Below are 244,478 nucleotides of genomic sequence, written 5' to 3'. Positions count from 1 at the left end.
AGTGCCCTTTTGAGTAATGCCTTAAAGGCTGCCATCTTGTATTGCGGAGGATCACCGGAGAATGCGGGTATATATAGAGGTTAGGTAGATGGTTTGTGATAGACTTACAGGCCACCCAATGTAACACTGCCAACCCCAGTGCCATCAGTAACCTCCAAGCCAGGATGAAACGCTTCGCCACCTCGAAACTAGCGAAACTGATGGGGTTCCACAACATCGTTACACCTGCACCGGGATACCCCCAGAATGTTTGCCTTCGCGAAAACTCATAAACCCGGAAAAGAACTCAGACCAGTGGTGGACAAGGCCAGAGCACCCACGTTCCTATTATAAAAAGCCACTCACAAGTTACTTATTCCTCACCTTCAAGGGTATCGGCACACCATTACCAACCCAGCAGATCTTGTCAATATACTCAAATGGTTACCAACACCTCCAAAATTTATAACCGTACTAGACTTTAAATCTTTATATCCTTCTATCAAACTCCCACCGGTATTTTGCGCAATAAGGGATACACTCATGAGCATCACTCAAGACAGCACGTTACAACCTAACATCCTAGAAATGGCACACCTGATCTGCTTTAACTCGTTCTTTAAATTCAACGGCATTACGTACCAACAACAACGGGATGTACCTATGGGAAGCCCAGTCGCGGGGGACCTCTGCGAGCTTGTGGTCAGAAATCTGGAATCATAAGTCATTTCTTCTCAACGCTCACATATCCTCCTTTACCAAAGGTATATTGATGATATCCTTATATTATGGAATGACATCCCAAATATCCGAGCCTTAGTTGACCCCTTCAACGACAACCCATATGGATTAACAGTAGAATTGGACCAAGCCCACCATACCCAAGCACACTTCTTGGACATTTACATCACCATAGAAGGATCTTCCATCAATACGCAAGTCTATCACAAACCATCTACCGAACCTCTATATATACCCGCATTCTCCTGTGATCCTCCGCAATACAAGATGGCAGCCTTTAAGGCATTACTCAAAAGGGCACTCACCCATTCCTCCTCACAAGCTGCCTTCAACTCGGAAATGCGGCACATCAAGAATATAGCTAAACAACACGGATATCACAACATTGCACGCAAAAACAACTTTGAGGCCCTACGGCTTCTTCCCACCCACACCCCTCCTTCCAATGGTTCCCCACCTAAATATATACCGATCACCTACAATCCGGCACTGAAGGCCATATACTACCAAATAGCGAAGAAAAAGGATATCTGCTTAGCTTTCAGGAGATGCCCAACAATTTTTGAGTGGCTTAGGAATGGAAAAGACGCTCCGGATAGAAACAGGCTTCCGGGAATATACTCTATACCCATCGCCGACTACAGAGATAACAGTGAAGCCATCTACATCGGATCCACCAAACGCAACATACAAATAGGGATTAATGAGCACAAAGCGGACATATTACACCATAGACAAAACACCACCCTAACAGTCTATTCATCCGACCCAGAAATAGAGCGTCTTTTCACCCGTGCCGCAATCATTCACTCCACGTTTCGACAAGATCACCTCAAATGGCTTGAAGCTATATACATCTTACTCAACACCCGCAGTAACACACACTGCATCAATTTTAAAAAGGAGGTCAACTTATCATCGGCTTGGGAAGCCTTTCTCAACAGATCCCTGAAGTAGCGCTATACTCACATTGCGCAAGTCTAATATGACAACATTGGCTGCACGCAACAGCGTTCCAGTATAGAGAATCATTATAAAAACATTTTCAATTATGCTTAAAGCACATTATAAAAGAAAATGAAAACTAAATTCTACAGAGATGAATTTTTCATTACTATAACATAATATGTATGTGTATAATAGATATATATTATACACACACACATGTTGTTATAATATGTAACAATTCATTTTAATAACATTTAATTAGACTAATTTACATTATTTTTAACATATTCTTGACTATCATTTATGATAAATTCACTTTCTTAGGTTTTCCAGAAACACTGCTTATTTTCAATAGATGACTTCAGAATATATCACACCCCAGCAAGAAAAGTGACAGAACTCAAAAATGCAGTATTTGAGAAAAACCTACTTAAAGAATACTATAAAACTTATAGTATAAGTTACTTTTAAATTTCAGGTAAGTATTTATGGCGGTAAATTCTATTCTATTCTATAGTATAGTAATTATGGCTCTGTAGCTCTTCTTTCGTGGAATGTGAGGTGTTATCAGTTAAATGTAGGTGAGGTCTTTGAGTTATGTCACTTTTCTTGCTTTTCTAAAAACACTGTTATTTGGCGAGATAGAGATGGGATGCTTGTTGTGAATGTTGGGCCACTTCATACATATTTTTCAATGACATAATCTCAAAACTGCCATTTTTGAGTTGTCATTTTTCTTGCCGGGGTTTATGTAAACATGCCAAAGTTATTGAAAGCATCTTTTTCAAAATATGTATTTAAATCATGACATCTTCATGCATCTTCAGAAAATTAAGTTTAATTAATTTATGTAAAATACAGTGGAACCTCGGTATACGTCTGCTTTAGAATACGTCCTGTTTGGACAAAACAAATTTTGCTCGGTATACGTCTTAATTCAATTATACACGCCATTTATGAACAAGTAGCACTATCGGTGTACTAGACCAGACTAGACGTTCGTGGTCCCACAGTTTATAACTTTGTTAAATTTCTTCTGATTTTAATTTGTAAGTAAAATTTTATTATTTTTATTAATCATGAATTGCAAAAAGGCAAATGAAAAGCAACAGAAAACTAAAAAAATGACTAGAATCACAATGGAACTGAAAAAAAAGAGATTGTTGAGAAATATGATGGTGGCATGGGTGTTCGAGATTTAACTGTTGCATACCATATTCCGAGAACGACGATATCGACAATCGTGAAAAATAAAGACATTATTAAATCTGCTAACGTTGCGAAAGGGGTTTAATCAATTTCTAAACAGATTATTAGTATTAAGGAGAGTTTGATTTTGATTTTGATTTAATGATTTAAATAATATAATACACTATACCAGGGGTGGGCAAGCAAGAGTTTAGTGGGAGCCGAAAATGTACGTTTTGCAAAATGCATGGGAGTTGCAGTTCTGTACTGTCGTGGTGGATAGTATGGTAAGACGCGCGATTTTATTATATAATATAAATATAAATATAATATAAAACAAATATTGAATTTTTTTTAATAAACATATTTTCACAAAATTATAAAAATAATAAAAAACAGAAATTAACACTTTCAGCAAGAGCATCATGTAACTCAAAAAGAGCCGCATTTGCCCATGTCTGCAATATACTGTAATAACTTTAATAAAAAAATAAATTTTATTATACATTTTTAATGTGCTCAAACAGTGTTTCAATTATTTTACAACCCCATTAATATATCAAGAGGGGTTTTTTTTACATGAGAACGGATTAATCATTTTTACATTACTCTTATGGGAAAGGTTGGTTTGATATACGTCCTATTCGGTATAAGTCAAACATCAGGAATGGATTAAGGTCGTTTACCGAGGTTCCACTGTATACAATTATAAAATGGAAGATAAAGATGCATTTTAAACACTTTTTTTTATTAAAAGGCAAAAATGCCACACATTCAACAAAAGAGAAATACAGTCAAACCTTGTTATTGGGCTGCAATTTGAAAAATTGTAGACCTATAAATTTCCAGTTTGTCTTTCCTTAATCTCCAGAATGGAGTTAGATGAAAGGTGAGACCAGATATGGAAATCTTCGGGCAGGAGGCTCGATTAACTAGATACGAACTTCCTATGCAAACAGGAAGTCACGTTATTTCAATTAAAAAATTTTCCTCTGAAAGCAGTTAATAGGTGACGACGATTCTATTGCTAACAGAAAAGTATGATGTACAGGGCAAGACACTACTAATTTGAGGTGGAGAGCAAATATTTTAAGTTAAGTTAAAAATTGCAGCCTGACACGACGTTGTGACGATGTCACAATAAATAATTATTAAATTAGAAGTTTATCCCAAGTAGCTTTTCAATCCTGTGGACAAGGATAGGTATTAAAATGTTAACAAGTTTGGTTAATATGTAATACAAAGCAGTAGCAAGTAATCGTTTATGAGGTGTGCACTTCATTGTCTATGAAACTTTTTTTTATCAATTGTAAACATTTTTATAGTAATTACCAAAGCCTCTTTGACCTCCAATTTAGTTTTTAATCTTAAAATTAGCGTTTTCACTTCCCAGGATGAAGACCCAGGTGTTAGATTTGTGGGAAGCGAGTGTTCGGGTTGTTTCATTTTGTTGAATTAAAGAAAGAGACGATTGACATGTAGACATGAGTGCGAAGGTCGAGAAAGGTTAAACGTTGTATGTAACCCTGTAGTGGTGGTGTGTGTGTTCCTAGAATATCTTTCGGCACGACTAAAAAAAGGAAATTACGATAGGAAAATTAGATTTGTAGAAAAATAAAACGACAGAGCTCTTACCCCCGGAAATTTCGGAAAATATTCACTCATATGATAAATGGCCACTTCGTCCTTTTTGTGGTAAAGACGGGTGAGGAAAAATCTCTCCCCCCCAACGTTCCTACAAAAAGTTAGATGAACTTATCACTTTTTTATTATTACTTAACTTTATCAGACAAGAAGAGTGATCTATCTTCCCGAATAGTGTTAGGAGCGAAGGACCCGACCTAACAACCTAATCAAAAGCTCAATCCTCATAACTGTTTAGGAAGAAAGGTCAGCCGAATGTCGCGTCTGGTGATGAAATGTGTTACGTCCGGGTGGTCACTTTCGGGAGTCAAATCCGTTGTCATCCACCGAGTGTCACGTTCGGAAGAACGTCCGTGATCACATCTGGGTAACAGTCAACACCTGGTGAAAAGTCGAATCTGGTAAGAATGTCACATCCGGTTGCAGAAAGGAAGACTGGGGAAAATCGAAGAGGATCACCGCCTAGACCAACCGCCCGCAGCAACAAAGCACGGACATCACGGGTCCATCGACTTCGGCGGCTCTTCTTCCCAGTTCCGACTTTTGGAAGACGATGACATCCGCGTCGCGGAGGAAGAGGCAGAATTCGCGAAAAAAGGGAGTGACATCGAACTCCAGGTAGATAACTCATAACTCAACTGTCACTCCCTATATCCTCCAGAACAAGGTCTCTGGCCGGGTCGACCCTGACGACCTTGGCCAAATAAAATGGACTCGGAACTTTCCCATCTCCGGGAGAGTCCTACGCCACACGCACTTGGGGAAGGGGAAGGTTGTCACCCACTGCTTCTTGCTCGATGGTCTCTTCCGACACCGAATTAATCGATTGTACAGAGACTCAGTCGATCCCCCGGAACCTCGAACGTCTCTTCGGGCACGGTACAAATCGAAGAGCCTCATACCGCGTCTTCAGAGTCATCGCAGGAACTCCCTTCCTCCGACGCCACTCTCTTCCGTCAGAGCATCCTTCGGATCCACTCGAAGATCTTCATTCTGTAAATAAAATAAAATTTACAATTAGTCGAGTGAAAGCTGAGTGAAAATTATGTCAACCACAAAAAGAAAATGCTCACCTAATTAATCACCACAATTAAATCTAGAAAATTCGAATAGAAATCAAAAACGGCCGAGAGATGTCTTCTGGGACCGATTCTCCGAAGAGTATTAAATAAATGTTTACGTCTAGATCGACTACGGACTGACTTACCTGAAAAATCTTTCGTCTTCTTTCTCAAACAGCCAAAAAAAAACCCCAACGCAGTCGAAGAGCGCTGAAAAACACATCCGACGCCAACAATAGAGAGAAAATGTGAATTATCATGTGTGACGAATTTTTAAGAAACGTTCAAACCGCGCAACAATGAAAAATAAGTTAAAAAATTGTAAATAAAATAAAAAAAATTCATGTAAATTTACGATCTTTTTAATATTTTGTTAGTCATTTCCTTGAGTTTGGAATTCAATAAATAAGTTTTCTTTCGCACTTAATTCTGCACAATGTCCATCTTAGAGAGATTAAAAGACTATTTTCTTCTTAAATTCTATGTTTTATCGCTTCGTCCACTTCCGAAAGTTGCACAAGACTCATTTGAATCAGTTAGGAATATCTTCGCTCAGATTGGGACGAAATAAATCGAAATCTTAAGATTTCGAATGTTTTGCTTTTCGGAAAGATTCCTCCTCCTACGTCGAGTTGCACGTTTCACCCATACAACATCAAACTGGACGAAGTTTATATAAAAAGACAAAAAAGCCTTTATAATCCGGCATTTAATTTCGGATAAATGAACGGATCAAAAATTATACACGATCTCATATATATGTATTCATTTCGGAAAATAAAACATAGAACCTTGATCCTCACTGGATGCCGTTATATTCAACTTCTTTCTTTGGCCATGCTCGTATTTTTTTTTTTTTTATTCATTTCGCCTGTGGAATGTTAAGAGGACATTTTAGCCCTACTCGTGGGTTCAACTAGGCTTACAATGTAGGCAACTGTTGGTGAGGGACAGGGTGTAACACATTGTTTGTTTATATTTTTCGCTCTTTATGTTTTGTGAACATTATTAACAAGACCTTTTTTCCATATTCATCGTGGATTCGGCCAAGCCTACAATGAACACGTGAAGGTCGGCCATATCTGGAACGGACTACCCACGAAAAATTCTTGAGATTTTCGACCGCCTGGATTTGATCCCGGGTCCTTTAGAGTAGTAATGAGTTATTTATTTTTATTTAGCCTGTTATTTTTCAGCTGTTGTTTCGAAAAAGTAATAACCGATTGTTATTTAAGAATAAAAGTGACAGAAACAATACCAGTACGAACAATGTCACATGTGCGTTACTGTGTAACGACTAGAACAGTCAGAACAGCGAGTCGTAGAAAAAAAAAGCAACTACCTGCCAAATTGGGAAAACCGGGTCGGAAACAGAATGAGAAGTCTGTTCTGAATGTCTGGAGGCCCCGTTTTTTACCACCCAGCCGCCTCTATTATAGGCATGGTCGAACCCATGATGGGCATGAATTAAATAGCCAGCCCTCTTAGTACTCACGGGGCAGAAAAATAAATAGAAAAAAACAGTAGACTAGAGAGCGTCCATAAATTACGTGACACTATTTTTTTGATTTTTACTATCCTACTATTTATTCCTCGTAACGCACTGTAATGCAACTCACTAAACCAATATAAATTTACGCAATGCCCTTAAATAAGAGCAACATCCTTCTAGAGTTTTCCGTACGAAGACAACCATAGATTATAGTTCCTTAGTAATACTACACCTTACAAACTACTTTTCTATAATATATCAATACTATAAAAACAAGAATTCTAAATTTTTAAATACTGCTCAAAAGTTTTTAAATATTCAATTATACACAAATAGGTTTAACATTGAAGGTCGAGTTGTAGCACTTTAATTGATCCTATTTTAAAACATGCGTATGTGAATCGTCAATTTTAGTTGGCTAGGTAATTTACATTTCGTAGACAAAGAAAATTCAAGATTTAATACCATTGCTTATGAATAGCAAGATATAATTTAATTAATTTGAACTTCCATAATTACCTGGAAAACGGAAAGTTCTTTACTTTTCTACAAAAAGAATATTTAACCTCAGACATTGTATAGCGTTACGTAGCTCTGTATAAAGAACCCTCCCCCCATTCTGCGTAACGCTCTGTAATTTAAGGAAGCCTCATTATAGTCAGATATTAATCAATTACCGATGATTGCTCGAATTCATCAATTTATCTATCATGATGTCCTCAATATGAGTACATATTGTTCTATCAGAGAATACGTAGCATATATAATTAAAATAAGGGGTATATACAGTGTGATATATGAAGGGATTTTTGCTAGATCACTAAGACAAACACCCAGGAGCAAAGGAAACTCACAGTAGATGTTAAAAAAACAATTTATTTTCGCTGATATAACTATGTACAGGATCGGTAATGAATGCCAACTCAAACGGATACTCCGGCAGTAATCCCAAAACACGGTCGTCTGCTGGATTATTACAAAATATCGCGACGCGTACAAAGAACTCGAGATGACTTATTAGCCAAAATTCTCCTCATAACTAATTATTTAAACACGAAGGAGGAGCGGAAAACAGACAATAAAGGCCGAGAAGTATCAAAAATGGATAAAATTCGCATTTTTCACCGGATGCTCGTTTTCTGTTTGAAAACAAAACTATTTTATATTGGTCATTTGAATCATTCTTGTGTATTGTCAGCAGTAAAGGTGAATAGCAAAGCTTTCTGTTGCGTTCCAAATTGCAATTTCAAAGCCTTGAGGGAGTCAGATATAAGTTTTCGTTTATTCCACATGAAAAAAAAAAGCAGATGATTATTCGGAAATCAGAGTTTGGAAAAGCTCATAAATATAACCGACAGAAAGAGTGGATTCGACTGTTAAGAACTGGCAAAAAAAGTTTCCCGATTGTCCAGCTTTATATGAACAAGTTTTGCTGTCAATTTTAAAGGATTTTTCCTTAAAGTTTAAAATGCCAGTAATTTTCTGTGCGACACAGCCAGATTTAGGCATTTCTAGGCCCTAAGCTGAACTCTGCGTGCGGCCCCTTACCAACTCTTTACAATTTTAGAAGTCAATCATAAAAAGAAAAGAATTAACTTAACATAAACATATTAATTAAATACTACACAAAATAAAACGTAAAGTATACTTTGTTGGTTTGTAAAAGAATTTTTATTACAAAATTTGACTTCAATTTTCTTTTTTGTCCAGAAATTTTTGAGGCCCCTTGGAACTCGAGGCCATTACGTAGCTTCCTTGTAAATGGAACAGATGTCAAAGATGATGTTTTTTTTAACATATAGAGCACAAATATGTATAGAAGGTTCTTGCTCATTTGTTTCGATAATACCACATATAATGACGTCTCCCGCTAGTAATAATTACTCTCCTATAAAATTTCTCGATAAACAGCTACAAGCATATGTCATTATATCGGGCAGTAATATATGATTGATTTTACGTTGACTAGTTACAAGCGACCAGTGGCATGCCGTCATTGGAAGCGGTTGAAGCGCCGCATCCACCTTCCAATGACCTTCCCTTGTATTTTCTAAAATATAAATTTGAACTAATTAAAATTAATATTTTATTATAACTGCATTACCGTATCTTATTAAAAAATTCTATACTATATGTGGAAAAAAACGATAAGATTGCTATTGTATATTCGAGTGTCAGTGGCGGAATGGAAGCGCTTCGGAGACAGCTTTTACAGCTAGAATAACTGAATGGTGTGAAGCAGCCAGAGGGCATTGGCGCATGCACTTTACAGAGCACCAACCTCAGCCGGTTTAGCTGGTGGTAACTACTCACGGAGTTGTTTCACACTATGACCGACTGGGCCGACCGGTCCGACTCGCCCGAGCCTATAATCGGGCCGACTAGTAGTAAAAGAATTCACACTGAGTACGATTATGTCGGTGGCCGACTCGTAAGGACCAATCGGAACGCGTCTTACAGATCAGAACACTAGCCAATCGTGGTAAGTTTTTCAATTTAAACAGAAAACATGGCCGTCTTTATAAGGTTGTCGTGTGTTCGCGGGCTAACGACACCATTTTAGCATTTTTAATGTCGCTTTCTCTTGTAAATGAAATGTATTATGGTGAATTAAAGTAATTCGTTTTGTTAATATCGATGAGTGCCTGCGTATTTCTTAATAAAGTTGTTCTTAAACGAAGCAAATAGACGGAAATAAAAAATCGTTCGTAACTTTTAAACGGTTGATCGTAAGTAATATTTTTTTAATACCAATCGATTCAGCGTATCAAATTACATTTAGATATGTCTACGTCTATTCGTTAATATGAAGTTTAAGACTATTTTTTAGCTGGATACCTTTCGCTTTACTCTAACCAATTATTTTTTTCAATGTCGCCTTTATAATCGGCTCGCCGAATATCATAAAGCCATGGATATTTTCTGACTTCGTTTATTAAAGCTTCCGAGAAAACTTTACCTTCCGCCATTTTCTAACTTCGGATAAATCTAAACTCTGATTGGTTATAGCTTCGAAGCTCTCATTGGCTGTAGCTCGCCGACTGCTCCGACGCGACTACAAATATTTAACTTTTTAAATCTGTCCGACTGGAACGACCAGTCGGTCGACCGACTGCTGTTGCCATGGCAATACGACTAGGAGTCGGACCGGTCGGCCCAGTCGGTCATAGTGTGAAACAGCCCTAACGCTTCCAACGATTCTTTCAACGATTCTCAACGCTATCCCTTAGCCCAGTGTTTTTCAACCTGTGGGTCGCGACCCCTAGGGGGGTCGCAAATCCTTACACGGGGGGTCGCGGGTAAAAGAAAAAGACAAGTGCTTGTAGGTCCTACACTACAATAAAAAAAAACGTTACTATTTGCAGGGCTCTTGCGACTTCTTTGCACAGCACAATTGGTTTTTCGATCGATAGTTAGGTCTCAACAGAAAGAAAACTAAATACGTCGTTTTTAAAATCACTGACATAGTTTTAATATGGCCCTAGGGGGTCACCAGAACTTTTTAACTTGTAAAGGGGTCGCATATTCAAGAAGGTTGAAAAACACTGCCTTAGCCACTGGTAGGAAGCTATCTAAGTGAATTGTTTAAGATTTAAAAAGTAAAAAGTATTCAATGTTATTTTTATGTGCGTTTTTTGCAAAGTTATATTTAATTACAGTATAATTAAAAGAAAATTATAATTATATTGACAGATTTTCAGACATAAAATCTTTAGAATTTTTATCACTTTTAGATGTTAATAATTTTAATATTATGAAAAACAATTTTTCCAAGCGTGTTTTAATTCTTTAAATTAAGTAAATTTTATGGGAAATTTTTTGATTTATCTGAATTACGTTGCGAATCGCAATATTTATATTTGTGTCCGGACTATATTGACAAGTAACTCTTAAACAAAAAACATATTTTAACTTCGAGGAGACAGACTCTATTTCGTCAGGCTGGAGAACGTATAAAAAGTTATAAGTGAAGGTTTTTTCTTCCAATAGTGAGGCTAGTAATATTTATCACGTCTTTCTTAATTATGCACAACTAGCAGAGACCGAGATTTAAAAAGTTCTCTTTATTTCGCCTATTTAAGAATGCATTTCAGATTGGTAATTTCCTCATCCCTATTCGGGCTCACGGCTTCAGTGTCTCCAACATAACGAACAAAAGGTTAGTTCGTCTTAATATACTTGTGTTATACACAATGATGGATATAGTGCACATCTTAATGGCGTAGTTTCTACATATCAGTCTCTTGCACTTACTGGCATGCTTTCTTCGTCTATTTTTGATGGGCAAATGCAACGCTTCTTCCATTTCCCACTCCTTATTACCTCTTAGAAGGATTTTAACTTCAATATTGTGGTTCATAACACGACAAAGGTCAAAATGTGCTTATTCGTTCTAAATATTTTCACAAGATGAAACCAGTTTTCACAAACTATAAGTACGAACAATTATTTATTGTGACATGGTCACAATGCCGGGCTGCAATTTTTAATCGTATTTTCAAATCATTTAATTTAAAATATATGCTCTCCACCTTAAATTAGTAGTGGCTTGCCCCTGTACATCATACTTTTTCTTTAACAATAGATTCGTGCCGGTCATCTATTAACTGCTTTCGGGGAGGGGGAGTTTTGGATTGAAAAACCATTACTTCCGGTTTGCATCGGAAGTTCTTATATAGTTAATTGGGCCTCCCGTTTCTGAGGTTTCCATATCTGGCCTCGGATTTCATCTAACTCCGTTCTCGAGATTAAGACAGATGGACAGAGGACAGCGGGAATTTAGACGTTACAATTTTTTCCAATTGCAGCCCCCTGAGGTCACGGGTCGACGCGAACTAACGGTGTGCAACGCCGATGAAAAAAAATCTAGCTTTGACTCTGACTCTCGTAGACTTGACAAAATTTCTAAATAAATGTAGCATTCCTTTAAAGGCGAAATTGTCGCGTTGTAAGTAATGAAGGCAAAAAAAATCCTAGCGGTCAGAAAATAAAATATCACGGCGTGAGAGATACGAGCGAAAGTTTCAAAGTTGGATCAACACTCGCGGACCGAGTCGAACGGAAGTGTCCAATTGATTAACCCATCAAATTAAGAATTTAGGGGACGGATCCTTTAATAAAAAGCCAAATATTTCAAGGAGAAAGAATGGCGGCTTCTCCCCCGACTCGGCCTGTTTTCCTCCGTGACGGTTTCCCCTTTGTCTCCGACCCGACTTCATTTTAGTTCTGGCGTATTATATAGGTTTTTCGGTATTTTTAATATTAACTTTATCCAGTTTGATGTCGCACTAATACGCGAAATCCGCAACCCCGACGGCGACCGATGAATCTTCCGTAAACGGCGTAAAGCGAAATAATATTTGGCGAAATAAATCGAAATCCTAAGAATTTGATTTATTTCATCCGATGGCCGAAAATGGACGAAAAAGATATTTATTCGGACGAATTTCGTGCGATTTTCGGAGGTGGTCGAGCCTCGAGACGTAGAATTTAAAAAGATCGTCTTTTACTTCTCCACGATGGACATTCTGCACGATGTAAATGCAGAAGATAATTTATTTGTCAAATTGCGAACACAAGAAAATGATTGAAGCAAAATTTTAAAAAAATATATAAATTAATTTGAAAAAAATAAACTGATTTTTTTTAATTTAAATCTTTTTGTAATCGAACATTGTTGACGCGTCTTTTAACGTTTGTTCGAAATTCGTCACACATGACGATTCGCAGTTCGATTGTGTTTCTGCTTGGAGTCGGACGTGTTTTTGTTGAGCTCTTCAATTGTGTTGCTGTTTTTTTTTGCTGTTTGCTAAAGAAGACTTTTGAGAAGAAAGGTTTTTGAGGTAAGTCTTAGTCCATATTGACCCTAGACGTAAGAATTTATTTAATATTACTTGGAGAATTGGTCCCAGAAGACATCTCGGCGCACCGTTCGATGGTCGGATTCGAATCTTTTAGGTTTAAAAAGACAGCTGCCTATGCTCAAGCAAACTTACGCCTTCACGCGATTGAAGCGCGTGAAGGCGTAAGTTTGCTTGAGCGTAGGGAGAGTCATCTGTAAACATTCGAAATTCTTTTAAAGATCTTCGTGCTCATCGTATATTTCATCACTTCGTAACTAAACTATAACACGCATATTTCATATAACCAACGTCCGAAGACGTCAGGTAATCGCTTTTAAAATGGCGTCGGATAAACGAAATATTACGAAATTTAGTAAAAATTGCAATCGGAGAATACTGGACGAACGAGAGGAATGATTTGTTCTAGTTTTGGGGGTGGAGACGTTCGATTATAGAAAATCTTGCTTCTAACCCCTTGTGGAGAATGGAAACCGAAGGCGTAGGGTGGTAGGGAGTCTCTCGATCCCAATCCGTCGTCATTCGGGGAATAGAAACGTAAAAAATGCAGATATTTAGCCTTAAAATTCAAAAAGAATTCATTACGTCAATCGCATTCGAATTCGTTAGGCGCTTTCTAATATCCATAGAAACGGCAACAATTGCCGTTTCTATTGTTGCAACACGATTTTGCGTCACTTTGCACGTTTTTCGCTTGCCGGACGGACGTGTGCGCTCTGTGCTCTTGTTTTCGCTGTGTTTTTTGCCTTTCGTCAGTGTTTTTTGTTACCGGAACGTGGTTTTAAGAAGACTTTTGGACGCCTACATTATACCAAGTAAGATTTTAATTAGAATTTAGCTAGCTGTAAGATTTTATTTTCGTTTCGTTTAGTCCAACTTTCAAAGACGACATCGGCCGGCGTATTTGCGTTTAAATGTGCCGTCGCTTGTGAATTCTTCTTCTTCTTCCTGGTTTATATGGAGACGTTAGCCTTGTATGCTCTTTCTCCGAACAGACGTCGCTTGTGAATCAGGATCCGAAATGACTTTTAAACGAGCCGCCACGTCGGAAAGCGACCGAAGCGCCGGAAACGGATTAAGTATTTGCTCATTGGTTTATTTTCGTAATTAATTCTTTTATATTTTATAAACACGGTCAAAGAATAAGGATTATTTATAGAAATTCAATTAAAAATTATTTAATGCTAACTTTAAATACGAATTCCATCGTAATTTTAACTGAAATATACTCTGGTAACATTGATGGACGGAAGACCGTATTCCGAAGCATGGGATGTTCCTTGGACAGGTCAAAACTTTCGCCCTTTGACCTCCGACTTCTCCATGCAATTTATGTACTACTTACAACGCTTTTCAATGGCTTATTTTGTCAGAATTAAATTGTCTGCAAACACATCTAATACTAATACACTTAACAGTTATCTATACAGGCTGGACACAAAGAATTCTTTTCCTTAGGCTCTTTGTCTCTTTCCACGAGGTGGTCTTTTCCGAGTGCAGTCGATCTGCCTATGCTTTGTGCCAGTTAAACGTTCGTGTCCCGAATGGCGAGTTGGGATGCGGGCGGGTTTCGCTTCTTCGTACGTTTGTCTTGTGTTTTGGTCGACTCGTTGGCAATTTCTTTGCAATTTTAAATGCCGTCGTTGCGTTTATTTGACGTACACGTTAGGTAAATTGCTCTAGAACGAAACACTTGTTACGACTCGGGCTCGAGTGCCTTTTCCTCATGGCTACGTGCGGCGTGTCTTTAATTTACTGTCGTACAAATACAAATTACACGTAAGAGAGTTTCTTCGTTCCGGGTCGGTCTTCTCTACTGCAAATACAGTAGGAACGTTCTAGCAATTTCCGGTAGGATCTAACGCGAGCTATCCGAATTCCGATTCGTCGTGAGTATAATCTTGAACTTTTTCTGCGTTAATCGGTCCCAGAAGACATCTCGTCACGTCGTTCGATGGTCGGATTCGAATTTTTTAGATTTAAAAAGGCAGCTGCGGTGAGCATTCTGCTTATTCTCGGAAGAATTTAGACATTAATTTAAGCTTTTGTTTTAATCGACTAATTGCAATTTTTTTTTTTTTTTCAGAATGAAGATGTTGGAGTGGTTTCGCCGGAGGTTCCGACGGAAGAATGCGGTGGCGCCGGCGCCGGAGGGAGGGGGTTCCTCGGACGGCTCCGATGAGACGTTCGAGGAGCCGGAGGTGGACTTGGTCTCTGCCGAATGTTCGGTGTCGTTGGAGACCGTCGAGCGAGAGGCAGCGGGTGGTGACGACCTTCCCCCAGTGCGTGTGGCGTGGGACTCTCCCGGAGGCGGGAGAGTTCTGAGTCCATTCCACTTGGTCAAGGTCGTCAGGGATCAGCCGGCCACAGGCCTTGTTGTGGAAGACGTAGAGAGTGACAGCAGTTCGTCCGAGCTCGCGACGGACGGGTTAGGGCCACCGCCTGTCCGAACTTGGAACAGGGAAGAATCGGAGGAGAGCGCCACCGAAGTCGAGGAACCGCGGTTTTGTTGTTGCGGGTGGCTGCGGTTCCTTTGGCCTAGGCGGTGATCTTCTTCGGTTTTACCCAACTCGTCTTTTGCACCCGGATGCGACATTCTGACCGGATTCGACACTTTTCACCCGGACATGACACCTTTACTCGGACGTGACCTTCTCTTACCCGGATGTGACCACGGACTTGTCTCCCGAACGTGACACTCGGTCGACGACAACGGATTTGACTCCCGATTGTGACACCCGGACGTGACACGTTTCTTCACCGGACGCGACATTCGGCCGACCTTTCTTCCCAAACAGCTGTTACGAGGATTGAGCTTCCGGTTAGGTTAGGTTAGGCTAAGATAGGCTTGGTCAGGTCCTTCGCTCTCCTCATGACACTGTTCGGGAAGAAAGTCTATCTGATAAAGGTAATAATTTTGATTTTAGATAATAAATGAATCAACTTCTCGTTTTCTCACTGTTTTTGTGTTTTGTAGGAACATTTGGGAGGGAGAAGAATCTCCCTCCTCAACTTTACCAGGAAGAGGACCAATTTGCCATTTATCGTACAAGTGAATATTTGCCGAAATCTCCGATGGTAAGAACTCTTTCATTTCATTTTCAACACATCTTATTCTCGTATCGAAATTTACTGGATTTTCTGTTTTCAGACGTGCCGAAGATGTTCTCCGAACACACAGAACACACACACGACGCACGGACATAACATCACTGTACACGAAGATATACACCGTTTAACCTTTACTCGAATCCTCGCACTCACGCACTTACACGTCAAGCGCCTCGTTTTGCATAATTCCACACAATGAAACAACCCGAACACTCGCTTCCCACAAATCCAACCCCTGGGTCCTCGTCCCGGGAAGTGGAAACGCCAATTTTAAAGATTAAAACACTTTAAATTGGCGGCCGAAGGGGCTCTGGTAATCACAACTTGCATGGATTAAATGGAATTTCACACATTCGCATCAATAATCGTTTTGTGATTAATTTTTCTGTTAAATATCTGTAAATCTATTAGGTAAGAAATTATCTGCGCACAAATCTCGATCGTATTTCAATATTGCTAACTCTTACCTAAGATCATTAATTAAAGAACTTCGTGCTCATCGTATATTTCATCACACGTGCAATATGGCAGCTGGTTTTGTTTATTGAGAACTGTCTTATCCATTTATGGTTTCTTAAGATCCACAGTGTGGGCTGCCGGACTGTATGGAACGGTACTTGACACATCGGGAACAGACCGCCCGCCCCGGGTTCTTCAACAGCCCGAAATCGATCTCAGAGCCGTAGACTGAAGTCTTAACAGCTCAAACATCCGGCCGTCACCTTGATAAACCAGGTGTTGAAAGTATAACAAGTAGCGACACTTCCATATAAACAGTTTCTTATTGTACGCAGGACACTTGCACGTAAATTGTTTTAATTGGTCTGCCATGTACCATATCTCTTACACAATATATTATTTCGGTGAGAAATTGACACCGTTTTGTTCACGACGCGTTTTAGGATCTTAATAGCCAATTATTTTTAAGACGACCAGATTTCAACAAATCTAACCAAACTTGGGCCAAAGGTTATACATATAACACATAGGAAAGATGGATGGGAGGCCGACAAAGCCTCGCTTGGAACGACTCAGGGCCGGTTTTGGTAGGTGTGCAGTGCGTGCATGCACGCTGGCGACCGATAGTGCACTAAAAAATGTAATTTTTCATACTGTAAATATAATAATCAACTGGCTCCTGCCAGTCATTATCTAACTCCTTTCGGGGGGAAAACTTTTTCAATGATGTACAGTTAATCGGGACATGCCGCCCCTAAGCTTTCTATATTTGGTCTTGAGTTTCATGTATCGAACTCCGTTCTCGAGATTAAAAAAGGACAGGCATAAGGACGACAGTGGGAATTTATAGGTCTACAATTTTTTCAAATTGCAGCCCAATTTAAATAAACAAAGAGATGCGTTGTTTATTTAGATAAATTTTTATATACAACACATATTCATATACTAAATAAGAAAAATTTCATTTTAATTTACAGCTTCTCTCATGGCGGCGCAGAAAGGCGCCTATTTTCCACGGAGAGGTTTGATTTGAATAAAATTAAAATTAATATATACCAAATATTTTAATGGATTTTTTTAACCCTTGTCAACTACATGAAACTATCGATAGTACGCTCTCGTGGGTTTTGAATTTACTCGCGATCAGCATTGATAGGGGCGGTCAAATATGTGTAGCACGCAGGCGGCTGACAGTCCAAAACATGTCCTGGTGGCGTCGACAAGTAAAGATCAACATCCGCCTCCCACATACTGTAGTATTTTTCTGTAGTACTGTAGTATTTTTCATACTGTAGAAATTGCTTCAACAACAGCTACCGTGAGAAATTAAATTCATTCCACATTAAATAAATGCTCTAAAAACTGAAAGATGAGAAATAATTTCCTCCGGCTACAAAGTATTAATTAATCATACCATTTATCTTGGTTCCAAGGGTGATCACCTTAAGCAGGTCCTACTGTCATATAAAATTTCAAATTATATGTCTGCAAAGACTTCAACTAAGTATGAGTTTATTAAACGTTAACCGCTCAAACATCCGGCCGTAAAAAAAGTCACTGACTGACTACATATACAGGAATCAGAGTTTCCGATTTTCGGGAATCGATTTTTCCGCCCCCAAACACCTATGGTAATTTTGAATATCTCATGTCGTTCGAAAGAAAATTGTTCTCTTAGGTAATGTGCAAAATTTCAAGATTTTGTATAAAGCGGTTGCTGCAATATAAGCATTCGAAATCTGCAAAAAAGCCGTATTTTCTCATTTTTCTTCATCCGGTACTGCAGATGCTCGTAGAGAGAAACCACTGGGTCCAGAAAGCGCAAATTTTAAACTTAAGCCTTTCTTGTTACCACTGGCCAAACTTCCGGGTCGATAGGTCAAAGTTCACGGGGTTTCCCATGGAGCTATTTCGGTTTTAGGGCTTAATTTTATGCTTATAAGAATAAAATTGCATGGAAACAAATGAATTTTATTCAAAATGTTACTCAAAATTACAAAAGCTGAAATTTATGCCAATTAAAACTTTTTATAACGATTTTACTAAACGGCGTTCAGTAACGTGATGATAATTTAAAATATATTTTGATATACCGTAGATGACGTCACCGTTTCGTTACATTATTGTTTATAACATCAAAGTTGACGGCAATTTCCTCTACAGCGATTTAGTTAAATTGTATGATTATAGGTCTACAGTAACATATAAATGGACTATCTATTAATATATTTATCCCGACCGGTTTGTAGATATCTATCCGTTCCGAATATTCAACCGAGGCAGTTCTATCACACGGTGTGGCAGTCACATACCGCACGGCCGGATGGCCGAGCGGTAAAGGTGGCAGCCTACTGCTCTGGGGGACCCGGGATGGAATCCGAACGGGTCGAATAATCCCCAGGAATTTTTCGGGGGGGTGGTCCGTTCGGATATGTCGGGCCCCGTCCCTCACCACCCGGTCGCCCCATTGTGGGCCTGGCCGAACCCATAATGGGCCTACTAAAAGAAGCCCTCTTAGTGCCCACAGGGCGGAAAAAGTTTAAAAAAAAAGTCACATACCGCAAGGACCTCTGTTCCATCTAAAAGGAGATAGCCTAAGCACAGAATTCTAAGGAGTCGTCACACCTTAGAAATGAAAAAGACTCCATCGAGAGAAAACAGTGCCTCGGTCGAAACAACTCGAAAGGTTAGAAATGCGCAAAGGCTTCGGGAAAAGGACGGTAGTTAATTAATGTCGATCCGAACAAAGACGTACTAAAAGAATTATATGATTTAATATCATTAATATTTACGGTACCATCTACCGGTGGGTCTGCTGAGCGCAGTTTTTCGACCACGAAGCAAATTCATACATTGGCCAGCAACACTCGGTTGGAGGAAAAATTGTCGTAGCTAGCGTTGCTTTCGATAGAAAAAGAGCTTTTAAATACGTTGATGGAATCGACGACCGGCGACTTTTCTGATAAAGTAATTAACGACTTTGCGGAAAGAATCGCCGAATACAGTTATATTATAAAAAGTTAAAAAAAACTAGTTTTTCTATCATTGTTTGTATCGTATCAATTTGTATTATGTATGTATTATTTGTATTTTAGAACTAAAATACATAAATTGTTTTATTTTTGTCATTTCCAGTATTTGTTTAAAACTTTTATGAAAATGTCATGTACCGGACAGGTCTGACCCGTCACGAAAGACGCGAAAAAACGGTTAATTTAGAGAAAAATTTATTAGTTTAAAAAAACATAGGTAAAAGTCGTTTGTAGTCGGACACCCATTGTTTATATCAAACTGCCAGGCAGAAACCATTAATCGCGGAAGGAAGTCGTCCTATGATCGGTGGAAGATCGAATTCATCTTCCACTCTCACTCTCCCACTCTCCAGGTAAGAGTCTCGTTACGTTTAGTAATCAGGGACCAACCACTCGGGAAGCGTGATTGAGGGAGAACAACCAATCAAAATGGATGAAAGAAAGAACGGAGATTGATATAATCTCCGACAATCGAGGAAATCTGGCACTCGGTTAACGTTCCGAATAACCAAAACGCCGTTTGTCAACGCACAAAAAAAAAACAATTTCTCGTCTATTGTGCTAACCTGTAACCCGTGCCACTTCGGACTTAGACCGTGTCCCCGACTCCAACGGACGAAGTCTTCCCGTGCCTTACAGACTTGTCAACGCCACTGTCCCGGGGCCACCTTCGATCGACCATCGAAGAACCACATCGACGCTCAGGACGTCCGAACGGCTGATTCTCCTAAAGCAAACTATTTTGTACATAGTATATGTTTATTTTATGTTAAAATAAACGGTTTTTGTCAGATACTTGTCGTCTTTGTCTCTACAGCCACCACCCATGTACGAACGGACCCTAGACCATTACTGACGCGCAATTAACTGATTGCCCCTGGAAGTGGGCTTCTTACAGAAACACAGTTTCCCTATCATAAAATGTCACGGCACGCCACTGCAAGCGACCCAGATAAAGTGTGAGATCCTGGACTGGGATTCTTTTAACCGTAGATCCAAACAAAAGCGAATCTTGATCTTCTCGATTAATCAAAATTAAGGAAACTAAATTATAAAGGAAGAGGGGAAAAATAAAATTATTTTAATATTAAAACCATGCGGTAAAAAGGACAAAAATTAGTAAATTAATCGCTCGGCCATCCGGCCATCACCAGAAAAAGGGGTGCACTCAGGGCGTAGCTAGGGGGGCGGCCCGCCCCGGGTGTCACCCGTGTAGGGGTGACACCCGGTAGGCCTATACCTAAAAAAAAAAAAAGGTCAACGGTTCGGGTACCATGACAGTTTCTTCGCTATGATGAGACGCCACGAGAGCTCGCACCAGCTGAAAATCTTACTATGATTTATTCTATAAATCTACACTCATACGTCACGACATCGCATACTTAATATAGCGTTCAAGTTGCTCGAGTGCGAAGATATTACAATTCAACAGTGTTTTATAAAATAGTTAAAAAGGGTGACACTACGATATTTGCACTGGGTGTGACCCATGCTAGCTACGCCACTGGGTGTGCACTGGATAGGATCCGAATTTGGATCATTCGTAGCAGTATACTGATCGCATGATTTTTTTTAAAACTCCACTTGTCTCTTCCTCGTCCTTTTTGTCTTGTGGGCACTCAGAGGCCTATTTAGCCATATATGTCTATGGCCAGATGGCCGAAGCAGTTAAAGCGTCAGTCTACCAGTGCCGTAACTAAGACGGTGCCCGGGCACAGAGCGTAGACCCTGGGGGCGCAGAAATGACCTAAGTTTTGGATCATAGTTTTGGGACGTAGTTACAGATGCTCGCACCGGGCGCATAAAAGGTTAGTTACGGCGCTGCAGTCGACTACTCTGAGGAATCCAGGGTGAGTGACTATTTTTTGAGTTTGAAGAAAATTTGATAAGAAGAGTTTTTTTGATAGGAAGAGTTGATAAGAAATTTGAAGAGTTTTGATAAGAAACTTTTTGGGCGATAAGTTCCCGTCCATTCACCCTTGACACTCTTATTATAAGCTTGTCCGAACTCGTAATGGGTATGATTCAAAAGATCCTTCCAGTGCCCACAGGTTGATAAGAATAAAAAGAAAATCATTATATATAATAAATACATTTATTTTCATGAAATTATTAAATTTTAAAATATTATTAAATATTTAAAATGAGGCATTTGGTACATAAGAACAAATTAAGAAAAAAAATTAAATAAATAATATGCCATAATCTCGACCACCTTCAACTAGACGAAGAGGATGCAATAGATCTGGCAACACTTAGTGGTACGTTTTCATAGCGGAAAGATGTTTGACGAAGCGCCAGAGTCGAAAAGCGTGGGTTCGAAGACAAAGACACTTCAAGTCTCAAGAATTCCACCTGACGTTGATGAAGAAGATCTGAAAGTTTTATTTTCGTCTTACGGTAATGTTGTGCGTGTTTATCGTGGATTCTCGAAGGATGTATTAAACTTGCATTACGGTTTTATCGAGTTTTCGACTGTGGAAGAAGCAGAATGTGCTTTAGAGGAACTGAATGGCGAACCACCATACTATTTGTCTGTTGAGTTTGCAAAATATACAAAGACTAAAAAAGAAGGGCAAAATTTTAAAATGAAAGGTGCATCAAGCATACGAGTTACCACTTGTGGTAACAGAAGGGAAGTTGTTTTATATAATCAGTATTCAGAGCAAGATACGTATCAATATAACGAAAATTCATTTCATCGTCCTAAAGATTATCGTTTTATCACTAGAGAGAATTTTTCTAATGATATAATTGCTAACAGAGCCTGTATGAATAATAGTTTGTGTGATATGACTGAGGATAATGGTTTACTTCCAACTCCTCCACCTTACTTTAGATTTGATGAAAGACCATTTGATTGCACTCGTGCACATTGTCATGGTCACGGATTTCATTCTCATTGTTGCCATGGCATGCATTCGTCTAGTGATCTTTATGCAAAGCAAAGACAGTATTGTATGAATCAACATTCTTGTTTTACAAGTAATCAAATGTTAGGAGTTGAAGGCAGAAAAGAGATGCAAAGACTGAAATATCAGAAAGAAACAATTCAGAATAAAAATATTCCATTTTCAGAAAGGAATTCACTGCCAATTCACTCTTCTGGTTTTTATCAGTCTAGGAAACATTCTGAAGATATATTACATAAAACTTCATATGAAGAAAAACTCAAAACAGCGGCTGAAAATTATCAAGTAGGAGCTTTATTACAGAAAGGTAAAGGGAATGAGAATATTTTCTGGATACCGAGGAATTTAAAAAAATATCAATACGAACAAAAGAAAATGCCGCATAATGTAGAAGTTAAACAACAATATATTTCTAGTGAAAATAGGGAAAATGCTGATCAAAAACAATTTAAAGCTCCTTATCAAGAAAATCCATTTCATAAAAACAAAGAAAAGTATAATGAAAGAAACAGTGATATCAATAATAGAAATCAAAATCAAATGGGGAAAGATCATTTTAGAAAGAAACAAGTAAATATAGATAGTGGACATAACAGAAGGAAAGAAAATGAAGCAAGCCAAAAGAAAGCTAATTTCCAAAATCAAGATTTGGATTTTAAAGAAAGAACTTTATCAGAATCTGTTAGATCACTAAATCATAGAGAGAATAACAATCTTAAAATAAATAATGAAGGATTTCAGAGTCTTAATATTAATACTGAAATATCAATAAATTTATGTTATGCTAATAATCCTGATGAACTTTGGATTCATAAATTACCTGAAACTAATCTTGAAGAGTTATCAAAGGAATTACAGATATACTGTGAACAATCTGAAGTTTATTTGCCAGAAGTTGGAGAAATTTGTGGTGGTCTTTATTCTGTAGATAACACTTGGTATCGAGCTAGAATTGAAGGAATTAATGATAAAGGCTTATATAATGCTTATTTTGTTGACTATGGAAATAGTGAAATTTTATCTAAATACCATATTAGACAATTAAAAAATGATTTTTTAAAATTACCTTTTCAAGCAATACCATGCAAATTGATTGATGTTGAACCTGTAGGAAATGGTTGGTCTGATGAAGCAACAACAATGATTTTATCCACAATTTATTCAAAAGCTAAAATTATTAGGAAATTGGAAAATAAATATGAAATAGAGTTAGTTAATTGTAAGGGAGAATTAATGAGTGATTTACTGATAAAACATAATTATGCAAAGCCACATAACAGTGTGATAGTTAACGACTTGAGTGTGAAGTCAGATGAATGTATGATTTTGAATAACAATGAAAATGTATCAAAAATTAATCTGTCAGAAAAAACAAAGCATAATTTTGGCATACCATCTGTTATTGAGAAGCTACCATTGAATTTAAAATTAGAAGCCACAGTTGTATTCAGATCCAGGTATGGTAGTGATTTCTGGATTCACCCAATAGTGAAAGAAGTATATGAAAATTTTAAAAAATTGACAGTTCTCAATGATTATGGAAAATAATTATATTGAAAATTACAGACCAAAAGTTAATGAAGTGGTTGTTGCCCAGTCTCCAGTAGATGAACTTTGGTATCGTGCATTTGTAATAAGCAAGAATAATGATGAATATTTTGTATATTATTTGGATTATGGAAACAAAGAACACGTAAAAAAAGTTGCTCCTATTTTACCAGGCTATGAGAATCTTCCTTCATGTGTTATCCATTGTTTTGCAAAGGATTTATATTCTGAAAAACAATACACAGAAAGTGTTGTTGCAGATGCCTGTCTTTCTGGGAAACTTCTCTCTTTCAGTGAAGATAAAGTTGATATTGAATTTGTGTTTGAGAATGAAAGTATATATGTATCAGGCTATCCTTGGTATTATGATTTGGAAATAGATGATGTGAATATTTTTAATTCTTCCACTATAGATATTAAACAGTCTTTTAATACAATGTCAAAAGATGTGAATAATGAAGGTTCAGAATTTATTATTCCATCTGGAATTGAAGTGTTTAAACCTGGAATTACATTGAAATTGCATGTAATCTATAATGTTACAAATAAAGACTTTTGGGTTCAGGCAATTACTAAAGAAGCAGGTGATGTTTTGACAAAATTAGTACGATTGAATGAACAAACAAATCACTGTGTTGATTGCAGCACTGAATTACAGTTAGATAAAGTTGTTATTGCTCAATCTGCTGAAGATGGATGTTGGTACCGAGCTTATGTTACTGGAAGAAGCTCAAATGGATATTATGTTCGATTTGTAGATTATGGAAATGAAGAAGAAGTGACAAAGATTTTGCCTATTCCATTAGATAATTCCTTATTACCATCTTATGCATTTCATTGTATCGTTACACAGCAATTATCAGAAGAAGAAGAAAGAATCTTTAATGAATATTTTGCAAACAAATTCCTTGATGTTAATGTTATATTCCGTGATGAAGAAAAAATTCACATGGATATTGTTTCAGAAAATTGTTGTATATCACTTTTTGGATATCCATGGTATCATAATTTGAAAGTAAATAAGTCACTTAATGAAACAGCTGATAGCATGATTGTAAATGATGATTTTAATGAAAAGAATGAATACTCAAGGAAAGAAAATCAAGGATTTAATAAAATACCATCAGCAATCGAAACTGTTAAGGTAGGAAGTGAGATACATTTGATTGTGTCAGTTTGCTATGGAGATGTATTTTCAGCATTGATAAGTGAAGTAAGTTTATTTGAAGAGATAGCTAATTTAGAACAATGTCTGAATCCTGAAAATTCTTGTAGTTCACAGTCGGAGTTTAAAATAGGTGATTTAGTAACTGCATTATCACCAACAGATAATTTTTGGTATAGAGCTTGTATTGTGAAGTCCTTTGCTGATTCTTATTTGGTATGCTTTGTTGACTATGGTAAACATGAAATAGTAAAAAATATTGGTTATTTAGAAGAGAAATGTTGTTCACTGCCTTCACCTGCAATTTATTGTAATATGAATGCTGTGTCTGCTGAAGTAAAAAGTCATTTAAAGAAACTAATAATACCTAATGAAGAAATTATAGTTATATTAAAAGAAAAAATAGATGACAATATCTATTTAGAACTGTTTGATTCTAATAGTAATGAAAATATTTGTCAAATCATTGCATTTCCATGGAATTATGGACTAAATGGAAATTTAATCCATTCTCCTGAGTTAATGTTTAGAATTGATGATCATCCCAAAGTAAATGCTGGTAAACAGAAAATAGAAAACTCCACAGAATCGAGTAAAACAAAAGGTAAAATGATAGAATATACAAGAACTGAGAATTATAAGAATAGTGATTGTGAAAATTCAGTCCTTCAAACTGTAACTCCAGTTAAAATATACAATGAACAAACATCAGCAAAAACTACAGTTATTGCTAATAACGTAGAAGTAAAAGAAAATTATATTGCAGAAAAAGTAGCTTCTATTTTGAAAACATTACTTCCAGATAAACTGGTTCATATCAATATTATTGTAACATTTCCAGATAAATTAGATTTTTGGGCAATTATTTTAGATCAGGATATATATACATCACTAATTGAAATGGAGAATTCACTTAAAGTAATACAATCAAATAATAATTATAATCCTAACATTGGAGATATTATTGTGGCTGAATCTGTTGCTGATCAAACATGGTATCGTGCATGTGTTTTAGGTAAAAAAGATGATCAAGTAAAAGTTAGATACATTGATTATGGCAATGAAGAATATGTCACAACTTACAAACCTATACATGACGAACAACTAAGTATAATTTCTCCAGTAGTGTATTGTATGATCCAAGACTCTAAATTTCTTGATAAAGATAAATTAAAGCAACTATTAGTTGTTTCTCAAAGTCTTTTTGCTAAAATCAGTCAAAGAAATTCTGAAGAAGCTTATTTGACTTTATTTACTGAAGAAAGTGAACCAATATGTGACGTTAAAGCATTACCTTGGTATCATAGTCTTACATTTGTAAAACCATGTTCTCCAGCATCTTATGAAAATAGTCTAAAGACTAATACATCATCAGGCCTCATAAATGATTCTTTACAAATTCCAGCAATTAAAATGTATGAAGATATGAAAAAAGTAGTTTTATCTGATTTTCATAATTTTGAAGTTAAAGTAGTTTCAGTAGAAAGTTATGAAAAGTTATTTGTTCAGCCTATTAAATTTGAAGAAGAAATTGCTGAATTAATAAGTGAAATTACACAATATTGTGAAAGATTACCTAATAAACCTTATGATCCAAAAATAAATGAGATGGTATGTGCAAAGTTTAGTGAAGATAATTTATGGTACAGAGGTTGGGTAATAAAATCTTTATCATCATTAAATTATCTTATACAATTTGTAGACTTTGGTAATGAAGAAAGTGTTGAATCCAACTGTTTAATGCCTCTTCCTGACCAATTTGCAAGCAAGCCTATTTATAGTATCCAAGTAACAGTTTATAATCTTCCATCATTATCAGATATTTCAAAACTGTGTGAGCAGTTATGGAAAATGAAGATAGTAAATAGTCAAGACAATATTGTTGAATTATTAAATTTAGACTCAGATAATGAGCAGAAAAATAATGTTAAAACTGAAATGTGTGACAATTCAAGTGAAGTCACAGAAATTTTTCTGTACGACAATTGCGAATTTGCAACTTTGCCACTAGGTACAGTCGAAATTATAATAACTAGCATTATTTCACCAGAAACTATCTTTTGTAATTTTGTAGATGTTAACAATATGTCTGCCTTGAATAAATTAAATGAGGATATAAATTTATATTGTAGCAATAATGCATTTGAGAATTACCATCCTAAATGTGGAGAATTATGTTTAGCAAAATATTCTGTTGACAACCTGTGGTATAGAGCAGTTCTTTTGGAAGTTGTTGATGAAAAATTGCAATTATTATTTGTGGATTATGGAAATATTGAAATTGTTAATTATGAAGACACAAGAAGAATGAAGTTGCAATTCGTGAAGATGCCGGTGCAAGCAATACACTGTAAGTTATCAGGATTAGCGGAACAGACTTGGAGTATTGATGTCATTCAGGAATTGTTGAAAATATTACCTCAACAGTGTCTTATCACTGTACAAGTTCTTGATAAAGTTGTTATAAATAATATGTTTATATATGTGATAGATATTCCTAGTGCAAGGGAGCACTTACTAAAGACTGGTCTTGTCAAGCCACAAGCTGAAGACTAAAGATTTTATTTTTGTTTTTAATATTAATTTTTTGCATTTTAGTTTAAATGAAACATATTTTGTTGAAATTAATAATTTACTAACAATACTTTTAGTTACAGTAATATAAATTAAATATTCTGTTTGTATAAAATATGGCAACATATTTGTTAAAGAATGAAAAATATTTAAAGTAATTATTTGTGATTTTACAACTGGGTAAAACTTCTTACTTTATTTTTAATTGCATGCTCTTTGTACTTTTTTTTTAGTTCATTTTGTATTTAAAATATCAATGTTATTACTTTATTTTATACTTTCTCTAGTAATTATTTGAAATGTTCCTTAAGAATACCTTAATAAATTTGAGGCTGAATTTGCTATTTCAATTTATTTCTCTAATATTAATTATATATCTTAACAGTATATTGACTTGAGAGTTCAAAATATACAAAAAGATATGTATATTTTTACGTAAACAAAATGATATAAATTGCTTACATTGAAAAAAGTACCTGGAAAATGTAAATGTGATCATTTGTTTAGTGCTTAATAACAGCACTTACTGCAAAGAAATGCAGTGTATCAAATAAATATTCAATTTTCTTAAATTTTCACTTGTACTTAATACGAGCATTGAAAACGTTTAACGCTTCTGTGTAAAGTGAAACCCCTATTTGATGTTTTTTAAGCCAGGATATAACCCTAAAATTGTGGCAAACTTACAATAGGGGGAAAAATAATTGCTATTAATGAAATTAATATTAACGCACAGTAATATCTATTAATACTTTAATGAAATTTAACGGTAGCATCATTAAATTTATATACTACATAGGTGTTTTTAACCTTTTTTGTTTCATGGATCCCTTTTCCAGTGAGGAAATTATACTAAAGTCACGGACTTCAAAATAATTTTAATAAATTTTATTAAAATAAAAAAAGGTGTTTCTTAACACAAGTAAGTTGATTTTTACCCTTTAGGCCCACGGACCCCTGTTAATAACCAGTTCATGTAATTTGAATTAAAATACAATAAATATTGTATACTATTATCGTACAATCTATATATATATATAAAAACGAATGTATGTCTGTGTGTGTGTGTTTGTCCTTCATGCATTACCACACCATTTATCCGATTGCCATGAAACTTCGGGAAGTTGTTTAATACACTCCCGCGAAGTTTCTGGCATACGTGAAGACCACCATTTCCCCCCTTCCAAAAATATCTTTATATATGGATTAAGGCTTTTATGTCCAACAGATGGCGCTAACTTCCGACGACCTAAGTTTGCTTTTCTGTGAGAAGGGACTAAAGCAGATCATTTTCTATCTATATAAATAAAATATAACGTTTGTTTGTTCTTACCGATTCCTTTGAAATTTTGACACAACGTTGCATTCGAATACGCACGTGTTTTTATATAATATACATGTCGAAATTCCCCCTACTGGGGGGAGATGGACAGGATTAAGGCTTACCGTGAAGAACTCTGCTTCTATTATACTATTTTACATGCGGTTTTTTGCGTTTTAATAGGTTACGGTCAACAATATACACTAAAAGGGATTTTTCGATATTTCCTTGCGGGGGAGAGGGACAGGATTAAGGCTTACTGCAGTGGCGTAGCGTAGTGGAGGCGGCAGGGGCGGTCCGCCCCGGGCGGCACTTTTAGGGAGCGGCGAAATTTTCCTCCGCCCGGGCGGCTGACACCCACGCTACGCCATTGGCTTACTGTGAAGAACTCGACTTTTATTATACTATGTTAGATGCGTGTTTGATTGCATTTTAATAGGGTACGTCAAGAGAATGTACACTAAGAAGGGATTTTTTGAAATTCCCCCATGGGGAAGTGTTATACATTTATAATAGATACATTTTGAGCCACAACAACGCGTGGCCGGGTCTGCTAGTATTTTATAAATATTGTATGGCGGCCCACTTGTTTTCAATATCGAGTATTCATAAATTCAATAATATGTATACCTTCATCTAATTCAGAGTGAGGATTTCCTAACGTAAACTAAGTGTAGCTAACGGACATTTTAAAATGCCATACCAATTAATTGAAAAAAATGTTTTTATTCGAGACTCACACAATAGAAAGTTATCCGAAATTGAACATAGAACAATGTTCTGGTTCCAGAAAAAAAATTTTTTGAGTCGGTCGAACGTCACGGTTTTTTGACGTCTCAGAAAAACGTTCCAATTCCATGGTGTGATTTTCTTCGCTCGTTCCCCCATGACAATTCAGCCTTCTCGGATCAATCTCCATCGTTTTGCTCCCTTCGCTCAACTTTCCGTGGGATGGGGGCCCAACTCTCCCATTTCATTCTCGCCTTTGCCTCCTCTCGATACAACTCCCTATCCTGTTTACTTCGCTCTTCTCCTTTGTTTCGTTCAATCCCAGCTCACCTCACTCATTGGTTGAAAAATTTCGTGGCAATCCATCGGTTCTCGTTTCTGCCGTTTCTATTTACCTTTCTTTCCTTCACGGTGGAAAAAAGAGTAAGAGTGCGACTATGCAGACGCGAGCGAGCAAGAAGTGGTGACGTTTCACGCTCTCTGTTTCTCGCTCTCGTCTGTGTGGTCGTAATAAACGAGAGCGAAAAACAGAGGGCGTGAAACAACATCACCTCTTCTCGCCACATATTCTCGCTCGCTTGCGTCTGCATAGTCGTACCCTAAGGGCACGTTCACACGAGCGATTTTTAGTCTCTGTCGCTGCTTCAAAAAAAAAAAAAAAAAAAAAAGCTTTGAATTAGAAAGCGTACTTCAATGGAGTCGACCGTGCCAGCGACTGTTTAGTAGCTGCGACAAAAAAGGCGTACGTTCCATCCTAGGCGCTGTCGCTAGGGGACTGTCACGACGAAGAAAACACACGATGTTATACGTGTCTAGACACACGGGCGATTATTTTTTCTCAAATCTCACGTGCACTTCTCGTGTTTTTTTTTTTCTAGATGTGTTTGTATCGTCATAATCACGTGATTTAGGGAAATTTCTTTTGTTTTTATGACAGAGTCGTTTTGCTATAGAGCATTCTTTGTTTTTAACAAGCGATCTCCCAAATCTCGTCAACATCAAGTTGCCGGCCTGAAAGGACTGTCGAACATTAACAAAACTTATCAGGATAACCGTTTTTAAAATTGCGTTTAATTTAGTCAATAATATTTTTAAAAAATAAAAAGTACACATAATGTTGATAAAATAATCCATTTACCAGATTATTGGCTGATAAAATCGAAAGTCAACTTTTTTAAAAACTAGTTGGTTAATTTCTGTTTCTGTTGATACATGTAAAAACAGTAAAGCTAAAATTGCCGCTAAATGCCACACCCCCCTCAAGCTACGATCTTTGAAATATATAAACAATCGCTATAAAATCACTTGTTTTAATCGTTTTTTGATATTCTGATATGCTGATGAAAAGTGTTTCGAATGTATTTAGACGAGTAAATATGTTTGCAAAATTGTTTAGCAATAAATATTCTCGGGAAACTCCACCTTACTATTCGCATTTTTCACCGGATGCTAGCCATCTGGTGCTTAAAAACAAAACTATTCTATCTGGGTCGTTTGATTCATTCTTGCAGTAAAGATGAATAGCAATAGAAAAAGTAAAGCTTTCTGTTGCGTTCCAAATTGCAATTTCAAAGCCTTACGGGAGCCTAATATAAGTTTTCGTCTATTCACACATGAAAAACATGATTCGGAAATCAGTCGGTTATATTTATGAGCTGCTCCGAATTCTGAAAGAGTGGATTAGACTGTTAAGAATTGGCAGTTTTCCGATCGTCCAGCTTTACACGAACAAGTTATGCTGTCAGTTTTAAAACGTATTTTCTTAAAGTTTAAAATGCCAGTAATTTTGTGTGGGACATAGAGTCGGATTTAAAGCATTTCGAAGCCTAAGCTGAACTCTATAAGGCCCCTTACCACCCTTCACAAGTTTAGAGGTCAATCATAAAAAAAGAAACGAATTAATTAAATCAGACTATGTCTCTGATTTAATACGGATATTGGAAGAAAAAGATGTGAGGTTTCACTAGTCTTCTGTTTTATAACTGAATTTAATTAAATTTTTATATACCATTCCATTAAAATCTTTTTAAAAATTGGTTTTATCATTTAAAAAAAATATGTTGTTAATTCTTAGATAAAAACATTAATGAAATACTACACAAAATAAAAAGTAAAGTATATTTTGTTGGTTTGTAAAAAAATGTTTATTACAAAAGTTGACTCCAATTTTTTTTTGTACAAACGTTTGAGGCCCCAAGCAACAACTTACATAGCTTTTTACTTGTAAATCCGGCCCTGATAGGACAATGTCAAAACTGATGTTTTTAACACAAAGGGCACAAATATGTATAGAACGATCTCGCTCATTTGTTTCGATTCCACATAATGACGTGTCCCGCTAGTAATAATTGTTCTTCTATAAAATTTCTCGATAAACAGCTACAAGCAGCATATATCATTACATTTTCTTTTATTATTAACTATTTTCGCCCTGTGGGCACTAAGAGGGTCTCTTTTAACAGGTCCATTATGGGTTCGGCCAGGCCCACAGTGGGTGGTGAGGGATAGGGCCCGACATAACAGAACGAACCATTTCTCGAAAAATCCCCGATTTCTCGACCCGTCTGGATTCGATCCCGGGTCCCCAGAGCGGCAAGCCACCACCTTGACAGCTTGGCCATCCGGCCGTTTATATCATTATATCGGACAGTAATATATGATTAATTTTACATTACTAGTTACAAGCGACCCAGATAAAGTAGCTATTCTGTAAAAGTGCAGCGTCCTTATAGTTTATGAAAACGCCAATACCACAAAATTTACACATTAAATAAAATTTGATCTTTGCTGTTAAGGAATTTTAAAATTAAAACGTTATTCGTAACCTATTTTCATATTATATCTTCACGTTGTTAAAAATTATTTATAGTGACGTTTTAACAGTATCTTATTGTATAATATTTTTATATCTTAAATTTATTATAGTATATAAATTACCATGTTATATTTTTATTCTAAAAATTTTAATGACAATTTTTTAAATTTAAATTTCAAAATAAAAATACCGATAGGGGATGTTAGTGTAGCTCTGAAGTCTCGTAAACCCACGTGAGAAAGAAAGAAAGAAAGTTTTTTTTAGTGTAGCTGAAATTCAAAATGGAGGTATGTTATGTTTTATATTTTAATTTGAATAAAAGAATATTTAAATGAGATTTTTCAGAATGTCATTTATTAAATAAAAAGGAAAAATACAGTAAATTTACGTAGCTTTTAAGTAGCCAAACTAAAATCATTTATAAGTAAATGATAACTAAATAAATTTCGGTAATCCTGCAGTTTACGATGTCAACATTGATCGATATAGTATTTATAAACAAATATATATATTATAATTATATTATTAATATAATTATATAATATAATACAGTCTACATATGTATATTGTATATTATTCTTCACAGTGAAAACCACCTTTGGTTTCATTTTTTTTTTATGTTAGCGATCAATGTTGATCGACGTAAACTGCAGAATTATGAGATTTATACATGATATATCAATTTATATTTAAATAAAATTTTAATTAACTTCTGTTGCAGGAAGTTCAAAGCATTCGGTACATACATTAGTATTTCGTTCATTAAAAAGAACACATGATATGTTCCTGTCTGATCAAGCCAATCCTCCACCAAATGATGAAAAAAGGTATGCTTTAGTTCTCAATTTTTAGTTCTAGCAGTAAATGAAAATGGGTAGATGTTCACCTAGGTAGCCCCAATGACGATATTGTGTTTAACAACTTAGTCCATGCTACTGTGCCAGCTTTCAGTAGCCCACTTGACTTTTTGTGGAGTACTTGATGATATATAGTTGTAGGGGTGTGGGGCCCCCCCCCCCACCTGGGTGCTAAGGTGAGAGTGATAGCGAGCACCGAGCACACATTTACATGCGAAGCGTAGAGGATAGTGGTAGACTGATACATGTTAAAAACTGATGTTTGGAGACGAATATCACACGAAAGGTTGACAATTGTGGGGTGCTGTGACTTATGTAAAAAATACTAAATAAAACATCGATTTTGTTAAAAAAGTAGTGAAAACGACCATTGCTTTGACGATGGAGGTGCCACTATTGGGGCTACCTAGGTGAACATTTACCTGAAAATGTTTATATAAAAGTGTATATGTATGTTTGTTTACTTATTTCTTAAATATTTTGAAAATTGCAATATTTCAAAGATTTTAAAATTAAACTTTCTAAAACATTCACAAATAATGAATTACAAAAAAAAATATTAATGAAAATAAAATGTTATCCTTGTTGAAAATTTATTTTAATAATAATAATTACAGTAGAGAGTCGAAAATCGGAATCAATTGGGGACTGGGGTTGTTCAGATTAGTCATTTGTTCCGATTACCAATTATGTACGAAAAAATATATTAACCTGTCCGATGTTCAAATTTTTCTCCGTTGCGTGTCGCTTTGTGTTGAATTTTTATTCGTTGCGTGTCGCTTCGTGTTGAATTTTCGTCGATTTTAAGCCTAACGAAAATTTTTATAATAATAATCGAGGCTATCGTATTGTTAAAAATTATTTCTGCATTTTGTACAAACAAAATAAATATATTGAAGAATATAAAAACATGAAAATTATACTTTAGAAGTAAATCTAGTATCAAAAACGTTCGATTCAGCACGACACAGTCCGACTGAAAATCATTCCGATTACCGGCGGTTCCAATTACCAGAGTTCCGATTAACGACTCTCTACTGTATAATAATTTAAATTGTAATACTTTCTAAATATTTTTAAATATCTGACGACATTTCGTTGTCAGTCTATAAATTTAAATTAAAACATTGTATGATATTACTAAAAGTAATACTAATTTTGATGCATATAGGTCAGAATATATTGGTATATATAAAAAGTAGGAATAAGTCAACACAAAAGGATTATATGAAATAAAATGAATTTCTGTATCTCTATAAGAAAATTCTAACACTACTATCTTTAATGTAAAATATTACATGTAATAGGACTTAATTTAAAAAATCAATTTTAGTAATATTGTACCTTATTATTTTAATTAATTAATAGAAAGATATTTAATACTTTAATATGAATTGTTTGTTTATAACAGTGAAGCATTTAAGTTAAGTATTAAAGGCAGAGATGAATATGGTCCAGTTATGCATCTTGTTAAAAATAATCCAGGAAGACAAATTGATGATGATATGAGAAAAAGTGATGATGATTCATCTACAAAAAGTGAGTATAATACAAATCTAAATGTAAATTTGAATAAATCCACATTTATTATATTCTTCACTATACTTTTTAGGAATAATTATTTGTCTGTTTAGCATTGCAGATGCTAACCCATGATGCAGAGAATGAATATTAGTTTAATTTTGTTATTAATGAAGTTTTGAAATAATAAAAATGAAAATATTTTAACTCTGAAATACAAAGCTGCATAAAATAACTAGAAATATAACTAGCAAATTACTTGATAATACTATATATAAGATCAAATCAAAACCTTATAATATTGGAATTTAACTAAAAAATAATAGAAATTTTTATTTTTGATTTAAAGAATATAATTATGTGTCATTGATGTATACTTATTAGTAAAAGTTAAAATGAAAGCAAATAATTATTTAAATCATTTAAAAGGTTTAATGAACAGTAGTAAGAATTCCTAATTGAAAAATTAATATTTGGCCATAATAAATTTACAATAACAAACTATTTTTGATGTGTATAAGAGATATTCATGATTTATAGCTTTTCTCATTATACTGGTTTTTGCAGCTTTCTTAGAAATGCCAACTAATAAATGGAAAGCTTCCTAAGCAACATAAATTACATCAATTGTTGAAATCTGCTGACGGAGGAACCAGAATTGTTTTAGGATTTTAAAAATATTGAATTAGTCAAAAAAGACATTTGTCAGTCAATAAAGTGGTTCAAGAAAGATGAAATAAGAATTGCAAATCATTTTATTGGAATGTGTATTCATGGTTCATGGCTTTCATAGAATGTAGCTCATCTAAAAGTGAGAGAAGCTTCCCATTGTCAATATCCCTCCCTGATGTTTTTGAGATCTCTTAGGTTTCATCTTTAGATTTTTTTTTTTTTTACTTTCAAATAAGAATTCTAGTGGATTGAAATTTAATTCAAAATATTAATTTTCAAAACAATTAAAAATATACAATGTTAAGTTTTAACTTGTTTTATTGTTTTAGAGAGTTAAATTATTTAATAAATTGTTTTAATAAAATGTCTTTTTTAAAAATTAGTTTGAATTTATTTCTAGATTCAAATGATCGAAACCAAGAAATGAGAATAAGTTCAGAATTAGACATGCAGCCAATGTATGATAATGAAGCACCACCACCTGGTGTAGATGATTTTTATGTTCCTCCAATTCTTCCCCCAGCTGGAAATACTCCAAATACACAAGTAATATATTGTTTTTATCTAAATCAAAGTCAGGTCTTTAGATTAAGTACAAATTGAATAATTTTTTGATTCATGAAAGTTTCATTTTTATAAATTTCTTAAAAATCTGGAAAAATTTATTTTTATGATTAAATTATTTCAATAAATTTAAATAAAACATTACTTTTAATTATTTAGCTTTAAATAGATATTTAAAAACATATTATAAAAGTTAAACTATACATCTATACATTCAAACTCCAGTTATCCAGAAGGTGATTACCTGGCTTTTTTCATGCCTATAATGAAACTTTCTATTTTCATTTGATCATGATAACTTTTTCTCAAAGAAAGGATGTAGAAAATTGCTTATAATTTGTATACTATTTTATTATTAAATTAATTATAATTTTTATATCTTTGCTCCATAATGAAGCTCATAAAAAAACAGTATTTGCATTAATATTCTGAATTACCTTTGTGCAATCAAGGATTAACACAACCATTTGTCATCCATGAAAACATGAATTCATATAATATGCAAATATGGATTTAATATGTTAATATTGGCAAGATTGGTGTATTGTATAAATCTGCATAAAACAAGACACTAGTGTACTGTACATGGTAGGGTCAAAAATAAATCTAACTTTTATTACATTAATAGTACAAGTCTTTCCAGACCATCTTCAAAGTAAGTTTCTTCTGCAGTTGTACATTTCTGTCAGTATCCATGCCACATATCAAGGCAATTCTAGAAACATTTTGAGGGGAAATCTTTAACAGTTTTTGCTCCAGAAACAACCATTCAGTTTTCATTGGTTGTTTCTGGTTAATGACTATCTGGCCAAGAAGGGCATAATAATACTTCCTAGATCACTTTATTTCTTGATTTTGTCTGTGAAGTTGTTCTATTCATAAAATGAAAGGGAAATTGAAGGACTAAAAGTTTTAATTAGTAGCAGAAGATCAAACTGCAGCAATGAAATCTTACAAAAGATCACAAAAAATAGCTTTCAGGAATGCTTTATCAAGTAGTATGGATTTCTATAACATATTACTTGACAAAGAAGCTGCAGTAGAAGCTTATTTTGAAAGTCATGTGTTGTAAGAGTTTCTCTCTGTATTAAATTAGAAGTTCAATTTGTATGTGTGAAAGAAGATTAAAAAATTTTATAATTGCTGAAAAAGTATTAAAATTTTAAACATAAATATTTACTATAAATTGTAATTGGTTATTTTCCTTCTATTTTAATTTTGAAAAGAGACTAACTGATGAATACAAATAAAAAATGACAACTAAGTTGTAAGTATTCATTGCTAATTTAAAAAATTAAATCTTATTTTATTTTAGGCTATTGTACTGGCAGGACAACAACAACAACAAACTATTATACCTAAGAGAGCTCCTGCACTATTGAAACCTCAATGGCATCCACCATGGAAATTGTATAGGGTAAATTTGTATTTGTAATTAATTGTACATAGTATAACTTTTTTTACAATTATTAAATAATTAATTTTGTACATGATTAACTTTTTAATATTTTAACACATCTGAAATGTAAATTTAATATTAAAATAATTTTTAGGTTATAAGTGGTCATTTAGGATGGGTTCGATGTTTAGCTGTTGAGCCAGGTAATGAATGGTTTGCAACAGGATCCAACGATAGAATGATAAAAGTAAGTTTTGATTTTTTAATATTGAATTGATAAAAAACAATTATATATTTTTATAATAATCAAATAGTTATATCCAGTGCTCTTTTTCTAAAAAAATATTACTGTTGTATATACTACTGTTGTATATACTATATGTTGGATACTATAGGTATATGAGGTGACTAAAAATAAAATTTTTTGTTTTAGAAAAAATGTAACTGACTAAAAAAACAGTGTTTAAGACTATTAATTATTTATTTTCTTCATAAATTTACACATTTGTATTGTAGCATTTACAATAATTTTCAAATTTTTGTATATCGTATATTAGTCATAATGAATTTTTGTATTCATTATGGCTAATAGACTGGTTCTCAATTTGCTTTGTTTATTTTTACTGTGCCAGTCACAGGGTATCTTGTCTGAACATGTAGAAGTTTTCTTACTGAACGACTGCTGGTACTAGGTATGCCGAAGTGGCCAAAGGAAGACCATAAGGTGACTTTTGGATGAATCCTTTCCTTCCCCCTTTTTAGTTAGAACATGTTCTAATATAAAGTGGAAAAGGAAAAATCATTTGATCAAGAACAAATCAAACCTTTGTGTACATCACTACTAATACTGTATTTATCAACACTAGTGTTATGCAAATCAGTTATCTATCATCATGAGTCTGTCAAATTTATAGTACAAATATTTTCTGCATTTTGGTTTAATAAAGTATTAAAATAGGTACCTAATTATTATTTTTTACTTACATATTACATATTTTAGAATTTATTATTAGTTCGTTTAATTGGGCCAAAATGAATTAGTTCTAATGTGTCCCAATTAAGCGGAATTGACTGTATATATGTATTTTATATTTCTTTTTATTATTCTGTCTGTTTGTTCATTAAGCATTTGATAACTAACAAACAAGTTGCTCTATACACCAACACCACCTCATAGATGTGTGAACGAGACACTGGGATTGTTCATTATCAAGTAGCATTGTAAAGGAATTTTGCCTATTTTTCTGAGTTTAGGGATTCTCCATTCTAAGTTTTTAGCAAAACAGATTAAAAATAATCAAGAGAAACAAATTAGAATAAAAAGTTTATCAATTTTACTTGTTATTAATCTCTCAACATTTGGAAGAAAAAACAAGGGAGATGACTGTCGTTTCTCCCTTTTCAACTATTATTGAGTGACAGTTGTTAACCTTATTCACATCACATGGCACATGGACACATACAGTTCATACTAGACAAGAGAGGAGGAGTACTAAAAATAATCAAGCTTATCTCTCATTACATCAACTTCCCCAAGAATAAAATCATGATTGGTCAGAAAAAAGAATAAAACAAAAGGGAATAATAAGGGAGAGGAGAAAACAAAGAGAGGAGATGAAGAGTGAACACAGCATACGAGTTTAAGAGAGTGAACTCTGAGAAAACAGAGCCAACACAACAGTAGAGAGCCACACCAGAGGAGAGGGTCAAATCTAGAGGAAATAGTCAATGAAAAGAGAGAGATATGGAAGGATAAGGAAGAAAAGAAAAAGAAACCAAAGAGAAGACAGAAGGTCTTTGAAGAAAAGACAACTCTTTTCCTGGTATGTTGAGTCACAAAGTTCAAATACCCCTCTGCTAAGTAGCCCCTGGGCTTAATAGAATGCAAATAGGCTAACTTCTGAGGATAGACTAAAGCTATCCAGATACAGACATATTGTTATAGACAGACTTTGTCTTTAATATTAATTTTAAACTTAATTTTAGTGTTATGTTTAGTTTTTGTAATAAATTTTCCTTTGTTTATTCTTGTGTTGGTTTAGCTGATGTTATGTTCATCCTCCTGAGAGGCTTATTCCTGGACTTTTGGAGTGATTCTTATCTCGTGTCTTAAATATCTGTCTTTTCTAAATTGGTCTAAATTGGTCTAAATTGGAGGTTTGTCCGATAATACACCATCTGGTGGCAGGATCTTTAAAACTTTTAGTTCACAATTATAATAGTCTCCAAACCCCCACACAGCCATCTCTTGTTGAATTTAATAATTATAAATTAATTAAATATAAAGATGTGGCCAATATGATTAAATGATTAACTAATTTAGATATAATTAGTCTGAAAGCAAATATGGAGGCCTGAATAGTCAATTAGCAATGCACCTGCATGGTAAGCAGGAGTTGTGGATTCGAGTCTTGCTTTGGACTCATCTTTTCTTCCAGAATATTTTAAGTAAATTCTATAATTAAATTCAACAAGAGACGGTGGCCTAATCACCTACCTCTTGCCAAATTATGTAATAATTATTTAGGCTAAATAGCCCAATAAAGGAATCTGGCTGTTCATTTTGTATTTGAACTAATTATCAGGTTTGTTATATTTATTATATACCAATAATTATTTTTGAAATAAATAATTTTAAAATTTGTTTATATGTTTTTTAAGAATTTTTTTTTGATTGTATAGATAAATTTTATATTGTCTTTGAAAATTGATAATTTTATTGTTTGTTTTTAAGATTTGGGACTTAGCAAGTGGAAAATTGAAGCTTTCTCTCACTGGTCATATCAGTGCTGTGAGAGGATTAGCAATAAGTCCCAGGCAACCATATTTATTTTCTTGTGGTGAAGATAAGCAAGTGAAGTGTTGGGATTTGGAGTATAATAAGGTAATTATAAAATATTCAAATGAGTTAGTAAAATGTAATGTTAAAAATTTCTTTTTTTGGTGTCATATAACTGATAAGTGCTTCAAAATTATTGTTTTTAAATTAAACTGAAAAAAATTAATATGATGAATCTTGATTAAAGATTAACATTTTTCCAGTAATTTATTCCTCAAATAACTTTTAAATAGCTCTTACAGAGATCTTTGTTAGTGTATTGTATTCATTATACAGGGTGTTTTAGAAAAACATCGCAGATTTTAAAGGTAAATAAAGAAGGGCTGATAAATTCTAATCAGATTTTTATTTTGTCATTTACAAGTGCTTGGAGTACAGTTTGTTTTCACTTAGTTTTGAAAATGATATCATCTAACTGATTTCCAATACACATTTGTAGTCAATTTCTGAAGTTTTGCATAACCCAGCATGTCATTTTCTGCATTATTACTTCAATTTCTTTATGAATAGCAGCTTTCAAATCATAAATGCTTTTTAATCTGTGTGTGCAGACCTCAGCTTTTGGATAACCCTAGAGAAAAAGTCTCAAGGGGCAAACATAGAGGCCACCCAATGTCATCACAGAATGAGATCGAGTGCCCTTGAAACAGTTTTCCCAAAACTTTCATCGATCTCACCACATAAGTAGTTACCCCATCCTATTGAAACCACACATCTGTATTTCCAAGTGTGGTGAGTTTTGGTAATTTTACTGCTTAGTTCAGGAAACCAAATATTTTTTTATTAGAGAACATTTTCATTTCTTTTTAAGAACATCTTCAGCTTCAGTTTTCTACTGGTAAAGAACTATACATTCCATTTTGAAAACTGAAGCTAAAGATGTCTTTAAAAAAGAACAAAAATGTTGTTGGATAAAAAAACAATTTGGTTTCCTGAACTAAGAAGTAAAATTTTTGTTATTAATATGGAGCCAAGTTCATTCAGCATTTATTTGGATAAGTTATATATGATTCATTTGGAGATATTTTGATTTTTGAATTTTTAAAAAATAAAAAAGATATTTTTATGATCATAAAAATAAAACTATAAAATATATTTACTGTTGCAAAATAATTTTTTTATGTAATTGTAAAATTTTACAAACAGTTTGTGAAATAAATTCAAGGTTTTCATATTTTTGATTTAGACCACTTTTGTAATCACTGATACATTTACAAATTGTATGAATATACAGTAGAGCATCGTTTATCCGAATCAATTGGGGACTGGGTTGTTCGGATAACCGATTATGTGCGAAAAAATATATTAACCTATCCGATGTTGAAATTTTTCTCCGTTGCGTGTCGCTTTGCATTGAATTTTCGTCGATTTTAAGCCTAACGAAAATTTTTATAATAATAATCGAGGCTATTGTATCGTTAAAAATTATTTCTTTATTTTGTACAAACAAAATAAATATATTGAAAAATATAAAAACAAAAAAATTATACTTTAGAAGTTAATCTAGTATCAAAAACATTCGATTCAGCACGACACAGTCCAATTGGAAAGCTTTCGGTTAACCAGCTTTTGGATAAACGACGCTCTACTGTATTTATTATTATTATTTTTTTTTTTTTGGACATGAATATAATTTATGATATTTTCTGTTTAGACAATGATATTAATTTGTTTCTTTATTTTTTTTAATTTTAAAGAACTTTTACATATTATTACATATCATTAAAAATACATAAAAAATATTAGTATAAGTTATGAAAAAAATTTATATAGTAATCAAATTTAATAAATAAAAATTTTATGAAAATTTCAAACATTATATATTACAGGTAATTAGACATTATCATGGTCATTTGAGTGGAGTCTATGCATTAGCACTTCATCCAACAATTGATATTCTAGTAAGTGGGGGAAGAGATGCTACAGCAAGGGTAAGTTGAAAATTTTATTGAGAGATAATAATAATAATATATAGTAAAACTAACAAATATTAGCTAATCCTTCTAATGCTTCATAAATATTTTATCAGATACTTTTATAATATAGAAAAAAGTCTGTTTTGTTGGTTAATAATAATAGTTGTAAATTTTCTAGATAATCTATCATCATCTGCCATTTTGCAATTATCTGTTATATGATTTTCTAAGATTTCAACTAGTTCTTCAAGATTCAGAAAATTCTTAATGTTCTGAGGTTCTGGTGTTATTTCATTTCATGACAGTTTGTTGTTTGACAATCTAATATAATGAAATTTTTTTATATATCTTCTTCCTAGTTATTGTAATAGAATTTGCTAATAGTAATTAAAAAATAATTATATTGCCTTCTTTCCCTTAATACTATTTATATTTTAGGGAGGATTTCATAATAAATGATGTCATGTTTCTTTGAAACTTTTGTTTTTTTTAATCTGCTTTTGCTGTATATTATTGACTTCCACTGATAACTTCATCTGATATCTTTTCAATTATTTTTATAGTCCAGATCATATTCTTCCTAACTTTATCTCCTTTAATTTTAGAAAGGGGTGTGTTTAGAATAGTATTCTAAATGAGATATTCTAATTTAAAAATGAAGACAATGGCCCAACATAAACATTTTTCTTACTTAGAAGCTTCCCAAATCATATATCATAGATAGATATTATGTGGTGAATTGCAAAATATGGAAGCCATTAATAGAAACATGGATTTTTTTTATTATTCTTTCTGTATTCATGAAGAATTAAAAAATTTTATATTATTTCTGCTAATGTGAAATTGCCCAACATCGATTAGTGATTTTAACAGAACCTTAGTTTCAGTCTTTTACAATTCTTAATTGCTTACTTCAGTGTCTTAATTGCTTGTTAATATATCGGAGGAAACAACAGAATGATAAAACGGAGGAAACAACTTTATTATAAAAATTGAAGTGAATAAAACCGTTAGAATCCTTGACTGGAATTGACCATTCTTTTTTGTATCTGAAATAATTTCTATAATTAGAAAAATATTGCATATATATTCTAAATTTGGAAATGGTCTTTTGTTTGAACATATTCAATGTTTATATTTCTTTAGTTTACATGTTCCGTAGACTGAATATGTAACATGTTCCCATATATATTTATTTTATTTTGCTGCATTTAATGTTATAAAGAATGATACAACAAAAGAGTAATATCTAGATTTGAAAAGTTCAAATTAAAGTAAAATATATATTGTAATTTTAAACTTTTTATTTCTGAAAATACACTTTATTTCTATAATAATTTATTAGATTAGGTTAGAAAACTACTTCAGTTGAAAATAATTGATAATTTTTTACATATTTATCATTTATAACCAAAAAATACATAATTTTATTTCCTCATAGGTTTGGGATATGAGAACAAAAGCCAATATTCATACTTTGTACACTTGCTACAGTATTTGTATGTCCTGATAGTGTCAAGCAGTTGAACCACAGGTAACTAATTTAAATATAATATACAAAATTGTCAGTAAATTCCAAAAAATTTAACTTTCTCATTGCTAAAATAACTAATATTAAATTATAAATTAAGAGTACATTTAAAAGTCTTTATGTAATTATATTTAAACAATGATCAATTAAATTGCAAATCAGATAATCAGACTATCAATTATCTGGACTATTTTTATATGTTGGGATTAAATGTTGAGATTTAATGATTGAATGAATTTGTTATTAGAGCCAGATGAAGTTACCATTTCATAATAACTTTAATACGTATTAAATATTAATAATGTGTAAAGTTAAATCATTGCAGAGAAATTTAGCTTGCAGGGATTGCAAGTTTAAATCTGTTATCATTATGTAATTTTAAATTTGTCAATTTATAATGCAGTAGTCTACATTACTAGATACGTTACTATGATCTGTCCAAGGAAAGATGAACTTTTCAAATTTATTTTCAATGAGTGGTTAGTTAATCTTGTTGACAGTTAAGACACATTATGAAATGTTTGTCGTGCTAATAATAATGCTATAAAGCAAATTTTAACGACTAAAGTAAGTATACACATTTAAAACTAAACTGAAACTCTAACACATAATGGCATTATTTTTTGCAATTTTGCTAAACTTTATATAGTGTTTTCTAAACAATAATTGAATGAACAAAAGCAGAATTTCAGCATCCTATTTCATGGCCTGACCATTACAGTCCATTAGGATTTATCGTATTAATAAGCTCATATTTCATTGAACAAGTTATAGGTCTGTGAAAGTAATGTTACTCTTTAGCTTGCAATTGTAGATTTAAGTATGCATTAAATTAATTTTTGAGAAATGAAAACCAAAATAAATGTTTGTATTTATTATCTTTTGGTCTCAGTCTATTACTAATTCTAAAAAATAATATAGATTTTTGCTAATTGATGTTATTACTATATGTAGAAAAAAAGTTCTTTTCTGTATGTTTTTTGAACATATTGATAAAGTAATTTATATCATATTTATTGTATTTGTGTGTTTAAGTCATCTTTGAATAGATATTTAGATATTTTAGATCAATAAAAAAAAAATGTTAACTATTATTAAAGAATAGAACTGGGATATTTAATTTTTATCATTTCTGTAAGCTTCAAACACAGTTTTGAAGTGAAATGGCTAACTTCTTGTTAAAGTTTTATCAGTTCAAAAAATTTCAACTAAATTCACTGAAAAATTAGTTTTTAAAATAAATGAAATGTAATAAATAAAAAATTTTCTCAAGCATTAACTAACATCCTTATTCCAATTCTTTAAAATTTTAAACAAGTGATGATCTTTATCTTCTTCAAGTGGTGATGATGATCTATATTTTTTTATCATCACATAACTTATGAAGTATATTACACTGTTCTACAAAAACAGTTTTTTGTTTTTCTGGAGTAAAAAGTTGTGTGTGATACATATTGCAATTTTTATGCCAATTTCTCATCTGTGTTTAGATTTTCTTAGTCGGGGATAGTTAGGAAAACTTTAAAATTCCAATTATTCAAACATTTTGGTAATGGATTTTAAGATTTATATTGAGTATACTCATGAAATAACTTAATCAGTCTTACTTTATTCCTAGAATATAATAACAAAAATTCATAAATGAGGTATGTGACATAATATTCACAAAAATTTTATTATATAATATTTATTCTGTGAAAGAATTAATAAAATCTTGCATATAAACAAAATGGTTTTTTTTCTGGTGACTGTCAACATATTTCTTGTTCAATACATAGCTTGCATCATTCCAGAAGTTCCTGGAATACCTTTGTGAAATCCGTTTTTGATCAACCACCAGAAAATCATCTCAATATCTTCTAAATTTTGTGGCTTGACCTATATGTCCTCTTCATGGGAATCTTGAGTTTTGGAAACAATTCTAGCAGAGCTAGGTCTGGTAAATGAAAGATGCAGTATTGTTATCATCTAGTGTTTTCTCAGAAATCAGGTTATAATTATTAAGGTGTGCATTAGCATATCTTCATATGACAATAGCATAATATGCTGCTGTTGTATGAAGAGTCAATAGACCATTCTTCACTTCAGTGCAAAGTGGAGCACATCAGATATTTTTGAGTGGATGATCCATTATCTCCTTGAGAACAGATGATTGAAGTTTGTTCTTTAGACACACAATTTTGTTGGTGTTGGTTATAGAGGGGCATTTACTTCTTTGGTCACTCTTCAATGGTTGGGATAAATGGTCATCCTTTTCAGCTTTGATATTCCATCTCTCACAAAGTGATGAGATGAAAAATTTGCAAAGCATATTTATTATTCAATACAAATGAATCAGAACTGAGGAGGAAAATAACAGTTGCTTACTAAGACATCATAGTAAGTATTTCATGTATTACACAATAGATAACACAATAACAATATTTTTTTTAAATTGTTCAGGGAACTTTCTGGATAAATTGTGCTATATTTTCTTCTATATTTTTAATTATGCAAAAAATTTAGTAAATAATAAATGTATCATTTTTTCTGATATTAAAAATGCAATTATTCATTATTATTTTAAATTTATTCAGGTAATGACAGGCAGTCATGACTGTACCATCAGGTTATGGGATTTAGTTGCTGGAAAATCTAGAGTTACGTTGACACAACATAAAAAAAGTGTCAGAGCACTTTTGATACATCCTAGACTGTAAGTACTTGCAAAGTTAAAATTATTGATTAGCTCAATGAATTTTTATGAACTGTAAAACTGTAAGGAACATACCTCATTAATTCAATGGATTCTGAAATGTTCCTACAACAAAATTTTATAATTATTTATATTCTATATTTTTTATATTAAAAATAATGAAATGTTCTTAGTAAATTAATCACTGAAATAAATATAGATATAAAATACTTTGAATTTAATAGTCATTATGTATTAACATTTATCATTATTAAATCAAACAAGATAAAAAATAAACATTAAGTGTGTATTATGCTGTATACATTTTGTGTCAAAATGTATGAAAAATAAATAATTATGGAGGAATGGCAGGAAATAGATAATTTACTAAATTTCTGTATTTATTAAAAGAGAGAATCTAAAAATTTTCTATCAAAGAATTAAACAACTTAATGATTTTTTTAAACCTTTCATTTAATTAATTTTTATAATTTTATCGCAATTATAGTTTGGTTATCATCTTTCAGTTAAAAATGTTGATTATTTTTGATTATGAATCAGTTTTGAAGGAGATTTAAAAGAAAGTTTTAGTTTTTCAGTTTCTGAAAATTATAATGGCTAGATTTAGAGACTTAATTCTAATTATTTAAACAATTCTCTAACTGCTATATATTACATAGAATGAAGTACAGTAGACCCCCCCCTTTATAGCACGGTAGATACATTCCATGTTGTATGAGTCACTTAAATACATGAGCCAATCACAGCCCGGCACGTGTGCAGTTTAGGGGCTACGGCTGTTTGAAAGGTTTTCTTTCATAAAATTAATTGATTCTAGGCTACTTTGACTCAAAATTTCCAAATCATGTATAATTTTTTGGGAATAATTAATATAAACTATGCTATAAATAAAAAATTGTAGGATTACTTACCGAGTGTGCACCGTTCAACGACGCCATTGCTTAAGCTTGTTTACATCGCGGAGCGGCTCATCGAACGGCTGACGCGTGTTTCCTGATCAGCGAATTTTTCTGCGAAAAATAACTTAACTTTGGAGACATCATTAATAAAAATATAATTTTTATGGCCGTTGAATAATAAATGTTTTTTAGTAGGTCCAGTGCTCATTTAAACTCAACAGTTTGTACAATATCCGCTATTGGTCCAGATTCGACCAATCCTGTCACGACATGAGTCGGTGATGACGTTTTACTGTGTTATACGAGTCTCTTTTAGCATGTTTATACGAACACGATCGCAATTTTTTTGCATTGTTATACGAACCCATGTTATAGGGGGTCTACTGTATATCAAATTTTTGTAAACTTTAATTTGACCTGAATATAATCTAATTTGTGTGTTTACAGTTATATGTTCGCATCTGGAGCACCAGATAATATCAAACAATGGAAATGCCCTGATGGTAAATACATACAGAATCTTCAAGGGCACACAGCTATCGTGAACTGTTTAGGAATAAATGCTGACAATGTCTTAGTATCTGGAGGTAAATTTTTTTAAATAAAATTTTGCTGATTATTATTTTACAGTTTGAAAATGAATACATTTATCCTTGTATTTAAAATTTTGTAGGAGATAACGGAACACTTTTCTTTTGGGATTGGAGAACAGGTTATAATTTCCAAAGATTACAAGCACCTGTTCAACCAGGTTCTATTGACAGTGAAGCAGGAATATTTGCCTGTATGTTTGATCAAAGTGGTAGTAGATTATTGACAGCTGAAGCTGATAAAACTGTCAAAATATTTAAAGAAGATGAGACGGCAGTAAGTTATAATTTTATATAAATATTTACAGTAGAATCTGCTCATCATAATTACAGATATTTGTAATCAGTCATATAATGTTATACAGTCTATATTTTGGGAAATGCTAATTTTGATATCTCGGCAGATAAGACGATAGTTGAATCGTAAAAACAGGCCCCCAAAATCTGGGGTCATCTTATAGGACAGATACAAAAAATTAGATTGTCCATTTTAATTTATATAAATTTACAAACTATAATTATTTACTAGTAGAGAGTAGGGTATGTGCACAAAATAGAATAGCCCATACGTTGTTTTTGTGAATAGTCAAGGTCATTACCCGAATGCCGAATCAGTGCGAATGCTTGCAACAATCGCAAGGCGGTGCTGCCAGATTCAAGAAAATAAATTTGTCCATTTGAAAAATTACAAATAGGACATAATTCCGTATATGCTATACAGTATTATTATTCAGATGATGATCGCCGATCTAAACTAAATTCATAGGCTGTGGATAGTTTGGGGGTCGTCTTATAGGACAGATATAAGCTAAAACTATAAAACTTTGACGAAAATTTATATCTCATATTATCTGTCGAGATATACAGTATTCCTTAAATGAAAATACTTTAAATACAATAAGCAAAGTTTTACGAGTTTGTTCTATTTATTATCTTCATATAATGTGCAAATGTTATCAGCCTTAACCAGTACATTTAAAATTGAATGTTAATTGCGTTAATCATTATTTACTTGTAGAATGGTAATTAAATTGCTGGAATTTCTTACTTCAATTATATGCTAGTTGTAAAAGATGGTACCACAGAAAAAAAAAGACAAAATAACACTGAATGAATTACTGTTAATAAATCAAGTTATTCATTTTTAATTGTTTTAGCATATCTTTTTAATGTCAAGGTAAATATAATCAAAATTTCCAATAATTGTAATTTTTTACATATCCCACTTAATGTTAACAATAAAGAAGAGTCCCAAAGTGATTACAACAAGCAGATTCTACTGTGTTTAAATTTTTAAAAGTACAGTGGTACCTTGGTATTCGAACATAATCCGTTCCAGAAAGAGGTTCGAGTACCAATATGTTCGAACTCCAAATCATTTTTTCCCATTACAAATAATGTAAAATAGATTAATGCATTCCAATCCCCAGTTGATTCACTAGTATGTTTTTTATTGTTTCTTTATTCTTTAAAATAGTCGCTATCGTCGACTTAGCCATAGAATATTTGACAGCAAGATCCGAAACACGCCCTCCATTTTCGTGTTTAGCAATGATTTCTTTTTTCAGTTCGATTGTTGTTCTCACTGTTTTCTTTTTCACTTGACCACTTTCACTTTTATTCTTCTTGGGACCCATGTTTAAGGGCTAATAAATCAAAAGAAAAGGATGCTAATTCAAAAAATATAGCACAGCGTAAGTTAATGTGCATGCCAAACAATGACTGTCTCGTAAAGACCAACAACTGCCGTATTATCGGGCTAGCAAATGGCTATAGTAATATTAATAATTTAAGATAATTTGGTACTAGAGTTAGGCGTTAAGTGCCATCTCTTGCTAAATTTAATAATTGGAATTTTAATTAAATAATTTAAATAAATTTAGGCCTAACTGGACTGTCTCGTAACTGACGCCGCCGCCGTGGCGTTGGCGTTGACTTGGCGGGCTTTCCCGTTCGAGTACCAAAATTTTGTTCGGGAACTGGGGCATTTTTTTTTCGAAATTTTTGGTTGAGTACCGATTTGTTCGGGCTCCGAAACGTTCGAGTACCGAGGTATGACTGTATAACTTTTTTAGTTTAGAAGGTTTTAAAAACTGTTTTATGTTAGATGAAATGAATAGTATTTAAGTGATCTGATGATAACAGTTAGTTTTAAATTATTTATTATTATTTCAACATAAAAATCACTACTAAATTGCAATGTTTTCTAAATCTAAAAACATTCATTAATTTGGAAGAATATCCAAACTAGAGATTTCCTATACTTTCGTCTTGGCAAAAGACCTACAACTGTACTAGAAACATTTATATCACATATTGGTGGAGTATGAAAAATATTTGACTGTTTTGTGGTCACTAAGAGGGCATTTTTAATCATACTTGTTGTGAGTTTGGATGGTAAAAGATAGGGCCCAATATTCCCAGATAAACTGCTATAAATAATTCCTGAGGTTGCTTGTTTGGATTTGATTCCAGGTCCTCAGAGCAGTAGGATGATGCCTTAACTGCCTCAGCCATTTGGCTATCTATTGTTATGGACTGATAATAGTATTTTTCATATATAATTTATTTGATTTATTTTGGGAATATATAAACTTAGTAATAATATCAAAAATATAATTCTTTAAATAAAAATTATGTTGATTGTAGATTGTATATTTTCTTTTTGTTTATCTGTTATTATTTTATACATAAAAATACATAAAATGTTAAGGCATTTTTATTAATGTGTGTGTGTGTGTGTGTGTGTGTGTATGTATATATTATATATATATATTAATTATATATTAATAAATAAATTGACTCCCCCTCCTGAAAAAAATGAGTTTGCACCACACGTGCCGAGTGAATTCATTTTTTCAGGAGGGGATGACAACTTACTTTTGCTGTCCCACACTCCGATATGTCGACTTATCCAGTGGTGACGAGTTAAACAGTGTGGAGTAAACCAGAGTTTTTTAACATTAATGCCTATGTAAGTCGGCCGGGACCACAGACTACTGACTACTTAACTGATGGTGTCAAGTTATCCGGGTGTCGACTTATGTGGACTTGACTGTATATATAATATATTTATAATCAGTTTTTAGATGTGATATATATGCAAGGTAAAGACAAGAATTTATTAGCAGAAATATTTACACAAACATTTAAAGTATTCTGTTCAAAAATTGTTTATGTAATAAGGCTAATCAAATAGTCTGTCTACAACTGTTAACTTGGGTTAACAAATTCATCTGCATCTCTACAGAATCAATCTTGTTTTAGGACTTAAAAAAATAAAAGGTCTGTTCAAAAAATAACTGAAGTTGAAGGAGAGAAGGACCAATAAACTCCTTCAAGTACTCCCCCTATTCACACACTTATTCCATCAGTGTTTCCACTTTGCAAAGCAATCCTGGTAAGCTTCTTTTGGAATGTCCTTCAATGCTTGTGAAGAATTTGTTTTAATGTTATCAATTGTATCAAAATGGCATCCTTTCAGCACTGATTTTAATTTTGGAAACAAGAAAAAGTTGCTAGGAGCCATGTCTGTTGAGTAGGGAGGCTGGAGAGGACAGCAATTTGATTTTTGGCACAAAACTGGTAAATTGACAAGGCTGAGTAAGCAGGCATGTTGTCATGGTGAAGGAACCACAAGTTGTCTCGCCATACCTCTGGTCTCTTTTTGCAAATTTTTTTGCACAACTGTTTCAGAACACCTGCATAGTACTTAAAGTTGGCTGTTTGAAGGAAAAATTCAAAGTGCACAACTCCATTGAAATTGAAAAAACAGTGATCATCATTTTGACAATGGATTGAGACTGTTGTGCTTTTTTACTGGCATGGAGATCCCTTGCCAGCCCACTGTAACGATTCAAAATTTTGTCTCGTTGTCATAGCCATAAACCCAACTCTTGTCACTTAACATTCATGCAAAGGATCATACTTTGTCATTGTTGGGTTGTTGAAGGAGTTCCAGACAAATGTCTACTCAATTTTCCTTCTGCAGTTTTGTCATCAAAAAAAGGAACAAATTTTTCTGCAACCTGATGCATGTTCAGTTTTTTTCCATTAAAATTTCACATCCCTATTGCAAGTTCTCTCTTCACCCATTGTAACCTGGCTGAGCTGGCCATTTGGGAATTCCAGTCTTATTACCACCTCCTACCGATTCCTGGCTGTCGAGGACTCTTTTGTGTTTTGTTGTATTCCCACTGTATTCTGGCCGAGTTGGCTATCTGGGGATTTTTCGCATTGTTGCTCCCCACTGTAACCTGGCCGAGTTGTCTGTTGGGACTTTTCGCGTTCATTTTTAGTTATTTGTTTTATTATTTTTGTGCTTTTATACACCAACCCAGAATGGATTGGTATTTTCAGCAGCTTCTTGGGCATTGAGTCGGTTGTGCACGTGCTAGCTGCCAATTGCTCACATTTCCTGTCTCCCTAAAGGCAGTACCATGTGCAGACTTGTTCTCTGTATATATTTTGACCATACAGTTTTCTGTGGGCTATGCCCCATGTGTTGAAATTAAAGTATACTCAATAAATGGAACTTGACGGTGCCATGGTTTCCATTTCACACTTTCCTATCATTCTTTACTTTTCTCCTCTTCTCCATTCCTTTTCAAAGGCTTAGAGGAAGTAAGAGTTTATGCGGTAAGGTTCGGCCTTCTAACACTTTTAATCATATCATAACCCTATTGCATGAGAACTTGTAATATATGATATGTCAAACCTCTTCTGCAAGTTCTCTGACAGTCAGACAACGATTTGCATGCACCAGATCCTCGATTTTCTGAACGTGAGTGTCGTAAGTTGAGGTCGAAGGTCATCTTCAACTGATTGACGACCACTTTTGAATCAGATAAATCATTCACAATACTGCAAACAATCTAGAGCATTGCCTCCATAAGCTTGATTCAAAAGTTGAAATGTTTTCATAAAAGTTTTCAAACCTCATGATGCTAGGACACTCCGTTTCTGCCCAATTCAAAAAGATCAGTTATTTTTTGAACAGACCCCAAACTTGGTGGAAAGTATTTCAATACTGATGATAAACTGAAGGTATTTATTAATCAATGGCTCCATAATCATCCAATGCATTTTTCATGCAGCAGGCCTAAACAAATTTATTGCTTATCTATATATATAATCGAGATGAGTTGATAATATTAATTATAATAATAATAATAATAAATACAGACCAATTACATGTCTTCCAACACTGTACAAATTATTGGCATCCTGTATCGCAAACAAAATATACAAACATATTGAAGAACACGACATTCTAACAGAACAGCAAAAAGGTTGCCGTAGAAATCACAGGGATGCAAAGAACAGTTACTCATAGATTCAGTCATTCTATGGCAAGCACACAAACAACACAGAAACATACACATGGCATATATAGACTACAGAAAAGCATTCGACAGCATTCCACACAGTTGGATGCTACATATTCTACACATGTACAAAATACATCCATCGCTCATTGCATTCTTTCAAAACACTATGCAGCACTGGAGAACAACACTACATCTCAGGGTTAGTAACACTTCCATAAAACAAACCAAATTTTTATTAGGCGAGGAATTTTTCAAGGAGATTCCTTGAGTCCTCTCTGGTTCTGCTTAGCCCTGAACCCATTATCCAACATGTTAAACAACACACAATATGGTTACAATATCAGACACGAAAAAACAACACAGTTTACACTGTCACATCTCATGTACATGGATGACATAAAACTTTATGCATCCACACAAAAACAACTTCATCAACTCCTACAAATCACACATTCATACACCAAGGACATACAAATGGAATTTGGCCTAGATAAATGCAAAACACTTCACATAGAAAAAGGAATCCTGAAGAAAGAAGATTTTGCGCTTGGAAATGGAGACGTTATTGAATCCATGGAAGAGGGTGAGTTCTACAAGTATTTAGGATTCCAACAGGCCAAACTAACAGAACATACACAAATAAAGCAAAGATTAATTAAAGAATACCAAAGTAGATTAAATGCTATTCTCAGAACACAGTTAAATGCAAAACACACAGTCAAAGCAATAAACACATATGTCATTCCAGTTATACATTGGACTCACACAGATCTCGAGCAACTCCAAAGGAAAACAAGAACTACACTTACTAAGCATAAACAACATCATCCTAAATCCGCCACAGAAAGACTAACCCTTCCATGTAAAGATGGCGGACGTGGCCTGATTGACATAGTTAACCTTCACTACAAACAAATACAGTCACTGCGAGAGGTTTCTACAAAAAACAAGAAACATCAAGTTACATAAAGTGGTAACTCTAGCAGACTCGAATAACACACCATTAAACTTACACTCACATCATATGGACACAACACAACATATAAAAAGCATAGACACCATTAAGCAATTGTGGGCTCAAAAGGCACTCCATGGCAGGCATGGCATCCTTATGATCTGGCCCAGGATTTTGTTGACAAAACTGCGTCAAACAGCTGGTTAGCTCAGGGATGCCTCTTTGGGGAGACGGAAGGATTCATGATTGCCATACAGGATCAGGTCATAAATACTAAAAACTACAGAAAACACATACTCAAAGATACAACACTCACAAATGACACATGCAGAAAATGTCACATCATGCCAGAAACTATACAACAACATCACCTCTGGTTGCAAGCTCTTGGCACAGACAGATTATTTACACAGACATAATCAAGCAAATATAATACACCAAGAGCTTGCAAAGAAACACAAATTAGTAGACATCCACGAACCATACTACAAATACATTCCACAGACAGTATTGGAAAACAACACGCACAAAATGTACTACGACAGAGCCATAATCACAGATAAAACAATTTACCACAACAGACCAGACATCACACTCATTGACAAACACAATAAAATCACATACATTATAGACATATCCATTCCAAACACTCACAATATACAAAATGCATGTGCTGAAAAAATTAGCAAGTACACAGAACTCGCCCAGGAAATAAGGCATCTGTGGAGGATGGATAGGGTGCTTATTGTACCTGTTGTTCTCTCCTCTACAGGTGTCATACCACACACACTACACAAAAGCCTGGGCACATTACAATTGAATAGAAACACATACATCACACTACAGAAGGCCACTATATTGAATACATGTCATATTGTGAGAAAATTCTTGAATACAGACACACACACTGATACACTTCTTTAATTTCTGTTTTGGTTACTATGTCTTGACTTTGGTCCGGCATAGTACACAGCCACCGGTGTTAACCAAGTATATTTCACTTAACCCAACATATTAATAATAATAATAATAATAATAATCAGTGCAGAGCCCAAACAGTTAGGAGTTGAAAGTTGAAATTTGGTGCACAGGTACGGTACGTCACGAGAACGCACACTAAGAAGGGATTTTTCGAAATACCTCCCCAGGGGGCGAGGAACAGGATTAAGGCTTAACACTTCCATTAACAATGGAATTGTTAAGAGAAAGCGACGTGCAAGATGCAGTTGCAGTTTTTTCGTTTTTGTGGGAAATCGAACATATTTTTAAACCCATCTAAAAATTCTGTAATTAATCTGGAAACGGGTAACCCAATTCTTGCATTCTGCGAAAACGGGTAAGGTTGACTGTAACGTAATAATCTTAATTTTCGCTAAAATGGTTAGGAGTTGAAAGTTGAAATTTGCTACACAGATAGGGTACCAAATTTAAGTACCAAAGTGTTAAGTAACAATGGAGAACAAGAGAAAGCGACGTGCAAGATTTACGGGCGCTGGAGGGAAAAAAAGAGAGAGAGAGTAATATGTTAGAACATATTTGATTTTCAAATTTAAACAGATTAGTTCGGTTTTTCTGGACCTTTCTTCTTTAGAACATTTTAATGAAAATCGAACAATATTAGAACATTCGATTTTCAAATTCAACCTTTCTTTAGAAATACTTAAGTTTGTTGATGAAATTACTCTTTTTCTTTTGTGACTATAACGTAGTAATCTTAATCTTTGCGGTCGTTACTTTTGCCCGAGCAACGCCGGGCATACCTGCTAGTTTGGAATAGTTGTATAAATCAGATTTGTGGCTGCTACTGTATGTAATCGCCTAACAGTAGGCTTGAACAGTTTTTCACTTTAGCACTAATCTGTTTATTTTATGCAATATGAATGTTTATTCTATGTGAATGGATTGAAAAATCCATCCTCATAGAATAAAATTAAGAAATGTTTAGTTTATATTGATATTAAAAATTTAATAAAACTTAACAATTATCAAATATATAATACATACCAATTTACTAAAATCATAAAATTTCAATATCAATATAAAAAATATTTGATATATTATTTCTTTTCAGACGGAGGAAACTCATCCTATTAACTGGAAACCGGAAATAATTAAAAGAAGACGTTTTTGAAACACTTCTTTGTAAAAATAAACATATTTTTTATCCATTTTATTTACTCTTTATCAAACATTTCTGATATGTAAATATTTACAATACATGTATATATTCCTTATTGCCACATACAACGGTTAATAATTTGTAGAAATAAATTCAAATTGTCTTTAATTCTTTGGATTCTTATGATTATTATTACAGTAGAGACTCGTTAATCGGAATCGCTGGTAATCGGCATGATTTTCAGTCGGACTGTGTCGTACTGAATCGAACGTTTTTGATACTAAATTTACTTCTAAAGTATAATTTTCGTGTTTTTATATTCTTCAATATATTTACAGTAGAGCGTCGATAAGTGGAACCAATTGGGGACTGGGGTCTTTCCAGTTAGTGATTTGTTCCAGTTTCCGACTTTGTACGAAAAAATACATTAACCTGTCCGATGTTCAAATTTTTCTCCGTTGCGTGTCGCTTCGTGTTGAATTTTCGTCGATTTTAAGCCTAACGAAAATTTTTATAATAATCATCGAGGCTATCGTATCGTTAAAAATTATTTCTGCATTTTGTACAAACAAAATAAATATATTAAAGAATATAAAAAACATGAAAATTATACTTTAGAAGTAAATTTAGTATCAAAAACATTCGATTCAGCACGACACAGTCCGACTGAAAATCGTTCCACTTTCCGGCCATTCCACTTACCGACGTTCCACTTATCGACGCTCTACTGTATTTTGTTTGTACAAAATGCAAGAAATAATTTTTAACGATACGATAGCCTCGATTATTATTATAAAAATTTTCGTTAGGCTTAAAATCGACGAAAATTCAACATGCAACTGAGAAAAATTTGAACATCGGACAGGTTAATATATTTATTCGTACATAATCGGTAATCGGAACAACCCCAGTCCCCAATTGATTCCAATTTTCGGTTCTCTACGTATTACAGTGGAAAGAAATTGGTACATAAAATAAGATAAATACATGAACATATCAGATAACCAAATAAATAATAATGTTTTTTCAAATATGAATAAGATGTTTATATTTTTGTTTAAAATAATTTTACTCATCAAAATATTCACCTTCACGTTCAATTACACTTTTCTAATGGGAGGGCAATTTGAAAATACCATTTTTGTAAAACATTTCATTTTTAGCATTAAAAAACTGAGTTCTCTTTTATAGCTGCATGATTGTCCAAAGATAAGTCAGGAAAATAGGAAAGATGAGATAAAAAGTTCTCATCCCAATCATTATTTTGTTTCTTATAATTTCTGCAACACGTATGTAAGAATTATCTAGTAAAAACAAAATGCTTCGATGATTGATTAAGACAAAAACACCAAAGATGGCTGTTTTTGCCATAATTTGTCATAGCTGCTTACTGTACACATCTGCTGTGAGGGTTTGACCAACATTTAAGTACTCATGATAAACAAATACCCCTTGAAGTCCATCAAATAAAGTTTTTTTGATTTGGTGTCTGTGGAATGGGATCATTTGGTGATAACCAGTGATGACTACGTTTGTAGTTAGAGTATAAAATCCACTTCTCATCAGTATTCAAAATTTGATCTAAGAATTCTCAGATTTCAAACATGAAAGGATTGTGCAAATGTTGAGATGGTGTAATTTGTTCTCAGTGCTTAATGCATGAGAACCCACATACTTAAATTGGGAAAGAAATGGAAATTGTGTAAATGAAATCTGATTGTTTCATCATTTACTTGAAGCTCTTCAGCATCTGACAACGAAGGCCATTCAAACTGGCCAAAAACGTAAAAATTGAATAAAAAGAGCTGCATTTTAAAGGTTTGAGTCTCTGCAGTGTTAGTTCCAAGTTTAAATTCATAAAGCAAACATACATGTATGAATATTTTTTATATAAGTAATGTTAATCTTTAAAATGTTTATGCTATTGTGAAAATTCGAACCCACCGGAACCAAGCCGTTAATAATAAAATTATTTTATTACTTGGTTCCCACGGAGAAAATATGAATCAGGAGGAACAAGAGTCGAAAAACGCGGGTTGGTGAAACTGGAACTTGTGACCGAGAGAATAAAAAGGCGACGACAGAGAAAAGGGGGGTCGGTTACGTTTGTCTTTTAGACTGTGCGTGTGCGGACAAAATCGAGGGGAACCGCCTGAAATCAACGGAATATTGTCGACTACGAGGACCGACCCGGATCACGAGGTATGACCCGAATTTATGTAAACTCTCCCTCCGCAAATCCAGAAAGAGGCGACCGTCGCACGCCCCTTTTGTAATTATCTTGCTAGCTTAAATAAATTCTTGTTGTTGTTATTATCCGTTGGCTATGTCTTTTATTCGGGTATCGTCTCCGCCGCTCTATCGTCAGACCCATTCACTTCCTCCACTCACATAAAAATGCGTAACGCGTAACTCATCCGAACCGCCATCTTGACGTGGGCAGGTCTCACGGACCTGTTAGCCGACAAAAAGGAGGAACGAGACTTTGGCCGCCTCCCGGCACCCACACTATGTTTACAGTACAGAAATCAAGTAACGATTGAATAAAAATATAAATTTTGTTATGCTGTTAACTGACAAAAAATGCTTAGTCATTATGCACATAAATGGTTACTCAAACTATGACTCATTTGAAAGTGATATTATTTATTTGGTTATCTGATGTGAATGTCACTCTGAAAGTTTCCAGATATACAAAAACCACTGAATGAAAAAAACAGTCTGCAATACTTATGGCTCGGAAAATGTTCAGCAGTAAAGTTTAATAGCATACCTGTGTCCTTGAAATTTCCTGTGTGCAAGTTCCACCAAATCTGGATGTTGAATATTAAGCTGATGCGGGAGCATTTCTGAGCAATGATGTTTTACGACTTTAAATCTGGTTTGTTGGAGTTCCAGTGCCTCCACCATTTGCAAACAGAATTTCCTGATTCTTGTCCAAGTATTCTGGTGGTTCAGAGAATTTAGACATGGCAGAATAGCCTTAAAGATGAAGAGCGAAGCAGCCGACCTGCAATTGCAGAAACTCTGGAAAATGTGATTTGTGTTGAGAAACTGCTTAGAGAAGACAACTATAAAACACAAAAATATTGTGCACACCTTGAGTACTGGATCAGTGGCAGTGAATGGTATCTTACACAGTCATCATGTCAGGAAGATTGTGTCTTGATGGGTGCCACATTCTCTGACTGAACAGCAAAAAGAAACTTGTGTGGAATAGTGCTGCTATATGCTAGAAAAATTTCAACAGGAAAATTCAAAATGCATTTGGGACTTTGTCATTGGTGATGAGACCTTGATCTATCAGTATGACCCCAAAAACAACAGTCTGCAGTTTGGGTTTTCTCAAAGCACCACCTGTCAAAGTCAAATGTCCAAGTTTGGTTGGAAAATGATAGCAACATTCTTTGGAAGACAAGGTCATGTTTCCACCATAACCCTCGAGGATAGGAAGACAGTTAATGCTGAGTGGTATGTCACCATTTGTCTTCCTCAAGTCTTTCAAGAAATCTGCAAATGGCACCCAAAAATGCCTTGCTGCACCACGACAACACAATGGTGTATTCAGCAATGAGAACGGTAGACTATTTGAGCAACTCCAGAGTGCAGTTGGTCACCCATCCACCTCATAGTCCAGATTTAACATCCTGTGACTTCTTTCTGTTTCCCAAAGTCAAGGAGGTCTTCAAGGAATGTCGTTTTGGGAGTCTGGAAGAGCAGTTGCTGTGTATAGAACCTTGGCAGACATCTCAGAAGACTGGTGTCGGTGTTTCTAGAGCTGGTTCGCCCGCATGCAATGGTGCTTCAAGCATCAAGGAGAGTACTTTGAGAAGATACGAGGACAGACAGGAAGTGACAATAAACAGAGTTGTCGTATCCAGAAACTTTCAGAGTGGCCCTCATAATTTTACCAATTAACAAATTTAAAATAATCATTTATATAAATAACAATACACATAGGTAAAGGTGTGCATATAGCTGCAATATTCAACACCTTTGCCAAGCAGGCCAACATTTCTGACACTAAGAATTTTATATATATAAAGAGTAGATTTATTTTGCTATCTAATATTAAAGATTTATAAGTAATTACTAGTTATTCTTAACTGATTTGGTAACAAACATGATAGAGGTAGAGATGCACGTTATATTATTTCGTGAAAAGTGACAAAGTTCATATACGAATCTCTGAAATCAAACATGAAAAGAAATATTTAAATTTTGGTGATTGCCCATATCTTTATCATAATTTTATCTCAAAACAACGAACAAATCTCACTTGAAGTGCAATCAAATGTGATACTTCATTAAGAAATAGTTTGTTAAAATAGTAATTTTCTCATTTTAAAATTTCATTGATTTACCAAAACTATGTCAATATTTCAAATTTTCACATTAAGAATTAATAATTACTCAAAAAAATTTAAGTTCATCAGAAATTAAATAAATGCTAAATTGAGTTCATGAGCTGTCAAATCCAATTCTCCAACATTTGATGAATATTTTTTACTTTCTCGGATAACCTAACCTAATAAAAAAAAAATGTCATCACAATTTATATATGGAAATAATAGTTTAACTAGAATATTTACAATAAATTATGCGAATAAAGTTTTTATTATATACTTACACATTTTGACGAAATAACGGACGATCGTACATTTAATAACAAAGATTTTAAAAATATCTGCCATCCACATTTACCAGTTTTGAAGAACTTCTGTGTTTGATTTGTTGAACTAATCCACTTACACCAATATCTATGTTCGTAAATAGGATCAAAACAATTGGGAGTATGCTAGAAAAAAAATTATATATATTAACTTCAATAAAATCAATTATTCTGAAATTTTAAATCATATATCTGAACAATATTTACATTTTTAAACTGATTATTATATAAATGAAGCATTAATAAATTGAATACATTAGAATAACTAACTTTTTGTTATAATATGTAAATTGTATTTTGTTGTATTTCTTAAAAAAATTATGATTTTTCTAATTGATTTATAATTGAATATATTAATTTTAAATTTAATTTGCAGTTAACATTTTTTAGTTTTAGTATTTATAACACAAGTTCAGTTCTTATGATAAAGTACAAAAAATAAAGGGAAAAAACAGTCACTAACATCGGAACACTGAGGTGTTTTTCATGCCCATTATTGGTTTGTCAGGGCTGCAATGAAGCAATCAAGTGGTGAGGGATAGGATTCATCACTCCTAAATCAGACCACCTATGATAATTTCTGAGGATCTGACTCAGACTCAAATCTATGCTCCCAGAGCAAAGTCAAACATATTACATACGACTTTGGTTTCAAAATACTGCATACATTTTTAATACTTATGTAAACTGTCTTATTAAGATCACATATGGAAAAACTTGAATATTTAAAATAATTTTAAATCAGAAATAAATTAAGTTTTTCTAGATATAAATGAAATCTAATTTCAAGAAAATTTATTAGTTACAAATTTAGTTTCATTTTTATTTAATATATGATATCCTATTAAAAATATGTTATATATTTAAAGCATTAATCTGACTAGGCAAAATAAATAAAGTTATTTATTAATATTAAATGATAAATTTTAATTAATTATTGATAATTAAAAAAAATACAAACCTTTCTCTCTATTTTAGGCATCTTTTTTGGAGGTTCATCATTTTCATTCTTTCGAATATTAATATCTGTTTTACTTTCTGAATTATCATTTTTAACACAAGATACCTTAAATTCATCTTCAGATTTTTCTAAATTATCTTTTGTTTCTGCTTTTACATCTGAAATGCTATCATCTTTGCTGTTTTCAATCTTATTTAACTGAACAGAATTCACTACTTTATCTTCAATTACATTTACTGAATTTACACCATCAGATTCTTTATCAGTTTCATTTAACTTTGCAGTTTTATAAAACCGAAATTCTAATAACCTTTGGCAATGACAACACCATAAACATTTCCTTTCACCAGAGCTGGAAAAAAATTCTTAAATTAATTTTTGAAAATTTAAAAATTTTTAATTATTTTAAAATTAATTAATTATAAAATAGGATCAAGTTCTTAAACTACTTGAAAAAAATTTTTTGAAGGTAGTTTCAACAGTACTAAATTATTCTAAATTTGTTACTGTGAATGGATTATGTCCAATTTGTCCAATACTTGTGCAGAGTGCTATACTAGTACCAAAGTACAGGTGTAGCTACAAAAAAAACTATTGTTTTGCTAATGGATTTTTAATCTTAAATATATTTCCCCCCTGTATTTCAGAGGGAAACTTCATATTTATGTAAACCAGAGGTCAGCAATGCAATGCCCATGGCACATTTCAGATGCGCCCTCTAGAACCATAGTCATGCAAGAACAAATATATATACTGTACTTGTAATTTTATTTAATTTGATTTTGTGTTATATTACATACGTACTTTTAATTTTTATATTTTAGTTATTATGTGCATATATAATCTTTATTTTGTATAAATATACATATTTCAAAACAATTATTTTGTTTATTTATTACAACATTGTGATTTTTTTCCCAAAAATTAAACTGAGGTTGCAAACCCTTCATGTAAACCATTATGTGAAATATTATATTATAAATATATAATTTATTTATTCATAAATTATAATAATATATTATTTTACATTATTAATATGAATATTTATTATCATAGTAAAATTCAAACAATCTTTGTACCTGTTTTTTTTTTCTAAATATTCAATAACTATAAACTTTCATTAATATTTTTTCAAAATGAATTTGATATAAAATTATGTTTGATATTTTCTCAATTATCTCAAATTTTTAGGAAGTGGATTTTTTAAATTATTTTTTGAAATTTTATTTTATTTTTAAAGAGATTTCACAATCATTTATATAGTACAAATTAGGAAAATATTTCAATGATAAAAAATAATAATAAATTTTTTTAGCAATAATTAAAGCAATTGATACAGATCAACTACTAGCATATTATCAAAAGAAATAGTAATTTAATGTTTAACAATTAGAAAAATAAATTATGAACATTTTTTTATATTACTGTATTTAAATGGAAAATAGTAATTTGTAAAAATTTGTAAGACTCAGTATTATATTTATGTATAGTCTGATTATTGAAATTGGAAATTAACATGCATAAACTTAAATCAGCCTCAAGTTCTTCAATGTACTTGTATACAGCAGTTAATTCAGTAAATTTACCTTGATAGTTTTAATTTCAATTCATCACTATGGAGATAGTTTTGAGAGATATTAAAAATCAATATCCATAACTTGACTAATGCAAAAATTTCAGAATATTAATGAAGTGTATGTTCCAATTAATAATTTTAAATGTAAGTTTAAGTTTCCATTTTATATTCTGATCTTATTCTTTTCCACTTCTTGAAAAAGTAAGGGATTTTTATTTTTATTTTTTTGAACTCCTCATAAGAATTTTAGTAATATAGCTAAAAACAGACAATGAAAATTATAATACTTTCAGAGAAATAACTCCTAGCTAGTGATCTAAGTCAACATATATATTATTTTAATGTTTTCATTTAAAAAAACTAAGTTGCTAATATGTCTCCACATCAAATTTTCATGTTAGAACATGAAAATGTTATCAGTGAAGTATTGAAATATTATAAGATAATATATATAGCCTATGTATAAAGGTAATATTGAAAATAATATGATATTATCACTGATAAAATATATATAAAAAACTGATTTTATATGAATTTTCACACAAATAATAAAGTTAATTTAAATATTCTTATTATATCTAATTTTAAAAAGTTGCTTGAAATGTGTGCATATAATAAGTGATTGTAATGAATGTATTTTTATAACAATTTATTAAGTTTACTGATTTGTTTGTTTATTAAAATTACTAAAAAAGTTCTGTTATAACTATACAAATTCTCACATATTTAACTTACACTTTCCTCCATCCTGTCAATGCTAATATAATAGCAGATTGAAGGTATATATCTAATTCTTTATGAAGTAATTGTGAAAAACAAGTCAAATCATTTTTAGTGATGTCCTGAAAATAAAAATTGAACAAATTTACATAAAAACAATTTACATAATTAACAATATATGTTGTTATAATTTATTATTAATAAAAATGTAACAATTAAAGTTAAAAGACATTTACTTTAACAAAGGCACTTTGTACAAAAACTAATTAAAAGAACAAAAAGAATCATTTGAATAAATAAACGATAGTAGTTGAAATTAAACATTTTGTGGCAAAGCAATTGAAAAAGCTGTTCTCTCTGTACTTGATGCAATTCCATATAAATTTATGCTCCACTCCAAGTAATCTGAGATCATCTAAACACTTATTTTAACATTTTTCTGTTAATAGTAAATATTTGCATATGTTTAAAACATTTTACGTTGAGATCAGCCAAAACACTATGATCATCTAGCTAATATATTATTGTCCACCACATGCTCCTAAAACTGTCCAAACCCATCAAGGCATTGTCTCAACAAGACCTCTACAGATGGCTCAGAATATTCTGTACCAGGATGATAGCAATAGGTTGTTAACTCCTGACCTGTTTCTGATGAGGTAACTCTGGAGTGAACCTGTCAAGTTTGGAGATCAGGCCAACACCTGGAGGTTGTCTTCATGCTCCACAAACTAATCATGAACAATGCAGGCTATGTGGCAGGATGTGTTGTCCTATTGGAAAGTTTCACTGCCATCAGTGGTTATAGTCACAATGAAGGACTGTACATGATCTGAAATTTATTCAGGTAGCAGCCAGCAAAGTGTGCTCCAAAAGCATTGGGCCCAAGCTTTTCCAACAGAATGCATCCCAAAGCATAACACCATCACCTCTACCAGTATATCTTTCCTTGTATCCTGGTGCCATAGCTTTGCCTGCATCATGACACACACAAATTTGCCCATCCACTTAAACCAAAAGAAAACATGATTCATTAGACCAGAATGTCTTACTCCATTAATCCACAGTTTACTTCCAATGATCTCTAAAGATAAAATACATTATTTTGCATATAGAGGTAGTCATAATGTTTTGGCTGATCAGTGTATGTTCTTACTACAGTAAATAACAATTTAGTCAGATGTTTCTGGATATATAAAGTAAAATTTTATTATACTGTACCCAAGTATACCACTTAAGAGAAATAAATGCAAACCAAGACATTTATCATGGAGTAGCATTCAACAGTTCATGTTTGGAAAGGTCAGAAGATGATTGGCTGACATAAGAATCTGATTCTTTAATTATTATTAATAGCATTAGATTACAGTATTAATAGAATTACCATTGTGCATACAAGAGTTAACCATTCATTATTACAAAAAACGAATCTGCATATATCAATTTGGCATAAAACAAAACCATATTCTATTTTAGTAAAATAAATATTTAGCTTTCTTAATCCTTAAAAACATATCTTAAAATGAAATTTAGTAAATATTTTGAAAGTAATTTAGGAGCTACATTATTTGAAAATTTGATTGTATATAAAGTGTGTCCAAAAAATATATACATACTATAATTTTTTTTTAAATTATTTATTATTAATGGGTTTTGTTTTTCTGGAACTGCACTGTATTATTTGTCTTTAATTTTAATTTATTTATATTTAATTAATTTTAAATATAACAAACACATGTTAACTTATCCCAAAACATATGTACTTATTTCAATTTCAAACTTTGTTCTGATAAATTCAATCTGCCTAATAATAATTACTTAATAGTTCAATAACTTTGCATTATTCAATAATTCTGAAAAAACATATGCTGGAAGATTAGAGATGGAGTTTTATTTTTATAGAAGAACTATATTAAAAAAAAATGACAAAAAAAAAGCATGACAAGAAATGATAGATTCAGTTAACAAGCAATTATTTATTGTGACATCACCACAATGCCAAGCTGCAAGTTTTGTTATAATGCACTTAAGTTTAGTAGTGTCTTGTCCCTATACATTGCACTTTTCAAGAGAAAATTTTTTAATTGAAATAATGTGACTTCCAGCCCAAAGTAGAAGTTCATATGCAATTAATCAGGTCCTTCTGTCCCTAAGCTTTCCATATCTGGTCTTGACTTTCATCTAACACCATTCTCAAGATTAAGGAAAGACAGTGGGAATTTATGGATCTACAATTGTTTCAAATTGCAGCCCAATGAGTTATTAAAATTGTAAATTAAATACTATAAAATAATATACTAACTGATGTGAGATCTGGGAGTTAATTGATAAAAAAATTGTAACAACTAATTGTTAATTGTTGATATGTGGGAATGTCGTTATGTAAATGAATCTCACGGTGAGAATCTGCAAGTCAAGTTCCCACCGCCCTAGCTGGTCTAGCGATGACACAGTCAAAGTGTCAACATTAGCAACCATAAGGTTACCTAATCGAATTCACACCCAATCTACAAGGCGGACATCCCCAGAAAAAGGAGCCATAACCTATGGCTCAACTTGCCATACTCCAGGCGGACATAATATGACGAAGCGAACATAGTTTGAAGAACTAATAAACAAAGCCCTCTCTGCCTGCCTTCACCTCCAGTCTCATCTCCATTGGACTCTATCTCCTAGAAGACTCCCTACTGATCTCAACCAGATCCACATTTGTCTTGCTGATATTGTACGAACCAGATCCAGAACTATTGAGTTCTTTTCCCAAAATATTGTACTTAGAACAGTAATTAAAATTGTACACACTCTCTCTTGGTCAATTGAGATATTAGCTTTACTCAGTATAAAGCAGGTTATTGTATCATATGCTTTCCTTTTTGTTTTATTAAATTTATTGTTTAAACTGGCATTGATATCCATTGTTGACCCAGTCACCCTATCAACTTACGGGGGCTCTCCCCATTCGACATATAGCCCTCCTGTTTAATGATAATTTCATATAATCGCAAGTTAGGATGCAAACTATAACTATCCTAACTGTCAGGAAAAACCATCTTCCAGATCTATCTTGAGACAACTATATTGAGCAACCATCCTTCCAGTGACACTTGAGCAGTCTTCACTGGACTGACATCGGGAAAAGGGTTTAGAGCATTACTCTCTAACCCCTGGCTTCTCACACTAATGTTACTTTTATGTTTTAAAATAACTTTATAAATAGGATTCGTCATAGAATTAATTTATTAAATTTTTGAAGCTTAGGCTTCAATTCATGTTAAAATCAATTGAGGCCTAATCTTCAAAAATTACTTATCTCTAAAGTATTACTAAAAATTGTCTCCCGTTGCAATAAATGTTTTTAGTTAATATTCTCAATGGACTTTTGATTGGATTCAGATTAGGGAAAACAGCTGGCCAATCCAAAATATTCACATTATGCTCATTAAACCATTTTTTCATGCTGTTTGACTTACTGTATGAAGAGGAACATTATCTTGTTGAAATATCCAGAGTGCATTAATAATATCCTCTATAAACAGAAAAGATTTTCATATAGGATTCAAGTAATGCTCAAAAATGCTGCTTAAGCAGCATTTACTGGAATGGTACAATGTCTATAGTCTTTATCAAAGGACAAATGGATGCTCAAGTCTATCAACAAGTTCTATCTGAAAATCTTTTGCCATTTGTAAAGGAAATTATTAATGCACCCTTAGATATTTCAAAAAGATAATGCTCCTGTTTATACAGTAAGATAAACAGGATTAATAATAAGATAAATAATAACATTGTAACTTGACTGACTTAAAATCAGGAAGAACATAAACAAAATTACAAGACAATAAAACAATTAACAACTTATTGGTAGTGGTGGTGGTTAGTCAGTGCAGTCTACACTGACCATCTACCTTGACATTAAAAATAACTTCCCCTAAAATTTCACACAGAGTTGTTGTTAATTGGTGCAAGCTGAGATACTTTACAGCAAGTTTCTTAAATTTAATGTGTTTATTTTTGTGTTTTTGAAACAAATTACAATTAAATAAACATAAGAAAAGCAGTTTCAGAATTTCACAAATATTTTACATAATTAGAAAGAAGACAAAATTAAGAAATTAAACATATAATTGTAATTTTTAATGTAATGCTGACAATTTCACAGTTTTAAAATAAAAACTTGTTTGCTTTTACCTGGTGTAACTCATTTGTTTTTTTAATGCTCTCTCTAGAGGGGGATGTATATCCTCACTTAAAACCTCCTATACAGTATATAAAATTTTTCTATATACAATATTTTCCATAAATTAAAAAAATACATAAATATTCTTAATGAATTTATGGCATTTCTTATAAAAATGTAAAAATTTTATTGATGCTAACTCATGGTTTGAAAAAAATTTTCATAAAGAAACTAGATTAAAATGCTTGAATATTTTAATATTAATGGAATTTTTTTTATGTATAATATGTTTTTATAAGAAGTTTAGCATATTCTAAATAATTTATAAATTAAAAACAAAAATTATATCTTGTAAATAATTATTTTCTTTCAATTTTCTTTGAATAAAAACTATAGTAGTTTTATGTAGAACATTTAGAAATTACTAAAATAAATTCTATTAATATTATTATTATTAAAAATTTTAACATACCATTTCTAAAGTCTCATTTTTTATTAAAGGTAACTCTTCTTTTACTTTTAAAAGTGTTTCTAAACAAATCATAAATTCATTTAATGCTTGCTTCTTATCAATTGGTACAATATGAACAAAGTTATCTGAAATAAGGAGATCGTGGTGTTATAATTTTAAAATATATCAAGTTATTACATTTATCGAGTAATGAAATTAATATTTATTTGTAAAATTCAAGATTTTTAAAATTCTAAATACCGTATTTACTCGAATATAAGATGACCTTGCATATAGGACGAGATGTGACTTTAAAGATCAAAATGAAATTAATTAGATTTATTAATACAATTCTAATTTTACTTCGTTTAATCACAAATAAAATATCAAATGCATGCACATTGTCCCACAGAAATTACTGGCATTTTAAACCAAAAAAAATCTTGTAAAATCGACAACATAATTTGTTCATGTAAAGCAGGACAATCGGGAACCTTTTTTTGCCAATTCTTAACAGTCGAATTCACTCTTTGTCGATTACACAAGAGTTTCTTCGAATTATGATTTCCAAATAATCATCTGTTTTCACGTGGAAATAAATTAAAACTTATATCGGGCTCCTGTGTAATTTTGGAATTCAATTCAAAAGCTTTGCTTTTCCTATTGTTATTCATCTTTACTCCTGACAATACACAAGAACAATTCAAATAACCCAAATAAAATACTTTTGTTTTTAAACACCAGAAGATGAGAATCTGGTAAAAAATATGAATACATAGTTTACAAAAATTATACAAAAACAAAAAGAATCCTTTGCTTGCGTGTATAGGACAACCTAGGTTTTTTGAAGCAGTAAAAAATGGATAAAAACCTTGTCTTATATACGAGTAAATACGGTAGTTATTTTCTCATAAAAATTAGAGATAAAACTTCTTACCTGGACAAGGTGCTACTGGCCAAGGACAATGTTTCTTATGAGATGTTTGCAATGATTTTATTATTTCATTTACACAATCATCATCTGTAATTAAATTATACAGATTATTCAATAAATCAAGATAGATATTTATTATAATAATGTTTTGACATTCAATAAATATTAATTTGCCATATTATTTTACATTATTATAAATACTGTACTTAATTACATAGAAATTTTGTAGTCTAAAATTAAAAAATAACAACAAACCTTGATTCATATATTTTAAAAGTATAGTTTTCTAAGAATATACAGAAGAAGAAATATATTTAATTACATAAACACCACACCAAACTTCATTCAATGAATCTAAAAAACTTTATTTTCCGAAACATTTTCAGAGGGCATTCTTCCTATCTCCAACAGAATCAAATAATATAACTTGAAGAAATGTTCACAACTATAAATTTTCAAAGTTCAGTTCTTTCGAACACAATTCTCCAACTTGGTTTATTTGATTTTTACAGTGACAAAAAAAATCCACCAATGAGTTGCAAACTTTGCCAGCAAAAATATTTATGTTTAAGAAACACTAAGACACATTAGCACAAAGTTAAAATTGTGAGAGGCACCATTTGTTATGAGATTTTATTAAAAAATAATTTTTTAAAAACACATCACAAAACCCGATAAATTTGTGAAGCCAAACCACCACTGGATTACATCAGGTTACTTTTCCAGGATTATATTTAATTAATTACTAAATAATTTGTTACTACAGAGGACCATCTCTTGTTAAATTTAATAATTATCTATATAAGTAAAAATGTAATGTTCGTTTGTTCCTAGCCACTAATCTCCAAAAGTTCTTCATCGATTCCTTTGAAATTTTCACATAACGTGTTTATAATATACGTGTCGAAATTCCCTCCCCCTGCAAGTTAATAATGTTAATAATAAAAAAAGTTTTTTTTAAACGAAATCTCATAACAGATGGCACCACACACAATTTTAACTTCGCACTGTGTCTTAGTTTTTCTTAAACAAATATTTTTTGCTTGGAAAATTATGAAATATTTAGCTATAAAAGTTTAAAAATTAAATTAATCATATTTACAATTCCATATTTTTTTGTCGACTATTGCCATATAGTTCAAGAGACAGTTCTGAGAATGAAACTTTGGTTTGAGACATTAAACTTACAGATGCACTCTCTTAATGACATTTTTCTCGCGATCCAACTATGTCGTAAAAGTGGGGATACTACCGCATACATTTTAATCGGAAAAATATTAGAAATATTTTTAAAGATAATTTGTTGTTTAAAGAGGAATTAATCTATATAAATAAAAATGTAATGTTTTTCAGTGCAATCGATCTTTTTTAGTGATGTTTGTTTGTTCCTAAACTCAAATCTCTGAAAGTTCACCAATTGCTTTGAAATTTTGACACAACGTTGCATTCGAATACCCATGTGTTTTTATGTAATATAGATGTTGAAATTCCCCCCGCGAGGGGAGAGGGACAAGATTAAAGCTTACCATAAAGAACTCGGCTTCTATTATACTATTTTAGATGTGATTTTTTGCGTTTTTGATTGTGTTTTAATAGGCCGGCCATGGGAAATTCTCCAGTTATCTACATAGGTTCACGGGGAAGTGGTTTCTCCACTGTGCCATCTGCAAGACGGTGGACAGCCGAGACCACTACTTCTACAATTGCGTCTGTCTAGCTAAGGAAAGACTTGCTATCGAACTTATGGCACAGAGCCTCGATATCTCCTGGCCATGTCAACAGTCAGAACTCTTCAAGCACAAGGAACTGTACGCAGCCTTCCTCAACCTTGTGCAAGCCTATGAGCTCGTAGCTCCCACCACCACCAGTGAGTAGTTCCTACGCAGCCCCATCCTATTCCAGTGCCTCTGCCTCAGCCTTATTGTATATATTGTACAGTACATATGTCAACGTAATTGTACTTGTAATGTTTTGTCTCGTTCTACTCTTGTAATATTTTATACCGTTTTCCACCTGTATGTTACACGTCAACCATTTTGTTATTGCTACTTTTGTTCTGTATTGTACATAATTACTTGCATGTAACCTATTCCTCGATTATTAACATTAATTAACATTATTTTATTACTTTGTGTACTTGGTACACCTTGCGACAACACTCATGCAATTAAGTGTACTAATTGTATTTATTATTGTAAGTCATCGCAATCTTAATTATATGTATGCATAATTGTAATTATCCCAATGTAACTTATGTGATGTTTCATATCCATAGTCTTAGTGTAGTCATTCTATGATATGATCCTGTACTTTTAATTAACTAACTGTAACCTATGTATTATTCTAATCCTTGTTTGTAACCATGTTTTATTTTTTATCACTCACAATCTCAATGCATCTCTTTCAATTTGTAATATGAATTGAATTGAATTGTTTTATCGTGCATATTAGTAGTATTAGTATGAGAGACTCTGGAATAATTTGTTAAAAGTTTAACAAGTTATAACTTTTATTTCAGAGTCCCTCAAAATGTCGAGCTGGGGCAAAAATAAGGCATAAGAGAATTAATATTTTTAATACATTTATTTTTATAGGAGAATCAATATTTTATTTAAAGTTTTATATATATATATATATATATATATATATATATGAGAACTAATATTTTATATATATAACTTTTGTTAAGATGGTTTTCCCAACATCAATTCTCTTTCTCGTTAAGAGATTATTGGTGCCATCTGTTGACTAAAAACATATATAATATTTATTTTTTTCCATCGACAATTTAGATATCAAAAGAAATAATGAATCATGTGTACCATCACAAATTGGAACACACTATTTGCTATTTCAAAATTATCTATTCTTTTAGTCTATATATATATATATATATATATGTGTATTTTTTTTTTTTTTAAATAATTGACAGCAATGATACTCTATCTTTTTTATTGAAATAAAAAGAACATTTACATCAATTCAGAAATAAGCAGTAAGTATACAAAAAACAAGTGTATAAATGTATTCACTATATTTAAAAAAATTAAAGCTTTTCACATATTTTCGCTAAAACATAAATTAGGGCAAATTGATAATTATTCAATATAAATTTGGTTGTTAATTGTTTCTGATTACTAATAATGTTACGCCAATCAAGTTTATGCTTGAAATCTTCCATAAATTTTTTGGATAAATCTTGATATTTTGAAATAATCTCCCAATCTACATCGTTTTCAAGTTCTTTAATAATGTCTTCGTGCAATGTTGATATTTACAAACAAGTTTCATATTGAGTAAATGTTTAAAAGTTAAAATGAAATTTTGAGTCAGTTGTTGATATTGAGACACAAGATCCCAGTTTAGACAATCATGATATTGAGTCAAAAAGTTTTCTGTTAACTGTTGGTAACGACAAACATCGTCTCAATTAATTCGATGAGCATATTTGTATAAAAAATCAGAGGAGTAACGCCTGCTTTACTACATTTTATTCCAATTTAATTTATGTTGGAACTCATTAATAAAATCATTACTAAGATTTTTTTCAGAAATAATATCCCAATCAAAAAATCAGAGGAGTAACGCCTGCTTTACCACATTTTATTCCAATTTAATTTATGTTGGAACTCATTAATAAAATCATTACTAAGATTTTTTTCAGAAATAATATCCCAATCTTGAAGTCATCTTATTACATCTTCTGTCAAATTTAATCTAGAGAAATCTTTCCAATCAACATTTGAATTTAATTTGCGAGAGAGCAGAGCTATGTTTTTTGAATCCATTTTTTATGAAAGGATCGACTTGTCTTCTTCTTCCGATATTAACCTGTCCTGCGTTGATCCTGAAAATTTTCATGTTGACCTCATTGACCTGCATGGGCGATCCCGAATATTTTCGTGTCTGCATCGTAATGTTTTTGATACTAGTTGTCGCACTGCATCATAATTTTTGTATTAAAACAAACTTTTAAAATATAATTTTTTTCGTTTTTATATTTTTCAATATATTTTCTTAAATGGAAACCCCCATTTTTTATTGCATATCCTGCTTCTACATCAAATATAAACTTTTATCCAAGCATTTTTTCAAAAAATGCACTTATCAGAAGTTATATGCAACTACCATATGGTACACATGTAAATCTGTGAATTAGAATTTAAGAAAATGAAGTTTACCCCTTTTCACTAATTGTAGCACCATCTATGATGAAACTAATAGCACTATCTTGTGACCCACTTGAGGTCTTACCATTTTTGGTTCAATAATTTTTTTTTTGCAGAATGCATAATTAACTTATTCCACTGGATTGATTAAAACAGACCACTTTGTTTTATTTGTGCACAATTATTTGATTGCAATGATGACAATAATGAATAAATTATTTTCAATGGCTTATATATCAAATACTTAAAAATTTTACAAGTTTATATATGCTTAGACAAAATAAATTGATAGATACACATTTAATAAACTGATTTAATAGTCCTTTCTTTGCAATCAAGATTTCCGGAAACAAAACATCACATAAATGGAATGTAAACTAACATTAAAAATTAACTTATTAGTTTTCCTTCTGCATTTGTGGATTAAAAAACAAGCTGATAAAGATAAATTCTATTTGGTTATATAAAATTAATCAATATAAATATTAATTAAAATTACTTACACACATTACTCTTCCAAAGAGCTGGTAACTTTCCACAGATAATTTCATTACATGTTACACACTGAATAAGATCTTTTCCAATACATTTCCATCCATACTGAGCACAAGCAGGAGGAGAGAGACTATAAGGTTTCAATCTCCACTTAAAACAGTTAAGGTCATTTGTTAAAATTTAATAAATATAATTAATCAATTTTATATAATGATGATATTTTTTAAATGTGTCTTAAAAAAGTTATAGCTTTTACAAATAATACAGTTATAAACTTATAAATTTGGAGTTTGTGATTATTTTTAATATAATATGTTCAAAACATGGATAAATAAAATAATTTTTATTTTTTTATATAACTGAATAAATTATTATTATAAAAAAATATTTAGGATTATGATGAGTGTAAAGAATCTGATCTATGAGCTAATAAAACACTGAAATGATACTAATGATGAAATGAAGAATATCAGCAATCTTATAACATTCAGAAAAACAAAGCAACTATGCAGAATCAAAATCTTGACTATATTTCTGAACTTTACTTTTTGCAATGGCTGAATGTAATCACTCTTTGTCCAGATCCATGCAATGAGACACCTTTAACCAAGGCAAATCAGAACTTAATGCAAGATATGAGGACTGGCCACAGTTGGGCCAATCAAATGGTGTGGCATCACTTTGTAACACACATTGAATTCCTGTTTGTCCAGTAAAATTGTTCACTTAAGGGCTTGTGAAGTTTGTACAACACCAACCATCATCATTATTAACACGCTGACATTTTGCAATACTTCCATGAGCACAACCATGTGGTTGGCTTCTGTTTTCACTTGTACTTAGTTTTGCACGATCACTATCAATGCTACTATCACTCACATTCTCACTTTGTACATATTCATCAATACTGTCTGGTAATTCAGACTCATCAGAACCTAAATTGAACAAATACTCAATCATATCTGATTTGTTCAAAGTGCAATTTCTCCCAGCCATTGTCATTTTAAAATAGACTATCACTACAGGGTCTACTTTCCTTTGTTATTTCCTGTGAACATCTGCTCATATTATTGTAATAACCTGCTGTGTGAGGCTAGAGACCATACCCTTTCATGTGATGTGAGTCACTGGTTTCGAAAGTAACTACAAATAGTGACATCTAGTGTTAAAAACACATTCCCAAGTAAAAATGAGATATCTCAGGTCCAACAGTCTGAGTCTTTATTTTTCAGCACAAAATATCTCGGGAATAACACAGAACAGGTTAAACTAGGATATGGCACTAGATAAGCCCCATGGATCAAAGCGATGGCTACATTTTTGTAGGAGGAAGAAGGTTGGAACAAATCTGATGGAATGATGATGAGTAACAGGTCAAATTTACGATGGACACTAAAGCTTAAACTACAAGTTGTTCTTCCAACGTTTAGGTCTAAGAAAGCAATAAAACTATTAATAGATTTCTCCTCCAGAGTAAAGCTGATTGAAAGAAAAACTATTCAACTTGTCAAAAAGACCTGCAATTCTTAGTTGGAACTATCCAAAGCTAAAAGTAAATCATTGACATAATGTAAATACAATGGATAGTGGATGCTAAGTGGAGCAAAGAATTTTCTATGCACCAATTTCCTTATTACAACTTCTGCTAAAATGGCAGGGGATGGCGACTCCTTGGGATACCTTGCTTCTGACAATAGATCAAATTATTGATTTGAAAATAATTATTAAAAACAACTAAATGGAAGGCCTCCTGTATCACATGAACTTGGCAGACATTAAAACCTTTCTTCAGCAAGACTGCATTTGTTAGCATAACAGCATCAAAAATAAGTACAGAAGAGTGCAATGGGAAGACATCCACCTTACAAAATTAGAAAGATAAAAATGAAACCTCCATAAATCCTTGCTGTTCCAAACTTTGGTGTCAGTAGATAAAGATACCACATAATAACTATCACCAACTAAAGATGATGAAAACAAAGCAAGGGCCACTTATTTTGTAATTTTTATGTTTTTTGAGTTTTTTTAAATAGCATCACAAAGCAATTGTTTTACATTTTGTTTACTACTTATTGGTATGTGTCATAAAAACTCATGTCATAAATAAACTTTATGAAAATTGCATTCCTATATATATTTATAAGCTTATTTAAAGGATACGTTTGATTCTACAATTAAAAAAGAAGCAACTCTTTTTGAAAATTCCTTCCAACTATTACAGTTTTCAATGTCATCTTCTGCACAAAGCAAATCCTTCAAAATGTCATTATTCTCACTTGTAGACGACATTTATTAACCAAGACTCTAAAAAAAAAAAAAATAAGTTTTTAAAAATATTAAATAATCATATAATGAAAATTTGACATGTAATTCTTTTTTCAATTAATTTTTACATTAAAGAATGAAAACAGAAAAAATTACAGTATATATCCTTAACATAAAATCAAATACTTTTTTGTATATATTTAATATTATTCTTTCAGGAATTGAACAGATTAATTTTTCTGAAATAAACATGGCAAAAACCTTTATTTTTTTAATTATTAACAGTTATTTCAAAAAATTTTATCCAATACAAATTACATTAATAAAGTACATTATATGAAATATTCATTTTAGGAAAATATACTTAAAACAAACAGCCCCAAACTTAAATGGGCAAACTACAAATTTACCCATTTATGTTTGGGGCTATCCATAAATTACATCTGCATTTTTCTTGAAATTTTTTCTCTCCCCTCTTGTCCCATTTTGTCCAAATTTCCATAACCCCTCCCTCTTTGAATTTCCAATAAAACTCGATCCCCTTAACACCTTGATGACTTTATCAATGATAGATTGCATAAGTAGATATGAAACAAACAAGAAATTCGAAAGTAAATATAGTAAGATGCATAAACTGTATAAAATTTAATGAAATAAACAAATGCCCACTGAAGTTCAACCCTGCCCTCTCCCCTTCCATTGTGGATGTCATTTATGGACAGCCCCTTTCACTTTTCATTTATTATATACAGTATACATGTATCATTAATTATTTAATTTTCTATATAAACAATAATTGAAATAATAATAAGAATTATATAAACTATGACAGCAAATTATAGAATTTAAATAATAATAAACATATTTTATCAATAATTATATTTCAAAACAGATCTGAACTTCTAATTATATCTATATGCATTATTAGGGTATTTATTATATTTATATTAGGATTTTACTTTTTTCCCTAGTCAAATAAAAGTAGTTTTATAACTAAGCTATACAACAATTTGCTGTGGCAGTAAGATTTTTTCTATAAGTCTGCTGTGGATAAAATAATATTGATAATATAAAATACACTTCATGGGTATAAAACTACAAAATATTTTTCTTGGTCATTTCACTAGTTTAAAAGATGGAATAATATTCAGATGCTATTGACTATATATTATGCTTAGTTTTTGTCAATTATATTAAAAAATATTCTCATAAAATAGTAGTTTTACTTGCGTTAAACATGGGGTGCCACAACTGGTATAGACATCGTCAAAACTGGTGATTTTTGCAATATTTTAAAAAATTCTAAATTTCATTTATAAAATGTTAAAATTAATAAAAATTAATGTAATAAAGTGAAAGAGAACATGTTTTTTCATTATTTTTACTATGTTTCATTGCTTAAAAAAAATTGTAAGAATATAAAAATATATTTTAAATTTGAAAATTATCTTAATGTGGCCACAATAGGTACATACAGTACATCTACCCTTCTGCCTTATTAATTATTATTGCATTTAACTGTCTAGCTCAGAGGTTCTCAACCTTCTTTTACCTCTTAATTTTTTTGTGAACCCCCATAGACATTGCACAGAAAAAAATCCTTATATTTTTCACTAATAAAAAAAGAAAGGAAAACGTTCAGAAATGTCACCGTCAAGTGACATGACACCGACAATGTAAGATTGTCCTAACAAACCTCGGCTTTATAATCTGTCTTTGACCCTTGTCAATGAGATATATATGTCGTATATGTTTTCAATATTTTAATCCTTATGCAAGAAATGAGTAATAAAGAAATTGACAATATATATATTGTAGAAATTTAATTCTCAGTAAAACAATTGTTCTGAAGTAGAATTACCCAATAGACCACTAAAATATAACCGTGAACCCCCAATTCAGTATTTTTTTCTGCGGATTCCCAGTAATGTTACATGGAACCCTGTTGAGAACCACTGGTCTAGATGATTATTGATAATATGCCTATTGTTTTAGACTGTTCTGCAGAAATCTGGGTAAAATCTTAATTAAAAATATTAATAATTTGCTATATCCTAGATTTGAATTACTGTTTTGTTTTAAGAGCATATGACAGCATTTTGTTACAATAACTTAATAACAGCTAATCAGCTGTGTATTGTTATGGTCTGTAGTGTGGCTACATCTAGCGGGAGAGCATATTTTCCTATGGACACAACTCTTCCACGGGATTTTCCCCATTTGACTAGGCTGTGCTGGAAGCAGGTTACATAGGGCTATATCTCGCGAAGGGTTATATTTAGAGGTATGGTTCCTTAGACATTTTTTGATCGCACAGGGGGGTCTATCGTTTGGGGGGTTAACCCCCTTCCCCTCTCATAGAATGTTACCCCACTTTACCGAAATTTATTTTCACAAAGTTAATGAAATTTTTTGCGATAATATAGCATACTTACTAATAATTAGTTAAATCTACTTGCTAAATATATCAGTATATTTACAAATGTAAACTTTTCAAATAATTCAAATTAATTTTACAGTCTAACACAGTAGAAGAAAACAACACTTCAAAAATGGCGTTAACACTGATCGATGGACACTGTTGCCAACTCCACTTCGAAAAATTATTATGAATTTACTTATAGAAATATTTAATAAAAGATTTACTTATAAAAATGACTCATTTGGTTAAATATTTAAAAAAAATAAATAAATTTTATTTGTTTTTATATAAAATCTTTAGTAAGATTACACTTATGTCGTTTGCTATTGGCTTAAAGGTATTAGTTTCGAGCATTTCTATTGGTCAATATAAAATAAATATTTCCCTTCGAAAGAAAGGCGCCAACTTTCGCCATTACGAAAGTTGTCAAACATGTGAGTATAAAATGTGAATTTTTCTGTTGATCAAGTCTTTTACCAGTTTTTGATTTTTATTATGTGTAATTCGAATCGTAAAGATAAAATGATATAAATTTAAATTATTTTATTGAAATGACTGTAAGATGGACATCTTACCTCATAATAATTTGAAAGAGCAGTTGTCTCGATTTAGTGAAAACAGGAAGAACGAAGTGAATATCCCGAAAAGTACAACAAAGAAGCAATACAGCTTTAAAAAGCCTTCAAAAATCCTCTGCAATACCAAAGAAAATGCTCCAGAAATACATCTCGTTGAAGACAATGATGGAAGATTTACCAGCACACCTAAACATCCGAGTAAACACCAGTCAACAATGCTTTCATTTGTTAAGAAATCAGTTAATACAAATGCAGAGAAGAAACAAAAAGACACTCATATTTCTTCGTTAAACATATCCTTAAATAAATCTAATTCCTGTGATGCATTCGATGATTTGGATGATTTTGAAATACCTTTTCAAAAGAAGTTTCTGCAAGATAAATCCTTACAGAAGAATAAGATTTCTGATCAAACTGATAAATCAGACAGTTCTAATTTGAATAGTTATAATAATAATAAAGATAAGTGGTTAGAAACAGATTTAGCTAATAAGGATTTAAATAAAAAAGTTATTAAAGATCCTGACGTATCGATACAACCTAATAATTCTAACGATAAATGCTTTAATAATCCTGTGTGTATACCTGAGACACAATTACCAGATTATTCTGAAATATTTCCAGATGATGATGATGAAATTATAGCAACACAATGCTTTAATGACTTGGATTCTTTACATTTTTCAAAAATTGATAGATCAGTAAAATGTGAATTAAAATCTATAAATCTGGATGATGATGAATTCAATGAAAAAGAATCTGATATTGTAAATCAAAATTCTGAGTTTGGAAACTCTATTAGATCCACTAATTTAAATAATAATCATGAAGACATTGATATTCATAATTATTCATTTGAAAGTGTAAAAGAACAAAATCTTTTTGATGATGATAATGATTGTGGTGATAAAGAATTTGTAGCTAAAAGTAATGTTGAATTTTTACAAACAAATAATGATATCAATACAATATCAGATATACCTGAAAGTGATTTTCTTGACTCATTAGAAAAAGATCTATATGAATCATTTGATGAAAGTGACTTTTTACAAGAAACAAATACAAAAAATATTAAGAAGAATGAACTAAATAATAATTCTCAATTATTTCAAGATAAAATTATTTCTGAAACTCCTATTGCGGAAAACACTTCATCACAATCTATTAATTCTTTAAAAGAAATAAATTATAGTATAATGACCAAAATTTGTGATTTGTTTCAAACAAATACAGCTGCAATTAAAACTGTTGCAGGATTAAAAGAGTTATTAGAAGTGCGTTCACAAGTTTTAAATGAAATTAAGAAATTGGAACCAAAATCTAAAATAACATCCAATAAAAAACCTTCTCTGTCATCTCGACTGTCTTCAAAATATAATAATAATAATTTATTCCAACAAGTTACTGAAATAAAGTCTTCATCATCATCATCATCATCATGTACTTTAATAGAAAGTAATTTACATCAAACTAAGTCTTCAGAATTAAAAGTTGCCAATAGCAGAGAAAACAATTCGTTACTTAATGATATTCAAAGTCCTGTAATAACAAGTAATGTTTCTAGTCCAAATATTTCTAAATCTTTTTCAAATAAAAACTTTAATAGCAGTGAACAAATACAAACAATTGAAGATATTCAGACACAAGATACAAATATAAAATTAGATGAAGATTTAATAGAAGATTTTACTATAAAACAAACAATTGAAAAACAAGAAATAGATTATACATCAGCTCTTTATGGAACTCAAAAAAATAAAGAAATTTCAAAATTTGAATCTGGAAATAAGCTTGTTGCAGGATATTTTTGTCGTAATCATAGAGATGATGGAGCATCTGATAAATATAAAGGCTTAAATTTCCCTCACTCTGAGGAAATGATGTCATTTTTCAGTCAGATTTTTGGCTTACAAAAGTTTCGACATAATCAACTCGAAACCATAAATGCTGCTTTATTAGGAGAAGATTGTTTTGTTCTTATGCCAACTGGTGGAGGAAAGAGTTTGTGTTATCAACTTCCAGCATTAATGACAAAAGGAGTCACTGTAGTAATATCTCCTCTGCGTTCTCTTATTCAGGATCAAGTTCAAAAACTTTGGACTCTTGATATTCCTGCCAATCATCTTTCAGGGGATAGAGAAAGTAATGTATCAGATACAATATATAAACAATTGCTTAATAGGGAACCCAGTATAAAACTTCTTTATGTTACACCTGAAAAGATTAGTGCCAGTAATAAATTATCAAGTGTCTTTCAAAATTTATTCAAAAGGAAATTGCTTGCAAGATTTGTCATTGATGAAGCACACTGTGTTAGTCAGTGGGGGCATGATTTTAGACCTGATTATAAACGATTAAAAATACTTCGTGAAAAATATCCTGGGGTGCCATTTATGGCTCTTACAGCAACAGCTACACCTCGTGTTAGAACTGATATTCTTCATCAGTTAAATATGCCTCAACCAAAATGGTTTCTTCAAAGTTTTAATAGACCAAATCTCAAATATGAGATAGTACATAAAAAAGCAAAGAACTGTATTCAAGATATTATTAATCTCATAAAAACAAAATTCAATGATATGAGTGGCATTATATATTGTCTTTCAAGAAATGATTGTGATCAAGTTGCAGCAGATTTACTTAATTCAGGAATTCAAGCTATATCTTACCATGCTGGTATAGAAAATGAAAATCGTAATCATGTTCAGGAGATGTGGATAAATGATAAATGTAAAGTAATATGTGCAACCATTGCATTTGGAATGGGAATAGATAAACCTGATGTTCGATTTGTCATACACCATTCCATACCAAAGTCAATTGAAGGATATTATCAAGAATCAGGACGATCCGGTAGAGATGGAGAGAGATCATGGTGCATTTTATATTATAACTATCATGACTTTCATCGAATTAAAAGAATGATTATAAAAGATACAGAAAATCAACATGCTAAAAATACTCATCTGGATAATTTATATCGTATGGTTAATTTTTGTGAAAACAAAACAGACTGTAGAAGAGTTCAGATGTTAAATTATTTTGGAGAAATATTTAATAAAGATTTTTGTTTATCAAATCCTTTAACAGCATGTGATAATTGTTTATGCAAGGACACATATGAAACTTGTGATGTTACAGAAGATTCTATAGCAATTGTGCAATGTATTGCACAGTTAGTTGGTGAATCAAGAAAAAAAAACTATACATTAACATACTTCGTTGACATTTTTAAAGGTTCAAATAATACAAAAATAATTTCTGCAGGCCATAATAAACTTGCTTTACATGGTCGTGGTCAAACCTATGGAAGAGCTGATGCTGAACGTTTATTAAGAAAATTGGTGCTAGATAGATTTCTGGAAGAAGATTTGGTAATTACTCAAATGGAGCATGCTGTTTCATATGTAAAATTAGGGTGTAGAGCACAAGAACTTCTGAATAAGCAAGTAAAAGTAAAGTTTACTTTGAAAAAAGGATCTAGATATTCTTTATCAGTACAACCTATTGTTGAGATTGATGATGATTCTGAAATTAAACAATTAGCTAATCGTTGTTATGCAGAATTGATAGATGTAAGTAAATCAATTGCTGCAGAAAGTGGAATTCATTATACAAATGTCATTAATGTAGAAGCTCTCAGACAAATGTCTAGAGAGATGCCTATGACTGAAAATGAAATGCTACATATACCACATGTTACTAAGATTATATATGAGAAATATGGAGCACAGTTTCTAAATGTAACACAGAAATATGGATATGACAGAGCTGTTTTAGATGCTGAACAAGAAACCCATAATAGTCCAGATGAAGATAGTTGGTTAAATTGTGCTAGTACCAGTAAATATGCATTAAAAAAAGGAACAAAGAGAAAATATAACAGGAGAAATACTGGAAATTCAGCAAAAAAGTTTAAAAATGAAAAAAATAAAGGAAAATGGACCAAAAATAAATTTTCATCAGCAAATAAATCAAAGGCATCGAATATTTCAAATTTAAATACAAAAAATATACCTCAAGTTAAATCTAGTGCTTCGACTTCAAAAGTAAAGACTAAAGAAGGGTTAAGATTATTACCAGCTCCGAAACCAAAAACTTCTAAAACTAATGACAGATCATTTTTACCACCACCTAAAGTATATTATGCTTAATAATAAAATGTATAATATCCTTTTGTGAATAAAATGTATTTAATAAATATTTATAAATATGTTATTATAAATAAAACAGAAGCAAAGGTTTTGTTCTTTGTGAAAAAGTTGTATTTATATTGTATATTTATTAAATGGAATTCATTGTTTTGATCCTTTCCCATGTAAGCAATTGTAAACATTGCTCTCTTTAACTTATTACACTAGCAAGGTTGCAGCTGACGTTTTCAGTGCAAAAACGTGTACGTCAGACATTCGCTGCCTTCCTGTAAGCCTAGAAGTTTGACAACGGCATTTGGAACGTCCAGCATGATTCCACTGACATCCCAAATGCCATCGTCAAACTGCTAGGCTTACAGAAAGGTGGCACTGAACATCCAGTGTACATGTTTTCGCATTGAAAACGTCGGCTGCAACCTCTCTATTAAAGCCATAAATTAGATATAATAAATAGTAACGTTTTTTAAAGACTTAATGTTTAAAATTTTGATTGATTTTGATGAAACAAAGGCACATTTGTTTTGTGTAAATAGGGTACACTTTTACATCACATTCAACATCATCATACTCTCATAAAACTAAGAATGATACCAAATTGATGTAATTAATGTTACAGTACATTAATTGAACAAAAATGCCCCTTAAGTAAGAAACAAAAGTAATATTCAAGTGTAAATTACAAATATTTTTAACACACACATTCTGAATATTTGTAAGTTTTGATACATGATGTTTTGAACATGAAAAAGTTTGAGATAAATCATATCATAAATTATTTAAAAACAAATGTTTTCAACTCTTGCTCAGTCATCTTCAGGTGCAAACTGTCAAAGATATTTATTTTTGAATAAATTATGCTGGTATTATTTAATGATTGATGTAATCAGTTGTTCAATCACCTTTCTTTTCCTTAAGAAAGCATATTTAGATATTTGACTTGATAAATTGCCACTTAATCAAGATTTTCTTTTACCTTCCTCTCAAATCAGAATAGTGCTTATATAATAGTAGAGTCTCCATTTAAAATCAATGATTGCTGGATGATGAAACAGTGAAAACACCATTCTTCATTCTAGAAGACTTGGGTTTGAGTTCTAGGTCAGCACATTAATGGATAACTTGACCTGAATATGTCTAGTCTTGTTCCTTTCTACCTGATCTAGTCAAGTGATGAGGATTGAGAGTCAAAAGTGTCTGAGATTTAAGAATTGAAATGGATAAAATTTGTAATATGTATTTTTTCTTTCTACTCTGCAAACAGCAAGACCTTAGAAGCTTTTAATACATCCATCACAAATTTTAGAAGAAAATGTAATTACAGCATTTTGATTATCCCAAATTTTCCAATTACTAATTCAGAGAATTGGATAGAAAGTCATTATCGTGATGAAGTAATTTGATTGATAATTAATAATACATAATTTTTTGGTGTGGAAAAGTACTGATTTTGATAGGAAGGATAAGTTAATAAACAGTTATTGAAAGTATGAATTTTATTGATTTCAATAATTTACATTAAAAAAATTCTTGATATAAACTAGTAAGGAAACATATTAATCAAATATGTTGAAATTGTAGAGTTATCTGATGTAAAGTCAAACATGTTTAAGGTTGAAATATTCCCAAGCACATTTTTAATGGAGAAAAAATTTTTGAGCAATTTAATTGTATAATTCACTGTATAAAGAAGTTTGTTGTGATTTTAGATAAACTGTCTGGATTACTGCTTTCTCATTCACTAATCCTTTTTTGACCTTGAAAAATAGTTTTCTGTTGTTTTTTCTTTTAAAACTATTTTTATAGCTTAAGAAATAAAATAAATATACTTAACACTTTTTCAATTATGTCTAAGATTATTCATAATCATCACCTCTAAGAATATGTGCATACTTTTGAAAACCAACATTTCATACAGTATGTATTCTCAGTTTCACATAATTTTATGGGCAAAAAAGGCAATTGCCTGGGGCACCAAACCAATCTTATAAACTCATTAGTGTAGTACGAATATCGAAATTTAAATTTGGCGCTATATCTGGTATGATACAGGTGCAGGGGTCACCAGCGCAGAACTTAATTAAAAGTCACCAGGGTGCTCCCTGGCACCCCGAGTTTGAATCGCCACTGTGTGGAGGTGAAACAGTCTATGGAGTATGTATGGGCAAAGCACATGCTCAATATCTGCAAAAGGCTTAAATGATCTATATATTCATAATCAGTGAAAAAACCACAAGAAGTAATTTTTTCAGTATGTTTTGGCCTAGGTACCAGTACATAGTCTAAAAAAGTACAAGGGTTTTGCCCTACTTTTAAAAATACCAGGGCGGTGCCCTGGAACAACTACAATGTTGGTTGCCAGCCAGAGCCGGATTAACCCACTTTGGGCCCTAGACATTTTCTTCTTACTGGGCCCTCTCCCTCTCCCACAAGAAATAGAGCGCACAAAAAATATAAAACAATAAATAATGTGAAAAACTAAAACAAATTTAAATTTTTATTAATAAAAAATATTTAATATACAACAATAATTTTAGTTTTTCTAGAAAAGTTTGAACAGTTTGTTTATAAATTTTAAAAAATTGAAATTTATTTTATTAAATGTCTAACAAAAGCTGTTATACAATAACAATATTACCTTAAAATATTAATTGTTTAATTTAACCTTTTTTGGTTAATATTTAAATAATATAATATTTTACCCATGAAAGGTAAATTGATAATGAAAAAGATAGTTTTAAAAAAGTAAGTATATAAATATGAATAAACTTTATCTAAAAATTCAGAAAAATAAACTATCTTATTTACAAATCTTTTCAAAATGTCTATTTTGAAAATATTTGTAAATAAGATAGTTTACTTTTAGTTTTAGTTTAACCGGGCCCTTCAAAAAACCAGGCCCTAGACATTTGTCTCATTTGTCTATGCGATGATCCGGCCCTGTTGCCAGCATACTCCAAGTATGCTCTAGCAAATCCCTAAAACCTAACTTTCTATCAACAAACAGAAATCATCACTTCCACTTAAAGATCTGTAAAGTCATTGTTTCAAAGTATAAAATATTTTGGAAGAAGGTTGGCTAAAAGATTTGCAATTTACGGAAATTCGTCCTTCCATGATCTTTGTGTAGCACCAAACAATTAATCAGTATTGCCAGTAGTGAGAAAATGAAAATTCGTTCTATTATAATTATGTGATATTAGCTTTTTATAATTAGTAGCACCAACTAGCTTTATAATTATAAAGCTAGTTGGTGGATGATTCCCGTCTCACCATCAGGGAGTTTTCAGGGGTTTCTTCATTTCTCTACCTAGACACCAGTTTTCCATAGAAACTCCTCCCGGAAGGCATCTTCCCCCTTGTTGGATTGCCCAAATTTAGCCTTATTCCATCAATCCTATCCGATCTATAATATTACAAATTTTTCAGCAAATTCTAACTTGTTGCAACAGTTAGAATTTGTTTAAAATATATGACAGAGAGATTTACAACAATAAAAATCAAAAATATAATTCATTATCATTTTCACCTTGCATAATACTGTTATATGAATTTGTTCGATTAAGAATTATAAAATCTAGAAATCCATAATCTTTGACCTTGTTTTTATCAATTACCTTTCACAAATTTTAGATAGAGACGTTTTGAGATAAAACTCATTTCTAATCTGAATGAATCACAATACCAAGAAAATTAAGATTATATTTTTTTGTATGTGGTGGTTCTTAAATATAATGTTGTTATTAAATTTGTAATGTTATTCTTAAATAGATCTATAATTAAATACAGTACTCTCACATATTACCCTTTAATCATTGTAATATAATGGCATAAAAGAAAGCATGAGTCATAGATAATTGCAATCCTTTAACTGATTATAAACAATTGATGTAACTAATATTTATCTTGTATAGATTAGGAATCGTCCATAAATTACATAATGCTATTTTTATAATTTTCAACTACCATCTCACTCCTATAATGCTCCGTAATGCTGTTGCACATATCCACCACAAAACTACTGAACAAATAAACTCGATCAATCCCCTTAATTGTATTAGAGAATAATACACAGCACGGGATACTGAACGTTATGTTGTCATTAATTACATATACAACGTGCAAAGCAATGACTTAAACAGCATGGTTCACTATGCTACGCTTCAGGAACAAAAACAAATCCTGTTGCCCAAGAGAAAAATCCTAGAATTACATAACGTTTTCATAAACACCTCCATCCCTTGTAACGCGTCGTAACGATTACCTGCATATTCATCCGCCCACATCTGCGTTATGTAATTTATGGACAACCCATTATTTTGATTATCTTAGATGCAATAAAAATCAATTGTTAAAGAAAGATAAATGAATGAATCAGTTGAAGGATAAATGCAGTAAATTAACTTAAATGTTTAAATATTAAAAAATATTGGGAAAAGTTTTGAAAAATATGAAATTAATATGAATTTGATGCTAAAACAATCTTTAAGGATAATTGTTATTCGGTGTAATAATTCAAATTTTTCAAAATTGTTTCCGATCGAAAATAATCTTTAATTAAAATCAAATGTATGTTATGCTGTATATACAGTATATTCCGTATTATATTTTATGTTTCTAAATTTAAGTTGGAGTATAATTATGTAGTCTATTTCATTTAGCTGTATACATTAACAAGATCTAAATTATTTTTTAATGTCTATCTAGAACAATTCACTTGTGCCAGTAAATATAAATGGCGTATGAGTCGACCAAAATGGCTGCCACAAAGGATATGGTGTTCCTGACAACATACGAGAGTTACTTGTGTGTTGTCTGTAATAACTTTTCTCTCTGCAGTCAAAACGTGCAAGATTCTAGGACCATGTAAGGGGCGGGAACCCCACAAATAGTAGACCGCTGTGCGATCAAATAATGTCTAATGAACCATACCCTACGGGCGACCCTTCACGAGATACAGGCCATTATCATGTTTAATATTATAAATGTTCCAAGATAGAACGTACCATTTTCGAATATTTTACATATTTAAAATTTAAAAAAATAATTTAACTTTAAAATAAATTGAAAGAAGTGTGTATATTAAATAAATAAAACAAAACTAACTAGAAACATTATTTAAAGGATTTTTTTTTCCTATTATATATTTCCATACTGTTGGAAGCGCGTTAGCATCCCTAGCATTTAGGCAACGGTTTTTCATTTTACTTTTATAAATTTCCATCTCCAGGGCAATGGATGAAGAGTACATCGTTTTAATGACGCTTCTTCCTATTTTACAACCGCTCCTTCGGTCTGCACCATAATCGCTAATATTGTGTTGTGTCCTTTGTCAATGTTGTATCTATGTTCTCGCAGACGTACTGCCATGTTTCTTCTAGTCACATCCACATAATCTGTTTCGATTCCTAACTTGATTTTCAAACGGTATTTTATATATCCCAGCTTTCTCTTCCTATTTACGCTGTCTTTATCATTCCATGACAAGCTATATATATTGAGTGCTCTTTTTTCTTATAAAAACTCGAGAATGCTCTATAAAAACAAGCACTGCAGATTTAACTTCAAACCTGTGAGAGCGATGTGAAGATCGCTGCGTGCAGCTCTTCAAAAAAACGAGTTTAGCAACGCTCTCAATGGCATCGCTTAGTTTAACAACAACCCGTGACCTGAGTACACTATAAACAAACAATCATATGGTTGAGAGTAAAGCCCTTAAAGACCTGGTCGCACTTAGATTTTTTTTTTTTTTTAAACTCTTTTCACCCTGTGGGTAGTAAGAGGGCCTCGTTTTTGCAAGCCCATTATGGATTCGGCCAAGCCCATAATAGGGCGGCCGGGTGGTGAGGAACGGAGGTCGACATATCCGGACGGACCGCCCCCGAAAAATTCCTGGGGATTTTCGACCCATCCGGATTCAATCCCAGCTCCCCTCTCCATCTCTCGGCCATCCGGCCGTCGGATCGTACTTAGATTATAAAAATATTGTTGTATTGAGGGCTAGCTACTACATTTACTAGTTTAAACGCTAATCTTACCCCTTTTTTATAATAATTAAATAAAATATAGAAAATAGCTAAATTCGAGATGAAACAATCTAGATTTATATCACTTATCTAATTGTCTAAATCTCAAATCTAGGGGTAAACAAAACAATCTAGACTTAAATAAATAAAAATAAAAATAGATTCTAAAGTGAAAATCCTGCCCAACACGTTGTACGGACTTTAATTTTTTGACTTAAAGTAAAATGGCGGTCGATAGTACCCGTCGTTGCCATCAAGAGCGCTGTATATAAGGTAGAGTTTCTCATTTCCTGATCTTTTGCTTGTCCCGGGATTCCGGGAAAAAAGTGAACTGTTTTACGGGATAGAATTAAATATTTTTAAGATATACAAAATATCTTGAAATCAAATGGTATAATTATTTTTCATTTTTTAAAGTAATTTAATACGTTCCGCAACATCCAAAATCATATTAATAATGCTGTGTAAGATATATATGAAAAATTACCTTTGAATTACGTAAAAATTTTCACAAATAGAAAAAATTTATTGACGTTTGTTGGAAACTTCTTACAACAAAAATGCCTTTGAAAATTTAAAGAAAAATATGAACTTAGATAAAATTTCTAACTTAAAAGGTAATTTTCGTTTTTTAAATAAAACACTACAAAATATTATTGTAAATTTTGTATAAAGATTTTAAAAAGCAAAGATGGTCAATACTCCGATCACTCGATCTGGTTCTTATTTAATTAATGAAAAGTCCTGCTATCGAGAATGCCCTTTCCGATTCAATTGATGTGAGTGGAATCGTATTTAATGCATTTAAAAGAAGACAGATATTCAATGTTCCCTCTAAGCTGCGCGGCCGCGCGCGAGAATTTATGTGCCGCGCAGGCGAGCATGCACACTGATTTGAATTGTTGTTTACTTATTTCTCACACTGCAACATGATTTATTGCCCCGTATATTTCGATTAAATACATTAAATCATTGACGAAAGATAAAATTTTATCTGTAAGTATGTTTTAAAATGAATTTTAATCTCTACTTTGTAATTAATTAATTTTAATTTTATTAGGAAAAAATAAGATTTTATATATATATGCAAAAAATTAGAGGGAACATTGCAGATATTGTGTTTTTCATCTGTAGCCTGGAAGATTTCTAGTTCTTTTTCGAGATTGTAGTACAGTACTTCTTTTGGTCTCTAGTATTCTTGATTTGTCTACGTCGGCTGCTTTGATAGTAACATCAAGATTATAGCCCAATAATTCGGCAGTTCGTTTGTTTTTAATAATCAAGGTTTATGAAGAAAAACTTCAAACTTGCAGACTTCACACTTTTGTATCCTTGTCCAATTTGCACAACCTGGCGTTACGCAGTTATTGAAGCTACTGGACATGGTTAAAAATTTTAAGACAGCATAAGTACAATTATTTTAGATATTATAGGTTCTGACAAGTAAACAATTTTCAGAGTCCTGTCACAAATAGGCTACATATTGATTATTGACAACCTGTGACATGTCATAATAAGCAAAAATTTAAAAATCTAATAAGCAGGCTTAAAATTAATAAATACAAATGTATTCTGACGGTTTATGAGTTAATTATACTTTCTATTTGAAAAATTTCCTCAACCTTAACACAAAATCAGAAAAAAAGTGAATTTTTAAGAAATTTGTGGGATTTCTCGGAATATTTTCCGGGTTAAAAATCAGCCGGGATCTCGTTGGAGAAACCCTAATCTAAGGTTACAGTCACTCTATATAGGCCCACTAGTGGTCAAGCGGGTTCCGTTCCCAAAACACTGAGAATTCGGTCGTGTGTTCTCGCCTCAACAGGACGGGCTGGCCACGTGGAGTTTTCCGGGTTTCTCCGTGTCTGTAACGCCTGAATAAGGGCCAGCTACCCTTAAAACACCTCTCGGAAGGCATTATTCCCCGCGTAACGACCATCATAATGCATACAATTACTATTACATGGCAATACGTCACACTTTACCTCGAGGCGATACAGGGTACGTTCTTTTATTCCTCCGCGTAACTCCGCGCGAGCGGCATCCGTTTAAAAATTTCTGCGCTAGAAGCTCATGCCCAACTAGTTGATAAAAGACAAGACACTCTGCGGTATGTAGTATACTCTAACTCGTTGACAAGTAACCTATTTACTTGTCTTACATGCTTCAACAGATGTCTAGAACCAGTTACTTTCAAATGACTCATCATTTACTTTTCTTTGAGAAAAATGGAACATCTTTCTATTACTCAGCCATTGTTCTGATATACTTCAGTAAGTTTCTCTATTGTTCACGTTTTTAAAAAAATTGAAAAGAAAAAAGAAAGAAATGTGCGTTATCTTACATTTAAAAAATATTTCATTGATTTACGAATGTTTTTATTATACACTTCGTGTATTGCAAATTGAGGAGCTTCTATACGTAAAATTACAAAATCAATTAAAATTTTGTTTTTAATCGAAAAGAGCTTGAATAATCTAAAGTTGACCGAACGTAAATCTATAAATTCACGTTCGGGTTTTATCTATTCTATTTTTTTAAAAAAATGTTTATTTATATTATTGCGGGGATATTTCTATAGTCTCAAAAGGGAACTGACATTTAATTCATTTGTAAAAAAATTTAAACATATTATCAACAATAAACAAGATGTTAAATTAATGCTGTTAAGTACGTTTAATCACTTAATTGTAGAATATAAAATTGTGTAAACATACTTTCTCATATCTCTCGTGCTTGAAATGTTTAATGAGTCAAGCTATATCAATTATATTAAGATTTTGGTTTTCATTTAATGATTTGATGACTATAATTTTTGATCAAATTAATTCTAAACAATTGTATCAACAGTGTAAATTAATAAATAAGTTAAAAGATGTAAAATAATAAAAGATTAATAATTATATTTATAAATTTAATGTTGAATACGTTCACTATAATACGAATAAAATAAAAATTATAATATTCTTTTTAATTTGACTCTAATAAGAGTTTACACAATCGTAAGAAATATATTTTTTTATGTTTTTTTTGTAAACTGGTTCAAAGTACAGTACGTTCGTAATATCGAAGGTCGTTAAGTGTGAAATAAATTGCTTTAATTTTAACCTCTACTTCTCTCTCATATAAGAAAAACTACAAAGCAGAAAATATCGGAATCAATTATTTTTTCCACAAAGTAAATGAGTTTAAGATTAATTTCACGTTTTAATTATTATTTGGTTGACAGAAACGCAGGAAAATTAAATAGTTTTTAACAATTAAAGTAATTTTTAATATAGACATTTAAGATGAATAAACATTATTTGTAAACGAAATTAATACTAATTACGATAAATATAATAATAATAAATTATCAAAATAAAGATAAAAATTAAAAAAAAATAATTATATATAAAATATAACTTTTTTTTATACATCTAATATTCAAATGATCTATAAATAAATTATAATTTTATAATAATTTATTAATGATTAACGAGTAATAAAAACTTAATTAACTGTATAAACTTTGATGTTTTTATGGAAAGAGATGTCACGACGTCGTGTTATAACCGCGCAATGCATTAATGCCGACTCACAGATCATAAACAGAAGCGATTCCATGTGTGTGTCGTGCGGGTAAAGAACGGCGTGATTCGTTTGCCGCTGGGGAAAATATATCGCAAAGAAAATTTACTCCGAAGGAAAATGTACTACTCGCGCCGTACTCTGCTTTCGTAACAAGTTTGTAATTATTATTATTATTATTATTTTTTTTTTACTGTTTCAAAATGAATGAGCAATCGCTTTACATTTTTCTCACACATATATATTTGCTGTAGACGATGGCATTTAATCGTTTCCCGGTCATTATTAAGCATCGCTTTAGGAAGATCTCATGACGGATTTGTACGGTTTCTGTGATAGCCCTCTCTGGGTAAGTTTAATCTCATATACATTTTTCTATTTATTACAAAAGACAACTTGAGAGAATAAAATGGAAATTTATTAGTTATTATTTATTATTTAAATTGCAAGTTTTCTTAATTATTTATTGTTTATAGATGTAAACTCCCGAGTCATCAGTTTATTTGGAATACATTGTTTTCTTTTTATATTATTCCTGGTTGGAAAATTATATAATTTTCTAAAATAATATGATTATAATAGACTCTACCTTGTAAGTTTTGAAATTGCTTTCTGGTTTATACAGGGTGACAATAATTAACCCGTACAAAGTTTGTAGCAATGCTGCACCTGAACTTTTTTACTGTCACCAATTTACATACTATTGTTTAATTCTCCATGATTTCCTGCCCGTGTAGATGTACTTTCGATGTAATAAGGGTTAGTTCTTTATTTTTTTAATGGTGTCGAACAAATGTTGTGCAATTTTGAGCTATTCTGGCAAGGAAAGCATCAATGTGAAATTGTTCGTCTGCTCGGTGTTCCAAAAATGACAGTCTCAGATGCAGTTCGGCGATTCAAGGAGCTTGGCCACAATGGTGACCGTCCCGGACGTGGAAGAAAGCGCACTGTCAACACGTCTAGGAACCGCAAGATCATCACAAAGCGAGTTGACTGACATGCGAAGGTCTCCATGAGAAAAATTGCTCGTGAGATCAGAATCAATCGCAAATCGGTGCGGTTAATGGCGAAAAAGAAACTCGTACTCAAGCCCTACAAGTTCCAAAAGGTTCAGCTCCTCACCGATGAAAACAAGTGCGTGAGACTTCAAAGATCCCGTTAACTCAAGCGTCGGGCCGCAGGTCGACAATGGGAGTACATTCTCTTCACAGACGAGAAGCTTTTCTCCGTACAACCATCAAAACGACAGGAACTGGTCCGCGGGGCTCCTGGACGCTCAGCCGTCATCGAACATCACAAAATCCAATGTCAGTCATGGTTTGGGGCGGAATTTGTGCGAGCGGCAAGACACCCCTTGTTTTCGTCGATCAAGGGGCCAAAATCAATCAAGATGTGTACCACCATGACATTCTCGAGGCTGTGGTACTTCTGTGGGCTCAGCAGCATTTTGGCAGTGCGAAATGGACGTTTCAGCAGGACTCGGCGCCGACACACAGGGCGAAGAAGACTCAGGAGTGTGCAAGGCTCATTTTCCCGATTTTATCTCGTCTGCGGAATGGCCACCGTACTCGCCGAATCTGAACCCAATGGACTACAGTGTGTGGTCCATTTTGGAGGCCAGGGCCTATTCTAAGTGCAATGAAAGTTTGGAGTCGCTGAAGCAATTCTTGCGCTGGGAGTGAGACAAACTGTCTCCAGAAGAGTGCGGCCCATCGCTGAGAATTTCAAAACGCGTTTGGGGCTCTGCATCAAAGCAAAAGGAGGCCACTTTGAAACTGGCTGAATATCTGATTAATACATAAAGTATTGTCACTGTTATATGCTGTTGTTTTGCTAATTTTCATTTCTTTAATAAATTTACGATACAAAAGACTTGTACGGGTTAATTATTGTCACCCTGTATGCTTCTTAAAATCCAAAAATAATTGTTAAAACTAAAAAAGAAATGATATATTTTAAAATTATTAAGCATTTTAATTGTCTAATGATATGTAAAATAAAAATTATATTGAAATTATTCAGAAATATATTTGATAATGTTTTTTTGTCTATTCAAATTTTTGCTTGGTTTCTTTAGTCTTTCGTCTGGGCATCCCGCTAAGAACGATGGCAGATTATTGTAAATCGGGTTTAGAACACAAAAACCTTAAAATCCGGTAGATGTATTTGGTGATCTAAAATGGTTAAAAACTGGTTTGAGACTGTTTTGAACCTATTGATGACAGTTGAGTACAAGTCAAAAACATTTGTTTACCGAAAGTACCAATTGGATTCTAAGGTTTTTTTTTTTTATGGTTTAGATAGTTTTTATCCAGTTGAAATTATCACTAGTGTAAATCAGACTTCTTATGTCTTTGACTGTAGCTATGTTTATGGAAAATGTAGTCAAAAATGTTAGTCTTTATTAAAGTTTATGTTACAGTGTTATAAAGGTTCACGAATGTAGATTATTATTCCAGTAACTCAGTAAGAAGTTGTTTAATTTATAGAAAATTCTTATTAATGATAAGAATTTCTTGATGGTTTGGATTAGATAAAAAAAACACTTTTTAAAAATATAGAGTTTTCTTAACATTAATTTTGATCATTTGATCATTATTTTACACTTAGAATGTGTAATAAAACTTTCAGAAAGTTTAAATGAAAGTTTTCAATATGTTCTATTGTAATAAATTTTACACTTTCTGCATAGAAATATTACTTCAATGTATTCTTTTATTTTTCATCTTTTATTTCCATAAATGTGTTTCGAGAGCTTGATCTTTCCTCATCAGTATGGTCCTGTTTACATAATTTGTCAGGTTATTTATCAAAAATCACATAATGCAGTTCCAGAAGAATGATAATAAATTTTAATATAGATAATCAATAAAATTATTTTTATATATTAATCAACTTAACAACTCAATTGTATATAATCATTATATTTTAATGTATTTCCTGTACACTACATATTAATATAATAATTACAATAATAACCAAATAGCAAATGAGCATAAAATTTAATAAAACAAAGTACTTTACCCAGATTAGATAGATTTCTTCAATCAAATTAAACAGAACAAAACTAAAGAAAAGTCATTTGGAAATTATGTTTAAAGAAATTTGTGCAGATAGATATGAGTGACCATTGTTTTATTAAATTTTATGCTGTTTAATGTTGCAATTTGGTTATTATCATTGTATTTCAGTTTGAGAGAGGAGGGAGGGAGATGATATTAGTTTTTAAAAATAATCTGTAGCTTTATAAGATTTCACTTAAACATTTAAAATCAATAATTGATTATCAACATTATTCATTTTTTATTTCAGTCAATATCAATACTATTTCATCTATTTATGACAGAGTTATTCTGATATTGCTATTATATGCTTAGAATGGGATGGTTTCAGGACTAAATAAATGGTATTTAGCTGAAGAGGGTCTTTATCATCAGAGTTTGAGATTGTGATTTATGTAGCATTATGAAACAATAAATTTTTGATTACCTGTACTCACACAGTAAAAAAATTTTTGTAACATTAAATATTATGCATTAACAAAAAAAATCTTTAAGTAACTAAACATCAGATTTTTTTCAGACTAGAAATAAATTAATTTCTAATCAGTAAACATCTAAGACAATGATGCTTAATTATTTGATTTTAAGTGAATTGGTTGATTATATATAAAAAATTTATCTAATTACCTAGACAGCTTGATTTTAAATATACTTCTCTATTAAGTCTTATTAATTTATAAAGAAAATTTTTTTATTTTCAGTTGTAATTTTTAAGTCAAACTCATGTAACTACACTAAAATATTCAGCAAAAATTATACTTACCAAAAATAATGAAAAACTCCATGTGTTTTTTAAAGTGATGTTTAATTTAAAAATCATTGAAATTTATTTTGTTTTTCATTAATTTTAGTAAGTATAATTTATGCTAGATATTTCTGGTATAGTTTTGTGAGTTATATTTAGTTAATCCAGTTTTATGTAGTATGTATTTATTGTTAAAATTTTAATTTAACAGTAGTATGAAATTATAGTTGAAAAAAATATTCTTAAAATTATGAATTACCAAGAGTGATTAATCAGAAACCAAAAATGCTACTTAGTAATAGTACATTAATAAAACTTTGTTTCTTACTTCAAGTAAATTAAAATTATTGTTTTTATCAAATTTATTGAAATAAAAATTAATATCAACATCACAAAATCTGATGTATTGATACTAAGCCAAATGATCACTGTTAATTATTGGGCTTTTATAATGCTGTAATTAATAATTAGAAATTATTAATTTAGATAGGAGATGGTACCTAACATCTACCTCTAGTACCAAATTACTAACTTTCTAATTATTAATCAGCATTGTAATAACCCGATTATTAACAGCAGTCATTTGGCTTAGAGGATGAAACATTATTCAAACTTATTTACAGACAAATAAAATAATTTTAGAATCTTATAATATCTTTTGTTTTGTAATGTATTGTAAAAAAATTAGAAGTATTTGCAAACATTGATAGAATATATATTCAGTGCTAAATATTTTATCAATCAGAAAATATAAGTTTTCAGATATATCAATATAATACTGTATAATAATAAGATATATAGTACAGTAGCAGTTGTAGAGCAGTAGCATTATCCATAAAATCATGTAAAAAAATGTGTTTATTTTTAATTTAAAGTATCCTTTTGCTGCAGACTTGCAAGACTCTGTAAAGATTACATCATGCATAACATCATAAACATGAGAACACTTTTCATTGGCTACAGAATATCCTGCAACAATTTTTCTGGTGACTACATCACTCATTAGTATAAAAGTTTGTGTGAAGGTGGTGCTCTTTTATATGCATAATGGAAAATTTTAACAGTTAACACTGTTTAAAAATTCCATAATTGTTGCTTTGAATAAAGATTTATTCTTCTGTGAAATACTGCAAAGAGTATATTGTTATCAATTAGCAATTGTGCATTTGTTACAAAGGTGATATAAACATGAAACAAGATAGCATTGAAAGAAAAGCAAGATAAGGAAGTAAATATGTGAGTATGTTATGCAAGGATAAGATGTTGATGGAACTAAAAATAAAAGTGGGAAAAGTAGACAGGTATAAAAGTGGATGCACAAATAGTGTGTCATTGTCTGTGCAACATGAGTTTTAACCAAGTAAGAAGTCATTACCAACAAGTAAAATGCACAGACAGTGGATTATCTGGGCTAAACAGCATGTGGACTGGAGTGTTAATGTGTGAGACTGTTATATTTTTGGACAAATTCAAATTAGCCTGTTCAGATCTGATAGCAAACCCTATGTTAGGCAGGAAAAGGCAAGACCTATAACAGGAATTGTTTGATGCAGATAGTGAAGTTTCTGGTGCGTCAAATGATGTGTGAATGCATATTTGGTAAAGGTGTTGACAGAAACACTATATATGGATCTCTAATGTATAGTGGTACTGAAACATCTTATCTACCAAGCTAATTCTAACAATCAAGAAACAATTTCATGGTACAAAATCCTGTATTTTTCAAGACAACTCTGTGCCATTTGTTATTATAAAAATGTGATATGGTTTAAATATGCCACATTGCACATCCATTGAGTGTTTTTTGGCATATATTGGAAGTGATACAATTTCCATGGATGCTCCTATATTTTCTGTTTCAATTCTTTAGGAAATTTGTTTGATTTAGATGGGAAATTATAGTGCAGTTTGAGGAATAATCTTTGTAGATCTTTAATAGTATATTTCCAGAAGAATGGCACTTTTATTATTTGTATTCATACTTCTGAAAAAATTCATTTGATTATTCTGAGTATCAAATGCTATATGTAAATAAATTTTAGTATATAATAGATCAATGTATATTTAGAATACCATGTGAAAAACTTGAAATATGTTTACATATAGTGTGAACACAAAATAAAAAATAAATATTATAAATAAAAATTACTTATTTTTATGTACTTTTGAGTTATTGAAAAAATATAGGCTATATGTATTCATATATGACTTTCTATCCATAAAAATTTGAAACTGGCAGTAAGCATAATAATTAAATACTACTACAATATTTCTGTTTTCATTTTAAAAATGTTTTTACTTTATCAATGTCAAATTTATTAAATAATTTCAGCCTTATCTGAAAAAGAAGGACAGACTAACTTGCATCATTTTTAACTCTGCTCTGTGTGCTTGCCAGAGTGTTATAGCACTATCATGTTATGTAAAAGTTTCAGTAACGCTTGATAAAACTTGAAGCAGTTTGTTTTAACAATTGTTATAGCTCAGATAATAGCCTAGCAGATAGATTTTTTTATTATTTTTTTTTTCCAATACAGGAAATACACTTATCAAATCTTTCTTTTAAACCTGAATTTTGTTTAATTTGATAAATACAAAATGAATTAGTATCTGAAATATTTCTTTACTAAAATTAATCTTAGAACTCTATAGCTTAGGTTAAAATAATAATAATAAAAATATGAAGCATAAAAAATATGGTTGTTTAATTTCCATATTCATTTTAAGTAAAATTCCTTATAAAAAAAAACTGTAAAAGTTGTTTATAAAATAAAATGTTTCTTGTCGTTACATAACTCTGGATATCTTCTATTTTCGAAGTTTAGACAATGAAGAAAATTATTCACATTTTCAAGTCTATATTTTAATCCATTTTGGAATACTCAGAACCACCACTAGAGGGCCAGACCAGTTATAAATATGTTAAGGACTTGACGGTATGGTAAGAAGATTATACTTCCGTTTTTAATGTAAAAACATCAGATCCTCCATAGAAAGGCTGACGTTGATATCGTTTTAATCATGTGAATTTTCTACTTACTGTTTGTTTTTTCGTGAAGTTTATCTTCAAACGTTTTTAACTGTTACTTCTGTGGTTGGTGAAAAATGGATTAAAATATAGACTTGAAAATGTGAATAATTTTCTTCATTGTCTAAACTTCGAAAAATGTTTCTTATTTTATTGAAGTTTAGTTATTTGTACAGTATAAAGCATTAAAGCAATATAATTTTGTTTCTAATATGCTCATGAAGCCAATGTTTTAATATTACTTTGTTATACTATATTTGTACAACCTTTTATATAATGCTTAGGTGTTCTTCTTAATGTTATAATGAAACACAATTTTGTAATTTTTCTTGTTTTTTGTGTGTCTTTTCTATATTTGTCACTTAAGATTTAAATATTATGTTTGAAAGAAAACTTTATATATAATGTCACATTTAAATTTTGTTTGTTAACAGATTATTACTGTTTTTTGATACAAATCTAATACAGGTATCCCTTGTGTAACACGGTAGTTACGTTCCAAAAAAGTGCTATGTTAAGTGAATCTGTGCTATACGAAACAAAGAACTAATGCAAAACATAGGGTTACATTCTAGAATTTATCAAAAGTATACTATTTTTTTTCGTTACTAAGAGAAATATGTTTATTAAAGCAATCGATAATTTATTTTCAATGAATAATTAACTAACAATCACAATTAAAAGTATTGTATGACATGTTAATACTAATTTTAGTTAAACAAGGGCATTTTCTTTTTACAAAGTATCATCATCATTTGAGCTTTCTTGTTGATCTTAATTGAAATAGCAGCAACATTTTCATATTTTTTATTTTTATCATAAAAGAAATTTTTATGGACGATGAAATAAAAATATGTTATTAATCAAAAATTTGTTCTAGTGGATCACATTTGTTCAGTCGAGTACTGAGCGACTTTATTCCAGAATTTGCATTAGATTATCGAGATACTGCCGTATTTTGTTCATCATTTTACAAATGATTGTTTACCTACAATTAAAAAAAAGTTTAGTAACACTTATCTAAAAATTTTAAAATAAATTTTACTAAATACAAATATTAATCTATAAAAAGAAGACAGTGACATAACTGTCACTGTTGTTTTCTTTTTATAAAGTCTGAAAGCAAAACAATGACACCTAGTTGATAGGAAAGTTAGGACAAGGAAGAAAAAATTGTATTATCAGTTTTCATTAAAGTAAACCTGACAAAAGGTACAAAATAATTTGAAAATTTCAATATTCTAAAATTCATGGACAAATTTGAAACAACGTGCATGCTTACTTGAATAAAATAAAGAATAATGAAGTTTACACTTAAAAATTGAGAAACTTTGTATGGAGGATTTCCAAAATCATGTTAGAGTGAAACTGGAAGTTGTATTGTAGGGGGGATATCCCCAATTTTTAAAGTGTTATAGTAGTACCATGTTGTATGAATGATACCTGTATAATGAAAACTGAAAATAAAAACCTTGATTGTTAACATGCCAATCATATTGATTTTATTTTAGTTTTTATTTACATTAATAATACTACTGTAATAACTTATTAATAAACTTAATGAAGTGAATATAATTTCATTTATGATACAATTCATTCTCTTGTTGCCATTGTGATGCTTTCATGTGACTATTCAATTAAACACTGTGTCAATTGTTAATTAAGTTTTACTTTAAATTATATAACTTTTTTTTTTCTTTTAAAACTATTTTCTTGTTAATTGCTACTCTTTCTCTGTTGTTTTTTATTGGCAAGAGTAACAACAAGAAAGATTATTGACTATGATAATCAGTGAAATCATTTATTACATTGATAAGTGAAACTAAATAGACTGTTTAATAAAGTATAAATTAACCAATTAGACAATTTAATTACTAATTTAAAAATAAGATACTAATTTAATTAATGATATCAAGCTTTAATGATTTACTAAAGTTTAATGAATAATTGATTGGCTATTGAATTACTTAATTAAGTATATCACAGTGACAACTTAGTCAAATTAGTCAAATATTGAAATGAGAATATTTCACTATGAATTGTTTTTTCTAAATTTATCATTATAAATCAATTATTTATAAGTTATCAACAGATGCAATATGATTATCTGTTACATCAAATTTTTCAAATTAATAATTTAATAACTAATTAATGATTCAATAAATTTTTGTCAAGCTAAAACTTTTTTCAATCATGATCAAATTGCTTATAATAGAAATTAGAATGCTTTTAGTAGATAAGTATTTAATATGTTACTAATGTTTTTTATTTGTATATTAATAGTTATAAATTTTAATTTTGTTACATTTTCATTTTTACTTAGGTCCAAAATTTGACTTGGAATACCACAACTCCTAATTTCACACCATGTTTTTTTAGCACAGTATTAGTATGGATACCTTGTGGTTTTCTGTGGTTGTTATTTCCTTTAGAGTTATGGAAAATTACAACTAGTCAATCATGTCAGAATTCATGGACCTTCTACAGTATGGGGAAAATTGTAATTAACATTCTAAATATTTGTTTTAATCTATTTATTTAATAAATTATAAAATCAAATTAACTTATTTTTATATATTAAGGAATGGAATAATACAGTTATACAGCAGATATTAGTATAATTGTGTTAGTATTAGGCTAGAGAGTGTAACTTTGGTTGAATGGAATAATTCTTTAATATCAGTTTTTTGTCAAAATTCTAATTCAAAAGTTACTCTTTAATTTTTTGAATGACAAATTAGTCATCTAAAATTTAAAGAACAAATTAATTATTTTGTCCAATTAATATTTTTGTTTTCATATTTTAAATATATAAAAAAATGTAATATTTTTAAAATGATGATAAATTTCAGTTTTTAGTTTGGTGATTAACAAAATTTTTATTAGGCTATCCTAATGCAAAAATTATTATTTTGTCAGTTTAATAAATATTTATATACCATATTATAATTGGAATACAATCTGACATTATCAATGTTTCGAAAATATTAAAAGGAAATGTTAATTCTGATTTCACTTATAAAAGTTTTGTTATTGAAATTAAAAATAATATTTTATTATTATAAATAAATATTAATTACATGAATATTTCTAGTTTTATAAACTAGAAAATAATTACAAAATTAATATACAGTCAAACCTGTTTTTATGCGGTGGATAGGGACTGCATAAAAAAAAACGCATAAAAAAATCGCACGAAACTTTACGAGTGGCTATAAAAAATAGTTTTCGCAGCACAATTAAAAACATATTTTTTTTATGCGGTGAATAGGGATCGCATAAAAAAAGTCTCACATAGAAAATAACTCGTTTTAAAATCATAGTCTTAGTTTCTAAGGAAATTACCTTCCTCTTCGCTTTGTTTTTGCCCTTATTCATTTTCAGGGATTATGTCTAAACATAAAATAAAAATCCTAAAATTTTATATCTAAATAGAAAAAATAATACAGTACATTTACCTTCAATTTACGCTTTGAAATGAATCTTATCTTAATGGTCCAGGAATGTGAAAGCACTTTGAAGGTTTAATTAATGTAATTAAAACAGACATAGAATTTATTGACAACAGATGTCAGCACTTGACTGCATCATCTTGTCTATCGTCTGTTTTACATATTTTTGTCCAGGTGGTGTTTTGTTGACTTAAAAAATAAATTATTTCATTTTTCGCATATTCATGCAATAATATTACTATAATAAGTTCATTTATGCTATAATAAGTTTATTTAGCTATAATAAGTCAACGTGAGACATGACAAAACGCATGAGACTAGTCGCCAACTATACTGCACAAATAAAAAATCGCTCAAAAACAACCGCACAAATAAAAAATCGCACAAAAACAACCGCACAAATAAAAAATCGCACAAAAAAAGACTGCATAAAAACAGGTTTGACTGTATTTCCAAAGTAAAATGAGAGCAATAATGATAAAATATAGATATTATTTAAAATTTTTTATTGATAGATTAATTATTTCACATTCAAGGGGAAAAGCTTTAAATGTGAAGATTCTATACAAGCAACAAAAAACAATACGATAGGAATAGTTTTCATCAAATATTCTTTATAGTTATACAGTTTAATGTTTTGTAGATTGCAAATATATTTAATACATTTGAGATAATAATATTGCCATGCATGTTATTATAGATAACATAATAGAAATTATAGTTGCAAAACACGTGAAAAACAGTAATAAAAGTATTATATTCCTGATCATTTATAGAGATTTGTTTGGGATATTAAGGTTTATGGTTGCAATTTAAAAACAAGTCATTAACAAAAAATTACAGAAGGCAGAGTTGAAAAGATGTGATTATTATTATTGATACATACAATTCTCATAACTGATGAGATAAAATATCACATCAAGTTGAACATATTTTTAGAACAAGCAAGAAGTGTAAACATAATTGAATTTTAAGACCAGTCTTTAAAAGCAACATGAAATATAAATTTCTATTATAGACAGATTGGCCATATTACTTTAGAAGTAAAAAACAGTTTTAGAGAATAAAATAAGTTAAATCTGTTGTAAAAAAATAACCAATTCTCACAGATTATTTCATTATAATGAGCAAGATATTATGTTAATTAATAAAAAGCATAAAAATAACATATTTCATTGACATATCAAGAATCGTTTGTTGATGGTTGATGAAATTAAGAATTATTAGCAAATTTGTGATTATAATTTCAATTGTAATTATTTTTCTATCTCTGCCACTAATACTGTTCTCAGAAAATTTTGCACAATAATAATATAGAACTAGAACTTAAAAAAAGAAATACATCTAAGAAATTTTCATCCCTTATGAAATTAAATGTTATCCAATATGTATTTTACTTATGTTTAATTAATAAAAACAGAAATTTGAAGCATTTTTTTTAACATATTTAAAAAATTAAATCTATTACCATACAACTAATATTTTATACTCTTATGGAAAGATTATTATTTTTTTTTTTTTTTTGTTAAAATTTATATTTGGCATTTGTTTATATAATAGCTAATTCTAGGATTAATTTATAATTAGAAGATGAGTCTCTCATTTGAGTATATAATTATAAATACATTATACAATTACTTTTTCTTTAAATATGTTATTTTTGATAATATTGAAAAATAGTTGAATAATATGATATACTTTACTTTTTAAATATAATTTTAACATTTTTTTAATAGTTGATGTTATTTTTTTCAGCTTTTGAACATATTTCTTGCTCTTCTGTCTGTAGTTGATGTGATAGAAATTACACAAAATGTAAATTCAGGTTTGCCTTTAATTGGTGCTGAATTGAGTGCTCCTATTATTGAATTTTCTTCTTTTGTAAGTAAATACAAAAACAATTACAGTATATTTATTTGAGTTTTGTCCTATGGAATATTGTTTATTTACACTCCATCAATGCTGTAAGATATCAGGTTAGATGGGGTGTAGATTAGAATGTATCGGGTATTATTGTTATTGTATATTTATATTGTTTATTTTTTGAGGAAAGTTGAAGAAATTTAACATCTATAAAAGTATAAAAGACAAGTTTTTAATAGTCTTTAAAAATTTGATATTTAAGAATTAAACATTTTATGTTAAGAAAAATAAAAAGATGTAACAAATTTTGGCAAAACTCAAAAGCATTAAGAATTAACAAATATTACTTTTGTAAAATCAAATGTAATAAATATTATCTGACTTTAGAAAAGAATGTTTATTTCTTGTGTAAGATACATAATTTAAAAACAATTTAAGATTATTTATTTATTTCAGTGTTTGATTCTGATTCTTACTTTACTTGCAAGAAGAAAAGGAATTGGAACATCATTGTTACTTTCTGGATTCTGGACTTTAGAAATGATTTCTGTTATTCTGCAGTTATATTCAGCTATTCTTCAAATAGATCATTCAGTAAGCAATTTTTTTATTAAATAATATATTAGATTACATATACCTACAATAAATATTTTTATTATTTAAATCTTTTCCATAAAACGATACTTTTTTGGTAATGAAACAATACCTCACACCTCTTTAATCATATTTTAACTTTCTAAAATGGTAAATAATATCCAGGTTATAATAATTTTTTGAAATTTTTTATTTCCATCTTCAGATATTGCTTTCTTTGTACTAAGTTACTTATTTATCCATTCATTTGTAAAAATATTTTTACTTATTCGAAAAAAAGATGTGTCTACATTCACAATTCTAACGAACAACGATCAGAGGTTATCGTAAGTGAACCATATGATGCATTAAGCACCAATAAATTTGTTTGGAAGCAGGTTTTGATTTTACATTGGCTTTTTCATTTTTTTGAAATAAAAGAATGTACTGAAAGAAATATGAAATTAAATCTATTATCAATTTCTTATGCAGTATTTTTTCATTTATGGGGAGAATTTAGAAGTGATTTTGGGACTGATTGTGAGACATTGTAAATATTGAAATTTTTATATTCACAAGAAAATATTCATTTGTATATAAATAACTGTTATTTATCTGTATTGTAACGTTTTGAAATAATGTGATTATAATGCATAGTAAATTATAATCACAAAAAATGAATTATGTATCTCTGCTTAACAGAGCATGTGTCTCTTTAACTTATCACTGAATACACACTTTTGCCTTTATCTATTTTAAAATGTTTGCCACTACATTAAACATTCAAGGCTAATTTATATTTACAGTTGAAAACGATGAAATAGTTTACATTTTATAGAACTCTGTGATAACATATGAAAAACTAACTTTTTGCTTCAATACAGAACAATTGTTACTATGAAATAAAATGAAACTTGATAAAACAATTGAAAAAAAGTTAATTTAAAATTTGCCTGTTTTTGTCTTTGCATATCTTCTGCAAAAAAGTTCATAAACCAGATCAAACAATACTTAGCATATACAGTACTTTATCAATTAATTTTGATGTTTTTTATACTACATTTGTAGAAGATAAAGAACTTCAAAAATTATTGTTATTCTTATGTTCAACAGTATCTTGTAATTTCACCCTTTAGGGAGTTTTTTCTGTTCAGACTGAAAATGTTAACTTTATTGAATTTGTACCAAGTTAAATCATTGTTAATGATAAAAGTAATTTAATAACAGATGGGGTTTAATTTAGTTTAATTAAATTAATGAAACACAAATGTAACTATGAAAATAGAATTAAACTACAAAATATTTTAAAATAATAAATGTTATACATACAGTAAAAACTGCTTAGGCCACCACCTGCATTCGACGGACACCTGTCAAAACGGGCAAAAATTTCTGGCACAGAATATTTTATACATAGTCTTCTTATAAGTTACCCATATTAAATGACCACCTGTGTAACGCAATCACAGGCATCGATTTTTGGTCCGAAACAACATACAACAACTGTAATAAGCGACCACTTCCACGAATATATCTGGTCTAAACTCTTGTTTGAACCACCTCAGGCACTTCTCTCACCCTTGAAATTAGGTGCAGGTGTTAATGAATTAGTCTAGCTACAAAGGAAATTCATTTGTTTGTTCAAAATTATCGGAAAAACAAAGAAATGCAGAGTGCTGTTGTTAGAAGACCATGTTAAAGTTTAACTGTGGGAAAATTAAATTTATTTTACTGTAGATCCACAGTATTTTCCTTAGGGATATAAAATATTGTACATGATACAATTAATTGGCTGATCTTATCACTTGATAAAATTTATTTTATTTATTTATTTATTTTTGAAGCTCATTTACAGTACATGTGCGATAAATAGTTTCTGTATCAACCTACCTTATATCCGCAATACTTTTAGAAAAATAATATAAAAGTAATTTTTGCATGCAAAATATTCAAAAAACAATAAATGCATTAATGCAAAAATCAGTTTTACAGGCACCCTTCCTTTTTCGATTCTACGATTGTCCAATGACAATTGCATAACATAATGAAATCATATTATGAGAAAAATAATAAAATCGTTTTATTATGTATTAATAATTTTTCTTATTGTACTTAAGAAAATATTAAATATAAAAAAAATACAGTATTTTTAAAGTTAAAATAAGATTAAACTAACAAAAACCAAAACCAAAGAGATGGAAAGATACGACACGCTTATATATCAATGACTTAATACACAAACAAAAAGAACAAACTTGAATTAATTAAGTCAGAAAAAAGAAAGTGTGCATTATAATCAAGAAATGTGAGCACTGTATTAATCTTTAAAATATTAGTATTAAATCTGTCTCCTGTAAATTGAGTTATTCGATAAGAATAAAATACAATACCAATATAACTCTGTCGTTGAAAAAATTTGCTTATTTTTGCTCACCTCAAGTTTTGCTTAGTAGAAATGACTAAAAAGGGCACAAAATATGTATGGAAATATGGTATTACAGCACCACCTGTATTGGACAACCACCTGTCTAAAAGACCACTTTTTGAAGAAAGGTGGTCGCTATAGACAGGTTTTACTGTATATATAATTTGCCCATATTGAGAGAACTTTTCAAAAATATTTTAAAGTTATATCTAATTACTCTAACAAATATATGCTGTTTTAAGTCAATTAATTTTATTAGTAATATGATACATCTATCCATCTGTTTAAAAAATCTGTGAAATATTTTAAATTTTTTTTACTTAAGAGATTTTGAAAATGGATAAATATATGGAAAATGGATTTATTGAAACTGATTTATCTAAAATAAAGGCATTTTAAAATTAGTTCGAGTGATAATGTTTTCATAAAATTTTGTAGTTCTAAAATTATACAAGAAAATATTCCATGTAATATAATGATGCCAATTTATTTTTTAATTTTTTTTATTAGTCGGATAAAATTGATACTATTTTAATAACAAGCCTCTCTGGAAAATCATTACTTGTAACAATACAATTTATCCTGTCCCTTTTTCCTGAAAAAGTAGTTGGAGATTCCAAAGTATGTATTTTATTTTAATAGTAATATATTTAAGATACCAATATATAATACTAATTATTCAAATTTTCAGAATATATGTCCTCTAAAAAATGTTTCTCCATTTTCTTACATTACATTTTTCTGGACAAAAAGGCTAGTAACTTAATATTTATGAATGAAAATTAAATTGAATTTTATAATTATTATTAGTTTTTTTTTAATAGCATTTTGATGAAAGGTTATCATAATCAACTTCAAATAAATAATTTACTACCATTATGTCCTGATCTGCATACAGAACTTATATCTAAAATGTTTAATAAAGCTTTCTGTAAAACAACTTGGATGCAACCAAAAATGTAAGTAAAATTAATTTATATAAATATATAAATACATATTTTACATTATGAATATACTTTTAGGCTGCTAGGTTTCACTTGCAAATTTAGTTGACTCATTACTGTAATAGAATATTTGAATTTATATGAATTCATATTTTCTCATATATAAAATATGATATCTTTTAAATTTTTAATCAGTTAAGCTAGAATTATCAATTAATCCTAAGTTAGCTAATTATATATTTATTATAATTATATTTACTTGTATGTTTAGAATTACTATTATGCTATAAGTACAGTGCTTTAAGGGTTTTTAATAATGTGAAAGAAAATATTAAATAGATCTACAGCCTTATACAAGTCTTAAAGACTTGTATAATTTTTCAATGATTTATATTTAGTGTAGATCCTACTGTCTTACAATAGTATATATAAAAGAATGTACAATAAGTTACTAAGTAACATTTTACTTTTCAAAATACTAAAAATGAAAGTGCTTTCACGTCCAGTAACTTTTAACAATGCTTTCAATTGCTTACAATCTTCTTTACAACTTAACAATCACAAGTGTAAAAATTGTATCAATACTTAATATGTCCCACTTAATTGTAAATTACATCTCGTACTTTTTTAAGCATTGATTTCACAAGATTTTTTAAAATTGAATTGCCATTTTTAATCCATTCTATGTTAATGGTTTTTTTTTTTTTTTTAAGCTTCTTGACATTTTGAAATTGCCAACCATTGTTGTAAACATGTCACACAAGAATAGTTTAGTTTTTTTTTTTTTTTTTACACACTATAGAGATGCATTACACCACATGTGACACGAAGGCAGCCCAGATCATGATGCTTCAAGCACTGCTTGGTGTGTTGAAAAATCTCTTTTTAAAGACTGTGTCAATAAATACATTAGTAGTTTTTGGTTACTAAAAATAACATTTTTTCATTATCATTAAAATTCAGCTTCTCCATACATTAGTCATAAGCAGTCTAAGGATGACTTCATTTTTTGGTATTTGATGTTTTCAGACTTTCTGATGACTTTCCATATCATGTCCTGACTCACATCCAATTCAAGTTCTGTCTTTATTATAAATTCATGACTGATTTGTTTCAGAGTGTTTATAAAATGTGTTTTTATTGTGGCTGTACAGCTTCTTTTGGGGACCTGTCCATTTTTTCCACCATAATTCTCACTTCAATGAATCATTTAATTGTAGACTTGTGACAATAAATCTGCATACCAGTCTTTGTTAGCCCAAACTATAAGCAAATAATAATAATGTACAAATGTGTTTGCATTTTTCTGAACTTTCGGCAATACAAGTATATTTATAATTCTTTACAATTATTGCTGTTGAATTTTCTTTACAAATAATAAAACTGATTCTTTGAGGCAGATAATGAATGCTGAAGGATTGAAATTTGATTTAGATTGCATATGCTTACTATTAAAAATTATAAATTTCATCTATATTACAAGTTATACTACTGATCTTATAAATATTTTACTTAAATTGCAAAGTATAAATAATGATTTTTAATTAATTTAAACATATTATTGGAATAAACTGTCATAACCATAACATGAAGACATTATATGTATTATTAATGTATTTTTTTACTGTAAGACAATAATAATAATTTATTTATAGTATTAAAGTAATAGAAGAGCCTGAAGAAAATGTAAGACTTTTTGATGATGATGATGATACTGCAGAACCGTTAGAACATCAAGTAATAAAACGATCATTGTTTCGAGCATTATTTAGGATTTGTATAAAGCCATTTCTTATTGGTGCAATTTTAAACATATTGTTTGTGTTCAGCAGTTTTCTTTCCCCATATTTTTTACAGTAAGATTTTTAAAAATTAATATGTAAACTTAAATTAGATTTAATTAAATATATATATCTACAATAGATATAAATAGATATAGATGCAATACAATAGATGAGATAAGTTAGTCTTCAAAATAATTAATGTTTGAGTTATATAAGTGATTTATTTTAATAGTTACAAATATAAATTGTTTGTCTTATTTCAAATATATAAATTATATTATATAAATAGAAAGAAATTTTTATTGCACATTTCTAACAACTAACATGAATTGTTTAAATTTTATGAATTTGAAGTTACTATCTATAGACTTTACTTATTCTTGAGAAAGTTATACAAGTCAGTTGAATAAAAATAATTTAATATATTTTAACTTGTTGTAAAATATTTAACAATTATCATTTAAAAAATATTTGAGTAGTTTACTATTTTGATATATTTCTGATGAATTTTTTTTTTTATGTTTAGTTTTTAGTTTATTTTAACTCTTCTATTTCTTTTGAAAAACAATAATCATGATAATTACTTAATTTTAAATTGTAGAACTTTGCAAAAAACTTATATTAAATTTTTCTTTCCTAGTCTTTTATTAGATTTTATAGAAAGTCAAGATTATCTTTGGCATGGAATTTTATTTGCTATATCTTATTATCTTTCACTTGTAATTTCACAACTCTTTGAACTTCATTATGAATACATGATGGAAGTAGCTGCAATTCAAGTAAAATCAGCATTGACTTCTGCTATTTATGACAAGGTAAAATTTTAATTTTAATTTAGAATTTAAAAATTACTTTACTTTTGTTCAAAACAGAAGAAGAGTGATTCTGTTTTGTTTTTTATGCAAAATAGGATAGTAGAATTTATATCAGTTTAAATCATGGTATTGTGCAGACTATTTTTTAAACATTAATGATAGCAGGGTATAGTATCAAATTGCTAAACAAAGACTAAATACTTTCAATAATACTCCTTATACACCAGTTGTTCCACATTTATCAATATTTGTTTGAATAATGACAGTTTTACCTGCAATCATATATAACTGGCAATTTTCCTTGCCTACTAATTTTTTCAGGTTTTTCACCAAATTAGATGGATAGCATGCTATCCATCTAACTATATAAAAATTTCGGTTAAAGTTTTTTCTCCACTCATCACAGGCCCTAAAAAACCACTGTAGGAAAGTCTCTGCCTTAAGCATGCAATCATATACAATTTTTTTATTTTCACATGATTGCATGCACAAGGCAGCTACTTTCCATTCTCACATCAAAAAATGATGATATAAATGGTGTGCATGATTGCCACAAGAGATACTCATGACATCATGGATGTTTGTCAGCTATGCATGACATAATGACATGGCAGTTACTATAACCTTAAACACTTGTTTTTGTTTTGGTAAGATAGTCTGGGATGCTATGACTATCAACAATTTTAATGTTTTTCTAGCTTTAATGAAATAAAGCTGCAAAAACATTAAAATTGTATAATATATTGAGAGTATATTATACAATTGTATATTAATAGTATATTAATTACAATTGAAAATATATTTTTGTATTTTCGAGGCATAAAAGTCTGAAAAATACAAAAATATAATTTTGGACTTCTGAGAAAAGCCTCAGCCTTCTCATTATTTATTTCTAGCTGAACTTGTTTCACATTAACCCCCTGCAGCTATTGCAAAGTTTGAAGGGGGCTCTATAGGAGCCTGATCAAGGATATTATTCTGTAAACAAAACAATATCTGATAAACTAAACAACATACAGATAAGACATTACGGGATTTTCATATTTGACAAATTTGAGCAAAAGTTGCATGCAGCATAATTACATGTGAAAAATCAGCAGGAAATTATCACCTTATGTGTGCCTTGTGTGAAGAAAAACTTGCATGTGATTACAAGTTAATTGTTGAGAATAGATATGAGATTAACATATACTAAAATTACTAAAATTTAAAAATATCTTTTATTATGTTTTATTTTGTATTATGGAATATATTTGAACAGCACACTCCAACTGGTATGGCCTATCAGTTAGATATTGCTCATTAAATGATAAACATATTTTTGGATAAATTATTTAATGATTCTTGTTATTAAATGCAATATTGTAAAGTATAATAGGATTTATTATTTAGGAATTATTTAGGAAAACATATTTATTTTGATGAAATCAGTCAAACCTCTGTGTTAAATCGTAAAATACAATAAAAAAAAATATTTTATACTGTATTTATCTGAATACAAGGTAGCTTCTTTAATTCTATGTTGTATTGTTTATGCTAAAATTGATTAAAGGCAAGTGACTCAAAGGTGCTCTGCCTACTGTTTCTTTGTGCAGGTATAGCTCAATACTCAACTTGTGATAAAATTGAACTTAAGCAAGTATTTTTGGCTTTCAGTGCACTTCTTAATGTTGATCAAAAATTATTTGACAACATATTCAGTTAAATTTTGGTAATTAAGAAGTAATGGCTCAAAAATTCTTCTCTGGAGGTTGGTGATAGAATATTTGAACTAACAGAGGACAGAAATGTCTAAGCACAGTGTCACATCTCCAAAAAAAGTTGTGGAAAAATTCCCAAATATAAGGCACATAGCATTTTTATAGTGCAAAAGTTGATTTAAAAAAAGTGCACTTTATATTCAGATAAATGTGGTACAGTGGTTCTTTATACTTCGAATTTAATTAATCCCAAGAGGCCATTCAAACTTGGAGTTATTTGAAGTCCAAATCAATTTTTCTCATTAGAAATAACAGAAAGTGAATTAATTCATTACCAAACCCTAAACAATACCCATTTCAATAAACTTAGAATAGCAAATACATATAATTTAAGGCAAAAATAATTATGTTATTTTTGCCTTAAATTTTGCCTTTATTTTTGCCTTAAATTTGCTTTAAACATCCCAATAAAAAATTAGAACATAGAAACAATAAATAAAATATGTAAACATTATATAATAAAATGAAAATTGCATTTATTGGTCATACATCATTGACTTCAGCATCTTAAACATGGCTGTCATATCACCCACATGTATACTACTTTCATGCTTTGCAATAATTTCGTTTTTTTATTTCAATCATCAATATTATAAGCTTCCTCTTAGACTTTGTTGCTTCCACACACTTCTCAGGTACCATGATTAGTAATTAAAGGTTATATTGGGTTGAATAGCCAGTTTTTGCATATTTTTAACAGCAGTCATTACTTAACATAGATATGTGATTTAATTATAACAGTTGTAAAATTTAACATATTATTGCTAATGTGAGATTGTATTCTTTGTTTAGAAGCTTACTCTGAACTGTTTACTTCACAAAAGGCAACAGTTTAATGATTAATATTGATAAAACTCCAAACTCAATAACCAAACAACCAGTAATATAAACACTCACTTAAAAAGCAAACATCTTCATCCATTTTTAAAGGGCATCTTCAGGCTATGGTTATGTCTCCTCCAATAAGCAATGTAGATCTGAATCATGCAAAAATCATGTGATTCCATTTTACAATTCCAGCCTGATTAAATGAATACAATTTGATGATATCTCATGAATATGTTTGTTGCTGTAAGTTGTTTGAAGAACTTGATAAAAATGAAACCACTCATATTGCAAAACTGATTCTCAAGCATTAATCATTCTTGTACAGAAAGTTTCTCATATACATTTTTTATCTTTGAAGATTTAAAGAATAGGAAATTAGTAAGACATTAAAACGCACACGTAAATAGGGCAGTGCAGAGCTACACCAAGAACCAGATAAAAGATGATACATCCTTCCAGCAGTGTGGTGTAGCTCCTGACAGCAACTGTCATAGAAACTTCTCTAGCATTCTTAATAAGTGACTGGCATAGGAAATGTATACTTTGAGTATTCTTTTTTTAGTGTAGATTTGAATTGATTTTTGACTTGATTTGATCTGATTTAATTTGATATATATAATCAGAGCTCCTTTAATTGTTTATTTTGTTGACTTTTTGAATAATTGAAATATATACTCTAATTCTTGTTATAATTAATTGTTGTTGTTGTTGTTTATATACTGCTGATCAATTTAATAAATATTTATTGTGGATTTGTACTTATAAGTGTTTTGGATTATATTTTGTTCCCATAAAGTCCAGACCTGGTATTTAAATTGAACCTTAACCCTTGTGTAACCCTGGTACATTACAATCTTTAAATTTAAGTTAATTTCAATATATTTTTTTATTTAAATATCTTTATTCAATGTATTAATTATAGAATATATTTGAATATGATATAAATGAAAGAAATGTTTTTAATTGTTCAGAGTAGAGGACTTTGAGTAAAAATGATTGTTATAATGATGATGAAAAAATTTTATGATGATTTGGTTCTCTAATTTAATTATAAATTTCTTGGATTTAAATAATATATAACAGGCATGGGCAAATGCGGCTCTTGCCGAAAGTGTTAATTTCTGTTTTTTATTATTATTTTTACAATTTTGTGAAAATATGTCTATTAAAAAAATTTAATATTTGTTTTATATTATATTTATATTATATAATAAAATTGCACACCTTACCATACTATCTGCCACTATAGTACAGATCTGCAGCTCCCATGCATTTTGCAAAACCTACATTTCGGCTCCCACTGAACTCTTGCTTGCCCATCCCTGATATATAATATATGTAATGAAATAAATATTTACAAGTTAAAAATTTTTCACACAATACATATGTATGTAAAATATTTATGTAAATATTTCTTGTGATTAATGTTAATTTTTATTTCTTGATGAATATTTCAGGTATTTCATCTTAGCCCAGTTTCTAGGAAAGAATATCCAGCTGGTGATATTGTCAATATGATGTCAGTTGATGCCATTGAATTATTTGAGTTTACTATGTACTTTAGTCAGTTATGGTCTGTCCCTTTAACATTGGCAATTGGCATATATTTTGTTTGGCAATATCTTGGAATTGCTACTTTAGCAGGACTAATTGTGATAATAATCTTAGCTCCAATTACTGTTGTTTTAGCAAAAGTTTGTGATATATTTCAGGTATATTTATTATTATATATTTTAAAAATAGCAAACTAATTTTCATATTATTATTTATTTATTATTATTATACAGACAGACCTCTACTTACATAAATCTTACTTATGTAAAAAAATCTCTGGCACACACAGAATTTATGGATAGTGCTTATGCAAAGCAAGCAAAGTAAGTTATACACAGTTTTGCACAGCCAGACAAGGTAGGCTGCTTTGCATCTTCCCAGTTTAACATTGTTTGTATAGTTTAGTTATTTCTGTGTTTGCAATAAAGACAGGTTATTTAAAGGTAGGCTCTAAGGCAGACTAAGCTAAGTTACAATTGGAAAATCTTATATATGTAACATTTTGACTTATGTAATAAGTTATGGACCATTCTTTTTACATAACTTGAGGACTGTCTGTACTATATTTTATTGAAAATTTAAAATAAAAACATTTAATATGTATTTTTTTATTTTAGCAAAAACAAATGGAGTTGAAAGATATAGAATTAGAGTTATGAATGAAATTTTATGTGGCATGAAGGTAGTGCAAAAATTAGAATTTTATAAAGTCATATTTTTATTTGAATTATAATATAATTTTCATAGTAAAAATAATTTAATCTTATTCTGAAAAATTATCATTAACAATTATAATTTATAAATATTTAGTTAAATTGTTTAAAATAAAATAATATAAAAAATTTTGTTATTTAATGTTTGCATTTTGAAGAAATTTTTTGGCAATGTCAAAAGTTTCTTCAAAGTATTTAAATCAGATATGGAAAATTTGAATTGAAAAGTAGGAATCTTGTTCTTAGCAAAAACAATTTGCTCCTTCTCACATAGTAAGAAAATATTAATTAAATGAATATATGTTCCATTAAATATAGTTTTTTTTTTATGTAGAGACAAATTTTATATACGTTATAAGATTTAAAATTAAAATAATTTTTTTCAGATTTTGAAACTGTATGCTTGGGAATTGCCTTTTATGAAAAAAGTGGATGATATACGTAAAAGAGAAATATCATTTTTAAGAAAATATTATTATATTGATTCAACATTTTCATTTTTATGGAATTTAGCTCCTACTTTAGTAAGAATTATATATATGCATTTTTTTTATTTTTGTATATTTGACTTGTCTTATGTAATATCATTTGTCATATTTATAAATATTATATAACTTACTCTAAAAAAATTATCTAATTATTATAATCTAATTAACATAATCAGTCCATTGGATGAATCATATATCAGTACATTTTTATTTCTTATGTATAAGATCTCAGATTACATTTTCAACATAAAAATATTCTTAATGCATCTTCAACAGAAAAATAATTGTAAGTTTTTTGGCATGCTTTGTAAGTGACTATGTTGACTTACTTTTTAAAGTTTTTCACATATAACATTGTATTTTACAATTTTTAAATTTCTATACTTCTAAATTTTGTAGCTACTGTAATACTGTAACATTACCATAGTTTTCACTTATAAGATCCACTATTTTGTATTTAAAATTTATCAGAAAATTAGGATGCATCCTGTAAGTTGAATGCATCTTATACTGTAAAGAATATTTTTTTTCTCTAAAAACTCAACATGAAAAATGTGATGTGTTTAATTCAATGGTATATCTTATAAAACGAAAAATATGATAAGTTTATGTAATACTCTATTTTTACATAAATTTTCAATTTGGGAACTATATTATTCAAAATTATTTGTTATTACACTATCCAAAATTAAAAATATATGATAAACTCACTATTTATTGTATTTGTTCATTCATAAATTTATTTCTGATAATGAATTTTCTTATTAGTATTAATTTAAATGAATATATTGTGATTTATTTGTGATTTATTTTCTAGACTTGTATGAATTTTGATTATTTTTGCTATTTAGTCATTTTATTATAAAAATTTCTCATATATTTCTAATAATGATTATTTTTAAAATGAAGTTATGTTAAGTAGATGATGATGTATATGCACATAGTTACTTTTATTTTAAATTTTCTAAAAAAACATATTGCAATAGTTATAGATGTAAAATCTTGTTTTAATGCTGAATAAAAAAAAAACAAAATCTTAAATGAAAAATATTGTGGCAAAAAGAACTTTTTACATTATTAAAAATATGAAATACAGTTCTCCAACTTATGTCAGTTTGCACTGTATAAGTTTAAATTTACACAAGTACAAAACTTTTTGGTGATACATATATTTGACATGATCATTAGCATAAGTTTGACATGAAGTATGATTAAGAAAAATTGTAATTACGGTCAAAATAAAAAATAACTAAGACATTATTACACTTATAAATGAATTTAATTATAATGAATTATAGATTTTAATTATTTATGTGGTGATTTTATTAATCTGTTCTTATTAGAAGTTTTCCTGTAAGTCCAAGTTTACATAAGTTGTGTATTGTGTATGTTAAGGAACACCCTTTTCAATATTGGAAAATAATAAAATATGATTTATTGAAATGCTTTGAAGTTACAGTAAAACCTCTAATCTTATTTTCTCTTGAATTCTTTCTTAAGTCAAATTGGATTACTAGTCTTGACAAACACCCTATATAATGTAACATTTTTCTACTACTTCTAAGTCAAACATAATTTCATATATCTCAATGTTATCCCTCCTCAAGTTGAACTAATTAAACTCAGGAGCTTATCAACCCATTAAGTTTTGTGAATATTTTTGGCATGTTGCCTGGTAAAGCATCTTTAATACAGCTGGATAAGTAATCTAATGACATAATAGCCCATTCATTTTAAATGGACTATGTCACTTGTTTATCAAGCTTTTACCAGGTAGTGCATCCTTTCTTTATGAGCAGGTTGCTAGTTTAGTTGAAACTCACCAGACCTGGAAGGAATTTCTATTAAAATTTGATATATATTATGCAAAATTTGATTTTTGAATAAATTTACCATATTTACCGATTTTTGCATATTGGATGAGATGTGACTTTAAAGATCAAAATAAAGAAAATTAGATTTATTAATACAATTCTAATTTTATTTCGTTTAATTACAAATAAAACTAAGAATACATCCAACAGCCATAAGTGAATGGGTTAAATTTAGTAGCACCATCTCTTGCGCAAACCAACAACTAAAATAACTAAATTTAACCCGTTCACTTACGGCTGTTGGGTGTGTTGTTACTTATATTATCGGGTTTTGTTGGTGTGTATTTGTTTACAAATAAAACATTATCAAATGCATGTATTAAGGCAAACAACCACGTGTTCTTGATGCTATCATCTTTTGTCTGTCTACTCGGACTCACCCTTCGAAGCTTTATTAGAACTTTCCTCTTTTTCACTCTCACTCCACAAAGCATCATCCTTTGATCTGTCGAGTGAATTTGAAATGCAGTATTGACTGAGTGACTTTGCTATCAGCTCTTGAGGAATACTTTTCCACGCACCTGATGCCCATGTAGCAAAACCAAAAGATTGTAATGTGCATGACTGGAAAAAGTTTATTTTTAATGATTTAAAATGTGCAAATATTTATTAAAAATACGTATTTAACAAATAGGAATTGACTACATTTATAATCATTGCTAAGTGACCAGCTATTTTCAGACCATCTCTTTGAAAGCAACATTAACTTTGACCTTGATAGCATTCTGCTATAATGGCAGCATGAACTTCACATTTACATGCACAGTTCACAAAAATTATTGCAAAAATGCAAAGAATCTTTTGCGTGCATATAGGACAACCTAGGTTTTTGAAGCAGTAAAAAATGAATAAAAACTTCTTCGTATGAGGTTTTTATTCATTTTTTACTGGTAAATATAGTAATATAGTATAGAGGTAATTTTATGATATACCTAAATTCATGATATTTATTTAAATTATTAGTCTCGAATATTGTTATAATAATGATTCAAATAAATACAATGTGGTGGCACAATTATATGCCAATGTAATTTTTTAAAAAAACTTTTGAATTATTTAGAGTAGACAGACAAAATTTTACATAATTTTTTTAACTTTATTTTTTAATGTTGCAAACTAAATATCATATTGATTGATTAATTCAAACAAATTATGCAAAAAAGTCTGTATTTCAACTTAACTATGTGGGGAGTCTGATATTAAAGGTACAGACCAAAATTACACTAACATTTATAATTAAAGAAAATATTTAATACATTCCACAAAAACTACATACTTTTGTTTATTTCTCAACATACTCTCCGTAAACAATGAGACATTTATCCCACCGTGACACTACTTTAAACATCCCTTCATGGTACTGTTGCTTGTCAAGTTGCTTGAAGTCCAGAACAGTAATCTTCCAATTCCTCCTGATCTGAAAAGCATTTCCCCACCAAAAATTTTCTTTAAAGGTCCGAATAAATGAAAATCCGATGGTGGGCTAAATTTGGACTATTAGGAGGATGTTACAGGACCTCCCAATTCTGCTGTGCCAACCATAGTTTGGTTTGATTTGATTTGTGGAATATAGTTCAAATTTAGCCCTCTTGGATTTTCATTTATTTGGACCTTTAAAAAAATTTTTGGTGGGGAAACACTTTGAGGATTAGGACGAATTGGAGGATACTGTTCTGGACTACTTCAAGCAACTTGACAAGCAACAATACCATGAAGGGATATTTAAAGTAGTGCCATGCTGGGATAAATGTCTCAACGTTTACAGCAAGTATGTCAAGAAATAAACAAAAGTGTGTAGTTTTTGTGGAATGTATAAAATATTTTTTTTAATTATAAATGTTAGTGTAATTTTGGCTTGTATCTTTAATATCAGACTCCCCTCGTATATTAGAGAATGACAGTCCTTATTCTACTGCTTTGTACTTAGTGTCTGAATAAAAATTTTTCTATTTATCATATACCACCATATGTAGAACTCTCCCTAATTCAAACTGGCACTTTTTGGTTTCCTCAAATTTGAGATTTAAAGGTTTTACTGTACTTTGAAAATATGAATTAAAATTTATATTACAGTAGAGCAGGGATGGGCAACCTGCGGCCCCCGGGCCGCATGCGGCCCGCATTCATATATTTTGCGGCCCGCGACGCATAAAATGTGAATAAATATATCAATTTCCCAGCTTAAGGAAGTATGTAGCAAAAATTCAAACGTTATTTTTACAACTTATGTATGTGAATACTTTTTCCCGCAATGAATTTAGCAAAAATTCAAACGTTATTTTTACAACTTATGTATGTGAATACTTTTTCCCGCAATGAATTTAGTAAAAATTAAAACAAGAAACCGGCTAACAGACATATGGAAACTAATTTAAAACTAGCAGTGACGAATATTTAACCAAATATTTCCAATATATTACGTTTACATCAGTTCCAGAAGCTAAATTAAGTATACCTAATCTAATTTATAATTATATATGAATAAATAATTCTGATTTACCAACATTTTTTTTCCTCTTTCTCTTGTATGCGGCCCGCATCAGTTCAAAAGTCTTAAAATGCGGCCCTTACATAGAAAAAGGTTGCCCATCCCTGCAGTAGAGCAACAATTATCCGACTTAATTGGGGACTGGGGTTGGTTGGATAACTGAAAAGTCGGATAACCAAAAAGTATGAAAAAATACATTATTAGTATAGTGTATTAGGCCTGGTTTAAATACTAGCCTCCCTTTCATGGTCGAGCCAGTGCTGCCAGCTAAAACATGCAAAAATTTAACAAAAATAATATTAAAGTAGCCAAGACATAACCAAATATTGTAGCGCCACATCACTAGCAGACATTTGAATTTGCCGACTAGAACACGGTTGGTTAACCGATAAGTTGGATAATCGATGCTCTACTGTATTTGTCTTTTTGTGACTTTGTGACTTTTTTTATTTTTGAATCTTTGAACAAATTTTGTTTTAATATAAATATACAAATTATGAACACATCATTTATTATAAGAAAATTTTGAATATGAATTCATTTTTATTTAATATTTGTTGCATAGATATCATTGAAATTATTATATGAAATATTTTTTTATTTTATAGATATCAATTGCTTGTTTTGGTACTTATGTTTTGATGGATAAAAATCATATTCTTGATACAAAAATAGTTTTTGTATCTCTTAATCTGTTTAATATTCTGCGACTTCCCATGGGTTTACTTCCTGATTTATTATCTCGTCTTATTAAGGTAAGAAATAAAATTTTCAGTAAAATGGATCTGGTTAATAAATTTTTAAAACATAAACATATATATAATCATTGTCATAATTAACCATTGTCAATCCATTGCTGGATGAAGATCCTCTCTAATTTTATTCATTTTTCCCTGTCCAATGCTTTGGTTTTTCAATTTTTCAACCACTTTCCTTATTTTGTTGAAAAACACAGACATTCATATATATATAATGTTATGTTCATGTTTTAAAAATTTATTATGTTATTGTTTTATAATAATATATATTGTTATTGTTATAGAATAATTACTAAATTTTTGTGGGATGAAAAGGTTTTATCTGCTGAAATCTAATATCAGCTCAAGGTGTATAGGAACTATATCATGTCTCATTAAAGTATGTTAGAGTCGTGTCAGATTGCAAGTGGATGAGAAAATGTGAGTGATGAAAACTGTAATGAGTGGATGGGAGGTTCTTTGTCATCCCCATACAGCCTGGATCTCTTTCTTCTGAATTTCATGTTTTTGCACATTTGAAGGAACATCTACACAATTTCTATTTTGCTATTGAGGATGGAGAAAAAGCTTATAACAACAATAACAACAACAGGAATTTTAGTTTTTGAGATCAGGATTAACAAGCTTGCAACATACTGTGATAAATGCTTAAACATGCTGGTAGTTTTATTGAAAAAATAACACACTGCTTTCAGTCCTATAATCCTGTATAAATATTCTGAATTTTTTAAAATTTTGCAGATGTATCTCTCAGCATTTCAAACTATTTCTTTAGCATTTTGAATTCAACATATTACAACTCAAGATATGCTCAAACTAAGCAAAAAGTAGATATGATTACACTTTCATATGCACAAACTAATTTTGATAACAATCATAAAATGTATTAACAATATAACTTGAACTCTGTTATGTATAACTTCAATAATTTTGATTAACAGTTTTTGAGAAATTAAAGTTCAGAAAACATTTACAGTAACACCTCAGAACTTGAATTCAATTTGTACCTAGAGGGCATTTCAGTTTCAAAGCACTTTCTATTGCTTTGATAGAACACAAAACACAGACAATGCTTATAGTCTGTGGACCTCAGTTTATTGTTCAGACTCTTTAGAATCTACAGCCACCCCTCACTTAATGACTGCTCAGATTAATGACCAGCTTTCCATTTCAGGGAATTCCCTTTCTCAATATTAGTTTCATTCCTGCAGTCAGTGAGTATTTACTATATGAAACATTCACAATCTTTGAAACTACATATTTTATTTATATTTTATATTATATTTATATTTTATTCTGCACCCCATAGTTACAAAATGTCAGCAAAAAGAAATAGCATGACTTCACCTGGAGGAAAAACCAAGAATCAAAGGAAGGATGTAGCAGTGTAACAGCACTTGGAAGACAAATAAGAAAGAAAAAGAATGAAAGAATAGAAGTGCAAGAGAAGTTTACTGTAAAGGGGTTAGCTGGTGTGTTCTTGAAAATGAATATGGTTATATTAGAACTAGAAAGTATAGATTTGAGTGTTGAATAATAAATGAAAGTAAAATGGCAAGTGAATGATGCTATCATAAAATTTATGAAGAAAAAAGGAAACTTACAAAGTAGATTACACTAATGAGATTCTTCTTGAAAGCTATACTCAGGACTTCTATCCCTACAAGTGCTTCCATTTGTTTGCAGTCATCTCCCTTAACCAGGCTCTCTACAGCTTCTGATTACTGTGCTGATAATGTCAAAGATGACACTGATGACTTGGAACTATTACCATATATTGAAGGATTTGATGACTAAAATATTGGTCTGAAAGACTTGGTTTAAACAAATAAACTTTAGTTTTTTGGTACAGCATTTTAACAATTTTTGCCAATTGTATTTTATATTCTGTAATATGTAAGAAATGAAAATTAAAGCAAAGTTATCAAGTTAGAGTTTTCTACAGACCATTTCTTTATCAAGAATGAATAAATTGACCAATTTGCTTAATGACCTAGTTGTAGGAACAGAATTTGGTTGTTAAGTGAGGAGCACCAGTACTGCTTTTATTTCATCATATAGCGAGCTATTGGATTAAATTGGCAGTTAACAGCACAGTTCAAAATCAATTGGCTCAATTTGCAATATTTTTATAGCTTATAATTTGTACTTAATCCTTGGATGTCTAGTTACAGAAAAAGCTGAAACAAAATGGATGGTAGAGGATATCTGAGTAGATTAAGTAAATGCTAAATTGGTAAATGATGACCCTCACTTGACATGGTTTTTTGTACCATATATGCAGTAAGTGTTCTTTCTTATAACATGATCAAATATTTTAGACTCCATGGTTTGCATTATATTGAGTCACCATTGGATTTATTTATTAGACTAAGCCAGATCATCTATGGCCATAAATATCATTAATTAATGTAATTTAGAATATATGTTTTAAAAATAAGTAAAAATTGGTTTTTACAAAAATTTCAGAAAGTATAAAAAATTTAATTTAGGTTTTATTAGATATACAGTTAGAGATTTAATCAAATAAGCTTTAATAAATTTGGTTTACTAGCACAACTACAATACCATGTCTTACATTATAAATTTTTAAAATGTTAATAAAAATTAGATGAATTTGTGTGTCCATATCAGTTGCTCTAGAAGTCCATTGACATACAGTACAAATGGCTGCCATTGTCAAAGATATGTAAATACACACATATTATTAATAATAAATACATCATGCATAAGTAAAAAACCATACTAAATTAAAAGGAAAAAATCCAATTTGCCATTGCATAAAAAGAAACTTTTACATTCTTAACACTGCAAATGGCTGCTATGTTGAAGGACTTCTGAATTGCCCAGTATATTACAAAGTGCCATCTCAAATACTCATCTTGGTTCTACTCTCATGAAGGGTAATGTTGAGACTATTTTAGGCAAAATCTTAAATTATCAGAATGACAATGAGTGGTACAATTTTTAATAGAAGATGGACTATTAGCTGAACTTTCTATTAATCTCACCAAGAACCAAATTTAAGTCCTCTGGCTTGGACTACTTATAATGAATTTTGTCAGAAACTAGTTAGCTTTTGTAAATAGACTTCTTGCATGTTTTTGGCAGAAACTCAAGGATCATACTTGATGTTGAGAAAGAATAAATTTTTTTCCAGATAAAAATATTAAACATTGCCCACTAAATTGTCTTTGTGTAAAAAAACTTAAATTAACTGTTTAAATTTAATCAGGTATGATGTCATTCAATTTATTAAAGTATGTTTAAGAGGGGACTAGTGTGTGATTATTAATTACATACTAATTTCTTCCTAAGCATATAAATTGTACTGTCATGTTGTCTACAACTAGTGTAATAAAAATGAAATTTTATTTTAATTAACTTATACCTAAGTTTTAATTATTAGATTATTTTTAATTCTATTTTTCTGTATCTGATATGTTTATATGAAATGAATTAATGCATAAAGTATATAAAATTTATTTGTTTGTCTGTAATGAAAAAATAAATTTTTAATATTTTAAATTTTCATTTAGGCATTGGTGTCACTTAAACGTTTGGAAGATTTTTTAAATACAGAAGAATTAGTTTGTTCAGTAACTCATCATAATACTGAAAGTATGAAATAAACTAAAAATAAATTTTATTACCTTTAATAATCCATTTATTTTTGAATATTTTAAATGTTTTAGTTTTAATTTACTAACAGTAATATAATCAAATAGTTATTTAATTCAAATTAAAGCATTCTTTAGTAAATTTTATAAAAACTTATTATTATTGAATTATTTGCATAAAATAAAAATTTTATTTGTTTCAATTTTATTCAGAAAATTTTTTTTCTAGATTTTATAGATGAAATAAAAATGTAGGAAAAGAAATGTTAACACTAACTTTGTATCTGAAAGCTGATTAATTTATAGAATTAAACAAATTTTGATTTATAGAAATAATTAAGTTCTATATCTAGAGTTCTAATTGTTTCTATAAAATAATTAGAAACTGCTTTTAATAATAATGTGAGTGAAGTTTTGGCTGAAGATAGATTAGGAATAACATATAAGAATTCATTATGCTAACTTATGTATAACTAGCTGTTACCCGCGACTTCGCCCGTGCAGATTTTGCAAGCAAACACCATTTATATTCAGTGTTTCAACAACCATAATAATTGTTATACAACACCTACCGCTGAGAATCAAATGGAACTGTTTTCAATTTGATCAATTTTCTGGAAGATCTATAATCAAACCAATATGCAATAACAAATTCAAATTTAAAACGGTTTGAACATTTGGTTAAAAGATTGAAATATATAAAAATATTTATAACAATGTCTGAAATGTTATCAATTTAATACACCTATGTGCTCAATGAAGACAAAACACAGCTAAAAACAAAAAATCGCATCTAAAATAGTACAGTAGAAGCCGTTCTTTCGGTTAAGCCTTAATGCCTCTCCCACTCCCCCACGGGGAATTTCAAAAAATCCCTTTTTAGTGTGTGTTTTCATGACGTACCCTAACTGTGTACCAAATTTCACTTCTTTAGGTTCAGCGGTTTGCCCTGGGTGATGATGAATCAATCAGTCAGTCAGGACAAGTAATTTTATATATTTAGATTTATTGCTAAAATTTAATCTTTTATCAGTAATATTTAGGAGGAAAATTTCTAAGATTACCAAGTTTGTTGGTAAAATACTGTTTTTAAAAAGTCTAGTTTTTCAGATTCTGACAATGTTAGGCAAGAATGTTATGTATTTTAGCTCCTAGTTAAGAACAATGATAAAAGAAAACATTATATTCATATTACTAATAGAAAATCAATTAAAAACATCCTGCAACAAATTGCTTAACTTTCCTGGCAACATTTGGTGGTGCCATCAGTTAGGATATTTTGTTTAAAAAACTTTTTATATTTTTAACTATTATAAAATGGCAAAAAGCTTAATTTTGAGGGTAGGGTTTATAAAAAAAAAACTTGTAAGTACTAACAATGAGTAACATCGTCATTAAGTCTGATCCAACTGGAGATACACATCATTCCCTTTATCTCCCCATCCACTCGCCTTTTACTTACCAAAATTGAATAGCATCAATTGCTGTAATAAACAAACCTCCCTGCAAAATTTCAGAAATTTTCAACAATAAGCACAGGATAACTCCTGTGCTTATTGTTGAGCTTCAAAGAAGATGAACAAAATTATACCACATACAAACACACAAACAAACAAACACAAACAATCCATATACACTCAAACCTGTTTTTGTGTGGTCTTTTTTTGTGCGATTTTTTATACGTACAATGTGTTTTGTGCAATTATTTTTGTGCAGTATACCAATTTGATTGAAATTCATATACCGCACACAAAACAAATCGCACAAATAAAAAATCGCACAAAAATAGACCGCACAAAAACAGGTTTGAGTGTATATATATACAGAAATTACCCCTGAATTTTTTGCATTTCTTGTCATTTTAAGGTCCCAAGTCCAAAAATGTAAACATCTGGGGAGGGGGGTCATTTTTTGATTGATTGCCATACTTTCCCTCTGTTATATATAACAACCAGGAAAGTAAAATGTGATAACAATTTTAAGGATGAATGTTAAGAAGTGAATACATGATGTAAATAGCATATGATCATAGTATTATAAGGGAATTATTTTGAGATGAAGAGCTAAAGCTGACAGAGTTTTATGGCAGAAAATTACAGATTTATCAATATAATTGTGAAGTGGTGATAGTAAATGAGTAGGAGGAAAATTTTACTATTTTTCCTATGAAAATTTGGTAATGAAAAAATTAATAGAAAAAAGAAAGTAGATTCATTTATGATGATGGGAAAGAGTAGAATTAGTTAGTAGATATTATTATTTTATTTTTTAGTTGTTATTTTCAATCATAATTACTGTATCTGCAGTTAAAAGGTTAATGTGTTGTCTTTAGCAAGTATTTTCATTGTTTAGAATAATGGGATTTTTTGAATGAACAAAAGAATGTTTCGCTTTGATTTTAATTACACTGAAGATGACTATCATTGTTCAAAGATGCATTAGAACCTATTTATTGTAATCATTATTATTGTTAATCTTTTTGAATGTTATCAAAATTAGCATATCCTATAACATGCATTTTTAAATTTTTTTTATCAGAAAAGTTATGCAACTTGTTGCTGGATTTTCATATTTACTGTAAATTTGATAAGTATTAAATTTATCACTATTCCTATAATGGAAAATAATTTATTATAACAAATACCATATTGTACGGACTATAAGATGCTATGGACTACAAGACGCACCTGAATTTTGGAGGCAATTTTTTGAAGAAAAAAGTGCGTCTTATAGTCCGTAAAATATGGTATTACTTCTGAACTATTTTATAAGTTATTTTCATAATGAAATGTTGAAGTATTAAGAAAATAAATTATTTGTCATGAAAAATTTAATCAAGTACTGCACAGTTTGATTTTTGTGAATAATTGTAATTTAATTGATTCATTGAAAATATAAATTTATAAAAGTTATTATTGAATTAGTAAATTCATTATAAATAGTAATTATAATTATAAGCATAGACTAAAATATTGCAAGTTTTTAATTAAAAAAAAATTTAAAATTTTTGTTTTTATGGAAAAGAGTAAAAATTGGACTATTAAAAACATAATAATAATAATCATTATTATTATTAATCTTTATTAGCATAAAGGGTGGACAACCTGTTACTTGGGCTAAGCAAATACAAATATTAAAATATACATTTTGTAAACAATATATTGTTAATTTTACATCTTTAGTTATTTTCTTACAAATTCTTAAATTCTGTTAATTAATTAATGGTTACATCTTTCTTTACAATTTTAATTACAAAATTATATAAATTGTACAATTCCTTCTTTGAAAGTTTATTTAAATTTTCTCTGAAGTCTTGGGTTAAATTTTGCTTGATTATGAGGTATTCCAAATATTTCTTGTATTTATGTGAAATTCTTACAGTACGTGCAATATTGAAAAAATCACTGGAGTCACACTAATAACAACTTTTATTTAAAAAGTTGATATATTTATTTCCAATGAATAGTCAACTTTTATTTAATTGTAGTTGAGTTATTAGTCTCTCTACATTTATTTCCAGTGGTTTGTTTATATACGGTTGTGATGAAGGTATTTTTTAATATTTTTGAATACCATTGATAAGTGGATTGATATAAACTATTTTGATTCTTGTTTATTCTTTGTGATATTGCAGAATCTAGTAGAAGTGTGTATCCAAATTTCCAATTGCGAGTATTGTTCTCAATAAAAGAATACTTACACTAAATGTTTGTAATACAGTGGAACCTCGCTTAATGAGCATAATTTGTTCCAAAATCTTACTCGTAATGTGAAACACTCGTTAAGTGAAACAATTTTTTCCATAGAAATTAATGTAAAATACGATAATGCATTCCACGCTGAAAAAATACTCAAATACTTTATGTATAATGTTTATTCAAAGAAAATTATGCAATATACATTGTTAAGGAGCATGAATAATCCTCATCTTTTTTTCTAGCGTGGAATAAACCAACCTGGAATGCGAATTTGATTTGCATGAAACAAAAGAAATCAAAATAATAAATCTGAAACAACCAAACAATATGCTAAATTTTTGGGCTATGCAAAAGCTATAATTAAATATTCAAAATTAATTCATTTGACTAGAAGTAGGCAGTTATGCTTCATCTTGTATTAAATTTAAATTAAAAATCATTTATTTATAATTATTAAATTTAATACGAGATGAAGCATAACTGCCTACTTCTAGTCAAATGGATTAATTTTGAATATTTAATTATAGCCTTTGCATAGCCCAAAAATTTAGCATATTGTTTGGAGTGTTTATTATATAAACACTATGGTTGTTAATGTTTATACATAATATGTGTGAAAACAAGTTTGGAAAAATATCTGATCACAAGTGACAGTAAGATGCTAGCAGAACGAGTGCTAAACACAGAATGATGGAGCATGCACACAATCAGAACTTTCCCTCTCCTCGTCACTTGTTATGCAAAACATTGCTCGTTAAGCAAGTCAGTTTTGTTACAATTTGTTCTGCTCATTATGCAAAATACTCGTTATGCGAGGTGCTCGTTAAGCGAGGTTCCACTGTATTTTGTTTAACTTTAATTGCCATAGTCGATTGGTTTCCTGTCTTCTACTTTGCTTTAATGTTACTTGATGTAGAAAAGTAATATCACTTTTAAATTTTAATTGGTAATAAAATTTTATTATGCATTTTAAAAAGAATGGGAAGAACCAGATTTGATTTTGTTTTGTGTCATAAAGCATATACAGGTACAGTTCTCTATGGTTGATATAGTCTTTGGAGGAAATGAATATGGAAATGTTCCAGATCAAATAAGTAGTCAAGCCCCCAAATTGGTCCTGCATAATATATAACTGAATTTATCAAGGAATTGTACAGTTTTATATGTAGGCATATATTTGAAATTTTTAATCTTGAACATAAATATAACAAATTATCAATTGTTGCTTTCACTGTACTATTCAGTTTAGAAATGTGTGATTTAAATCTTCTGTTCAATTCAGAGATCACTCCCAGATACTCTGTTTTCTTGAGTAATTGAGGAGGTACATTTTATAAATATAATTTAGTTTCTTTTTCAGAGATTTTACTATTATTTCAATGAATAGTCAACTTTTGATATTGTTTTGATTGAGTTTGATATTGTTGAATCATTATCTTTGTTCTATTCAGATTGATTGATAATGCAACGACTTAAAATAAATGAAGTTGATTACTTTTCTTTGTAAGGAAATTTTTGTTGGTGCCATGATCACTAAATTCTATGCAAATACAGTCAAACCTGTTTTTATGCGCTCTTTTTATATGCGATTTTTTTAATGCAAATTTTTAATTTGTGCGGTTTTTTTTTGTGCGATTTTTTATTTGTGCGGTATAGTTGGCGACTAGTCTCGTGCGATTCGTCATGTCTCACGTTGACTTATTATAGCATAAATGAACTTATTATAGTAATATTATTGCATGAATATGCGAAAAATGAAATAATTTACTTTTTAAGTCAACAAAACACCACCTGGACAAAAATATGTAAAACAGACGATAGACCAGACGATGCAGTCAAGTGCTGACATCTGTTGTCAATAAATTCTATTTCATACGGTTTTGAGTTATTTTCTATGTGAGACTTCTTTTATGCGGTCCCTCTTGACCGCATAAAAAAAATATTTTTTAAATTGTGTTGCAAAAACTATTTTTTATAGCCCCTCGTGAAGTTTCGTGCGATTTTTTTTTTTTTTTTTTTTTTTTTATGCGTTTTTTTAAATGCGGTCCCTATCCCCCGCATAAAAACAGGTTTGACTGTATACTTATTTATTTTTATTTGAATAAAAATTCTGAAAACTTTAATAATGCTTATAAATATAATAGATTATTATTTTATAAATTTTTTATCAAAAAACATAATATTTTAAAAAATATTTCAGATGATGCTATAAATTTTTCTGTTGCTTCATTTTCTTGGGATTCTAATGAAAGGATAATTTTGAAGAATATCAATTTAAATATTGAAAAAGGTTCTCTTGTTGCTATTGTGGGGCAAGTTGGTTCTGGAAAGTCATCATTGTTATCAGCAATACTTGATGAAATGTATAAGAGGGAAGGAACTGTAAATGTATTGGTAAGACAATTTAAAGCTTATATTTCTTATGAATATATTTATTAAATTTTAAATATATTATAAGACTTTTTTCAAAAATAAAATCAAATAATAAAAGTTATTGGAAAAGAATTGATATACTAGCTAGAATTGAATCTTTTTATAATTGTACAAAGATTTAAAAAAATGGCTTCTCTAATTTAATTATTAATTTAAAATTATTTTTAATTAATTAACTAGATCTCTAGATTTAAAAATAATTTAAGCAATTTGGCTTAAGATAATTTTCTTTTGGGAATTTTGAGCCAAACTGCTTTAGATTTAATACATAATGTGAGAATCTGGGGGTTAATGATTTGAATTTTTAATTTAAATAACAAATTTTTGTTATAAATTTGCAATAGAAATTTATTTGTCATAAATTCATAAAGTTGAAAAAGGAATATTTTCTCTAGAGTAAAACCATATAACTAACATTTGTATAATAACTCTGGTCATCCCTTATTAATAAATTTATCTTTTAAGTATCGTTTTATTTGATTAGTGCCTAACTCCATCATCAGCCGATGGTTCTCACAATACCCATGTAGTCCATGTTATTAGCAATTCAACTAAAACTCTCCTAAAATTTAAGTCAAGTTTCTAATATACTTTTTCCACTGAGAAAGGAACTGATGTGGTAGACAGGTACAGATGAAAATAAAAATATTTTTTTATTTTGACTTTTGACTAAGATCTCCTCTCTATGCAATTCAGAAACTTCATTGGTATAATAAGTCCTATTAACAAATAGAGTCAAGTAGATAAATATATACACAGAAATATATTGTATTCAGTTTACATAGATAATGGAATCAAGTTGCTGTAGGTTAATCTTCTTTCCAGACATTTTTAATCTATTTTTTATTAATTAATTTTATCATTTAATTTGGTTTGAATATTATAACATTGCTTGTCTTAAGTACAAAATTTTTTAATAGTTAATTAAGTTATTGTTTAAAAATATTTCATAAATTTGAATATTTGAATTATGTAAGTTTCTATATTAATATTTATTTCAAATTTTTTATATTGTTTGAAGATGTTTTAAATTTAAAAATATCATTTTATAAAATTAAGGCAGATTATTACTGAGAACAATGAATGAATTAATTTTACACTAATAGAAAATAAATTTATTTTAATAGAAATTCCTATATTTGTAATATTTCAAAATTAAATTCAGTTATAAAACATTATTTTATTGTAAAAATATAAAGTGCTAATTTTTAATTCAATTTAATATTGTTGATAGAATTCATAATATGAATTTACTTAATAATAATTTATTTATTTCAGGGTTCTATTGCATATGTTCCACAGAAAGCTTGGATTCAGAATGCTACATTAAGGGACAATATTTTATTTACTCAGGAATGGAATGAATATGATTATAGTTTGGTTATTGAGTCATGTGCCCTTCTACCTGACCTAGAGATTCTTCCTGGTGGTGATTTAACAGAAATTGGTGAAAAGGTATTATAATATGATTTAGAACTGATTTAGATTTTATCTCATGGATTTCATCATAATTATATCATTTTTTATTTTTCTGCAAACCAATTATTGCTTGAAGATCATGAATAATTCAACTAAATGTTTTGATATACTGTAGGAATATTATAATATATTGTAATAGTGTAATCTACCGACTTTTTCTCTTTGACAATAGTTTGATGTCAATTTTGATAAAATACCTCATTTAATAATAATTTGAAAGCTCAATCTGAAATGTACAATTTATAATAGCAAAACTGATCATAGAAATAAGTTGTTTAATTTATTTAATAAATACAAACGTAAATTTAATCTGAAACTGATATTTTTTTATTTTTTAAATTTTTACATAATCAAAGATTGCCTTGAAAAAATTTTTATGATTGTATTACATTGTTGAAATAACAAAACTATTTAATTTATATTACAATATTTCATTAAATCAGAAAGCAAAACAGCATTGTTTTGTGACAGCTTATATAGTTTATATAAATTTTTATACTCAGTTTTCTCTAAATAGTTTACATAAGTGTAATTGCAAGAGATACTCATTCTTATTTGTATTTTTGGTAAAATGTAATAAAGAACACATGAAAAAAACTAAATATAGTAGAAAGAAATAGAATTAAGTTTAAAGTTTAGTATTTGAAACATTCAGATGATGATATTATTGTTTTTATATATATAATAAATGTTATATGATTTATATCACAATGCATCAGTTACTGTATAAATATAGAAATATTTAAAGTTTAATGAAAATGTATTGTATTTATTATTTTTAAATATTTCAGATTAAAAGATTTAATCAAATAATATTCATATAAAGTAAAAATTAATTCCTTATGTGTTTATATATAAGGAATTAATATTTTATGCTTGAGAAAACATCAAAAATGTTCTGCATTAATGAATAAATAACAACAGAAAAATAGAAACTAAAACCAGTTTAATACATTAAAATATGATATCCATTTTGATTATAAAGTATATTTTATTATTATTCTTTTTAAATAAGAATAAATTTATGTTATGTTAAAATTAATGATTTTATTCAAGCTAAAAATATTTATTTTACATGAAAACAAATTCTAAATGATTTCAATAAGAAAACCTTATTAAAATCATTTAAAATTCAAATTTATTGATGCTTAGTAGTCAAAATATTCATCAATTGATAAATTTATTTAAATGATATTTTTAGTTCAAATTATATTGTAAAATCATTAAGAATTTGATATTTGATTATAATTAAGAACATAATAATATATTTGTGATTATATAATAATGATTTTATCTCTACTCAATACTATTGCTTTGTTTGCCTTAACTTTAGACAAAAAATTAAGTGATTTTTCTATAGAAATAATCATAAATTTGTTTTGTAATAAAACTGAAATTTTGTTTATCTAATTTAACTGAAGTTTTCTTACTTGTATATAACTATGTAAAAATTCAGAAATTTAAATGTTGAAAATGCACACATTTAGAAATTGATTATGATGTAATAAAAATAATTGCAGTTCTTAAAATAAATTTTCATAATTATGACGATGATGACTTTCATTCATATTGACTAATTTATTAAATTTCTTGTTAATATAGGATATTATCCCAGAATTATATTAGATTATTGCCATTCATTATCATCATCAATATTAATAAGAAATTCTAGTTTGTAAATAGCTTTGGCTTTCTATTGTTTTCATTTTTGAATTTATTGTCTCTACAAAAAATAAAATTAATTTAAAATTAATTTCTTTTATAAGTATAATTTCCAATTTTTATTGAAACCTCTCTTGCTATAATTGCATTTAAAATTGCAGCAGTGCTATTTTAGTGGTATTTCTGTCATCAATTTTTTTTTCTGCTGGATCTAGAAATATCTGAAAATTAAGTTAGATTTGATTCTGTTATTTTATTTTATTTTTTTATTATTTTGAGTATTTGAATAGATGAATGTAAGTTTTTCCTACTGAACATAAAAAGTTAGAATTAATGTGAAACATAATATATTTATAATTATGTTGATTATAACAAGTAAATAATGAAGAAACAAATATTTATATTCTTAAGATGGATGGATATAATAAAATATGTTTCCATTCATATATATTTAATTTCTAGACATTCCTAAAAAAGGGAAAAGGTTCTTTAAATTCACTTGTAATAAAAATTAACAAAATATTTCTTCATACTAAAAAGATACATGAATTCTTCCTTCTTTATTTCAGGGTATCAATCTGAGTGGTGGACAAAAACAAAGAGTTAGTTTGGCTAGAGCTGTGTATCAGGATGCTGATATTTATCTACTTGATGATCCTTTGAGTGCTGTTGATGCAACTGTAGGAAAATATCTTTTTGATGATGTTATTGGAAGAAACGGTATTTTATGGAATAAAGTATGTTATATAAAATAAATAAAATTTATAAAAATAATTAATGATATTTTTAATTGTTTTTATTTCTCTGGTAAATTAGATATTTTAATTTTTATTCCTACTAATATGCATTTTATTTACCTAATTTTCAGACAAGAGTACTTGTTACTCATAATATATCAATTTTATCTGAAGTGGATTATATAATTGTATTAGATGATGGCATGATAATAGAACAGGGTTCATATCATCAACTTCTTGAAAAAAATGGAAAATTTTCTAACTTATTGAAGCAGGAATCTCAAATGAAGCAAACTGATGTAAAACAGGAAGATAAGTTAGTGTTATTTATTTTTCTTTACAATTTAATAATAATAATGTTTATGAACTTTTGAGAAAATAATAATTTTACATGATAATCCTTATCATAATTATAATTTAATGTAAATAATAAACAGTAAAACAATAGTGAACATATATTCATTGACTGTTATTATAATATTAATGAATCAGAAATTTCATTAAATACTTTCAATAAAATTTGAAATGTTTTGAGAATATATTTTTATCACTTTTTTATTTTACTTATGTTTACTACTACTTTATTATTTACAATAACTTCTTGTTGTTTTACTTTTTTTATAGTAAAAATGATTTAATTTTGTGTATCCTAATTTGTCTGTTGTTGGATTGTTTTTATAGCCTAGAAAAAGCAAATTTTTTTAGAACTCTACTTAAATTACTTTGACAGGATCATTGTTTTAAAATTTTCATTTATCATTTAATCTAACACGCTTAAATACATTAAAAAGAGTACTTGTCTTAATATATCTTTATTTAGATAACAACTATGGTAAATATATAATTGTGCTCTTTCTTAAATTTCTATCTTCTATTGTTTCTTTCTGTAGATTTCATTTATTTAGACACGTAAATTTCTAATCCTTTTTTTTAAATCTCATTTAATTGTATTATTATAAATGTTTTTATTTGCATTGGAAAGATTATCTTTGATTAATTTGGCAAAATTAAATTAAAAGTATTTATTTTTTCAATAATTTATAAATTTATATGATAAGATAAAATTTAATTTTGTAAAATAAGATTAAAAATAGTGTGTTACATAAATATATTTAATTAATAGGTTAAATGAAGATGTTTCTGAAGGAAAAGAAATAAATGAAATAGAAAGTAAAAAAGATGGTCAATTAATTGAAGAGGAACGAATGGAAGTAGGAAGGGTAGGTGTTTTTAAAATGTTTTTTAAGTTTTGAAGTTATATTAACATATCTTTTATCTTATAAGAATTATAATTAATTGAATTATAATTTAATTAATTATAATTCAAGCAATTTAAATAATTTTCTTTTGAAAAAAATTAATGTTACTTGATGTTTTATAAATATTGGTGCTGAATGCAAGAAAATCACTGGAATTGTGCAAATCTGAGTCTTATAAAATGCAGGGTATACAATTAACAGCTCATTTCTGAATTTTTCTGTTACTGGCACTGACATATGGTTTTCATTATGATGTTGATGCTGGTGGATAAAGCACTATTGGTGAAGTTGTTTTATCTCAGTCACGAATCGCCGGCTGAAACTTTACGAAGGTTTAGGACACAGAAGAGAATGAAGAAAGCTTCAGGTCCAATCACTCCTGCCAGATTGGTTTCCATTTGCAAAGCATCGGACATGGTGCACCACTGCATGGGCGATTACAAAAACTTCGTTTCTTCGAAATGTCATACTAAAGAAACCAATCAGGCAGGAATGATTGGACCTGAACCTTTCATCATTCTCTTCTGTGTCCTAAACCCTTAGTTTCAGCCAGCAATTCGTGGCTGAGATAAAACAACTTCACCAATAGTGCTTTATCCACCAGCTTCAACATCATAATGAAAACCGTATGTCAGCACCAGTAACAGAAAAATTCAGAAATGAGCTGTTAATTGTATACCCTGCATTTTGTAAGACTCAGATTTGCACAATTCCAGCGATTTTTTTTTTTTTTTTTTTTTTTTTTTTTTTTTTTTTTTTTTTTGCATTCACCGCCCTCTATTAACAAAAATTTGAACTATTTTCTTGTTTCCTGCCCAAAAAAATCCTCCTTCATGACAATAACTTTTACACAAACTGCATTCAAATATACCAATTCTTTCAACTTTTATGAATTTTTAAACTATTTACAAATTTATGGGACACCCTGTATTTTTATATGAATTTATTATAAATAAAATATAAAATTATTATTATTTTTCTGTTTTATTAAATTTTTTCTTGAAATGAACAAAGTCTAGTTTTTTTTATTTGTACATAAGCAAATATAGTTTATAAATACCAATAACTAAAATCTTAATTTATATGATCATAACCACTCAGCAGTGAGCGACGAATATATTTGTCAAGGGCGATCATGTCGCAGTGATGAGGGACATATATATTCGCTAGATTCTTTTGGGGGTATCGCCAAAAACTACTACGAAAAAAAATTCACATAAAAAATGAATTATGTAACAATAAAAAAAAAGACTTTTCTTTACTAGACATAACTGTTTACAAAATCTTTTTCTGAAACAGTAATGAGAAAAAATGCATGAAAAAATACTTTAAAAATTTCCTACATTTCTTCTCCACAACTAAGTGATAGCGCCACATTTGACTGTTCCACTGTTGAAAGGATAGAAGACTATCTACCAAAAGTTTTGCCAAACATTCCATTAATTACCTTTATGAAAACCAAAAGAGTATCATTTAATTAAATTTTATAACTAGTTTACTTCAACAATGAACACTTCTGTGACCAAATCCTGACATCTGTTATCAGACTAAATTCTTTTTGGATATTATGATTTTTCATAGTTGCTGTCAGGCTCACTTGTTAACAAGAAAATTTGAGAATACTTTATAATCTATAATTTGTTTTGTGAAGCTATAGTCATTTTTATTTAAGGATGTCAGTTTTATCAAATTACTTAAGTTTTTAGTTATAATTGTTATTCACTGGTAATTGAATTCTGCATTTGAAGTCTGCAATTGTTATAAGAGATTTTAACCTTAAAGTTTACACAAATTTAATTAATTAGTTTTATTTTGTAAAAAAATAAAAATATAATTAAATATTGGAAATGAAATAAAGATTAAAACAAAACTAAATATTAATATTAGATTAAGTCAACAAAAACTCTGAAGTTGCTATGATTAATGAATAATAATTATAAGAAAAACTTCATATAATAATAAATTACATATGAAAATTTAAATAACTCATATCTGCAATTATTTTGAAGTAAGAATTTCATTTACAATGGCATAAATACATTTTTTATCTGATAATAATTGTAATGAATCATTTACTAAATTGGTAATTTTTATTTACTAGAAAGATTACTGTGATGCAAAGAAAAAATAATAATGATAAAAGTTAAAAATACAGTGGTACCTTGTACTTTGACTGCTTCAGAGTTCAAATGCAGAATTCAACAAAAATTTGCCTCGGAATTTGAACGATGCTTCGAAGTTCAAACTGTATGAGTGGTGGAAAATTTGCTTGAAACATAAGCACAGTCTGTTGTGTGTCCAATTCGTCTCTTGCTCTCACATTATGCTTCTATGTTTTCAGTGCTTCTTTTACTTTATTTTTAGTTTGTTTAGTTCTGTATACTGTACTGTGTGTTGTTTATCTATTTTTAATAATTTCTTTCTGCAATTTTTCTTTGTAGATAGCTTTTGTGCGCCCCATATATTTTGTATCCTTTAGTTCAAAATTTCCAGAACAGAACTGTTTAAACTACATTTTGATATGTTCAAAGTTTAGGAGCATCCTTCTTGTACACATTACAATTGTTTTTACTGTTTATACGACATTATATCCTTTTCGAAAGTCACAAAACACAGTATGCCTGATATGCTTTTTATCCAAAGACATTACAACTTAATTTTATTCAAACATTTTGTGAAGTAAACGGTTTAAAGTAAGATTCTAAAGAAGGGATAAAATTTCATTATCTGTAACATGTTAAATTTCACAACTGTTATAATTAAATCACACATTTATGTTAAGATGTGGAGTCTACAGTGTGAAACTAATAAATGCAGTTTCATTTTATTTTGCAGTGTTTTAATTCATTATTAAGGCATTTAATTACACTATTTTTACCTTAAACTTAAAACAACAAATACAATAATTTATTGAAATGGGTGTTGCTCAGGGTCTGGGAATGGAATAATTCACTTTTCGTTATTTCTAATGGGAAAAATTGATTCAGACTTTGAATGATTTGGAGTTCAAAAAATCTGGGATGAACTAAATTTGAAGTATGAGTCATTACTGTAAATATTTAACCTATTATATTATATACATAAGTATTCATAATATCTATAAAGATATTATTAAACACACCTATCAACCTATCAATATAGATTATACGATACATCAATTTTTTATGAATTCTTTATGATTTTTTCTTTATGATATTTCCTTGTATCTTTGTCCATGTATAAATTAAAATCTGTTATAAGTTTGGTATTAGTTGTAGTTGATTGATCTTTTCTACTACCTGGCAGAGCCATAACTAGGCAGGTGCAACAGGTGCACTCGCACTGGGCCCACTTGGAAGTGGGGGCCCAAACTGCTGTTCACAAGAAATTATATTTTTAAATTTAAAATTTTTCCGCCTTTCTACAGCGCGGTTTGGCGATTACATTTTGCCTTACTTAGACCCTAGATGTCTGCTCACCAGTGTTCTCAACCATGGCGACTTTTAGAGGGACATAGTGACGTTGCGGCAACCGCGGACAAATCAGCCAAAAGTAGTGACTTTTGAAATTTTTTTATTTATTTTTTGAGAAATTTAAATTTATGTTTATAGTTTTCAAATTTACAAATTTTTCTCTATTGCACTCTCTGGCAACGACTAATATTATTACGATATACAAAACCGTATTTTTAGATTTTTCTACAGTGTGCAGAGCTAGAAATATGTAAAGGTAACATTTTGTAACAAAAGTAAATTTGCCCAGGGGTTTTTTTAATTGCTAAATTGATGTAATTAATGAATTTGCTGAAATGAAAGCCAGAAAAGTTCAATTAAAATAAATCTTATTAAAAATCTATTGTAATGTATTTGTTTTATTATTTTCCCGAATCAAATAAATTAAGGGGCCTAAATTCAAATTCTTGCACAGGGCACAGGAATGGCTAGTTACAGCTCTGCTACCCTGTATAGTGTGATTTAGCAGAAGTCTTCTACTCTTTACTGGAGATTGTTGCATTTAAGTCAGGATTGATTTTACTCCAAAAGACAATAAATTTAATTAAATTAATTTGTATTAACTTTTTCACAATTCAAATCAATTAGTAAACACAAATTCACAAACTTCCTTAGTGTCATTGAAGTTCAAGAAGAAAAATGCCAGCAGCCTCAGTGGTTGAGACATACCCCCGCTGCTATTAATAATTAAATACTGAGTAATTTGGTACTAGAGGTAGGTGTTAGACACCATCTCTTTAAATTTAATAAGATAATTTAATTATTAATAGGAGTGGTAAAGTAGCCCAATTCAATATGACAGTTGTTTGGCTTATTATTAATAGTAAACATTGGACTTTGAGATGTTTAATAGAAATTGATTTGAATGAATTTTAAGTTAATTTAAGATGATGCTTAAGCTTATTTTTGGTATTTTTTTTCTTAGGTTCAGTGGTCAATATATAAACTATATCTGAAAAAAATTGGAACAACATTTAGCTTATTTCTAATTATTGGATTTATTGGTGTAATTTTATTTGAAGTAAGTGAAGATAATTTTATTTATTCAGATAAATAAATAACTTATATTAAAATTATAATAACTATTTAATTTTATAAAGGTTAGCTCAGGAGTTTGGCTTAGTAAGTGGAGTATGGATAAACCTCTTCCAAATGGTCAACAAGACATCTCACTAAGAAATATGAGATTAACAGTTTTTGCTATGTTGGTATTAGGGCAAGGTAAGAAAAATTTTATTTTCATTTTTGTTTTTTTGCAAAACAATGAACTATTTCAGCCTTGTAAATAAAAGGGAAATTTTGTTTGTTTATGGTATTGTTGTATCCTGTGTGATGCCTTTGTAGAAACATTTGTATTTAGATATGCAGTGTTGTCAAATGTTGTCTTCTCTTCTCTCAAATTGTCAGAAAATTTTATTTTTTTATTTATATACTTTCCTACAAATCTGTTCCATCATATTTTATAGAAAAATTTGAGAAAGTCCACAAATTTCTTTTGAATGATCATAAAAGTTCATTTGTGACATTGTCTCCAGACTAATCCATCACCTAAAACACTGCAACACAACTTTCATTTTGGAAATAAATTAATAAAACAATTTTATTATTAAGAACATGTTATCTAAATAATGATGTCAAACAGACTAAAATTGGTTGTAGTGGTATTATCATTTAATTGGTGTTTCTTCACCCAAATACCAATAATTTAGTTTATTGCTTCTGATATAAAATCTATGATGCATAAATACTTTAAAAGTATTTTAAAAGTTTTATTTATTTACATCTGCTAAGTAATGCTCAGTCCAAAATTGCAAGACTTTTCTTGGAAAATTACCTTTTAGATTACTGTTTGATAAAATATCAAGCAGCTGTTCCTAAAGGCTAACTGACAGTCCCAGAACAGGCATATCAGAATGAAATGGATTATGTACCATGAATATGGATCACAGGATAATTGAAAGAAATATTCATGCAATTGCTGGATGACTATTCTCAAGTGCTGTGTTATATCAACTTTCTTCTTTGAGTCAGTAACTGTGTCTTTGCTGAAGATAAAGCTGTGCAATATTGTGAAGAACTCAAATTTCACTTGTTTCATGTAACTTGCCCAGAATTTCAACTGCTTTATCATAGCTTCAGTTTTGTCATATGCATTGAATGCTGTGGCAGAACTATCCTGAAGGCCTAAATTTAATCCATTGAGGCAAGAAAAAGCATCTGCAAAGTATGCAACTGTTTGGATCCAAATTGAGTCTAGAAGATGATTTTCTAACTTAAAATGATGCTCCAAAAAGAAAAACTTAAGTTTATCACACAGCTCCATTATGCATGTCAGTACTTACCTCAGGAGAGCCAGCAGACTTCTGTGTACAACAGCAGCATCACATGTTCATTGCAAATAGAAGTAAATATTGTCACATTTGTGGGCCCAGCCTTTACAAAGTTGACAATTTTAATCATTTCATTGAGAGCTGTTTGCAAGCTTGCGAGCATTTTCTTGGTGGCCAATGCTTCTCAGTGAATAATGTATCCGTATCCAAATTGTATCACAATGTATTTAAATTGCTTCAAGAGCTACCTTTTGAATGTGACTGACAACTCTGCTGTACTTTCCTCTTATTCCCTTTGTTCCATCTGTGCAAATACCTAAAAATTTGGGCTACTCAATACCATTTTTGACATGAAATTATAAATGAGGGAGAAAATGTCTCTTTCTCCTGTTGTACTTTGTAATGGTTGACAAAAGAGATCATTTTCCTGAATGGAGTCATTTGATATATATGTGTGCGAATCCAGCTACTTCAGTTGACTCATTGATTTGCAATACCTAGTAAAAACTATTCTTAAACATGATCCACCAATTAGGATTCAACAATATCTGCCATGGACTGATGCAAAACAATCATTTGAGAGAGGTTTGCAGTCCAACTTTTTGCAGGTTTTGTCACCCAGCATGCATTCCTTGTCTTTTGCAGTAGGCATAATTAGAGATTCTGTTAACATGTGGCTTTGCTAATTTAACTGAATGGTAGCTGTAAAGATAGGATGCCTTTAGTACCACTTTGACTCTGATAATGTTGACAGGTGCAAACGTTTTCTCATTTTCATTTTTTTGCACTTCCTTTCAAAATATTCTGTCAGTTTATTCACAAGATTTGAGGGTTTGGTAGAGATATAGTGACAGAATTGACAATTTAATGGAATGATTGACAAAATCTCATAGTAGATTACACATTGTGGGTGTTCACTGTCTGGTCCATTTAAATCCAACTTGCATGTATGAACCATCATACTTGCAATTTGACTGTGCTTGAGTGCTGGAAAATTCATCAGAATTCTTAGGTGTATCCGTAGATGATACAAGCATGGATGTTGAGCCTACATCTGAATATCAGAAAGAAATGAACATCAACAGAATTTATAATGGAATATGACCAAGAGTAATCAATAAGAGCACTACAATTACTGTAAGTTACCTGTTGAGTTTTTTGTACTGCTGTTTTCCTTTAACATTAAGGATCTAGTTTTCAGTCATCTATCCATATTAGAGACACCAAAATTCCTGTGTTGTATACACATGAAATTACTCCACAAACCACTTGCATTTTGCAAATCACAATTAGAAGAAAAAACTTAAATTGTCCTCATAATTCTTGAAGAAAGCAGATGAAGATAGCAACATTGAGGATTATTAGCCACAACAGCCTGCAACAACTTGAACTATTAGAAGTAGCTAAATCTATGATTGCAAAGCTATGCTGCTGTGGAGACTGTGCATGACAGTGAGAAAATACCATAGGCATGGGAATGTACTGTACTAGTAGGCTGTCCATAATCTGCCTAATCTTTAGTAATAGTCAGACTCGCCAAATGAGAAAGATAGCCTGATTGCTTTTCCCACCATTCCACCATACAGCAGATATGGTGGAGTGCTGGAGATCATCTATCCTAAAAGTGCTCTCATAAGCAGCATAGATATGTTTCTTGTAAGTTGCATCTGTAGATTCAAAGAGAAATTGTTGTCTGGGATGGACATGGGGCAGACTACTCACTTGTCATCAATATTTTCATAATTTGGCAAACTCCTCCAGAAATGATTGTTGATCACTCATAAGAAAAAAAAACTGAAGTGGCTATTAATCACTTTGAGTTCACGTATTTCCAGCTTTTCCTCTGTAATACATGTACAACAGTTTATTTACATGATAATTTAAATATAAACAGTGTATAATTAATAATTATCTTCATTGTTGCTACTCACCCAGAGTATTATTTTAATCATTGTGATTTTATAATATTCATTATCAAATATTATAAAATTTTATATAATATAAATTTTATATCCAAAAGTTTACTCAAATTGGATTCTGTATAAATTTGTTAGTGTTAAATGTCAAACATAGTGATGAGCCTGCATCTAATAGACATTTTGCAAATTAACACCATTGCTAAACCTTTAATTCTGGTAACATAGCATTTAATACAATATCAAACTAATGCTTTTCGACCTTACCCAAAGTCTGCTTCAGGTTCTTAAATTGTATTGAAGCAGACCTTGGGTAAGGTCAAAAGCATTAGTTAGATATTGATTGTATTAAACACTATGTTACCAGAATTAAAGGTTAAGTAATGGTGTCCATTGGTACCGGTAATTAAATTAGAAGATATTGTTATTTTGAAAATTGTAACTTTTTTTCTTTCTGGTTGAAGGAAAAGGAAGAATTTTGAAATGAAGTGAAAAATATCAATAAAAATTGATATCTCGGGGATGAATGGACAGAACTTGAAGAAATTTGATCTGTAGGTAAAAAAAAAGAAAATGGCGTTTTGATATTCATATTTTGTTGGAATAATGCATACATCTTTAGTTTTTTAATAAAATGTGAATGTAGATAGACAGTGTTCTTGTTCCAATATAGTAAGGTTGCTTCATTAAGCCATTTGTTCATTCACTTACTTGGTAGATTGCCTCTATTTAAATTGTCTTCTAAAGCTCTCTGCACTTCAATACTATGATCAATGTCAGAATCTCCATCCATAATAATGTCTGAAATCATCTCTGAGTTTCTTATTTAATGCTAACCATTTATTTTTTTATTGGTTTTTAACATCTCCATACTTTCTTTTTTCACTCATAGTTGCATAGAAGGGAGTTATAATTAAGTTTTTACTTTGTACATATATTTGATTCTGAATAAAAAGTTTAAAACTGTGCTAAATTTGTATTACACTATAATGAATCTCACATTTATTAAGTGCACAAGTTATAAACTGCACAATAGTGAAATACCATATTAATCTGCACTATTTGAGATATAACTGTTTAATCAAAACATTGATATTATGAATTTAATTTTCTTGTTAAACTTAAATATTTGTTATAATTTTACAGGTATATTTCTTATAGTAACTAATGTTTTCATGTTTATGGGAACAACTAATGCTGCTGTGAAAGTTCATCATGATTTATTACATAGAATTTTAAAAGCTCCTCTTTCATTTTTTGACATTACACCAATTGGAAGAATCATAAATAGGTAATGTGTATGAAATTTGTTAATAAATTAAAATAGTATTAAATTTTTGTGTAAGAACTAAGGTAAAATTAATGATACAATTTTATTCTAAAAATAGAAAAAAGGATAAAGATTTTGATTTTAAATATTTTTATTATTTTTCTATTTTTTTAATGAAATTCTCCCATTAATTATTAATAAATAAATAATATGTTAGAAATTGGCCTACTTTTAGTATTCAGAAAATCTCATTAGTTCGAAACTCAAAGGACCAAAAAAAAAGGGGGTCTCTGAATTATCCAAACTTTTTCAAATCAAAGTTTTTTGTAATTCTTGAATAAAATTATGACATTATCTTATATAATTTCATCCATTCATTTACAAATGTGTTAATATTATGAGTTATTACTCAGTAATTTAAGCTATTACAAAAAATTGTCAGTTGGTGTGTTGATGAACTTAATGAAAATGTAAGCAAATTAAATTCAAATTAAGACCTGAAAATAATGTATGAAAAGAAGCTTAAGTTCTTCAATTAGAATTACTGTGAATTTTATCTAGAGGATTAATGGCTAATTCTATAAAGAATTCACTGTCTTGAGTTTGAGATTATGAAAATAAGCTTTATTAACGGCTAAAGCTATAAGTACACATTCTGTCATGAGCACACACATGTATATAATGGACTTTGGAATTATTGAAACAATAGATTTTTGCAAAAAATGTCCAAAATAATGCCAAACAGATTTATTTCATAAAAACAAAAGAAATTCTCTTTGTTGGCAATGCATACAATGTCTGAATGACCTTGAATGGACATCCAATAAATCATCAACATATAATTGATGAAACTGAAACTGCCATGTAGGCATGGAAACTTTTTTATAAACATGTAATATGGTGGAATATTTTGAAATAAATGATATTTTTGCAGGACACTGGACCAGATAATGACTTTGAATTTCATTGTATTTGTATTTTGAGTTCTGTAATATGCTTCTTGTCTAGTCTTGTGTTCAATTATACAAGCTCTATGATGGCTTTTCTTTTCTGCTAGACTTATTAACACTGACTTGTTTTACTTCATCATTCTATTTTATTACTTTAATGGTTTTACAGTGTACAATGTCATGGTTTTAAATTTTATAGTTTTAACTGTGTACTTTTTATGTATATTGATATTGTTCACCTTACAGCATTATGTATCCTACTGTTGTATTTGCTATAAGTTCAACTTTTTACATCTATGTTTAACATTTTATTCTTGTGAATTAGTTCCATTTTAACTATTGTTTTAGCAAATAACTGTTAATCAATAATCATCATCCATATTTTTATTGTTGCAATTCCTGTACTTTCATAATCATGTAAATTTTAAAATCTTTTACATTTTTTTTTTGCAACATTGCAAAGATTTTATACTAACTTGTGTGCATTATTCCCTAAACAGTTAGAGTTGAAAAAGGACTTAATGTCCGAAATGCATAATCAGGGAAATAAAGATGTGATTTTCTAAGGTTGTCCTCTTTCTATTGTTGGTATAATAAGTCTAATGGAAAAGAAAAGCCATCATAGAGCTCGTATAATTGATTTGTATTTTGAATTATCCAAACTAAAATATATTTAAAATCTTATTCTCTTGGCTGGGGACTAGACTTGACTTTGAATTACACAATACTTTTAATAATCCCATTATGAAATAACAAAGTTTTACTGGAATATACAAAATATTTGTGGTCTACCTACCTACAACTTATGTCCAATTTGGTATGCCAGTCAGAAAGTTTAGGCACAACTGTTATAGATAATTAAATAAGAAATTTCCATTAGAGTAACATACTATTTATCTACTCCATTGAGTAGATAAATAGTATGTTAAACTCTATGCCAAATGTAATATAATAATAGACAGTTTTATACTGCACATATTGACAATCTGTTTGACATGTTCATTAGTCTGATGATGATAATGATTTTGTATCATTGAAAGTACTTGCTTTATAAAAAGGATTTATTGCATCTGACAGTGTTTACATTGTCTGTTATTAAATAAGAAACTGATAAATGTAATATGAATACATACACATAATTTTAGTTATTTTTTGTTATGTCATATTGATTTTTCAAACAACTGCTGCTGTATTTCAGCAGTTTTATGTAGAATATGTTATGTAACAGAATGCTTTGTGCTAAATATCTTCATACTGGGTGTTCATAAATTATTGGACAGTTTTGTAAGATTATATTTTCACTTATATTGAACAAAAATGCATGATATTACCACTATTTGAAATAGGGATATTTGCAGTTTTATATTGACCTTAAGTGAATTTGATGTATGCATTTGTGGCATCTGCCATGTCAAATATCCAAATGGTACTCCCATTCTCACCAAACCTTCTCAAACATGTCTTGTGACGTTCCTGATGGCAGTGTGAATATGCTGTTTCAATTCTGGAAATATTGTTGAAGTGGAGGGACATAAACATTGTCCTTGATGAAACCCCACAGGAAGAACTGTGATACAGTGATACACACTGTGATATCCAGTGATCAAGTCAGTCATGTGCAGGTTTTGTCTGCAGCTGCTGAACATCAGGCATATCAGAATTACCTAAATGAACAATTGCCAGATTGATGTATTTGTCATTGATGGTGTTAATATCATGTATTTCTGTTCAATATTAGTGAAAATATAATCTTATGAAATTATCCAATAATTTGTGTACACCCTGTATAATTTCTCAAATCATTTAAAATATAACATACAGTATGTAAAGGACCGCTTTTGGCAGAGCAGGTGTAAAAGCAACACAACCTTGGTAATTGGTCCCACCTGGCGTTGTGTCTGTAAACGGTTGGGAAGACAAAGGGTGTAGCGTCTGTTTATAGGACATGTGTGTAGGTGTCAATGTGTTTACCACATGTTTGTCGACTAGAAAAAATGTAAACAAGGGACGGACGTTACAATAAGCTGTTTCGTCGGGAGAAGAGCAGACGTTTTTGAAAGCTTCCGAGGAAAGGAAGAACCCTGATTGGTTGTAAGTTGTCATCGAAGAACACTTTAAATAGTAAGAGTGGCTAGAGAAACGGGGAGAAGGGCAAGAGACTGATAATACAGTAGTCTCAGGCACTTGGACAGTCCACTGAGCGTAGAGAGAGTTTTCTCCTCTGACAACGATCTCATGGACGGGTAAGTGCGGAGACTGGATAGGCCGTATAGTTGAGCCAACTCCACAAACTGACCGAAGTTTCCCCTGAGTATAATTGTCCCCGAAGGACAAGCTGTTACATGAGACACCACACTTTGTTGTACCGTGTGTGTAATGTTGTTAAACTTGTATATTCTGAAATATTTTGTTTGTAAATAAACTGTAAATATTCACTGTATTGAGAGTGGAGGTGTACTTTTCTACGAACCAAAGTAAGAACCTTCTCGAGTCGTAGGAACCAACTTGAGACGGATTATAGTAAAGATCTTCACTCAGTACATTCAATTTTTCAGATTCATTTATTATAATCATAGCATATAGTTAACTATTCATACTTTGAACAATTCAGAATTTGAACACTAATTCACTTTGGAGTATGAACAATGCTACAAAACTCAAACTGTGCATGCAATGAAATATATGCTTGAAGCATAACTAAAATTTATTGTGCACACAAGTCATCTCTTGCTCTCATTGCATGCATTGTGCTCATATGTTTTCAGTCCTTTTTCACTTTATTTTCGGTGTGTAGTTATATATATTGTGTGTGTTATTTGTTGATTTTTAACAATTCTTTCTGCAAATTTTTTTTGTTAACAGCTTTTGAGCACCCCATACATTTTGTATCCTTTAGTTCAAAATTTCTCAAATGGAATTTTTTAAACCATGTTTGACATGTTTGAAGTTTAGAAGCATTTTCCCATACATTACAAATTTTTTTTACCATTTGTATGATATATATCTTTTCCGAAACTCGTAAAGCATGATATGTGTGATACACTTTTTATTTGAAGACATTTCTACTTGATATTATTCAAACAAAATATGAAGTAAAAAGTTTAAAATGAGCTTCTAAATAAAGAATGCCATCTCACATTAGCAATAATATGTTAAATTTCACAACTGTTTTAATTAAATCACACATCTGTGTTAAGTAATGACAGCTGTTAGAAATATGTTGTTAAAAATAAAAATATTTCTGTTCAACCTAATATAATCAATATCATCTTTACTTATTAATCGTGGCATCTGAGAAGTGTGTGTGAAAGCAACAAAGTCTAAGAAGAAGGTTATAATATCAATGATTGATATGAAAAACGAAATTATTGCAAAGCATGAAAGCAGTACACATGTGGCAGATTTGACTGTCATGTTTAAAATTCTGAAGTCAATGGTGTGTGACCAGTTAATGCAGTTTTATTATACAGTGTTTACATATTTTATTTATTGTTTTGATTTATTATTATTATTATTATTCTTACCTTAAATTTTTTCATAAGTATTTGCTATTTAAGTTTATTGAAATAGGTATTGTGTAGGGTCTAGGAATGGATTAATTCACTTTCTAACATATTATTTCTAATGGAAAAAATTTATTCAGACTTTGAATGATTTGAAGTTCGAACAGACTCCCGGAATGAATTAAATTCAAAGTGAAGCACCGCTGTATTAATTTAGTCCAGTTATATAAGGATTTTTTAGCATCTTATTCTTATTTTTTAATTTTAAAATAAATGATCAGTCTAATAAATATATAAAATTATGCTAATAAAATTTATTTTATGTAATTGTAAATTTAATTAATTGATTAAATTTTAGTTTTGGGTTTATTTGAATGATTAGTATTTTGAATAATTAAACAGTTATTTTATTCTTGTATGATAATTTTTAAAATAAAACATTGCATGATATATTTTATTAAACCGTATAAGAGATAAATGTGTTTATTTTTATTCTTTATTGTTAATTCTTTATTACTTTAAAATGACTTACTATAAACTAATTAATTCAAATTTACAATAGTTTCTGGACATTTTTTTACAGTTTGGAACATTATCTGTTGATGAGAAGAGACTTTCAAAAACTTTATCTCTTAAAAAATAATAATAAAATATTTTTTAAATTTGTATGATTATAGTATTTTATTGTTAATTATAACAATAATTATTAACTGTTTTTATTAATTATTCTATAAGTATACTAAATAAATTATTTTTATTTTACAGATTTAGCAAAGATATTGACTCGGTTGATTCTGAAATCCCTTCTAATTTATACTTTTGTACAGATATATTCTTCTTTTTTGTTGCAACAGTAATTGTAATGGAATTTTCTTCTAAAATCTTGATTGTTTCATTTATTCCATTGTTATTTGTGTATTATGCACTTCTTGTAAGTTTATTATTAATTATTGTAAAACAGTCAGTTATCTCAAATTGTAAAAATCTTTATTGTACTTGCATGATGTTCTCAAAGCTTCTTGTCCTATTCAATTATACTTCTTAAATTTCATGACAAATATAGGTTGTGTGTTTAAAAGAGCAAGGCAAAAGTTATCACTTGTCATTTTAAAATGCATTTCAGGTCTAGACCCCCCTCTTCAGCTGTTGACAGTTCTTTAACACGTTGACTGCCATCTACGAGATGACTCGTAGTTACCGTTTCTGCCTAGGACGCCACCTACGAGTTATATCGTAGTTTGTTTCCTTGCCATATTTGTGCAGCTACGATGTAATTCGTAGTATATCAGTGTAAATATGAATAGATAGCTTCAGGGGCAAGAACAAAAAATCAAGTTTGGCTTACATGAACAGAACATTTATTAATAAATGAACAGAAAATATAATCATAAAAAGTTTATTCAAAATCGAAAGCAAAACAATATTTTTATTGTTAGTGATAATTTATAAAACAGAAATATAAATTTAAACGAACAGAAAATATTATAAAATGTTTATTCAAAATCAAAAGCAAAACGATATTTTTATTGTTTGTGATAATTTTTAAAACAATCTTCTACGCAAAGGGCTGGCTTCTCAAGACAGATTGGACAGAAATAACGCGTTTCTCGGCGTTTTTTAGCTTTGGTACAAATTCGACATGGCTTTGTCGGATGTTGTTTTTTCTGAGTAGATGGGATACTCTGTAAATAGTGAAGCTTCTGCAATTTAATTTTTTTTGAAACTGGTTGAATCTCTTCTCCAATCAACGCTTTGACGAATGCTTCTCTAAACTTTATAAGTTTTATTTTAGAAGAAGTTGCTTTTTGAAAGAGTTTGTGCACATTATGTATATATATTTCTATAATATGTAATGCAACCTTTTTGGGCCATCTAATAGTCTTTCTTAGAGCTGTGTAGTACGATAGCATTTGATCTGATCGTCAATGCCAGACATTCCATGATTATAATCTCGAATTATATTCGGTTTCATCGAACATTTTCCATTGCGATTGAACACCTCTACCATTTCAACAACGTGCATGTTTGAAATGGTAAGGACTTCTCGTTTGTCTTTCCATTTACATACAGTAACAGGACCATTTCGCTGCCAAATAAACTCCCCCATCCTCACCAAAAATTTTGTCAGATTCTGAATCACTTAGATTAGTGTAGTAATCAAGTTATTTTTTAGTCAGTGGTCTTTTCTTATCCATTTTGGGATATTTATAATTTGATTATAAAAATAAATAAAAAATAACACACTCAAAAAAGACGTAAATGTGATGTGCTCGCCTCTATATCCGATTTATTACTAATGAATTTAGATGCACATCTCCGATTAACTGTAGCGAAGTGACAGGACGAATCGTGTCTGTGCACGAATTAACTCGTAGTTTGGCTTTAGCGAAGAGCTTTCTGTTACATAAGCCAACTACGAGATAATTCGTAATACCTTTATTTTAAGAAAAACACATTCTATATGCTATTTGATTATTACTATATACTCTGATTAGAGTTTTTAATGATATAATATAATTAAATTAAGTTGGCGTTTTACAACAGAATCCTAAAAAGTCATGTGGCAGTCAACGTGTTAAAAACGCTGATCTTGAGTAACATCACAAGAAAAATTAGGAACCAATAAAAGATATAATGTTTGTTTGGACGATCAAGAAGTACCGGATATTAAGGTTAAACGAAGTGAGTGTGTAAAAGATATAATGTCATTTACTGAGTACAAAATAGCATATGACATTATTTATGCCTTTTATTGATTAATATTAAACTAAAAATATATTTTCATTGTGACATTGTCAACAGCTGAAGAGGAGTCTAAATCCAAAATGCATTTTCTAAAATGACATTTCAAAGTGATTAATTTTGCCATGCACTTTTAAGCACATATCCTGTATGATAAGTCCTGTATTTGCCAAGTTGTGCAATTTAAGTACTACTACAATATATGAAAAAAAATCTTAGCTTTAAAAAAACATTATATTTGTATTTTTCAATTATTTAGTTTAACTTTTATTCTGTTATTTTATCATCATTAATCTACAAACATTAAATTAAAATATTTTTAACACAATAAAAAAATAATTAAGAAAATAAATTTTTATATTTGAGATACTTGACTGTGCTAATAATTAATTTATACTTTTGATATTTGCTTATGTTTCTTTTTTTAAATTTTTTAGAAATTTTATATTACAACATCTAGACAATTATCTCGTCTTGAGTCTGTTACTCGTTCTCCTGTGTATGATAATTTTAGCGAATCAATTGATGGTGTTTCAAGCATTAGAGCATATCAGGCAACTGATTTTTTCATATCTCGGTCCAATAATAGGATTGATGTTAACAATAATTGCTATTTTATAGGCATGTCAGTTACAAGGTAAATTTTTTTATTTTAATACTTAAGTGTTAGAAATTTAATATTTTTTAAAGATAATTTTTAAAAAAGGAATAAGTATTTCTTCAATAGAGATGAGTCAGTTTAAACTATAAAACTTATTTTGATGTTTTATTATAAAATGATCAATATAAACATAAAATGTAATAATTAATTTAAAATTTTTGAACCAGATTTAATTTTATTTACAATATTTTAATAAAATTTTAATAGAACTCTATTTTAGTATCATAATTAAATATATTGTGTACTTATAATGAAATTGATAATTAAAATATTAAAGACAGATTTAAAAAGAAAAATTGCCTTTATTAAATAAAACTATACTTCCTTACTGAAGAGACAATATAAAATAAAATAAACAACCATTCCAACTTCAGCAAAAATTCTTTAATCCTAAGAACGTTTTCAAACGCATTAAGCGTCCATCTTCAGTTACTTCTTTAAATCAAATATGAAATTCGAACAAATATTACGTAAATTAACGGTACGATTACAATAAATAAATAAATAAATAAATAATAAAATAAAATAAAATAAACAGGATTATCGTAATTTACAAAATTATGCCAATATTTCATAAACAAATAAAAATAAAATAAAAACGAAACAAAAAATAAAAACAAAACAAAAAACAAACATGCGGTTTAAACCAATCACTGATTATCGCAGTATTTCTTTACAATTATCCTCATCCGTCATTAAAGACTTAAAACAAGACCAATATCAGCTCTAGGATTATCGTACTTCTATGTTTAGTCCAAATCATCGCACAAAGATTTCCAAGCCGTGGAAAGCCCATCAGCGTCCCTATAATTAATGCATTGCGTACTTCTCTGCGCTCTGTGGATTTCCAATTTTTCGAAAAACTTTATTGCGTGTCTCGATCTAGTAGACCTGATGATAGAGGCTTGGTCCCAAAAGACCGTGATGCCCTGCTGCTTAGCATAATTGGCCAGGACCGTACTGTCAACTGATTTTTCCACTGATTGTTTGTGTTCGTTAATCCTCTTTTTTAAATTTCTCAAAGTTGCCCCTATATATACTAATTTAGAATCGAACCTATGATCCCTTAATGGTATCGAATAAATTCCTGTTAGTGAGTTACGCTCATACTTCATCTTATCATTCCTTAAAAGCTTGTATATAGTTGGATTGCGTCGATAAATAACTTGCAAATTCCTACTAGGAAATCCTTTTAACTAACGGCTTAAGAAAAGGAATGTAATCGAGGATCACTTTTTCTCTTGGTTTGTTTCTATTTCTCCCACGTGTTCGGTTATGGTTCTTCTTGATGAGAGCATCTATTTTTTCTGTTCTGTAGCCATGTTGCAAAGCCGTTGTTCACATGTATTGTAGTTCTTTAATTGTATCCAAAACATCTGTGCAGTGTGTGTGTGCTCTCTGTATCCACGAGCGAAATACTGCCATCTTGATATGCCCAGGGTCTGCGGAGTTCTTAGGGATAACGATTGGGAATGATGTCGGTTTGCGATAGACATTCGTGTGGATTTCCCCTCCTACACATGTTATAGTGAGATCCAAGAAATTAACACTGTTATAACTTTGCTGATCCAACTCTAGAGTTAAACCATAGGGGTTTTGATTCATTAAATCTATAAACTTTTTGATGTTGCGGTTGTCCTTCCACACAATAAAGATGTCATCCACGTATCTCACGTATAATAAAATATCATGCTCTACTATCGGGAGAATACTGCTTTCTAGCTTGCGGAGTACCAATTCGCAGAGTATATAAGACATAGGGCTACCCATCGGTACTCCTCGCCCCTGTATATAAGTTTTGTCCTCGAAGCCAAAGAAAGATGTGTGACATATCAAGTTTGCGAATTCCAAGATCTGGGTGTGGTACTTTGCAGCATTCTTAATATTGGCGAATAAAAACTCTAGAGTTGGATCAGCAAAGTTATAACAGTGTTAATTTCTTGGATCTTACTATAACATGTGTAGGAGGGGAAATCCACACAAATGTCTATCGCAAACCGACATCATTCGCAATCGTTATCCTTAAGAACTCCGCAGACCCTGGGCATATCAAGATGGCAATATTTCGCTCGTGGATACAGAGAGCACACACACACTGCACAGATGTTTTGGATACAATTAAAGAACTACAATACATGTGAACAACGGCTTTGCAACATGGCTACAGAACAGAAAAAATAGATGCTCTCATCAAGAAGAACCATAACCGAACACGTGGGAGAAATAGAAACAAACCAAGAGAAAAAGTGATCCTCGATTACATTCCTTTTCTTAAGCCGTTAGTTAAAAGGATTTCTAGTAGGAATTTGCAAGTTATTTATCGACGCAATCCAACTATATACAAGCTTTTAAGGAATGATAAGATGAAGTATGAGCGTAACTCACTAACAGGAATTTATTCGATACCATTAAGGGATCATAGGTTCGATTCTAAATTAGTATATATAGGGACAACTTTGAGAAATTTAAAAAAGAGGATTAACGAACACAAACAATCAGTGGAAAAATCAGTTGACAGTACGGTCCTGGCCAATTATGCTAAGCAGCAGGGCATCACGGTCTTTTGGGACCAAGCCTCTATCATCAGGTCTACTAGATCGAGACACGCAATAAAGTTTTTCGAAAAATTGGAAATCCACAGAGCGCAGAGAAGTACGCAATGCATTAATTATAGGGACGCTGATGGGCTTTCCACGGCTTGGAAATCTTTGTGCGATGATTTGGACTAAACATAGAAGTACGATAATCCTAGAGCTGATATTGGTCTTGTTTTAAGTCTTTAATGACGGATGAGGATAATTGTAAAGAAATACTGCGATAATCAGTGATTGGTTTAAACCGCATGTTTGTTTTTTGTTTTGTTTTTATTTTTTGTTTCGTTTTTATTTTATTTTTATTTGTTTATGAAATATTGGCATAATTTTGTAAATTACGATAATCCTGTTTATTTTATTTTATTTTATTATTTATTTATTTATTTATTTATTGTAATCGTACCGTTAATTTACGTAATATTTGTTCGAATTTCATATTTGATTTAAAGAAGTAACTGAAGATGGACGCTTAATGCGTTTGAAAACGTTCTTAGGATTAAAGAATTTTTGCTGAAGTTGGAATGGTTGTTTATTTTATTGCCTTTATTATTATTATTATAGTTGGGTTTAGTGAGTTATACTTGTTTGACACCAGTTGCTGTGTACTATTCCAGACCAGAGTCAAGGCATAATAACCAAAACAAGACAAAAATTGAATAAGTGTGTCAGTGTGTGTGTCTGTATTCAGGAATTTCCTAACAATATGATATGTATTCAATACAGTGTCCTTCTGTAGTGTGATGTATGTGCTTCTATTCAGTTGTAGTGTTTCCAGGCTTTTGTGTAGCGTGTGTGATATGACATCTGTGGAGGAGAGAACAACAGATACAATATCCATCCTCCACAGATTTCCTGGGCAAGTTCTGTGTACTTGCTGATTTTTCCAGTGCCTATGTTGTTATTATAATTATAACTTATTTGAATATAGTAAAATATCGAAATCAATAATTATAATTTAAATACAATACAACTGCAATTAACTAAGGTTCTGCATTATCCAAGATAAACCTGCAAGTGAATACACTACTTTTCTTATACTGTAATTCATAAAAGAAAGTTTAAAATGCTAACATGTATTAATATTACAAAATTTTTTTTGTTACCTTTTATCAGTTAACTTCAATATCAGACAAACCAATTCATATTAAAATGTAACTATAGTAATATACATTTCTATTCTTAAACTTATTTTACATATTAGAAGTATAAAAAGTGTTCTTATAAATGATCAAATTCACTAAGATATACCACTTTTAAACCTCTTTTTATATTTTATAAATCTTATGTTTTTCATTTTTAATCCAAAAAGACCATGGCTGTATTTTTGGTTATCCTTCAGTTATTATCTCAGATAACCAGGATCTTATTGTATATATAAGTTATTCTAATGCCACATAACATTACAGATATATTCAAATATCTGTATCCATCCTCAATGATTTTGTATAAGATCTAATTAATTACTTAAACAAGTCTTTGTGTTGTTTTTTATTTTATGTTTTGAGCATAGAGCATAATCGTTTTAAGCTACCAAAAAAAAAACATAAAACATTATTTGAAGAAAAATCATTATTTCAAATATTTTTTTTCTGAAAGAACCAAAGATTCATTAGATTTCATGTGGGGAGATTTCCAAATTTCTGACATCTGATAGTTATTGCAGACTATTCAAAATCAATAAAATGCAATTTTCATTCTTAATGTAACATTTTACAAACATCATTTATGGCCAATGTACCTATAACTCGTTTTCATATCTTTTTAATATGCATACAAGTATGTATGCTCTGTAGGTTATTATTTATAAGTAGATAGTTTTAATTAGATTTCTGTTTGTTTTCTCAAGCTTCTGCAACAGGTTATGGTCCCAGGGCAATGTATGTTACAGAGATCAGATTGAGTTCATAGTTAGGCATCAAAGCAGATTGGTCAAGTCAGAAGTTTGTACTTAAAAGTTTAACATTTCAAAGATGTACATAAATAAAATGTAGTAATGTACTGTTGTTACAAAATTGAAGGATTTGCCAAATTGGGAAATTTGTAAGTTTGGGGTGAAAAAGTGAACATTTTTGCAGCTTTGAAGGGTTTCCTGGATACAACAGAAAATAGAGGCGAAATGCTGGAGTATAATGGTAAGGGTAAATTAATTTTTGATAAAGAATTAAGTAAATGGAAAACTAAAGATGATAATGCTAAAGAACTGCTAGTGTGTAGAATGGAAGAAGGGCCAATAAATCATATTTTAATTTGCAGTATGGCTTGTAAAATGTGGAAAAAGCTAAATTCAGTTTTTGAGCAAAAATCTGAGATTAGTTTACATTTCCTTCAACAAAGATTCTTTTCTTTTATTTATGAAAATGATGATGTAGTAAATCATATTTCTTGATACACGAGTGAGTTAGTGAACTAGACCAAGCTGGAGAGAGAAATTCTGAAAAATTGCATATGACTAAAATTTTAATGTTACTATCTGATAAATTTTTCATTTTATATCCACTTGAGAATCTGTTATGGTGTTATTACATTATGTGGGTTTTTTTTCTTTTTGTTAGTTATACACTCACATCCTTCTTCCCATACCGCTCTGTAGTAGTTCTCTTGTATGTAATTGGTTGTCATAACAATGGCAAAATGAGGATTGGTCAAGTCACGTGTAGGAGGGAAATAAAAAGGGAATACAAGGAGAGAACTGAATCTTTTTTCTTTCTTTCTTGATGTGGACAACTACTGTATGTATGTAGAACCTCAAGATTGAAGAATATGGAAAAAAAAATTGCTAGAAGACAACTGTGTAGAGAGGTGATTGTAAATAATGACCAAGAGGACATTTATAGTACAGTGAACTTTAATCCATGTCCATCAGACTTGTATATCAGGTATGACTGGTGATAATTAGTGCAAACACAAAAGATTACAAGGTGAACAGTAGTTTGGGAGAATTATTTTATAATGGTTTTTTTCCTTCCCTGTTTTTGTGATAATTGAAAGTATTGATATGTATAGATATATTGGTGCTTTGTTAATGTATAAAAATATATGTATATAGGATTATGTTCAATTGTTATCACTTAATCAAATATTTACTCATTCCTCCAATCTTAAATTTTTTCTTTGAGAAACTATACTAAAAGCCAAAATATTAATAACTTCATGTTTGATAGCAACAGAAGAAAGATTGGCTGTACAAAGTGTTATTGAACAAGACAATGACAATAACACTTTATCTGTTCAGATTTCTCAACATAGAAGCTTCATGAAAGATGGAAAATTTTCTTATTTTAAAAACAAGTGCCTTAAAATTGAAATGTCTAAAACTATAAGAAGCTCATTGCTACAAGTTTAAACAATACATGTGTCTGGGATGAAGCTGTAAACATGATTTATGAGCCAAATCTAACAGGAATAAGTTCTTTTTTAAGTTTAAATATTTACAGACAAATTCGCCCAAGTAGGGATCACCATCCATTAGTTTGTGTTCCAGACGATACATTCTCGGCGACCGACCTTTCTTTTTAGGCTACGAGCCGTCGAAAAAAGCTAAAAAGTCCTTATTAAAACACAAAAAAGTTTCCAATTAAAAATAAAATATTTTCTAAAATCGGTGCCGAGAATGTATTGTCTGGAACACAAACTAATGGATGGTGATCCCTACTTGGGCGAATTTGTCTGTAAATATTTAAACTTAAAAATAACCATCGGATGAAAAAATAACAAATTATAAATGTAAAATATCATCGCCAGGGGGACCTTTTTAATCTGCATTTTCCAGTGCTCTCCTCTCTGTGGATAAAAGGATGAAACACCCCGAAAAGGCAAGATGGAGAAACAAGGACAGTCGTACATCACCAGTTCCGATTTTAGAAAATATTTTATTTTTAATTGGAAACGTTTTTGTGTTTTAAAAAGGACTTTTTAGCTTTTTTCGACGGCTCGTAGCCTAAAAAGAAAGGTCGGTCGCCGAGAATGTATCGTCTGGAACACAAACTAATGGATGGTGATCCCTACTTGGGCGAATTTGTCTGTAAATATTTAAACTTAAAAATAACCATCGGATGAAAAAATAAGGAATAAGTTCTGTAAAAAAATTAAACATGCTACGAGTTGTGGTTTGGATGTGTTACTACAATCACCTTCAAATATTTGGATCAGCAATATTTGTTCATGTGAAGAGGAGAAAAGAGATCATAAAGGAAAACAAGGAATATTTGTTGGATGTGAAGAAAACAGTAAAGCTATCAGAAAGAAAGAAAAATGATAAGTTCAAGAGATGTGTTCACCTTAACAATTACACAAAGTTTAGAAATAAAAGATGATTACTTAATGGATTTATTTTCACTTGACATTGTTTGTACATCTCACAAAGGTAAAATTGTGATAGATTTAATTGATAAAAATGGAAATGAAGAAAATTCTGATGTGATTGAAAATGAGGAAGATGATCCTATTAGAACAGTTTACTAGAAGTTCATCTCAACGATTTAAGAAATTTAAATAAGATTAAAAAGAATAACTATCTAAAAGAAGACAATAAGATGATGATATAGATTTATCTGAAGTTTTACACCAATTGCAAAACTTATGACTCAAGAACTCATTGGACTGGCCATCTGGCAATTCTGGCAAATACCAGAGACTGATGCTCTCCAGGTCTAGTTAAAAAGGTACTGGAATTAAAAAGAACATGATTTTAGAAGTCCATTAGAAATGTCTTTTATATAAAAATTTTAAGCATAATATGATTATAAAATTATAATTCCTCATTATAATATTAAATTCAAATTAACCTAAGTAACAAACCTATCAAAATAACACTAAGCAGTTAAAATTAATTAGTTAGTTGTATTTTTTACTTTTAATTCAACAAGAAGTTTTTTTTTTTTTTGGAAGATCAGTTTTTAATACAATGCCAGGACTGAATTTTCTTTCCAGTCAGCCCTGCAGGAATTTTGCTTGCAGTTACTAATTATAAAGAGTACTTTTTTAAATGGAACATTAACAAAGAAATTTATATCTTGAAAACTGAAGGAATGACAAAGAATGACAATGTTCTAAAATTAAATAAACATCCTTATAGACTTTGCTTTTTCAAAGTTTGTTCATAGATTTGGATTGTGTCAAGTTTTGATAAGGATCATTAAACTCTAAAAGTCATTAAATAAATGACTGGTAAAATTACATCTTATTGTGAGAGTGTGGTGAAAATCAATAAAATATCATTTCAGTTCTTGCGGCAACATTGTACAAACTTACTGTTAATGGCCAACGTACCTGTAACTTGTATTTTGTGCTGTTTTTAACACGTTAACTGCCACCTGTAATATGATATTTTGCGTTTTATCAGGCTAACTGTAATATGATATTTTCCATTTTTTCAGGCCACAATGAGAAAATTTGATATTTAATATTTTATTATGATATAAATAAAAGGGTCATTATATAACAGTCGGTAGAGTGAAGATAAAAAAAATATATCAGGGTACAACAGATGACTGGCCATCGTATGGCCTGAAACCGGAGACTATAAGACCATGAAATATTTAATATTAATTACTTTATATGTAACAAAAGAGAATAATTAAACTAGTTTTCGATATTTTTTCCTTTTAACTATTCACTATTAGATATAAAATAGCTTTTTATTAAAAAAACTACGACAGCCGGCCGTCGGACCACTTCTGAGGCCATACGACGGCCGGCAGTCGGAAACAAACTTCATAGACATCCGCGAGAGGCCACCACTAGGATGTAAAACAACGTCTTACGAAGCCAGGATAATTTAACCTTGAGTGAAACTACATTGGTTATAGCGACGACGGGCGGTCGGATGGCTCTGTACGGCCCTAACTAGTACAACCGCCGGCGCATCGGATGGCTCTGTACGGCCCTAATTAGTACGACCGCTGGCGTGTCGTATGGCAGTTAAAGTGTTAATTTGCAGACAAGGTTGTCTGCTCTGTATATTATTATTTAGAATTAAATTGTATAGTTGTTAAATATGTTGTTTTAAATAAAAATCTGTAGCAAAATATAAAAATATGACTTTTGAGTTTAATTATTTTCATTTAATTTTATAATAATAATGACTCTACAGGCAGTAGATTAGCCTACGTTAACTAAGCTACTTAACTACTACTACTATTAGCTAACTAATCAACTTTTAATTAAATCTCTGGTTGTTTTCTCAAACTTCCACAACACAGATTTTCAATATCATAAAATTAAAATCACAAATAAAATTTTTCTACACTTTATACTCATTTTTCATTTCGAATCATCTGTTTTGGCACTTTTTTGGATCATCTTGTGTAATAAAAAGTACTGAAATTCTTCTTTATTTCTAGGTGGTTGCAAGCTATATTGTTTTTAACGGGAGGATTTATTGCTTTATTCACAGCACTTTTAGCTGTATTTGGAAGAGATTATTTAAATCCAGGTTTTATTGGATTAGCTTTAACCTATTCTACTTCAGTAAGTATATTTTATTAAGAAAACCAATTATATGGAATATTGATATCTTATCTTAAATGGTAAAATTACGTTAAGTAAATTTAAAATCTAGGGTAATATATTGATATTCTTAGATCATTTTTGACATTTAATAACTTATTATATTGGTTAGTGAGAAAAACAGAATTAAGTAATGTAATAATTTTAACTTTAATTTAATTTAAATTAATATTATATTTCATTAATAACATCAAATTTTCAGAAAGACTGATTCTATTTGATTAATTTTTAATAATTAAAAGTACAAAAATTATTTTATATTAAATATTTTAAAAATTTTAGTTTAATTACTGAAAATATCTTCTTCTGATAGATTTTTAGTTTTTACTACTCAATTTTTCATTTGATTTCAATAATATATCGTATTTACTCGCACATAAGACGACCTCGCATATAGGATGAGGTGTGACTTAAAGATCAAAATAAAGAAAATTAGATTTATTAATACAATTCTAATTTTATTTCATTTAATTACAAGTATAATATCAAATGAATGTAAATGCAGATTGTCTCGCCAAAATTACTGGCATTTTAAACTTTAAGGAAAAATCTTGTAAAATCGACAAAATAATTTGTTCGTGTAAAGCTGGACAATCGGGTACCATTTTTTGCCAATTCTTAAATCGAGTCCATTCTCCGTCAATTACACTTATGTGTTTCTCCGTATTCTGATTTCTGAATAATCATCTGTTTTCACGTGGGAATGGATTAAAACTTATATCGGAGCTCCTGAATTTCAATCTGGAATTCAATTCAAAAGCTTTGCTTTTCCTATTGCTATTCATCTTTACTCCTGGCAATATACAAGAATGATTCAAACAACCCAGATAAAATATGTTTTTAAATACAAGAGGGTGAGCATCCAGTAAAAAATGCAAATACACGGTTCACAAAAATTATTTGCAAAAACACAAAGAATCTTTTGCTCGCATGTATAGGACAACCTAGGAATTTAAAGCTGTGATAAATGAATAAAAACCTTGTCTTATATGCAAGTAAATACAGTATATAAAAATTTATTTTTTTAGATATCTGAAGATTTAGGATGGTTAGTGAGATTAATTTCTCAATTAGAAACAAGTATGGTATCTTTAGAAAGGATTTCTGAATACTGCAAGATTGAACAAGAAGTATGCTTATTTTTTCTTAAATTAAATCAAAAATATCATTTTAAAATATAATTTTGATATATAACTAGTAAATTACATACAAATCTATTTATATTCATTTATATTTTTTAAAAGTATACTCAGTCAGAATCTTAGATATGGCAATGAAGTAAATATTAAATTATTGATGTGTATACTAGCTTTTATTTTCATTCATTTCAAACATCCAATAAATATCAAAAGAATAACTGCTGTTATAATGATTAAATTTGGTGTACATTTTCTAGATTAAAATGTGCAAATAATATTTATATAAGTTATTAAAATTGTAAAAAGTACATTTGAACTATAAAATTAGTAATTTAATATAATTTTTTTTCTGTTTTGGTGTATTCATAATTTAAAAGTTGTCTTTGTTACAATGAATAAACAATTATTAACTTGCTAAATGTACTATAAAATTTTTATTTTATTAGGGAAGTTGGCAAGAATCAACAATTCCTGTATCAGAAGATTGGCCAGAAGAAGGAACTTTGAGCTTGTGTGATTTTAGTACCGCTTACAGATCTAGCTTGAATCCTGTACTTTGTAATATAAATTTGGATGTTGGAAATGGAGAAAAGGTGTGTGTTGAACTTTATCATTATGTGATTTGTTTTAATTTAAAAAATAATAATTGATAAGGCATGATATTGCAGATAATAATCTGATTATTTACAATAAATTACATTTAATGGAGCATAAATATTGAAAATACTAAACAAATAAAAGTACTTGCAAATACAATTTAGTTAGTTTTCTTGTAAAGGTAAAATTTTTAATCTTAAAAAATGCCAATAACTTAATGAACAAAGTTAACTTCTGAACTGAAATAAACATATTTATTTGAAAAGGATTGTCATAATAATCTGATGATTTCTCTCTATTTAAAGCCTTAGAAAATTCATTTCTTTCCGTTTGTTTTTAGTTTTCTTGAGGATATATTTTTAAAATTGTTAATACAAACTTGAAATTATTTATGTTTCATTAAAGTGGTATTCTTTTGCTAATTATTCTACATATAAGTAGTAATTTTTATTTTTATTTTGTTAAAACATGAACAGTTGGTTTTTATTTCATCCATTTCAAAAACTACTACAGTAGAAGTTCTATATTCATGGAAGTTTTCTGCAAAACTACTGTAAAATAAGAAAATGCAAATATAGAAAAAGAAATACATTAAAAAATAATGTCAGAGTATTGAAAAAAAATATTTAAAAAATGTATAATTAGAAAATAAAAATGAATTTTTGTATGAGAAGGAATTTTGCTAACATGTTTCTAATCTCCAGTTCTTTTTCTTAATATATCTTATTGTTGCTATATTGATGACTAAAGCACATGCAACCATAAATGCTGATTCTCCCCCTAAAAATGATCTAACACTTTAATTTTATCTTTGAAGAAGCATTTGTTTGCCTTTTTTGCTATTTTGCAGTAATCTTATTTGGTAGCCGACATTGTTGGTTTGTAAGGATGAAAGAAAAATTAACTAAAATCTACAAATAAAACAATACTTACATTCTTAATGCATATTAATAGAAACATGACATTTACTATCCATATAAGTGCACAGTTACTATTGAAATAATGAGAGAAACTACCAAGTAGTTTCTCTCATTATTTCTACTAGTATGGTTTAACAGGCAATTAAATAAATTGTAGTAAAGCATGTTTAAGATAAAGTAGTCATTTAATTGTCTTATCTGTTTTTTCTTATTTTTTGTTCATGAATAAGCATAGCAAATATGAAAAATAATTGCCAATATCGAATTGTGAATGTGAAATGCACAAGTAATGAATTTATGAATATTGAGCTCTATATAATGTTCACGGTAAAATTAATTTTAAAAAGTTTTTCAAAATAAAAAGATAATATTTTTAATTGTATTAATGTATCCAGAACAATTTTTATATTCATATTTATAAGTAAAATAATAATCCATTATTTGCGAATATTTTAAAAAATATGGCAGTTTTTAATTTTAGAAACTTTATAACTATTAAAATAATAACAAAAAAGTTATACTACCTGGATTGGAAACATGTCTGCACAGTAAGCAAGAGTTGTAGGATTGAGCCCAACTCTGGATCAATCTATTCTTCCAGAATATTTTAAATTTAATTAATTTGTTTCTAATTATTAAATTTAACACAAGATGGCAGCTTAACTGCCTATCTTTAATCCAAATTATGTAATAACATAATTAATTTGTCCTATTATAGCTTAATTATTCATATATCTGGCAGTATAATTTGTTTATAACTATACATTGGACTTGGTTTATATGTAATACGTTTTAATTTAATACTTAATTTATATTAGGTTAATTAAATTTCATAAATGAAATATAAAATGTATTAAATAAGGTTATATATATATAAAATATGATTGTTGTTTAAGTTTTTAAATTTTTTTTCAAGTATTAACTTAATTCATGTGCTTTCATTTTGTTTGATATTTCATGTTAGTGTTTATTCAGTGATCATAATATGAAAAACAAAAATCATTTTAAATTGTAAATAACTCAACTTTCATTCCATATAACTTCATTGTTACCATCAAATTTCCTTTCCCTAAAGTAATTTTTAGTTTTTATTTGTATTCAGAACTCATTTTTCTGTTTCTTATGTCAGGTAAATGTTTTTTAATTCTGATTTTAACGAATTTATTACTTAAACCGATTTAAAATTTTTATTTTACATTGACTTGATTACAAAATCACTAAATCTACTTCATTAAAATTGAAGAGTTTTTCTTTTTAACTCCAATTGAGTAGCTTTATTAATTGAGATTTCTGCTTTGTCCACGTGTGAAATACTGTTTGTACAACTTAAAGAACATTATTCATCCATTGCAAAAATAAGTCAACCTTGAAGAAATGGAAATTGGATAGGAATATTAAGTCATTAGATATAAAGTTGAGTGCTTCAGCATTTAGAAATGATTTATTATTAGATTTTTGAACAAATATTTAAATAGAACATTGGCATGAATTACAAGTTATTGATTTTATTTAATGTGTGAAGACATAAAGTTATATTTATATTTCAATAAATATTTGTTTTTTATATTTTACAGTCAAGTTTACCTTGTGATTATCTGCAACTTACTAATAACATATTCTAGCAATTTTCAAAACTAGAATGAGTTTCTTAAGCAAAATCCTTAATTATATGAATTGTTTTATAATCAATAGAGACTTTTTTTAAGAAACTCTTTATAGCATAGTAAATTCTAATACAAGAAATTCTGTGAGAAGCCCAGAAGACTATCATTAATAAATAAGTGCAAATACAAAATAGAAAGAAAATTGAAGAACATAGCATATTGTTAAATGTTTATTATTTTGTAATTACCTACAGGTTTTTTTTTTATTCATAAGATCTGTGCATAAGTATCAACTTTTAAAATGACTAAATAATTTGTTTTTTTTTTTTTTAATTTAAGATTGGAATTGTTGGACGAACAGGAGCTGGAAAATCATCTCTAATCTTGTCTATTTTTCGAATTATTGAACCAATCAATGGATGTATTTTAATTAACAACTTGGATATCAATCACATTGGCCTTCAAAAATTAAGATCAAAATTAACAGTTATACCTCAGGTTACTTTTTTTTTATTCATTAAAATTATTTGATGTATATAAATTTGTAAACATACAATAAGTTAATCCTTGTTTTTTAGGATCCAGTTATATTTGGTGGTACGTTAAGAATGAATCTTGATCCATGGAATGAGCACGACGATGATAGCTTATGGTCTGCTTTAGAGCATTCTCATTTACAAAGTTTTGTATCTTCTCTTCCTTGTGGTCTTGAATATGAATTAACTGAAGGAGGCTCAAATATCAGGTATACTTTTAATAAATTTTATATTTGTAAAGATTCAATAACATTTAAAATAATTACATATTATCATTGACACACACAAACCCTGTAAGCATCAAAAATTAAATTTTACAGTAGCAATAAAAGGCAATTAATATTGTATATAATAGCATAAGATTTTCCCATGTAAAGGTCATTAGACGTTGTAATCATGTAATTTCCTAGATTAACTACTGATTAAACTCAACAATAGAAAAAAAATTTTAGTAGTTTATGAGGTTCCTCAGCAATGAAAAACTGCCTAATTATATACAAACTTATTATAAGTGACAGTACAACCAATTTTATTGGTCAGATGTTTCCAAGATTTTGGCATACTCTGCGGGCCTGCACAACTACAGCATAAAACTTATTTGACCTCTAGTGGTGATTACAAGGTTTTCATGTGTCAACAACAATATATAGTTATATATTAATTCATTTTATGTTTAATTCTTAGTGCTGGACAAAGGCAATTACTATGTTTAGCAAGAGCTCTGTTGAGAAGAACTCGTATATTATTTTTAGATGAAGCAACGGCTTCTGTAGATTTAGAAACAGATCAATTAGTTCACAATACTATACGTGAAGTATTTTCTCACTGTACTATTATAACAATTGCTCATCGACTCCACACCGTTATAGAGTGTGACAGGTAAGAAGTCGACATTATAGGTTAAGAATTATCGCATAGTTAATATAATTAATAATGTATTATTTTACAAGGATAATTGTTCTTTCTAACGGCTGCATCGTCGAAGACGGACCGCCTCAAAGGCTTCTTCGAGATTCTTCGTCTTATTTTTATAGCATGGCAAGAGATGCGGGTCTAACTTGAACAAGAATTCTGAAGTTCTTCCAGAATACTTTCATTCAATTTATAGTTATTTGTATCTTGTTATCTTTAAAAGATAGCATGATACCATTCCTCAAAATTTATATTTTGGAAATTTTTATTTTATATAACCAAGTTTACATACGTAGTGAAACATTTTAATATTATATCAAATTTTATTTATATCATTATATTATAAAATGAATTTATATAATGTTAAAGTTATTATTTTTAGAATAAATAAAATTTATAGATATTAATCTGTAGTTTTTCTTTAAAAAATCACACATTAGAAAAGGACAATTTTTATTTTTTTTTTATTCTTGATATGTACATATCACAAACATCACAAAATTTGTGTCTTCACTGGACAGAAAATGACATCAAATTTAAAATTCCTCACAGAGGAATGCGATAATTATAAAAATACAAACATTGACAAAATCTAAACTACTTCGGTGCAGATATAATTTACATAAAAGTAAAGTTTTAAGTTATATTAATATAGCATCAAATGAAATGTATTCAAATTTGCTTTTAATTTGCCAAATATTATTTTAAAAATTATATAAAATTTCTTGAGGATAATGAAATATATAAATATATGCACGTTTCATATTTTAATTTATGAATATTGCTTAATATATATTTTGTAAAATGGAGGCACTTCAAGCATTTAAAAACATCTTAAATTTTTTTTTTTTAATCAATTTTATATCATTATGAACGATAGAATATGACATAAGCTGAAATATTTCATATATAATTAAGCATTCCATATTAGATTACAGAATATCAATGCACTTTTTAACAAAATTTTGCATTTTTCTTTAAAAAATTTTTTTTCTTTCCTTTAGAAAATATGAGAAATTTTTGTTATGAAATTTGAGCAATTTAATAGCATTTAGGTAATGTAAATAAATATTGCACATGATTATTTTGTACTTTAAATTAACTTTTAGAAAATATTTTCATGATATGTATAAATGGTTTCATCTTTGCATAAAGTTTAGGATTAAGTTGAACCTGTGTTTTTGAAAGGAAATCAAAGGGAAAAAAAATCATAAAATGTGCAAATTACTGACTAGAACTTTACATATATACAAAGAATTTGATTGTTTTTTAAAGAATTTAAGCAAGAAAATAAAATATTTTAATGCATTACTGACTAGAACATCTTTACTAACATACCTACAAAGTGTTTAAAGCTATATTTATAAAATATTTTCTCATAATGACTATAAATTAAAAATGAATTTTATATTTATCATTTCGGAATTCTAAACAGTTTAATAGCGAGTATTTCCATTAATTTCTTATTTAAACATAAATCACGCCTTAAGATTTGGTGGACTGAATATCTTGAGATTCACTCGGAGACGAAGGCATAAAATGCTGTAGAGGAAAACCAAGATCATCTACCTGTGGAGGTATGGGGATGAACGGAGGCCATTCCATTAACATTGGATCGGTACAAAAGAAAGATCCGGGCACATCGTGGCAACCGTAATCATAATAATCGTATTCGAAACCGTCTTCGGAACCCGTGATAGAGAATTCGGACAGTGAAGCTGTCAGAGGAGCGGCACTTTCTCTTTGTGTAGGTTTCGACGCCTTACCAAACGGTTTGTCCCTCCTCCTGATAGGAGACATAACTGTAATGTGTTTCTGGCTCGCGCCATTTTTGGCTTCGGGATGACGCAGGGCCGATTTCATTGGTTGAGGTTGAGGCGAGACGGCCGCCACGGGCAATGTCCTCTTACTTAAGAACGGACTCTGTACCACAGATTCCGGGGTGGGTGTCACGGAACCGGAAGAGGCACGTCGAAAAATGAAACAGTTATGAAGATAATCTTCCGGACTTTGTTGCAGTTCCAGATTTCGTCTCCGTTTGGGTGGCAAAGGAGAAGCGGATATTTCCGATATCGACGTGTTAGCCGCCAACAGATGAGTGTTGGGACACGGTTCCTCTTCGGGGTGTTTGTGATGATTTAACGAACAAGGCGAGCCACTTCTAAGACTCGCGCCGTCTTTGGATTGGCGGAAGCAACGGAAGTGATAATAAAGTAACAAACACGTTGTAGTAGTTCCTAATAATACGGCCAACACCACGAAAACCACGTGTACGGCACCCAATTTACTCTCCGGTATAATCGATGGGCTGACTATAGCCAAACTTTTACTCGGTTCTGTTTTAAAATTAAAATCCAAAATTAGGTTAATGTATTTTAAATTCCTATTTATATAATAAGAGTTTACACGTTTACACAAATGGACCCACATTATAATATTTAATAAAGTCGGACCTGTCTAAAGTTACTCTCTTTTAAATGACTCGAAACGGACTGTCCCAATTTTGACCCTATAAAACCGGCCATGTTAAATAACACCTGTATAAAGTGTGACCTATTAAAAGAATTGGTTTTGTTTTTAAGACTATAAATACTTTTCTAATGCTCCGTAACATCCAAATTTTGAAGCGAAAACCATTCATAAATATGCAAATTTAAAAGAAATTGACCGTTTGTATCTCAGGAATTAGATGGTCACTCGCTCGAAAGGTTCTTAAACGTAAAATTTAACAACAGTTAATAACTTTATAATCATCGAGAAGAGGGCCAAAAGGGGGTGAATGTTCAAAATCTCAATTCCTCACATGGCTCCAAAGTTCCTCGTGGCAAATAATAATGAATGAATATAAAAATTAATGGAAGTAACTCGAGTTTTTGCCATTTTTGGTTGTTGCTGTAAATATTTTGGTTAATGTTACCTGTGGTTCCAAAATGGCGGCTCGTCTCTGATTCCAGCAAATAGAAGAAAGGAAACTAACCTAACCTATTCTAATAAATTATTATAATTATTACCAACAAAATTATCAGAATAGGTTAGGTTAGAACGTGCGTCCCCACTGTTTCCCTTCTTATATTTGCTGGAATCAGAGACGAGCTGCCATTTTGGAACCATAGGTAACATTAACCAATATGTTTATCGACACCCAAAAATTACAGCAATTTTATCTTTTATTTAAAATCGATAATGTAATTGAAAATAATGGCATTTGCTGTCTAAACCAACCGTTAATAATAAGTCTTTTGCAGTAAACTAAATTAAATTAAGTTTTATATAATTTAATATTTGTTTAATAATAACGATTAAGGTAATATTAAACTATATTTGAATTTTTTTTTCTTTAAATTTCAGTACCTTCTTCAAAGTCACTTTTTCTAACTTACACCTCAAAAATTGCAAAGTTGTAACGGGTCTGACTGCATAATAAATATTATAAAATATAAAACAATACTTATGAATAGGAATTAGTGTCATTATTATTATTATTATCTTTTTTTCATTTATAAATTAATATTTTATTAAACAAAATGGTTGTTATATCCTAATTAAGGAGAAAATGGAAAGATGACATAAATTGATTTTCTCACACTTATTAATTAAATTATTAACCAATTTATTTCATAAATAAATTATTAATTATATGAAATATTTAGGTCACGTATTAAGTATTTGTTTTTATGAATAAAAATTAAAAATTAAAAAAAAAAATAGAGATACATTCGTGAGAAAAATGAAATAAGGTTAGGTTGTTAAGCATTATAAAAAAGAAAGAAATCATTTTGACATTAAATTGAAAGTGCGAGTCATAAAATATTTTAGAAAATATAAAATAAATAAAGCAAATATTTTTTCGAGAAAATACAAAAAATACTTTCTGAAGGAATAAAGTTGTGAACGAATGAGTCAAATAAATACATTTATGATGTATAATAAATGTAGCATGCAGGCTACAATTGGTTTAGAGCAAGATGGAGGACTTGTTTATTGAGCAGGAAAACAACAAAAAAAGGAAGTTAATAAATTGTGTAGAGGCGATTTTATTTTATTTTATATTTTTCGAGTGTTTTCGTGGGAATTGTATACTACAGATAATTCTATACACTAAATTACACTGCCTTGTGTGTGAGAAACAACAATAGAAACACGGCACGGTTTCAAGTTATCTATACACTAAATTTAATTCGGCTATTTTATCCTTTTTTTCATTTTTATAACAGTAAATAAACGATTTTTCTGAGTGAAACTTAAATGAAGGGACGAGTATACATTTCAACTAGTGTTACCCGTTAATGACATTTGTAAAATTTAAAATAAATACTAAAAGTAAATCAAATTATACGCTTCCAAAACTTATCAAAATTAAATTTTATTTTAGAGCGTAATTTCTCGGGTGTATTGAGTCATTTATATATAATTTTATTTTTTCTGCAATCGTAGACTGCGAGTTTACTTTATTGTCTTTATTAAAGATTTATAACAATAGATTTCGTGAGGAGGGTACCAGATAGAACCACGCCATTTTAGTGTCGTCAGTCTTTTCCGTTCTCTTTAAAGTGGTTTTTTTTTCCCTCCTCTTAAATCTATTATAAAATACTGATATGTAGTAATAATAAATATATTTTTATTTTTCTTGAAGTTTAAAACCGAGACGTTACGTGTAATGCTTTAAATGTGTGTAGTGTTATATTGGCATCGTTATATATTAATGGATAGATTAATAAATTAGTACATTCTACAAAGTTTGGCGTTAACTGTAAATTATAAATACTGTATATATGTGTGCAATGTTTGAATAACACTCAAATTTTCGATTGCAACGTTTAATATTTATTCTAAAGATTAAGCGCTTGCTTCTTTTTTTTTTTATGCAGAAACTCGCTCCTATACTTCAAAACAAATTCGTGTATTATTAAGTTACAATCAAAATGTAATATTCTTTTAATTTCCCTTTTATTTTATTCCTCGTGCAGTCAAAACTAACCAGAGTTTATTAAATATTGTATAAGCGCTGGGTAGAAATACCTCTCCTAAGAGATATTTAATATTTTCTAAAATCATTTTACTTTGAAGATCCATTCTAAGCATTATTTACGTTATGAACTTAAGCGGTTTTACGGCATTTTTTTCTACAAATAAATTTATATTTTAAATATTAATTTAAAAAAAATAACACTCACCCGCATTCCTAAAAACAATTTTAAACCAAACGTCGTTTTTTTCTGCGGAGATATTGCTGGAGGCGTGTAATTCTATCCTTACGGAATCCCTCAAAGACTGTAGAGGAGGAGGAAGAGGGTGATCGTCTTTGACGACTGATAATATGGGGCCGACATCCAACATCCCATCTCTAATCACTAACCACCTCTTCCAAAGGGCTAAATTGAGATGTCGGAATTCTAAAGTGATCGTTTCCGAAGGATTGACGCGGAGATGCCACACCACCGGATATTCGCAGGGCGTTACGTAACCGGATAAGATGCCTTCTGAAGTGACGTTGATGCTGCAACCGCACCAACATCGCGTAGAAACCAGTGGACTTTCTTCTACAACGTATGTTGTTATTTCTACAAAGAAAAATAATATTTAATTCATCAGAAGAAGAAGAACAGAAGTGGCGAAGGATCGTGCGAGTTTCTCTTCCCAAACAAAATTAGTTTTCTTTCTTTATTTTGCTGCCTTAAAGGGAATTTTTAACGTATCAATATCCTTCAAAGCGATCTTTTTCTCGCTACATTGCGATTTGTGCCCCGTGTAATGTTCCATAAATATAGATATCAACGAAAGAGCGCACATCGCAGATGTTATAAATCTCACGCTCTACGATAAACAGGTATTAAAGGAAGTATCGTCCCACATAAGTTCTGTGTCACAGCAAATATATCAATTTTGTAAATAATTTTTGCTTCGAGGCGAACAAATACTATTTATAAATCTAAATGCCAACTACAAACACTACTTAAAATAAAAAGGTGATTATTAATCTGCATGTGAAGTGCATCAAACCAATAATTGTACCTGTACAATCGCTGTTGCTACACGCTTCTGTTTGGACGGGACGACCTTGACAATTTCCATCGTCGTCGGCTACATTGCATAAACGATATCTACTACGTACACCTGATGCACACGTGGATGAACACGGACTCCATTCGCTCCATTGGCTCCATTCCGTAGACGACCCTCCTGACAGAAAAACCAAAGAAAACCCAACTGGCTTGGTTGAAAAATAAAAGAAAAGTAACTAAATAAACATAACTTAAGCATATTTTATATCATTTTGGGAATTTTGAAGATGTCCCCCCCCCTCCGATTTGTTTTAAGTGCTAAATAAAAACATAAAAATGATCCAAAAACGGATTTTCTAATAGCTATAAATTTGTGTTTCTAGACGGAATTTAAGATTGAGTTTCGCACGGTTCACTTTTAAATCGAATGAATAATTTATGATTTTTTCCCTTAGGAATGCATTAATCAAACGGGATTGTCACCTGATGGTATAAAAAGACGTACAACTTCCAGTTTCGTGTTTCCCCTTGGAAAAATTTTACACGTAAATCAAATATGTCAGACACTTAGACGTCGGGAATCCGTATTTATAATTAAGATTACACTCTGAATAATTGAAGAAAGTTTATATATAATCGAATTATAATTCACACGATATACATATGCAAAAATGCAACAGGATTCGATTTTCTTTTAAGAGAGGATTAAATAGAATTTAATCCAATTAAACAATCTAAGCACGAATTAAATCAGTGTCGCAAATCTTCCACTCGGCCGTGTAATGCGTGCCATATTATAAATCAGTCAACAAACAGGCAATCCAGTTAGGTACCATAGTAACATAGTTTGTATAATGGAATATCATTCTCGACCGTCTTGCACGTAAGACCATCGAATGCCACGAATTTCTCGTCTTTAAAACTTTGTTTTCGATGATCTAATTTACTACTAAAATCAAATTTTCAAACGATGCTGTGACCAAGAACAGCCATCTGGGCAGACACTTTAACCATTAAGAATTAAACGTATATCTTGCACGCTTACCTGGATCAATGTTTCTAGAAACACACTGCCTGACTAGTTCGAATACTGCACCATTATTCGCTTTGCTGACGTAAACAAAACAGAACGAAGTATATTCTTCTCCGAGTAATTCGCAAGTTATGGTAATGGAATGTTTTCCTTTCTTAATTTTTCTTTCGAATAAATAGTCCATATCCTGATGTCGAGCCGTTTTCTTACCGTACACTCTAATTCTATCCTGATCTAACGTGCATCGTGGGTATTTGTAGACCACGGTTATCCCGTGATTACACGGCTCCAGCGTGGATTGAGGAACGTTAATGGAATAACGATGACTCCAAAGAACTTCGATGATTTCACTTTCGGCTATTTGTACGTTGTCTTCGGTTCTTATACGGATCTAAAATAAAGAATAAGCTCGTTAATCATTAATACAACACACTACAATTAAATTTGTAACGTTTCTTTACCTTATGATATCCGGCTCGATCGAATACTTCGCAATCCAAACTAACTTCCACGTTTTTGTGAGTAAAAACCGGAGGAAGTGTCTTGTTCAGTAGGATGTACGAATGATACCACGAAGTGTGTTGAGATACCGACGGAAGACTGGGACCGAGATACATCAGTTCTAGATGCATTTTGTAATCTTCCTCTTCTCGCGGGTGACATTTAATCGTAGCCAATAACTCGACGATGAAATCGGAACTGTAAGTCTCCACTAATAAAGGAACGTGAACGGCTATTTCGGGCCAAGTAACTTCCATTATTTCCGATTTTGCCAAAACTTTCTCCTGCTAAACGAAAATTATCGCTAATTATATCATCTATTATCTATTTTTTTTTTTAAGTTTCAAAAGCTTTACTGACTCCTTCAGTTGTTATGAGTCGGAATTCGAACTTTCCAGCTCTATCCACGATTCCGCAGGGAAAGACTATTTTCCCAAATGATATGGCTTTCGGCACCTCCTTCTTAACCAGATGTCTTTCTTTCGAGTCACTAACGTCAGTTAACTGAACTCTGAGGGAGGAAGCATCCGCCGGAACCTTAAAATTGGTCTCTATATCACCAGATAACGCCACGTACTTCTTAGGAGCTGAAACCGTGTAATATTTCCCACCTAAACAATAAAATTAATGTAGAAATTAATCGAAGGAAACGTATATCGTACTGGCTTTTCCCCAAACGTCCCATTTAGGCCTCCCGTCTAGTTTTATAGTTGTCATCCCCTTTCCCATGTGCACAAGTGGGCGACCAAACTGGTGAGAAATCGAAGTTGTTCCGCCCGTCATCAGTCCATTTATAAAGTTATAATCACAAGTTATAAGACAGATAAGCTAACGGAGCATTAATTTAATTGAATAGAAGTATACACGACGTACAGCCATCGACTTTATACAAACACGTCAATCAAACAACGGGAAGAAGAATAGAATGAAGAAGAAAGTATTCGATGCCAACGTGTGATAAGCTACTCCGGGGTTTAACTTAACTATTTATATTTGAAGTCGCATGCCAATGGGATGTGACACATATTTGAAAGTCGTTTAATTCGTCTTTCGAGGTGTTGATAAAGCATTTAATAACAGTCGTTGCGCGCTCCTCTCGGCTATTATCCGATGCTCGACTTATTAAATATAATAAGACGTGCAGCACGTCTCGACTGATACTGAAACGAGCCGAAACTTAACCTTCACTATCAATTATCTTCGCTGCCAGCTCGACTAATTTTTACTTAAATTGTATTATATTTAATTTAACTGATAACATTTTATGACCCGAGTACTAGAGAAAATGTTTTACACAGTACCATTGTTAAAAAACAGATAAGCATAATGCTGATCGATGCGATAATGTCTTCTCTAACTCTAATATATAATTCTCTTTCCTACTTCCTAACGAGACGGCTTCAATTAAATCATCGTTATGCATGATGAATGAGATTTTTATTCATAAATTATCAAGCATATAATTGATAATGTTGTTTTTATTATTATTATTCGAGAACATAATAGATTTTTTTAGATAATTTGAAGGTTTTTTTAAAATCATTAATCACCAAATCTTAATTCTAGAATGGGCGTGGATCTAAAAGGGAATGAATCTCACTCCCTCATCCTCACAATAGCCAGGTTGACAGTTCCGATTGTTGGATGTGATGAAAGAACTCTCGCAGATTATCTCAAAATAGAGAATAGGTGCAGAATCAGAACGGAAATTCAGCTCTGAATCACATATCTAGTCACGATAACTTTCATTTTTTATGACATTTAACCATCTGAATCGTCTCTATGTATTATTTTCTCTCGAGTATATTATAAAACCGCAATTGATTAACACTAGAAGGAAGATAAAATGTGCAATAGATTAATAATACTTGCATTTCTAATAAGTATTTTTCTGAAAAATCAACTACTTCGTATTCATTAAACTCTATAGAAGCAATTAAAAGTCACTAAAAGTTTCCCATATAAAGTCTTGTGTCTGCACTTTGAGCCCCTAGCTATTGTCGTTTAATTAATTCTAAGGAGAAAAACGGGCATAGATAATTCGGGTGACTGACCCAAAAATTATGTATAATGGTAGACAGTTGAGTAAACAGAGAGACATATTTAAAATTGGTATTCTTAATGCTGATTTAACATGCAACTGTTTGATTGTCTGTCATTTTAATTTTCTTGTGTTTTAATTAATTAACTGTATTTTCTTTCATAAGACTTGCAGTGTTTAAACAACGAGCACACAATAATTCAATTAAACTGCCGAATAAACTCGATTAAAAAACGGTTTAATTATCGAAAGAATTTATCTTTTAATAAACATAATAAATATTTTGAAAGCTTAAAGATTTAATAATTAATTTTGATAAAAATAATGATACTTACAGGCAACGTAGAGGAGGTAGAAATGAAGAAAAATCCAGACCAGAGCCAGATCCGCAGCAAATGACCACATGTCTGCCAGAAGAGTGAAGTCTTTTAGCCTGTTCTAGGACCCTGCGGAGAGAAGGGGAAAGTTGTATTGTCATCGGGGACAAGAAAGGCAAAAACAAGTCGGCGTTAGAAAACGGGCCAAATGTGCCGAAAGTGGAGTTTCCCCCATTTTTTCGAGTCGCCCTCGCATACCGAAATTCACGTGACACCTTACGTCACCTTCAATGCGAGAGAATGGGTGAGGTGATTTTTCCATCGGCTGAACATCAATGATGCGATCATTTTCGGTACCAGACCTATAGAAACGACAATCGATCGGTCGTGCCCGTCATTAAGACTACGGTTTTGGCTTGTTAATCCTTAACTTAAAAAGTTTCTATCGTTTTTATAATTGGGTGCTTTTAACGTTGAATCTACCGAGCATAAAATTCCAGATAAATTTTCGTAAACCTAAATTGGGCCCACTCGTCTCATGTCTTTTTTTTTAATCGAAAGAAGACGACACTTTGAGTTAGTATCGCTGTCAATTCTTTCTGCTTCATTCGATTCTTCATAAGGCAGAATTTTTTTTTTTACATTAGTGGAACCAATGTGTGGACGGGATATTAATGAAGAAGATAGACATCTTTCTATACATTTAACGAATAGAAACGGGGATAAGTCATTATCGATAGCCTTAACACATACGTAACAGCTAAATAAACAGGTTAATAGTCATTGTCTATCCTCTTTTGTGTTAGGAAACGACTGCGTGGCGGTCGAGTTGGGAATAGAAAAGAAACCGACAATTGATTTGGGACACTTAGTTAGATCAACAATTGAATATTGAAAAAAAGCCAATACGACGCTCTCCGTAAGAAACCCTGCTGTGAACAGTATAAAAAAAAACGGCTTACCCTGTTAGCCAAAACATGATTACTCCAGAGTGTCTGACTCAATGCTAACCACCCATTCTAGATAGCCCTCGACCATCATGTGGGCACATTGTCCGTCCTGGCGGAAGAAACACGAACTAGCATCACGTGATAGGTAATCGAGATAAGTGTGATTAACAACGCAGATAAGACACTTTATGTCTCGATAGTCTATGCATCTCCGTCTATATATTACTATTGATAGCTTTATACGCTAAGAATGGAGATAGTCGACGAGCACCCCGCATTAACCCGAATATTTCGTGCCTTCGTAAGCTAAATTTTCAATAACACTTCACAACACAAGAATTACAATCAATGAAACTGTCTGCTCGGCAATAATTTCTTTAAAAAAATTATTTATAAACGATTTGGTCCCCCCAAAAGATGCGGTGCAGTCAGATGCGATATATCAGAAACGACAGGTAAGGCCTATTCATCCAGAGAAGCGGTCGTGCTACTATAGTAATAAACACCTGCCGTTAAGTCAAGCGAAACGTTCGCTACTTATAAGAATGAAGAGAGAGGGAAAGAAGGTCCAACCCGGCAATTCCAATTAATGATATTGTAGATGGCTACGAGATCCAACTCTAAATAACTGCTGCGGGCCACTTCGGTGCACTGACCCACACTTTAAGGGAGGGGATAACCGACAAGTATTAATAAGAAAAGTATGCGTACGACAGGGTGGCACTTCGTCGTGGATTCTGCCGGCAGATACGTACTTTTTTTTTCCTAGATATTCTCAACGACAAGTCGTGTCTTTCCTCTACTGTTATTACGGTGGGTTGTTTGAGTTTGCTGACAGTGTAATTGTCTTGGGTGCAGTTTGATGTCGTTAATAGTCCGCTCTGTTTCACGTTTTTTTCATTCTGACTTGTCAGAACTTTTGATATTAATGGCTTATGGATACTCTCTCACCTGTTATTACCCGTTTCTGCGCGCTTCTTAACAAATTCGTGACGTAAATAGCAAAGGTTAAATGAGTTTTATCGAAGAGAAATCTTTCTTATTTGGCTTCTTTCAATCTACACTTTCGAGCGACAAAAAAAAGGAAGCTTGTAATTTATGAAAAACTTAATAAACTCGAAATTTAATAAAGAGATTTCTTAATAAACGGGTTATTAAATTAAGGAAGAGTACACAAAATTTACAGTTTTTATCTGTATTTTTTGCTTCATTCATCTCTGTATCTGAAATAAATCGTGCCGTATTATTATTCTTTTTTTTTCTTCTTCTCGTAACCATCAAGAATATCGCGTGCTACACCGAAATTAAAACCGTAATAGCAAAAAATCTTTACGTTATAAAGAAATTATTAATGCTGATAGCTGCTGTCGTGCTTTAACTCGAGACTAGGCGTGCCTGTATTGCACTTGTCCGGACGTAATTCGAAATTGTGGTTTTTAATCTTTTTCGCCCATTTTTTTTCTTTCTTTCTTTCTGTAATTTCTGCATTTTGTAACGATTTTTATACGACAAAATATACGTTTTAAAAAAGTTTTTCGTGGGTCAATAAACCGTGCTGAAAGCTGCGTGTCATTTCATAATTCTTACTTTCGACTACTGGATATTACACCGAAATGAATAAATAAACAGAAAATTGCAGCAATTCGTCACCGAAATTCGAGTTGTGATGTCATAATTGAGTAAAACACTATTTACTTCTTCTTTTTTACTGTATCTAGATTAAAGCAATTTTTTAATGATGCATTGCGTGAGGTAATTAACCAATTGCATACAATTAGGTCGCCCACTTTCCACCAATAACCGATCGAGACGACAGATGTGACACGAAATTCTAACCTTTTTTTTTTAATGGCTCCTCCCTTCTCTTTACAAACTAACAAACACGGTAAATCAATGACGGTTTCCCATTTGTAAACGTAAATTTAGCCCAATATCGAGAGGTTAACATCGAATTTAGTCTCGGATGATCACAATGGAGAAGATTATAAAATGAATTTTTACAAAATTTGGAACCAATGATCTTTGACAGGCGACTCATCGATCAAATAATCTCCCACCTTTCCATCAATTAATAGACGGGTACAACAATCGAGGCGCGACTTTTCGTTGAATATTGTCACGATAGTATGACTCACTAATATATATAACTCGGATTTAATTAATTGAGGCATGCCGAATTAAAGAAAGAGGAAAAAATATGCACCCGATATATAATCACCGTATGCAAAATACATTACAAATACTCCAGTATAAAACTACAAAAATCTTGTACAAGATGCTCTGTTATAAATAAATTATATAGTTAATATAGCTTAAATATAGCTCTTGGTCGACTCAATTAAGCCCTCGTTAATTTAACAAACAAAACATTTGTTTAGCCCACTTAACTTCAGTTAATTATATGCACAAAATGGTAACGAATAAGAATTATTACGGAGTTTAATGTTATAGAAACAAATTGTACGTCGATTTAACGATCCACAAAAATATACGACGTACATAAAGATCGTAAGGAAGATGTTTTAGTACGTCCATTTACAAATTAATTATCAGATTTAAAAAAAATTAAACTCCTTTTCCTTTTTTTGTAAGAGTTTGTTCAGTCACTGGCAGAAGACAGGAACTTGTAGAGATTTGCAGGATTAGTCCAAGATAAGGACTATCGTTGTTTAGAGCCGTGGGAGGTCGTACTACAATTTCATAAAGCATACCCGCGATGACATACTCTATGTTTCGTGCTGAGAAGCTTCTTTCATTCACGTGTAGAATTACAACAGCACTTGTTTGGTGCAGTCGGCTCTTATCAATTACTTTGGTGTTTCTAGCAGAAATGTACGGTTAGTTGCAGTTTAATCAGTTTTAAATTCGATCGGACGTCCGGAGGCATTTGCACACACACTCGCTTAATTAAAGTAAGAAGAACAGAAGTGGGTGTTTGTCGTCCATCCTATTTCGCACCAGCATTCACGATCCTTCTGGGAATAGCTTTACTTTTCGGATGAACGAGATCGTCTCTGGGGGGCAAAGGCCATTTCACCGCGGGCCAAACTCGTAAAAAAAGTTTGACGATAATAAGAAAAGGCGAAGCAGTTAAATCTACTACCGTAAAACTGGAGAATTCGTCTTAAACAAACGAATTTCCTGCCCGATTATCGGTCGGAAAAAAAAATCAAAAAATTCGCTAAAGTAGCTGGCAGAATTAAGTCCGAAATATATGGGTGTACTCTTTTATCCTAAATCTTCTCGGGTCCAAAACGTCTCCATTTACAGGAGGGAGGTTGTCCGCCTTAACTGATATACCGTACACCCTTAGCGGTGTAATTTATAGCCCTAAGGCACAGGCTTTTTCAGAGTAAAGACTATCGTTACCGTGGCAACGGAGTGTTAGAATTGGGAGATGGGTGAGGTACTAAAAGGTGGAAGACAACCCCTCCACCTCCGAAAGGATGGTCCACTCTTCGATTACCGGTGATATATAACCTCGGATAGAGAGTGGGGAGACTTTTTGTGTACACTGAACTTAATAACATCTTTTCTCTATTGTTTGTACGAAAAGAAGTATTTAATTCCGGTGTCGTCGGGCCGTACAGAACTTTTTAAAATAATAAACCGAATTCGATTTAAAACCTCGGGCACAAATTTTATCCTCCTCCGATTCCCTACACCAGTCGGGTTTAATTTTAACTCTGGATAATCACCTGTATCATCTGGGCAACGCCCAACAGAATTACATTATCATACAGTACACTATTATCATGTAAGCTTCTCCCGATTACAAATGGTTCGTTGCGTATAGGGACGTATTTTAATCTTTTCTTCCTCCAGGTATATATGTTAATCCGAGCAGATTCCTTTCGATTTACTCTCTCCTTAAGCAAATAACCGGGATATTAATAACTCGGTTTGCTAAAGGATGCAGCATAATGCAAACTGCCGTATTTTACATTTAAAGTAGCTAAAGTAAACACAGAGGACGAACATTTTAATTAGGGAAGAGAACGGAGAACGTGTTATCATAATACATAATTTCTAAACCCCCGTACTTAAAGATAAACTTGACTTTTTTAGAAATTTTGAAATATATTAAATCAAATTCTTTTAATTTTGCATAATTTACCGTTTAACAAGAACTCAAAATTTCATAATTCGTATGGCCATCTGGTACAAAGAGATCGGATAATTGCAATTGTAGCAGACATTTCCATATTGCCAGATGTTCTCGGGTTTCTTTCACAGTCGAACGTTGCCGCTCGATTATTTTTTAAGTAGATCTCGAGAGGAGACTAGATTTTGGAGTTTCCAATCGATTCTTTTTAGCGCAATACTCTAAAATATATTAAATATTTGGTAAAAAAATATTCCGAAATAAGAAAGATATACGTAACAGAAGTCGAACTCTGCTTTAATCTAGCCGGGATTCTTCTAAATACAGCTAAAACGCATGCGTGTTTTATTCCCGTGGGACTAAATCGAGGGAGGAAGATGGAAAAAAGTCTTAAATAAATGGAAGAAGACGGGGAAACGATATCCGCTGATGAGAAAGCTGATCAAGGATAATCATCAAAGGAAGCTTCCAACTCGCTTCAATAATTGCTCTCCCTACTTCGACATTAACAAACAGGATAATATTACTTAGCCTACAGAATAACACGGGTCGTTTTTCCACCGTTTCTACCTGTTATCGATTGTTCACCTGCACTGATATAAAATTACGTCCGTGTATTATAGGATATAAGAGCAGTAGGTCTATAATGGTCACCATAGTAACGTGTAACACGTAAGATGTACAACAATGACCTAAATAAAAGAATTTATGACGGGAAAAGAATCCTTATTAGTAATGAATGATGTAAATTCTAGACATTCTTTATGAAAACGATTGGGTGTACAAGGAAATCAATTGGTTTTACAGTCCCAGATGGTTATGACTTTTGTAAAGAGTGTGACAAAAGTAACGTGAGTCATCGAAAATGTTCTAAAATCGACTGAAGCTGTAGTATATTCGACTTATAATTGGATCAAAAAACCTTTTAATCTAATTCACTTGCTTTAATCCTTATTGCGGTTGCCATTCCAGCGATATTCCTTTTCCTATCGCACGGAGAATAAACGAAATTTCACTCGTTAGAATCTAATAAATTCCAAATCTTCTCGTTTTAAAATTTACTCCAATCAATAGATCATTCCAGACAAACAGAACAATGATTTATTGATTTAGGAAGGTTAGGGTTAAATACGTGTCATCCCTTCTGACGTCAGCGGTAGACGGTCACATGGCATAAGTCACACGACCAAAAAGGGTAAAATTTTGATGTACGAAGAGCTATTTTCGCGACTAGCGGATGATTAAAGTGGGTATCAATGGAAGAAAAAAAAATGGTGGATATTACGACTCGGATACTGTCGGCTGCCTTTCGTTCTCTTAAATGATCGTTTCCCGTACTTAAATATGCAAGTAATGGAAACTGTGCGAAGGACTCACGCATTTCTCCATGACGACGAACGACTAACATAAATCAAATACGTGGGACGAGCAGGTGGGTCCCAAGAAAGAGAGCCCGTGGGGACAGGCAATCGATCGCATTTACCTGAGTATCAGTTGAACTAAGATTAGACTGTGAATGGGTTCTCCTCTATAAAAAGGAAGCGCGATATGTCAACTTTTACATTAATGCTTACGTGTATGAAATGTCATCCCACGGAATAATGAAAGATGTAGAGCGAAACCTGTTGTTCAAATACTATAGTCGCCGTGTCTTTTTAAATCTACGTATTATCTTTTCGGTAATACGTCAAACATTTGCAACAGGAATCGCTAAATAAATTTGCTTTCAAGTTAACGAGACTGTGAGTTTTCGTACATATATAGGCCTATATATATTACTCTTACGTTTCTTAATCTTTAAATAAATTTCGAGAATGATATTGTTAATTATAAGAAAAATTAAGTTTTTATTAAGAAACTGAAAATCGATTGAAAGGACTACAATCGATGTAGGGTGTGGCATTCGCGTGTGCCTAATGTTTTTCTGAATACAAACCCACTCGGGCGAATTAAGTAAGACCGGAAAATCTGTAAAAATAAAAATAAAAAAATTGATATAACTCCCACCATTACAAGAATTATTGTAGCTCATATTTCATATTTATTTTATAATTACCAGGATTTAACAGCCGGAACTTTTAAATAAGTTTCCAATTGGAAAGATAAAGCTGCATGTTCCTCCCTGTTCATCAGTGCAGAGTGAGTCCATTAATAACCATAACGTATAAATGCCGCAACTCATTAATTTCTGATAGCAATTAAGTAATAGAGTCTAAAGAACAGGGGTTTTTATTAGTATTAAAAAGATAATTATTTCCTTTAGAAGTAGTCCCTTGTTTTAAACATTAACGTCGAGAGCTTTCTTTACGTCTTTCTATCTAATTTAAAAACGGTAAAAGATACATTTTTACCAATCCAGCGATGAGGAATAAGCTTTATGTATCTATGGAGACATTAAATCTTTAAATAGTGTAAACCAATTTCTCATATCAGGATTTAGAATACGGCACGGGGTAGATCAGGAAAATGGACTACCTACACGTTTCGTGCCAGGGAAGAACAACACACTGGGGATAGGTAAAAAGCTGCTACTGCATTCAACCTATCCTATCCCGGTAAAACAACTATCTGGGGACAACAGGCTTCGTTTAGCAGTCGCGCCTATTTCTCTTCACCATCTGGTAGGCAGAGTAATCGAAAATCGCAAGGTTCTAATGACATAGACAACCGCACCATGGTCAGGTTATTTAATAGACTATTGAAAGTTATCCATCAATCAACAAAAAATAACTTTTTAAAATCCGAATTAACATCCTTTTCTACGTTTGATGCCGTTCTGGACCAATGAGAAATACGAATCCTCGTTAAGCGTATTCTTTGTTTTGTATTGGTGAATTAATTAGTATTTAAGCGGTATAATTGGATATTTTTCTGTGTTATACATCAAATAAAGAAATATAACACAAAAATGACAAGATTTTAAAGATTTTAAAACTTAAGATAATCTCATCGATTGTTAAAATTTATAATTTATAATAGAAAAATATTAGAATCGATCTCCATCCTCTTCGAGCTGTTTAGATATTTTAAAAAGAAATCGTAGCAAATATATTTTTTAAACTTAATTTTATTTTATAAAATATTATTAATATAATTTAAATTTATAGAATTAAAATAAAAATATAATAAAATTAGTTTTAAAGGTTGGATTTCGTTCTAAATAAACGTAAGTTAATCTAAAACAATCGGAAGTTGGGCTTACCGGCATCACTCCTAAACCGTGCAGAGAAATGACATTTTCGGTTATTATCCAGAAACAAACAAATGTAACTTTATAGAGGAAAAAAAACTTTTGATCAAATGATTACAATTTTCTTTAAATAACAATGCAAGACGTGTAATTAGGGCGATAACCGAAGAAAATTACAGATATTATTGTAGGAAAGTCGACACGGTTTACAGTACAGACAACAATAAAAGCGTCGGAGACTTGCACCTGGCTACACGTGACCCAACTGCGAGCCACCAAACCGTTGTTGGGTTCCCCCAATCGATTCGGGCGATGCCAAGCGGTTGGTCGGAGAACTAGAAAAGGGACCATGCCATTGGAGAAAAGATGATGCTCGAGGAGTCGCCTTTCGCTCGTAAACGTCTTGCAAGAAAAGGAATTGGTCGGAAGGGAGGAGCTAAAAATGATTTGCGATTTGAGTGCAAAGCGATGTACGCGCTCCAGATCAATTCTGATCAGTTTTAACCTTTCCTCTTCTTAATAAATCCGTTGTTGATTTTGTAGCAAAGGGTAATTTCTCGACGAAATATTTCATCGTTACGACAAAAAATCTTCATTAACTTCTCCCGCCACTTAAAATAAAGAATTGTAAAAGTAAAATAACTTCTTACGACCGTTCACTTTCTAAATTTCGGCTTATTGCAACTCATTTTTATATTTTTAAATGAGAGAATTTTAGATTTGGTGCTTTAATAACGTTCTAACAAATCGATTGTCAATAAAATATCGGGCTAAAGAGATTGTGGCGTGTGGCACTATCACGTGACTGATCAACACCACACTCGTAACACGTAAAAAAGAAAAAAAAATGAAGGAAAAAACCTCTGGAATCATCCAGAATCGTTCAGAAATCTTACCGTTCGAGTCAATACAATTTTATAGAATATTTTTATACCGATATGTAGCAATTTACCTGTTAATTTATGCATTCAAGGTGAAAATTGTTATATTTGTTTTGTAGCCATGGTAACAAAAATCTATCTATAATATATATAAAAACATAGACATGATTATTTTCAGAAATATGCAAAGTTTACGAAGAATAATCATTAAAAGTTTTATTTAAAAAAGAGAAATAGTGTGGCATTGACTTTTGTAAAATATAAAATAAGTTCTACACGCTATGGAATTTTGATTAAAACGAAAATGATGACACGTGTAGCGATATTATTTTGCTATTGTACAAGTTTCAGACTTATCGAGAATATTTTTCGAACGAAGGGCAAAGTTATTGAGTCGCCATTGCACTTTTATGACAATGGGGACAGAGTTAAAATAGGTGTAGCGGTTGTAAGGGGACCGCAAACGATCAAAATGGGTGGACGAAATGAAGATTTAATGGCCGAAGGGAACGTGTGGCCTAATTGTCACGTCGGACAGCCATCGCATTCCGTTGTCTTTCTTACTTTTGGTCAAGTTTCGTGTTTCTAGAAGAAAACAAAGATATTCCCATGTAATTTTTTCGATCTAAAATGGAGAAAAATTTTATATTTTAAAATACTTTCTGGCTTATAAAATCAATACATTTTTTAATGAAAGAGTTTAGATTTACTTTAAAATAATAAAATCATAGAAACGAAATTGTATTTTAAATTATTTTCAAAGATTTTTGTTTAAATCGGCTTCTATCTAACCAATTTATGCTATTTTTTTTTTTTATTTTTTCCTTCGGTTTCTTTTGCATTTTTATTGTAAAAGAACGAATGCAATTGCATAATTTACATTTCTCCAGAGAAGTAGAAGAAATTCTAACTCACGTAAAGACGTTTTAAGCAAATGACATTTATTACTATTTATGAAATCGTAGGATACGTTTATCCATAATTGAAAGATGCAAAAGAAAGCATTTTACAAAATATGGAAAATTCTACATAATATCACTAAAATGAAAGCAGAAAATCTGCATTTAATCATAATAGAATGAAATATGTAATCAAATTAAAATAAAAGAAAAAAGATCAATTTGCATTAAAAATATCTCTCAAACCTCAAGATTAAGTTGAGGAATATTACTATTTTTTGATGATTTTATTTCTTCTTCTAAAGGTAGTCTTATACTTCAATTCTATATTGAAGGAAGACATTCATCTCTTCTTATAATTATAAGAATATTTATAAATATAATATAATATTGAGGTTTTAAATTATTACAATTAACAAATAATTATAATCCTGACAGAATTTTTCTGTTGATAAATTATAAAATGCTAATTGTAAATAATTTGTATTGGAGACACTCCAGTAGTGGACAGAAGTAGCATTGCCAGGTCTTAAATTAATAAACTCATTAAATTGTGTTTTAGAATATCCTAAATAATTAAATAAATTAATTATTGTAAAATCTAAATTAAAATATACATAAAAAATAAATATGAATTTATTGCTTAACTTCATATTTTTCAGTCTTTTTAATGCATTAAATTATAAAATATTCATATATAAATATTTAATCTGTAATATTCATCAACTGTGATAAATATTATAAGCTAATTAACACAATTTACCGAATTGATTTTATAAGTTCATTAAATTTAAGTATGGATAAATAGAAAGTTATATTATTTTCCATTTATTATTTTATTATTGTAGTAATTTTATACATTATTTTTGAACGAAATTAATTATATATCAAGTACTAGAAGTATATACTAATAAAATTTGTCAGATTGATGAAATCCTCAGCTTTCACTTATTCTAGAATTGCATGCTCCTGAACATGTAAAATTTTTTTTTCTATGGCGAGAAACATGCGGCAAACTAAACATGCAATTTTCCCACTGGAATTTATAATCGACAGTTTTTTATTTATATGTTGAAACGTATTCTTTCGACTCTTCTAAATTTTTACTTCAATAATTTATCGTGAAAACTGGTTTAAACATGGATAGTAGATATTACGGGTGCAGGAAACTTTCTTAAAGAATGTGTGCGGTTTAGCCTAGATACATATCTACAGAGATGATAAACAATTATGAGTCAGATTGTTCTCAGCCTCCAGTAATGAGAAAATATACAAAGAACCATCTAATGTTTGCAGCATTAAAGATCTACCATGAAAAAGAATTGTGGAATTGGCAATTTTTAATTAAGTTAGCTTATATTAAAATTCTTTGATACAAGCAATGGCATGTATGTTTCATTTAAGAAGACAATTAGCTAAAGAAGAAGACATTATCCCAAACGATAATGTCCATTCTACAATGGACAATTTTCATTTTAAAATGTGAAGGGTGTCTATGTAAGACAGTAGCTTGAACAGGTTTACAAGAATTGTTTAAACATTAATTTGTAGATTTGTGTTTACATTTAATTAAACATTAATAGTGTGTTTATTTAAAAGATGCTATCTGGTGAAGATGAGAGAAATTTTAATTTGCTTACAATTCATTTTTAATTGATATAATACTAATCATTTTGTAATTTTTGAAAATTTTTACATTATTAACAAAGTAAATAGCAAGATGAAAACAACATTTTGAAAATAATTTCCTTTAAAAATATCACTTGAAATTATTGTTACTTTATTGTTTGAAACTCGTATTTTTAAATTATTTTTCCTACTATCAAGCATCATCTTATTAGATCAATGTTATATGTGATCTAACATTTGAATAATAATAAGATATGAAAATTTTAAAGCCAAAATCAATTGTTTTTAACCCTTGTAACAAGAATGTACTCTTATTATAATAAAGATGGAATAGAAAATATTTCAAAAATTGTCCATTCAATCACTTTTTAAAATAAAATGAATTATATGAAATATGTCAGCCTGTGTTGTTACACTTTCGTTTATTAGTTTCCTCTTGCTATCGAGTTGTTCACATCTTTATGTATTTTAACATATATAAAGCAAACAGCCTAAATAATATATTTGATAATTTATTTCTTTGTTACTTTGTTTACTGTCTTCCTCGTTCATAGGATAAAAAAAAACCTTATACTAAATTAAATAATATTGTTTGTTAAATTCAAGAAAACTTCAGCTGACTCTTCTAACAAATTTATATCCTAATTATAAGAGTTTGAAATAAATTTAATTTCCTCTTAACTATTAAATGATAGTAAAATGCTTTAAAATACTATTAGACTCACAAGAACTACAAAATTAACAAACAGGATTTTATTTTTAATGTGTGGACTCAAACATAGATAAATCTCAGAATTGACTTAAAAGTTACTATCATCCTGGAAGTTACAACTGAAAATTGTGATTGATTTGAACATAAAGTATTAAATTTACAAAAAGTAAGTTATGTATGAATTCTACTGTCTACAAGAATTTCAAATTCTATTATTGATAAGAATTTCCATACAAAATTAATTAATTGGGCTTTTAAGAAGTAAAGTTATTTGAATATTAAAAAAAAACCTATCATTAAAAAGAAGATAATGATGATAACCATTTTCTGATTATTTTGAGAAACTAAAGCAGACAACATTAATGTCTGAAAATATCTTTATATAAATTTTATATAAAAATGTATGTTAACTCAAGTTATATGTTTCTAAAAATCTGCATCATTTTTGCTGTGTTATTGAAATCCTACTACTAATATGTGTGTTTTAATCTCAGAAAAAGGTTTTGTTTTTCTGCCTTATTTTAAACTTTAATATGCATATTTTTATGTAAATTTACTTAGTGTAGTATAATATAGAATCTAATGTTTTGTATGAAGTAAATGAAAATAGTCATTTCATTAATAACTTGATAATTAAAAAAAAGCAAGCACAAACAAAAATTCACTTATTTTAATTTCATTCTTAGGTCAATTCAAATACAATTTGTTAAAACATTAATATACAATAATTACACATTTTTTTGATTTAGTTTACTGGATTCTAATTATAAAATGTTACAAATAATTTTCTTTTAAATTTTAACTGTTCAATATCACAATTGTAAGAAACAATACTTTTGTGCATAAATAACATTTTTAAATAATGCTTTTCATAAAATATACAATAAAATAGTACAGAAAATACACAAATTATATATATTATATAAATAATACATATGTTACAGATCAGAATCTGGTCCCAAATGAACAAAAAAACTGAATACAAGTCTGTTTAAAGAGATGTCGAAACTTAAATTTAATTTTAATATTGAAGTTTTAATTAAGGCACAACTATTTTGAATTTTTTCATTATGGAAGCACTTGGACTAAATTTTACAATTATAAAATATCTTCCTTTTACACATCTGGCAGTGAGAAAAAGAAAGATCTTAAAACATATACTAGTTGATACAGAACACATGGTTTATGATAAAAATCTCAAGTTGCATGGCAACATTACACGCTAATTTATATATCAATAATTTTATCTATCCAGAAGGATTAAGTTTATATACAGTATATTGTAATTTTTCTATTACAGATAGATTTTTAAATATATACATTTATACATAAAATGTGTGTGTGTATATATATATACAGTAGAGACTTGTTAATCGGAATCGCCGGTAATCGGAACGATTTTCAGTCGGACTGTGTCGTGCTGAATCGAACGTTTTTGATACTAAATTTACTTCTAAAGTATAATTTTCATGTTTTTATATTCTTCAATATATTTATTTTGTTTGTACAAAATGCAGAAATAATTTTTAACGATATGATAGCCTCGATTATTATTATAAAAATTTTCGTTAGGCTTAAAATTGACGAAAATTCAACACGAAGTGACACGCAACGGAGAAAAATTCAACACGAAGCGACACACAATGGAGAAAAATTTGAACATCGGACAGGTTAATATATTTTTTCGTACATAATCGGTAATCGGAACAAATCACTAATCTGAACAACCCCAGTTCCCAATTGATTCTGATTTTCGGTTCTCTACTGTATATATATATATATAAAATTTTAAATAAGTAAAATCTGCATTCCTTATTTAAATAAAAACTCTTCATAAGAGTTCTTATAAATAAAACCATAAATTTACTAAATTTTGTATTAACTTTTTTAAAAATTTAAAATGAACCTGTTATTTTTTTAAAAATAATTTATGGAATTTGTGCTAACAACGTTTGTGTGATACTAGCCAAACATTTCCATTAATCTGACTCACAGTTATGTTTTAAGATGACACAGTTGATAATTCCATCAACGCTAGCATATGTTCCAGTAAGAAATCCAGCAACACCAAATAGTATAATAAAGACATCCTTGAAAACCATTATGGTATATTTCCTTTTAGCTGAAAATTTTAAATGATGATGATTATTTTTTTTTTTATATAGAATATCACAAAAGTTATTATTATATATCAATAATAATAATGTTAACTCATTGTATTGTCTAATTGTATTGAATAGCTTTCTTTTAATCATTTTGTTATAAACATGTAATAATTATTACAACAAAATTATTAAAAGAAAGCTATTCAATACAATTAAACATTCATATTTTATAAATTAGATTAAACATTTACAAGAACTAGTGCTTTTAATAATTGTGAAAACTGGAATAAAAATTAAACATTCTAAACAGAGATCTAAGACATTTCACCCAACATATATTTTCATTATGCTACTTAATCTGAATATAGAGGTTTGTTTTAAAAATATTTTTAAAAAACAGTTATTCAATAATTGAAGTATGATTAAAAATGTGAACACAAATGTTATGGCTAAAGCCCATAATATATATACTTTAACTGGCTAATGTTAACTTTATCCAAGTCTTTTGGTTAAGACAAGTAACAATCTAATTTTGAACTTTATCCAAATCACGAATAGATAAAGCTGACATTATCCAAAAATGGATAGGTGAAACAAGAACAAAACTTAAAATTTGGGCTTTATCTCAAAAAACTATTAATAAACCTTTCAGAGCTTTAATTTTAGAATTAAAAATGAAATTTCAACTTTCATAATTTTTCTTTCTTAATATTGTTTTGAAATTAATTGAATTTAGTTATATTCTTTTATTTATAGGAAATTCCTTTTAAACAATGCTAATAAATTTTGGATTGAAAAAATTACAAATAAGTTTGTAACCCAATTTTTTTTACTTGAAGAGAGATATTTTTCAGGTTAGGATTTTTAGTCCTGACACTAAAAATGGATAATTAATGAATGCATGCAAATGCTACTACAATGGTGTTAATGTCAAATTGGCTAGGGAATCTAGCCAATAAGATTTATTACAATAATAATTAAAATTATCTTAAAATTAATATAAGTTTTAATAAAAATAACAACAATATTGAGTTTTTATTTATTTATTTTTTTGAAAAAAAATACTGGTTCTGCACCACTTTCTAAAAAAGAAAAAACACCAAAAATTGAACCAACTTTAAAAATTGTTAATTTCAACGTTTTTAAACAAAAAATTTAACTTATTTAACTCAAGCTGTAGTTATAGTAAAATAAGCTATAGCTCCAATTTTTCTCATTTCCCTTTTTTTAAAAAGTGACGCAGAACTGATATTTCTCCATTACTCTCAGTCTAGAACTAAATTATCTCAATACAGATTATAATAAACTCTAAGATGGTCTAAATATAAATACGCACATGCATAAACAGATAAGACAAAACAAAAAAAAATTACTTTCTTCTGCCTAATCTATAGAACAACCTTTCTTCATCATTGATAACATGGAATAAATAGTTACAGATAAAATTTTGCATCAGATACCTCTAAAAGTCTACATGAAAGGCTTATCACAACTATTCCAATGATCATATCAATGATCAACAATTTGGTGTACCAATTCAAATTATCAAAGATATAATCATAAAGAATACATTTTAATGAACAATTAAGATGGCTGAAGTAGTTGAGGTGACAATCTATTGCTCTAGGAGTCTTGGATTTGAATTTTGATGTGGTGTGTAACCTCAAGAATTTTTCAGAGACAATAAATCCCTGATATATCAGGCCCTGTTCCTTACCATCCATTTACCTCCATTAAGGCCTGACTAAACCTACAATGGGGGAAAAAAAGGCCCACAGGTGCAAAAAATAAAGTTTTAGTTTATAAATAGTGTCTTACTAACAGTAATACAACTATCAGTTTTAAATGAGTAATTTTTAATCTAAGCACAATTTCTAATTTAGTTCCCTAAATTTCATAAAACAGCTTATATCTCTATTACTCTGATATTCCCATTCCTATCATCATTTATTCTCTTAGTAAAAACCAAAACATTGTGTCTTAGCTGGATATCACAGTAGCATACAGATGTGAGAGACCGGACTTGACAAAATTTTTGAGAGAAAATTTTTCGTCTTTCGAATGTTAAATTAGTTCAAAACCCAGCAAAAACAAAAATTTTTCCAATTTAATTACTGGAAGATGATTGCATCTCTTTCCTCAGTGTCACTTCCTTTCCCAGGGGATTCATCAAATGTGTCACCAGAAACTAACAACAAATATCCACCATCAGCCAGAATTAGTAACATGGCTAAAAAGAGGGCATTGAAACCAAAGGGGGAGGACCCCTAATATAAAAGGATTGAATTGAGGACAAGAAAGTCGTTGAGAGTCTGCTGATCCACATCCTTTTTATGTAAGTACTCCATCGCCGATCCTTTCGTCCGCCCTTCCACCAATCCCTCGACCACCATTCCTGTCTGTTTCTGCCGTTCTCCGAACCTGACAAGCTGACACCACAAAACTCAAATTCTCTCCACAATCCAGGACGATCCCATCATCTACAATCTTCGATCTACGACCTTGACAATCAATGCTCCAATCAAGGTATTTCGCATCGCACATATTATTATAAGCTCTCTCTCGGCTAGGAACTCATTAACTTAAATATGCAATCGTGTTATGCTATATAGCTTTGTCCAATTTAAGCTGCTCTTTGAAGCTAAAGAAAACTCTGTTATCCTATGTATACGTGTGAATAATTTATATAAATAAACGGGTATTTTTCTTTTATAAATAAGTTGAAGTGTGCACTTCTTTCAGCCACGTTGTCTCTCGGTCTGTCTCCATCCTGGACTCCTAGTGTCTACGTATGCGACCGTTCATACAAAACCAAAACCACAGCCAACAAGGTTTCTGCGTCTGTTTTAAAGGATACAGTGGTGTCAGTCCTGATGTAAGTATCACCAGTCTGGTGCCAACCCTCTGGTCACACAAATCTTATATATTAGATACAGAAAATATTGAATATTTTTCATTCTAAGATTATTTCTTACTTCCATATTTAAATTTTTTTTCTGTAAATCCATCTTTTGAAATTACAGCTTCCTCCTCTTATACAAGATTACTGGGGTAACTTCTCTATTATCCCATCTAAGCATTTAAACACTATATTTCATTCTTTTACATCATTGAATATAGCCAACATGAAGACGAAAAGAAAAAAATACATTGAATAATCAGAAGAATGTCTTAAAAAATCTGCACACAGAAAATATCAATCCACATATAGATTGTGCAGTATAGTTAAGTAATGAAAAGAAACTGAAATGTTGGTTGAGAATGTAAACAGAAAAAAGGAAGAAATAAGGCAGAGCTCAGGCATGGAACACTACTCACCATATTTTAGCAAACAAACTGTATAGAAATATATTTCATTACTTTTATTTCAAAATATATCTTTTCTCATTAAAATATTAACTATTATACATATTATCTATGAATATACTGTATTATGAAATATTTCACTACCATAATAGATGCCACTTAAATGTTTTAAACATTTTCAGTGATAAAATTTTTGAGTCACTATGTTTCATTCTAAAATTTATTCTAAGATTTCCTAAAATACAAATTTTACAATCATTTTTACTTTTTTAAAACTTACTTATATCTGTACTCCAATAAGTTATTAGTTCCAAACTTGCCGGAAAAATTAAAGCTAATGAACTACTTGCTACTGCTCCAACAAGTGAAATAAAATACTTCAAATCATTAACAGCTGCAGCCAATGAAACTGAAATGAAATTATATATCTTTAACAGCTTGTACATATGATTATAGACTGAGTATTCATTATCTTAAATAAATTTAAAACAATTATAACTTACATGTACAAATAACAAGAAATGCCCTAAAACAGTATTCAATAATATTAACAGTTTTTGGAGAATATCTTCTTTCTAAACTTGCTTTTTCTTTCAGCCATGGCCATATTATTTGGAGTGGTACATACATTTGTAATGCATATGACAAAAAAATTGCTATAGCAAACAATAATCTTACAACCTCATTAAATCTGTAATAAAACAAAAATTATTAAATGATTAAATTTTTTATAAATGTCAATATATATGTTATCAAATGAATTTTGAGCTTTAATAATTATTGATTATTGAATAAATTATCTGATAACACACAAGAAAAAAATTTTTGTATATCATAGTGTAATTTATTTTTTTCAGTTCACTCAATAACAAAAATCCAGTGCACACACTACAAATTTAATTTAAAAAAATTAATGTTTTCAGGACCATCAATTACAAAGAAATCAATGTGTCATTATCCACACACAAATTGTCATTTAAAGTGATTAAATTTTATTATAATTATTTAAATAATAAAAAAAAAATTTTTTTTATATTATTTACAATATACATGGCAATGACCAAGTGGAAAACATGTTCCATTTAATTTGAATTTTGTGGCCTAAGGTCCTAAATAGGCCAAACAGTGCCAGGTCTTGCCAGTTATTAAAAGACCAAAAGGACATTGAGACACATGTCAATCATTCTATTGTATGTCCTAGAGTTCTGTATATAAGTTTATTTCCTTCAGATATGCCATTGTAGATTGAATTTATCTGTTATGTAGTATATTCCATAGAGTAATTTGAATTTATGAAGTTTATTCCATGCACTGTTCTATATTATTTATTAATGTAAACCTGAAGATGATTGCTGAAACAATTAAAAACATTTTTTTTTTTTTTATTAAATTTGAAGAGCATGTGGATTGCAATGAACTGATAAACACAACCAGTTATTATGGATAATTTAATTTTGCAAATAAAATTTCTAGTACCAAAGTCCTGTCAGATACATTACTCAAAAACATGCTGATCAATCACATTAGAACAAAAAAAAAAAAATCAATTGCATTTAATAGTTTAAACTGTCAAATGCAACTACCGATATAAATCAGTATCAATGTAAATATAAATGCATTTTAATAAGTATTATTAGTATACTGTAATCTTATAAAATATGTAATTGTTATTAAAATTTTAAAAATGTTCTTACGGAGTATGCTCAAGACTGTTTGCAATATTTCCATCAACTTGTGGGCCAAATTTTAAATAGCCATAAAATCCAATTGCAGTATAAAGACAAGCAACAAGAACCATACCAGTATTCAAAACACCTGTCCAGCCTCCAAAATCTTCGGGAGTTTTCATATCATTTTCTAATGGAAGAACCTAAAATTTATATTAAAATTATTTTCTGAAAAATTTCGTTCAAACATTTTACAGAAGCAAAATTATTATACACGAGCTGCTTAATGGAATTTACTCAAAATATAATTATTCTTTCATTAAAATGTAAGGTAAAGTTTATTTTTAACTTTCGTTTCACTAAAACTTACAACTCACGAACCAATTACCCGGTGTGAGTAATGTTTAAGTGACGAACGTTTTTGTTACCCCTTCTGGGCACTTCTTCAGCTCAATTCTTATTTCAACTAGGCTGGCCATTGACATTCAAAAATAAATCAAATGATACAGATTTTGAATATAGTATGCACGAGTTCTCCATAAGATGATTAAAGAAGGTTGAACATTGAGTTGAGTTGGAATGCAGAAAACTACTGTGCAAGCATTTGGTTCAAAATACTATTGAAAATTACCATATTTACTCACATATAAGATGAGGTTTTTATCCATTTTTCACTACTTCAAAAACCTAGGTTGTCCTATACGTGCGAGCGAAAGAGTCTTTTCATTTTTGTATAATTTTTGTAAACTGTGTATTTGCATTTTTACCAGATTTTCACCTAGTGTTTAAAAACAAAAGTATTTTATCTGGGTCATTTGAATCGTTCTTGTGTATTGTCAGGAGTAAAGATGAATAGCAATACGAAAAGCAAAGTTTTTGAATTGAATTCCAAAGTTACACAGGAGCCTGATATAAGTTTTAATTTATTCCCATGTGAAAATAGATGATTATTTAGAAATCAGAATTCGAAGAAACTCATATGTGTAATCGATGAAGAGTGAATTTGACTGTTAAGAATTGGCAAAAAAGGTTCCCCAATTGTCCAGCTTTATAAGAACAAATTATGTTGTTGATTTTACAAGATTTTTGCGGGACAATGTGTGCATTTACGTGTATTTGATATTTTATTTGTTATTAAATGAAATAAAATTAGAATTGTATTAATAAATCTAATTTTTTTTATTTTGATCTTTAAAGTCACACCTTGTCCTATATGTGAGGTTGTCTTATATTCAAGTAAATACGATAAATGTCTGTCAAGTATAGCCTGCCATGCCATCAACAGACATCTCCTTAAAATTAATGCACGTGGTTCTATACTTGACAAAGACATTTAATTTTCAATCGTATTTTGAACCGAACGCATGCGCAGTAGTTTTTTGCATTCCAACTCAACTTAATGTTCGACCTTTTCTAATCATCTTACGAAAACATGTGCATACTGTATTCAAAATCCATACCATTTGATTTATTTTCAAATGTCAATGGCCAGCCTAGTTGAAATAAGAATTGACATGAAGTGCCCAGAAGCGGTAATAAAAACATTTGTCACTTAAATGTTATTTACACCTGGTAATTGGTTCGTGAGTCATTAGTTTTATTTACATTCCAGTGTTGTACACTTAAACATTCTATAGCAATGCTGGCTAAAATTTTATTTCACTTTATCTGATATTAATATTACTGAATTAAAAATTACATATTTGAAATAATGTTGTATTTATGCTATTATCTTATTCTTGCTTGCTTTAAAAATTTTAATTTTATTGGTATTTAATTTTATTCATAGCATTTGATGGATCAAGAAATTAACACAATTGTGTAACACAAATAAATATAAATGATTTGTTAAAATAATCAATTTGATTGGGTAGTTGTCACATATGCTTTCACTTGCTTACAATAAACTTAGTTCTGCAATGTAAGTACCATTATTTCATATTGATAATGATAAAAATTGCTGAATTATTTAAGTTTAATATTCATATATGAGATATCTATTATTAAAGTTTTACATGATAAAAATCTTATGCAATATTTGGAGTATTCAGATTTTTGAAAGGATAACAGTTAAACAGAGAAATAATAAATTAAATTTTAAAAATTAATGTGATTGAATGAAAATATATAAACAATAATTGAAGTTCAAATTAATTACTCAAATCTAAACTTCTGGATTTTTGGCTATGTTTATATATAACATCAAAAATGAGTCTAAATGTAGCTGAGAACCAGAGAAAGCTATGAGTATAGATGGTGTCACAGTATGACAACTTTTATGATTATATACTTCAAATTAATATTTATCTAGAAGGAAAACTGGACGAAGATCCAAGTAACATTAGTGGCATCTATAGGGTAAGCAAAACATTGCTATTTAAAATCCCATTATGTAAATTTTTTTTATTCCAGAATTTTCTAATTTATTTAACTGAATTAAAAAATAATTTCTAATAATTAATATTAACAAGACAAGCTAACATCTATCTAACTTTAGTCCAAATTCAATATTTTTAATTAGAAACTTAGTATAAATGTAGTAATAATTACATACAGTTCCTGCATTACTGGAGCACAAACTGGAGTCGAGAAGGCTTAAAAGAACTATGAAACATTTTCAGTGTTTAGTTCATTCTCAGTATTAATAGTAGTGTTGACTGTTACATATGGTCTGTGAGAGACAGTATGTAGCTTTATTCTTCATAACATTTACAGTTTCTGCTTTATTGTGCTACAATAAAGCAGAAACTGTATATGTTATTTATTGAGAATTTGAAATTAATACAATGTTACAGTTAGAATAAATGTAGTCTAAAAGTTTGGCAAATTGGAATTATGAAATTAGCCATCTAATTGCAAAAATTGTTCTTTTGGATTAACAAACAGTAGAAACTTTCACAGATTGCAAAACTTTCAATACACATTATGTTAAAGTATCAGATGTGTCTGAGAAATAACATGAAGCTAAATGCATTCATTGTTTCCACCATACAAAAAATTTCAAAATTACTAACTACTACTATTAAGTCAAGTTAACTCAGCTAGCAGATCTTGAGACAGTTTCCCAAAATTTGATATTTTGTATCTGTCACTTGCAATTACTTTGAGTCAATTTTAGGTTTATGATAATTTACTTCTAACCATAAAACTTACTTTTAGATCTGTAGATACTAAGAGGGCTTATTTCTAGGCCCATTGTAGATCAGACCCTATCCTTCACCATTCAGTCACATCGAAGGTGACTGAATGGTACAATCTAAAAAAAAATTTCTGGAGTTCTCCACTTGGATTTGATACTGGAATCACTAGAGAAGCAGGATAATGCCTTTACTGCTTTACCATCAAACTGTCATATGGGTTTATTTTTGGAAGAAACTTATTTATGGAAATAGTCAACAAAGAAAAACAATAATAAATGATAAATGAAATTTACTTATAAAAAATTTAAACTTGGTTAATATGAAAATATTGCAATTAGATGTAACATCAGAGATACAACCAAATTATAATATAGAGACTGCATACTTTCATAATAAGAGTAATTAATACTTACAACACCAATTCCTTCAAATGAATATATAGCAGTCCCAAAGAATAGAGGCAATTTTGAAAGAGGTGCAAAAGCAGGTCTTGAAGACGTAGGTGGAAGCTTCTGAACAATATTGTAGAATATACTGCAGAGACCAAATAATTGCAATACATTTGCAATTGTTGAACTCCAAGCCAAATGTTTTAAACTCTTGATAAAATTATATAAAATCATCACAGGTAATAAAATGAACAAGTAGCCATAAGAACCAAGTACATCATGACCAGCTAAATTTACAGTAACCTGAAAAGAACATTAAATATAAATTACTATTTTAAAAAAAGCATATATGTATATTTATATACACATATCCTATTTGGTTTTTATATAAACTTATTTTCTAATACTAAACTTTTTGAAATTAAAACACTTTTGATTGATACATGTGTTAGGAGGCAATAGTTCAAAATGTGAAGAAAAAGCACAGATATGACAGTTCAACACAATAACCCATTTGGAAAACTGATTTCATTTGAAAATCCAAGAATTATGAGTATGTGGATTTGTGTGTATAGAAAACATTCTAACCTTTAATGTTAAATAATCTGCCAAATTATCATGGTATTTTTGGGCTATGTTAACGATTAGTTATTAATTAATTTGACTAGAGTTAAATAGATATAAGTTTCTAAATTTAAAAATTACTTATTAATTACTAAAATTAATATAAGATGACAGCAATCTGCCTACCTTTAGTTAAATTAATTAGTAACTAACCATTAACATAGCCTAAAAATAGCCCAATAATTTAGCAGATCATTTGGCATTAATTAAATCGGATTATGAGTATTGTTTTATACTGATCTTCGTAGCAATGGTATAATTCTACTCCATGACATTGACTGCACATATGCTGAATTCAGAACTTTTCATTGGAAAATGAACACAATTTTCTTTTGCTCTCACAATTGCCCTTGCACAGTTCAGATTTGGCAGCCAATGATTTTTGTTTTCAACCTTTAAGAATGCTTATCAGGACTTTATTTTATGCAGTTAAATATGTCTTAAAGATAACAACTAATATCTCAAATACTATAGTAGAGATAAGAGACTTATCACACTGCTACTGGTAACATCAAAATGCCACTTCTATCATCAGAATCCAACTTTATTACTTTATTCTGATGATAGTGCTATTTTAACATTACCAGTAGAGTTTGATAAGTCTCTTATCTCCACTATAGTATTTGAGATATTAGTTTCAACAATTTTCAAGACAAAAAGCTCTTTTATAATAAATATAACAAATTATGTGGTAAAAGTTGATCAGAAAGTAAAATTTATAATTTAAACTTACTTTCTGACCAATTCTCTAGTTCGGAAAAAAAAATACAAAGCATGATCAAAAAGACCCCAAACAAAACTTATGGGTCTAAATGTAAGAAGTAAAAAAAAAAAAAAAAAAGGAAAGTTTTTGACTTTTCCTAGAACAACTTTTGATCAGAACCACTAGAACTATAAAATACCAAAGATTAAGCCAAATTCACTGGAACCAATTTCCCATGAGGTTTGTATGGGGTCCTTTTATACAGTATTTAAAAATAATAATGTTCATGAAAAAATAAAATTAATCATTAAAATAATCTAAGTCATCCACATTTAATGCTTCCTAAAATAAGCAGAAATGCTGGAAACTTATCTTTTGTGTTATCTAACTCTTGTCGATTGCCCACTTTATGAGTTTATAAAGATGAACAGTGCTCCTTTAATGGATAAAATAATAACTAGATTTTAATGTGTTAGCAGCATTTTAACTAAATTTTATAAAATATGATAAACTATCTGAAAATAGGAAATTCTGGTATATAAAATAAGCATTTTTTAAATCTTAAACTAGGGGAAGAAGGGGAAAATCTTCCTTGGGGAAGATTGAAGTAGTTTTAATTTGATATTTTTTTTTTCTTCCAGTTAAACATTTAAAATAAAACTTTGCTTTCATATAAAATTTTCAAAAGTTTAAATATGTTTATAAAAGTATTCACAAACATTTGATGAAAATGTCACTTCTACTGTAAGTAACTTATGTGTTTATTCCAACAAATTATCAAATTATGACATATTAAAAAATTATTTTGATTGCGATATTTTTCCTTGTAAAATTTTACTTTGAATTAGTTATTTACAGCTACTAAACATTAACACAATGACATTGAAAATAAGAATTCATAAAAAGAATCTGTTGCTTCAGATGAACACAATAAAATCAGCATTGCATATGATTTAAAATTAACATTGTCATTAAAGTCAACAATTTAAGAAAGAAACAACTGTTGATTATTTCATCTCTCACATTGCAATTTCAAATAATAACAAACTCTTAACTCATTTGATGAATGACAAAGAACATTTTTACAATTGAGAAACTATCTTTAAAGATTTTATGATAAGAAAACACCTTGCAGCATTAGGTCCATTTTGATATTACTTCTATTACTTTCCATCTGATATTCTAGTTTTTAATAGTTTTGTATAAACAAGTATTTTTTGAAATTGTTTCTGGGAAGATTTTAACTTTAACTTCATATTGTAACAAAGAATATTTAATTCATAAAACTCAATGTTTAAATATACTCACTAAAGTATTCTAGTAAAACAGATAGAATGTGAAAAAGGCATTTGATCCTATTACATTAATATACTTATCATGGCGTATCAATTATTTATTAATCAGACTTATACAATAAGTTTCATTATGCTCTCTTTTAGTGTTGCTGTTAAATAATTTATTGATCATGCCTGAAGATAAGGGGGTAATTTTTAAATTGAGATGTTATCAATTTGAAAATCCATATAGTCAAGACAAAGTAAACCAATTAATTAAACACTGAAAAACATTTGTGTATTTTAAACAGCTTGTAAAAATTTTTTTAATGAATTTCACTAATAAATTATTCTTTGTATAAGTATTGCTTAACTTTCAAAATAATTTTGTCATTAATACCAACTTCCTAGTTATATATGACAAAATAATTTTAATAGAATGAGCAATTATTTATTGTGACATCACCACAATGCCAGCCTGCAATTTTTAATCATATTTTTTAATTTATTTAATTTAAAATATAAGCTCTCCATCTCAAATTAGTAGTGGCTTGCCCCTGTATATCAAACTTTTCCATTAACAATCTATCTAACACCTTTCAGGGGAAAATTTTGAATTAAAATAAAATGACTTTAGGTTTGAATTGGAATTTTATATATAGTTAATCAGGACCTCCTACCTCTAAGGTTTCCATATATGGTCTCAAATTTCATCTATCAAACTCCATTCAAGAAAAGACAGACTAATGGACAGATGAACAACAGTGGAAGTTTATAGGTCTACAATTTTTTCAAATTGCAGCCCAACCAGGATAACTTCATCTCAAATGTAGACAATCAGCAAATATGTTCTATCAAATTCAGAACTATTGTATTATGTTAGTTTTAATGACAAAGTTTTACTTAGAATTTTAATAAAGTTTAATTTGAATATTTTAAAAAATATTCATGTTAAACTGAACAGCAACAAACATTGATGTTAGTCTCTCTTCTGAAAACTTTTGCATTAGAATAGAATTTAGTTATAAGAGAGATTATGGCTTTTAAAAATTATTTATATATATACTATAGTATATTTCAAAATACTAGTATATTTTTTAAAAGACAGTCTGCATCTCTGAATGCTTTAATTGGGGTTTTTCCATTTTTGACTGCCCTGTAGGCACAGACCTTTATTCCGTGACCACGAGTTTTGGTTATGCCTTACTGCAGCTGTATTTGATCCCATGCCCCATTGAGTGGTAGGGCTAATGCCTTAACTACCTCAGCCATCCAGCCTCTTATTTAGGGCTGTAATAGCCTATTTATAGTGCAAGTTTTTCTGATAAATTTTAATTTTACATGATTATTAAACTTTTTTGTTAAATGATAAATCACTTACCTGCCTCAAACTATCAGATACAAAAATGAAATACACACAGCAGAATCCAAATTGAGTTAATAGGAGCATCATATTAACCAGTTTCCTATATAAAATATTTTATTAGAATTCTTTAAAATAAAATAATTCAATAAAAATTTTGGGCTATAATTTTACTTTATTAAATAATAAAGTATATAGTTTTGTAAGCAAAGACACAAATCTGAAGTTTCTACAAGTATAATGAAAGCCAAATATAATTTTTTTTAATATATAATTTTAAATGTGCACATTATTAAATTATTATGCCTTTGTGTCCTTAATTATAGCTTAGGTGAACTAAATAAAAAATATTATTTCTGATCAGTAAGACTAAATATCTGCATCCATAACTTTCCAGTATAATAAGTCCTGTTAATTGATAAATGTACATAGCATACAAAGATAAATTTAAAGTGCACATTATTAGTATATTTCTTACAGAATTGCTTTATTCTGAATTGATGAACATATTCTTTTATATTAGTCAGTAATAAATTCATAAAATTGACATTTTATTTTCACAATATTGTCTTGTCTCTGAACAACAAATAACTGCTCTTATGAATAAATCTATATAAATATTTTTCTTTGTTCAAGAAAACTCAACAGAATGATTAATGTAATAATCTAGCTTACATCTATCATTAGAAATTTAGTACACAAATATTCTTTCTTTTAGCTACTTAAATAAACTTTTTTCTAATTTAGTAAGTTGTTTTAACAATATTTCTGTTTTATATTAACTTTTTAATATTTATCAATCTATTGTTTGAAAAAGCATAAGATGAATGTATATCAAGAATCACTTATTTCATCTAGAAACTTTTACTCATTTGACAGTTTCAGTTAAGTAAATTTTTTTCAATAAGAAAATTCTGTAAATAAATAAATTCTAAGATGATAGATATATTTAGGATATGATTAATAAGACCAAAAGACCAAGCAGGTCAAGATTTACAGCCAACTATATTTAATATGTGAACATTAAAATAACTTCATTTGAAAAGCCTATGTAAATAGCTTATAATTTAGAACTAGCTACATTACATAATGTTTGAAAATACTAAACTGATAGAAACATATATGATGATATTCATAATAGATCAAAATAAATAAATAAATAAATAAATAAGCTTATTAATTTATTAAAAACAGCAATAATGTAACCATTATACAGTTTTACCTATTTTCACAATTTGAAAATAAATTGATTTTAATTCTAGTTTTAATTTCTTCTCATAACTGGTTAATAAACTCAGTTATATGTAATTCTATTTTATGTGTCATATGTATATATTTAAATAGGTGATATATTTATGATATAAAAAAACAGGATTACAACTTATATTGATCAAATTTATTTTTGACATACAATGTATGCAAGTACACACAAACAATTTGAAACTATTATTTTGAATATAGTTATGGCTTTGATGCTCAAAGTTTTGAACTCAATTATACACACAAATCCATACAGAAAATCCTCATTAATTTGAACTTGAATAGTTCAAAATCCCATTAATTTGTAACTGTACTTTTGTCCCAGCCATGGATAGAGATTTACATGTTAAGAAATTTAGATTGCAGTGCCTTCATGCTATAAGAGAACAATAGACAAACAACAACTAATCTGGTCAATATGGCTTTGCTTTTTCAGAAACACATTTTCAGATGTCACCTTACACATGCACTATCCTTGTTTTCTCTTATCTCATAAAATATGGCTGGTTTTTGGGATGGCAAGGTTAGGCTAAATGTAGCAGATTAAGGTATTTGTAGGGTTCTAGGCTACTACATTTGGGCAACTTACTAGTTTTTGGGCTACTTTAAAAACAACTTGAGCTACATTTCAAGGAATTCTACTTAATTATTTTTATAAACCTATCTGACAACTTGTAAGATTTTCACTAAACATGTGCTGTTTACCTGCAGTTATTTATATTATTTTTATTAATTAACAAAAATAGCATTCTGTATACATAGCCATATCCTATTCCATCAGCTTAATAAATTACATCAGTCACATGGAATTCGGCATATTGTACAGAAATATGTAAATCTTGGATAATTTGAAACTCAATTCAGTCATGATTATCTTATTTCTTAAATTCAAAACAAGCTAAGATTTCCTGTATATACTTTATATAATTGAGTTCAAAGCCATAGCTGTATATAAAAATAATTTCAATAAAATTAAAATTTAATACAGTTAAATAAAATACATACCTTGCTATTCCTGAAAGTTTTCTTAATCTACGTGGTCCAGTTTTTAATGAATATTCTGCAACACCTGCATAATCCAAAGAACGAGTACCAATTCTAAAAGCAACATTATTAAAGTTTAACTTAATATAAAAATGATAAAATAAAATATTTAAAAAATATTAAAATAAATAAAATGGAGTAAAGAGAATTTTCTTCTTTATTCTGTTTCCATCCCATTAAAGAGAAAAAGACTAGATTCAAACATCAAATAAAAACTCATTTGAAGTACTAAACTTAATCCCATTTAAAATTACAAACAGTAATTCTTGAACAGTTAGAATTAAAAAAATTCTTAATGGAATAATTCAAAGATTAGTCAATAATTTGAAATATTTACCTCTTTGAAACAACTTTACTACAATTCACAATAATGTGCATGCAATGAACACAAATAATACCCATTATTGGTATTCCTATAGCCCCCAACTGAAAGAAAATTAATGTAATCTGTAAATAAATCTTTTATAAAACATTGAGAATCTTAAAAATAAGTTCATTAAATTTTGACTTAAAATCACTATAGCAAACCATAAGAATCACACTTCTTAAATACTGCAAAAAAATTAACAATTCAGTTTTGAAAGTATCAAAAGGATGATGTTAATGAGATTTCACTATATATTTATAATTAAACTTAGATTCTTCCCTAACCCAATCTCCACACTACTTTTTATATGCTAGTTACTAGTTAATATAGACAGCATATAAATAGTATTAACTACTGTCTTCAAACAATAAAGCTGATATTTCATTTTAATATTTTTGAAATACTTTTACATGTAAAAATTATTATTCAAAGCATTTGTGAAGTTATTATACAAATACTCAACGTAATGTGTAGTTTTCTGGAATACATTAACTGAATCAACACTATTTAGCAGGGAGAAATTAACTTTAATTTAAAATAATAATTTAAGTGAAAAAAAACAAACCAATTTAATAATGGGTCATAAAATCCATAAAAATTACAAGAGAATAAATGAAAAAAAGGCCATTAAACTTAAATTTTAATTATATTATTTTGCAGCTAAATTTTTAAACAATTTTATTGAAAAAGAAAAAGGGGAAAAATTACATTGTTTGGATTTATTGCTCCCAGTCTTTTTTGCATTAAGCTCTTCAAATGCATTCCCTAATGCACTTTGAGCATTAATGTTGTATTCTTTGCTTGGATTGTTATTTTTCATTTGTTCAAAATTATATCAAAAGTGATCTTACTACCCTGAACATTTTTACAAGTTCTTGTAAACTTGAAAAAAAATGTTTATACCAGTAGTAAGTTTGGTAACAAATTCTATCCTCAAAAAAGTGACTAATGATCATTTACATAAAACAATTGTGACAAATAATTGACTTTTAAATATTTGTATTTTTGAAAAAACATTTCATTCTGAAATAAATAGAATTATCAAATTTTATGAATTTGATAAAAATTTGGAATTTTTTTTATTAAGCAAGTTGATTTCTTACAAATATTTAAAAAGAAAAGATAAAAATCTGCCTATATTTTTGCCCATCATGGCCCACCAGTGGTTGAGTCAATAAAACCACTGAACACAGATAGTTGGTTACATTATTCTGTCTATCTTTAACAACTTGTAAAAGCCTGGTTTGTAGTTTTGACTGGGTTGAACTCTCAAATGGCCAATTTCATCAAACTGAATAATCATTTCATTATGAGCTTGAAGTCAACAGTCTCTGGTGTAAATTCTGATGGAAAAAATTCTCAAAGTGCAGCTGCAGCAGTGCCATGAAACAGTTCATAAGAAATGCTCATTCCAGCAAGGTAATGGCTATTGTAGCTGATAAGAATAAACAATTTTATCCATTTTTACACCAAGAACTTGGCTGTAACTATACAGGTGCTTATTGAAAAAGTAACTGTTTTCATTGCTTACAGCACTAATTACTATAATGGTAAATTTTGACAATTTTTTTTTATGGAAATGTTTTGAAATATAACCATATCAGATTTAGTTGCATATGGACTGCAAAATTCTCTGTAGACGGTATTGGCATTGAATAGGGATACTTTAATTACTATCACCATGCATGTGTGCATGTATACATAAATATATTATTAGTGTATTTATTAATGTTATATTGATTTGTTTATATATTTTATACATATTTATCCAATACCTATTTAAATATATAATTTACAATTATAATAATTATCCACAATATTTGGAAATTTTACATATAAATTTAATAATAAATATTTATCTGAAGAAATTAAATACATGAAAGCAAATCTGAAATAAAAATATTTACCATATTTCATAGCATATATGACAACCTTCATTCAACATAGAATATTTAGGAAAAAATATTTAGTGTATTTAATTTAAGCCATCTCATACCTTTGTCATTCTGCCCCAATTTTTTTTACTGTACACTGGTTAAAAATGTAAAATTAGAATTCTTTTTCCCTGATAAATGTACAGTGTTTAAAATAATATCATTCACAGTTAAAATTTACTGTTGAAATATTCTACATGAATACAATGAAAACCTGTTAAGTTATAGCAAATAATATTAACATTTTTATTCAAAAGTTGGGACTAGGTAGAAGTTACCTAGCTATAGCTTATTGAAAGCTGTTTGGGAAATTCATTGGCCTATAGGAGAAAACTTCACAGGACAATTTTCTCAGTTTTTTTGGACAAAAGTTGTACTATATGCCTTAAAATATGGTAAGCAAGATTGCCATTCAAATATTGAAAATTAGAAAAAGATGATTAATCACATAATTGAGAGAAAAAAAAAATTGAGTTCTCCCATGTGAAAACCTTGTATAAGTATGTATGAAAATGTTTCCCAAGCAGTGGTGAAAAGTATATAATTGTCTGCATATGATAATACATAATATATATATGTGATAACTTGTATAATGTAATTCTACACAGCTATGATAAACTTACCAGCATTCCTGCATTTGCAAATGATGAGGGTATAGCTAAGATTCCTGTTCCTATATTTCCTTTCAATAAATGCATCATAGTTTGAGTATTTCTAAAATAAAAATAAAAAAATTGTTAAAAATATTGTCAAATTATAGATTTTAATCTTTATATAAGATATTTTTGTATTACGTTGTTCTATTAGAGTCTGAATAACTAGCATAGTCTTTTAATGTATTTGATTCTAAACCTGAATCATCTGGGAAAGGTTGAAGTCTTTTATGATTGTAACTAATTGCATTTATCCTTTCAGGTACTAAATGATCTACTTCTTGATCGGTTGAAATACTGTTTTCCATTGTCTGAAAAGAAAAATTTATTTAATACTTAAAATTTTATTGTAATAGTAAAAAATATTTTATTACATGTACTTTTTTACATTATAATTTTAAATATAATAAACATGATAACTATAAGTTACAGATTTGTTTAATTTTATTATTATTATAAGAAAGTAAAATTATAATATGGAATAATATTTAATACTATAGCATAAAACTAACAAAAACAAGTTTTGTTTTCCTATATAAATTCCAATTATAATCCCAATATCAAACTTTTCATAAATTGCTTAAAATAAATAATTGCAGAAATATTTTGATGATATTGAAAAAAAAAAAATTTCAATCTCAAGTATTTTCAGTATAATCTATCAATACTATACTGAAATTAAGATTTGGTACACGCAAAATATAACATTTCTGGACTCTATTAATCCTTTTAAATTTTATAAATTTGCAAACTTCATTTAAATAATATTGGAATTTTAAATTACATAAATACCTTATTTCCCCCAAAACAAGTTGACTTATTAGTCTTGAATATTTAATTCCCAATTTTGGAATCTTTACTCAACTTGAAAAAGAGTAACCTGAATATAAGTTGACCTTTTATTATTACTTTTATTTGCATACAGAAAAATCTGGAAAGTCGCTGAAAGAATTCCTCTTCATATTAATCTTCAAAGAATTTTCTTTGTCATTATTCCTGTTTCATGACTGCCATCATGCTCTTCAACTGCCTTGAACAGTAAATCATTCTCTGTTCCATCCAAGTTGTTTCTTCAAGTCTTATAATTGTGTCTTCACTGTCAATCTTTTATAATTCTACTGTTATTCTAACTTAAAAAGTACTACAAGACTATATGAAAATTTTTATATCTGTACAACTGATTATGAAAAGCAGTCATGTTCAGTTACCTTTTTTTTTTTTTTGAAATTACCTTAATAGTAATATTTTTATGAATTTATATTATAAATATTTAGAGATTAGAAATCAGTCATTATAAATAAATTTTTGATTGCTTTCTTAGTAACCTTTACACATCACATTTAAAATCATAATCAGTCAATCAGAAAACTCTACTCAGTCTGATTTATAGAAAGAAATGTCTGTATTGGACATCTGTAAGTGACAAATTGTAATTTAGCTTCTGTCAATATCAATAAAAATGAAATTAATAAAAGTTGTAGAGCAAAATCAACACAACATTCTGTGTGTTGAGGGCATTAGGCTGCCCAGTATATACATTACACTGAAGAAAGTAGGTTTCTGTATGCATTCTGGAAAATGTACTTAGTTTTATGACTAATCAAAAACAATGTCAAAAACCTAAATATGATACAATGTCATTACAGTCAATAGTGCATAGCAATATTTACTCTGTACCAGTCTTGTTGTATGAGTAATTGAATGGCAATATTTGAAATTTGATTACTCACAAACCACTACCAAAACAGCATTATGATCAGTGTGCAGGTCAGTTAATGATGTGCATCATTCATCAACAATTTGTTTCACCAGTGATAAAATTACCACTGTGTGGCAAAGCTTAGCAGAAACTCAGGCTTTGTTGCTTAAGATATGGCAGTCAAACAATACAAATCTACAATCCAATATATTGGCTTGATTCTTATTATAGTAACTTTCTCACACCCAGACTTTTAAAGTTGTTTCTTGACATTTGGGAGAAAATATTGTAACTTTAAAATATTGACAATGTTTTTAACATTTCTCACTAAAATTATCCTGCTTTATATTTTAAGTAAAAGATGTCAAACAATTGCTGGATTAAAATTGGACTACTTTACCACTATTATTTTAAATTAAATTCTAAATAACTTGGTACTAGAGGTAGGCATTAGGCACCATCTCTTACTAAATTCAACCTGGCAAGCATTTGGCATATTACTAAAATATAGGGCTCCAAGATGTTTATATACATAAAAGAAACATTTTAGTTTATGATTAGTGCCTTAAATAAAAAATTTTTTTTGAAAGAATACAAGAAAATCACATTTTTTTAAATATTAAATTATAACTTACATTTATTTTACATTTTAATTATTATAAATAACTTTAAAAACTTATTTTATCACAAAAGTTCCTTTTTTAATTAGACATTACAAAAACTGACTGTTTTATTGTATTCAACAGTATCAATTGACTAATCACTTATTTTAAAATTATATCAAACACTTAATTCTTACATGTACTGTAGTTTGTGGACTGCAACATGACATGTTACAACTTTGTAGTATTTACTATCACTAAACAATCAACACACCAATTTTAGTATCAATTTAACCCTGAACAATGTGTACACAAACCATAGAAATCAAGAAAAGGTTTAATTGGACTTGAATATAAATCAAGAGAAATTTCTCTCTAAAATTGGAAAAAACATCCCAACTAATATTCAGACAAAACAATATTAATATCAACAAACAATTATTTTATAGTGACAATGTCACAATGCCAGGCTGCAATTTTTAATTTATTTAATTTAAAATACAGTGGATTCTTGATCTATCATTTCCTTATCAGTAGTTTTCCCACATCTATTGTTTTTCCAGTACTGAATAAAGACCCACTATATATAATGTTAATTTTTCCTGTATTCTTTATTCTCGCATCATTCATTTTCCCGCAATGTTCGTTCTGTATTTTAACTAAAAGAAAAATGTTACCCTGCATCAATCATTTTACTCACAATATAGGGCACTAAATTGAAACACTGATTTTCGTGTACTAAAAAGCAAATCAAATTTAACAGTTAAACCCTTTGACTACAACTAACCAGTTTTTTTTTGTGATTTTTGGCTACTTTTTGTCTACTGCTTTACAAAATACTGTACTTTATTGGTGACATTTCCTCTTAAAGCCTGGCATCACTGGTAAAACTTAGCATGTTGTCTCAGAGTTGCCTTCTGTACAATAATTATTGTATTTGTACAATTATTTTGCACAATGTACGATGTCTGTACAATAATAGAGTTTTGTATGATAATTTCATAAATATGCCTTACTCCAAAAACAACTTAATTATTGGGAAAAAAAACAATTCACAATCACTATTTTTATACGTATCACTTTTTCATTGACAATGTGCCTTTTTTTGCTGCTAGAGAGTTAACTATTCTTACCAAAAGAAAATAGAACAAATTTCAGTATTCTTAACAATTTTTTTTAAAATGTAGAATAAATGAACGTCAGTACACATGTTCCATATCTTTTTGTATTATAGAAAGCCATCATATAAGCCTATCACTGAAAAGTACACATTTCATACAAGAAAAACAAAATGTAGACGCCATAAATTTCCCATGTCAATCTTTTTCCTGCATCAGTTGTTTTCCCCCCAAGTCCTGCCAAAAACAATAGATCAAGAATTCACTGTATATACTCTCCACCTCAAATTAGTACTGTAGTGTCATGACCCTGTACATTATACTTTTCTGTTACCAATGGAATTGGGCCGGGCATCTATTAACTGCTTTCAGGGGAAAAGTTTTGAATTGAAATAAAACGACTTCCAGTTTGCATTGAATGTTCATATAAAGTGCTACCTCGGTTTTCTTCGAGAATCCATCTGAAAATTATTTCCATATGAATCAATGTAAATCCAATTAATTCATTCTAGATACTCTAAAATACTACCAAAAATACATTTTCTAGAGAATGAATATAGTGTTGTAATACTAAAAACAATAAGAAATTAATATAAAATGAATATAAAAGACTAATGTAAAGAATAAATGAACATTTAACATGACATTCGAAGGGCTGCTGGCTCTGAAAACTTTCTTTGGTCCCACAGTGGAGCTAAAAGGAAAGGAAATCAATGGAATTGTTTGGCTAGACACGTGGGGTAATGCTCAAACAATGAGAAATGACAACACATTGAGCAGGAAAACGCATGGGTTGGCCTATGTTTTTGCAAAATTAGCAGGAAGTTACATGAGCATGCTGACAAAATCCAACACACCAACAAAATTTGAGACAAATTTTTCGCAAAAAAATCAACAAAAACAAAGGTATTACTATATAGTTAATTGGGGCCACCTGCTCTTAAGCTTTTCATATCTGGTCTCTGATATCATCTATCTAACTCCATTCTAGAAATTAAGGAAAGACACAGACAACAGTGAAAATTTATAGGTCTTCAATTTTTTCAAATTGCAACCCAATAAAACAGTTTGGTGAGTCTTAGAAAAACATTTTAGCAGTAAAATTATAAATATCTAATCAGTTGACATATTTAAAAGTAAAAATACTAGTTCAATCATATTAAATAAAACCCAAAATTATTTTTAACAATTTCATCATATTTTGGATGAGAATTAACAGTACTATGATTAATTAATATGATAATATAATATGAAGATATTCAACAATTGACAAAGTTAAAAATATTTACATCAGAATTTGAAGCAATAAAAAAAAAAGTGCTAAAGAATATTTTACAAAAAATGATAAATAATAATTGTATAAATTATTTCATTATTTGTCCAAATGTAGTCAGTCAAATTTACAATTTACCACAGTCCAATAAGAAAAATAAAGTACAGTACTAATAAGTACAAGTAAATAAAATTCACACTCTTCATGATTTTACTTACTTGTTCTCTTCAAAATGAAGATTTTAAAAATCAGCTTAAGAAATGAAATACAGGGATATCCATGAGAGAAAAAAATTCTATTCACTCCAATGTAAAATGAGATTCCTGGTTATTTATTTCATTTACAAATATTTGAATGAAATTTTTCATTGTCACTACACAATTGTAGTAGCTTAACTGAGCAAACCATCTTCAATATTTAAAAAAGGAAAAGAAGAGTATTTAAGAAATATTAATCAATCATATTAAGACTATAAAAAATTCAATGATGATACTTACAAATGATGTTTTAGAACCAAATACTGCAGATCTATCATGGAGTTTTTGAATAGCTGTTTCTGCAGCATTTCCCACAGAAGAAATACTAGTGCTGGGACTCCTGGAATTTTCATTCATCTTAATTCAAAGTTTAAAATTATCTGTTGGAAAGAAATGAGGAAAATTTCAATAAATTATTGATCCAAAAAATTATTTTAAAAATTTTATATTTTACATTAGTAAAATAAATAAATTTTACAGCTTAATAAATATAAATTCAAAAATATCTGCACTCTACACGTGAAATTTTAATGTCTAAGAAAATTAACTGTTTTAAACTTGTTAGTGTTTTTAATATTAATTTTAATATTTTTGTTTTTTGCATGTTTCTAATGTTTATTCTGATTTCATATCACAAAATAAAATCTCAAATGATTAGTTTTTCCTAAACAGTGCAATAAATGAATATTGAAAAATAATTTACATTTTCTGGACTGAGGATTAGCCCTTGTGCATGTCCATACAGACTGGGATTTTTCAAAAAAATCATAAGTACCAATAATAGTTATGTCATAATATTTTGCAATTTGTTTCTTTTTACTTTCATTTTAAACAGTGTTTAAAATGAAAGTAAAAAGAAAGAAAAAAGTACTTAAAAAATGAAACAGAATAATGATTAAAAAGAAAATCAGGTTTAAAAATTAGAATAAAATGCCCTTTTTTAAATTTAAAAGAAGTCTGACATCAACTGAAATAAAAAAAAATATTTTATTCGGTACTTATTTTGAGGCTGACAAACTTTACTTATAATTTTGGTCTAGAATTATCATTTATTAAATGTAAATCTTAATTAACTGATAACTTAGTGTACAACCCTTTTACAAAACGTTAAACAATGTGCTCCACTTAGCAATGGAAATGATAACTTATTCCATTAAATGTACTTCCTACGTTGATTATAGATGAGTCTAAGCCATCCAGTTCCATCAAACATCATGTAAAACTATGAACAAGACTCATTCTTCATCTTTTAGAAGGAAATATGGTTTGACAAGCAGGACTTGTCCATAGACCATTAAACTACATAATATATAAGAAAATCTCAAAACAGAGTTTATAATAGAATGAAATGTTACTTTAAACACTTTTTTCGTACTCAAAAATCAAATAAATGGATTATTTATGAGCAATAGTTTAGTTTTATATAATTGAATACTACATAAAAACAGCTTAATTTCCTAATGTCAAAAAAATTTTATTTACATTATTAAATAAAAATTAAATTTATTTAAAATTATTTTTTTACTATTAATACTATTTTTATATAAGGTAAAGCATTTATAAGGTTAAACATAAGATAAAAATGTTTGATATATAATTAAGATTGATAGGTTTAACAAATATATAGAAAATGAACAAAAAATATAAAACTAAATAATAAAAAGCATGCAAGTTAATTCTAAAATAATTTCCATGCATTGAACAAGCATTCTGTATTGTGAAATATCTGTCCAATGCATCAGAAGTTATTAAAATATACAAACATACAATGAGAGATAACTCTCATTGTAATGTGGAGTATTACATATGGAAGTTATTATATAGTTAACCTACACAATTCAATGATGATTAAAGAAATAAAATATAAAACTGAATATTTGGAGAAAATAAAAATAAACAGCATGTTTTTTTATATTTTTTAAATCTATAAATTCATTCTAGTAATCAATTTTAAATTAATACACATGTAAATTCAATTTTGCATATGACATTTTACCATGTATATGTTCATTTTGTTTTTGTTCTGTATATCAAATCTAAAGATGACAGATAAATATGTCCAAGTTTTTTTTTATTCTTGTTGGAATAAAAGTTAATGCTTACTTTAAAACAAATGTAAACCTTATAAGAGAAACACGGTTGAAGCTACAGTTTCACTGATTTGCTGAAGGTGAAACAATGAAAAAAAAGATATAAGATAAATACAACACAGTCAAATAAGGTGCACAAAAAAAAAATAAAGATAAAAAAGTAATAAGATTTATTATCATCCTGAAATCTTCCAATCTTTTAGAAGTCATGTTTTAATAAAACTATATAATTGAACCTCATAGTAAACTACAGATTGAAAAAAAAATTCATTTCCCTAACTTTTAAGGAGCAAAAAATTGAAATTCATACAAAATTTGAAAATTATTTTTCCTAAAATAAAAAAAAAATCTAAAATTGTAAAACACATCTTTATTTAAAATTATTTCTTTTTGTAGTTTTGAACAACCATAACATATTGAATGACATTAAAATTGTCATTCAATATATCAATAACTATACAATTTCACTCATAGGTTGACAGTAATATATTTAGCAATTATTTTTTAAGTTTACCTTTTTATGTAATCAGTGCTACAATATAAACTGTTCAGTTATCTACATATTAAAAATAATTCAAAATATGAAAATAGTATTTAAATTATTATTCTTTTTTAAAGTATGAAATATTTTAAATAATAAACAAACACAAAAAGAACTTAGTTTAGTTCAATTTTATATATTTGCTTTTAAAGGTATGGTAATTGTGTTGACTTATTAATTAAATATGTTTATTAATTACAACTTATACATCCATGCTTTTCTTTTTATAACATTTTTTTGATACATTAAAAGTCAAACAATTGCTGGATTATATCTGGCTATATTAATGCTACTATTAATACTTAAATATAGCTCAATATAATTTGGCTTTAAATTAATAATTGGATTTTTAGATGTTTATATTTGTATATAGCACTTTTAAGCAATATATACATTAATTTTGTAAAATCTATTTATAATCGAAAAACCTAATTGTTAGATTTATTGAGCTATTTTTGGGCTACTGATTTAACGAAGTATATATAATGTATAACTTAGCCTACAAGTAGGCAGAAAATCTGGCAATTAGATATTTGCATGAGAACTCAGTGAGGAGCTGGTTAAAGACCCAAACTCCTAAAACCTGATGTGAGATTGGGACTGCAGATTGGCTAAAATTTTATAGAACAGGAAGATCTTTGGGATCTTGTTGTCAAGGATTCCTGATGATGGTTAGAATGAAAGAATAATTGCATCCTAGCTTGTGATAAAAGAATGATATATCTTAATTTTTTATAATCTGAGGGGGAAAGATGGAGTGATTATGGCAAGTGGAGGAGGGGGTCGTGTCAATTCAGGGAATGAAGTAGGCCCAAAACTAACGAATAAACTAACCCAGATTTGATATAAAACATAGTTAAACTACAAAATATACATAGAATATATATAAAGTGCATACAATATAAGTTCAAGCTAATCGAAGATTCAAATATAATGAAGCTAACTACTATCTAAATATTTCGGGATACTATTACTCAACGAGAGAGCTTACATAAATTATTATACTACCTGGGACCGACGTGCAAACCTTTATCTTCTTGTTACATTCTTCCTTCAAAGAGCCTCTATATTCAGTTGAAGCGAGAACTACTTCAAGGGGCTGCATCTTAAAGCCCTAGATGGCTAATAGCATGTTGACTATGACTAAAAGCAAAGATGGAGGGTGATCTCCACCTTTTATAAGAAAATGGAAACCAATCAAATTTGTTCCCAATCCAGTCATTCTCTGCTAAACTTTCCTTTTAGCAGGAACATTCAACATCATCTGAATCACAGGAAACAAAGGAGAGATGTTGAAAATAGATAAAATTTTGTCTTTCTTTCAATTTCTAAAACTCATTTAATTTTCTACAAAATTTTATTCTTTTTAACCTTTAAACTGTTCCTAATCTCCAGTTCTCACATTTGAATAATTAAATTGGGTTTGATGATTACTTATAGAATTAAAATAAATAATTACATATGTTTAACTTAAGTTTAAAACTTAAAGCCAATACTTATTGACTTATAACATTGAAAGATTTCTCCTTATCGATGTTATAAAGAAAGTTCACAAATTACCGTTACTATTGAAATGTGTTTTGTCACTTTCACTTGAATTTTCTTTTATAAAAATCTGAAGCCAAAGTAAGTTATTTCAAAAGTATTTACATTGAAAATAAACTAGATTAGCCTACTTTATTTAAAAGAAAATAAAAACAAATTATAAGAGTTTAAAGATTAAAAAAAATCATTTGAAATTTGAAAGGAATTATTTAAAATAATACATTTAATAGCACTCTTATTTGTAATAGAATAAGTCAACTAGAAAGATTTGAAAGCAAATTAGAAAAAAAATTAACAGTTGTAACAAATCAATGGCAAATACCAATTACATGATGAACTCAAACCAATTCTTTAGAAACTAATTCAATATCTTCCATGATAAATGAATCTAACTTGGCAATTGCCATAAATTAGTTCAAGTAACATAATATTAAGTTGGCATTCCAAAAGTCTGAATATTAATCCAAAACTTGACAGTTGTCTTTCCCATCCTTGAGTTTTATATAATAATCTCTCTCATCTTTTATATACTATTCTTTTATAAGTAAATAACAATCTACAGGACTTAAAATCAGAATTTTCAATGTATTCAAATACTAATGAAATTTTTTCTGATAGATTGATACTATTATAATTAAAAATTTAGTAAATCTGTTCATATAATTTAAGCATATAGTACATTGTGAATCTTCTATGCTAAAATTTTGTACATATGTTCTATTTATCCTCAAGTAAAATAAACTTAGATTTACAATAAATAGAAGACAAAAGTAGGTATTAAAAAGTTTATTTTTCAAAGATACTTTTTATTTCAATCCTCTAAATGTTAATGTGTTCCAATTATATCTTCAAAAAGTACCCATAATTTCACTTAATAAGCAACTGAATTTATTCTTACATTTAAATAACTAGCTATTGTAAAAAAAAAACTAAAGACAGAACAGGTATAAACTATTGTTGTTAGCCTGACACAGCATTGAATTTCTAAAAGTTTAGTTTATTCATTTTTTTTCTACACTTGTATGATTGATAGTGTGTCAAATTTCATGAATTTGTAAGTAATAATTTAAGAACAGTTTTATTTAATGAACTTAAAAATTTGCTTTAATAAAGCTCATACTTAATGTAACCTAATAAGTGCCAATAAAAAAGATATTTATGTTTTTTACCTATGATTAATTTTTTGCTGAGTTAAAAATGCTAAAAAATTTAAATAAAATTCTGTTTTTATTTAGTGAACAATCTTCAAAAATCATAAGTCAGGTTAATGTTGAAACAAAACTAGATAATGATTAGATACACACAATGATATGAGTTAATAAGTGTATGTGTTAAATTTCTTTAATCATCTTGACATTACAAAATATTATCATCATAGTATTAGATCTTACATCTTTAAATCATTTGATTATTAAAGTTACCGATAGGTATTGACTAAATTTACCTAGTAACAAATGATTAGTTTCTGTATTAGGCTAAATGTAGGATGGAAAGAATCTAATAATCTTTTAATAGTTGAAATTATACCAAGAATTTTAAAAATATATTACTTTCTCTCATATTTTGCAGATTTGAATAATCTAATAAAATAATTTTAATTTCTCTCAACATTTTGTTAGATTATTTCATATCATTTTTTTCAACTTTTGAATAATAATAAAATTTTAAAATATTTTAAATGATTTTTGAAAGTTTTATTTTTAAATTTTACATTTACATTTTAATTAATTAATGTTCAAAAATAAATATGCTATATAAATGGATCATTCTCTGGCATTATAATTTAAATTATATGAAAATTGTCTTGTTTCTTATACTAGTTCTTTTCTTACACACTTCTTTTAATTTCAAAAAGTTATTTATTATTTTGACATATTACTTTTCAAGAAAAACTATGAATTAAAAAAAATGAAAATACTCAATATTTAAAAATTTTTTCATAGTTTGTTTATACAATGCTAAAAAATATCAATCTGTTTTCAATGTCGCACTTAACACAAAAAGGTCCTTTGACAGAAATTCTTTTTCTAATATTTAAACAACAACATATTCCACACTAAATGTATAAATAACATGATTTACAAAAAATATACACCAAGTAATTATAAAATTTCTTACATGTAAGATTGTAAAATGTATTGATTCTTGTGTAAACATTTCCTTTTTGCTAGTTATTGTTTGATCATCTTGGTAATACATCAAACCATTCTATGAGTAAAGCAATTTTTGAGGATTGCTCCATTATATAAGATATAAAAAGAAATATTTGAAACATCAAACATCTAAAATAAATATTTTAATTACAGATAAAGTAGAATCAATAGAAATAATAGTTTTCATTACTAAATCAGTATAATAAACTAGTTCTTAATTTAATCATGCTGTTATTTCTATCAAATTGAAACAATTCTTTTAAAAAAATATATTTCATTTTTATATCTTATTTCTTATAATAAAATGGTCAAAAATTTTGTTATGCTAAAGATAAATTATAAAGTCACATAGATTAAAATTTATATTGTTATACAGATATAGAAATAATCATAGAAAAAAGATAATCTAATCTATATATAAAAGAATGACTAGATTATAGTAAACTTACATAATGATAAATATTTTACAAATATAAAAAGATACATGTACAAATTGAAACCAATATAAACTATATTACTTTAATATACATCTACTTAAACATTTTCATATAATAAATCTCTCAATAAAAGTAAATTATTACTAAGAAAAGATTAATACAACTTATTTTTAATTAAACTCTAACTTTCTTAGAATAATAAAATTAATTCAATTATAATTATTGCCTTACTGTCCTTATTTAATTTCTTATTATATATTTTGTCAACGTGGACATTAATTATTAACAGGACAATTATACTGGTGTTAAGCATTTACACAAGAATTAAGGAAAAAGTTCTTAAAGAAAACAGACTTTCTTTATTAAGCAACCACATCAACAAAATATATAATAAGAAATTAATTCAATTATATTTACATTTGAAACTCGTTTATACACACGTATAAATGCAAACTAAGACTCCAAATATACGTATACAAGTGACATGCATACATTATACATTACAGTCGATACATCTGTTATATCTAACACGTTAACCAAACCGTAAGCAAGATTCTAGCTCCAAATGAGGGAGTAGGAACCCCTATTATTTTCACTTGTAAAGTTAAAAAGCTTCCTAATAAAAAAATGCATGAATAAGTTCTAAAATATTTTTGCTAATAAATTTTAAGTCTTGTTTTCATAGAATCTTAATGAACAGTGTAACATAATTATTTCCTGCCTTCAGACATTTTTTTTAATAACATTTCCTTTCTTTGTAAGTTACTTAAAAATTTTATAAAGTCTGTTCAATGTAATTTAAACCTAAGATAGTTACACACTACTCTAAACTTAATGAATAAACATAAAATTACCTTTAAAATGAAAGCAGAATAGTAAAATTTCGTTGTAATACGGGCCTGAAAAATCTGTAATAATAAAATATGTTAACGTTAATCTTAATAATTGAATAATCGTATAGAATGAAAATAGATTAATTACTATATTAATCGATAATTGTAGTTAATATATATTAAGAAAATTAGTAATAATTACAGGAAATGTTCCAGTTTTCTTATAGTGACAGGAGAACGATTGACTTACTTCAGCTGATCCAAACGCATAAAGATGCCCCTTTGATTAAAATCGCGAACCACTTTGTGATTCGCTAATAGCGCCATCTCACCAACAGTGGAAATTTCCATCAGTTGCTTTCAATATCAAATTTCGCAAGACGATTCTGTATTCATTTTTTTATTTTTAATTTTTTTATTTTTTAATAATCATACTCGAGTTTAAGCATAATAATCTGATGATTGTTTTTTGTTCTGTCATAAATTAATTTCCTGTATATTTTATATTTAAGTAAATAAATTCTTGTACGGTAGGCCCTCGATTTAACGGATTATTCGGGGAAGGAGTGTCCACTATTGTCGAAAGTTCGTTAAATCGAATGCATATTAAAAATACGTACAATGTACCCATCGGATGTATTCTAATCTATATTAAATGTAATGTTATTACAACGTACAAATACGGGAAAATGTTATAAAATACAGTAAATTAAGTAATTTATATTCATTGACTCATTGACCCGACTTTTAGTGTGCTCTATTCGCAGTTAAAAAATAATAATAATTCTAAATTTTTCCTTTAGAACAGAATTTTCCCTCGTTAAATCAGAATTCCGTTAAAACGGGGTCTGTTAAATCGAGAACTTACTGTAGGGCTATATAAAAATTGTTCTGTTCCGGATGTATAAGTTCTTACACTAATAAAAAAAAAGTACAATTAATGTAATAATCAATTTAAATTTTATATTAATGTTTTATGATTATTAATGAATATGCTTAAGTCATTTATAATCATAACTAATAAATGAATAGTAAATAGTGAACATAGAAGCTAAACTTTAATTAATAATAACATATAATTAGAAAATGGTTATATTTTTTAGATTAATAGAAGCAAAACAATATAAAACTATGTTAAGATCTTGTATTTTTAATATTATATGCCACTTTTTTTTTTGGCTTATTTATGTTAAATTATTACATTAAATTCATCTATAAAAAAAGCTTCTAAAAAATTTGTTCGGGTGTTTTTACCGGTGATTTCGTTTTAAATTTACATAATGTAAATTTTATATCTCATTTTTTTTAGTTTTAATAACTTTTATTTATTTTATTGTTTCTATTTTTATAGGGCGTGTTAATTTTTCATTGGAAAATAGTACTCTTGTGTTACATAACATTTCTTAACGAGTGTAAATAAATGAATATATCATAAATAAATAAAAACTGGCAAGAGCTCTTACACGATTTTTCTGTCACTGGAACACGTTAAGGAGACAAGAAAGAAAGTTCGATAAATTTCAGGTGTAATTTCTAAAAATTAGAAAAAAAAAGGGGCAAAAGCCTTATTTTTGGGTGTACAGTTGAGTATAAAAAATTGAAAATGCCAATAACGAGTAAAATTTTCATTAAGTCTGACTCCACTAGAGATACGATCCTCTATTTCCTATATCTCCCCTATTGACTTATAATCTCCAAAATTTAATACCAATAATGCTCAATAAGTAGAACTATTCCCGCGAAGTTTCAAAATTTTTGATTCATAGGGTCCTGGCATGTAAAGTAAAATACAGGCCAACGCAAACATACATATAGAATTTTGTTCCTGTTTTATTTTTTGGAATCAGACAACCTTAAAATGCCTAGAAAGTCAATATTTCACCGATTACAATATTTTTTCTCTGTTCCATAACAGAAAGTAATTGATATATTTTACGGCTATTGTATTTGAAAAACTATAAAAATGAAATTCTTTTTACAGATGAATGATTCTGATATGATTTCATTTAACTGATAAGATTCCAAACGTCGCTTTTTGGTATTATTTTTAAAATTATTAATTTAAACATCATAAATAGAAGACAATAGCATCATTTGATTGAAATTATAAAAATAATTAATATATTATTTTTCGGAAATCCTTGACCGGAAGACTACACGAACAAAAACTTATTGATTTGAACAATTTTGATGATATAAAATATGATCAATACATGAAGCTGGACTTAGATTTGCAACCTTAAGCTAAACACGAAACAGGCTTTTTTCTGCCCAAATGATGATACGTGTGAAGTCCTAAGTTATAGACACGAGGCACTAAGCTGTAGCTTGTTTATGTGCAAATAAGGCCCTGTCAATGTTAAACGAATTAGGGTGTGTATTCATTTAACTATTTCAAAACTGTGTTAATGAAAACTATTGAAACACACAGTTAAAATGTAAACAAGTTTATGATGACCCAATTCTAAAGAAAACATAAACAAATTTTAAAAATCTTTTCTAGAGGAAAAATTTAAGGAATATTTTCCTATTAAATTATTTTATTGCCATTTTAAATATTAAAACTTTAAAATACAGTAATAAAAAGCATCACCATTTTTATTATCAAATGATTTCAAGTATATGTATAACAAAATACAAGTTACTTAATTTGAAGCATTTATGTTAGAAAATTAAATTAAATATTTATGTTTAATAATATGCACTTTTCTAAAAAATCTTTCATATTAATATGTAGAAAGTGTTTGTTGCTAAAATTTGTATTTCAAGGTTTTATGTGTAAAAAAGAGACATGGGTGACACCAATTGTCCTACATTTAACCAAGGTGCAACAGTAAGAGAAATAAAATCGGGGTTCTGAAAACAGTGTAAAGTTTGATCTGATAAAAGCAACAGCTGATTTTTATATATTTAAAAATGTTTAATTTTGTAATAGATAATTTATAATTTAGACCTATATATTTTCCTTTAATCTGAAAATATTTACTGATAAAGTGCTATGAACATATTACGGGAGAAAATAAATATGCATTACATATGTATATATATTTCAAAAACCTAGTAAATATAAAAAATATTTATAAGTTCTAGTGTAAAAAAAATATAGAAACTTCATACCAAATAAGTTGAAATTTTTTCGGCAGAGAGTTTTTCTCTGAGAAGTGAGATGTAACTTTCTGATTTTTCTGAACTTTTCCGATTTCTGACGAATTTTGAATCATCCACGCATTTATATTTACGTTATGAACATGTACAGATGAGAATGCATTATTTCTGTTTACTTAAATATTAATTAATAGTAAAATTTTTCATTAACAAAACGATTTGAATCAAGACAGTAAATTATCGGAGTTAGTAAAACTATTTCACTGAACACTTTACAGGAATTCGAAAGGAATTGGTATTTTAACATTGATACAGATACAAAAACTACGTAATTTAGCGCTAATTTGGAAAATAAAATGCATGCATTATGCAGAATAAACTGCCTTGAAAATTAATTAAATAAATCATATTTCATTATTCTCTGAAAATAGATGCTTCCCTCGAAAATGGATGTGGTTATTGATAATTCTGAAAAATATGTGAATTATAATAAATTCTGATGTCATATATTCTAGGCCTATATAGGTCCTATGTACAGAGCCTAAAAACAAAGCAACTATATCATTTATACTCTGAAATCTCTTTTGAGCAATGAATAGGTCTATAGATCATATGTATCTACAGACCTATGCAAAAATTCTAGCCTGAAAATGAGCTAGAAAAGCAATGTTATGCGAAGGATATAAAAGATAAGTTAAGTATACTTAAATGAAATCTTGATGTGCGGTACTTAAGAGTGATTTTAAACCAAGCAATTAACTGACGAATGGATGTAATATCTCGAATTAAATATTTAGCTCATTCTTTTAGTATAATTAAATCAAATGCAATATAATGTAAGTACTCACTAAATATCTATCGCATATAAATAAATTAATTGGTAACAATGGATACTTACATTGATGCTTATATCTATCATACTATGTGATAGATATAAGCATCAATGCAAGTATCCATTGTCACCAATAAATAAATAAATTCCAATGTCAAATTTTAGAATTTTATTATTATTTAAGTTTAATAAATTTCCATTTAATCTAGCATATGATATTAATTAGATATTTGAAAATATTTTTAACAATTTATCTTTTGTCAAAATATTTTCTCTGTTCTCGACAGCTGAATTCGTTTCTAAACATTTATATGCTGCGAATCAGTTTTAAACGAAAATGTATTTCACAATTAAAAACAAGAATTCAAACATAAAAATGGTTTATATTTATTAATAGGTTTATAATGAAATAAGAGTTCAGCAATTACCAATCCAATTGATTTACATATTACTACTTTACAATTCTGTAAAGTCATGTAAAATAAATATCCTTGCAAACAATTATGTAATTTGTAGTCAAAATATATTTTTATACAAAATTACAAAATTCTAATAACAAAATCATTTCTATATTTAAATAAAGGTATTACTATAAATTACTTTAAATTAATAATTAGTAATAAATTAAAAATATATATCAAAGTAAATACCGGTATATTCGTTTTCATCTAAAATATTGAGTATCAGAATTTCTTAACATTCTTATTACATTTTAATTTATCAAACTTTAAGAATGTTTCCTATCTATATTAGAAATCTTTACATTTATCAAAAATTATCACCAATATTCATTGATAAAAAGTTTATTGTAGATTACAATTAAAGGATCGGACAAGAGAGAGAAAAACAATTTATCACTTTGACAAATTAAATGGCAAACTCGTTTATCAAAATTTTCTATTGACCTTTTTTAAAATGTTTTCACCGTTTATATCTAATCAATAAGTTGCACAGTTAAAGCATAGAAAAGATAACCCTATTGTCTTTCTTTTCATAAAATCAAATACTTCAGATAAAAAGTAAAGTGGTTAAATGAAACACATTATTTTATTAGAGAAAAAAAAATAAGTTTCTTTCTAAAAAATAACTAATGAATTCAAATATTAAATTAATATATAATGTAATAATATAAATAATTAATTTAGATAGAAAATATTACACATCTTATGTGTAATATTTAATATACATTTTTATATATAAGATCTTTAATAAAATATTTTCGATTAAAATTGCTTAAAATGCTTATCATTTATATTGTTTTTAATAAATAAATAATAATGTGAAATGTCTAGAAACTGTAGAATATATATCAGAAAGTAAATATTTAACTTTATTATCATAAAATAGCTTCCATTTGTAACCGAAAAATTTTGTTTTTCGGAAAACAATGAAAAGGAACAATGTGATAGTAAGGAGAGAATTCAACGAAAAGATTAAAAATAATAATAGTAATACAAACGAAATATGTATTTATCAATATAGTTTAACTCAGTGATGTATCCGGGATTTTGAGAATATGGGTGCTACTCAACACAGATTCAGGATGGCCCTGCTTTGAGCAGCCCCCTGTCGTTTTACGAAAAATGTTATCCAATTATCTTAGAGTTACGTAATGTTACCTAATTGAAATCTTGCGATATTCATTATTATATGTAATTTTATTCTGACTTAACAAAACTGATTTCTTTGGTATCAAGTGGGTACTGCACCACAGTAAGCATCTCTCCCTGGTTTAAGTAGACCTATATGTGAAGAATGAAATAAAATAAATTTACTCACGAAATGAAATTCTGTTATCATAACTGGTATAACCACAAATTCAAAATTATTACTGTAAACTGAAATCAAGATTGGATATTTGAGTTAATATAATACTTGATTTCATATAGCTAGCGTATTCATATACTTATTCATATAGATATACTCGTAGATATCTTATTTAGTGATTCCTCTTTCTATTCATAATGACAAATATTATTATCAGCAAATTAGTTAAAATTAATATGATTAAATTAATACAGATAAATACAATGACGTATATTTTATGTTTTCTCATTCAACATTTTTTGTGATCTGTTAAATATTTTTCAATAAATTATTAAACTATTATTATTCTGAATATTCTATTTCTTTGCAGTACCTGGATAAAAATATTTATCGGGGTACTAATATTCCGTATTCCTTTGCTGGATAAATCTGTAATACAATTTTAAAAACAAGATACGCCTGAAGTTTGAACGTAGACTATGTACAAAAGGTAATATGCAATGTAATAATACAATTTTGTATGTATCATATCTTCACATAATAGTTATTATTTACAGATATGATATTATAAAGGTCATACATATTTTTCATAAGTTTCGGTGAATTTTACATAATTTTTGTAAATAATTGACTTTGAATTGTAACAATAATTATCTATTATTTCTAGAAATATATTACTGTATTATATAATGGAGAAACATAACGTTCTTCTATAAATTTGCTATTGAAATCCTTTTCAATATATTTTATAACATTTTATTTTATATTTTAATATAACTTATATAAAACATATTTATAATTATAAACGAGAAAAATTGTTGTGACATCGTTACAATGCCAGTGTTTTTCAAGTCTAAGTCAGTGTTTTTCAACCTTTTCGTAATAGCAGCATCTCCCAATTTAGTAATTTTTTCTTGCGGCATTACAATGTGTAACGATTTTTTATATAGGTACGATAGTTAAGTTTCAGTTTCTCAGCTTCAATATGTAATATTTTGAAATTTTACATACATAATAATAAATATAAAACAATGTTAAAAATTAATATAATTAATATTTGATGATAATTAAGATATTTATATAAGATTTTTGAAATTAACTGTATCTTTAAATGTTAGGTGAAATTCATATAATTTAATATTTAGTTGGACCTCCCTTTATTTGAATAACATTAAACACTCTATCAAGCATAGTTTGAGTCAATTTTTGTAATTGTTTCACTTCAGTATTTTCCCAAGCATCCACAATTGCTAATTTTAACTTGTTTACTTGATAATAATGTTTTTGTTTTTTTTACCATAAACTATTTTTGTCATTACACTCCACAGATTTTCTGTCAGAATAAGATCTAAGCAAGTGTAATACTTTGATGTATTTGTTAAAAAAACAGTTCCTAGTTGATTTTGATGCATGGACTGGAGCATTGTCTTGGTGAAATATCTAATTACTGTATTTCCACTCAGTGTCGTAGCTAGGGTCATTAGAGGCTAGGGAAAGATTCTGATTTTCTGCCCTCAAAAATTCTCTACTAGACATTTTGAAATACTAAGAATCTCTTGGTTGATTGCGCCTTCGGGGTTTGCGCCCCTAGCGCATGTCCTTCTTGCCAGATCCTAGCTATGGTGTTCTTTCCACCAATTAAAGATCCAAATCAATTATTTTTTAAACATATCCCGCTATTTTTAAGAATCTATTTTTCATCAACAACGACAAGTTTTTCCGTTGAACCCAAATGCACTCCAAACCATTACGTTGCTGACGATTCATTCTAACTTTGGCTTCTCTTTTCACATTACGCCAATAAAATCCATAATTGCGTGATCCATCTAAATTCCACTTGTTTTCATCATAACACACAACTTCTCCCACTCATTGGTCCAGTTCATGACAGATTTAGCCCATTGAAGTTTTTATTACTTGTGAATGGGTGTCAAATTAGGTTTCGCTTTCTTTTTGCAGTGTTTTATGTTTTTATCATCACGAACACATCGTCACACAGTCTGATGCTTGTTGCTTAGTAAGGGAGAAAAAGTCTTTCGTTTATCAATTAATTTTTTTCTCACGTCCACTTCTTTTCGATTTTCCATAATTTTATTGTTTTGTTGCAGCAGTTTTAGAACAATTAATTATGGTAGCCATTTCTCTGAAACCCTTCACAGAACTTCGTAATTCATATACAATATTTTTTTAAATGTTTGCTTCAGAACGTTGACTGTCCTTGGCATTGTTTCATTAGTATTTAAAACTGTTAAATCATTAAAATTTCAAAAATTTTAAATGATTTGCTGTTATAACATGGTGTAATAATCATCCATTCAATTGCTTATTAAAAATATAGGCCTATTTACATTTGTAGAGTATTAGGCCCATAACTCTAAACTCTCTGTCCTTATAATTTTTTTTACATTTAAAAATGCAGTTAATTTCAAAGACCGTGCAAAAATATCTTAATCATTATCAAGTATTAATGAAAATTCCTTTTAAACATGATTTTGGGTTTATTATTATGCATACAAAATTGCAAAACAATATTACAAATTGAAGTTGAGAAATAAAACTTAATTTTTTTCATAATGATTTTGTTACTGTGTATACTTTAATACGTATTACAAATACAGGTGGAGCAGTTTAAATTACAAAGATTTAATTATTTAAGTTAAAATATTAAAATTCCATTTATTGCTTGTATTTAAAAATATGAATTGAAAATAATTGCATTTTTAAAGAGCTGCGCATGTATTTAAAAATTATTACACGATTCCATAACACAATAATTTATTTCTTAACATACTTAGCTAAAATAGTAACTTACTTACTATGATAGCTAAGAATAGCTATTTCTTACTTGTATAAAGTGCTGCGAAAGTATACATTGACTTATAATATAATACAAAGAAAATAATTTGTAAATATACATAAATTGGATTTTCTTAAAATGTTAATTCAAATCAGTTTCATGTACAATAAAATGTATTAGGAAATTATTTGAAGTCATTTTTATAAAAAGTTATAAAAATTCTTTCAAAAGGGGAAAAAAATAACTTTTGTTTTTCACTCTTTACTACAGCGAATCAGTTTAATAAGAGAGATAAAAGATTGATTGAATAGATTGTTATTCATAGAACGAGAAATTTAATATAAATTTATATCATCTCTGAATGAAAATAGCTTTAATAGAAAACTAACAATTTTAGTCATTTTACTTAATACAATATCTTCTTATACAGAAACATGAAGTTCTGAATAAACAAGATAAAATTTAAATTATATCAGATTACTATATTATGTTTATGATTTAGAATTGGTGAAATTTATTCTTCTCTGTATTACAGTATTCCTTTTGTGAAAAAATATTTAATAAATGAAGTCTAAAACTTTACAATTTACAGGTTATTGAATTTAGTAAATCAAAGTGAAGAAAGATAAACTATTTGTTGTTTTCTGTTGAAAGATCAACGTCCTTTGACTTCTGTATAGCGAATTTTTTCTTTGTTTGGTTCGACGTAATAGAGAATTTCGAAATTATTTGTAATGAAATTTTTAAAGTTTTGTATAAAAATGAAAAATTAAGTTTCTATTTTAATTATTTAAAATGTTTCTATTTTATTATAACAAATATTTAAATTAAATATTATAATAATAATCTTAAATTAAACAAGCATTGTTTCAGATAAAAACTTTTTAAATACAAAGAAAAATGAAAACAACAAATAATGAGAAGTCATTTAGAAATTTTATATTTGTTTTTATTTATTTAGACTTTTTATTAGAAAATATGTTACCTAATAAAATCACACAAAAAAGATATGTATAATGAATTGTATTAAATTATAATAAACCATTAAAAAAGAAAGATAAATTTAAATCTTCTTTCAAAATTTTTTTATATTTTATGTTAGGTCACTCGTCTCTTATAAAATCAATTCTGATATTTGTATGAATAAAAAGTTATTAATCTATGAATAAAGTATAAAATTTCATGTTTTAAGTTGTACTTTAATATTTGAATAGCATAATAATGTATATTTTGTAAACAAATTTAGCAAGTTTTAAAGTTGTTTACATTCCATTTAATATAACATAACTATTTTTTGTAATAATATTTGACAAATTTATACATAAGAAATTAATAAACTATTTAATAAATAATAAAAACATGGTAAGTTGCTTGATAAATTGTTTAAATAACATGTTATCGTTAGAATTTAACATGTTTAATCTTTTACAGATAAATCCCTATTTCTTAGCTGTAAATTCTGGACTGTTATAACTCAAAATTCATTAAATTAATTTTTGAAATTTGGATATTTAAAACTGATGACTCGGATTTTCACTGTTTATTACTGTTTAAAAGTTATAAAGAATACATTATTTTCCCTAACACATATTGCACAGCTTAATATAAAAACTCTTTTGTACGGGAAAAGCCGTGTGAAAAATAGTAATGATTGTTTTCTTTGAACTAATCATTGTAAGTAATGAGACATTGACATGATTTTAAGCAAAAAAGTTAAAATTCATTTTTATGACCTAATCAAAGCTTACAACATTAATGAAAACAAAATATTTAATTTTACAGAAAGTGCCGAAATATGATAATTTAAAAATATTTTCTTGTCTCATTCTAGTATTTAAGTGAAGAGACATAACGAGCTCACAATATGAGAAAGAACTTTTATTAAATAATATATTAATTTTCATATTTAAAATGTATAAACTGTTAAGGACAGGGCCATTGACTTTTTATAACATGTTTTAAATAGCTTATGAAACATGATCTTATGGAGAAATATCGATGTTATCCGAATTGATAAAGAACTGTCGTCAAGCATAAAATTCTTTTTTGAATGTTAAATTCAAAATCAAAAGATAAAATATTGTGATTAGTTATTATATAAAAATTACACATTTTTAAAAATTATATTTTATATATAGGTCGAATGTTTTAACATTTTTATCAGATCAGATATAGAAAGCTAAATATAACAATATCTAAAGACTATAATCAATTTAGTTTAAACAAAATTGATTTATTAGAACAGTACAACTTTTTATGTTGACACGGAAGCAATTCAATATATTCTGTTTAGTATATTTAGATATAATTATATTGTAATAGATAATAGTACAGATTACTTTAGGTTACTTTAATATCTAATAAAAATAAACTCTTAGAAAAAATTTAAAAGACAAATTAGTATGTCAATAATTACACTTTCATTTGTTAGTAACTTTTAAGGAGTAGGCTTATACCAGTTAATTTAACACATTAATTGTAATGCTCATTATTTGCGTAAGTATACTTACAGTTAATAAAACACTTCAATAGCTTTATACATTTTAAAAATTTATATATAAAGCTATATCCTGTTATTCGAATTTAATCCTAAAAACGATTCGGATATCAGGAATTTTTTTCAGGAAAGAATTTAACTCGTTTCGGTCCTCAACCAATAATACTAAAACATTGCAAAATACAGTATTGAAACATATTTACCTATCAATCTATGTTTTTAGTACAATATTAAACATTACAAACTCCAAGTACCTTGCTAACAAACACTTACGAGGTCATTAAAGGATATGTTTGTAAACAGTAATGTAACGAATAAGTTTGTTTTCTGCCCCTATTAGAAATTGCATATGAACTTTAACTTGCAGTTTTTACACTGCATTAACGTGCAGTAGATGGAAATAGAAATGTAACCAAACTATACATTTTTTTATATTATAGGCCCAATGGCGAATCAAGAAAAACCCAAAGGAAGAGACTAACTCAAAAATTAAAAATATTTGAATAATTATAAATAGTTTTTATTAACATGTGTTGCGGATTGTCCGATAAACCATATTTGCCAATCATAAATGTTTTAAATGATTTACATACAGTACTGATTAGAAATTATACATTGCAATTTAAAAACAATGTACCAGTAATAGTGGTACAATGCATTTGGATTGCTTGTGAAGATAGGAACATAAAATCTCAAATTCTCAAGTCTCAACTATTAATAATATTTTGTTACGCGCAAAATAATCAATACAATATATTCTTTACGTGATATTTATTTATTTTTAATCGTTTGAATGTGAAACTTTTGACAATAAATCTTATGAAAATAAACTGGGAAACATCTTAATCATTTATCTCATAATTCATTAAAATGTTAAATGATTTTATTGTGATTATATGCAAAAGTTATTCCAAATCACGATTTTCTCATTCATCGTTAAACTTGGGCATTAATTAAAGTTGTGTGATTTTAAATGCAATTCTATTAGAATTATTAATAATATCAAAGAATATGCATTTATTCAGACCAATATTTATTATTATGAAAATGTAGATTTAATTCCTATTTCTAACTGTACAATTATTTTACTTTTACAATGAAATCTTTATTATTAAAAATAATCATTTTCATATTTAACCTAATTATTATAAATATTAAAAACTGATTTTTCTGTAGTATTATTCTTGTTCTTTTAGTAAAACTTCTAAATACAAATAAAATATTACATTAGTTGTTGCCTTGAAAAGAAAAAGAAACACGGTTAAGTTGTACGGATCTGTAGTATTATTGTTTTATATGTGGTTCTTGAAAGATAAATATTGAACTCCATTCCCACCTGCAAACCAAGAGCTTTATGAATAGAAAAAGATTATAGCAACGTCAACGTCGGGAACTCCAGTTATGTAACATTCACGATTCGGTAGTTACTCACTTCAAAATATAAAATTTTGTTCACACTAGTTTTATTGCATACAAGTAAACGAGTTACTGGAGAGCTTCTTAATTATAAAAAAAATATATAAAGATCTTAATAGAAAATTATTTATCTGTAAAAGTATAAATAATACAGATAAGAGTTAAACTTTCTACACAATGTTTTACAGAATTTCATTATATATATAACATTCTGTAGAAATTTTATATTATAAATACGTATTATTTCTCATATATAATTTTCATAAATTATAAGATATCATTACAATAATCACTATGTTTATTTAATATAATTTACTATCTACATATTTTTATTATAATAATAAAAATTATCTTACGTAAGACAAAATATCACTAATAATTTATTCTTATTCTCTTATTTTTATTTATAATTTAACTTAATATATTATAATAAATAATATTTTACAAAATTTGCAATAAAACATATTTATATTCTAATTTAATTCAGTTTCAATTATACTTCTGATTTAAATTATTATAGACAATTATGATTGTTAACTTGAACAAATTTAATTCGATTTTAAAATGTTTATGGTTGATCACCATTTTATATTATTCTCTTATAATAGTGAATAAGTGTTTATTACCTTATAATATCCTAAAACTTTTGTATTGTATATCGTTTTCAACATATTTACGTTTTTATACTTTAATTTTAATATTTTCTAATGATACGGAATCATGAAACGTGACTACTCAGAAATTACTTGAGTTATTATACGCCTGGATATATCGGGTCCTGTCCCTTCTCATCCGGTTGTCCCATTGTGGGATGGCCAAACCCATAATGGGCTTAATTAAAAAAAAAAGAAAAAAAAAGGCTGTCTTAGTGCATGTATGGCGGAAAGAGTAAAAAAGACCATTTTTATTAATAAATAAACATTCTACGTACTTCATTTTCTTCTAAAACAAATAATGAAAAAGGCGCCCAGTAAGGACCAAAATGGACCTCATAAAAGCTCTTGAGTGCTTTGCTCATGCGACACTTAGAAGTCCATAACGGCCGTATTCACAACCAACAACTGAGTTAAGATTGGTTCAAACTTTAGTGTAACTTGCAAGTGAAACGAAAAAGCGAAGAGAATTTCACTTTATTAGTGACGCCATTTCTGGCGAATGTTTCTGTTTAACGAATCGCGCTGGCAGTCAATGACTGAACAGTTTCGGAGCCGTAGAGTATTTTTCTGCTGAACGCCATTAACAGTAGTGCTGTTTCGGGACATGTTTGGTGTTTTGACGTCACATTTAGTAGCGAATTTCATTCACGCTACCTTCGATTAGATATAATTGATCAAAGATGGCTGCGCCCATATAACGTGAAGTATATAGTATATATTATTTACACGTATTGAAAGCATACATTACAGTATTAATCCATTCAAAAATAGTTATCATCAACTAAAAACAGACATCTGCAAAATAAACTTTAAAATTAATATAATTTACTTCGTTGAATGTTTTTAAGTTTTTGGAAACAAGCAGAAGCTACTGTAACGCTACGATTCTCTCGTATTAACTCGCAATTCATCGTTCACCAGATCGTTGCCATTAAGTAACAGTTATTCTGGCTCTTCACTTAGCGCGATTCCTAAGCGATTCAATTGCCTTAGTCACTGCTCATGAGCAGTAAAATCGTCTTCTTGTAAGAATCGCCTTCTAATACTTTAGCGACAGAGTAGTGGAACAACGTGACGTAGCGATTCTGTCGCAGCCAATCGGCATGCAGCATCCATAATTCCAAGTGTACGTGACATCATATTTTTACCCACCATCTTTAGCACTACTGACGACCGGTGTGGAAATTTCGTAAAGATTGCGTCGCTCTATGAATCATCAGGTGACGGCGACGCGATCGCGCTAAGTGAAGAGCCCGCATTACCGTTGTCTTATCTTCGTTCAGTTGAAACTGTTGAGTCTGCCAATGTGAACTTTTTCGCTGGCGAAAAAATTTCCACCAATTAGAACAGAAGATTTGTTGACATAAAGAGAAGGGAAAATCCAAACTGAAGACAACACATGCGACTTACGATGTGCAACAATTTTTGAAATAAGCAATGCTCTATTTTTGTTTTTGTGTTTTTTCTTTTTTTCTTTTTAATAAATACATGCAAGACGATAGCATTATTACCAATTCGCTGTTTTTTTTTTTTTTTTTTTTTTTTTTTTTAACTCTTTCCGCCCTGTGGGCACTAAGAGGGCCTCTTTTAGAAGGCCCATTATGGGTTCGGCCAGGCCCACAATGGGGCGACCGGGTGGTGAAGGACGGGGCCCGACATATCCGAACGGACCACCCCCCGAAAAATTCCTGGGGATTTTCGACCCGTTCGGATTTCTGAAATAAGCAATGCTCTATTTTTGTTTTTGTGTTTTTTCTTTTTTTCTTTTTAATAAATACATGCAAGACGATAGCATTATTACCAATTCGCTGTTATTAGCCATCTTATTGACATAACATTATCTTCGCTCGCAACTGATTGGCTACACTTTTCGAGTTTTCTCATCCTGCAAAACACTATTGAGAATCAAATTCGCTAAGCGAGAAATAAGATCGCTTATTGTATTTCTCTTTCTCTTTCGCTAGCGAATGTTTGTGTGAATTACAGAGGTAGAATTTAACCAATTACCATTCACTTTACTTTTGGTATGTGAACACTTATTGATTAACTTCTAACTCTTAACTCGATTCTTGGTTGTGAATACGAACGTCATTCATAATGACAATCGTATTTATACTGATATACAAAATTGTTAATATCTCAGAAACAGTTGAGTTTTCAAACCTATGACCTGTCCATTAATTACGTGTACAGTTTGAGGGAGAGAAGGTCGGGAAAAGTATATCTTTATACACAATGAAGTGGGAGGAGAACGAGGTATTGTCTACGTGAACTTTCTTAGTGATATTAGTGACATACGAATTTGTTCTTATAAGCTTACTTATTAGTCAGGTAAATAAACTCAGTTAAAAAACATTTGCAGAACTTTTCAAAGTAATTTCTTCAATGTCAGAAGTCCACAAATTATTGTACACTGTACTGTATATGTAATTAAAGGAAAGGGAGTTTGCCAAAAGTACATCAACAGGGAAGGAAGGGGTCATGGCCCAAACTGTACACGTAATTAATGAATGGTCTCTATATTTACCAAGGCTTTTTTTCAGTGTGTACATATATTAACACGTTGTACTGTACACTTTGATTTCAATTTTACACTTCTATATCACGATTACTTCGTAAAGTGTCAGCATCAAGAATATTAACAATTTTTTTAATGGAATCTTATTTAGTTTTGAATTTCATTCACAAGGACATCTCAATCAACATTTTTGAATGATATTTATTTTAAAACCAATTTAAATGCATTTTAATCAGATATAGAAAGTTTAAAGTTACATATAAGCTTATTTTAGGCTAATACTTTAAAAGCATAATATAACACAGAGTACTACCGAATGTTAGATTTTAACTTATTAAACTTAATTATGTTTAGGTCTAATTGAAAATTGTTCAAGAGACTAATTAACACAAATCTTGAAATACGGTAAAATTGAATCTGAAGAAAGTTCCGTTTAAAACTCACAATACCGGGCTGCAATATTTAATTATATTTTAATTTAAAAATTAATCAGGATCTCCGTCCCCTAAGCTTTCCATATCAGGTCTCTATTTTCATCTATCTAATTCTTGAGAAAATTCTAAGTTTAACATGGGAATGTAACTTACAGGTCTGCAATTTGAAAATTTCAGCCAAATTATCATTAGGTCTATCACTTGTTTATTTCTAATCATTTTATGACAGAAATAAATGTATTGATAATTTTCGTCAGTCATGAAATATTTCAACAAAATTTATCCGCCAACGTCATCTTGTTTATATCAGTCCTGTCAACCATATATTTTAACAGTGAAGAACAACATAATCTGAAATGAGGGACAAATGCCATTCTCTATGAGACATAGTTTATAAATTTAAAAAATATAAAATTCTCCGAAAACCCTAGAAGGACTTCAAAAACGTAGAAGTACTTAGGCTATACTTCCTCGTTACAGAACAACGCAAGTCTTGGCTTATTTTTGAAATTTATTTTATTGATTTAGAATTTATTGATTTATAGAACATTATTGAGCGCAATCATGTTTTAGAAATCAAAAATTTTAAAACAGGAACTGTAGTCCTATTTCATATAATAACAAAAATACAATTTCTGTTTACGGGACAAACTATGATACTGTGAGACAGGAAAAAGACACTAGAACGTGGGACTATCCCTCTTGACAGTCATGTTTATATAGGCAACAGACAACTAATAGAGTAAATCACATAATACATGTTATGTTCATCGAAGAATTAAATAAATACGAATGAATTTTAAAGAAAGTTAAGCAACACTTTTTCGGGATGTACAGTACATCTGATGTTAATTAGTTTTTAATTTAATTTTTTTAGGGTTGTAAACAATAAAAAACAAGTTAGGTGAGAAAGAGCCATGTTTTTTCATTATTTACAGCCTTGAAAAAAATCAATTAATATAAGATATACTATACATATGGAAAAAGGGCGTTACTTATACCTCATCCTGTATAATTTCTAAATTCTTACCTTAGCTTGTCTAATTAATCTACTTTTAAATTTATTTAAATTTAATTATATCAAAACAGCATAGAATCTTTTGTAATAAATAAAGTTATTTTTTTCAATCGAAATAATTTTAGTATAATAAGATAGGAATTACATAAAATTTATTATTATAAAGTTATCAAATACATAAACGTTTCATCGAATTAATTAAATATCAAAGTCAAATTATAATTAGAAAATCTTGATAATAATTTATTTTCTTATGAAGATACAATATAGAATAACGCAATTTATACATAAATAAATCAGTTTAAATTGATTTTATATCGTTTGATTTATTAACATTAAAAATATTGCTGGCATTTTTCATTTATCAAATTCGATAAGTCATTCAAAGTTCAATCCTTCAGTGCCTTTTTTATAACACAAGGTCATGTTCTAAATTCCCCAACGTTTTTTTACGAACGAAATTATAAATTAAACTATAGGAAATTAATTTAAATTTTTAACGTAGGTGGACATTAATTTTTAAATAATTGAAAAAGTTGAGTAAAGCTTTAAACACTAACCTTACTTACTTTGTATTAAGATTGACCGAATAATAGAAGCGAACGTTCAGGCTAATGCAATCAAACAGGCATAACTCGTTAAAGTCTAAATATGAAATTTTAAACTTTAAAACCAGTTAGAATTACAGATTAAGGTTTTAAATTTTTTTTATAATTTATTTTAGTTTTTTAATAAATTAATTACGCGATAATTTTTTTTGTTAAATTCAATGACGTGACCTCGCCTCATGGGATATTGATAACAATAGATATTTCGACATAGGTTATATATTAATCATAATGCCAAGCTAGTTTATTCCGTAATAAATATCTAATTTAAATTTTTATTTATTTATTAAAAAATTTTAAGATCTAAACTATACATATTAATTTTAATCGAATATGATAATATTTACAAAAAATCGAGCTTGGGGTAATTTGATTTATTATTCTATTTATAACACATTTTGTTTAATTATAGTTCAGATTTATTATTAATGTAATACATTTAACAAATATATTTTTTAATTATGCTAAATTAATTTAACGATATATTTATAAATTAAATATTCATTAATCAAAGGAATTATTTTTATACTATTGTTTGGTCTACTGTTATGTCCAAACAAACAGAATTTAATATGTGTTTTGTCTCTAATTTAAGCAGTTTATACTTTCGCTTTGATTCTTTAAAAATAAAAAAATGTAATAGAAGGTTCTGATAAAACAATTTTAAGCAATTTTTCTCCGTAAATGTTATTTTAAACCAGGCATGTCAAACACGCGGCCCGCGGGCCGCATGCGGCCCACCAACACCTGGGTTGCGGTCCGCCGAGACTTTAAAAAAATTTTTAAATACTAAGCTTTGACGCTTGAAGTTGGAAAGTTTGAACTTTTTTGAACTGTACGATTTCCGCCCTTTTTGTGTTTGTCCGTCCGTATTTCGTCTAACCAATTCAAATTGGTCGACGCTAGGAAAGACGGTTGGATAACGGCCGCGGCTTTGAATCTACGAACGATGATTGGCCGGCGAACATCGTACGAGAGAGGACGTCGTGGAAGACTGCTACGTGCCGATTTGTCCATCAGCGATTGCTACAATCCATTTAAAAGGAAAGGTTTTGGCGCAAAAGTCAAGTGTTTGCTGGAACGTCAAGGCGGACGTTTGTGCGCTCTGCCGTGACGAGTGACTGTATCCGAAGTATACGTCGCAAGGTGTCTTTTCGACGGATCTGTTCAGGAATAGTGACTTTCGGAACTTTGACTGTTTGTGTGAATCTACTTTGTAAACGTCATAATTTTTGTGATTTGCAAATTACCGTATTTTACGGACTATAAGACGCACCTTAATTTTTAAGCAATTTTTTTTTTTTTTTTTTTAAATACCTATAAGACGCTACGGACTATAAGACGCACCTGAATTTTGGAGGCAATTTTTCGAAAAAAAAGTGCGTCTTATAGTCCGTAAAATACGGTATATTCGGGCAGGTGGATTTAATAATCTCAATTTGCTTCATTTCTGGAAGATAGAATGTGAATACACCGATCTACCATATTATACGGAAGTTCGTTGGCTTTCGAGTCATAAAGTGCTAAACCGATTCTTCAAATTGCTGGACAAAATCATAATTTTCTTGGAAACAAAAAATTATGAATGTACTGAATTAAAAGATGGACAAAGGATAAAGGTCCTGGCTTTCTCAGTTGATATTACGAGTCATCTTAATCAAGTTAATCTTAAGCTTCCAGGCAAAAATCGTGTTGTGACAACGCTATTTGATAATATTAACGCTTTCAAACAAAAATGATTACTTTGGCGAAAACAAATAGGAAAAGAAAGCTTTGAAAGCTGCCAATATCTATTGCTTAAATCACCTAAATTAAAATTTACAGAATACGCTGACCAAATTAAATTGTTAGAAACAGAATTCGATCGAAGATTTTCTAATTTTAAAAGCTGCGAATTACAATTTTGTCTTTTTACTTCATCTCTATCTATCGATATTGAAACTGTTGATGAAAACTTACAAATGGAGTTAATTAAAATCCAATGTGATAATTTGCTGAAGCAAAAATATATGGAAGTTGGAATTCCAGATTTTTACACATATTTATCTGTAGATCGGTTTCCTAAAATATTATCGTTGGTTACCCGTATACTGGCTATGTTCGGAAGCACTTATTTATGCGAGCAACTATTTTCTTTAATAAAAAATAACAAAAATTCAGAAAGGTCAAGGTTAACCGATCAACATTTATCATCAATTTTAAAAATTGTATCAGCTGAATATATTCAACCAAATTTTGATGACTTGCTTTGTGAAAAACGTTGTCAAATATCTTCTAAAAAGTAATATTAAACTGCGATTTTGTTTATTTCTTATTATAACTTTTGTTTTTTATAAAAAATATAAAATATTTTTAAGTTTAAAAAATAATATGAAATATAAAATGTCTATGTACTGTACGTATAATATACAATATATTGAGTCTAATAAATACATAATATAATCATTCTAAAAATCGTATTTTATTAATTTTTTGAACATTGAAAACATGCGGCCCCCGACTTATACAAAATAGATCATGTGGCCCGTAATATATGAGTTTGACATGCCTGCTTTAAACTAATTAAATATATAACAATTGTAATAAATTCTTTATGAGAGATTTATTAACATAATCCTAGTTTTGCATATTTTCAGTAGAGAAATATCTAAAAATTATTTCTAGATTTGCTCGTTGATATAGAGCTATTGTAGTCTTATCCAAATAGATTTAATTAAATCAAAAGCAGAACAAATCTCAGGGAAAGATTTTCATAATTATTTAAAATAAAAACTTATAAACTTAAAGACAATTAAAAATGTTAAAGTTAAAAGTAACGATTAAAAAAAATAAAATTTAAATAATA

General features: G+C 29.5%; 7 protein-coding genes across 12 annotated transcripts; 4 read left to right on the top strand and 3 right to left on the bottom strand.

Moving 5' to 3' along the window:
* The first annotated feature begins 21,761 nt into the window (after positions 1–21,761).
* LOC136975138 (tudor domain-containing protein 15-like) lies at positions 21,762–28,065 on the top strand. The gene is given in 2 exon segments (XM_067270161.1): positions 21,762–23,963; positions 23,965–28,065. Coding segments are annotated over 2 exon segments (5,898 nt in total). The 5' UTR covers positions 21,762–21,798; the 3' UTR covers positions 27,698–28,065.
* Positions 28,066–33,280: 5,215 nt separating this feature from the next.
* On the top strand, positions 33,281–56,635 carry LOC136975135 (pleiotropic regulator 1-like). Its single transcript, XM_067270158.1, is given in 12 exon segments — positions 33,281–33,407; positions 34,849–34,976; positions 36,031–36,176; positions 37,510–37,611; positions 37,748–37,840; positions 40,328–40,477; positions 42,262–42,363; positions 43,790–43,882; positions 46,456–46,574; positions 47,921–48,060; positions 48,147–48,340; positions 56,420–56,635. Coding segments are annotated over 12 exon segments (1,374 nt in total). The 5' UTR covers positions 33,281–33,360; the 3' UTR covers positions 56,480–56,635.
* A 4,066-nt stretch (positions 56,636–60,701) lies between these two features.
* LOC136975136 (zinc finger C3HC-type protein 1-like) lies at positions 60,702–79,408 on the bottom strand. Of its 2 annotated transcripts, none has more exons than XM_067270159.1 (9): positions 79,323–79,408; positions 76,783–76,926; positions 74,631–74,772; positions 69,962–70,045; positions 69,046–69,170; positions 64,412–64,518; positions 62,101–62,452; positions 61,098–61,265; positions 60,702–60,995 (listed from the first exon to the last, which is right to left on the bottom strand). In XM_067270159.1, exons 2-9 carry the CDS (start codon positions 76,909–76,911, stop codon positions 60,939–60,941), a joined length of 1,164 nt encoding a protein of 387 aa, XP_067126260.1. In that variant the 5' UTR covers positions 76,912–76,926; positions 79,323–79,408; the 3' UTR covers positions 60,702–60,938. The 2 variants fall into 2 exon arrangements, with proteins under 2 accessions (XP_067126260.1, XP_067126261.1); XM_067270160.1 differs by lacking the exon at positions 79,323–79,408 and adding an exon at positions 77,044–77,118.
* Positions 79,409–79,724: 316 nt separating this feature from the next.
* Positions 79,725–84,085, top strand: LOC136975134 (recQ-like DNA helicase BLM). Its single transcript, XM_067270157.1, has one exon. It carries the CDS (start codon positions 79,872–79,874, stop codon positions 84,039–84,041), a length of 4,170 nt encoding a protein of 1,389 aa, XP_067126258.1. The 5' UTR covers positions 79,725–79,871; the 3' UTR covers positions 84,042–84,085.
* A 9,579-nt stretch (positions 84,086–93,664) lies between these two features.
* On the top strand, positions 93,665–169,755 carry LOC136975141 (multidrug resistance-associated protein 1-like). The gene is given in 33 exon segments (XM_067270162.1): positions 93,665–93,794; positions 93,889–93,983; positions 102,793–102,969; positions 105,677–105,802; positions 106,241–106,378; positions 109,293–109,403; positions 109,474–109,535; positions 109,607–109,741; positions 111,382–111,582; positions 112,151–112,325; positions 116,371–116,625; positions 117,085–117,106; positions 117,109–117,149; positions 117,567–117,704; positions 122,639–122,785; positions 126,328–126,409; positions 132,307–132,500; positions 133,818–133,994; positions 136,250–136,417; positions 136,549–136,733; positions 137,541–137,637; positions 142,093–142,188; positions 142,268–142,388; positions 146,560–146,704; positions 151,902–152,067; positions 154,316–154,515; positions 163,475–163,601; positions 164,669–164,770; positions 165,226–165,372; positions 168,240–168,398; positions 168,479–168,645; positions 169,121–169,315; positions 169,387–169,755. Coding segments are annotated over 32 exon segments (4,407 nt in total). The 5' UTR covers positions 93,665–93,794; positions 93,889–93,944; the 3' UTR covers positions 169,499–169,755.
* Positions 169,756–170,273: 518 nt separating this feature from the next.
* On the bottom strand, positions 170,274–187,736 carry gogo (golden goal). Of its 4 annotated transcripts, none has more exons than XM_067270165.1 (8): positions 187,500–187,736; positions 179,261–179,371; positions 177,245–177,495; positions 176,845–177,171; positions 176,396–176,774; positions 175,361–175,528; positions 174,523–174,909; positions 170,274–171,684 (listed from the first exon to the last, which is right to left on the bottom strand). In XM_067270165.1, the coding sequence occupies exons 2-8, from the start codon at positions 179,328–179,330 to the stop codon at positions 170,834–170,836; spliced, it is 2,433 nt and encodes an 810-aa protein (XP_067126266.1). In that variant the 5' UTR covers positions 179,331–179,371; positions 187,500–187,736; the 3' UTR covers positions 170,274–170,833. The 4 variants fall into 4 exon arrangements, with proteins under 4 accessions (XP_067126266.1, XP_067126265.1, XP_067126267.1 ...); XM_067270164.1 differs by lacking the exon at positions 187,500–187,736 and adding an exon at positions 180,205–180,357; XM_067270166.1 differs by lacking the exon at positions 187,500–187,736 and adding an exon at positions 180,205–180,356 and having other exon boundaries at positions 176,845–177,168.
* A 5,544-nt stretch (positions 187,737–193,280) lies between these two features.
* LOC136975133 (proton-coupled amino acid transporter 1-like) lies at positions 193,281–224,309 on the bottom strand. Of its 2 annotated transcripts, XM_067270155.1 has the most exons (13): positions 224,188–224,309; positions 224,007–224,060; positions 216,627–216,766; positions 211,579–211,748; positions 211,408–211,498; positions 208,821–208,909; positions 208,445–208,537; positions 206,198–206,282; positions 202,240–202,518; positions 198,714–198,889; positions 197,523–197,710; positions 197,300–197,428; positions 193,282–193,730 (listed from the first exon to the last, which is right to left on the bottom strand). In XM_067270155.1, the coding sequence occupies exons 3-13, from the start codon at positions 216,741–216,743 to the stop codon at positions 193,588–193,590; spliced, it is 1,560 nt and encodes a 519-aa protein (XP_067126256.1). In that variant the 5' UTR covers positions 216,744–216,766; positions 224,007–224,060; positions 224,188–224,309; the 3' UTR covers positions 193,282–193,587. The 2 variants fall into 2 exon arrangements, with proteins under 2 accessions (XP_067126257.1, XP_067126256.1); XM_067270156.1 differs by lacking the exons at positions 224,007–224,060; positions 224,188–224,309 and adding an exon at positions 216,348–216,537 and having other exon boundaries at positions 193,281–193,730; positions 216,627–216,761.
* Positions 224,310–244,478: the final 20,169 nt, after the last annotated feature.

The sequence above is a fragment of the Centruroides vittatus genome, unplaced genomic scaffold (assembly GCF_030686945.1).
Source record: "Centruroides vittatus isolate TY-2023 unplaced genomic scaffold, ASM3068694v2 contig_364, whole genome shotgun sequence".
Taxonomy (NCBI): domain Eukaryota; kingdom Metazoa; phylum Arthropoda; class Arachnida; order Scorpiones; family Buthidae; genus Centruroides; species Centruroides vittatus.
Note: the sequence above shows the minus strand (reverse complement) of the source record. Positions and strands in the feature narration are given on the sequence as shown.

What these genes read in the sequence shown, in the direction of transcription:
- LOC136975136 (XM_067270159.1), bottom strand. Translation starts at nt 76,911, where the DNA reads ATGTCGTCTACAAGTGAGAATAATGACATTTTGAAGGATTTGCTTTGT. An exon ending in TTTTAATTGTAGAATCAAAC is followed by an intron (nt 74,773 to 76,782) that starts GTATCCTTTAAA and finishes AACTGTTTTAAG; the next exon opens with TGGAGATTGAAACCTTATAG. An exon ending in CCGTTATTTCGTCAAAATGT is followed by an intron (nt 60,996 to 61,097) that starts GTAAGTATATAA and finishes TTTTTTTATTAG; the next exon opens with GTTAGGTTATCCGAGAAAGT.
- LOC136975134 (XM_067270157.1), top strand. Translation starts at nt 79,872, where the DNA reads ATGGACATCTTACCTCATAATAATTTGAAAGAGCAGTTGTCTCGATTT.
- gogo (XM_067270165.1), bottom strand. Translation starts at nt 179,330, where the DNA reads ATGTGGTCATTTGCTGCGGATCTGGCTCTGGTCTGGATTTTTCTTCAT. An exon ending in CTACCTCCTCTACGTTGCCT is followed by an intron (nt 177,496 to 179,260) that starts GTAAGTATCATT and finishes TTTATTGTTTAG; the next exon opens with GTGGGAAATATTACACGGTT. An exon ending in ATCGAGCCGGATATCATAAG is followed by an intron (nt 176,775 to 176,844) that starts GTAAAGAAACGT and finishes TCTTTATTTTAG; the next exon opens with ATCCGTATAAGAACCGAAGA.
- LOC136975133 (XM_067270155.1), bottom strand. Translation starts at nt 216,743, where the DNA reads ATGAATGAAAATTCCAGGAGTCCCAGCACTAGTATTTCTTCTGTGGGA. An exon ending in TTGCAAATGCAGGAATGCTG is followed by an intron (nt 208,910 to 211,407) that starts GTAAGTTTATCA and finishes ATTTTCTTTCAG; the next exon opens with TTGGGGGCTATAGGAATACC. An exon ending in TATCTGATAGTTTGAGGCAG is followed by an intron (nt 202,519 to 206,197) that starts GTAAGTGATTTA and finishes TGTTCTTTTCAG; the next exon opens with GTTACTGTAAATTTAGCTGG.